This window comes from Neopelma chrysocephalum, unplaced genomic scaffold (genome assembly GCF_003984885.1).
Source record: "Neopelma chrysocephalum unplaced genomic scaffold, ASM398488v2 Primary Assembly neopelma1_24, whole genome shotgun sequence".
In the NCBI taxonomy this organism is placed as follows: Eukaryota; Metazoa; Chordata; class Aves; order Passeriformes; family Pipridae; genus Neopelma; species Neopelma chrysocephalum.
The window spans coordinates 18,868,698-19,154,052 of NW_020897693.1; the positions used below are offsets into that span (position 1 = coordinate 18,868,698).

At 43.8% G+C, this 285,355-nt stretch overlaps 6 protein-coding genes across 27 annotated transcripts in view; 5 read left to right on the forward strand and 1 right to left on the reverse strand.

Moving 5' to 3' along the window:
* RPAP1 (RNA polymerase II associated protein 1) overlaps positions 1-137 on the reverse strand; it is a 37,727-nt gene extending 37,590 nt beyond the window's left edge. For all 3 annotated transcript variants that reach the window (XR_003537720.1, XM_027706595.1, XM_027706585.1), the window contains exon 1: positions 85-137. The gene's annotated coding sequence lies outside the window, so the exon portion shown is untranslated. The remainder of the gene's footprint in view (positions 1-84) is intronic.
* Positions 138-12,620: 12,483 nt separating this feature from the next.
* On the forward strand, positions 12,621-37,371 carry LOC113979122 (transmembrane protein 151B-like). 5 transcript variants are annotated; one of them, XM_027706613.1, is made up of 3 exons: positions 12,621-12,685; positions 22,727-22,910; positions 32,727-36,030. In XM_027706613.1, the coding sequence occupies exon 3, from the start codon at positions 32,760-32,762 to the stop codon at positions 34,155-34,157; it is 1,398 nt and encodes a 465-aa protein (XP_027562414.1). In that variant the 5' UTR covers positions 12,621-12,685; positions 22,727-22,910; positions 32,727-32,759; the 3' UTR covers positions 34,158-36,030. The 5 variants fall into 5 exon arrangements, 4 of the variants coding, with proteins under 4 accessions (XP_027562414.1, XP_027562419.1, XP_027562424.1 ...); XM_027706623.1 differs by having other exon boundaries at positions 12,647-12,685; positions 22,772-22,910; XR_003537729.1 differs by lacking the exons at positions 12,621-12,685; positions 22,727-22,910 and adding exons at positions 12,728-13,124; positions 36,067-37,371 and having other exon boundaries at positions 32,727-34,559.
* A 2,869-nt stretch (positions 37,372-40,240) lies between these two features.
* TYRO3 (TYRO3 protein tyrosine kinase) lies at positions 40,241-82,682 on the forward strand. 3 transcript variants are annotated; one of them, XM_027706633.1, is made up of 19 exons: positions 40,241-40,665; positions 44,033-44,216; positions 46,290-46,390; positions 50,450-50,620; positions 53,316-53,402; positions 57,375-57,490; positions 60,346-60,523; positions 60,967-61,109; positions 62,411-62,555; positions 66,715-66,844; positions 67,657-67,757; positions 68,811-68,906; positions 71,261-71,341; positions 72,978-73,070; positions 73,801-73,922; positions 74,219-74,328; positions 75,694-75,853; positions 77,222-77,358; positions 80,226-82,682. In XM_027706633.1, the coding sequence occupies exons 1-19, from the start codon at positions 40,578-40,580 to the stop codon at positions 80,599-80,601; spliced, it is 2,619 nt and encodes an 872-aa protein (XP_027562434.1). In that variant the 5' UTR covers positions 40,241-40,577; the 3' UTR covers positions 80,602-82,682. The 3 variants fall into 3 exon arrangements, with proteins under 3 accessions (XP_027562434.1, XP_027562438.1, XP_027562444.1); XM_027706637.1 differs by lacking the exons at positions 44,033-44,216; positions 46,290-46,390 and having other exon boundaries at positions 40,480-40,665; XM_027706643.1 differs by lacking the exons at positions 40,241-40,665; positions 44,033-44,216; positions 46,290-46,390 and adding an exon at positions 48,712-48,816.
* A 12,413-nt stretch (positions 82,683-95,095) lies between these two features.
* On the forward strand, positions 95,096-157,046 carry MGA (MGA, MAX dimerization protein). Of its 9 annotated transcripts, none has more exons than XM_027706654.1 (25): positions 95,096-95,254; positions 107,948-109,087; positions 114,101-115,025; positions 115,364-115,451; positions 115,594-115,689; positions 119,112-119,240; positions 120,631-120,729; positions 122,129-122,772; positions 123,416-123,773; positions 124,605-124,828; positions 125,605-125,745; positions 126,158-126,233; positions 127,137-127,657; positions 129,129-129,426; positions 131,100-131,717; positions 132,304-132,603; positions 134,021-135,717; positions 145,928-146,052; positions 147,392-147,443; positions 149,061-149,246; positions 149,937-150,048; positions 151,519-151,752; positions 152,834-153,010; positions 153,451-153,603; positions 154,608-157,046. In XM_027706654.1, exons 2-25 carry the CDS (start codon positions 108,024-108,026, stop codon positions 155,906-155,908), a joined length of 9,618 nt encoding a protein of 3,205 aa, XP_027562455.1. In that variant the 5' UTR covers positions 95,096-95,254; positions 107,948-108,023; the 3' UTR covers positions 155,909-157,046. The 9 variants fall into 9 exon arrangements, with proteins under 9 accessions (XP_027562455.1, XP_027562461.1, XP_027562451.1 ...); XM_027706660.1 differs by lacking the exon at positions 95,096-95,254 and adding an exon at positions 103,242-103,326; XM_027706650.1 differs by lacking the exon at positions 95,096-95,254 and adding an exon at positions 104,099-104,698.
* A 19,244-nt stretch (positions 157,047-176,290) lies between these two features.
* MAPKBP1 (mitogen-activated protein kinase binding protein 1) lies at positions 176,291-278,632 on the forward strand. 6 transcript variants are annotated; one of them, XM_027706710.1, is made up of 32 exons: positions 176,291-176,377; positions 177,223-177,568; positions 205,274-205,365; positions 229,280-229,342; positions 229,916-229,973; positions 232,997-233,167; positions 236,059-236,196; positions 236,793-236,975; positions 237,581-237,598; positions 238,122-238,282; positions 240,213-240,402; positions 241,401-241,547; positions 242,433-242,617; positions 242,737-242,828; positions 243,184-243,309; positions 245,040-245,110; positions 245,559-245,680; positions 246,577-246,652; positions 249,205-249,316; positions 249,884-249,947; positions 252,972-253,097; positions 259,619-259,767; positions 260,464-260,513; positions 261,054-261,290; positions 262,235-262,404; positions 263,975-264,120; positions 264,530-264,700; positions 265,565-265,643; positions 267,175-267,389; positions 268,278-269,189; positions 272,539-272,624; positions 273,608-278,632. In XM_027706710.1, the coding sequence occupies exons 2-32, from the start codon at positions 177,452-177,454 to the stop codon at positions 273,899-273,901; spliced, it is 4,821 nt and encodes a 1,606-aa protein (XP_027562511.1). In that variant the 5' UTR covers positions 176,291-176,377; positions 177,223-177,451; the 3' UTR covers positions 273,902-278,632. The 6 variants fall into 6 exon arrangements, with proteins under 6 accessions (XP_027562511.1, XP_027562501.1, XP_027562515.1 ...); XM_027706700.1 differs by having other exon boundaries at positions 267,175-267,485; positions 273,608-273,901; XM_027706705.1 differs by lacking the exon at positions 176,291-176,377 and adding an exon at positions 176,634-176,654 and having other exon boundaries at positions 267,175-267,485; positions 273,608-273,901.
* Positions 278,633-278,721: 89 nt separating this feature from the next.
* The window catches only part of JMJD7 (jumonji domain containing 7), an 8,831-nt gene continuing 2,197 nt past the window's right edge, over positions 278,722-285,355 (forward strand). The window contains exons 1-7 of the mRNA XM_027706751.1: positions 278,722-278,795; positions 279,371-279,524; positions 280,414-280,667; positions 281,169-281,225; positions 281,639-281,734; positions 284,005-284,081; positions 285,130-285,289. Coding sequence (XP_027562552.1) covers positions 278,729-278,795; positions 279,371-279,524; positions 280,414-280,667; positions 281,169-281,225; positions 281,639-281,734; positions 284,005-284,081; positions 285,130-285,289 — 865 coding nt within the window. The 5' untranslated portion in view covers positions 278,722-278,728. The remainder of the gene's footprint in view (positions 278,796-279,370; positions 279,525-280,413; positions 280,668-281,168; positions 281,226-281,638; positions 281,735-284,004; positions 284,082-285,129; positions 285,290-285,355) is intronic.

Below are 285,355 nucleotides of genomic sequence, written 5' to 3' on the forward strand. Positions count from 1 at the left end.
TTTCCAGAAGCAGCATTTAAGCCTCTGAAGTAGACCCTGCCAACCTCTCACGCCGCTCCCTCTGCTCGGCCGCCGCTCACCTGCGCCGGAACCGCGCCGCTCTCGCCAGCACTTCCGCCCTGCCCCACGACAGCTTGTTCCGCCCGGCCTGCGTCACTTCCGCCCTCCCTCCTCCCCAGCGCTGCCTCCGGCTGGGAATGGAATTAAACGAGTTGGATTTTCATTTTATTTTTTTATGCGTTAATCAGGACCCTGTTTCCCCGACACTGCAGCTAAGTCTGCCCTTTGGTGCGGGCTGCCGGAGGCTCCCAGAGGGGAGTCCCGCCGCTGAACTGCCGCTGCGATTTCGTCCTGGGCTTGTGCAGCCCAAGGGCGGCTTCTCCCGCGCGTTTTCCTTAGGTCTCCATACGGGCCACACTGCAGATGTTTCAGGAGAGCAGACACACAAAGCTCTAGGAACACGGATCTAATTTATTATTCGTGTCTGATCGCTCGTTTGTTTTACGTGCCAAGCTTTATTACAAACTGCTGGAAAGCTGTTGGAAATTGCAGCAGCTTTGATTTTAACGTTAGTCACTGACTGTAGTGCTCAGTTGCCTTTCAGCCTTTTGACAGAACCACGGAATCCCGGGATGGGTCAGGTTGGAAGGGACCACAGTGAGTCATCTGCTCCAACCTCCCTGCTCAAGTAGGGTCATCCCAGAGCGCATTGCACAGGATTGTGTCCAGACGGTTCCCGAATATCCCCAGTGAGGGAGACTTGGTATCCTCTCTGGGCAACCTGTTCCAGTGCTCAGTCACCTGCACAGGAAAGAAATCCTTCCTCACGGTCAGGTCAAACTCCCTGTGGTTCAGTTTCTGCCCATTGCCAATTGTCCTATTGCTCGGCACCACTGAGCAGAGCCTGGCTCTGTCATCTGACACCCTGCCTGCAGACACTGACAGACATCGGTGAGATGAATTCTCTGAACACGAGAACAGGCACAGATTCTTACAGGGGCTTGGACTGGACCAGGTAGGCCCACGGTTGGGGAGACTCACCACAAGTGCCCTGATGCTTTAGGAAATGAAGAACTTTTCCACTGCTACTTTTTATCTCTTCAGAAGACTAAAATACTGTGGCAAAATTACAGCCAGAAACAAGTTTTATCCCTTATGAACATTAAAAGCACTTAAATCTATAGAAATTAAGATAGACCTTCATGTCTGCCAACAGCCAGGCTTAACCACAGTGTCAGGGAAATGGGACTGTGACTACCTTACAGAAAATTGAAGTGAAAACTCCAATTTTTTAAAATGTTTTAAAACATCTCCCTGAGCCAAGAGTGACCATGATGCTAACCTTATGATCAGACATATTTTAACTACCTGAGTGCTTCTTCAATGCTGCCCTGCCAGACTGCAGTTCATCAGCTGGTGGAGCTCTGCTTTGCACTCCCTAAAGGAACAGGAATTATATTAAAGTCAAAATTAGTTCAAGAATAACAGTGACTGCTGAGAAATGTGGTGTCAAATTCTCCATTTCACTGAAAACAGCTGTTACCCTACCAGCACCATCTGCCACTTAATATTGTCATTCCCAATTTATATTGGTTTGGGATGCAAGAAGCACTTTGAAAGAATTGTTCAAGTTTCTTGCAGTTAAACCTCACGAGCACAAGTTTCTAATCCTTTGTCTGTGGAACACAGACAAAGGTCTGGCTGACCAAAGTGGGAAGTTTAATTTGTCCTTTGGCACCTTGTTGCTTCTTGTGTTTCTGGGACACTGAAGGTCACGTAGGGCTGCTCCAAAATCTATTGAAATCGATGGTTTGTGCCTCTGGTTGAACCAAAATGTGAAATCAAGGTTTTAGTTTTTGCACTGTTCATCTTCAGGCTGGACGAAAGATCACCACCGATTCTACAAAAGGGTTTGGCAGATGCAGTGGTGTGGGTAGAAGGCCTCTCTCTCACACTTCGAGGCTTTGCTGGTGCTGAACTTAGAAATTTTTCCCTGTGGAACACATGAACACAGTTGAATTCTCCTGCCTGGACAGTGAGGCAGGGAGGCCTTGGCAATGGTTGCTGAAGCCAGTCTGTACCTTTCTGTCACACTTCTCATGGAAATGGGCAGCACTGAACTTTGCAAAACTAACATGTGTTATTTGAGCTATATCTCACCTAAAACTACTCTGAGGGTTAACCAGACAGAACTGGTCAGCACCCACAGATAGTAACCCTATCTTGAGTGTGGGATGGCGTTCAAGCCCAACAGCCATACGCATTTTTCCTCCCTGGTTTTTCTCACGCAGGCTGCACAGCTTCTGCGGCCATACACAGTGTCTCCTAGCATGCAGGTGAAATGAGGAAATAATCTTTTTTTGCCAGAAAGACATAATATATACTCAGAATATATTCAGTTTTAATTACCACAAGACAGGAATGCTTCCCATCAAAACTCCCCAGAGTTTTATGTATCTTTTCTTCATTCCATTAATTATTTACCTTCAGTTTTAATAATACAGTTAAAGGCACTATATATAGCTTACACTCTATCAATAAATCATGCTCATGTGTCTTCATATTTATCCTATAAATTATAAGTACCAACACACTTGCATGGATCTGCTAAACAATTTTGGCAAAGAAATTCCCACCAGAGCACCGCTAAGAGCCTTTGGAGGTGAACTCAAGCATTCCTCACTCAGCAAGAGCTTTTTTATGAGATTTTAAAATATTGTCAGTCTTCTCACAAGCCCTAAAAATCTCCTTCATCCTCTTCTTATAGCTTGCCACAGGCAAATAGTTTCACGTGACTTTCTGGAACATGGTTTTGGTCTTCCGCAGCATGAGAAGCATGAGAGCCTAGAGCCAAATGCTTTCTCAGTGGATTATAACAGGGAAGAGGTCAGAGCAACAAAGACAATATGGCAGTGGCCTTGGTATGATTAAAAAGGGTAAATCTGTAAATGTAACAGTATTATCTATGTGGCAGAGATGATAAATATTAGGATAAGTTGTCTGAAAAGCAGGTGACCACAGAAGAAGCTAATCCTGGTGCTTTTTTGCCAGAAGACAGAAACTGGAATTGAGAACGGAACAGCTGGAGAGCAGGGTGGTGGGCAGCATGCGGGTCTGCTGGAGAAAGGAAAATAAATGATCATAAGGGATTGGTCCAAGATACAAGCCTTACTTGTGTTCCTTTTTGTTAAAGAAATTTTTGGCACTAAGCTCTTCTCCAACAGATAGATTTATTTATCACTGTATCTGGTAGCTCAATCTAGGTACCTCAAAAGAGGGACCCCATGGCAATTATACCCTTACAATCTAAACTCCTCATCCCTCATATAACAGTCTGGACCAATAGCAACATTATGGTTTGGGGTCTTCTTTCTCTTCATTTGTTCGCTGTTTTGTTACCAAGTGGTTGCCATGTGGTCATCTTCAAATCCTCTTAGGTCAGTTTTGGTGTGGGTTTTGGTCAGTTCTTTAGCCCATGTTGCAACATGGTTGTTACAGTTCATATACCGTGATCTGTGGGCTGTCCACTCTAATTATTAATTTTGTAATCCATGTAAAAAAGAGTTGAGTCTGGTAGGACACAATGTTCAGCAGTAAGTTGCCACCTGTGCTAAAGGTTTAACTCTGCAGAGAACTACATGTTGATCTCAGAAGGAATGGCAATATATCATACCTCAAAGCAGTGGATGCACTGCACAATAACACTGTCTGCAGGAATCCACCTGGAAGAGTGAGAACCCAGAGCGAGCAGAGAAGGGACTTACACACAGCGGTGTCATGCACAGCACATCATGACTGTCTGTGGTAGTAAAGAAACTGCACATATTCTTAAAGAAATGTGCATACATGAGAGCAAAATTGCATTGTGACCAATCAATGGCAGCTTTCTTGCTAGTGGGAAAACAGGACAGTTGAGCAGAGATGATGTATGTGTCCAAATATCCTCAAAGATCCACCCACAAAGCCTTGAGCGAATTTTTTCTGCAGTTCTGATGTACTTTTGGGGTTGAACCCTGGCACTTTGAGGCAGCAAGACCTCACTGAGTAATGGTGCTGGGCATCCCTGGGACTAGGTGAAGCAGAGATATTTTAAATCAAACCTCTACTTTTTCACCAATAAAAAGCACACATCCATGCTCAATGCAATTTGATTTAACTGTGTAAAGGAGAGGGAAGGATTGTGTATTTTAAAAGCCCAAAACAGCAGAGTATTTACTGATCTCTAGCAATGCATCTGCTAAGCACTATGTTGGCTTGTGACAGTTAGCATTTCCTCTTTGTTGTTTCTATAGAAATGCCATTTTTATCAGACTAGATGAAAATATCCTGAAATAACACACATCTTCACCAAATAAAGATATTTCTTGCTCAGTCTTGTTTGTACCCCTATCACACTGGGTTTTCCTCCCCTCATTACAATGTATAAAATAAAACCAAGTTAAAAGCGAGTCGCTGTACAGCTGGGACTCCAGAGAACAGACTGCTGTGGAAATTAGAATGGGCAGTCAAGCAAATGTATTTCTCAAGTCAGGTTCCTGAGACACTGCCTTTGAAGAGTATTGCAGGTCAAAATCTGTGTTTGCACAGATGGTAAATGTGTTGTCATTGACAGTCACTGCTTCACAGAAGGCTTAAATGAAAGTGGTCTCTGAGCTGACCCTGCCTGACAATGCCCTCTGCCCCTGCTATGACTGAGGAAAGCAACATTTCTGAAATCCAGCTTCTCTGGGCTGAGGACAGTGTCTCCCATGGCTGCTGCTGTGGGATCTATCTGACAAAATCTGAGTGACATAGTTGATGCATTCAAATCCACTGTCATAGATTTTAAAGGAAGCCTGTCAAAGTGCCTAAGCCTGAGATTTCGTGCAATTTGAGACAGTTTAAAGCACTGGATACGCTCAGATGATTATCCTCCATGGCAAATATCCTGAAGAACTGGCTGTTTTGTTGGCATTCAGGATTTGTTCCTTTCTTCTTTTCAGATTATTTACTGTTGTATTATGGGGAAAATCTTATACTTTTATACCTCAACAGGATGAGAGTGGATGTGTATGTGCTTTATCCAAAACCCATCTGTACCAGTCAGAAAATATACTGAAAGCAGGGCCATGGGAAACTCACCTCTCCAAGGCTTCAACTCTCACACCATGGGAAAGCATGACGTCTGCAATGCTCTTGCTTTAGGGAGTTCAACATGGACCCAGAACTATTGAAATTAGTCCACAGGAGGGCTGTGAAAGTGATCAGAGGGCTGGAGCACTTCTCCTATGAAGACAGGCTGCGAGAACTGGGGTTGTTCAGATTGGCAAATGGAAGGCTCTGAGAAGACATTCTAGCAGCCTTCCAGTACCTGAACAGGGCCTACAAGAGAGTTGGAGAAGACTTCTACAAGGGCAGGTAGTGATAGGACAAGGGGAAATGGCTTTAAGCTGACAGGAGGTATGTTTAGATTAGATGGTAGGAAGAAATAATTCACTATAAGAGTGGTGCGTGAACAGGTTGCCAAGAGAAGCTGTGGATGCCCCATGCCTGAAAGTGTTCAAGGCCAGGTTGGATGAGTCTTTGAGCAACCTGGTCTAGTGGAAGGTGTCCCTGCCCATGGCAGGGAGGTTGGACTAGATTATATCTAAGGTCCCTTCCAGCCCAAAGCATTCTATGATTCTATGAATATTCAGTGTAGATGCATGCACAGCAGCTGGCTCCTACTGCCAGTGGACCCAAGCCTGAAATACTTAACTCTAAATAGCTGTGCTAATGCAGCTAGATCTGCCAAGAGTTTTTAACAGTGATGGTCATGATGTCCTGATGATTTAAGTGATCTGGCAGAACTAACTGCAGTCACACAGAGTTGGGTTTTCACCTTCATATTTGGAAATGTAAGGGGCTGTAATGAGTAGCTGTGCCTCATCTTCATCAATACTTGTCCATGAGTCTTTATGAGGCCAGAGCTGGTTTCCTTTACCCTTGGGAGTGACATGAAAAGCCGTGGGTTCCCAGAGCAGCGTCCCGGTGGTGTGCATTTCTGCTTCTCAAGTAGCAACACACTGCTTCACCCAGGTTTCTGGTAGGGAGAGACAAGCAGCCTAATGAGAAACTACTGTCTAAAAGAACAGCCCAGCAAAGTGGAAGAGACACCTGGAAGAGAGGTGTTCTAAGGAAACTACCAGAACTGTATTGTTATCAGATGAGATATCTAATGCCTAGGTGTGGCACTGGTACATAGTGCTGGGTCACTTTTGAACTCTGGTGCCACCACACAAACAGAAGAAATTACTTTGCCAGTCTTCCACAAGATAGGAACTTGCACCCTGTATTTCCAGAGGCTCGGTGCTTGTGAGGTTTGGTGTATGCATGGCACCAAGACAGGACTGTTCCCTCACTGGTGGTATTTTGTGATGGAAGTGAAGTCATGAGAAACCTTTACTTGTACACTCTTTTCTACCAGACTGACATGTAAGCATCTTTCTAGAGTACTCTCTTATGCTTATGATTTGCCTGACAACAAGCTCTCTTCAGTGTTGTGGGGTTTTTTAAATTTGTTTTCAGAGGTATTTATAGCTATTGTGATCTCTCATGACAGTTGTCTACATCAGGAGCAAAGATGACACTGACCAGAGGAAAACTCACCGGCAGAGAACTATCCTTCTGTTAGTGGGAAGTGGTACCACTAGCAACAGCAATATTTAAAAGTCCTTTTTTTTCAGCAGCACAGTTACAGGAGAAACAGCAGAGATCACTCTGGTTCTTGCTCAGTGTCACCATGTGAGAGCATTGATTGCTCAGGTGCACATGTGCACCTTTTCATTTTGGTTTGTCACTGAGGGCCATGCTTTTTAAAAGTCTGTTTGGCACTGGACAGCAGCTCTGAATCCTGGCAGGCTGCCTTCTAGAGACATACAGCAGCAGCAACTGCCCAGCTTTCTTCCCATGGTAAAATGTTGGGAACTCTCCAAATTATCAACTTGGCTCTAGAATGGCACTGCCCAGATGGCTGTTCTGCATCAGAAGTCATGAGATATGGAGGTCAATGGATAGATTTGGGCTTCTGAGTTCAACTTGGGAAAGAAGTTGGCCACGCCTCATGATAGTTAGATATTTCCTCATAAGGATGAAAGGTATTTGCTCACCTTCCAGCCATGCATGAGATATTTTGGTGCTTGGAGCTGTTGGTGATTTGCTTAGCCTAGGATTGCTCCTCTGGTCAGCCACTGTATCTAAGGACCTGTCTTTCCTATATAATGAAATATTGTGAACAGATTCTTGCATTGCTATTCCCTTTGATATACAAAGCCCCCCAGTGGTGTGGAGAGAGAATCTGGGGGCTCAAATCCCTCATGGTTGTCCATAGCACTCCATTAAAATTGAGATGCCTTTACAGTATTTGTAAGAAGACTTTTGTCCTAATTTTCTCCAAAGCAGTTTGTGGACAAAACATGGGTAGCATTAGGCTGAGCTTCCAAGTCCCATTAAAAGCAGGGTACATCAACTCAGGCTTGGAAGGACATGAGCAGCAAGCATCAGCCTCAGAGGATGACGGTGGACTATCATAGGCATGACCTTTTGCTGCTGCCTATCTCTCAGAGCATCTGTCCAGTTTTGTGCAGGTCTGTTCAGCATACCTATCATAGGAAATGTCAGCACCCGCAGAAGACAACACCCCAGTGCAGAGAGAAGGGAAGAGGCAGGTCTAGGTCCCTCATGTTGCCCATTGCCTTTCATGTCCTACCTGGGACTGAGATTATCTGTTCTGTCTCTATAGTGGGGGTTGGTGATGCAATAAAAAGAGAGGTTGGATTCTGCTCCAATACAGCAGAGGAACAGCCTTTGCTTATTCCTAAGTACTTCTTGGGAATGACTCAAGATAATGCTGTAAGGGAAGACGAAGTTCTTGGTGATGGTGATAGGGAAAGAAGTAGGAAAGCTTTCTCAGGACTTAAAGGTTGTAAAAGCTGGGAAATAAGTTGTGGGAAATGGTGATTGTTCAGGTATTGGAAATAGCACATCATAAAGAGCAAGATAAGAGAAAGAGAGAAATAGGAGACAGGTGCCAAATATGAAAGACCCAGGACAGAGAAACAGATGAGAAGAGAGAACATTTCATTCTGGAAAAAAAAGAGTGAATGTCAGTGCAAATTCTGGTATATCTGTGCAATGTGGCAGTATTATGAAGTATAAAGATTGGGAATAGGCATCACTGCCCCAGGAAAGAGATGGAGACAGGGGATGGATATCTAAGAGAACAGGAGGGAGATAATATGGAAACAAAAAGCCTGGAGAGTAGAGATGTGCCGAGAAATACAATGAGCAGTGCCAGGAGATGACAACGGCAGAAGGTGACAATGAATGAGGAGCACTTCACCCCTCTAGAGATGGCCCTTGTCTTGGACTTCACGTCTGTGTGGATGTCACCCAGCTAGGTCGGGTTCCCAGAGGTTTTGTATGTCTGCTGTTAAAGTCCAGGCCTCTCAGGGCACCAAGCGTACTGTTTACACCAGGAGTGCCTCTGTGCCATGGTGGTACCAATCCCACATGGCTCGTTTCATGCTGGTAATTGGAAAGGCATCACACAACAACAGGCTGGTTGTTCATCCCCCTGCGGTCCCCAGAACTACGATCATCACGCTGAGAGCCAAAATGTCCCTCAAAATAAGGCAACCTTTGTCAGCACCAACAGATTAGAGTATGCAAAGACTTTACAGCCTAATAGACAGTATTGCCTTTGTCCTCTTTTCCTCCAAGAAGGCAGTAAACTACAAGCACTGGAGGATGTAATCCAAGTGCTAATAAATTATTGATATCTCCCTTCAGCTTTTTACTTACTAAAAGGGTATCAAAGCTCATTTTGTGAATGGTCCCGACAGATTCTCTTTTGCTATATCCACAATTTGATTCACAAATATTGCACTAAGTGTTAATATTGAAGCAATGCAGTGTTCTCTCTTTACAGATAATAAGCAAAAGATAATAGACATGTTTTGGATTACACAGATTCATAAATAGATACAATGAAGGAAATGCCACTTACTACTCCAATAGACATTTGATTTTGTAATATAAAAAAGACAGAACTCATTATTAACTAGGAATACACTTTTTTTTTAATATTAAAAGCCTGATTGAAAGCCTGTTGAAATCATTGTACTTGCTCCTTACAGATAGTCTACATAGTTCTTTGGCAGCACACACAAGTCATAGAACAGTGTGACTTAGTTTATATTTAGCAATAGCTCCTCTCTTCCAATATGCCTATTTGCACAAGTCAGCTAAAACTATCTGTATGGAAAATAGTCTTTCCATTACTGTCAGCTTTGGAGCAGTATGTGGCAGTTCCTTAACAGCATATATTAATTTATGCTATTTTTTGGAGCTGCACAGAAGTAGTTTGAAGCCCTCCTACTGCAATTTTCCTGGTAGGAGACTCCCCTGAACAAAAGGCTTAAATTTTCTCTTTCAAGGCTCAGTTTTTCTCTCTGCAAGTTTTGGTGGCCGGAAATGCTCAGGATCTTGATAGCTATTTCATCTTAAAGACAGACACCAGGTTTCCAGGTATATCTTAAAAATGGTACCAGATCTTTGCAAATTTAGCTCAAATGCCATCTCCCACTAAACAGCAAAAATTCTGCCTGCTGTAAGTGCAATGCCCCAGCCAAGCTCAGAGAAAGGATTATCAACATTTTAACAATGGCAGGGCACTGATCTTAAAGTACACAAACTGCAGTTCCTGACTGCACCGGTTTCTTCTTGCTCTGAATAGAGGTGGCTATGCTATGCATGTTGTCTCTGTTCCTTGCTGTCTGTTTAGAAAGACTGAGTGACCAGGCACAAAGCCCAGAAGAGAGAGCTAATTTTTGCAATATGGTATACATATTTTGCAAGCCAGCCTGCAAACTGCTTATCACGTTTCTGGTGCTATATACATAAATATTCATAATTAATCTGTGTTAGAATAGAGTAGAAAGCTCCTAACGAACAAAAATAGCCCCTTCAGGCATCTTATACCAGTGACACTGATCCTCTGCATTTCTGACATTAAAAAATGAGCTTCTTTGCATAGATTTTGCAGTACTCTCTGGAGTTCAAGCTTCCTTTTTTACCCTGTTCTTTCAAGTTGTGAAGACGACCTTGATAAGAGAGATTGATACCTTGAATCTGGAGCTAGAGAGGTGGAAATAAAGGCACCTGGTGAGAGATGACATTTCCAAAGCTTAAATCTCAGGGGTAGCAACCTTCATTTTCCCTTCTCCAGATCTCTTTCATCTCTAGGCTTTTTTCCCATGTTTTGGCTTCAGGTATCAGCAGAATTCTGACAGTATTGCAGGTGGGAAGACGTATACGCGTGTTCTTTTCAGGTCAAAAGCCTAAATTCAACTGTGGGCTACGTATGCTCAGAGACAACTTCATCTCTTATAGGTGGAAGGGCCAATTAGCCAGTCCTTGGGACTGCTTGCAGCTGTTAGCCAAGCAACAGTCAGAACTGGTTTAGATTAAATAAATCCCACTTTATTCAACATCAAAAACAGAGTGTCTGCAGTAATGAAAATAACTTCATCAAGTTGTTCAGGCCCCAAAGCCCAGTGGATATTAGATGTATTTATTAGATAAAGGTGACCATTCAGACTGGGATGGCAGACAAATCTGACAGGCTGAGCTCTGACAGGTCTTTGTTTTCTGTCCTTGTCTGACTCAGCTTTTCAGTTTGATGCTCTTATTCCTGGGCTGCTTGGCTTGCCAAGCTGACACCTTTCTGGTGCACAGCCTCTCCCTGCTGCCTGCAGAAATGGGGCCCCCAGCTTCAGAGAACTGTCAACCCTTTTCCTTACTCAACAGGGATGCTTCTTCACAGCTGTCTTGTGATACACCAAAGCACATTTTACTCTATCTCCCTTCATGTTGCCTTTAAATGTGGCTTTTTGACAGTCCCTACAAGTAGAAATTTGGCACAAATATAAAGTTCAGCCCTGATTTCTCAGTGCACAATTTTCTAGCTTGGCACATTTTCCCTCTAACTACAATACTTCATCATGCCCCCAGCACCTGTTTCATAGCATATATAAGGTCACTGAAACCACCTAGACAAACATTCACTAGCTGACCAAGCAGAACAGTTTAATATCTCTCTTCCCCTGTAGATCTTGGTGGATAAGTCATAGGCACTCCTTGCGCATTCTTTATGGCTCCTTTCTGTGTCCCAGATGTGACCTACTCCCTGCTGGTCTGCTGACTGTCTTATCCTCCAGAGATCATCGCCCATTGTACCACCTGCGGAAAGGAAATGGGGTATTTTAAATGTGCATTTTCATGTGGTTTATAAACCTGCATTGTATTGCCTTCCAAGGTGCATTTGACAGCTCCTCTACAGGGCTGGGAGAAGTAAAAGCCAGACTACTTTGTACATATGTATTGGGTGCAGCCAAAGAAATGCCATTCCTGTCATCAGGGGAGGACAAGGCACACGTATCTCTAACTACAGTGGTAGAAGCTGCAATGCAGTGTGAGCCAGAGACATGTGAGGCAAAGGGAGTTTGTCAATTGTCTTTTACGGACATCCTGCACCTCCAAAAATGGGTAGGTTTCTCCATCCGGCATCAGCCAAAACTTGTCCAATGCAATGAATATCCTAAAATTCAGATTTAGCAGAGCTCAACTTCTAGAAAATCCCAGCTTTGGGGTTTTTTCTCTATGCATTCACACACTAAGCATTATTCTCTGCTCTACAGTCCTTCTAACCAAGCTCTTACACAGACTGAGTGCCTTGAAACCAGAGCGGGGTTTTCCAGAGTAGCATGCCTGAAAAAGCAGCAACCATGTTGTGGCAGGAGTTGAGGTAAGAATATTAAAGTGAAAGTTGATGCTTCAAGATTGTTTGATTGGCTGTTTACAAGACTTTTATGAAGGATTTAAAAAATACGCTGCTCTAGGGCACAGAGAGAGAAACGGATCAAATTAGATGAGCTACACAAGAGTGTAATGAAAGATGAAGCAAACATGCCAAAGTAAGGTGGTGCAGTACACCAGTCCTGATCAGCAGGAGCGAAGATCATGACTGGATGCACTGAGCACAAGGTGCAGGCAGAAGCAAGAAATGTTGAGAGTGTAGGGAGTTTGCAGGAGGCTGCAATTGTAAGGGGAGACCTGTGCAGGAGACAGATGAAACCACAGGAGAGGCTGAGGCCGCAAGGAGGGTAGGAAGGTGCAGGAGCAGCTGGGTGCCTCCATTTCCTGTGCCAGCTACTCCTCTGGGAAAAAGGAGGTGAAGGTGGGCAGCAGGGCCGCGGTGCTGGAGCAGCCCCGGGGCTCCGTCCCGGCAGCGCCGTCCTCTGCCCCCGGTGCGCGCGCCCAGCGACCAGGGGGGAGAGAGGGGCATCCCCGAGCCGCGTCGGGCAAGTTTGTCCGGCTGCTCCGTGGGGGAGCGCTTCCCCAGGGCAGCCTGCCTCCTCCGCCGCCTTCTCCTTCTCCTGCTGCTGCTGCCGGGCCGCGTCCCGCCGCCAGCCCGGGCAAAATGCGGGTTCTGGGGAAAAGAGGGAAAAGTGGCTGGGGCTGCGCCGCGGGCGATGGGGGCGTTGAAGATGCGCTGGGAGGGGGTGGCCGGCGGCGGGGGCACATCCCTGAGGAGGCGGGGCGCACCCGCGGAGGGGGCAGCGAGGCTATCCCTGAGAAGGAGACAGGAGGGGACACCCCGGGAAGGGTAGGGGTTCGGAGGTCGTCTCTCGGGAAGGGGAGGTGCACGCCGGATCTCCCAGCCGCCCGCAGAGGCGCGTCAGGAGCCGCCGGGCTCTCGCCTGCCCACCTGGGGGGGCCGGGAGCGGCAGGGACACCCCCCACTCCGCCTCGTCTTTCTCTCCTCCCCTCCGCCGCCTCCTCCGTCCCTCTCTGCCCGCCTGCCTGGGATGGTGGAGGGAGTCCGGAGCACCCGGCAGGGCGGCCCTGGGCGACGGGGGCGGCTCGCCACGGCCACGGTGCGGGGCGCGGCCGCGGGGGGCTCCGCCGTCCCGGGGTCCGGCAGCCCCCGCCGCCACTGCCGGTGATGGCCAAGGATGTCCTCGGAGGGGGAAGCCGAGGCGGCTGCTGAGAGCGGGCCGGGAAGCACCCCCGCCCCGGGGCCCGCCGCCGCCGTGCGGGAGGAGGTGAGCGGCGGCGGGGGCGTCCGCCCCGGGCCGGGCCGGGAGGGACCGGGAGGGGCAAAAGCAGCCTTGCCGAGGGGTGCGGGGCGGTGGGGGCGTGGAGGAAACCGGGGAGCCGCGGCCGGAGGAAGGTGCCCCGACTGGGGGTGTTTGCGACGCGGGGAGAACCAAGGAGCGTAGCCACCGCCCGCCCGGCTACCTGCAGCCGCGGTGCGGAGCCGTGCCCCGCCGCGCCCTGCAGTGCCGGGGCCGCCCGCGGGACACCCGCGGCCGCGCCGAGCCCACCGCGCCGGCGGGGAGACCGCAGCCCCCCGGTCGCTGGGTGCGGGGTTTTACCGACGGGGCCCTGCGCTCAGCCGTGCGCTGCTGCCGGGCTCGGGCGGCCGCTGAGCCACCGGCCCTGCACCGGAACGATGCACTGGGGGGAAAGCGGGCCAGCCCAGTGGAAGTTTGGCTACATGAGCCCCGTGGCGTTTGGCCTAGGAGAGCCTACCGCTTCCCTGGGACCTGTGAAATGCAGTCAAGACGACTGCAGCTTTGCGAGGCACTAGTGGAAGTGGCCGGAGGGACATACTGAGCATAGGAAGGGGCTTGCAGTCTGGGGCTCTGTGGCTTTCAGGTGTTTTGGGGCAAAGGAGGAGGTCATGCCTCTCTTTTTCCCTTGGGGCCTAGGCACTTCTGTTACCTAATCTACAGTAGAAGGCAGTGGAGAAAATACAGCTTAGTATGTTTCTTCAAGTCATCTGTGAAGCACTTACTTTGGCCTTGCATAGCATAGAGAGGGAATGATGGATGTGTCTGAATGTTGACACAGAATCCTGAGCCACAAGGTATTGGCCAGACAGAACTGCAGAGCTGTGTGACAGTAGGTGACAATGCGTGCGCAGTCCTACACGCTCAGGACATCAAGCTGCCCTGTTTTAGAAATGCCTGGGATTTTCTTTTATGCCTAATGTAGCCTTTATTTCCAACAGTTTTGACAAGTCTGTCATTTACATTGTATAATTCATGTGCAAATCATGGAAGTCAGTGAAATTTCTTCGTAATATGGAGTTTAAAACAAATGTGCATGCTCCCAGGAGTGCAGAGAACGGCCTTAAAGCAGGCAGAGAAGACTGAAAACAAAAGTGAAAGCAGCCCTGGAACACTGTGTTATACAGTTAGTCTGCTCAAAGCTTTTGTTAACAGGTCCCATGGCTCATCAACAGTCTCATAATCCTATAGTCAAAATCCAGGATCCTCAACAAAGCCTATGTGACTCTGCAGTATACTTAGGCTAAAACCAAACAGCACCTTTTAAACCACCTTTACTTGAAAATTGACTTTACAGCTCAGGTTGAAAAACTGTCTTCCATAGGTGAAAATTAGGGTTTTCTCCTGTTTGATTGCTTTTTAAACACCTGCAACACAGTTCATCATGAAGAGCTGTGGCTGGATCCAGGATACAACTGCTGTTCCAGCAGTAGAGCTCCCCAGTGTAATTACAGCCCTGCAGAAGATCAATACATGGTTAATGCTGGAAGGGATTTTTTGATTTATTTGGTCTAGGACCAGGAGCTACTGAAGGCTTTCCAATATATTAAGTCCACCATGAAAACATCTAAGCCATTTCTAGACACTAAAGCACTTGATCTCTCTGGTAAGCACATTATATCTTGCTTCACTCATCCTGTTCTCAGTTTTTCTTCTGTACCAACACAAACATTTGCACATTTGAGTCTATATCTCAAACACCTGTAACAGTGATATCTTAACACTGCAGTCCTACAGTATTGGTCCTTTCCTCATGCTTTCCACATCACCATGTAAATAGCCTTTTTGGACCTGGACTTGCAGTTGCATGTAAGTGCCCAGTATTGGTATTAAATGGGCATTTCATGGGCTTCTCTGTTCAGCCTCGTCATTTATGGATTTCACTTAGATCAAATGCATGGACCTAAATGGTGACAATGACTGAAAATTGCCTTTGTTGGTGTCCTGGGGTAACAAATCAACATGAGACATAACCCTGAGCTATTAACAGAGAATGTGTCTGAAGTCTAAGTTTTTATTTTTGAAAGAAAGACAAGCCAAGTTGCAGCTGTGGAGCAGAAAGGAGCACGTCAGTTCAGTTACCTGTCATGGCCCTTGTCCTCCTCTGCCAAGGACCACAAGCCCTCAGATTACCTGCCAGTATTCTGACTCGAGTTTTTTCTATTGAGATATGGACTGCTCAAGCTGGATGACCTGAAATAGATGTGCTTTTGGTATTAGTGTAGAATTCTACCATCCCATGAACTCTTTTGAAAAGGAATCAATCCCCTTTCAGGGGAGGGAATGTAAAGGATGCATTTTTCCAAATGTTTCAGCAGTTATTGCTGTAGATTAATTCTCTGGACATATTTGCCTTTATTTTCCTCTTTGAAATAGCAGAACCTGCTGCTGTGTACTGCCCTGGTTAAGCAGTGGTCTGGCTATTTTTCTTGATATTACTGTGGCAGCCTCCACCTACACTGAAGATTTGATAGTGACTTTTCTGCATTTCTGCCAATTTACACCTCACTTGGGAAGTGACCTTAAATATTTAAATTTTTAAATCTTAATTGGAAATGAAGGTGTTGGGTTTTTTTCAGGAAAGCAAAGCCGGTGAGTACAAACATAATTTATTTGCTTCCAAAGCCAAGTAATCACTGTAGAAAGCTGAAAGCAGCAGCCACCTGACATTTTGAAATACGTATTTGTCTTGTTTGTACTGGCAGAGTCAAACAGCAGTTGTCCATGCCTGGTTTTATCTTCTCTTCCATATTTAAGAACTTTAACTGGGCATGACATAATGTAACCAGTTAATCCATTTAAATAAAAGGGAAAACCTCATGGGTCAATGTTCGTGAGACCCATGGTCATCGGCTCAAGGATGGAGATGTTACAGAAAAGAGAGGCCACTTAAAACTGCCTCATTTGCCTTTTACTGCCGGTGGGAAATGCAACAGGAGCTTATTTGAAAAGTGCTGTTCATGGTCACAACAGCACCAAGGGGGTGTCACAAGTTAAAAAAACATACAGAGTGCTTGTTTGCAGGCTACAGTTTTAGAGGCTGTCAGGTCAAAACATAGCTGGGACCTTTCCTCTTAAGTGTGCCACTGAAGAGACACCCAGTTCTCCAGCTTTTTTATCCCTTTCCCCCAACACTTATTTAATTTGTCAAGGCTTATTTTATGCCATTGAAAACACCAGGCATAAAGCCCTTAATAACTTAGACCAGTTAGTTTTAAATTGTCCCTGTCTATGGGCTGAGTTGTACACAGGTGGATGAGAGGTGGCAGAGGCAGCGAGGCAGACAACCTTTTCCGATTTATCAGGCCTGCTGTATGTGCCCCTTTCTCACCAGCAGATCTCCACAGTCTAATCAACTCTGCTCCCTTGCAGATCTGCAGGAGCCCATTTACACCCCACTGCCTCTGTGGCACTGTCCTCTTCCTTGAGAGTCTTGTCATTCCCAAGACTTCTGTGCTCAAGAGAAACAAGCCCAGGTGCAGGGGATGGAGAGAAGGGAGGGCACAGAGGCTGCGATGGAGGTTAATGTTCCCCACCACCTTTTAAGCAAAAGTTTGGAGGGACCATTGTGTATCAATCTCCAGTGAGGGGCTATTTCTATGTAAACCTTCCCCTTCAAGAGCTGCACGGGACACTCACCTAACAGGCACTGCCAGAGGAGGGCAGGAAATATGAGACATGATTCCTATGGAAAGCTTCACTTTTCCTTCCCTATAGCACTTCCAAACCTCATGCAAAAGACCTGCTCAGCTAACCCCCTGAATGATAACTCATGGTTTGCCTGGTGGAAGGCTGTCACCATCCCAAGTGAGTATGACTGACAAAACAGTTATTTTTTCAAGTCAGTGCATGATATTTCCCCTCTTGAGTGAAGGTCAAACAGAACAAGACCCTTTCTTCCCCTCCTGCCCTTGCTTTATTCATCAGACATAAACTAAGGAGTGCTCCTCATTCCTTGTTCCAGATGACTTCCCTTGTAAAGACAAAGGAAAAAGTGCAGCAGGAGTGGCATCAGAGGAACTGGAAAGCTTTTTTTCATGATCCTGCAGTTCCAGGCAGTATTTCCATTGCAGATTCTGTTGTAAGAATATCCATGCTGAAGCATCGCATCTTTTTTCTGCTTTTGTTCTTTTCATTGTCCCACTTTATCATCTAATCACATGTCTGTTCTTGGTGCCCTGGAGTTGGCTGTCTTCTCCACTTCACTTAGAAACTGTCAAGGGTTTTAAAAAATAGATAGGAAATATCAAATTAATGCATCTGAGCTTTGAAGGGCAGCCTTGGCTCCAGCTGTGTGGGCTTCTACAGGCAGAGTCTTCTGTCCTCTCCAAGAAAGAGTGCACCTTGCCACTGTGGCTGAGACTGAAGTGAGTTGGTCCTTCTGGCTGACTTTCCCAATCTTGCAAGTAAGGGAATTTTCTCAATAAAATGCTGAGCTGGAGCAACTGGGGAACTTGTGGAGTTCTGCCTATAACTGGAAGGTTATAAGGACAATTTAGGCAAATAGCTGTTAACTATGTAGATGTTGTCTCATGGGAAAGGGACAGACTAGGTAACTTGGTGGTAGTTCCCCTTCAGACCTGGTTCCTAATGCTGTTTTTTCAGGTGGACACAGAGTCACCTGATACCAGCAGAAAAGCAATGGGTCTGCACACTTTTTTGAGTGCCCAAATACTCTCCTTGTTCTCCCTTTCTCACTTCAGAGACCTCAGATGATGATCTCCCTCAAGAAAGAGAGTGTGTATACCAAGGATACTTTTCAGTCTGTGCAAATCATTGCAAAAAGTGAGGTAGGAGGTATCTTCTCCCTGGGAACGGAGCACTTTATTTCCTCTCATCTGTTTCTACGCCTTGGAAGAAAATAGCTCAAATCATTGCCAGTGACCAGGGACATGGTGGAAACAGAGAATAAAAGGAGTGAAATATCTTCAAGTGGTTCCATAATGAGTAGGGCTTGTTTCTAGGTGTGTCCTGGCACGTGTTTGAGTTGACACCAAAAGCAGTGGCTGCTGAGCTATCTTCAGCACTGTAAGGCCCTTCCGTTGTTATAGTGAGACTTACACTGTTACACTGTAGATAAGGCTGTGGCTGAGTTTCCACTTAGAGTAGGAGTTCTACTTTTTGGAAAAGCATGGTTAAGTAGTTAATTAGTTTTTAAGTTCTAATCATGGAAAATATAGTTCACTTTCAGACTCTAATCATTCATTGTGTTCCTCTGAGCTTAAGACCTGTAAAGTTAAAAATAGCACATACTGAAAATTTTGAGGTCACATTTGCTGTAACAGCTTTGTTAACTCCCCCAAACTCTAGCTCTTCGTTTAAGCAGCACTGCACAGAAGAGCCAGCACCATATTATAGTGGGGATGCTGCTGCAGTAGAGCTGGACGGGCTTCTGCCAACAGCAGCACACAAGGCAGGTCAGGGGTTGAAGCTGCCTCTGACAGCCACCCATGTCAGCTGGTCCCTGAGTGCTTGCTGCTCTGCCCACAGCACATCTCTGCAGCCATGAAAACAAGCAAGAAAAGTGCCTCAAATGGGCAGGACAGATGGTGAGTGGGAAGGATGGAGGAGCCTGGCTGTGCATGGTGCCAGTAGCTCAGCAGCACCAGGAGGCTGGCAGCCCTCCCAGTGTGGAGTTAAGGTTGTGAAATGGTGTCTGGTGTAGCTGGCAGCCTCTCTCAAGGTGCCACACATGCAACTGGGAAAGGATGAAGGGGCTCACACCCCATGGAATGCACAAACTTTTGATTTCCAGGGCTTTACATCAGGTGAAGAATGTACAGAGAGTCCCAACTCAGACATGGCATTGTTTCTATACATCCGAGGTGTTGCACATCCCAGTTCAGCATTCAGCCAGCAGAGACCTTCTTAAGGAAAGAATGGTAATACTGGGCCTCTGGGCAGATTGGTGGAAACAGCCAGCTGGTGAGAGTGGGGACCAGCAAGGTAGGAGCTGACAGCAAAGAGCAAAGAGCAGATCACAAAGGATCACACTCCTGGCAAGGAAGCTAAAAGTAGGTAATTGAGGCAACTTGCAAATGTGGAGTCTGAATAACCTGACCTTACCAGGGAAAAGAGTAGGATCAGTCAGAGACTTTTGCAGGTCACAACGTATTTGGCTTTGGGAGAGAAGTGATTTGTGATGATGCATTTATGGCTGAAGGCCTTCTTCATAGCCAAATGATTGATTGCCCTTAGGAGCTGGACTGGGAATTGTGGAATACAACATTAGATTAGTGTGGTAACAAAGTGGTTCAGCACGAGGCATCAGCATCTTACTTTGAGTATCTCTTGCAAACCAGCACGGTGTGTCCTGGAGGACAAGAGCTAGAAGAGCCTGAATGCCTCAGGCACAAACTGTGCCATGTCCCTGACCCTGCAATGGGCAGAGGGAGCTCAGAGCACTGTGGAGGCTGGCGTGGCAGCATCTGCTAGTAGAGTCGTGCCAGCATGAGTGTCCCTCTGAGGACCAAAGAAAAGAGAAGAACTCCCTCGTGGCTGCCTGGAGGTAAGATGGCCAGCCAGAGGTGCTGGTATCTGGTGGAGGAGGGCACTAGTGAGAGCATGTGCTGAAAGGGTGGGAATGACAGTCTGTCTTCAGGCCTGAGATGTTCCGTGGTTCTCTGCAGGGGACTGCCTGTGAGCAGGCCAGGGCAGGAGCTAAATCCTCTGCTTCCCACCAGCTGATACTCAGAGTGGCAGGATGCAACAGCTCACATGCAGATCAGCTGCCTTCCTTCCAAGTGGTGCTGCAATGCTTATGTGAAATCACTTTATAAATGCTATTTTTTCAGTGTCTTCAGGAGATATAAAAAGGTGTGCTGGCACCATGACATGGGTCAAAGTCAAGTCAAGTAATAAAAATGAGGTGTTCTGGATCCCAGGATCCCTTTTAACGATTAAGTGTTTAAATGAATTTCCAGTTAAGTTTTCACCTGCAGTGCCATCATGTTATTGCAGAATGTGTCACAGAGAGAAGCAAGAGGGAGAGAAAAGTAATATTTATGATAAAACCTTGTTTCCCACAGGGAAACATTAGCTGCTGGGATACTGCCTCATCTTAACCGGAGTACCCTTATAAAAACCTGACAGTGCTGAGGTAGCAGCTGTGTTCAGGAAGGTGCAGAGATGGGGAAACACATTCCCCACATCTGACAGAACAGCTGAAGCCTGAGCAGTGGCTGGATCTCATTGCAAGGGATGCTCATCTCAGCAGCACGAGGGACCTGGCATGGCCACAGCCTCAGCTGCACCAGCCCAGTGCTGTGGGGCTGGCAGTTCCTCTGCTGAAGTGTGGCTGATGACCTCCAACTGCGAGGTCACACATGGGAAGGGTAGAGGTTGATAGGTCAAAGCACAGAGCTATGTTGTTCTGATTTTACTAGAATAAAAGGATGGCATTTCAATAAATGAGAATAAAAGTAAAATGTGGTGGTTCTGGGCAAAGCTTCATTCACAGTTCCCTTTGAAAGACTTCCCCAGACTTCTCTGGAGCTTGGATCAGTCCTGGATCACATTTCTTCTGAGGACTTGAGAGTTGTTTCTATATACTCCATTTAAATCCCAAGGTGTTCCTTTAGAATAAGCAAAGATTAAAAGGTATTCATAATAATTAACTATTTTTCTAATTTACAAAATCTTCAAACAGAAGCATTCAATGACTAGACTGCAAATACCTGGTGGAGAACTAACACTCCACCGGCTTCTTCCTCACAAGGCTGTCTTTCCTGGCCCCTTGCTTCTCCCCCCCCCCCGAGAAACTGGTCCGTGGCTGTTGTCTAGCTTGGCTTCAGTCCCCATGTTGAGGCTGAGGGAAGGTCTGGCAGGACACCCAAGACCTGTGACAATGATGAGAACAGTAAGGCACAGGACATGGTCCTCAAGGATGAGGAGAGCACTGGCTACTGTAGGGACCTGGGAGTGGGAAGGGATAAGCTTTAGTACACCACTCAACTATGGCACCAACATCCCATGCTGCAGGCTGATTTGCATGCACAGCATAGGAGAACACTGGCTTGAGCATTGCCAGCCTCCTGCTCACTCCTCTCCCACTCCTGGAGAGCTGTATCTTCTGTATAAAGTGAGGGAGAAGCAGGTTTTACAGGATTCCTGTTAAATCCAGCTAAGACTTTGTCAAGCACACAGAGGCTGGCAGATAGCTACTCTCCCCCGTTCTCCTCCCTGCTGTCCCCATCCCTCCTGGACTGAAGCAATGGTAGTTGGTCCCACCATCCCCTCTGTTTTCTTTGGCTAGTGTCAGTTTTCCCTTTGTCTCAGCAAAGCCACTGGTAACACCTGTGCACCAGTCAGGAAGTTGCACCTAGCTGATCCCCGGGGGCTGTGGCACCTTTGTGTTGCCTGCAGCTTGTCCAAGGGTACAGGGAGCTGGGTCTGGTTTTCACAGGCTGGAGCACACTGAAGACTGTTCCTGCCAAGGTGAGGACTGCTCTACTCTGCAGCCACAGGACAAACAGATGGATGCATGCTGCCATCAGCCCTTTCAGGATCTCCCTCCAGAGTGAGAGCAGGGGCAAGAGCACCTGCCCAGAAACCTCCATGCAGTGGGGCTGGCTGTGGTAGGGGGCAAGCGGCTGGCTAGGCACGAAGCAAGCTGGAAAATACTGAGTGGCACAGCTATGCCTCATGTCAATCACTTGGTCTCACTAATCTGGCAGTGGCTGGGAACTGCATCCCAGGAGCTTTCCTGAGGTTATGTGATGCTTTTATCAGTTAACTGATATGTGTTGAGGTAAGCCATGTTGTTATACCTGTAAAATTCATCCCGTGTCTACTAGAAACCACCAATATTCAAGGCAGAGGTAATATGAACTAAGTATGATGGGTACTTAAAGTGTAGCAAAAAGAAGTGTTCCTAGAGCTACCCTCTTGCTCTGAGACAGCTTGAATCCCAGCTTTTCTTTCCTGATGAACTCATACCCAGCATTGGCATTACTGGGAAAAATCCTCTGTCCCTGAATACGTTCTTTGTATTGTTACTGAGTCAAAAGCCAGTGACAGCAACAACAGGAATCTGGGGGGAGAAGCAATGATTTTGTTAGTGCAGCATTTTTGTGCTCTTGTAAGAAGCTGCCACTAAAATAGCCATAATTTCTATTTTGTAAATGGTGACCACTTTGTTGCTAGGATTCCTTGGCACTGAAAATGTAATTGCACAGCTTTCCTTGGAGCAGCATGTGGAAGTGTCACCCGTGGATGTGTCTAGGGCCAAATTCTTCATGACACTCACATATGTACCCTTGCATTTCAGTGAGTGGCTTTCCCATCCTGCTGCAATGAACAGCATATATATTCTCTGGGATCCAAATGTCTTTACTTTCTGGGATTTCCTTTATTTCTGCTTGAAGAACTCAGGAGTATCCTGCAAGAGCTAATGCTGAATCTGACATTTAAGAGGACTGGAGGCTCCTTCCGTCCTGACCTCTTCTTTCCTCATCTTCAGATGCTGGCTAGAATTCCTAAGGATGAATGTTGTGAAATAACACACTGTCTTTGTATGGTATTTCAGGCATCTGAAGTTCAGGTGGATCAGCAATATTTGTGTCTTTTCATAGTTTTGACTTGACGCACCTTCCTACCCTGAGGTGTTTCTCTGACAGCTCCACTGATGGAAGGAGGAGATTAAATCTCTGCATGGATTAAAATGAGAAACCAGGTGATCCCTGCTCACCACAGGAGGGCAGTTGCCAAAGTGAATGTCTGAGCCAGTGACGCTACCAACACGTGGAGTGCATACAGGTTATTATTTTCAAACCTAGTAACAGCGTATCTGCTATGCATTGACATCATGGCCCCCGCCTGCAGGAGTTTTCATTCTCACAGGAGTTTTGTGGCAGAAGAGCAAATGGTGCATCTAAAATATACATGCAGCAACGAATGTGCTACCTGTTCAAAGGCTGGAGGGAAATTATCTTTGATGCAAAATGGCTTTTTTTTTTGTTGCCTTCTATCCGTTTTATTTCCCTTTCCCCCTTGTGCTTGCAGCCGTGCTGATAGCACTTGCTACTGGCTCAGCATGAGCTAGGGGTAATGGGCTTCTTGTCGTTCGAGATGGATGGCAGGAGGAATTTTGTTTAGGTTCCCCAGGAGGGGATTGATGAGATTATAGTTGTAGTATCTCCCTTTTCCCTCACCAGGCCTTATTACTGATACCCCATGCAGTGCCCAGATTCAGTCACATGGTGAAGGAGCACTTCTACTCACCATTACACCGACATCTGGTTTAGCACAGCCCTGCAAGGGGCTCACTGTACTAATAAGGATTTGACCTAGGAGTTCATTTGGCCCTGGAAAGCATTAAGAGGTTGTACTATGACACTTGTGCAGTTGTCTTCTCCCTGACCACCCCAGACACCAGGATTACCTCAGGAGCTGGGAGATAATAGCTGCACCTGCATCTGTTGCAGCTGCTTTGGGACAGTGGATAGAAATCTGCTTGTTCTTCTTGCATCATCCCTATCCACTGCAGAAGTGGTGAAGCCTTTTTCAGCACCAGAGGCTGGTCATAGTGTCAGGGCTCACCTCAGTTATGATTAACAGCACAGCCTAGGGCTTGTCTAGCAAAGACTCAGTGGTCCTCTCTGTGTTATGTCCTGCCATGTCCGTCAGGAGGTGGGACCAAGATGAAGGAGTCTCTCATAGTTAGAAAGAAAATTCTGCTTTCATCCAGGCAGGTCACCATCTGCCAAAGTGTATGACTTGTGGTTATTAATTGTTCCTTCCCCTTTGGGTATCTCATTGGGATATATTAATCACAAGCATAAATCCACAGAGGCAAATTCAATTATGACTGGTGTTAATTTATCCACCATTTTTTCTTCTTTCTTCCCTAATTTTATTTCTTTTCTTCCAGTCCTCCGTCAGTGTTTCCCCCACTCTTTTTTTCCCCATGGACAAGAAGATTATTCTTGCTAAGTAAAAGAGGTAAAAATAAAAATATAAGATTAACTCTTCTTACATGAGTAATCCCAAGTTGTGGGGTCATTTTGTTGTTGAAGACGGTTAAAGACACCCTGTAGCCCCAAAGCCAGGTCTTGGCAGAGAGCAGGAGCATGCTGTGATGCCACACATCTTGCTGAGACACAGCTGCAACATCAGCCCTGCAGCATGCTGTCACCTCCATGGGAATCTCTGGGCCAATTTAGCACGGCCTTATCCCAACCCCAGGCTGTGGGGAGGAGATAGGGACATAGATCTGTTTTTTGGAGAAGTTCCCAGCAGCGAGAAAGCAGCCATTCAGGAGTAGCTGTTTTCCAGGTCATAGATGGGCTTGGGAGGACTGCTGGCTCATACAGTGCTTTTGTGCTATCAGGCTCAGTGCTTCCTCCGTTGATCTTCACCTGGGTCCTTTCTCTAGGGCTGATTCCCTCCTGCCCCTGCCCAGGCTGAGTGGTCTCTGTCCTCACCTACCAGCACCCTTCCCCTGCCTCAGCACTGGCATTAGAGCATATCTTGGCTATGATTTTCCTTCCTCCACTTCTTCCCATCTTCCATGTTTCCCCTTCATTTCTCTATTTCCATTCAGGCCATGTCTTTGTTACCCTCTGTTTTCTCATTCTTTCATTTTAGACATGATAGCATTTTGCTTCAGCAAAATTGTAGCTCTTGAGGTCAGCCACCAAGGACAAATGCACGTGGGGTTTAAAAGGACAGGAAACACTTTTGGCATGATTTCCCCAAAGAAGAATTTTAATGCTTTTGTAATTGGGGAACACGGATATCTGTCTGTGAACCAGATACAGACAGTCAAACTCGGGCTCCAAACTGTCCACAAAACAAACAGAATAAATTCATGCTGTGGCAGCATGTTTTCTGCTTATACAGCTCATGCTGGAGTTTTCAAGGAGACTGAAGAATGAAGGCTGGCAGAAGAGGAAAAAGTCATTTTGTCAGTAGAGAGCAATGAAGAAATAGCAAGGATAAGGCAAAATTATAGATCAAATTTTTAAAAATTATGATTCTGTGTTTCCTTTGGACACAGACTATTTCTTCCCCTTCTATTGATGTCAGTTTGGCAACTATAAGTTCAAATTTATTTTGCTGAAATCAGAAAGGGACAAAACAAGAATTTTCCTTGTTCACTGTAACCATTTGCATGCTGTAAGCAGTTCTGAGGCAGCTAGAAAAAGATGTGCTTCAAGCCCGCACTGGTAAACAGCTACTTTCGGAGTAAAATACAGATACTGATGAAGAGCATACAGTAACAGCAAGCTAGGTGATAATGTGCTCTACTGAAGCTTTGGGAGGATTTCTCTTAATGTTGTATGCAGAACTGCACATGGAATTATTCCTTCCAGTGAGCACAGGAAGTGTGAGGAGAACCTCAGTGACCGCATAACGCTTACAGCCTTGTTTTTGTGATTGACATTTAGCTTTGTGAAAACAGTTGTCTTGTATAAGTTAATGGGATATTTAGCCATTAGACTGGCAGAGTTCTGCAGGAATAATTACCATATTTGACATATCCTCTGGAATTAAGCATAAAATTACTGCTGGTAACATTTACAGTTGGCACAAACATTAGCAGGCAGGTCTGTAATGATGAGACAAGCACAGTTCTCCTTAGGGATCTGCTTCATTTGATAATTTAGTTATTCAATCCAAAGCCAAACCTGAAGTTACACATTTCAGGGTGGAGAGCGCAGCCAACCCTTCAGTTGTCCTCAGAAACAGTGACTCAAAAAATACCTGGGAGCCAAGTGAGTGAGTGGTTGAACGTGAACTCCTGGGATGTTGCTAGGCAGAAATCTACTAATGCAACTCTTGCAGACAGTAAAAAGGGGGAGGAATCAGTGAGAATGGAAGGTGATTTTATGTTTTGGTGTCATGCCAGTGAAATAAGTGCTGAACTTCTGTATTTACTTGCAGGGTACAGACTCAAGAAGGATCTCAAGGTGCTAAAGAGAGGGCAGAGCACCAAAAAGAGCTAGAGCAGTGAAGGACTTGAAGACCTTGGCCCATTTAAATTGTCAAAAGGAAGGCTGAGGGATGTCATAATTAGAATGGAGAAATATGTTCAGAGAAAGAAGGCAATCGTATGAAAGGAGTCTTTCATCACTTGGAGAATGGGCATCCTCACTGCCATGAATGGGGGCTGAAGTGAGACAAAATTACAATGGCAATAAAATGTCATCACCAGAACAAATTACAAAGGGGATTGCAGGTTCTTTATTTCTTTTAGTCTGTCAGTTAAAGCAGAGCGTCTTTAAAGAAGATGAGCTTTTACCAGCCACTAGTTATTGAGCTGTACATAGGATGTTAGAGTGAAATTGCATTGTCTGTGAGATGTGGAAGCTATGAGAAAAAGGCATGGTGTCTCCCAGTCTTAAGGTGTAAATGTAATTTGGGTTGTAATATAAGCTGAACTTTCCTGACCCAGAATAACCTCTCAGAGTTGGTAGGAGAAATTTCTATGACTCCCTGTAAGTGCTAAAAAACCTGTCTGGCTGTTTATTCTACTACAAGGATCCCTGCCATGTGGCTAGTGAGTGAGTCCTGCTATCGGGCATGCTTGTATCCAAAGGTCAGCGAAAGCAGTTAGCCAACACTGGTAAAACAGAGGCACCAGATTTTCAGGTTAGGCACTCAAAAACCTGGGCTGGTGAAATCAGTCTGGGCTTCTCTGAGTGTGGCAGTGTGGCACTTCCTCCTCCTGCTAAGGGGCAGCTCACTTGGAAGAATGGGGATACCCAGACCACCTCAACTTGGACCTTGGGGAATTAATTTGTTCTTGTATACCCATCAAGAGAAAGGGGACCTAGAGTCACAAGCACAATTCACTTACCCAGAAATATGTTGTTCTGGTTCTCTAGCATCATTGTTACATTTCAAGTATACTTTTTAAGGAAAAATCAGAGTTTGAAGGAAATTAATTTTTTTTCATTCTTGGCCACCGCCAATGCAGTCACTTGCAGGCTCATACAGCATGGTCACTAGCTACAACTTACCTACCAGTATCCTAAATCTGGTCACTTGCGAGGAGTCAAGGGATGGGTCAGAGAGCCAAACCCTGGCCGCTAACCCTTTGCTCTTGCCACCAGAGCACACTTGGCTCCAGATGCTAAGCAGGGGACATGCCAGGCTGTGCACTCCCCCTCCACTCTCCTTCCACCCCTTATACTAGGCAAGATTAATAGCCCAAATCTGCATGCTCCTGTAACACAGAGCATGTTTTAATTATTTTAATTATGGTTGCTGCAGCCAGAACCTGGCCTGGCTGCTGTTGAGCCAGGAGGAGTAGTGGGTGGGTGTGCCCGTGCAAGGGAGGCTCCAGTCCACCCTTACATACCTGCTTTTGATCTTGGGCATCTGCCATCAGAGGGTGTCTTTGAAGGCAATTGCCCTTTCAGCCACTGCCTGGATGTTTTATCATTTGCAAACAAGGTTTCTTAAAGGAGAAATAATCGAAATGTTGCCAGCCTGGAAACTCCTGTCTGCTACAGGTGTCAGTTGAAATTCCTGTTCTCCATTGGCAGTTAGGGCTTTCCGGACTATTTTCCAGCAGCTGTGGCAACAAATTAAATAGCATCTATTATTTAGTGTCTCAGAATGGTCCACACCACCAGGCAGCAAACAGAGGATGGGAGGATATGGAGCTGACTTCATTTTGTGTGGTACGCAGGCCCTTTGCTCTGTCTGAGGTTTCTGGAAATGATGGGCCTAAAAACCCCAAAGCAAACTCAGAGCACTGCTGTGGGACTGACTGTCTGGGGCAAGGGACAGCTCGGGGCAGGGCCATCCCTAAACCTTGTCCCTCTCCGCAAGGCTCACAGCAGAGACACCCACATGCCACCTCCCCACACATGCCAGCTCTTACTCATGGCATTTTCCCCATTCATGCTGAGATCTACTAGAGAATCTGGGAAATATTTTTTTGTTATTGTTTTTAAGTGTGAAAAAGTAAAGTGAATTTTAGCATGTGATTATGGATAGTTTGGGTAAGAGTTAGGAATTTCCAATCCAGTCAGGTGCAATGAGAAGGGAGGCCTCTGAAAGTGGTTCAGCAGCATGCCAGAGCATAGCAGGATGTTATTTACAGTGTTTATTTTTAACAACTTGATTCATAAACAACGATACTGACAGCTCAGCTATGCTTCTTCACAGCATTCCTCCCAAAACAGGAGATTTTTACAAATTGTACTGTCATGAGAGCTAGTTGGGACCTTTTGGGTGAAACATTTGATTTGACAAATCCATCTCTCTTCACAATATGTGGTTGTAGAATCAAAGAACAGTTTGGGTTGTCAGGGACCTTCAAAGACCATCTAGTTGCAACCCCCCTGCCGTGGGCAGGGACATCCTACACTAGACTAGGTTGCTCAAAGCCCTGTTCAGCCTAGCCTTGAGCACTTCCAATGATGGGGCATCCACAACTTCTCTGAGCAACCTGTGTCTCATTTAATCTGTCCGGATGTTTCTCAGGTCAACGCTGAAAGCAAAGCCCAAAGGAAAGCCCCCACAAGCAGGAGAGGAAGGACACCTCTATTGATTTGGGTTAGAGACGCAAATCTGCAAGTCCTGGCTCATGGACAAAGTGACTGAGCCTCCATCTATTCTGGCTTTGACTCTGGCTTTTCGTCAGGCTCTCTGTCTTTGCCTTCTTCAATTATGTTTCTCTATTAAGATTTTCCGGAGGTTATGCTTTTATTCCACATCAAAACAACACAGATTCCACAACATTCCTCAAAGGACTCAACTCCCGCTCACTGGCTGGCCCCACTTATCATGGAAATTGCTAGTTTCCTTAAGCATTTATTGTACTCATCCAGAAATACAAGCTTGCCCTGTTTAGATTTGAAACACTATGCATGGAAAGGAGAAAATTCCATGTAGTACCACAAACATAATTCTTGCAAGAAGGTGGTATGTTAATTAATAAAGTCTGGGAGCCACTGGCTTAATATATTAATGAATTTGTTACGCAGAGAGAGATGAAAAGATATATTTCCTTATTAGATTTTTGAATGTCTGATACCCTTACTGTAATTACGTTCTATTTCATGTCTTTCTTACACTCTAGTAGTGTTTCTAATAGTATAATTGTGTTAGATAATTATTTCAGCGAAGGGAAGGAGAAATAAGGGGATATAGGCCAGATGAATGTGTTCAGAACTTGAAATAGGTGGGAGAGCTGGGAGGTAGACCCTGGGAAAGAGATCCTTTTATAATGGAGGACCTGCAGACAGTGGGATTTGCCTCGGAACAATGGTGGGAATGAGACGGTGGGTTAGAAAAGCCAGGAGAAAAAAAAATGTGTTTTCACCAAAGGGTTTTGAACATGAAGGCCCTGCTGAACTGGACTGGTAGGTGTGTGAATCAGATGTGGCAGTGGGTTCTATGGCTGCATGCCTTCACTAATACAAAGATGAGAGAAGCTGCCTTTTCTACAGGGTGCAATAAAAATAATGGAGAAAACCTGGCTTGGGCTGATCTAGCCCTTTCAGTGCAGTGGGTTGAAGACCATTTCTGAAGTGCCTCCAGAGGTTGCATACAGAAATGTCACCTTGGACCTGCAAGCCTCTGAGCTACTGCCAACCCAGCTGGATGGTGCTCCAGGACTGGTGAAACCAGAGATATCTCATCCCCCAGAGGTGAGATGGCATTTCACAGAGATAAGCACATTAGGAGGCATTTGCCCACTCTGATAGAGCCACTGATTGCCCTAACCAACAAGGCTGGTTGAATCACCCCTTGGGCAGAAGCCAATCTGTGGGTTGTAGGTTGGACCACAGAGAAGTTGTTAGTCAAGGAAAGTCAGATAAAGGGAAGGTGGGATTGCAGTGCCTTTGGCAAATAGTGCCATAACTGACGTGGGACAGCCTTCTCCCATGGCTGTGCCCAGGGACACGTTGACAGCATTTCCAACAAGTCATAGAAAAACATGAGGTTCCTGGAGCTGCATGGACTTCCTAAGCACTCACATTAAAACTCACTGCTGGGCATTTTTTGCTAGGTCCATTGGTATTCTTGACATTATTAACCGTAAGCGATTTTACATGAGAGGTACCTGTGAAAGCCTGAATGTGAACATGAAGTGATGTATTAGAATATTGCCCAGCTGCTTTCTTCTGCATAGTCTCAGTGCCCAGAGTAGAAAAATGTTAATGTTTAGAGGGTTTTTTCACCTCAGAAAACCTCCGGGGGAAAAAAAAAGTAGAGCTTTGCAATTCTTCATGTTTTTGCATTACTCTAGCACTTAAAAACTCTAGTTCCATGTCAAGAAGAGACAAATAATAAAAAAACAGTAATTTCAAGTGGATTTCCCATGAGTCAGGAGAGCCCGATGCTCTTATGTGGAGTTCAGGGTACAGCTGGGGCAGAAGCCCACACTGAAACAGCAACCACACTGAGACTGAGCAGTGGGCATTTGACAAGAGTTTCAAGAGATGAAACTCAGGGATTCATTCCCCAAACTTCTGTAGTTATTTTTCAACTGATTTAGGGACTGTCTGAAGCCACTTTGTGGAGTTCTTCAAGGTATCCTTGCAAACGACTAAGGAAAAAACAACCTTATTCTCACTCATACTAAGGTCTTTTCACTGCCCTGCCTACAGAAGTTATGAAGCCTGTACTTTATAAAACACTTAGCTTCTCTCCACCTGTTGTAGCTGCTGTAAAGAGAATACAGCACTCAGAATACAGCCCAGAATAATTATTCTTTATTCTGGCACATGAATACATAAAAAAGTTTTGGAATAAGAATGGAAATTCTTGGCAGATTTCTTCTGGATGCATCAGGAAGAATCAGGGGCCAGATTCTGCCCTAAGTTCCTGAAGGTGAATATTGATGTAGCTCTCTAAAATCAATAAAATTACTCTGCACTTACACAGTGTCAGATTAAAAGCTATGAAATCAAAACCAAACCCCAAATCTAGTTTTGCAGTGCTCATAGCAAGTTGTAAACCCCTATATAGTTGCTTAGAAGCAGTTCTCTGTCTCAGGAAAAAAAAAAAAAAAAAGCAGCAGCATTAAATCTCATTCTACAGCCCTTCAAGGTTAGATGCCAGTGCTTCCATCTCATTGAGAGGACAGCAAACTCTTCTTTCTAGTGGCGCCATGCTTTTATTTCCTGAGTCATAAGATGCTGCTACTTAAATTCCTTGCTGGTTCAAGATCACTTACTGAATCCTAACTGCTGTAGGTCCAAGATAAGCTTTAGTAGGGGAGAAATTTCTCTGTGGAGAAAGAAAGAGAAGACATTTCCTGAACCAAGCATCTGTTGGCATCTACGGAGCAGTTTGATGCATTAGAGGTGGCCCCTTGGGAGAAGGAGTGTGCTTCTATTTTTGCATGAAATCAGGCTCAGCAGAGGGCATGATGATGCATGAGTATCAGTGTGTATCTGCTTTCTCACTGTCATTTCCTCAGTTAGGGGAGAGGCAGAGGATGGCAGTAACAAAACGGATGCAGACAGCCCTCCTCATTACCTACTAGGGCAGCAGGGTGTCTCTCTTCACGCACTTTCTATAGACGGGCAGCTGCCAGCCAGTAATGTAACTCATGCTGCTGCTGCTCTTTGCTGGAAGACAACTCCGTTTCCGCTAGCTGCCTGGCTTGATTTGGCATTTTTCATTATAGCTGAACATCGCATGACAATGCAGCTGATACACTGCACCAGGGCTGGGATAAGGACTGCAATCACGCTATCTCAGGAGACAAAGTGGAAGTACAGGAGCGCGAACTCTGGCTCTACTCCCAAACTGACTTTTAGAAGTTGAAAGAGAGGGATGTGCTACATTTTAAATATTCACACACACCCCCTCAGCTCCAACACTTAATCTTTTCAGGTATTATAGGTCAGAGATAGTTTTCTAACCAGCCTGAAGCTATGCTGCATCGTGCTGCAATCTTGACAATTTTTCCAACTAAATGTGCTTGAATCTAGTAATTTTCCCAATGGCTCACCTCCAAGAAAATGGTGTCGATCATTTGGTTGGTTTCAGGGCTGGGTGTGAGTCAGCTCTGAGTCAGGCAGCAGCTCTAGCTCCATGAAGTGCTGGTCCTCCTGTGCTGGCACTATCTGTGGAGCTGCAGCCTTGCAATGGATGCTGCTCCCAAGCCTCTTCAACAGCAGCATGTGGGCACCTAGGCACCAGACACTTACAAAGCAATGGGGCAAGTCCACAGCCCCACGCTTTTGGCTGTTCACCTGCTGTGAAGCCCTCTCAACCTCAGAAGATGGCAGGGTGTGTAAATGATGCTGGCCCCAGGCAGGAAGAAGGAGATGGGGACCTATCTTGCCTCCTGAAGAGAGGCCCATCTGACTAGGGTGCAGGCACAGCGAATCATTGCCTCACAAACAACTTCCCTCCCCAGAGCCATAAGGAAGCAAGGAAGGAGCTTTGTCCAGAGTCCTCTGTCCCTGGCAGGGTGTTTCTGTTTATATTCACATTTCTGTTAAGTAGGGTGGTGTCCCAGTCAGGCAGTTTGAGAGCAAAGCCAGACACAGTCTTGAAGGCAACAGTCTCTGTGTGTGTTGTGCAAAGCAGCCTGACTGACGGGTTCCTCGCTCTCTCTTTGTCTTTCTCTCCCCTTGCACGGCGGTGTGATTGAAGCAACGCCCCGTGAAACAGTCCCTGAGTGCTTGCATGTGCCGAGAATCCCACTGGAAATGCCTCCTCCTCTCCATCCTCATGTACGGCTGCCTGGGTGCAGTGGCCTGGTGTCAGCTGGCCCGAGTCACCAAGCTCAGCTTCGATAGCTCCTTCAAGGGCAAGTCCATGATCTACCATGACAGCCCATGCTCAGATGGCTATGTCTATATCCCACTGGCCTTCCTCTCTATGCTGTATGTGGTGTACCTGGTGGAGTGCTGGCACTGCCACGTCAAGAGAGAGCTGCAGTACAAGGCAGATGTGGACAGTGTCTATGAATGCATCAACCGCATGCAGCAAGCCACTCCGTGCATTTGGTGGAAGGCCATCAGCTACCACTTTGTACGGCGAACCCGGCAGGTGACCCGGTACCGCAATGGCGATGCCTACACCACCACACAGGTCTACCATGAGAGGGTCAACACACACGTGGCTGAAGCTGAATTTGACTACTCTCACTGTGGATACAAGGACATCTCCAAGGAGCTCCTGGGCTTGGAGAGTCATACAGCCACCAAGCTGAGGTTCACCAAGTGCTTCAGCTTTGCCAACATTGAGTCTGAGAACTCTTACTTGACTCAGAGAGCTCACTTCTTCACAGAGATCGAGGGGCTGGATGACTACATGGAGGTGAGGGAAGGCATGCAGCTTAAAAATGTGGATTTTAAAGAGCTTATGATGGCCTACGGAGACCCAGATCACCTCCCGTGGTATGTGTCCCACTATGCTTTCTGGGTGGCAGCTATCCTGATGATCTCGTGGCCGCTCAGGGTACTCATAGAGTATCGGACTGCTTATGTCCACTACCATGTGGAGAAGCTGCTGGGCCTGGAGTATACAGCGCCCAGTGCGGCAGAGGAGCCCTTGTACCGGTACCGCATGCCCCGAGACACCACGCAGGACAGCACCGAGCTGGAGTGGCACATCTGCACCAACCGGCAGCTGATCCCTAGCTACTCGGAGGCCATGCTCATGGACCTGGCCAACTCCCCGACCTACAACAGCTGCACAGTGCGTCGGTATGGCGAGGCAGCCCATGGCTGTGAACGCTGCAACCATGCCTCCAGCACCTCCTCCATCTTCTCACGCCACGCTTTCCACAGCTGCAGCGGCAACTCCCGTCTCTCCCTCAACACCAGCCGCTTCTCCCTCTGCCGCATTCATGGCTCCCACAGGACAGGCCTTTGGAGGAGCCGCAGCAGCAGCATTGCAGAGCGGGGCTGTCAGGATGAGCAGTGCTGCTCCTACTCTAGCCAGCTGGCTGTCAACGAAAGCCCCCCAACCTACCATGATGCCCGGTTCTTCCCCGTCCTGATTGTGCACAGGCCGGAGGGGCACGATGGACGGCATTTCTATGTCAGGCGTTCCTCCTGTCTAGAAACCTCTCTGTGACAGGTCTCCATGGTTACTTGGCTTCTCTGCCCCGTGACATGGATTGCGGAGGTGCCACCAGTGGGGAGCCTACAAGCATCAGTCTCCACAGCAGGTCAGCAGGATGAGGTTCAGCTCTTCCCCCTGCCATTGCAAGAGGACATATTCACTCTGACCAACAGATAACCTCATTTCCAAGAGCTTCTCCCCCTCTGGCTGGTCTCCCTAATCTTTTCTTTTGTTCCCCATTCCTCTCACTTTTTCACTCCTCACCTTTTCTCTGCTCCTCGATTTCCTGCATCTCCCCCCATCCCACCCACAGTCTTTTTTTAGGTTTCAGTCACATTTAACTGCTGTGGCTGCTGGAAGATTTTTAAAGCCTGTGCTTTGCCAGTACATTTGCCCTCTTGGATGCTTTGCAAGGTAAGAAACTCAGATAGAGCAAGACGCAAGGCACGTAGCCAGCCAGAGTCAACTCAGAAGGAGAATTCAGATCTGCAGGTGCTGAGTCACCTCCTGCAAACCCCAAATGAAGTGCTTTTTTTATTATTTTATTTTCCCCAAACTTTTTTCCTCTGCTTCTGCCATTCCTTCTCTCCTTTCTTCATGTTCTCCTCCTCTTGCTTTACCTTCATCTTCCATTTTTTTTCAGTTCTCTTATTTCTGCTTTCCAGTTTTTCTGGGGTTTTGCCAGTGAGGATATCTTTAAGGGCGTGACTGGACAAAAGTAAGGTTGTCACAGCATAAATGTCACTGACTGCTTACACAGCCACAAATTATTAGGCTCCTGAGAAGTGCTGAGGACTTTCTTCCAGGAGCAGTGACATACACCAATAAAGCAAAATGCCCTTTGCTCACCTTGCCCTGCCTGGTCTGCAGCAGAGACGCTGCTGTGTTTCCACCTATAGTTACCCTTCTCCAGCTCCACCCTTGTTAGCAATCGTTGAGAGCCATAACGTAGATCAGTGCCCTGTTAATGCCACTATTTTTAGGACTGTAGGTCTGTGGTTATTTCATTCCTACCACCTGCTCAGTGCAGTGCAGGCTTGACGAGGGAAGAGGGACTGGAGAGGGAAAGGTAAATATGGTATTAACCCTCCCACAGAGAGTCTGGAGCTTTTAGGAAGCTCTTCCACCCACAGTGTCTATTACACCAGTTGTCGGACTGCTCTACGTTATCTTTCAGTTTTCTGTGTGCCCTGGGGAGGGCTTTTGGCCCACAGCCCACTGCCACCTTCCCAGGCAAGATGCAGTGACACCCCAGCCCCAGGCAGGGAGCACAGCTGGGAGCCAGCCCCACTGGCCACTCCTGCTTGGACCTCCAGGCTCTTCCCACAAGGCTTCCCCTGGAGCAGGTGTAGCACCTTCCAGAATTAGTCCCAGCCATTCCAAATCCAGAAGGTGTCTGGCCCTGACAGAGCACACACTGCACTCTGGGCTGTGGGATGCCCTCCAGACCTGGCCAGAGACCCTCCAAGAGCCAGAGATTGATCCAAGAAACTTGTGGCCACTCTGAGGACCCACCAGGGACCTCCCACCTGCCAAACCTCCGTCCCATGAGGGATGGTCATGTGCTGAGCAAGCTCCACACCATTTTGTCATGTGGCTGGTGGAGATTATTGTCCACTCTGACTCACGGGAGAATGCAATACAATTGCAATATGGTCCCTGTCAAAAACAAAGTGATGTGTCACCCTACCTTACAAGTAGGTAAGAAACTGAGTCCCCAGAGGGACTGGCAACAAGTGCTTCCTCCCAAGTCCATTCTGTGTGTATCAACATGTGATATGAGATCTGGAAAGTCATATTAGTGTGTGTAGATTATATGTAAGTCTGCATACTTATGGCATTGACTGTTGCACCATGATAAATACATTTTGTTTTGGTTTGATGACTCCATTTTGATGTGCTGTGTTTATTTCAACTCCAGAAATGGAAACATTGGCAATACCTGGCTAACCGGCTGCAAATGATGGAACCATCAGAAAGGTTGTTTAAATTCTTATGAGTCAATCTTTTTTAATGTAAATACTTCATGTGTGATTTATGTGATATTTTCATTCTGACAGCTTGGCATTTTTCACAAAAGATAGATAACACATATGATGTGATAGTTTATCAGCTCTAAAAAAAATAACCATCCCCGACATGTGGAAAAAACAAGTTTGGGCTTGGGGTAATGATTATGGTTGGGCTGGGGCCAAAATGGATAACATTGAAACTTATAGAAAAATCTGAATTTAGACCCACCATACAGTGGTCCCTAGACCACCATGTACACCGTGCCACCGGCCACCCCCAGGGAGAGCTGGGAGACTTTGGGAACTAGGAAAGGATCAGGCTTGAACTCAAAGCTCAGACTCATACCTGACATCCTTTTATTCTGAAGATGAAGTCAATGCAAGTCTTTAATAAGGTTCCCTGTCCTTACCTTTGTTCACACAATAAGTTAAAACTAGCACATATGAAAGAGATAAGAGCTGGAAGAGGCTAAAACAGAGAGGCTGGAATATTTCAACACAGTTGCTTACTGAAGAAGGTGGTAGAGAGGAAAACAAGAAACGAGAAAGGAAAAGATAGTAGAATAATGTAAATTAAAAGAGAACAGAGTTCAGCTGTAGCTAACATAATTCCCAAATGAGCAGCATAACTCAATTATGGCAAGCTTAGTCCAGACACAGGCAGGATGAGTTTCAGCCTTCTTGTGAGCTGCTACTGCAGCCACTCATGTCTTTAAATACCATATCCAAGGTATTGGGATGGCCAGTTTTGTCCCATATGTATTCCAAGATGGAGAATTATATTTGGGTCTTCAGAAGTGGCCACATTAAACAGTATTATTAACTGACATGAACAAGCTCTGGCAATCCCATTATTATGATGGATTGGGCAGAGAACTGAGACAGTTTATATGCAGTTTAACCCTTTTCAGTGTCCTCAAAAGCCACTGTATTATCCAGTAGCTCTCAAGCTGTGTCATTGGCAGGGTTTGGGAAGCATCGAGGGTTTCTGTTTCCTCAACACTGTGCTCTGACCCAACTTTGGGGCTTTTATTTGAAAATTCATCCCTAAGCTGCAAAATCCCTCTCACACACAGAGCTTCCTCCTGTGACTTGCTGTAGCCTCTGGTGGAGACCAAAAAGTCGGGAGCAGCTCTTGTTCTAGCCTGGGACTGAATATGCTGGCTTCAACAGATCTCCCACTCAGGAAGCACCTGAACAACCATCTGTACAGCAGAACTACCTCTGTACTTTAGCAGCCCTTCACTACCACTCTCTTGCCATCGTGCATCAGGCAGCTGTGGCAATGGCACAGTGTAGGGGTTAACACTGCTCTTCAAATCCCAAGTCAGAGGATGGAGTGGACAGGTTCTTGAATCAGATTGCAAACCAGGCAGCTCTATGGAAAACATCTTTTACAGGGGTTTTGTATCCAACTGCAGACTGACTACTTTGACAATGGAGTGTTGGCATGCACCAGCAGGTTTTGCTGAACTTTTAGGGCTATGGCTTCTCATGTAGAAATGGGTGTTTTGGAGTGCTTTCTCACTGGGATAACCTGTACCAGATGTCCTGTTGGGTTTTAATAATTAGAAGAGGCTGAACAGTAAAGCAAAGTGAGGAAGTCTAGCAAATACTTGTCTTCCTCCTGCCTTTTCTCTCTCCCCTCCCCCCCTCTTCCTTTTGTTTTTCCTTGTCCTTCATCTTCTGAAGTCTCCAAGCACTGGGAATTCACCTCTTGATTATTGTGCAGCTCTTCAGGCATTTTCTAGAACGTGCCTATGCTTCTCAGCAAGGCTGGTGAGATGTGGCAACATGCTATCGCAACAGAAGAAGTAAGGAAAGGATGTAATCCAGGGAGGCATCAGCTGTGTTCTGTGTGTGTGTGAGCAGTGAGCACTGTCACTGATGTTACGGCCTACAGAACAAAGCCATGGCGCTTAATTCTGTGGCACAAGAGGCCAGGAGAGATTATTTGTCTTTAGTTCCTAAAAGCATTTCAGACTCACCAGTTCCTCTGATTTCTGCATGGTAATAATTCTCCCTAAGTTTTTTGATTTCAGTTTAGGCTCCAATTGGTAGTGCATGCAGGATTTCAGTCCAATTTTCGTATGGGTCTTCCTGCCTATCATTGTTAGCACAAAGCCCTTCTCAGAAGAGCTAAAGCCAGACCCCCTGAAGGGGAAGGTTCCCTTTGGTCTGCTGCTTCCAGCAAACCTTTGGTCTCTTACACCAGCCCAAAGTCTGGGCTGTGCCATACTATGACAGCTTTCTGTTGGGTACTCTCCTCTCTGTAGATGAAAGCTCCCTTTTCCAACCCCTTCTCAAAGCCTTTGGGAGCATTGTGCTTGACATTTGGATGAAGCACAACATGCCTGTCAAGGTAGAAGCATGCTCCAGGCACACCATGTGGAGTCAATGCTCCCTTGGCTGATGCCTCCCCAGTAAGGCTTGGCCAAGTCACAGCACTTGCCTGTGCCTTCTCACTCCTGCTTGTACAATGGAGTGCTTCCTGAGCCCATGGGAGCAGTGTAGTGCTGTAAGCCTCTGCAACTGTAAGGCTGGAAGAAATTCTTAGAAGAAAATCACCGTAGAAACACAGTATTATTCTAATGGCCATTAGTTTTTCTCATGAGACCACTAAAATCTGCAAAAGTAGCTTCTTTCTGGAAGGTACTATTGCCATGAGTAAGTGCAGAAACACACCATGCACCCAGATAGATGGGTGTATATGGATACACGGGGGAGAGGCAGCAGTGACAGTAAGTGCACGTGAAGCTTTTAGCAAGCATCAGTGCAGAACCTCTCAGCCCGAGAGCTGTCGTGATCCCGGTGAGAGGCATGGCACGATTTCCCCAGGAGCACCTAGGCTTCCTAAGAGCTCTCGAATAGATGGCTTGTCAGTGTCTCCTCCCAGCCACCTCATTGCAGCAGGAGACACTGGGGAGGGAGTGACATTTCCATTCCAGTAATGAAATCTTGGCATTGCTCCAGTCCCCTAGGAATTCCTATCAGAAATGTAAATGACTTGGGGGAGGGAGGAGTGAAGATTAGCATTTGGAATGGAATTATGTGATCTTCTCCTGCCTCAGTTTCTCCATTCTCCTCTGGGGGATAAGGCAGTTTGCCTGCACCCCTCCGTTTAGCCAGTCTTCCATAGTATTGCAGGAGCTGCTAGGCAAGTGCTGCTCACCGATGGCTGTGGTAGAGCCGAAAGCTGCATCGTGTTGTAACGATATTGCTCCTTACGGTGCCTTTCAACCCAGATTTTCACCGTAACTCCTACGAAAAGGCAGCACCGGATTTTTTTAAAAACTGCAGGTGACTTTTTCCACGCCGTGCTAGTAACCCCGTGGCAGCAGAGATCTCCCTCCTCAGCTCTCTCCCTACTTTTCCACTAGCGGAAAAGAGGGCAGGGCCGAGCCGATCCTGCTCGAAGGGCACGGGTGGATCTTGCCGGTGCTCCACCACAGGTCAGGGGTGGCCCACGGAGGCGGCCGGTATCCCCAGGGCCGGGGTCCGAACGGTGATGGGAGCGTGGCCGGGGGAAGGAGCCGGAGTGGGCAGGTCGGGGGAGGTGGGGCTGGAGGTGCTATGTGCATGAGGCGGGGTGCCGCTCATCCCGGCAGAGCCTTGGTTTGGGGGGACTGAGTCCCGGTGGTAGCCTCAAGCCCTTCTCCCCTGGGGGGCTGAAGGATGCGCGAGGGGTCCTGAGGGGCCAGGGTGGCCTCCTGATTCCGCATGTAGGTAGGGGGGTAACCGGTGGCCCGGCAGCTCCCGCGGATGTGGGTCACCCCCTCCCGGCGCTCTGGAAACCAGGCCGCCCTGGGGAGCAGCCCTCGGGGGCGCCGCCTCCAGACACCTCCTTGGCCCTCTGCCGCTCCCGCCCCGACCCGTCCCACCCTGCCGGGGGCTCCGAGCCCCGGAGCCGTCCCGGGGCGGCGGGGCGAGGGCGGCAGGCGCCGTGATTCGCCGCTTAGGGGGCGGTGGGCGCCCGATCATGCATATTCATGAGCGTGATGTCAGAGGGAGAGCACAGCGCGCGGTGACCGCTCCAGAGCGCCATTTCCTGGAGGAGGCGGCGACGGCTGAGTAGGGACGGACAGACGGACGGACGGAGGGACGGACGGACGAGCCGCGTGGCGCCGCGGTGGCTGCGAGCCGGCAGGGGGAGATCGCCCGGCGGTGGCGACCGGACCGAAGCGGACCTGACCCGACCCCACCGACCCGCGCCGTCGCCCCGCGGCAGCTTCTCCCGCGGCTCGTTTCGGCCGGAGCCGCAGCCAGAAGTTTGAGCGTCCCCGTAGCCCCCCGGGCGAGCCCGGTGTCGGGCGGCGACGCGGGGCTTCCCCAGCCGCTGTCGCCACCACCGTCGCCTGCACGGGCGGTGGGAGCCCCCCGCGGCGCCGGGAGCAGGGGGGAGGATGGTGGTGCGGGAGCGATGGAGCTGAAGCGGAGCATGGCGATCCCGCGGCTCCTCGTGCTGGGACTCTGGGCTGCGGCGCTCCGGGACATCGCTGCCGTGGCAGGTGAGCGGGGCTGACAGCCCGCCGGCGGCGGAGGGTGGCGGCGGGGCAGTGCCCCCCGAGGTCTCTGGGCGCTGCGGGAGGGGCTGCGGGGCACGGCTCCTGCTGCTGACAGGGTCCCCCCGCGGGCAGCCCCCGCCTCGATGCCTCTACAGGTGTCGGCGGGGGCTGAGGGCGAGCGCGGGTTCGGCCGCCAGCAGCGGCCGGATGCTTGCGGGCCGGTCGCCGCGGTGCGGGATCCACTCGGTGCGGCGGCCGCGGGGCCTCGGGCAGCCACAGGTGGGGTCGGGGCCGGCCCGGTTTGCCCCTCTCGGCTGGGTGCGGGGGCTCCGCCGTGTTCATGGGGCCAGCGGCGGGGCCAGCGACGTGGCGCTCGGGAGCCGGCGGTGCCGGCGGGGAACCCGGGCTGTGCGAGCCTCGCCCGCCTGCGAGTAGAGCGGCGAGCTGGAGCCCGAGTAATCCTCCCCGGTGTGTGCGGAGGCACTGCTCTGGTATGTGCCTGGCGCGGGTCGTCGCCGAGGAAAGCCGGGCGCTAGCGCATTCCTGAGTGGCTTTTGTTGGTTTTCCCCTCCTGAACTCGTATTCCGAAGTTTCACCTCCGTGTCGGCAGGGAAAGGCAGCGCGTTGGAGCGTCTCGGCGTCCCGGCCAACCTCCTCTCGACTTCGCTGGAGTTTAGCTCCGCGCTGCATGTGGAGCGATGTGCGTGCAGTGACACGGAGCTGGGGGGGCTGTGGCACAGGTTGGATCGCTAGATCAGTGTCCTAAGGAATCTGAGGAGCGAAAAGCCTTTACTTTGGCGAGCATGATTTCTTTCTCTCCAGTCTCAATATAACTTCACATAAAACACACTTTGTTCCTATGAATGAAAATATTCAGAGGTAGCAAGTTTAAAAAACAAACAAACATATATGTCATGTATTTTGACAACTAGTTTGTTCTCTTGCTGTCAGTGCTTACAACTACCTGGTAAGAAATTTAGTACAGTTTGTTTCCTATCTATACATTTCAAGATCTGCAGCTCTTACAGGTAGGCTTGGCGGAACCTATTTGGATGAGATGATTTCTTGTATGGTCAAGAATGTTGTCAGGTGAGAAATCGTGAGTGGGAAAATAGAAGGAGGAATAGGTGGAAATTAAAATCCCTATTTGCCTCTTATGTGATTCTCCCTGATACCTACAGAAAGAGATGCTGCAGCCAAAACTGCATTTTTGTCATGTGAATTTATTAAAAATTCCCAATATGTAATTTTTCATTTCGGTTGATATTGATGGAGGGATTATACCTGGACCATGTGTACAACTCAGACTGAACACTTGTACTGTCTGTTAATTTCCTACATCATTAATTTCTATACAAAATGAAAACCATAAAGGGTCTCTAACAACATTTCTTTGTTTAATTTGTGACTAACTCTTTCAGCATGGCAGTCTGAAGGAAGCTTAGTAGTTTGGTTTTCCATGAAGACACATGTAATGAAAGTGTCTGTCAAGTTGTGCGTGTGTTCAGCAGCCTGGCTACATTAATTTTCTGTAACGCAGAGAGAGCTGCTATGAAGCTTTCATGTTATATTCCACTATCATGAGGGGTGAAAGGGAGGATGCTTTCTGGCATGCACTGGGACATGTTGTTTGTGTTACGTTTGAGTTAAGTAATGTGAGTTTAGATCATCCTCACCCAAGGTGATTAAATCCTTAAGCCTTAGCCCAGCAAACGAGCTGTAGCAACTAAACTAAAATGATCAGCTTGTCTGGTTTCCAATGCTGTGAATTTTTGTCAATTAATAACAGCAGATAGAAAGGCAAAAGACTGAGTGTGGGAAACCAGCTGTTAGCAGGCTGGGGGATCTCATTAAGGAAAGGAATAAAGACCTTCTGCCTGCGTTCTGCATTTGCTCCCAGGCTGCTGGTACTCGTCTGGGTGCAGGCTGCTCGTGGCAGAGCGCTGGCTGGTCCCACAGTTTTGGTTCCCCTTCTCCCAGCACACTGTGAGTTCCTCTGCTGCTGTGCTGCCTGTGAGGTGGTGCCCTCATGGCTGTGGGAGGTGGCGTTTTGGCAAGAAGGAAAGGGGCACATCAGAAATCTGTGTTGGATTACTGATAAGACTATAACAGAGTTTGAGAGCAACAGGGCTGCTCTGGATTTCACTACTGTTGTTTTTCTTTCTGGCTCTGGGGGCTAGCAAGGCATCCTGTGAGAAGCTGACCAGCTAGTGAACTGGGAGAAGTTGTAATGTGTGGGATATATATGGCTGGGCAAGAGTGATGGAGTCATTTTTTTATGAAGGATGTGGAGTCCACTGCCAGGGCATAATATTGAGTTAGGTTAGACCTGTTCTGGTCTGTCAGTCCTGTGCCACTGCATAGGAAATGGCCACTCTCCCTAACAAAACTAACTTTACATTTATTCTCTACCTTCCTGCTTTCCCACGGTCTCCTTTGATCTTCTGGTTCCTCCTTTATATGCCTTTCTTTCTTAAATGCACTTAGATAGTTGGCTTCCATGTCTTCTCATGGTAACAAATTCCATATATTTGCTTCTGCTTGAGGGAAACACTCCCCATCCACCCACGCATGTAACAGTGCTCCAGGCCAAATTCTGATCACTTCTGTGTCAATATAAACCTGAGCAGCTCCACCAACTCTGGCCCTGCTGCTTTGGGGTCGCAATGGTATAGGTCTGGCTGCAACGTGGTCCTTTGGCTGGACTGGAGGGTCCTCCAGGGAGGCTCATTTGAGCACACACCCACATCACGCAACACAAATATCTGTTCTCTAAACAGTTCTGCTCCTCAGCAAGGTATGCTGTGGAATAGGCTTTGCTTTCATGGGTTTTGCAAATTGCAGAGAATCTCTCTGTAATGCAGGGGAACAGTGTACACTGAATAACAAGACATAATTGATTCTTTCTCATATCCAAGCTCTTTGCAAATGCATACAATGGAGCAAGCACCACGATTTCTTAGCAGCACAAGAGCACCGTAGCTTAAATCCAAGCCTGGGGAAAAGGGGGAGGTGTGGTAGCCTATTGAATGAATGCAGTTAGCACTGCTGGATCACTGACACAGTGAACCTCCCAGCATTTCTGTCTGTCTCTGCTTGGGCACTGCTCTGCAGATCCTCACCCTGCTGTTACATGAATTGGAAAAATCCCTATGTATACACTGAACTACCATTTTTCTCCAGGAATTTTGCTTTCAGTGCTTGCATTTGACTATTGCTTAGCAGACATAGTAGAGCAGTACTGAAACTAACACACTGTCTCAGCGTGTGCTGGTAGGGTATGTAATTCCAGACCACCAACCTAGAGTAATTTGCTGTACTCCAACCCCCCTTCTTCTGGGGGTGGGGCGGAGTAGTATTTTTTTTTTAGGTGTGAAATTTACAGGACCTCCAATCAAATTAAAGGTGTCCCAGGGTCAACCCGTGAAACTAAATTGCAGCCTCGAGGGAATGGAAGATCCCGAGATGTTGTGGATCAAGGACGGAGCAGTGGTGCAAAGCGTAGACCAGGTGTACATTCCAGTAGATGAAGAACACTGGATCGGCTTCCTCAGGTACAACAGATGCAGAGAAGGAAGAATAACGTGGAAACTATTGCACAGTTTTCTGCTATCAGCTATATCTATGCAACAGCAGTGCCCTCAGTGGGGCAGGGTCCTTAGGTCTGCAATTCAGTGTGTGACAAGGGCATAACTGAGAGCAGAATTGAAGCCACTGAGCACTGAGATTTTATGCACTAGAACCATATTGGTTTCCCAACTCCTGTGGGGGCAGGTGCTTTGCTAATGCCTGTGGTGCTTGAGACATGACTTCAAGGTGAAAAGGATGTTCTTGCCTTGTTTGTTCATCTTGTTCTGCCATGCAGCAGTATAAATAGGTTTTTTCCCTCATACTCATTCCGTTGTCTTACTCTCTCTTTTGAGCTGTCAGTCTGCCTAAAGGGTGAGGATTGATAATTGAAATGAGACTCCCAGGACTACATCCCCTTCCTTTCTTTGGGTAGGTGTGTTTGTCACCTGAACCATTCCTGATTCATTTTGCAATGAATCCTAGTTTGTTCCTAGTACGTTTACACCACATGGTATTGGTCCTGCCCCATTCAGAGGAACAGAAACTCTTCTTCAAAGCAGCTCTCTGTACCTTTATTTCAGCAGAAGAGGCATGTCAGCTAGTTCTGGAAGTACTGAGTTAAACAAGACCCAAGGCTCTGCTCTGTCTTTTTTTGTGCATTAACAGAGCTTGTACAAGCAAACATGCCATCACCATGAGAGCTCAAAACTCTTGACTGACTGAGAATCACTCTTCCCTGAGCTGTGGCTTCATCTCCTATTAGGTTTCTTGGATTGACATTCCACAGTCTCCAATTCCACCAACCAAAAGTTCTGTGTTAAATCTCACCTATTAGAAACATTTTGATAGGAAAAACATCTATGCACAGTAAAACGCATAACATTATGTTGTGGAAACAGTTTGTCTTGAAACTATACTGTTTACTTCCCCCCAGTTCCACTAGTTAACTGTGCCCCTCAATCTCTTGGTCTGTTCTCCTTTCTTGCCTCTTCTTTCCTTCCACTGAGAACTCTCTGCAGCACCAGAGATAAGTTAGGATGCTAAAGCTGGATGTGTTTGTGTCTTTTTCTCCTTTTTCCTTTCTTCTCCTAAATCGACCATTTCTGCCACCCACTGTGTGGTGCAATCGCTGTGTTTCAGAACATGTGGTTGGATGGGCAGGACAGCTGATGCTATTTGAAGGTCCAGCTCTGAAAATCAGGCTGTAGTGGGTCCATTTTGTGCATTTTGGCAAACACTTTCCCTTTTCTGTCTTCATTCCTAAGATGTTCTTCCCCTTCTCCAAGGAGGACTGCCAGTGTTAGAAAGGTGGGCATCAGATCTGTGGAGAAGCCCTGCATGGCAGCAGACCCGTGGCTGCACATCTTATGGGGGGCAGTCAACATTGGTGCATTGACGGGCACTCAGAATCATACTGATGCCTTTTGTAGCTGAGGCCTTGTTGCTTTGGGACCAAATTCTGCCTTTTGCTCACCATGCACTGGAGCGGGCCAGCATAGCCTCTTGAAATCACAAACTGAGAGGCCCAAGGAGCTTTGCAACTCTTGGGATGAGAACAGCACCGAGTGCAGTTGAGGTGAGAGGGGCCCTTTTTTGACCCCCCTGTTCCTTTATGAGGCTGTTGCCAGTCCTGTCACCTAACTGAGGCAAAAACAGTCAGGCTCGTTGGAGGCTTGCAATTTGGAGTTTCCTGCTATCTCAGATGCTGTAGGCCAAGCTGTCGCTCTTGAAGGCTAGCTAGTCGTGATTCAGGATTGAGATGACCAGCCCTTCCTATCCTGAGAGGACACAGATGACTGGTTTTTTGCAAGGTTGTTTTGGAGGAAGGCTGGCTGCTCTGCTGGGGACTCTCTCCACCCACTTTAGAGAGGAGCCGCCCATCTCCACTGTTTTGCCACATGCTTTGTGCTGGCTGGCTGTTGATCTCCTCACCAAAGCTGGCTGTGTCTCAGTGGGTGTTGTCCGTGTATCTGGTTTGCCAAACAGTGAAGAGTCCTTTGGGGCAAAAACATGCTTTATCCACATAAAATATCGATATGGCTTTTGACTTTTTTCAGCTTGAAATCCGTCGAGAGGACAGATTCTGGGAAGTACTGGTGCCAGGTTGAGAACGGGGGGAAGAAGGAAGAATCACAGCAAGTGTGGCTCATAGTGGAAGGTAAGGAGTAGTAGTAGTGCTGGTTTCCTTTCAGGGCTGACCCACCAATATGCTCTAGGTTGAAGTGGTGAGAGCAGATTGCTCCAGTGACAGGCTTCTTGGCTCTGAACTGCTGCTAACTGCAGTGAAATTGCTACAGAGCAGTAGTAAGAAATAGGAGAATTGCATCAAGGAGCAGAGCTGTCAGTTCATTGCCTTCTGGTTTTATTTTGGCATGTTAGGAAACAAGATCCTTTCATGCACACACATTTCTTTCCAGCTCCTAAATCCATTGTTGCGTTCATCTCTAAATACTTTGTAGAATTGAAAGAGATCCTTGGGGCTCATCTGGCCCAACCCACTTCCCAAGGCAGGATCACAGCCCGGTTCTGTGTATCAGCCAAACAGGTCTTTGAGGGCAAGGTGCAGTTTTAGGCCAGTGCTGAGTTCTGGGAGAAGTGCTGTACAGCAGCACTTCATGGCTGTGACTGTTCCATGTGGCACTGTTTGTCCAGGGTTTTTTGATAAGAACAACTTCTATATGGTTGTCCAAAAATAACTCAAGGCAGTGTGGATTGGTGGCTTCTTACTGTCTCTAGTTTCATTTCCCTTGAGCCATGATTCTGTTAGATGCTCAGAAGCTAGTAGTCATAGGATGGCTTAATATTTGGTGAAGAAGTTGACAGGACCAGTACATTGGCAGCAAGAAGTGGCTTTTTGGATGTATTTAGTAGCATTTTGAGCCAGAGCTGAATTGACAGTCTTAAAGAGGTGGGAGCAGGGAGGGTGTCGTGGGAGATGGTGTGGTCTGGGTGTTTTACAGCAAAGGTTTCACTGACTCAGAGCCATGGAAACATTCATAGCAGCTCTCACAGGAAAAGGAACACTTAAATTCTGCCTTCCATAAATACCAGGCTTTTGTCCACCTAAATTTTCAGGTGCAGTTTCAACCGGAGAACATTGTTTACAGCTTAAAATGCTCTCTTTTGCAGTTTCTATTTCTGTCCCAATTACCAGGCCCTGCTCCAGAGGTGGCTGCATCTGCATGGTGGGTGCATTAGGAGTGATTGGGTAGCTCAGTGTGCTAAGCTGTCTGACACAAACAAGGCGCCCTTCTGGACAGCACAGGCAAAAAGTATCAAAGTCACAAAAACCAGCTGCAGCTTGGTAGGAGGGGAGTGTATTGAGAATAAAGGCCAAAGCTGAAAGCGGAAGCGAAAAAAATGCAACCAGTCGCCTTTATGAGAAAAGCAATATGGTAGCAGGTAGTTAAACTTGAACTGAGCATGTGCAATGGGAGTTGGGGGATAAAATTAGAGGTTAACAAGTAGTGATAAAGAGTGGGATTTTAAAAATGTGTCAGCTCTTAGCATAAGAAAACACCTGGCAATGCAAAAGCCTATCAGTCCCACCTTCACTGTTATCTCTATGTATTTCTTCCCTAGGTGTGCCAGCTTTGCCTAGAAATGATTACTCTATTGATAACAACTGTTGTCCTCTTTGACTGAGACAGGATTTTACTCTGGTGATTTTCAGCCTTCTGTAGGTGCTGACACCCTTCAGTGTGCCACACAAAACGAGCACGGACTATTGTTGATCTAACCTGAAGTGAGCTTGACTGGATTTCTGTGCTGTGTAATATCTGCTTTGAGATCTACTTAGATAGTCTGTATCTGCCAGAATTTGTACCAATGGCATTTGAACTGTCTTTGTAATAGAAATGTTTGATCTTATGAAACACTCATTACAATGTACAGAAACAAAATTATTTTACAAGTGTTTTCTGGTTTAGAAACTAGACTCTGGCCTTGCTGAGAACATGATAGTGTTTGTTGCCCAGAGAGGTGATCTCAGAGGCACACTGTGGAGTGTTAAAAATACAGATTATGTTTCTTACAGAACTTTCCCTCTGAAATTACACCTCTGACCATGTGGCTGTTCCTGGGGCTGCTAGCCCCCATTGGCTACAGCCAGAGCCCAAGCCACACATGTATGGACACATTCCCCTGAATGGACACTGTCTGAAAACTGAGCTGTACAAAAAAATCAGCCTCATAGGTTGGATGCTGGCTTGGAACAGGGAATAGGCAGGATCATTTCCTTGCTTTGCCACTGATTTCCTGGCTCCTGGCTGCTCAGTGCCTCCATGGTGCATCTGTGAAAGGGGCATGCTGGCACTCACCTCTTGTACCAGGAACTGGGAGGCCAAAGGTGTCGCAGACAGCGAGCTGGCCAGGTAACATATGTACAGTGCGGGTTCCTCAGCTGGATGAGTCAGCTGCACTCCCTAAGCTATGAGAGTTTTTAATTGTGGTCTTGTCTGATCTGTTTAGTTGCTCCCAAAGTGAGAAAACCTGCCGAGCTGGGCAGGATCCACCTGAAAGGTTACCTTGGGTGTCATGGCAAATGGACAGGAGGCAGGGATCCTGCTCACAGGTAGAGAAAAGGTGATTATTTTCCCTTCTAATCTTCCTTGGAGAATGAGGGCAAAGCAGGCAGAGGTGTTGCAGCTGGTATCTGGAAAGCTTATTCATTTTTATTATTTATATGTATGAATGCAATAAAAAAAAATGAAATAAAATATGTAAACAAAACCAAACAGTAAGCCATGTTGATGGATATACCTGTCCTGAACATTAACTTATGCACAGATAGACATCATTATTGCTCAAGTGACCTATTTTTAGACCTGGTTTAGTTTGTTCATTTACTTGCCACTCTAAATGGAGTCAAGGAAGGCACAAAAGAACTGCCACCTGAAAGACACAAACAGTGACTGGACAGTCAGTGAAAGACTGAGAGTATCACTTTTGGCTGTAGCTTAGGGGAAATGTCAAGCGTTAGGCTTCTAAATCCCTGTTTAGGCACCTCCATTAATTGCCTACTGGTGGAGGTGCACAGCATCTGCCACATCAGTGGAAACCCCTGAGCCTGCCATCTTTAGCCAGGGACAGACAGTGTAATTTCACCATCTGAATGCTCAATGTTTTTGGTTCCTCTGTTTCTGCAAGGCAACAAATCAGCAGTTTTCAGAACACATTTTTTCCAGCTGAGAATACCTGATTTAGGGGCAGATGCAATCAGTAGTAGCTGTGCTTGATACCCAGAGATTTTAATATAAAAGGGAACTGAATGCTTCTCTGGGCTCTTCCGCCAACCATCAGAAGTACGTGCTGGCTGTCCTGCATGGTCAGCACTGGTGCTGATGGCTGGTGAAGTTTGTGTTACTGGTTTGGAGCACTGAAACCACAAGAGTTTTGGCATTGCCCATAAGAGGAACCACATCTCTTGATGTGTTGAATTACACTCGACTATTGCCACTTAGACATGACCTGAGGTAGTTAGCATTGCAGTTGCATTTTACTCCCTGTGGGCCTGTTGTACTAAGCAAGAGTCTTTCCATGGTGGGGAACAGATAGTTACCAAGAGAGCTGTGTCCATGTTTCAGAGCCTTCAGCTCTGAAACAAATTACCCCTGACTTCAAGACAGCCTGGTTGTGTTGGTGTTAGAGCATGCTGGAAGGCATCTCCAGTCAATTAAGCTTCAGAGAGAGCATTGCAAATGATCCTAGTTTCTCACCAGGGGTTTTTTTCGTCATTCATGGGTTTGTTAAAGCCACTAGTTCAACACGTTCTCAAGCTTCAGGTTTTAATGCATGGCAAGAAGTATCTGCAGCTGGATTAGCTGTCTTCTAAAGTGGTGTCTGCCACTGTGAAAGTTATTGACTGTTGCCTCTTTAAACTCCAATCTCTTCAGCTGAAAAGTTGAGCAAATACTACCACTAAAAGCTGCTTCATAGGGGAGTCTTGAAGGACGCTCAGTGAAAGTGGTTTTTCAAAGGCATTTTGGGAAGCAAGCACTCTTTCTCTCAGATTTCTAGTGGTAGTATTTAGACATTCATGCCCTGAGGTGATCCAGCATATCTGACCCTTGGTTTTTATAAAGGGCGTAGAGGGCATTGGATTAGGCGTAGTGGCTGGGCAGATGGATGTCCAGTGTTCGGCACTGATATTAGTGGAAATAAACAATAGACAGAAAGAGTGTCTCCAGTTATTGTCACTTGTCTGTTGCTCTTCTAGGTGTGCCCTACTTTACTGTGGAACCTGAGGATGTGTCTGTCTCCCCTAATGCCCCGTTTCATATGGCCTGTGCTGCTGTTGGTCCCCCTGAACCAGTGACAATTGTCTGGTGGATGGGAGACTCTAGAGTGGGGCTTCCAGACATCTCCCCCTCCATCTTAAATGTGTCAGGTAAGGCTGCTGCCAATGCAGGGGATCAACTTTAAGCATCAGAAGAGGAGGGCTCTCTTCTGATCATGCCACATAGCGTGAGAGTGGTGTTTGACTCTGCGTTAAGGGTTGAGGGGTCATGATCACATACAAATCCAGATTGATCATCTCTTGGGGTGACAGTTGCTCAGTGTACTTTCTGCTGGTTTGAGGCACACAAGCTCTTACAGAGTTTGGGTGTGGCTGGCACTCTGTTAAAGGTGCGACTGAACAAATGATGCACTGGATGCCTCTTTTGTTCCACCTCGTGGAGGGTGTTCGTGGTTATATTCAGTGACTCTCTTGGTGCCATTTGGCTTGTAACTCTCCAAGCATTCATATGTAACAGATGACATCTCCTCCTATGCACAGCCATGCCATGCACTGCTTTCCCCTCTCTTCCCTACCCCTGCCTCTGTTCGAATGGCCTCGTCATTAAAACCTGACTGCCTCTTGTAGTTGTTTGACACTTTTAGAGTGGTTGTAAAGGTGCTGAAGTGGGCTGGTTGATATCCTTTAAGACCAAGGTTTGCCCCAGAGCAGGCACAGTGGTACAGCAGCAGTGTCAGCAGAAGAACTTGCAAGCCAGTAGGTGTTTGGGCCTCTCTTCAGACCACTTTCAGGGAAGGGCAATATATATCTACGAGGAACTGTCTGCAGCTATTCTTGTAGGTACAAGAGAAGGTTCTTACCTTCTCTTAAAGGTAACTTTATTCCAGTTAGTTGTCCAACAACTTTATGTTATGTCTTTTCTTTGGTGCTGTTTTATTATTCTCAGCATCCCCGAGCCAAAGTGGAACTAGCTATTTAGAAAGAAAAGTTTTTACAACTAAGAGTCATCTCTGGTGCCTCTTCATCAGTGTTAATGCAGTTACACCCAGGTTGAGTTTCTTTTTGTACATATGGGCCATCCTTTGAGCTATCCAATCCTATTCAGACTTCCCTTAGAACCTAATGTATATGCAAATCAAAACCTGATTTGTGATTTGTAATGGTTTTAAATCATCGGCTCCCTCTCTTACATAACCACCAATGCTCTTCCAAGTTGGAAATGAAAACTGCTCCCTTATGATATAATCTTCCTATTGAAATGGAAACTGAAAAGACAGATAGTTGAGATGGAAAGACAATAAAAAAATGTCACCTTTCCTCCACTAAACACATCCCATGGTGCCTCACAAAATTTTTGGCGTTGTGGGGCAGTGGCATGGAGACCTGAAGAAGGATATCTATTCCTAGTGATTCTTCAAATGAATTTCTGTTGTATATATTCATCACCAGCACCTTTCTTTGCTTTTAGTGTTCTTTGGGATGTCCCTTGGGCAGGTCTTGTCTTTGCAACCGAAAAAATGTAGCAGGATACGACCTGCATGGTCAGATTACCAAAGCGTATTGAAAAGACACTTGGTAAGAAAACAGGGACTGCTAGCTGAATAAAGTATAAAATTCTGAAGAAAATAATAATAAAGTACTGGATAGAAAGCAAACATTTAGAAGGTTTAGCAGTGTTGTATTTGGAATGCAGTGCTGGCATGGTGTTAGAGAACAAGCAGTTCTTGGTTTGTGGTGTGTTTTGTATTTTCCTCGGGGCAGGGCTGTGTTTGCTTCTTTCTTGGGAGATGCCTGCCACATCAGGTGCTGCTCTGCTCTGCTGCCTGGGCTTAAGCCTGCTGACTGCATTTTCTTCTTGTCCACGAGGACGAGTGGAAGAAGCTAAAATACTCTGTTCTTTGATTTTATAGCACTCCCTCCTCTCTTCCTTTACACCTTCTTTGCAATGCCATTAATCCCAGGCTTGGGAGATGAGTCAAAGGGCAAAGATATGGTGCAAGCTGCTCTGTGCAGCTCTGAAATATTTTTCTTTCCTAAAATGTATGCCCACAGTGTGGCAATCCTTGACTTTTCTCAGTTACAGCCCCGCAAGGCAACTCAGGGCCAAGTCAAGTGAAAATAGATGCTGGACACAGTTCTCCAGGCAGCTTTGCAAATCTATCTCAATTCTCATTAATTTGCAATACACATATGCTTTTTGGAGCAGCCAGACATCAGTATGATGCCATGTTCAGGCCCTGTGGGATGCATGGATGCTCACAGAAGACAGGGAGCCTAATTCTTACTTGTATCACCCCTGGAAAGTGCTTCAGTGCTGATGGAGTAGCATTTAACTTACACTTCCTTTGTGTGTCTTCAAAAGTCTAATGCAAGGTGAGGGACAGGTGGGCGTTAACTTGAAATAGGCAGCATCTGGTTGGAGATTTGCCTGGGCTTATAGCTCACTTAGAGGATAGCTGTTGCTCAGGTGCAGGCTGAGGTCCAAAGCATTGGGCATTGTATAAGCTCATGGTTCAAGACAATCCTTACTCCAAAGAATTTGAGAAGTGGACATCTACTTATCGAGCACTGTGAGCTGTGTCCCTGACAGATTCTTCCTTCTTTTTCAGTGCTTTCTGAAGCTCTTGTGAAAGCTCTTCTACATTACCACACTCTCTCCGTTAAAAATGTGTTTAGCACGTTAATTACGTGGAAATCCACATGCCTTTGATTGGCACCCAGCTCAGCCCTGCAACTGCCTGTACAGATTGAGCTGGATGTCACAAATAATTGAAATTTTCCTGAAGGTTGAAGCTGGATTATATAGCTGTTTGTGTTTCTTTTCCTTTTCTTGGCTGATCTGCAGGTATTAATCAAAGCACAGTTTTCTCCTGTGAAGCTCACAACGTAAAGGGATTGTCTTCATCTCGGACAGCCACTGTTCAAATTAAAGGTGAGAGTGCAAGAGATTGGGTAAGGGACTTGGGTTTGCTCTCTGGGGAGGGAAAGTAGGGCTCTTTAATGCAAGGGGTTGCCTCAAAGCTGCTGGCAGCCAGCACCAGTTTTAGCTCCTGGCAGTCAAAACAATGCTTTGTGCTCTAACGGCAGTTCCCACTTCCTATGCAGGGCCGTATCCCAGGCTGTTGAAAATAAACCACATCTGATTGAGGAGTGGAATTGTGATGTCAAATAACAGTTTCTCCTTGAAAAGGAGAGAGCAGGGACAGTCAAATTGTTTGTGAGAGATGAAGCTGATGTAAATCTGTAGCTGGGGAAATCTTTCCTTCTTGGAGATAGATGGGTCTTGTTAGAGCTAAAGAGGCCATTAATTCTGCTTGCTTCTATTATTATCACATTTGATGCTGAAAAAAGTCAAGGAAGGCGATCACCAGTGGCCAGTAAGGTCTGCTCATCCACACTGGTTTTATGGATTTTATTTGTTTTAATTCTTTGCTCTTTAAAAACAAAACAAATAATTCCTAGCCTGTGCATGACCAGTTGCCATTGGAAGTGCCCAGGTTGCTGTGACATTTCCTCTGTTCCTCCAGGTGACTGAAATGGGGATAATCAGAGCAATTAGTTCTTCCCCTCCTCTTCATGTTGAGATGCTTCTGCATTTAAATTTTTAGTCATGCTTTAATGCACATTTAATTACACGATCATCAGTTTCAGGAGAGGCATGGCTCAAAAATAATTTGTTCCATATTGCTCATCACGAGTAAGAGCAAGCATTTATGTCTGTATCAGTATCACAACTCATAGTTGTAGTAGCTAATATTCATTAAAGGACAGCTTAAAATCCAGCTGTAATCTACCACTCTTACAGTGTGTTTTTCTTCAGGACATTGTGGTTACTGCTATGCCAAGAATGCAGTGTGCTGAACTAGTAAGATTTATAACTTAATTTAAAACCATTTGGAGTTGTTGCCTTAAAGGCTTGTCTACACAGGGGAGTTAGTTATTGTGGAATATATCTTCTGTGGATATTTTTATCCTGGGATAGAATTTAGTTCACAAAGCTATTATGCTTTAAAAAATCTCATCAAGCCGTAATTTGAAAAAAACATTTAACATAAACAAGCTTTTTTATTTTCTGAATGTTAACATAGATTATTATTATTTTTATTAACCAAGATGAGGGGGTAAAGACCTCAGAATTCCCAGCAATTATATGTAGCCCAAAAGTACTCTATAGGGGTCAATCATCAGCTAATGGATTGTGGGAGGGACATGTTGCCATCACACACTTTTGTCTCACACACACATTTTAGAGCTGAGAAAGAGCAATCTTAAGTGATTCAACAAATGTTGCAGCAGTATGTGGCATTTCCTAGAGACAAAAATCAGGTTTTAAACAGCAAGTCCAGTGCTGTAGTCATAAAAGTTCTAACTGTAATACCTTAAATATATATCTAAAAGCATAGTTCTAAGATTACCTACATGATGAGGGTTTTCCAAATAGAAAAAGTTTGAAGATTCTAGTATAGCCCCTGTTAAAATTAAAGCAAAGCTCTTAACAAGGGCATCAGCAGGAATAGGAGCAGGCCCAAATAACGTTTGTTTAGTCCTTGATCCTATGAACATGCAGAATTCAGTGAAATTACTCCTGGAAGTATTTGTCTGTGTACATGCATATTCAGGGCCTTCCTCTCTTGCACAAATCCATCTGCTAATGAGGACTCTTAAGTCTTTCTACAATTTATTAAACAATTAGTTTCTTCTGTGTTTCCAGAGGCAAATATTTTTGCTAGGACATTTACAAACTGTTAACATTTCTTCCTATTTGTTGCTGTTGTTGTTCATTATCTATTCTCTGTAGTGCCCACAATGTGCTGGGTGTACTCCAAGCAGAAAATTACTGTTATTGTAGCCCACAGTCTCCAGTCATGAACAAAGCCCCATTGTTCCAGCCACTCTCCAAGCACAGAGGAAGTTAACTCTCATTGTGTTAACACTCAAGGTCCTATATTCAGACAGGCTTTGCCCTCCTTTATATGTGGAGCTAACACTTTTAGGGTCGTATCCCATATCCCGTTTCAGAGCACAACAGGAAACAGGAGCCCACAGTTTTTTCCCAAGACACCATGGGGAAATGCATCTGACCTTTCTACAAATTGTGGAGTTAGGGGAAAGGTGCTAGCAAGCCAAGCCTCCCAGCAACTGTGTCTGTTACATAGGGAGTGTGTTAGCAGCCAATTATTTATTCTCACTGCTGGCATAGCCCAATCCTCCTTTGGGCCTAACATCCAGTGTTGAAATTACATGTTGCTAAACCCAAAAGTTACAGTGTGTCTACAAAAGATTTGAGTTATGTTTCAACAATACCCAAGTAAGCAGTGAAAGCAAGCTTTTTTCTCCCCTAAGAGCTTACAAACCTGAACACCAACATCAAAAGAGAATGAAACAAAGATGCAGTAAAGTCTAAGTTAACTCACAAAGAACTCACTGCTCATCTTCCATCCCAGACCCTTGTTCTGCTGCCTCACCTCCCCCCCAACAATGCACCTGGTTCTTATCTACGTGGCAGCCCCCTGCCCTGTGTCCTGGTAACTAGTTAACCAGACAACAAAGGCTTTATAGGGTTAATCTGTGTCACCATCTATTCCCTGCCCCATCCTCTCCTCTAGGCCCTCTGTAGAGACCTCGGAGGGGACTTTGGGCTATGCATTTCTCCTGCAAGATGGCCCTGTGGAGATGCTGAAGGCAGCGGTATTGTGATTCTCCTTGGTGCAGTGAAAGACAAAGATGATCTCTGGCAGAGTAGAAGATGCAGCTGGAGGAATCGTGGTTTGCAATTACTTGTCCACTGCTGCTTTCCGCTGGATACAGCTCAGGAGAGGTGGAAAATTCGATCTACAGGCAGAGCCTTGTCCTGAGGACCGCTGGGTTTTTGAGGGAGGACTTCTGAGGGTACAGTTTGTTGAGGTACTACAGGAGAAGCATCACTCACGGCAGCAGTGTAGAATTTTTTAAAATTAGAAAAGGATTAAGGGAGAGGTTAATATTCATGAAGCTGGTAATTTTTTCAGGAGTGAGGTGCCTGAATGACAACAGCGACTCGGGTGAAAAAGAGATGGTGAGGGGTATATTGGGGACAATAAGAAGTAACTATGTGGAATTACATGTGAGGAAAAGAGAAGTTAAAGGGAAGCATCAAGGATCCTAAAATGATGCTGTGCTGCAGTGGTAGGAAGCACAAATAGAATATCTGATTAAATGTCCACTCGGGGAATCCTGATTTTGTTCCTGGCTGTGCCCTTAATTTGTAGAGTGGTATCAGCCATGTGACAGGCACTCCCTTTGCCTTGAATCACCCTTCTGTGAAACAGTTTATTCATCCCAAGCCTGAGGCGCAGTTTTTGGTTCAGGCTCCATCCCAGGGAGCTTCAGTAGGAGTTTGCAATGGACACCTGGAGGCAGCGCTTTCACAGCACAAAGAGGTCTACTGCAAATTAGCTTCAGGGGATTCCGGTTGCTACAGTTAACTGCCCTTTGCCTGGTGCTAGCAGAGCTGGTGTTGGAGACTGGACTGAGAACCAGCGGTGGTGGGACTTCAAAGCCCTGATTTGGTTCACAATGTAGGTCCACAGGCAATTGTGTGCACAGTGCTGAGTCATGCATTGTGATGAAGGGAGCAGGGAAGAGGGCTGAGTAGGGAAGGTGTAAACATCAGACACTGGCATTACTATCAAAGAGATCAACTGCTGCCTGTATGGCAGGCAGTGAAAGAATGGCTGCCAATAGCTTGTTCAATGTTAAAATAATTTCATTCACAACTGTCAGGGACACTCTCTAAAGATATGATATTGTACCATTTCTGTTAGTGATTTCATTGCATAATTTCTAGCCTCAAGCCTCCTCCGTTTCCCTGTGAATACCTGCTCAGTTCTGTGTATGCTGAAAGGTCTCTTTGTTTCTTTTATAGCCATGCCTCTCCCGCCTCTCAATGTAACTGTAAGCCAAGTCACCAGCAGCAATGCCAGCGTGGTCTGGATACCAGGATTTGATGGCCGTGCACCCCTCCATTCGTGCACTCTTCAGGTATGGCTTCTCTGGATTGTGCCCTGCCCTGCGTGAACAACAGGACTCTACTGAGCCAGGTCATTTCCTGGGCCATATTTTGCTCTCACAACTTATTTGAATTCTTATTTCACAGTATTAAAACATAAAAACTTAACAGAGTGCAAGTTGGGGCGTATATAGGTGCCAAAGAGCAGGTAATGAACTTCATGCTCAAAAGTTAAGAATTAGAGACTGGCCCCATCCTCCCTCACGGCAGGTTATCACATCAGTTGCTTCCGTAAGTCCAGTAATCCATACAGATTATTACACTGCAGCACACATGAAGCACCACAGCACTCTGTGGGAAGTGCCCATGAGTAGCTGTAGCTGCAGTGTGCTCATTCCTCCTGCTAGCATGGAGCAGCTGCCCCATGGTAACTTATTCACATGCAAGTGCCTGTGACTCCCATGCCAGCTGACCTCTGTGCTTTTCGGTGCCAGAGGAAATGCAGGAATCTGGACATACCAGTGAGTCCAAAGGATAAGGAGCTTGCAAAGTATAGGATGTGGTACAGGAAGGGTAGGAATGATCAAGGCAGGAGATAGATTGGGCTTTTTGGTACAAGGTCAGGCCTATTTGCATGTTTCAGAGTAATACTGAACTCTGCCTCTAAATCTTGATTGGTTTTCCATTATCAGAGACCAGTTCTGCCCAGAAAATCAAGGGTGACAATATCCGTTAGCTCTACTGGTGCAGAGTACTCCACATCTCTTGGGCTGCTTCTTAAGGTCCAATAGTACGTGTCCGACTTCAGGGAGAGTTAGTTTCTACCACTGCACACTTAAAGGTAGAATCAGACCAAAGAGCAGGTAACCAAATGTCAAAAACAAATGGTGATTCCCGAAGTGGGCTGTGCAAACACAGCTAGGCACACTCCCCATGGATTTATCTGCCAGCTGTGAATATTAGACCCCTCTGCTTTCCCTACCTGATTACAGCAGCATTTTGAGCTGGAGTGGAATTTCTATGGAGTGTTGCCAACTATGTAGAGGAGGATTATAAACTCAAGGTAATGCTAGAAGCAGTCTAGCTAATTTAATTACAGTCTACTTTTTATTTGGAGAGGAAACCAGAGATTTCATGCTTTGATGTTTATTTTCTTTCATAAGTAAAAGAAACCATCATCTTGATTTAACTCATTGGCAGAAAGAACTCCTGAATATAGCTGGCCCTGGTCTCTGGGTTTTGTTGCTGCTTCTGTTCTTGTTCGATGTCAAAAATGGTTTTCTTCCTCTGTTTTACAATGCCAGTTATCTCCGGTTGGAACAGCCTATTCTCTCTGGCTTGCTCGCTGCAATGCTAATCACCCTGGGGTTCAAGTTCCCCCTCTCACTTTTGGCAGGGGCAGGGGTGGGGGATGGGACATGTGGAAAAGCTCTGAAGCAGAGCTGCTCACCTTCTGTCCACTCAGCAGTCTCTCACCCCTTTTCTAAGCCTTTTCTGTTCGGTTTGGGGAGGGTGAAGTTCCTGCGTTTGAGTCTGGGAGCAGAGTAACTTGGCAATAACCCTCCACTGTCAGAAAACCATGCTTCCTCTGACTCCCACATTGAGAGATTTTGTGTGAGACGTTGACCCACATCTCCATGTGAAAATGCACATGTTCCTGGCTCGTCGTGCTTGCACTTCTGCTTGGAGCCTCCCAGAAGAAGAAGAGGGATTGGAACTTTGCTGTGCTTTTCTGGCACTTGGGGATTGCAGCGGGTGTGCCAGGAGCACCACTTTCAGACAGGCAGATTGCTCCTGGGATCAGGGCAGGGAATAGCAGTTTTTTGCTGTTAACACGAGCCATGTTCCAGGGTGTGAAAGGGACAGATGCAAGAGCACCAGCTCTTGAAACTGTTAAACAGAAACACATCATCAAACAGACAGGGTTTTACACAGAAGTCAGCTTGGTTTTTTCCTGCTTTGGATGACACTGATAATGACAACAATATGCTTCTCTATTCAGGAATTTTGAGATTCTTCCTTTTTATTAGGCAAATAAATCAGTGTGCCAGAATTGTACATGAGAGCGAGCAGAAGGGTGGTGAGAAAGGGAAAAATGCTGCTGCTTAAAGAATATAGAGTCCATATGACTATTTCGCTTTTGTCCATACACCCTGATTTTACTCCCGGCTTTGCTATTTCATATGCACTTGAGAAGAAAGTCTGAGCCTGGGAGCAATGCAGTGATTTCTTCTGTACAAAAGTAGGAATGTTGAACCTTTCTGTGCCATAAAAGCACTCTGTGATATCAGATTTAAATTAACATTTGTGCTGCTTAAGAGCTCAGATTTGGGGGATAAAAAAAGAAGGGTTGCAGGAGTGGCAAAAAGTTTCTTTCCAGTTTAATTTGCAACGGTTTAGTTGAACCAAGCCACTAGTGCCTACCAAGTCTCTAATCCACTATAAAACTGAAAATATACAAAATTCTGAAAAAAAGAGTTTATCAAAAAGTGACAGCAGACAACAGGAAAGTTGATCTACCAGTTTTCATTACCCAAATTTAAACAAGCCTCAGAAGCCAGCCACTAGCACTCAAAGCAACCAGGATGTTTTGTTTTCTTTAAAGGAATAATAATCAACTGTAGAATCTGTAACACAGGTAAGGAAATGCTTTAAAATAAGGAACCAAATTTTCAGCTGGTGGAAAATTGTTGTACTGCCAGGGTTAGAGTGATGTCACTTCATGATTCTTAGTTTGACAACTCCCTTTTTGGTATTTTAAGCACCACTAGTACTATATGTATTTTTACACATTCCCAAACTGACAGTTAAATGGATTCTTGTCTGTATGGACCTGTTGGTCTTATTGCTTATGGTAACTGTCATCTCTGTGTCACTCTTGGCACAGGTAGCTGAGTCACCAGACGGTGAGGAGGTCTCCACTGAAATCACCCCAGTGCCACCCTTTGCCTACGGAGTGCAAGGCCTGAAGCATTCTACCAACTACAGTGTTCGTGTGCAGTGCAGCAATGAGATGGGCAGCTCCCCTTTCACCGACAGGGTTTATTTCCAGACCCTGGAGCTTGGTAAGAAATAGCAGAGTAGAACAGGAAAGCAGCTCTGAGTCTGAAAGAGAGATGATGATAAACTTCATTAACTCCTTGCTTATTCTGAAATACAGGAAATGTTATTCTGTCAGATTGCTTGTCCACTTTAAGGGACTCCTAGAACAAAATAATGTGATTAACAGCAATGATGCACAATATAGAAATTGATCCAACCATGAGGCTTCTGCGTGCTGATCACATTAGCTCTCTAAGATTCTTGGGATCTGTGAGAGAAATGAGAGATGCTGACCAACCTATCTTCTCCACTTGAAGCAAACAAAATGCTGGTGGCTTGCAGTTGTTGTTCTCTCTCCTCACACTCTCTCTCTTCTGGCTGATCTCAGGAGAGAGGGTGAAACTGTCATTTTCAGGGTGGATTATTTTCCTGCATAGAGTGATTGTGTTCTGTACTCTGCTTTCAGCTCCAAGCAGCACCCCTCAAAATATCCACGTTATTCAAAGAGATCCTGGTCTGATTTTGGAGTGGGAAGGTGTGGCTCCAGATGTGCTGAAAGAAAATGTCCTGGGATACAGACTGGAATGGATTCAGGATAATGTAACTCAGGTAACAGATCAAGAAGGTAGCTGGACAGAGAGTTGGAAAATGTTCATATTAAATTTTATAGGCATTAGGGTTCCTCATTCGTACCGAGGAACTAGATTGCTGGCATTGCTTTTGTATAAATGGATCTATTCTGATTTGAGAGAACTCCTCAGTATTTAGCCTCAAGATTTAGGGCCATTTCTTCCTTCCTGGCATACTCAGAATTCCTTCACTTAAATGTTCATCTGCAGACAGACCAGTTCTCCGTCATTCCTTGTACAGGAAGGACGACAGAGAGAGAATCCACTTTGCCCTTTTCTAATACTGTCCCAAAGGCAGCTGAGACAGTGCAGGATCTGGCCTTTCTCTCTCCTGTGACTAGGCCTTGGCTTTCCAAGTCATAGCAGCAAAGATGTATTTAACAAGTGAATGAGCTATACTGTAAATCACAGAAAGAAGGTTATGGATTCTTCTGTTTAATTTACAAAACATAGGGAGTTGAAAGGACCCTGGCAGGGTAGAAGGCCTTTCATTTGTTCTTTGGCATTGACCTTTCCCAGGTATCTATCAGCCTTTGAAGTTCACAGCATTTTTTATGGTTTCTAGCTTCCCAATAGGTATTTACCCAGTGCTTAATAATGATGAACAAGTCTGTAATGATAAACAGCTAGAGGGAAAAGAGACTTATTTCCTTTTTTGCATGACCCATTTCATACTAGGTCAGCGTCATTGAGTGACAGTATTTTGAGTTCCCATTGAATTTACATTTTGTCAGTGGTGGCAGCCAAGTCTTCATGGGTTTACTACAGAGAGTGTGCATGAAGAGGATCCACAAAACTACTGAAAATATGTTGGCCTTGCAATACTAAGTGAAAATTGGCCATGAAATTCAGAAGCCATTTGGGATTTGGTCAACAAGTTAGAACAGACAGATGGACTCCTCTCTTAGATTAAAACTGTCAGATGCTTTATATGTGTTAGCACATCTTTGTGTTTAAAGCACAAGAAGGAGGTATATCTTTTAACAGCAGAAAATACCACATTTCTATAGCAACTTGCATGGAAGGACCTCAAAGGAAGAAATCATTAAACCTCATACCTTCCTTATGCCTTGGGAAACAATTAGCTATTTTTGGGAAGAGAATCCCAAGATGATAGCCCAAATTAGTGGCCAAACTGAGGTAAGGACCCACAGTCACAACTTCTAACCCTTCTTATAGCACCAAAGAAGTACATGGTGATGTTTTGGTTTAGTTTTAAAGGTGAAGTTTTACACTGGATTCCTTTTAAGACAGTTTACGGTTTGTTGTCTTTGCACTCAGGGGGAGATGATCGTGCAGGATACAAAAGCTAATCTCACAACATGGAATCCTCTCAAGGACCTGATTATCAGGGTGTGTGTGCTGAACTCTGCAGGATGTGGGCCCTGGAGTGACCTCTTCCTGCTTGAAGCCCAAGAGGTCATGGGTGAGTGTTCACTACCTTTCCTTCACTTTGAAGAAAAAGTCGAAAGTGCTGGGACTGCTGTTTTCTCTTACCCTTTTTCTTTCAGTGCTTACCACTGACTGAAACACGTGGCTTTATACAACAGCACACTTCATCAAGCAGATTAGAAATTCAATAATCTTTAAAGAGCTGGTGTAAACAAAACAGCTTCTGGCCACTACTGTGTCTTCTTTAACAGGGTTTTGCTGTGCTTAATGCAGAGCAGGAGAAGGGTAGACACAACAGAAAAGGTGCAAATGAAGGTTTGAAATCCTTAATTTAGGCTTAAGCCACACAAGAGTAAATGTGACAGAAAACTCCTCTAAAATAGGTTCTCCTCTTTGATTTAATTTGAAGCCTTTCCTGACTAGTTTCAGTGGAGCCTGATTCAAATCATGGCCACATGGGGGTTTGTAATGGTTTTACTGAGTATGTTTATATTAAACCAGTTTAGCTGTCTCCATGGATTAGCTGAGCTACTGGTAGAAGAGGAAGATGATGGTACAGACACTGTATCATGCTATCTGAACTATGTGGAAGGATTTGTTGGGAGCAAAGAACATGCATGTGTGGAGTGCATTCCCAGTGATGAAGGGCAGTTAGGCTCACCTGTGGTGATTTGCTTGCTGCTTGTATTTCACAGTGAATGGGCAATGGGAGTCAGGCTGTGAAGAGGGGTAGGATGTTTTATGAGGAAATGGATAGAAGGGGAAGAATGCTGTTGCTTAGAAGGAAACTGTAAAACAACAAAGAGGAAGATGTTCCAAATAAAGATATAGATTGGTGATAAGAAGTCTCTGAGGTGAGATCATACCAAAATCCCAGTCTCTGATGATGGTCCACCTCTTGCTGCTTTCTTCCCACTCCACAAATCTTTGAGGAACCACACGGACATTGATCTCTCCTGATCCCTCCTTACTTACGGATGGCAGAGGGACTTAGAGTGGGGTTCCCAGGCAAGCAGGAGGTGGGGGATAGAGGCAGAGTAACTAATAGAGAATTGTAGCCTTACTTGCAGTAGCACATCTAATGATGGTTTTAACGCGCACGTTACTCGGGTCCTTTGTCAGCTCAGTTCCTGTGATGAAGTCAGCACTGATGGTTGTGTGTGAGCACACAGTCACTTTGGGATCAAAGCCCTCAAATTATTTAAAGCAGAATGAAGGGGTGTGGAGGTCCAGAGCTGACCCTATGAAGGTTGGTCACTGACTCCATCAATTTTTTTCCTCCTGCTTTGTGATCAGGTTTTTTCTGTGGCACCCAAACACGGAGTAAAGTATCTGAAAGGACTAGGAGTTCCCTTTGGAAAATGGCCATCACTGGCAAGAAGCCCCAGGGAATGTAAAGGGTTTGCATTTTACAGGGAGCTGGAGTGGGACAATCCTGAAAGCACTATATATTGTTGTTTGGTTGTTTTTATTTACAAACCACTTCAAAAAAAAGTAGCATCAGGAGTGGTGCTTGTTTTGGTCAAATGCTTTCTGAAACCATATGTATTTCTTCACAAGCATAACAGGCTGGAAGTAAAGGTTCACTGTGGAAACACTGACAGGCCTTAAACAGCAGAGCTGCAGAAAGACTGCAGTTTTGTTTCAGGCCCGGTAGAAAATATAAGTCGCTTCCTTTCCTAAAATAGAAAACTGGCACTGCTTCCTTTCTGTGAGAAATGCCAGGGGTGGTTTCTGACCAGCTCCCAGTGCGGCAATAAGGATGACTAAGCTTGTATAAACTTTAAGTCGAATTTGTCATCACAGCAAAGCTAGTGGGAGCTCCACCCTGCTTATGCAGATATCTTGTGTGCTATTAACAAAGATTGTTTTAATATTTTCAGAAATATTCTCAATAGAAACCTCTCTCTTTCATTGCAAAGCGAGAAACAGAATGGTCTAATAGCTTTTCCCTATCTGTAATCTTCACGACTGTAGGCAGACTCTTGGATTATGTTCTTCGCACACCTTTGAGATATAAACTTGCTATGAAATAAAAGGGCTCTCATCATCAAAGGGCTCCTAAGTACTCTTTTAAACTCGTCTAATAATACTTCTCTCTGCCTTGTGCAGTCTTAAGGCATATGCTGGTTAAAAAAGGGGGATATAGGAGATTGGAGAGAGACAGAGTTGAGAGAAGAGAGGCAGCTCAGTCTTTGCTTGGGCTGCAGCCATTCTCTCGAGCTCAGTGACATGAGTGGGAAGCAATGATTTGTGGGGTGGAGGAGGAGAAGCAGTGAATTTCAGCATTCATTTCTATTTCTGACACATTTGCTATAAAATGTGGGAGGGGCTCCTGATTCCCAGCAGTTTAGAAACAGGGAAAATAATTTTGTTTTGTTTTGTTTTCATCTACAGTCCTTTTGGAGGGACTCCCCGGAAGTTGACCTAAATCCCCACTCTCTCACCAGGCCAGCTAACAGAGACTAGAAAAATAAGCCGAGAGAGATTTGTCTCACCATAGGGAGAAGGAAACCTTACTGTTAACTATCAGAGAGGACCTTTCACATGAGTGTTGTTAGTTGTTTCTACCCTGATTGTTTAGCAGACACAGCCCAAGTGATTGGCTTGGGAATTGTGGGGAGGGTTCGAGTTACCTTTATTGTATTTGAGAAATACAGCTTCTGTTTCTGATCTCTCCCTCCTCATAAGCAGCCTTGAAGGCTGGGTCAAAAGTTGCAGCAAGAGGTAGTATCATAAAACCCAGAGCCTGTAAAGCCTTCTGGGTGGGAAAAGTATATGTGAGTCACTGAAGGAGGTAAGATGCTGGAAAATAAGTACTAAAGATCTGATAATTTGCTTCAAGTGGAGAAGTACTAGTCTGCTTTCTCAATGTTTCATTAAGCTCTACCTGTTTTTTAGACTAATATTACTTCTTTAAAAATTTGGATAAGGTTCATCAATGTAGCTGGTAATCAAGCCTTAGAAGCCTCTTGCCTGCCGGGACTCTACCAGTAAGCGTCTGACTCCTTTTTGTATACATCTGAGCAGAGATTCGTCCAAATCCCATCCCATTAACCTAACATCTCTTTTAGGGGTAGGTTATACTGTCATGACTTATAATAGGATTACTTATATCATCAAAGATGATTCTTCCCTACCTTCTGCTAAAGCACAGTCAACTGCTGATGGTGAGCAAGTGAGCTTGAAGATGAAAGAGGTGGTCAGGGACCTGTTACCTTTTCTTGTTTGCTCTTAAATAATTTGGAGATATGAGAGCTATCCTAGATTTTAATAAACCCATTCAAATTCACATTTGAGCTTTAGTAATTGTATTTGGAGAAGAAATCTCTCAGGGAATTGGATTAATTTATCATTTTTTTGCCAGGCATAGATCATGTTCTTTTTATTCATAATTACATTGCTTACCTTGCTTGCCTGGAGCTTACTCAGATTGACAGCATCTCCATTTCTTCTGTAGACAGTTTGTAGTCAAAAGTATACATATTCTGAGAGCAAATATTAGTTCAGAATTGGAACCTGTAGGCTCACTAACTTATTTCTTGACTCACAGGGCACTTTTTAAAGTTCACCTTTTCTTTGGAGAGAGACATGGAGAAGTTGCACCCAACCAAACAACATTGTGAAGTTATAGCTAATACGAAATCCCTCAGGGTGCTTGTCTTTGTGGGAGGAGTTTGAGGAGAAGTGTAAATATTTCTACTGAGATTGCCATGAGGGAATTGTCTTTAACTGTTGTCTTTCAAAATGTTATCTGGTTGACATTCAGGGAGTACTGTGTAGCTTGGTCAAGGTTCTGATGACTGCCTCAAGCAGGACGAGGTGAAACCTGCTCAGAGAATGCTCATATTAAGCAACCTTTTTGTCCTGAAACTCCAGTTTAAAGCGCAGCAGATCATGAGCTTATGTAAAGTATTATAATCTGGTGCAGAGCCTTTTACTTTGTCAAGGCTAAAGACTAAGAATAGTTTCTGATAACTAGGTGCATCTGCTCTGCCTTTGCTGTGTGAAACAGCTAGTTTTCGTGATGATTGACTGAGCAGCTGTTTATGCCAAATTCCAGTATACAAGGATCCAGTGTAAACACCAGGTCCAGCAGCATGGCTTTTCCATTAAAAAGCAAAGAGAAGAAATTGGTCTGTTTATCATTGACAGTCTTCTATTTCCTGACTGGTGGTTTCTCTATCATTTAGGTGGCCAGAGACAACCTCCTTATGGGACGTCCTGGGTTCCTGTGGCATTAGGCATTCTCACAGCTCTGGTCACGGCTGTTGCCCTGGCTCTTATTCTTCTTCGGAAAAGAAGAAAGGAAACTCGGTTTGGGTAAGGGAGGCTCTCCTTGTGCTGGTTAGAGAGATCTCTGCTTTCTCTTCTAGTGTGGTTTCCGACTCAATTATTTTTCAAAAAGCATTGTTGATGGAGTACTTTTGACACTTTCTTTGGATAACTGTATTGGTTGGGTTTTGGGGGGGGGGTTTGGCTGTTGTTGGTTTTTTTCAACAATTTTGGGAATGCCTACCTTTTCTTCAAAATAAGAACATCAAAAAACAGTAGAAAAAATGTTATGTTAATAGCTAGGCTTTATTAGACTATAGAAATGTAAACTAGATCGAGATAATTCTTAGCACTGCTACTTAAGAGATTCAAAGAGAAAAGACTCACTAATGAAACATTCTTATGGGCTGAGCTCTTTATCCCATGCTAATTTTCAGTCTAGCAGCTGATTGTAACTTCCTGACTGCCCAGAACCCTCTGGATCCCCAGTAAAGTTTCCTTTCCGTCGCCTCTGACAGTTGGCTGCTTGGCTGTGGATTGCTCCTGGCTGCAAGCAGGGTTCCCATTCTTTTCAGTCTCTCAGACCTCCCTCTCACAGCAGCATCTCTGTTTATATGACTCTTGCAACCTGCCCCAACCTGCAGCTTCTCCCAGCACTGGGAAGGAGTGATTCCCGTGTTTTGGAAGGCTCTCACCCCCTCTAGGTGCATTAGCAAGGCAGCGTAAACCCATTGTTCCTCTTCTCCAGCTACACCCTCTTTAACAAAACAGTCTGCAAATCATCCATACTGTCCAGCATACCCTTTTAGAAGTGAATGACCCATGTAATCATGGCCCTATGTATTTTTTCTGCCTTCTAGCCATGCCTTTGGCAGTGTGGTTGGCAGAGGGGATCCAGCAGTCCATTTCAGAGCTGCCAGGTCTTTCAACAGGGAGGGCCCAGAGCTCATTGAAGCAACACGTAAGTAAAATGACCTGAGTGATTCTGCCTGGGAAGATGTGTTCATGCGTGTACTATACTCTCTCTGTTTTTACTGAAACTGATGGTTTGTGATCAAAAACATGGGAATAATTTACAAGGAGGCTTAGTCCTTGTGAATTGCAGAGATGAAAGGCCAGAATTGCTGTTGCCGTACCAATTACATAGCACTTGCTAATTACAGCTACAGTCATTGTGTATATTAGTGCAAGGCATGAATTCGCCACTCCTCTGCCCCAGTTTCACATTACAGGGACTTCTTCGACTGGAATATTATACAATGGTGAGATAAATACAGCTCAAGAATACTAGCAGCATGCTTTAAACTCAGTATGCTGAGCTGTGCTACAAGCACGAAGCAATTAATCAGTCTTGGAAAGCCAGGAATTAGTAACTTATCAAACAGGAGACTGAGTAACAGGAATGGCCAGAGTTAAGATGATCCATTTCTGTCTCCTGTTTCATGAAGGGCATGGTTCTCTGTAGCAGTGCTGCATAGCTGGGTTAGGATGAGTCTTTAACTTTGCTGCCCTGGATTTAAAGGTCTCTCCATTAAATCTAGTGACTATAATTTTTTTTACATTACATTACCTTCTCAACCAGGTGCTGTGAGACTTACATTGTACTTGAAATAGTCTGAGAGCCAGTCATTGAAAAGTGGTGCAGCTCCATCAACTTAAATTAAGCTGTATGAACCAGTGTCTGTCAGTGGCCCTTCTGATTGGATTTTATCTTCTCAGTGTTATTTACATTAGTTCTGTATTCCTGTTGCTCTTGGTGTGTTTGAGGGTGGTGTTATCACACCCTCTCCCTTTAAGTAATGTTGGTACATTTTCTTGTGGTTGAAAGTTACTGGCCTCTTGTCTGTGGTGAGGCTAGAGGACATGTTAGGGAACAGGTTTTTTCAGGTTTCCTGTTTACAGTATGGGAATCAGATTGGAGATGGAGATTAGAGCAGGTGATACTTGATGTTGTGACAGAATATATAGGTATCCTTATTAATTCTTCATTTTTATGTTCTGGTTTCTTTTCCAGTGGAGAGTGTAGGGATAAGTGATGAGCTGAAGACAAAACTCAAAGATGTCTTAATCCAGGAACAGCAGTTCACCTTGGGAAGAATGTTGGGCAAGGGTAAGAACCAAAACCGAACAAGGCTTTACACTGAAAATCCCGCTTGTGTTACCTTTACTGTTGAGTAAGGAGAAGCAATCATAAGCAGCCTGTTTTCTCTCCTCCTTGTGGCAATTTTCTCTCCTCCTTAAATGGCAGTTAAAATGGAGCTACCCCTTCCACCGGGATAAAACATTTCAGAGGTTTAGTGTAACTAAGAGGATATTGGCTAAGCCATTCCTATAATATGGCTCGACACAGTCATGAACTGCAGTCTGTGCTCAGCTTTCCGAAGTACTGTTGATTCACTGGTGTGTGAATTTCTTTCAGAGATTTAAACAAAAGAATATTCAGTTAAACTTCTGCTCTTTCTAATAACAAAATGGTGCTATAGAATTCCTTCCATTTACATAAACATGCATGAAGTATTAAACGGGCTGAGACAATACAGAGACAGAGACAATATACCTCAAACATTCCAACCACTCAAAAAAAGTTGATTCAGTTTCAGGTATTCTCAGTGTCTGGGGCGGTTTGCCTCCAGATTTTAATTTGGGCTCTTAGGGAGGCACATTTGGAACAGGTACTGAATTTTGCTGACATTTGTCCTCATTAGTTCAAGTCCTTAGGAGTGCTTCTGATTGTGAATCTCCCTCTGCATCTCGTACACAGGTGCTGCTAATATTTCTCGGAGGTCTTCAGATGAGAAGGGATTGTCAGAGCAAAAGTAGGATGCTTCTCACTTAACTTACCTGAGAGATTGGCCCAGAAACTCTTATGTGGAAAGATGGGTTTGAATTTAGATTTCCCAAATGGCAGACCAGTGTGCTAACTGTTGAATCATCCTTCCTTACTTCTCAGTCTGAAGGCAGTCTTTAGAAACAAATGAAAACTTGTAAGGATAAAGCCAGTCACTATGAGGAACATGTCAGGGTCATAAACAAAAGGAAGCTGAAGTGTTTTGCTTCCTTTTTCTTTATAAGACTAATTTTATTGCAGTTTTCTTTGACCCTTTCCCACTGGGAGAATGCTTCCACTCCATCCCTCTTAGAACAAATGCATTTCTTTTAGAGCAGGAAGATGACCTTCCTGCAGAAGTGGTCTCAGAGGGTTTAACAATGCTAAGTAATTAAACAGCTGTGTCATCTCTTTGTGAGTATCAGCTGTTGGCCAGTTTCTGGGATCCTGCTTCAACCCTTCTGGGCTGTCTCCATGGCAGGTAACAAACTGAAATCAGCTGCAGTGGGGCCCCAGGGCATGGTCTTGCTGGGAGAATGCCAGCTGGCAGGATCTGATCTGTGTTGTCAGTCCCACTGCTGCAACCCCACACTCAGCACACAGATTGTAAGATGGCATGTCTGCATTACCGTGGGCTCTGCTGACTCTACAGCTGAGCAACAGCTCCATAGTATGGAAGCAGCACAAAATGCCTTTGCTCCTTCCCATTTTCCTCTTTTGTGGTCAGATCCACTGCTTGTGGTTATTGTGTAGTGAGCATGTACCGTACGGTAGTGAAGGACACCAGTGAAAAGCTAGTGGAAAGATATTGTTTCCAGGGTGGGTGTCCTGAGTGCCATATTTTGCTTCCTTCTTTTCGGTACCAAAGTTCCTCATACTAATGCATTTTGGGTGCAGTAGGCAGTTACAAAATTAGGGAGAGCAAATCTATAGCCAGATCTAATGCAAAGAGGCTGTTAGGCTGTGGTATAAAGCCACTTCAGGCCAAAATAATTTGAAGAGGTTTTGGCCTGTTGCATTTCCTCTCATATCCCTTAGAGAATACACCAGAGTAGACACTACCTCCTGTGAATCAGCATGTCACTCACACACAAGTAGGTGCTCTGTGTTTTCTCTGGTCAACTGTGATTCATAGAAGTCATTCCCTGAGTTTTGAGAGATAAGGCTGACTATGTTTCAAATCATTTAGTCTGGCACCATCACTCAGCTCTGATGGCTGTTAATACGGAGAGCCTCCGCCAACCTATCCACTTGCTGCTCAGCTAGTAGCCTCCTCTCTGACCAGAACCTTGCTCAGACTCATCCCTCATGATATGGCTTCCCCAGAAATGTCTGCCTACGATCTCAGCTTAAACTTTGTCTCTGCATCATCTATCTGGCTGGATATTGCTTTTTTCCCCTGTTGTTTTCCTTTGCCTTCTGGACTGCCAGCACAGTGATCTTTGTCTTCTGGTAGTGCTACCTCTTCTAGGCACACATATGCTGAAAGTTGGTGTCTGGAACTGCAGAATGAAAAATGAAGCATTTCTTATGGTTATTCAGCTTCTTTCCCAGTGACCCCTGAAGGGAACCTGCTGTGAATCATACTTTCTTCACAAAAAGCTATTCCCTTACTGCCTGCTCTGGTCATTTCACAGGGGAGTTTGGGTCAGTTCGAGAGGCACTACTGAAGCTAGATGATGGCTCTTTCCAGAAAGTTGCAGTGAAGATGCTGAAAGGTAAGTGGGAGCAGGGCTACCTGAATTACTTAAGAAAACTTGGAAGGATTAAATGTTGTCTGTCCTGCTCTCAGCAAACATGCCTTGATGCTCTTTACTCCTCTCTGAGCTTCCAACTCAGCCACCCATATCCCTTTCATGTCAGTCTTTTTGTAGTGGAAGCTTTTCAGGGAAAGACCTATGCCACCCTAGTTGCTTCTACAGCATCTAGCACATGGTGAGTGCAATCAAAACCACTGTATCATGTGGCACAGACAGCTCAAACAGGTCTGCTTTGCCCTAATAATTCAGCAGTGAAAGACAGTATTCCTCCAAGCACATATCCTGGAATAAACAGAAGAGTGTTTGGGCTGAATGCATTGACAAGCTAACTCAGTCAGGCACATTTGACTAAGTGGTCTCACTCCCTTCTGATTTGTCATTTGATGAGTATACATAACAAGGGCAAAACATTCATCAGACACAAGTCTGTAACAAGAAAAGCAATTAAGAGATAGGTATAAATCAAAGCAAGTATGTACATATATGTGTTTTTATATAGGTTAACCGATGTTATTTCATCCCTGTTGCCTGTAAGGCAAAAATTAACTGAGACTGACTGAAAGCAGAGTCATACTCACTTCTGGAGCTCAGTTTGCTGTCACAGAATACCAGCTTGTACTAAATATACTAGTATCACACTAGTGTAAATTGTATCAACTTAATCCAGCTTCAGCAATAATTCTAATCAGTTTGCAAGCTTTTGTGTAGTCAGACTGTCTACCTTCAGGCATCTAACTTAGGAACAATCTGTCAACCTCCAGAGGCACCTTCCTTTCTCCATTGACTGTAAAAAGGGAATATGCTTTTGTCTTCTGAATCATATTGAAATTACTTGCCTAAAGCAGATAATATGAATACTCCCCTACAGGTCTGAGTCTGATCTTGCAGCAGGACTGGAGGGCTCCTGCTAAAATGCAGCAACAGAAGTGGGGGAAGTAGTTGACTGGGCTAATTCTTCATTATATTGATCTATTTCCATAAATCTGGAGTAATAGCAATGAGAAATAATTTACTCCAAGTTTATGCTGATGTATGTCACTGCTGAATTTGGTCCACGCTCTCCAGTAGTGTGGTTATTGAAGAAATCTTATCTCTAGCACCTTAGAAGACTCAATTATGCTAAGAGACAGAGAACCACTGATCTTTCATGCCATCCTTATCAGAGATGAATTGGGGTCTGCTGTGTCAGCCAGGGGCTCCAGGCCATCTCCTCAGTTTCAACGTTTTCTTTCATTTGTGTGATGTCTCCTCTCTGTGACATTGTAGTTTAGGTTCTTTTACCTAATTTATTCTTACATCTTTAACCCCCACATGCTTTGCACAGCTTCCAAGGAAAGTTCTTACTGAGAAAAGAGCTGCTAATCAGCAGGTCTTTACTCTGCCAAGACCAATTTACCATATGTCCCTGATGTGTGCTTACTGCTGCCCATCCCAGGCAAGAGTGTCCAGCTCTGCTTTGTTGTGAAATGGCTTATCTAGCTATAGGTCTGAGAGGATGTGCTGTGCCACAAAGAACAAACTTCTGATAATCATTATTTGTAAAGTCCCTTGGAGCCACCCACAAAGGAAGAAAACTTACAGTCACTTTTTCCAGCGGACATCTTTACGTCGACTGACATTGAGGAGTTCCTGCGAGAGGCTGCGTGTATGAAGGAATTTGACCACCCACACGTCACTAAACTGATTGGTAAGCCAGCATTGCTGCTTGTGCCACAGAGCACCTCCTGTTCCTGCACAATCTCACACAGTCTCACTCCCCACTGCTGTCCAACAGCAGTGCTAGTGCAGCCACCTCTGTGCTGCCTGGAGTCCTGCATAGATCAGCACTGCTCCTTCACTGGGCCCAGTGTGTGTAAGTGCTCTCAACGCTTGCTCTCATACACCAGTAATAAGCATCTCTTATTCAAGCCATTTCTTTGGTTCTTGCGAACTACATCAGGGAGACTTTGGATGGCCAAGATATGTCTACACTGCCATGAAATGTGGACAGATGCGTTGGTACACTATAAATAAAAGGAGGGAAGATTGTGCCTTTCCAAAGTACCAAGTACGAAGTAAGATATCTGTGGGTCAGCACTGTGGAACACAGGCAATTTCCAGAATGTGTAGATTGTACTGCAAAGCCTGGGGTTTGGGGCTGTCTGGTCTGGAGTGATCCTAGAAACATTTATAGCAGGTCCTGCAAAAAGATCTGAGAGGCGCTAGGCACTTAGTACTGCCTCTAAAACAAATAGGCTTAGAGATATCTTAACACCTCCTGGCATGAAGTCATGGAAAGGGGCCTTGAGCATGGAATCTACCTGCCAAAACTGCACATTTTCCTCTAGATTTCTAAGAGGAAGGCACAGCAACCTTTAAGATTCCACTTGGGAGTGACCTGTTTGCTAACACTCCTTTGCTGTGTGTGTCCTCATCAGGAGTCAGTCTACGGAGCCGTCCCAAAGGCCGTCTCCCAATTCCCATGGTGATCCTGCCCTTCATGAAGCATGGAGACCTCCATGCTTTCCTGCTGATGTCACGGATTGGGGAAAACCCTTTTGTAAGTTTGTCTTACAGTAGAATTCCTTCTGGAAGGGTATGGATTTTCAGAGAATGTACTCGGAGCAGTTCAGGGTTGGCCTCCCAAAGGCACTGACAGATGACTGGATTTTAATACTGGTTGTGAGATGTGATATTGAAGTGTTTAATTCCATGCATGTTGAGGACCAGCTCCTCCATTCCATCCCCCTCCCAATATCCCCCATCTCTGCTCCTTAAGCTGGCAGCAAATGTTGCAGTTTTGCCATATGTGTTGAAAGCTTACAGGAACAGAACTTAAACTGTTATTTCTTACAGAACTTGCCTGTTCAGACACTCCTCAAGTTCATGATTGACATTGCCAGTGGGATGGAGTACTTGAGCTCAAAAAATTTCATACACAGGGACCTCGCAGCTCGGAACTGCATGTAAGTGACCCCTGAGTTTTTAGAGAAAAAGAAAGACCAGAGCGGGTGAGGGAGGGAAGAGAAAACTTATACGTCACAGAAGTGAGGAGGGATTCTGTCTGAGATTGATGATCCTTGCATTTGAGTGACAATAGACATAGGGGAGCCATGACCATGGTAGTGGGGTGTGTGGTGGTGGTGCTAGGGGCAGGGATCAACTCCTGAAGTCCCACTGAGCTTTCAGATAAACCTTTTTTATAAGGAACTTTTCCATCATTGGTCTGCACATATAGTTTCATAGAGTTAATTTACAATATGTGTTTGCAATTAGAAGCTACTCTAGTGGCTGTGTGTCAGCACAGGCTCTTTGTTCCACAATGTAATGTAACCAACAGGAGAGAATGGGTTTGGCTGTATTAGGAGAAAAGAACTTTCATTGTAGCCTGAAGTCTGTATTTCTGGTATCTATTTTGAGGACTTGATTATCACAATTTAAGAACTGTAGTTTCCTTGAAAGCTGGTGGAGAATGCCTTTAAAATGGTGAACACACCGTGTGATCTCACTTCACTGTTCCTGACCCCAAACTAGCTTGACTGCTTTGAAGAGTAGAAAAGTCCTTTTTATTCTTTCCACTCTACTTCTTCCCTAAGAATGGAGTAAGGAACAAGCCATTCTGACAGGCAGAACTCTGCCTCTGAACAAAACCACAACAACTGATAAAATCCACAATGAGACACAGATTTCCAAAGGCATTTGAATGTCCAGATATACAGATAAGAGCCTAATAGTCATAATGAAAAATGATGGGTTAGCCTGCTTTGACATTTATGAGAAAACCCATACTGATTTCCTATTTTTGCAGACTTCCTCCAGAGGAAGCTGAGTGCGTGTTTCAGCACATCTTCTGGGGAAAGCAGTGAGTCCTTTATGAGGCCTGGGAGCATGAAGTCTTTGTGGGCTTCACTTGCATTGCCTACCCATGTGTCTACCCAGGTTTAAGTGGGTGAGAGGGCAATTCAGACCATTCACCAGGCCTTGGTGGTAGCACTGAGCACTGCAGATGTCTTGTAATAATCTTGGAAACTACAGAAAGTATCTAAGTTTGCTTTGTGTAACAGAGTAGACCATCTGAGCATGGCTATTTCCTTACTTCATTAGTCCTAATTATTTCCCTGTTAGTCTGAAGGAACTGATTTGAGACCACTAAACTGTTTCACATTGATCATGAAGTAGATGAAATCATTATCCTCTTGGGTAATACTTGGTCAACTACATACCTCAGTTCCCTGAACATTGGTTTTTTGGTTTGTTTTTTTTTCTTTTTTTCTTGCCTGACATAGCCAAAAAATGCTTTCCTTTCCTCAATCATGAAAACTTTCCCATAGGTTGGATGAGAACATGAATGTGAGTGTTGCAGACTTTGGACTTTCTAAAAAAATCTACAGTGGAGACTACTACCGTCAGGGCTGTGCCTCCAAGCTGCCAGTGAAGTGGCTTGCTCTGGAAAGTCTGGCGGATAATCTGTACACAACGCACAGCGATGTGGTGAGTTTTGCTCTGGTGCATTTGGGGACCACTTTTATTCCTACTGAAGTGGAGGAATCTTTCTGTATCCAGTGAATGTGGGAAAAGGCCCTGGTGAAGGGAAAGGGAATTGGCCTTGGGTTTGAGGGATGGTGCTACCTCTGCCTTCAGTGTTGTCAGAACTCAAGACTAAAAATATGTAAGAGTGGCTTATGGCAGAAGACATCAACGCTTTTCCTCTTCTTGTCCTTTTGTCCTTTATTTTTCAGTGCTTATCCCCATGCTCTTCTTCACCTTTCCCGTGCTCCTCTTCCTTTTCTTCTTTCTTTATGCAGTTTCTTCTTTCTTATTCTTTTTGCTTTCTCTTCTCCATGACAGTTTGAAGGTGACATTTGAAGTGCATTTAACCCACACACTTATGTGTAAGTGCAGCAAAGGTTCTCTGTGCTACAGGAGGCATTGGTGGAACTTCATAGATCTGAATACATCAGTGCTTAGACACTCCAAATAACTTTGCCCCTGGGAAGCAAGGCTAAACCCATTCATCTGAAATTGTTGCATATTTTCCCTTTGTTTTTTTTTGTTGTTCCTTTCTTTTTTTTTTCTGATACTATCTCCTCTCTTCCTTGCTGCCTTTTGTCTGTTTTCACACTAGTTTTGTCCTTCAGTCCTGTGGACTTGCCTTTCCAGTTATCCGTGTTACAATGTACCTGGAGAGCGCCTTGTAGTGTGGCTGCTGTGTTGCTCAGTGATTGCTATAACAACTGTAGACAGTGTTTAGCGATTGGTGATCACTAGCTCAGCTGGTCAGGGGTTTGCTTATGAAAATAATAATCTTTAGCACCTAACAAACCTTGCAGTTGAAATGTACAAGTATGAGTGTTGCAGTGCAGAGCAGCAATGACGGTGAACCGTGAGTGGTTTGTGCCTTGCTCTGCTTATTGGCTAAACTGCTTTCACTTGTGCCTGTACATTACTACAAGCTCAAAATCTGGTTCAATGAATTAAGAAACTGATTTGCGAGCCCCAAACCAAAATCTTCTTATAGCACAAAACCAATACTGCATACCTTAAAGAACCATGAGTAGGAGATGCTTGCGGGAGGTCTGCAGGTGGAAGACAGCAGCAGCTCCCAAATCTTCCCCTGCTCCACTGCAGAATGGGGCCAGACAGGGCCTTCAGCCATCTCCTAAGACGATATGTAAGCATCAGCTGCGTCTGATGGGTCATTTCTTTGTCTAGCTAGAGTTTGGATAGTCCTTGCATCACTGCTGTTCACATGACATTACCCCAGACTGGGAGGGTCAGCACAGTCTGAGCATACTGAAACCCCACCCCAGCGAGCAGGGAACTGTCTGTACACTTGTTCTCTGTACTGTTCTCTTTCAGTGGGCATTCGGGGTGACCATGTGGGAGATTGTGACCAGAGGACAAACCCCTTATGCTGGCATTGAGAATGCAGAAATCTACAACTACCTCATCAGTGGGAACAGGCTGAAACAGCCGCCGGAGTGCCTGGAAGATGTGTGAGTACTTCCTCACCCTGGTGACATATGATTTCTTGAGAAGTTTGGCTCGCTGGAAGGAAACAGAGGCAGCTGGCTGGAATGCTGATCTGAATCTATCCACTTTCTAGTACACTAGAGGCATTCACTAGAAAGTCTCTGGGTTAGCTACCAGATATTCTCTGCTGGCAGAGCTCCCAGGATCCTGTGGTAACTACACAAGCAGCTAACTTGGCTCAAGGGTTTGAACAGTGTCAACATTAGCAGCTCTTGGCTTTGTGGAAGCTATATAACTGTTATATAGAAACTACTCCCTGCCTTCTCAGGCCAACATCTGAGCAAAGGGATGAGTTTCATGGCACACCCTGAAGGCTGAACAGAAGGCAATCTAGCAAGACTACGAGGAAACTGGGTTGCAGAGGCAGGGGCCTGCATGTGTCTTTCAAAGATTGGCTCAGTCATCAAAACTGGATCTACTGCTCTCAGAAATAGCAGGTTGAAAGAGAAGAGAGCAGATAGGTGAATCTAAAGTTCTGTAGGTCAGTGTCCCACTGTAAATTACAGGTGGAAACAAAACCAGGACAATCTTGCAGATATATAAATGGTTTCAGACATTTACAGGCTTGCAGGAAGGACTCAGATAGTCCTCAGCCACATGCTACAGCGTGTGCTCCTGCCTTAGTCCTGCAACCAAAGCACCATTCTTGGGCAGCAGGTTATGTGAAATGTTTGCTCAGGAACCCTTGCTCCATGAGTGGTGGCTGGAGCTTCCTGACTCCATGTGTGGGGCTGAGATCCCTCAGGGAGTGTCACCATAACTTATCCCAGGGTAAAAGCTTGCCTTGTCTGGACAACGTAAAATCATTTCACTGAGGGCCCAAGCAAGTCTGTTTTCTCTGTGTTGTGCCCAAAGCAAGACATAACTATGAGCACTGACTTTAGTGGTCTTTTCAGGCAGTTCCTTGTATGTAAAATGGGCAACGTGAAGTCTTCTATTGTTCCTCTTTCCTCTTGCTTTGATGGTGGATTATTTCATGTGGTTTCTTTCTTCTTTTCCTTTTTTTCCACATGGGGAATAATCTGTACTCTTGTTACTAAAGCTGTACACTTTTATCTTCTCAGCAGTTCATTTTAACTGTTACTGAGTTTAAATGAAAACATTGTTCTATCACTGCTTAAATTCATTACGTGTCTACATCTTTACTGCTGTGAGTAGCTTTGATTCCAAGTTGTGGAGCTTGTGGCTATAGGATATTATAGATGCAGAAAGTAGAGAAGATATTCAAAAAACTACTAGGTAGGCATTGGAGTAAAATCCATCAAAAACTACTGAAAAGGTACAACCACCATTTTGCAAGGCCCTTGAGCTACAGGTTGTTGAGATCTGAGAGAATATACCGGAAAGATCTCATTACACGCCCACCTTCAGCTTACGTGCTTTCCCCAAGGATTGCTACTGGACGTGGTCAGAAGTAGGGTACTGGGGAAATGGAGTTTTGGAGCTGATTCAGTACAGCCAGTAGTTTCCTACCTTTCTTTCAAATGAATTTCTGCTGATTGACAGCGAGGGAAAAGAAAGTGTTTAATTTGGTGCCATAGAATAGGAAGTTTCCATTTTATCTGGAGCGTTTAGAATTATTTCTACTGTTTGTGAAAGATTAATCAGGATTAAGGGAACTGAACCATAGAAGCTTTCTGTAAAAGTAGTGTGAGATCAAAAACAGTCTTGTAAATCTGATAGTAAGCAAGGAACAGAAAAAGTAAAATAAACCCCATCATTAAATGCTTTATTTCCCAGTAAAGGCCATATCAGATTTTTTCCATTTACAAGTTTAACTGAGGTTCATTTGTATACAGTGTTTTTCAGTGCCAGCACTGTGCTTTGTTACTGTTCCCTGCAAAACTGGCAACAATAATGCCATAGGAATGCAGCTGTCACTCTTGTGGCTGATGCACAAAGAGGAGGAGGACAATGGCTCTGGCCATGCTCCAGCCAGAGGCCTGGCCGGTGGGAGGCCAGCCAGCACAGACACTGAGCTGGGAAAGCAGCCACAGGGGAGCAGAGCTTCTCTCCCCTTGTCCAAGCACAGGCCGTAGGAGCCAGTGGTGTCTCCTCATGCTCGCCCTTATTCAACCAGAGCTGAGGTGGCTCACAGGAAAAGGGAGAAACAGTGCAGGATGGGGCCTGAGGCACTGAACAAATCTTCTGCATAGGGGCGGTGCCTTTGTAGTGGAAAGGCCATTTTAGCATCCCTCTTCCAGTAGTGAAACTGTTGTCCATTCTTTAACAGTCCTCTAAACAAATCCTATGTGCTTTTTTCCAGTCCTGCTGGCAACCTGTGAGGCAGGAACTGCAGCACACCTCAGTTACTCCAGGAGTGCTGAGTTAACACGGTGTGAATACTCTGGACATAACTTGTGCCTCCCACACTTCAATATTGGTTTTCTTCTTGTGATTTATCTGCTCTTGAACTAGAAAATGAAGGGGTGGTTTCAGATGTGGCAGAAGTTGAGAGGACACTTTTTGTGAATAAATTCAAAAGCTATTACTAGGTGATGTCTCACCATCCTATTTTAGCTCCCTAGAGACAGCAAAACAAGGATTTTACCAAGAAATTCAGCATGCTTTGATAGGACTTTTGGGGGTTTTGATGCTGCCTAAATAACTATTTTGACCAGAGTGCGAATGCCTTTGAAAATGGGAAGGAACAAGAAATAAGATCCGTAATGATTGTCCATGTGCTGTATCGCCTGTGCAAGGCCAAAGCTGATAGGTTTTGGGAAAAGCATCTGTGCTTTTTTAAGCTGCACTGCCCAAAGCCCCTGTTCAGAGGTGCAGGGCATGGCTGCTCTGCTTCTCAGGGCTCTTGTCTTCCTCTGTTTTGCAGCTACGATCTCATGTGTAGATGTTGGCACCCTGAGCCCAAACTACGCCCTAGCTTTGGAGTGCTCCGGTCCCAGCTGGAAATGATTCGCGGGAGGATGTCCACACTCTCTTCCAGTCAAGATCCTCTCTACGTCAACATTGGGAAGGACAAAGAGGCATCTGCAAGTGACCCTGCCCTGCACGCCTCCTTTGGAAATGTGGATGCTGAAGAGACTGTTGCTGGGGCAGCTGCTGCTGTCACAAGTGACTATCGCTACATCATGACCCCCTTGTGCCTTGGAGATGATGCTGAGGGTGAAAGGCATCCAGATGGGCAGGAAGGGGAGGACAAAAGCCTGCTGTATGAGCTAGAGACAGGAGGAGGGAAAAGTTGTTAGCCTGTACATAGCAGTGACATTCTGCTTTCCTGGGACTGGTTTTGTGCAGCACTGTCGCCTGGGGCTCTGATGCTAGATCTGGAATGGCTTTGAACAGAACTGGCCAGAGCTCTTGGGCAGCTTTTGTAGCTGTCACCACCTATGTGGGCTGCAGTGGCAAACAGCTTGGAAGAACCGCAACCCCAACAACCCCTTGGATTTGGGGGAGAGGGGCAGTAGAGCTACAGACTGACCACATCCTGCTGAAAGGAGTTCAGAGCTAAGGTGGCAGTCAGAGTCTGTGCTCTGCTCCTTCTCACTGAATGCTGGAGCAGAACTGAATACACCTTCTGTTCAGTCAGTGCTTGCTCTTGTGTAGATGGTGTCTTCAATCCTGGCTGCATGACTTCGGAACTGGTACCTCTGAAAACACTCGTGGGTATTTACACTGTCATTCAGGACAAGAGGGCAAGATTCCCCTCATGTTCACTCAGCAGTACTGCCTAGACTTGTTGCCTACCTCAGTGGTTCTCAAACTGATCAGCAGATCTGCTTCTACCCAGCACTGAATTTGAGCATCTGGCTTATTTTATGCAGTGACATTTGCCGCTTCCTCGATCCAGGGCTGTTTTAGGAGTTTCAGATGTTTTGGTAAGCAAGGAAATTAGAAAAAAAAAATGAAAATCCAGCATTCCTCTTCATCCCATGTACCTTTTTTATGTCTTTCTTTTTCTTCCGTTTGATGCCAGTTCAGGCCTGACTAGACTTGCAGCTCACGTTAAAATGCAAAGGGAGGGAGAGCAGCTGGCATATGTGAGGACAGAATCCAACTTCAAAGGAGTGGAAAGGAAACAGTGTAGAGAGGACTTAACAGCAGTATGGAGAAACACTGCCAATTAATGGTAAGTGCTGCCCTCCAGGAGAGGAAGGAGACAGCTGAGATACAGAATGGCAGACTTGCTTCAGTTTCAGCAGGAACAGGTTCCAGCATTTGCTTCAAAATCAGATTCGTTTAATCATTCTCTGTATTAGTCCTATGACTTCTTCAAATAACCAAGTACTGTAGCTGCTATAGTGACGGTGTGAAATCAGCTTTGAGAAGATGTGTGAGTTGGGGGAAGGGATGAACTGGGAGATTTCTGAAGAGAGAGGCCTCATGATGAAAAAGCTTGAGAACCACTGGCCTTCCTATTTAGGAGGTTTTCTGGTATGCTGTAAAAGTCACATAAAACATAGACTAGTATCACTGCAGCCTTCCAGACAGGGCAAAATTAATGGTTTTGCTCTTTGGGTTTCGTTTTGTTTGTTTTCCAATCAGCATGTCTGACTCACTGTAACTGCAAATGCTTGTGTGGTTTTTAATAATTTAATATTTTACTGTAAATCAGCCTTTGTTTTGTGCAGTGGTTCCCAGCAAGGAAGTGCAGTTACATCTTGCTCTACTTATCCTAAATATTTGCTAGATCTTAATTTCTTTTATTTTCACTGCGCTGAAAACTCGGCAGTATCACAAGACTTAGGATTCCACATTGCACTTCCTCAGATATGAATACCACAAACATCAGCATTTGCTGAGTTGGCAAAGGTGGGACCAATAAGTGAAAAGAGATTGCACGTTTGGTATCAGAACACTCAATCCTTCGATGCCCAGTATTTGCCTGTTGTAAGTTTGGGATCTAACTACGAAATTCAGGTCCAGTTTCAGCCTTTAGTGAGAACTCTTCCTAGGGAAGGGGAATTTCAGCCTGCTACCTGGGCATGGGTCCTTTCTGTAAAGTTTCCTACTGAACAGAGATGTCCTACAGGTGTCTCTAGAAGTTCAGTAGGGTTTCTCAGTCACAGATACAAACTGCACCATCTTACACCCCAGGCAGTGTAGGGTTTTCTCTTCATTTGGCTGGAATGCTGTAAATGCAGGTAAGAACACCTAACAAAGGGTAACAAACACCTGTGCAGTGCATGTTTGCAGTGAGGGCAGAAAACTAAGCTCCCTGCAACTGCCTGGGAAGCGCAGATGTACATATAGACTCTAACTCTGGGAAGCATGTCTTTAGTTTTTATGCATTTTTTAATAATAAAACATGTACTGTGTTTGAGTCCCAGCCTCTTATGTGTGGCAGAGCTTGTGTGATGCTCACTAACTGTATGGGGCCACAGCAAATGTCAGCCCAGCTGAAAGCCATCTTTTTCCCTTCACCAAGAATGATTGGGCTACCTCTTGGAGGCAGAGGGCATGTTTGGCCTCCCCGGATGACAGTTATTCTGCATTGCTCCAACCTTGAGACTGCGAAGGGCAAAATCTGATGGGCATGGGCCGGTGGTTCCACAAAGAGACAGACTCTGCAGCCACCACTGTGCAGGAACCTGGGGAGAAGCCCATAGTGGGACATGTTGTATCCTACCTGGAAATGCAAAATCTCTGTGTCAGTTCCTCCTTGAAAACTGTTGTGTGCACCCATCCAACTGCTGGCAGTGCTCTCAGCGGAAGAGAGGTTTGGAGGCGGTGGGTAGAATTCAGCTGCTGAGTCAGATGTTCCAAGCACAACATAAAAGAGCCCTGGATTTCCAGCTCACCGAGAAGAAAAGGTGTACCTCATGCTTTTATTCTTCATCAGCAAACAACACGCTGCACGCCCTCTACCTGCAACTCATGCAGAGAGGAAGAGTGATGGTAAATGGTACTAGTGCTCACCCCCCATCTGCAATGCAGGAAAAATGACTTCCAAAGCACTAAGTGGCTGATATTGTTAATATTTTAAGATTCCAGTGCCCAGTGATGTCCCTTGGATTTGTTTCAAATGATGATTTAATCCTTTCACACACAAGCTTGGACAGACCAGGTACAAATGAGGCTGTTGTGGATAGGAGAAGCGACATCAGAAGAAGAGCTAGTGAGAAAAGAGGGAGGGAAGATTTTAAAATGGGGACAGATGGGACAAGCTGTCAAGACAAAAAACAAGGGAGTCAGAAGGCAGAGATGTGCAATTTTATATATGACATCCCAGAACAGAGAAGGCGTTGCCTCAGCTGGGACCAGGCAAGGGTCTGAGGTGGGGACTGGCTGTGTGTTTTGTTAAAGGATGAGATGCTCTGGTCCAGCCCAAGAGCCCTGCAACGTGTTGCTCTTAAATCACAGAGGCTGTACACAGCTGGCCTTGCCCTTCGTCTGCTTGGAGACAGTGCTGTGATCCTGACCCCAGGGAAGCTTCAGCCTAACAGTTCTGATTTAGAAACCAGCCTGGCACAAATTAAACCATGTGTTTCCCCCCCAGCCACCCTTTTTTTCCATCACCCTAGTACAACAGTGCAGTCCCTCTCATCCTCCCAAGCAGCAGCCCTTGTCCTATCCATTGCAGTGAGATGGCCAAGGGACAGTGCTTGTTTATGCTGAAGCAACTTCTCTCCCATACAGGTAAGCCTGACCCCACTCCTCCTCCATCCTCATCTCCCTGAGGATGGGATATGGTCTCCTTTTTAACAGAGGCTTAAGCCACTTGAGGCAGTTACCGACTCAGTTGTGAGGCAGCGTGATCCCACAGTGCTTAGCAAGAGCTCACCAGAAGCTCACAGTACCATCTCTGTTGTGTAGGAGTAGTAAATGCACGAGGAGACATACCCCTGTCAGCTCCAGTGCCAGGGCTGACTGATGGGCCCTAGACTGTGGGCTGTGCTGGCAGCTCAGCCCACAGATATGGGGATACTCCAGCCTGATCCAGTACCTAATCGGTGTGGAGAATTGCTGAAAGTGTTCAAGGCTGATGGCTCAGCAGATGCTAGCAGTGCATGGATACACCTTGGAGCTAATGCACAGCTACCCTGGGACCAGCCACCTTCCTTCTTGACCTGTATTTGGAGGGAAGTGTTGCACTCTTGACTCCATAAAAAACACTCTCTTGAAGTGAAATGCAATTAATTTTGAATAAACATTTGAGTCTGGCTGACCAGAGAAAGGAACAATATTTGCACATAGATATTTTCCTAATTTACATTCTGTACATGGCTGGCAGTATTAATTCTCCCCTGATGCGCAGCAACCACCAAGTTTTGCAAGTCCTCATATTTTTTACCAGGGATTTCTGTGAGGGACCCTCAACACATAGTCCTAATTTTATGCTGATTTGTTGTTTCACACCTGTTGTGCTCCCTTAAAATAGCAAGTTATTCTACAAACACTGGATTCATGTGGATTTGCATCCCATGGGTGATTGCAAACTGTGGGCGAAGCTTGCCCCTGGTTAAGGTACTTATAAGACTTTTTCCCGTGGCGGAGTCTCTGGTGTCCAATATGAGCTCATTGAATTTCCATCTGCAGTGAAGATGCAATGTGGCACTAATAGAGTCTGCAACATGCAGCCTGTTTTCAGAAAACTTGTAGAAACTTAATTATCCTTCAGACCTCAACTTGCCATCGCATTTGGCTGAAATAAAGCAGTGGATTCAAAAGCTATTAGGGCCAACACATGCAGATGGTGATCAGAGAGCCTTGTTACCATGGGAAACAGAGCTAAAAATCAGTTACTTAGTCCAAGAACAGAAAGGACTGATGAACACGGGTTTTGGTTGCGTTTGCTCTGTCATATAAAAGGAACTCGACGTCAGTATGAATAAGACCTCAGTCACTGCACTGAAGTCTAGCAACAAAACAAAGATGATCAACTCCTCATTTACTAATTTCTCCATGGATTCTTCAGCTTGAGGCATACCAAGCCAACTTATTCCCAAATGCAGTTAGGTGAAATGGAACATATTTTGGTCATATATGACAGTAGGACTGAAATTAGAGAGCAGGTATTTTACCAGCACAGAAAGTATCTACATAGCTTTTTTTTCCCTCCAGTTTCTTTTCACTGGCTTAAAATAGAACTGGAAGAAATGTGTGACCCCAGGAAATAAATGGCACTTGCTGATTTAAGCTTTGCTCAGTTCAGTATAGGTTTTATGGGACTGGACTAGTTTCCAGAATAGTCTCTATAGGAGCTGGCTCTTGCCAGCCTGCAGTGTGAGGAAGCAGGAATTCGTGATGAGGGAAGAGGGCTTGCATGCATAAGCGATCTAATTGGGAGTATAATAAATATACAGTGCCAGTAAAGGTGAAAAAAACAGGGAGCTGAAAGAAATGGTGGGTCATTGGAGAGAAGCACACTCTGTACACTGCAACATGGCAGTTAGTGCTGCAAATTCAAAAGGTCGCTGCTTTCTTAATTAATATATAAGACAACGATCCTTGCTGCTACCCTGTCATTAGCTGAGCTGCGTGGGAGACTGCTGCTGCCTCTTCACTTCCATTCTGCCAATGAATGCCTCCGCAAGAGCCACTTTTGCTTGTGCAACACGGCGCTAGCGAGAGCAGAGCCCTTTGGTCGCTCCCTGCTGCCTCTCATCGTTTCTTCTTTTTAAATTACCTTAAAAGAAGATAAAAATCCCCAAGATTCACATTGCTAGGTGGTGTAAAGCAGCATGCCTCCCCAACATCAGGTAAGGTTCAGACCTAATTAATGCGTTTCCTGGTATTATTTGCCTATGGTATCTCTCCTCTTACACAAAGATACACAAAGAGGAGCCAAAATACTGTGCAGGCATGTGGCTGGGCGTACGAGGAGGGACTGAGCTTTAACAACCTCTTGGTCACCATGAACCTTGTACCCAAGCTGCAGGGTGTAAGGACAAAAGAAGATGCAGAGCTGGGGCTTATACAAGGGACCCAAACCGTGCCCCAGAACAAAGCAGGCACTGAGCTATTGCCAGAACCCCTGCTAAGTGAAAAAAATCGTGTCAAATCCAAACTTCGAGGCTTGGTCTTCACTCAGCACACAGCTGGGGCAGTTTAAGACTCCTCTTCCCAGTATTTGCTTGCTCTCTCTCTGCTAAAATTGGGAGTCCCAGCGGCTGGGGCCAGCAGTGCTGGTGCTGCTGAAGGTAGCGAAGATAGATGATGCACAGAAAAGCGTGAAGCACAGGCACATGTTTCTACCAGCACTGCTGTGGGGGTGGAAATCTCTGGCAGAGCAAACAGCCGGTGACTTCTCACACTCCCTCCCCCCTGTCTGATTCACTCCAGCTTGTCTGCCAACACTCCCAATTACGCCACTGCACTTTCATTGAAGCTGATGTGCTGGGCTGTACCTGAGGCAACAATTGGGCTCACTATGTGAATTCTTTCCCATATTTTCCACCTATTGATGAAGTCTCTCTGGGTCACCACTGAAATTGCTCAGGGCTGCTGCCCTGCCAGCAGGCCAACATTGTCTGCAGGCATCATCAGGCAAGGATCCAAATGAGAGGAGCTGAATCTATTTATTTATAGCAGAAATTAACATGGCTTGATATTTCTCAGTTTTTTCTCTTAATATACTCCAGGAAATATTGCCAGTCTGCTGAGCTCTGTCAAGCTGTAGGTAGGGACCTGGAACTGAAGACGCAGTTGGCCCATGGGGATGTTATTTGGGTATTTATGGTCATGCGCTCAACCATCATCTCAGTGGAACAGACCTCATCCCAGAGGCCTCCTGCACCACAGATCTGAACCACCCATTGATGATGTGGGTGTAAATCAGTCCGAAAGGCACCAAGATCATTGGAACTTGGTTTTCTGGCATGAAACAAACACAACTGAGAGAAGGATGTAGTCTGTAATCTGGAAATACACCCAGCCTGCCTATATACCATGCCTTGACCTCTTCTGGGTAAAGATGGTCTGCTGGGATGACGTTGGTTTTCTTCCTTGTGCCTGTTCAGCTGCTGAAGCATTATTTAGCACTGCTGAGCCCTGATGCTGATCTCACAGCAGGGGCACTGCGCAGCAGCTCATGGAAGTCCAGGGGATGATGCCGTCACAAGGCTGGCAAGAATTCAACACTGTGCTTTACAGCTTGCCTGTTTATCAGAAATCTGTGAATGAAGAAAATCTGTACTTTTCCAGCAAGGCTCTAAACTTTCATAAGAAAAAAACTAATGGATTTATTTTCTCAGTAAATATCTTACAAATTCTCTGGGCAACAGAGCATCACTGACACTGAGCTTGGCAAATAAAGAAAAATATGTTCTCAGCTCAAGAGTACTGAGAATATGTGTAAAATCCTAAAGAAGACAAGGCTTTCTGTGGTCCTGCCGTGCAGTAGCAGGGTGAGATGTATCTCTGTCTCCCCCACAACTCTTTTCCTGGACCTGCTATCACAGGTGAAAACAAGGCAACATACAACAGTGTGGTGGGAGGGCACAACGTGCCTTTCCGTCAGTGCAGATGAACCCACAGACCATGGGTGACTGTTACCACAGATTCTTCCCACTTGAAACCTTGCTTGCAAGGAGGATGCTGGAAACAGGACCCGAGATGGCTGTGCAGGCATTGGTGGTGGGATCTCTCCTGAGATACTAGATGCACAGAAAAACCCCAGGGCAGCCTGAAGTGAGCAAGCTTTTATCCTTAGGAAGTTTGGCGATCAGTTCAGTTTTGCATCCCCAGGGCCAGCTGCAGAGGGCTGGCCAGCGAGCTGGTGGTGTCTGCTTCAGCAGAGAGCCAGGAAAGCTCAGAGACAGCAGTGGTGGGATAATGTGCCAGTCGGGGACATTTTGTCCTCTGTAGTATGACATTTCTGTGTCTCAGAAATGCTACTCTTCTCTCCTACAGCAGGAATTGGAGCTGCTCTAGGAAGTCATCTGACAGCAGACTTTGCCTTGGTTTTTAAAATCCCTCACACTCATTGTTTATGATCTTCAGAAGTATGTCCGTAAAGGCAGTTGAATGTGGGCCCTTCAGAAAGCTGAAGACAGTCATTTAATGACCTGTAGGTCTATAGGAGAAAGCCTTCCCAGAAGGTCCTGTTTTCCTCGCAGCTCTCATTCCAGCCTGCCCTCCTGCCTACTCAGCCATGAAATTCTATTTTGCATCCCACAAATGCAATTTCAATACCTCTCTTCGACCACACTCTCCTTCCTGTCCTTAACCCAAATAGGATAGAGAGCAGCCATCCTGCCTGGCTTGCAGCAGCCCCTGATCCCTGGAAGCACTGCCACCCACAAGGATACTGTGCGTGCCCAGCTGGATCCTTCACCTTGTTGACAAATTTAGGACCTTTGCCACCATGCCACCGAACTGTCCTGTGAGTCTGAGGCAGCAGGCACACTCCTTCAGACAGCCTCAGCGCTCTACTCTGCTTAGTGGCCTTGCTGGTGAACAGGGAAGAGTAATCTTGTTTATGTTTCTGAATGTATATTTTAACGTGATTCAGCTGGTGAGAGGGAGTAGTAGATTGCTGAGGGAGAGAAAATTCAGTTCTCTGGCTCCATGCAGTCTAACAGTTCGGAGATTTTCTTGGCCAGACTTTAATTCTGTGCCTCCTGCAAAACTACAGGAAGCAACTGAAATGAGAATTTGGCCCCAAACTAGTAATTTTTGCTTTGCATTGACATTCAGTGTGCAAAACCTGATGAGATTTCTGGGTGTAGAGTTGGTGAACTGCCCTGTGAAGGAGGCTTGGGAGAGATGCAGAAACACCTTCAAGTGCCAGCTCTCAGTCTGTCAGAGTTCGTTGCTTGTTTGCTCCCTAGGCTGCTTATGCAGTTTTGTGATGTGGTTACATTGTTTATCAGCAGCATCTATGAAGAAAGTGCTTTGTGTGTTTGATGATTGCCTTGTGTGCCATTTTTGTAGTTTCTCTTGATGCATTTCAGTGAAATACATAACACGTACATAACATTATTGGCTTTAAGTGGACACCTTAGCATGTCCTTGCTTTAGATAAGGATGCTGCATTCATAGTGAAGGTCCTGACAGTCCCTCCTCACCCTGCATTGGGGAGTTTTGGCTGAAGCCTTGCTGAGACATGGGCTGTGGGAATGCACCTACTGCTCACAGGCTGCCCGAGGGCTGCCAGTTCCCAGGCCTAGTGAGGAGCTTGACTGAGGTAACCATCCCTGCCCCAAATGGGTACAGCATAAGTGGTGGGTTGCTAATGCCAACTGCTTTGGCCTGTGAACATGCTCTGCCTGCATTGTTCCCTAATGAAGCTGTAGCTTTTGAGCAAGTTTCCTTGCCTCAGGCCAGACTGTGAGGGCTGGTGCTCTGCTGCCAGGTGCCTGGGTTGTGCATCTGGGTTGTGTCTCTGCCTCAGGAGATTTATTTTTCCTTTGTGTCAACCTCAGAGGAGGACATGGGTAGCAGACAAGTGCTTAGGACAACGAGTTGCTCTGGGTGGCAAAACTGCCCATCTTGCTGCTTAGCACTGCCAGGGCAGCACTGCTGAGGCTGGAAGACAGGGAAGGTGAGAGGGTGCCCCCACGCACAAGTGGGACAGCTGATGCCTTGGGCTCCCCTTGCCTGTTGTTGTCCATTCAGACACCCTTGAGAAGGGCAAAAATTTTGCAAATGTGTGGAAGCCTCTAGATAGTCTGCAATGGTCTGAAAATGGTGTCCAACCCATCCAGCAAACCTGTGCCCCCACTGCTTCCTCTCTAAGGAATGTACCATTCCCTTTCCCCTACTCTGCTCTCTCCCTTTTTGTCCTCCCTGTTAGCCCCGGGGTAGGCCTCCTGCTTTGGGGAAGGGCCAAAGCCTTGGCCCCAGTGTGCCTGTGGCAGCCTGGGCTGCAGGGGCAGAGCTCTGCTTCTTGCAGGAGGGATGAGCTGTGCCTGCTTCATGTCTCCTTGCATCGGGAGGGGCTGCAGGGCACGGATAGAGTCTGTCTGTTAGATCTTTAATATCGTTTGGGGCTCTCAAAGCTGCTTGAAATGAGGATGTTGCAGCATGTGAACTACTATCTCCACATATCTGAGAAATCACCAGCACTTCCAGCTTAAACGAAAATAATTCGAGGAGCCAGCAAGCGTCTTGGGCGCTGTCGGCAAGGTCTGCCAGGAGCGCTGGCATCGGGTGCCTCCACGCCGCAGCTTCTTTCTCACTGCTGCCGGCAGAGACGTGCAAGGGGTTCGCAGCTGGTGCTTCCTGCCGGGGCTCCAGGGCAGCTCCCGCTCCCGTGGATCGCGAGCGATTGGGGTTTGGGTTCCCGCGGCTTGTGCGCTGTGGCGGAGGAGCCCTGGGCCGCGGTGGATGGAGGCGCCGCGCCCGCCATCCGCTCGCCCGCGCGGGGAGACCCTGCGGAGGCCGGGGCCCAGCGCAGCCCCGCGCCCCCCTCCCAGCACACTTAAGGCAGGTTTGTCCCCAAGCCCCCGCCTCCATTTATTAACGGGACTCGGGTCGATGCCGCTGCTATAGCGATCTGCCCCCGGGAGCTGCGCCGGCAGCCGCCGTCCTTGGAGCTTTGGTCGGGGAAGGGTTTAGTCCCTCGCGCCTGGGATCGCCCGTCACCGCGGGGAAAAGGCAGCCCAAGGCCTGGGCACGGTGGGTTTGAGCTGTTCGGGCAGAGAAGGGTTTGTTAGATTGCGGTCCCTTCGGATGGGGAAAAGGAAGGAAAAAAGTCTGGCCTCGGCAAGGCTCGTGGCAGCACAAGAGCCAAACCTGCAGCGAACAAAGCAGCTGGGAGAGACAGCGAGGCTGGGAGAGTTCTGCCGGCATGGCCGGGGCTGCTCCCTCCGGGGAGCAATGGTCTTTGGCCAGATCTCAAAGGTAGCTTGTGCCCGTTAGGAACTTGCCCACAGCAGGGAAGCCAAGTCGCAGCGTCTCATCACTGATGCATTCCCAGGAGGTTTCTGCCTTTACCGTGCCCGGAGCGAACTGCGGAGAGACGCGCCGGAGCCAGCAGCTCCCTTGCTGCGGGTGCGGCCCCAGGTCTCCTTGTAGAAAGATTGAGGATGAGGGGCTGAAGTGCATCCCTGTTTCAGCCCTGCTTTCTTTGGGCTGGGGAGGGCAATGGTTTGGGAATTCAGAGGTCGCAACTGTCCCTGGTCCCTGTGGAGGGAAGCTGGGACAAGAAAATCCCCGTAGAGAAGAGGACTTGGCCACCTTGCAGTCTTCTGTAAAGGAGAGACCAGAAGCCCAGACTCAGAAGCACAGACTCCCACTTGTGTCTAGAGATAGAGGAGGCCTCATCATCACTGACCAGAAAGACATAGGAAAGAAGGCTGCAAGTGGGGAGCAGTCTGGAGACCTCAGTTCTTGCAGGGCTTTATCACATCTGAGAAACAAAACGAGCAATAAAGCTAGGGGCAGGCCTTATACTTTGCCTGCCATTTTTCCTTGTAGAAAAATTTAAGAAAACATGGACAGGCTTTTCTCCCAACCTTATCTCTCCAGCCCCAGTGCCTGATTCCTGGCCTCAGGCTTTGGAAAGAAGAACATTTCTTGATGTACAATTACATTGCTACCTTTGCAGCTCTGGTGCTGGATATAAAGGGAAGGTTCAGGCTTAAATTGTGAAGAGGATGGACAATAGCAGTGGCTCCAAGTGTAACCAAGACAACTGATCTTTATTAAACTTTGCCCAACAAAAACAACATTACGGAAGCTCTTAGAAAGCAACAATCATCAATGAACCCTTTCCATGTATTCAGATAAGAAAGTCCTTATTTGGGATGCAAAATTCACGCTAGGAAGCTAGTAAATGCCAGCTTCACAATTATCTCAGCAATCTTTATCTGGCTCCCATGTGTCTAATGCTGAATTAATGAAAAATTTACACATTATTTTCTTCATATGATCCTGACTCACTCAGTGCCCAGGAAGTTGCATCCTTAGTCCTGACATTTTGCAGACTTTGAATGATTGATTAAAGCATTTAAATAACATACTTCAAACATAAGGGTGGTGGTGGTTGTTAAATATAATTATTGTTGTTTAAATGTAATTATTTTTACATTTTGACTAATTATAAATGGATATTATTATTGGAAGAACAAAATTTGTTTATCGGGGTTTGAATTCTGCAGTCATCAGGAACAAACACAGCAGGTAATGAGTTTGGCAGTAAAATGCCAGCCTTCAGTATAGACCAGATTTAGCACTACCCTTTCTCTTTGTATCACATTTCCTTCCTCCCGTGAGCTCAGCCCACTCAAAACCTGTATAATTTCTTCCTATAAAAGGATGTGCCTGTTCTGCTCAGTTTTCTAAAACCTTTTTTTCCTAAATATGCTCCTCAATAGGAATACTCATATTGGATTTACAGGCCCATTTTATCACTCTTACTAGGATGGGTGGGGATGGAAGAACTGAAAAGGTTGGGGTTGTTTGAAGGGGAGAGGCCCACAGTGAACAATCTGTGAACAGGAGAGTGAAGCGGGATAGCGAGTGGGAGCCTCTGGGTAAACTGATGTTGTAGAAGAGCAGTGTGGTCCCTGGGCAAACACGCCCATGGAAGAACAGGTACTGACTGTTCTTCCTCCAGTTTCCCTTTTTAAATATTTTATTCGGAAAGGAAAGGAGTGCGGGAGGAGGATTATTCTTTTCCTCACTTATTTAAGCTCCCTGAATCTCTAATGAACAATACTCAGCCTTAAAAAAAAACCCAAAAAACTCCAAAGAGTAGTCAACAAACAGAATAATTTTTCTGCAAAATCTCACCATGTAATAAGGGCATCTCTGCATATCTTCAAATGATATGCACATTTTCAAAATTAAGATTTCCAAATCTGACTTGCATAGGAATTTATGTAGCAGAGTAGTCATGAGATCTGCTTCTCCCAGATAAAGGATGGTTTTTGCACTTAGAGACCAAAACAACATCTTTTTAATTTATTTATTTATTTAAGCTGTATCACGCAGTTGGCTCATTTCTGTGATATTCACAAACACCATCAGGTTTCCTTTAAAACTGCTCCAGTGCTACAGTCAAAGTGTCTTTTCCCCCTGAGAAATTATTATCAATGACCTACTTCCCCTCCATGTGTTATTTTTCATTTGTCCAAAGCTCCAGCAACTTTGATTGCCTTGGCATTACTTCTTTATCCTTTCCTGGGTTTGCAACATCATCACATTTAGTGTCAAATGGTAAATTTTATTTGTGTGATGTTTCCTCTGCTTGGCCTGTTAACTGGGAAATGGGCACCACATCCCTTATAGTAGCAGGAATTTCAAAGAAACCATCTCTTCATCTGCTTAGGAACTCCAAAAAAATGGGACCTAGGCCCACCAGTGCCTTCTGTGCTGACACCCAAACTCTTCCAAACTTTGGCCCTAAGATTGAAAAAGCCCATCAAAGATTATGCACTGGTTACATTTGTAACCTTTGTATACAGAGTCCTCAAAAATACTTATCTAAGATATGAGAGATGATATTTTTGAGCTTCTCAGTGATCTGGGAATCAACCACTCAAATCAGGATCAATTCAAATGGAAGTTTAATTTTACAAAAGTATAAATTTATGCCTAATTAGGCACATCCCTTTTTACATTCCTCGTGGACTCCTCAGCCAGAGTCACACGTTCTCAGTAGCATTACCATGCCTGGGGAATGCTGATTGCTGCTGTGACTGAGCACCTTTCGAAGCCAAGATCTCCAACACAGAAATTTCAGCCTATGGCTACAGTATGGTGCTGTTTACCATCACCTTTTGTCTATGTTTTTAATTAGGTTCCATTCCATCTGATCTGCCTTTACCCAAGTCAACCTGAAATTATTTTTCAAGACTGCACAAGAGGCCCGGCCTTCATCATTGACATAGTTACAGCCTCGGTTGGTTACAATTGCCATTTAATTCATCTAGGCTCACCTACCTGTACGTGCCCATGCTGCCCAGAGCTCGGGGGGGTTGTTTACATATTTTTTTTTTTCCTTCAACATTCGGTAAACTATTTCACTGTGGGCCCAATATAGACTTTCTGGATACTAATCTCCAGAATCACCTTTTACCTGAGTCACGCAGGTCTTTTAAATTTAGAGGTATTAGTGAATATATGCCCATGCTGGAGGGCCACACAGCCTTTATTTAACTCTTGCGGCTCATACATAACCTCAGGTAGTTTCCAGGTAACTCGGAAGTTACTGAGAGCGCATTCCGTGAGGGTTCAACAACCAGGCTTGCCCCGGGCACCCCGCAGGGTACAGAAGCCTTGTGCGAGCGGCAGCAGCATCCACAACGTGCGGAGATGCTCAGGAACTGCGGAACCACGCCGTCGATGTTCGCTCGGAGCTCCGGGTGCCGCCGGAACATCGCACCCCGCCGCACACGAGCGCCTGTCCCGTGACAAATGCCGTGACAAACGCTGCCAGGCGGAGGGAGGGGCCGCGGCCGCGGGAGGAGCGTGCCCGCAGGGACCGCAAGGACCGCGCCATCCCCGCCATCTCCCGCCCGCCGGGGCCGCGGGGACGCGCCCGGTGTCCGGCCGCCCCTCGGGGAGGGCGCGCACCCGCCACCGCCGGCGGAAGCGCTGCTGCGCAGCCCCACGCGCGAGCAGCGTGTTCTCCCTCGCGCACGGGCAGGGGAGGGGCGGGAAGGGCGTGGCCCGGCGACACCGGGGAGCGGAACTGCGTCGGCGGGCGGGCCCGGCCAATCAGCAGCGCGCCGCTGGCGGGGCGTCGCGAGGCAGCCGAACCGCGCGGCCGCCGCCGCCACCGCCACCGCCCTCCCGCCCGGCTCTCCGGCCGCGCGGCTGCGCTTCGGTACCGGCCTCGCGGCGGCCTCTCCCCACAGGGGAGAGGAAGGAGCAGGGGGAACGTGCGCGGCCCACGTGACGGGCCGCGGCTGCCAATGAGGACAGCAGGAGGTCGCGCGTGGCCGGCGAGGTCCGCGTGGGCTGGGGCGGTGCCGGGCAGCGCGCGGAGCCGGCGGCGCGCGGAGCCAGGTAGGAGCCGCCTCCTTCCCCCTCGCAAGTTTTTCACTCGAGGTGTCGCGAGGCGTGCGCGCATCACGTGAGCGCGGCGGCCGCCCAATCACGCGCCCGCGCGCGCTGCCTCTCCGCGCGGCCGCCGCCGCGTTTGAAGCGCGGGGGCTGCGCGCGGAGTGGGGCGGGAGCAGCGGCCGCGCGCTCTCCTCGCGCGCCCCCGCGCCGCTCCGCCCGGGGCCGCGGGCAATGGGCAGCGGGCGGCGGTCACCTGACCGGCGTGGGGGTTAACAGCGACCAGGCGGCCCCGCGGCATCCGGGCTCTCTGGCCGGCAAGGGTCGGGTGAGGCCTGGCCCCGGGCAACTGCTGCTGCTCCCAGAGCCATCGCGCTCCGAGGGACTGTACCCTGGTGAGGGCGTGGCCGGCGCCACCCGTGAGGCGGGGCTGGGCTGCCGGGAGAGCCTTTCCCGGGAGCGGCCGCGGTGCCCCTCGGGTGCCCCAGGACGGCGGGCAGGGGCGGGGCGGGGCGGGCAGCGCGCGTGCGCCCCGGCACGTCGCAGGGGGCAGCGGCTGTTGGTGCCCTTTGGAGCCGCCCCCGGTTAAACTCCTCGTCCTGAGCTGCTGCGGAGTTTAAAAGGGGGCTGAAACGCAAAGGCCAGTTCAGGGAGTAGGTTGAGCCCGAGGAGATAAGTAGCTTCTCATAACGTGGCTGGAGCTTCTTGCGTGACTTCTTAAGATGTCAAATCTTACACAGCAGTCAGGCTGCCTCACTCCCAGTGTGAACTGTCTGAACTCACAGGCCGTCTGTAATCGCTCTTGATGGAACAGGCTAAAGCCCCAAAGATTTGAAGTTGCTGCAGACTCTGAAAAGCAGAGGCTGTGTAAAGAAGAGGGCAGACTCTGATGCTTTGGTCTTGTCACTTCCAGGTGTTCTGTCCAGTGCAACCTCAGCACCCTTTCAGTGCCCTCACCACAGTGCCTTGTGAGTTTGTACTAAGGACTGGAAAGGGAAATTGATTCTGCTTGAAAAGTGTTACTGTGGGTGACCATTTTTGTGCCTGTGCGGGAAGAAACATAGTTCTTAGGCCTGCCAGAGATGGGCAACGTTCATTCATTTCTATATTCCATCTGGCAGCAGTTGGCTGTTAACCACACCTACTGCTGGCTCAGTGTTGGTGCAGTGCTGTTGTGCCTGCCATGGGAGGCAAATGTGCAACTGGAGGAAACCAAGCTTAGTCCCACTTGTAAATAAACTTGTGGGGTCAGAAAACAAAAATTGAAATTCTTTCTCTTTAAGGTTATGTCACTTCTTCATTTACACGCAAATCCACTAGATCATTTCTGAAGTATGCAGTCGTGTGTGTTGGCTTTTTCAAATGTACTTTCCTAAGGAATGGGAAGTCAAAGATGTTCTTCTTACAGGGCAGTGAAATAGATCTCTGCCCGGAGGAGTGAGAAAGAGTTCTAGTCTAAGAGGGGGCTGTTTTCTGGTTGCTCTTTCATACATGGCAGAGGGTCTACTAAAAAAATTCAGCCATGGCATGTGCATAGGGAACAGTGCCATTAGCTGTGGCACCAGCAAGGCTTACTTGATGTCTTGTTCTTCCATAATTTAGGATGTGGTGTGATGTGTGGGTTTGCCTTTTTCTTCTTTAAGACTGGGTGACCTTAGAATAAAGAATCAAGTTATGGTGGTGGAGTTGCTCTTCTCTCTCCACAGAAAGATGGAATACGCTTTCCCTTTTTGATTTTGGCTGGTTTTAGTACCTGTGATAAATCCTTGAAATATCTTTTGCTGAACTGGATAAGGAAGAATGCAATGAAAATTATATGTGTGAAAAGGCTGATGAAGGCTTGTTATGAGAAGAAGGCAACCCGAAGAAAGTGGGTTTTGTTTTTTGGGGTTTTTTTGTTTGTTTGTTTTCTGTCTTCTTTGTAAGATTAAGCCCAAACCAGAAAGGCAGCAAGGGATGTGAACAGCCTAAAAGACAGAAAATGAGTGTGGTAGCCACCTATCTGCAATGAAAATCCATTCATTGCTACAGTCACTATCTTAAGGAAAAGCCAGTTTGGAGAATGACAAGATTGTGAGCCAATTACTGTTAAGTACTTCTGATGATGGAATTGTGCTGTTTTACTCACTCATGTAGTACAGTGCTTTCTGCTAATATAGTGTGGTCTGCCTGACCACAGGGTAAGTCAATCAGTTTATAATGAATATGGATATAAACCTGGAACATGTCACCAACAATCTGGACTTTTTTTGGCATCACTCTCCTTTTTACCATAACTAAAAAGGGGAGTACAGGTTCCTTGGTAGTTATAACTTGATGAGCCATTAGTGACTCTGTAGCAATGATAATTGCTATAAAATAGCTGGATGAGTATGATAGTCCTGAGCTCAGGGGAGGGGTTTTTTATATGCCTCTTTTTTATTTTTTCTATAATGCGGACAAGATTCCCAACTGAAGATTCACATACGTGATAGGTGTTCCTCATGATGGCCATAAAGGCCAAAATCCATCAAAATCGTGCTATTTCTGCTGATTATGGCTTGTTTCTGCCAGTGTTGGGTGGCAAAAAGCATAAAACATTGCTTTATTATTTTGTTTCATAATTTGTGGTAGTTGAAAGAATAGTATATTGAAAAAATACAGCATTAATTGAATGTATGAGTAATGGGCATATCACTGACTGATAAAATATGGAAAGGAATGTAAAATACATTAGCTTAAGTGTAGCACGTTGTATACAGATTAAAAAAGAGCATTTATTTCTGATGAATGCTGGCTTTTCTCTCTGCCCTCTCATCAGTGGTTCATGCTTCATATAATCATAAAATCATTTAGATTGGAAAAGGCCTTCAAGATCATCAAGTCCAAACTTTGACCTATCACCACCTTGCCAACCAGACCATGGCACTAACTACCACATCCAGGTTTGTGTGTTTCCATTTTGCAATCTTCAGTGTTTGGGAAGTGTTTCCCAAAAGTTCGGGTAACTCTTGATAGGTGCAGAATATTGTGCACTATACATTGCAGGATTAATGCTGTTTAACAAATTCTTGACTTTATAGGGGGCTTAATGTTCAGACTCTTGTGGCAAAGTACAAGTATTGGAGAGGTGAAGCAGGTTTTTCTCCCTCCCCTCCCAGGTATGTACCCTGTTTCTCCAATAGCAGCTGCTGCTTTTGCAGACATGCAGCTCTCAGTTGGTGAAGCACTTTTTGAACTACACCTATTTGTCCTGCAATAGTCGGGGCTCTGAGTGTTAAGTGAATTTGTTTTTGAGTAAAGCAGTGCTCTGGGCTGAAATCTGGCAGTGCAGTGCACAAGCTGTGCCGTACTTGCTGTGGGGATAAGCACTTTCTGTCTGCAGCTGGAGCATGTGTTTCAGCTCAGCATGTTTGTATCAGCAAGAAAAGTTAAATCTGAAAAAAAACATTTTTCCCCTCTACAGCAGTCCATTTCTTGCAATAATTTTTTTCTTAATCTCACTTTTTTTGCTAGATTGTACCAACACTTACATCTTTAATCTTCTTGACACTGAATTATACTTCATCACTATAGCTAAAGGAAGAACTTAAGCTGGTTTTCTATCATAAATAACATTATATAAACTTTTTTTAAAGTACATTGAGGTGGGGATTCTGTTGCCTAAGGACAGAGGTCTGGAGCTATCATAGATACTGCAGGTTATTAGAGACGTTTGTGTAGAATAAGCATTCAATTCTGGGAGGCCAATGCTTGCCTAGAGAAGCAGCTGGAGGCCAGTGGGGCTGGGTATGGCATAGGAAGTGGGACTAGAATGACTTTCTACATGCAGTTTAATCCAGCCCAGAGTTTCCGAATTAACAGGGTGCTATTGGTAATCATTCTCCAGAGTGGCAAAACATTGTCTAAAGAAAGCAGGGGTTTTATATTTTAACTCTTCTAGTGTGCACATTGCACAGTACTTCTGACTGTAACATCACTAGATTTTCAGATCTTTAAATGTTTGTGGGTTTGAGGGCTTTTTGGTTTTTTTTAAAGGCTAAAAATTGAGATTTTGTAAGGTTGCTAGGGCTGCCAGGTCATAGTAATAAACTTGTAGACTGCTGTAATAAACTGCTGACTGCTGCTTTGGGTGTGTAACGTTGGCACAGTTGATTTTGATAGCTGTTGTTTTCAGCTAGTGAGTGTAGTTTCAGCTAGTGCTCGGTTTTAGCTAGTGAATTTGAGAGCTGAAAGCCTTATTTATGCTCCAGTAATGCTCCTGCAGTAGTGCCTTTCAAAGTATACAGTGTGTATACTGTCATGTATCTATTTGTGTAGCAATCTTTGTATTTGAACTGAAAAGGGGATTGCTAACAAAAAATGTAATAGACACCTCTTTTGTGTTTTCTACAAGTTGGCAATTATTCTGTTTTGTGTAACTGGCTACAAGGTGTGTTGCTCTCACACATATGTATCTTCAGCAAAGCCTTGTTACCCTCCAGCTTGTGATTTGTTACTGAATCTTTACTGATTTTTTTTTGGACATACGTTAGACATAACAGTGGCTGAAGAACACAATTTGTTGCTGCAGCTCCAGCTAGCAATCTCCAGGCTGCGGGGTGGTGAAAGTTACAGTCTCTGTGTTACTTGTAGTGTGTAGGCCTGAACTCGTGCTTTATGCTTGTAGGCATTACTGAGAGGGGTGCGATTCACTGCAGACTGAAAGGCAGTTTGTAAAGACTGTAGTTCATACTTTCAAGGTGCTGCAAAGCCCGGAATATGTCTGGAAGAAGCATTTTGGAGAAGAGTGTACTTCTTGGTAGTGAACTACAGGATGGGAACAGAGTGGCTGGAGAGCAGAAAGGGATCTGAGAGTTTGAATTGACAAGAAACTGAACATGAGCCAGCAGTGTGCCCAGGTGGCCAAGAAGGCCAATGGCATCCTGGCCTGGATCAGGAACAGTGTGGCCAGCAGGACCAGGGAAGTGATTCTTCCCCTGTACTCAGCACTGGTGAGGCCACACCTCGAGTGTTGTGTCCAGTTCTGGGCCCCTCGGTTCAGGAAGGATATTGAGGTGCTGGAGCAGGTCTAGAGAAGAGCAACGAGGCTGGCGAAGGGACTCGAGCACAAGTCCTACGAGGAGAAGTTGAGGGAGCTGGGGCTGTTTAGTCTGGAGAAAAGGAGGCTCAGGGGAGACCTCATCACTCTCTACAACTACCTGAAAGGAGGTTGTAGCCAGATGGGCGTTGGTCTCTTCTCCCAGGAAACCAGCAGTAGGACAAGAGGGCATAATCTTAACCTCTGCCAAGAGAAGTTTAGGTTGGATATGAGGAAGAAATTTTTTACAGACAGAGTAATCAGACATTGGAATGGGCTGCCCAGGGAGGTGATGGATTCACTGTCCCTGGAGGTTTTTAAGGTGAGACTGGATGTGGCACTTAGTGCCATGGTCAAGTAACCATGGCGGTGTTGGATCAAGGGTTGGACTTGATGATCTTGGAGGTCTTTTCCAACCTGGTTGATTCTGTGATTCTATGATTTCAAATACAACCATCACATTACTGACTAGTATGAGGTAACTCTCCCTGATCATGGAGGACAGTGTTCAGTAGGTGCAAACCAGTTAATTTCTGTGCTGCCAATTGGTGTTCTACTGATCTAAATGGGATGTAGTTCTTTACTGCAGTATTCTTCTTTCTTGTCAGCTATAAGCTGCTTAGAACTGAGTTACTTAAGCTATGGCAATCTACAGTACTGCTGTGACTTCTACCGGTTAATCTGTTCTCTTGATAAAAGGGGAGTTCTACTTTTGCTGCAGGCAAGCATTTCTACCTGCCTTAGGTAAAATTGTAGCAGAATCTCTGGCAATGTCAACAGTCTCTGGTTTCTTTCTTTTATCATCACTGTAGCATGTGGCTTGTGGGCAGTGTCTGCTCTTCCGTTCTTTGTCTGCTCTTAGTCATACAAATGGCCCTCTTACTGAAGAAGACTTATTTCTGTATCGTCGCTGTTCAGAAACATTTTGGGTAATACAAAATAGTGTCTGTACCCTGTGGCCCTAAAACTTGATGACTGCTATACTGAATATGTGATTGCTGTAGGTATAAAATGACTATACCTGAAATTGGTGTAATTATTTCTGACTGGATTTGTTAAGGGAAAAATACTGTGCTGGATCCAACAGCTTGAGGCTGCTGCAGCTCCACGCCCCCAGGTATAACCAGTTGTAAGGCTGAAAATGTATTCCTGGTGGGCACAAGCACATAGAGCACATGCACACATGACATTTACATGAAAACATGTCTGGCCACACCAATCAGGCAAACACACAGATACTTAATGGAACACAGCAAAGACAGCCTTATCTTGCTCCCTTCCCTGTCTGAGCAGGAGATCACACACATATACACATACATAGATATACATGTAAATATCTATATCTGTATGTACTGGGTAGATACCCTCCAGCAGCTGACCTTGGACACCAATCTGCCCAGTAGCTCGTTCCAGGATCCCAGATTCCCTGGTTGCTGGTGTGTGGACACTTAGACTCCTGAGCCCATACTACTCTTCCCAACACTGGCACATGCTGTCTGTCTCTTGGCTGGCTGAGACTGCCCTGGTTACCTGATGTCCAACACCCCTCCACCCACACGGCCTTGCCCTTTAGAGAGACATAAGTGTGTATGCACATGCAGAGCTGGTGGCACTCCCCTGGTCCTCCATACAGACCTTTGTTACTGTTTTGGTGCGCATTTGTCAAGTGTCTCAGAAATGTATTTCATTTAGTTATGTGCTTCTGAGGTGATTTCCTATAGCATAAACCTGTGTTTCCAAGATACCCTCAAAGGGGTGTTGGCCTTTTGTAACGTTGCTCTTCTTTTGCCTGCTTTCAAATCAGGCAAAAAAACCTAAATTGAGGAGCAGCCCTGTCAAAGTTACAGTTTGTGGTAGGCAGCAGTCAGTGCAAAATTTGGATCTGCAGGTTAGTCCGGACCTTGGTTTTGCCCTAATAACTCTGATGTCTTGACTTTCTGGCACCACTATGCTTACACAGTACTTACACAGACTACACAGGTCTCTTTCCTTAATGGATCCATAATGGATGCAGTATTGTAAAATGAATATCTTTAGTGGAAGAGGGGATAGGGGACTTGATGGAGGTGTTTTACCTGCAGCCACGATGCATTTTGGTGTGAATTCTCTTAACATTCAGAATTCTGGTTTAGTGGGCTTATGCTCAGAAATGCCTGATTTATAACATGTAATTTCCATGATGTATGTGAAGGCCTGCCAGTCTGAGCGTCGGGGTGGCCCCTGCTCGGTGGGGTGCTGAGTTCGGGGGGGCTTTGTCGGAGTCGTGCCTGGGCTGTCCTGAGCCGCTCGTTCATCAGCGAGTCTGTGACTCTGCACAGGGCCCGGTGTGACAGGGCTGCGTCAGCCCTCTGACGGTCAGGGTGGTGCAGGGTCAAATTCTGTCCCTAGCCTTGGCGGGTCAGTGGGAACTTTGCCAGAGGGAGGGAGACCATCGCTGCCTCCGGCTTCAGCGTTGCTTCCTCGACTGAGGGTTTCCCGGGGAAGAGGCTAGTTCCCGTCGGCGGCAACGCTGCCGAGTGCAGGCAGGCGAGCTGCGCCTTCTCTGCGCCGAGGAGAGCGGTTCTCCTTTCCCGGAGGAGGCGGCCCCTGCCCTGGGAATGGGGATGGCTGGGCGGTGCCGCCGGGGCTTGCGGGGCAGAGCGCGCCCGCTGGGGGGCGCTGTGTGCCCAGGGGCCTCGCGCGCGCCCCTTGCGCGGCCGCGGCGGGGTCGGGGCTGCGCGCGGGGAGCCCTGCGGTGCCTCGTCCACCGCCGGCGCGTGAGCGGTGCGCGCGCGCCCGTTCGAGAAGGTTCCCCCCGCGCACGGCGCTGCGCGGGCCGGGCCGGGTCGGGCGGCGGGCCCTGCGCGCGGCGCGGGCACGTGACGGGCAGGCGGGAGGGAGGGGGGCGCGAGCCTACGGCGCGCCTGCGCGCGCTGCGGCGCGATGACGTCAGCGCGGTGCGCACGCACGTTGTCCCCAGCTGGCGGACACACGGTCCGCGTGAGAAAGGAAGCGGGAGGCCGCGCGCGCCTCGCGCACGGTAACGACCGGGGAGCGGGGCCGCGCCGGGGGCAGCGGCCGCGTCGCGTGCGAGCCCCGCGCGCCTCCCCGCGCGCTCCGCACCCGCCGCCCGAACTGCGAAAATTGACACCAGGCGCGGGCACGAGGCGGCCGGGACCGGGCCCAACGGCCGCGCCCCTCCGGCCACGCGAGGCGCCGCTGCGCGCGGACCGCCTCGGGAGCGCCGGCAGAGCTCGCCCCGCCGGGAAGGGCCGCGCCGGGTCTCGGCGAAGGGCGGCGCGGTTTCCACACGTGCGCCGGTCCCGTTGCCCGCCGGCGCGGGCGGTGGTTCCGGCCCCCGCCGCTGCCGGGCGGCTGCCGCGGGTGACAGCTGCCGGCCCCCGTCCATGGGCTTCTGGCTGGGGCCCGTCCAGCAGGGAGGGGGACGGGGGGGCGGAGAGCCTTCAGAGCGACAAGCGCGGCGCTCGGCCCACGACCATGACTCCACCTGCCCCGGGCGGGGCGCACTCGTCTCTCGCCGCGGTACCCGGGGCGGCCCCTGCGGGTGCTGGATCGCTCTCTCGCTCGCTCGGTGGGTGGGTGTTCAATGGGAGCGCCGCGCGCGGTGCCCGCTGCCATTGGGCGCGCGTCACGGGGCTCGCGGCGGCGGTGGCGGCGGGCGGGGCCGCCCCGGGGCTCGCGCGCCGCCGACGGTCCCCTTCCCGCGGTGCCTCCGGGCGCCGCCCGGCCCGGAGCGACGACCGCGGGGCCGCGGTCCCGTCCGCGGGGCGGGGAGTTTGGGTTAGTTTGTGTGTTTGTTTGTTGAGACGGACGTTCTCACTTCCGATTGTCCCGTTTTGAGCGTGTCTTGGTGCGACTTGGAGCGTGTTTGGCCGCTGCTGTCTGGCTGGGTGCTGCTTCTCCAGTACAGCGTCTGCGTTTAGAGAAGGGAAATACTTGAAGCTGTTTAGAACTTCGGTTTCAACAAATACACTCATTTTTCCTGAAATACTAGATTAGAGTCTATGTGCTGTAACAAAACAGGCCAGTGTGTGTGACCGAGTGTAACAAAATGTGTGAAATTGCTCGTGTAGTAGGCCGTGTTGGCACTGAAGTAACACGTTTTGGCTACTCTATCTGCACATAATCACTTTATAACCACACACATCTTCGACTGACTTGATACTGTGTGTGGCACTGGTGGCAGAAATAACTGTAACTGTTGCTCAGTAGGTCTTTATATGCATAGAATTTTTGCTGAGTACATGATTATTGAGGTTTTTTGATTTTTTGTTTTGGTAGGTGTAAGTTCTACCTCAAGTAGATTTAAAGGTACAGGCCTTCTGCATATCTTAAACCAGATTTGAAATCACTTCAGTAGTTTGTTTCCTTCATAAGGCAATACAATTGTGGTATATATTGGAGAGAATAATGTGAACTCACTCTGTGACTGTACATTCACTATACATATGAATGTGTTGTATGTGTATATAGAGAGGGTAAGTTGATGGAAAACCACATACAACTTAGGCTATGATTTCTTTCTCTCCTCTCTGTATATTTGAGATTTATTTTTCTGTTGTGTTTGTATAGATGAACATGAAAAAAATTATTTTGGGGATAGCTTTCTGCGTTGCTGGGACTTAATATGTGATCTGCTGAAAAAGCAGAGCAACATTCTTAAATTAGAAAATATGAAGATGATTTTGAACAGCTAATTCATTTTGTATCCTAGACTCTCTTAAGGAGTTCTCAGCGGGTAGGTGGTTGTGGATATGTTTGTGGGGAAAAATTTCCTCTGGAAACTAAAACTGAAAACCAAATCTTGTGACTTCTCAGGTATTAAAATCTGTGCGAACAGTTTTGGTTTATTTCCTCTGATTTAACTTTTACATTGACTTTTAAAGTATGAAGTATAAAGGGTGGAAATAAATTTCTCCTATTTCCTAGGTGTCCAGAACATTTATCATGGGGTATAAATTGCTTCCTGAGCTTGAGGTCATTTGCCACATGCATGTGGCAGCTGGTTTGCACAGAGGAGTGTTTCTTCCTGCCATACCCCAGTCCTAACAAAGTAAACGTGTCTTATTAAATATCCAGTTCATTTAAAACTTGTAAATTTAATTCTCTGGAAAAAATTATGATTGTTTTCCAGCAGCTAACTCATAGAATCATAGAATGGTTGGGAATGGAAGGAATCTTAAGGGTCACCTAGAGCCAGCCTTCCTGCCAGGGACACCTTCCACTAGACCAGGTTGCTCTGAGCCCCATCGAGCCTGGTGTTGAACACTTCCAGGGATAGGGCATTCACAGTTTCCTGAGTAATCCGTTCCAGTGCCTTACCACCTTCACAGTAAAGAATGTCTTCTTAATATCCAAACTAAACCTACTGTCTTTCATTTTGAAGCCATTCCCCCTTGTCCTATCACTGCATGCTTTTGCAAACAGTTCCTCTCCATATTCTAGGTCACCTCTAGGTACTGAAAGGCTCCCCAGAGCCTTCTCCAGGCTGAACAACCCCAACTCTTTCAGCCTGTCTTCACAGGCAAGGTGTTGCAGCCCTCTGAATATCTTGGTGACTTCCTCTGGACTCATTCCCAAAGACCAATATCCTTCCTGTTCTGGGGATGACCCCAGAGCTGGTTGCAACACTCCAGGTGGGGTCTCACCAGAGCAGAGCAGAGGGGCGGAATCCCCTCCCTTGACCTGCTGGCCACACTGCTTTTAGCGCAGCCCATTTTGGTGCAACACGGTTGGTTTCTGGGCTGAAGTGCACATTCATTGCCACCCCATGTCCAGCCTCTCACCCAACAGCACCCTCAGGTTCTTCTCAGCAGGACTACTCTCCATCTGTTCATCCCCCAGCCTGGATTGATGCGGGGGGTTGCCCTGTCCCAGGTGCAGCATCTTTGCACTTGGTCTTTTTGAACCACTTCTCTTAAATGTTTATTCATCCGTGTCCCTTTGAATGGCATCCCATCATTTAAGCATGTTAGCTTTACCACTCATTTTTCCAATATGGACCCCCGGCGGACACCACTTGTCCTGATGTCCATCTGGACATTGAGCCATTTACCACTACTGTCTGGATGTGACCATCCAGCCAATTTCTCATCCACCAAACAGTCCACCTACCAAATCCATTTCTCTCCAATTTAAAGTAGTGTGTCACAGGGAACTGTGTCAGAGTCTTTATGAAAGTCCAGATAGACAACATCCATAACTCTTCCCTTGTCCACCAATGTAGTCACTCCTTTGTAGGAGGCCACTAGATTGGTTAGGCAGGACTTGCCCCTGGTGAAGCCATGCTGGCTGTCCCAAATCACCTGTCCTCCATGTGCCGTAGCACAGCTTCTGGGAGGATCTGATCCATGATCTTCCCAGGTACAGAGAGGTGAGCCTGACAGATCAGTAGTTCCCAGGGTCCTCCTTTCTACCCTTTTTAAAAAACGGGTGCGATATTTCCGTTTTTCCAGTCACGTGGGGCTTCACTCGACTGTCATGACGTTTTGAATGTTATGCAGAGTGGCTTGGCACATCAGCTAGTTCCCTCAGGACCCTGGGATGCATCTCAACTTCTAGCAGTGGTGATTTACTGTGATCTCTGATTCCCACCAACTAGACTTTTGATACAAGAATCAATCATTTTTTGTCAGTATTGTATTCCACCTGTAATAAGGATCAAAATGCAGACATCTGGATGTGGGAATAGCATTCTCATGGTTACCAGAAGTGCTTGTTTTAAATTTTCACACACATAAATGTACAGGCTGTTTGAAAAAGGAAGTAGTTTATGATCTTTTGTTGTGGATGACATAATCGTTAACCTAGGAGGTAGACACACAACAATGGAATTGTGTATATGCAGATAACAGTAACAGTGATTATACTAATCATAACAGTACAAGTATTTCTTTTTTGATTTAAATTATTTCCAGAACTCAGAAGATAAAGGTAGCTGAGACCCAGTGCTTCACATTAATCCATTTAATCTTAGCTTCATGGCCTTTTGGGGGTTAGTTTGTCTATCTTTTTCCAAAGCTTATTCATTTGAACTGTTTTTTCCCTTCTTTTTGTCTCTGCCTTTGACAGACAAGTAGAAGTTCTTGGGGTGGGGAGGGGTGTAAGCAAAGAAATTCCAACCACACAAACTTAGTAATTTTCAATAAAGAAATTCAACAAAAATGTTTTTAACATTTCTTTTTCTTTTCCTTCTTCAAATTTTTGGGAAGTTTTAGACCTCAGGGAACTCCTTCTTTCTGGCAAGACTTTTGCCTCTATGTCAGAAATGTGTCATTTGCTCTCCTGGAAACTTTTGGCAAATGTTGTTAAGGAAATGATCTGAAGAGTTGAGGCAATGCCAGAAAAAAGAGCACTTTGAAATACCAAGCAAACCAAGACATTCTGTTGTGGCAAAGCATATATGAAAATGCTGTTTAAAGGTCTACTGGCCCCCCATGTCTTTAAGGTGGAAATTACATACACTCATGCAACCTTGATTTGTTACATCCTAATTACATCCTAATGTTCTATTTTATAGTACTGGTTATCTTTCAAGTTTTTAATGTGGAAAACTATTACAAAAAGGATGTCTCACAAGACTTAATTACTTTCTTAGAATGTATTGGAATATATTTAACTGTGTTTTCCTTTTCTTCCAGGATGTTGAACACACATAAAAGATCATCAGAACCGTGTAGAATTCGCGTTTGATTTGAGCTCGTGAGAGTGCTCATCATGGAGAAACAGCAAATTGTCTTGGCTAGCCAGGATGGCGGGACTGTGTCTGGTGCAGCACCTGCTTTTTTTGTCATCTTGAAACAACAGCAGGGAAATGGAAAAGCTGACCAAGGAATCCTAGTAGCAAACCGCGATGCTTGTGCTCTCGCCAACAGTGTATCAACTCCAGTAAAACCCAGAGTCAAGACCTGCCTCCCAGCTGACTGTGTCTCAGGGGGCATTACTGTCACGCTGGATAACAACAGCATGTGGAATGAATTCTACCATCGCAACACAGAGATGATTCTGACGAAGCAAGGGAGGCGCATGTTCCCGTATTGCCGATACTGGATTACAGGTCTGAATTCCAGTCAGAAGTACATCCTAGTCATGGACATATCCCCTGTGGATAATCACCGATACAAATGGAATGGCCGTTGGTGGGAGCCCAGTGGGAAGGCAGAACCACATGTTCTTGGGCGAGTGTTTATTCATCCAGAATCACCTTCCACTGGCCAGTTCTGGATGCACCAGCCGGTGTCCTTCTACAAACTTAAACTTACCAACAATACCCTGGACCAGGAGGGTCACATAATCTTGCATTCTATGCACCGTTATCTGCCACGACTTCACTTGGTGCCTGCAAACAAAGCCACAGAAGTAATTCAACTTAATGGCCCTGATGTCCATACATTTACCTTTCCACAGACAGAATTCTTCGCAGTTACAGCCTACCAGAACATCCAGATTACCCAGCTGAAAATAGATTACAATCCATTTGCTAAAGGATTCAGAGATGATGGGTTGAATAGTCGACCTCAGCGTGATGTGAAACAGAACAGTAACTTGGAATTGGAGGGAGGTGACGTTTTTAGTGCTGCTGGCATTTGTGGTCGCCCTGCTGAAGTTGATGCATTAGAAGTGCATCAGAGAAGTTTAGATTCTTCGCTGATTGTTCAAAACCCATCAGACATCAAGCTTAACAAAGAGTCCTTTAATGAACAAGGAGACTTTCTGGGTCTCCTGGACACTGACCTGTCTTCAGGTGTTATGCCAAACCTAAAACAAGAAGTCTCTGAAAGGTGGGTTAACACTGCATTTTTGGTACAAATACTGGTTGAGTGGGATGTTTGGTAAACAAATAACAGGATGCTCAGTGTACAGATTTACAACTAAAAGTTGCGTGACCTGAAATGGAAGAACACTTAGTATTACTATAAGCTTTTCTTTGCTCGAACAATCTTTAACAGTCTGGGCTTTCTAAGGTCTTTGAGGAGTGCAAGAGTTCAATATTATTTTCTGTGTTGCTTTAGCTCCCTTTGTTAAGAAGTGTCGAGGGATTTCTCTTAACCCTCTTAGCATTTTAGAAGGCTAAATTTATTTTTTCAGTGTTTTAAATAGCACATTGCAGTCATCAAAACACTACCTTTCCTTTTAGGGTTGCTTGCCCCAGTGACGTGCTGTCTATGTAGCTTCAGTTTGCATTAATGGATGGTGTGTGGTGCGTGTGGGTGTTCAGGTTGGGTATGTATAGGGATTGCTGCAAGGCAGTTGTAGTTGGCAGCACACCACTGTTTTGTCAATAACTGCTTGGTGTGAATTCTTTTATTCCACAAAGTAGTGTGAGGTAGCCTGCCTGTTGGTAGTCAGTTGCCTCATATTTGCTGTCAGGTAGGAGAATCTGCACTCACAGAAATGCTTCAGAATAACTTCCTTTTGCTAAAGCAAGCCTGGCAAAACCTATTATTTTACTGCTCTTTCACTTAGTTTTCAAAATCTAAGCAATAGAACAGAGCAGACATTGAATAGTTAATGTGTGTCAAGAGATGCTAGACGTACTTTGAATGTGAAGAAATAAAAAGAGTATAATAAAATAAAAGTGACATGTTGCTTCATGTCACTTTGTCACTTCAATTTACAAAGTTCTCCATACTTGACGCTTTATTGAGTTTAATTGCAATAATTCTTGAGTACTAGAATTGTTTTGAGATCTAGAGTGTCCTAACCTTTCTTCTGCAGTATTTTCCAGTGTCAGTCTGTTAGGAAGAAGAACATCTAGACTTCTTATATTCCCCCAAAATTGTCTTGTAACCCACTTTAAAGACTGAAAGCACACTGATTACAGAGAGGATGGGCTTTCTTTAGTTCCTAAGAATACAGCATGGAGAAGCGTTTAGATAACTTTTCATATTGGAAGTAAAACTCGGAAAATAATTATTGACAGGTTTATTTTGCCTTCATAGCGATACTTTATTTTCCTGGAGAGGGTAATTGAACCAGATTATTTGGAGAACTGTTTATTTCAAAGGAATGAAAACCATTGTTTTAAGGACTCAAGGACCTTCCTAAAAATATATAATGCAAATTGGCAAACTTTATTTCTTTTGGTCCAGAGCATGTTAGATGCCTTCCTTGGTTTTGCCTCCAAGGCATTTTATCTCTGAAATGTGCTAAAAGCTGCACAGACAGGAAAAGACTGCAAAGGATCTTTCTGTTGTCTAGGCTTGGAAGCACGTGCCATTTGATGAATAATTGTTACCACCATCCTAGAACTACCTTTAAGCATTGTCCAGCTTTTTATTTTAGGTTTTTGTAATCTGTGTGAAAAAGTAAAATTCAACACTTGGAAAGAGAAAATTGATCTTATCCAAGAAATGGCAAATTGTCTTTGTATATGCTGGAGTTTTTCGGAACAGTAGTTCTCCTTTTTATTTCTGATCTGTTCACAGTATTTTTGTGCCATGTCATTGAGTTTATAAATATGTTAGCCTTTCAAGGACAGCATTGAGCCCGTGGCATTTTTATTTATCAAACTAAGCACATTAATATTTACATGTTAATGAAGACCGGGCAATAGTTTTTTGTGGCAGGCAAGCTCTTAGTAGCAGTTCATAGGCTCTATCTTGCTTTTATGCAGGGTATTGATTTCTGCTGAGTTTAGGTTTGGGTGAGAGACAGAAGTTGGGAACTGCTACCTCTCAGATAAAAGAAGTGGAGTTCCTAATGCTGTAGAGCGTGGTACTTCCCACCAATAGTCAATTCTTATGACGTTTTTGAGAATGGAACTATGTAAAAGGTTACATATACCTGAGAGTAATTTTAATCCTGAGTTATTAGAGGATTTTAGAAGTAAAGGACTATTTATCTTCATACAAGGTACTATGTGGACTTTTTTTGTATTTTTCTTCTGTGGTCTGATAGTATGTTTAGTCTAATCAGGTGTGTTGTAAAGAAAATAAATGTTTAATTCAAGTTTTGGGCGCTTCTATAGGAATGCTTATGCCTGGAAACACTCAGATGTTTGGGCCATGGAAGGAGCCACAAACAAAATTTACTGGTTCTTAAGTGTTTCAGGTTAATCTACCGTTTCTCCTTTCCAAGGTCTTTTACACTTCTTGCTTCAAAAATAAAAATTCTGTGGGATTTTTAATTATCAATTAGTCTTGTTTTTATGATTTAGTTGTCTTGACTCTTGACAGTTTGCTTTTCTTACTTCTTCGCCTTTCTTTTGGGAGAGAAAGGCAAGTGATCATCCTTCAAACCTCGGCCACAGGTTGCTAGATTAATTCCACAAGACATCAAATTTTTCCCCCCCTTCCCCTCTGGTATATTTTGAAATGATGTGCCTAAAAAAATTGATATGTCTTGGTACTTTCAAAAAATGAGCAGCTTAATGATTTTTAATTTGGCAAAATGTAAGAAGCAATTTCTCTGCTTTTACTGTTCTGTTGCGAGGGTGCCAAATAAATTACTTGGGCTGTAAGGAAGATGGTTTGAATATGAGCATTGTTCCATATCAGGCAAAGAAAGAGCTAGTTAAGACACTATTTCACTATTTTATCAGATCTTGGATTAAACTGAGAATTTTGAGAGGACAGACTTTCTTGCCCATAGATGAGAGGAAGAGAAGTTTGTGACTACTTAGGTTGCACATAATTTCACAAACTAAGGGCCAAATGAAATGACTTCAGTGCTAAGAAGGAAGTTTTTTATTCTTTAAGAAGTTGATAATTGCATCAGAATTTTAAAACAGAAAAATGCTGCTCAGGATTTGTGCAAATACTTTATATTCTCATGCATATGTATATGTGGGTGATACATCACTCTTGTCACCATCTGGCCTGGTTCCAATATGCAGAATAAAACAATATTTGTGTCTAGAAGTTTCAATTTTACAGCTGGGCTTCTTTGGTTTGGATACTGTCCAGATCCCTTATAGAAAGGTAATCCTTAGCTTACATATACACACCTTGCAAAGGATACAGGAAAATTACTAGGGAAGTCCAGGCTTTACTGGGCTTCCAACCAGAAACAATAGAACTCAGGTGAGACATTTATTCCTGGCCTGTAAGTTTTTTAGGGTTTTTTGTCTCTTTATTTTTGAGAATTTTAAGATAGAGGAGCAGGTACATTCACTTTTAATTGTGAATCAGCTGTACTGAATCAACCTCTAGCTGTAATGTGATTTTCAGTTGCCAATAACCTATAAGTGGTTTGTCTTTGAATTTGACAGTTAACTCACAGACGAAAAAAGGGGTTTTAATCTTACAAGGACTTTTTAATCTTACATTTGACATTATTAATTAAATGATAGCTAGAAACTTTCTAGTAGGAAACTCATTGTCCAGAGACGACAGTAGACTAAACAAGACAGTAGACAAAACTCTGCTGCTGCCTGCTATTCCCTCATAAGGCAGGTTGTTCTTCAAGCTTAATGCTGTTTACTTAGTGTCCTGAACGCAGAAAGTTTTTTAGATACCTTCCCTCTTGTTCTTTAGGATTTTATATGTAAAGATATAAATCTGTATCTTGATAGTCAGCTCCCTGTTTTAACACTGCAGTCTTTCTTCTCAAGGTGAAGACTCCCAGCTCCATGTTACGACTCTTGTGCGTCCCAGCTTTTCTCCCTAAAGTATGTCCTCCATCTGCAGAAGGAGGAAGCAGCCTCTTCATCCACTTGTTTTCCCCTTCCTCAATCCCAGCTGTGGGTTCAACTGAGCATAGTCATTCTTTAAAGGGGTACGGATGGATAATATTAATAATAAAATAGACACACATACATATATACACCCAGTATATGTAAAGCAACATTCACTCTCTATATAATATAGCATTATTACAATTATGTTAAATTATATTTGAAATTGTTATAATTAACAAGTAGTATTATTTTTAATAACATTTCAATAACAAAGTTGAAAATTTGAATAATAATTTAATATAATTAAAGTTCTATGTAGTGTCTCAAAATATATATAAAGAGTATTGGAATATCAGATCATACGTTTAGTAAATAAGTTCTGACTTTTTTCTGAGGTTCACTGTGAATATGAGTTTCTGATTTCATACCTGATTTCATTTTTAGCTGTTTTCTCTTATGATGAGGAGCCAACTTCTGATACACTTTAAAAAACTGCTGATTGCAGTTTTTTGACTGATGTGTCTGACCCTCAAGGAGCCCATCATCAAAGTGTAACTGCCTGCACTGTTAGTGTTCTGTATTTAATGCATGACATATTGAATTCTGGTTAGGTTAGTACTCAGATTTGGTGAAAATGGAGCAAGATTCACCAGGATATTAACATTCTGTAAGTGTTCAAACAGCAGTTGAACTTAGGAATTGTCTGTATGTGGTTTCAGGATGAATTAACTAAAATTTTAGTGCATTAAACACTCACTTGGCTTCTTATTTACAAGCACAATGGCTTTAGTGTCTTAACAAGATACACGTCAAAAGGCCACTTTTGAGCATTTCAAACATGACAGCTTAGCATAAGTTCATGCTGAGTGAAAGAGGAAATAAGACAAATGTCGCCCTGATAGTAGAAGGGAAGGAAGTTGTGCTGCTGCCTTCAGATAAGAAATTGAATTGTTCTTAATGATGGCAATTTCTTAGGGTTTTTTGAGTGCTTACTTCTAAAAATGTAAGCTTGTAAATGACAGCTAATTTGGCAGACCCGCATCTGGGAGCATTTTGGAAGGTTTTTACAATATGTAACCCAGGATTATATGAGATAATGGAATTTCAGTAAAGGAAGAGATTTGATAAAGATCTTATGTTGTGTTTTGGTTTTGTCCCCTCCCTTCCACCCCAGTCCCATTGCTAGCAGTTATGAAAGCACTTCTCGTGTGGCATCTCCGTTGGACCCAAACGGACACTTTAATGTAGTCATTAAAGAGGAACCAGCAGATGACTATGACTATGAGTCAAATATTTGCATACAAGGTATAACTGTGAAACAGGAAGACACGGATGAAGAAACTGATGAGTATTCCAACACTGATGATGATGATCCCATTGTACAGAAACACCTAATGAGACGCCGTGAAACAGATGGAACTGATGGAGAATTCAGGTCTAGGAAGCGTATGCTGACCAGTCCTTCAGGTGTTGCCAAAGCAAAAATGTTAAAACTGGATAGTGGTAAGATGCCTGTGGTCTATTTAGAACCTTGTGCAGTCACAAAGAGCACAGTGAAGATATCTGAGTTGCCACAGACCATGCTTTCCTCTTGCAAGAAGGATAAGTCCCCTTTGAGTGCAATCCTGGATTCTTTGCCTGTGTGTTTTGAAAATCACAAAGACTCTTACTCAGGCACTGTCACTGAGGAGTTAGTTACAAAAAAAGAATCTCCTGGGAGTAAAATGTCACAGAAATACTCTTCAATTGGAGAGGCCCAGTGGACTCTATCCAAATCACCTAATCTTAATCTCAGGGGCTCAGTAAATTGTGACTTTTCAGACAAAGAGATCTGTAGCAGAAGAAGGCCTGGTATACTGAAAAATCCTATGTCCATCAAAGGCTCTGGTAACAATCAAAGCACCCTATCATCAGTTACAACTAAAAGAGGAAGGCCACGCAAACTGAAAATTTCCAAGGCTGGTCGACCACCTAAAGGTATAGGGAAAACTGTAATAACAAGCAAGAACACCTCTCTTGGGCCTGGGAATATCCTTCCAGATGTTAAACCAGACCTTGAAGATGTTGACGGTGTCCTTTTTGTGTCCTTTGCATCAAAGGTAAAACCTCACTGTTGTTGATAAGCTTTTATAATAATGTCTCATTTTTAAGCCCTTTTTGCTTGCAACTGGAGGTATATTTTGTTTTAAACTGAGTTCGGAGATTTGTGGCCTCTTTCCAAATCCGTCCTTATCTTGTGCCTATGTTATTCATAACATTTACTTACTTAGGAGCTTAGGGAAAAGTAGTGCGATCTAGAGTTCTGTATAAAACAATTCATACTTTTTTATTAATCAGTCTCAAGTTTTGAATACTTGCTGACAATTTGATGTGTCCCGGTTTGCGTCTAAGTGTTTTAAGGGATCTTACACTTACTCAAGCCTCTTTATGCGTCTAGGAAGCTCTTGACATTAACACTGTTGATAGAGCTGGAGGAGAAGAGTCACAGAATCTTCAGGCTCCTCTGTTGACTACAAGTGATCCAGGTACATTTTTCTATTTTTTTGTGAGCGGCTCTTCCCTGCAATAAGGGAATTTGTAAAGACACACTGAAAAATTAATAATTAAGTCAATTTTTTGCATGGTAAATTTTTTTTATATATTCTCTCTTTTTTATTTTTTGAGCAGATTGTCAAGCAAGAATACATGTGCTGGAAAAGGAATTGATGGAAGAGCTGAAGACGTTGAGGCATAAGCAAGTAATACATCCTAGTCTTCAGGAAGGTAAGCAAGTGATGTACATGCTGTTGCACCTGGTTGGTTATTATACTTAATCATACTGAGCTGATGATTTCCTTCTGGTTGCAATACTGTATATGCCTAATCCATCTGGGATTTAGGTTTTCATTTTCACACATTCTTGTTACAAACTAGAAAATGTGCAGGTGGCAATAGGTGGATCTTGAATTTCCAACAGGAGAGTTGGAGTCTGCATGTTATGTGACTTGCAGAAGTCGCTGAGCCTTCAGACTTCAGACAGTGGCTGTTTTTTAATGAGCTAAATCTGGTTGAGAGCTGATGGAGTTGATTTTACTCCTTCATTAAAATAGATATTTCCTGATAGTAGAGGAGCTAGAGATCCAGCAACAGTTAAGTAAGACTTCATTTGCTATATTTGAATCCATATTTCTTTGAATCCTTGTAGATCCAGGTTCACTAGCCACATAGAAGGGGCAAGCAAGGTACTTGTATTTTGTGATCTTTTATTTATATACAATATTATCCTGAGGTAGATGGGAGAAAGTCAAGGATCCACACAGCAGAACTTAATCTTCTTTCTACTGATGATGTTGAAGGACTTCGGCAATATTAGTCCTGAGACCAATGACATTAATATAGTCATCAGAGCAGGTGATGAAATTATTGATCCTGATGGAAGTATTGTACCTCACACTCCTGAGGCTCTGGCCCTGAATTTTTCAAACATGTAACTGTAATACTGTAGGGACTGAGGCTCCAAATACTGATACTCTGATATGAGCTGTTCTGACTCCTCAAAGACCTTCTGTGGTGAAGAATGCTGGATTATCTTGAGTGGTTTATGTAAGAGGTTTATGTACTAACCTGTCATTTTTTGCAATCATTTAAAGGAATGTCTTCACCTCTCGTTAGTGTCGAGCTGACATTTCTGTCTTTAAACTTTGCAAAATGGTCATAAGAAGGGGATAGAGAGTTCTTAGATCTGTGTCCCAGATGTGGTGGGAATAAAACAAGATAACCTATCTCTAGCCAAGTTGTACCTCAGTGATACAGCATCAGTGTTGGCAGTCGTATCAAGAAAATGGAGTTTTCCCTTGCCATGATTCCAGAAATAGGCATCCCTGTTTTCTAATGACCTCACTGGCCAACCTCCCCTCACAGGTCCCTGTGTGTTCTCGTGCATTACGTTACCACCATGTTTTTAAAACTGGGGGCAAAATCCCTTTTGTGGTCAGCTGCTGGGAGTGCTAGATACAGCACTAAACAAATGTTACAGTAACGTTAAACCTTCTTATGGACTTCTTAGATGTTATCTAAGAAAAGTATCATAAAATTATAGTATGTTGGCAATCATGTGATGTGTTGGCAACTACAAAACTAGCGAGGGCTGTTTTACTCATGAGATGATCCTGCAACTGAGAATGTGTACAACCCACATGTTTTCCTCCAGCTGCTGGAGTGGTGTGAAATGTGTAGTTGAGAAGCTTAAGATTCTTTTTGAGATTCACTGATGAAAAGTTGGAGCTGTACCCGAACCCCGCAATTGCTGTTGATTTTTGAAGTTTAAAACATGGTGATTGAGGCTCTCTGGATCTTAGAAGCACCAGAGTGCCAGGAAGATGCTTCATTAAGTAGGGAATCCAGCTTAAGCATGTTAGAAGGAAAGCTTCTGCTGGAGTACTGCAATGCTATGGGATGCCTCTTCTGTCTGAGCTAGTTTGAATCCCATATTATATTCCTGAAAATCGAAGGCACTGTTGCCGTGCATCATATTTCAGATTTGTCAACTGCCACTGATGGAAAAGAGAAAGTTCTTAAAGCTCTTCATTTGCTACTATTTGACTACAGCAACTGAAATTTAGCAATATGATGGAGATGATAGAAAGTAATAAAGGTGATAGTTCACCTGTTATGTATGGGGATGTCTGTAGTGACATAATACTTAACTGTTACCATCTGTTCTCTTCTGGCTATCTGCGTGCATTTCATGTTGCTCTTGGAATCATTTTTTTTTTGGAGTATTAAACAAAGATAGGCTTGTTTTTGGAGGTGACAGAATGGAGTGTCAAGAAAAATAGATTGTGTACTCTTTCCATCTTACTTGAAATAGAATTTGAAAAGAAATGGATGGCATCTTGACATTTGGCAGTTGACGTGTTTTTATACAAAATGCCAGATTGACTTGCTTGCTTCTCATTTTCCCTATGTAGATATGAAAATAATATCTTACTAAACTGCCTTTGATAACAGTATTTGTTTAAACAACCATGTTTGAGATTTGTTCCATGTTGATTGTTTCCAGGCTGCCAGTAATCTGGTCACTGTGTTGCCACTTATTACCACCAACACTGAGTTATCTATGCAAATACTGCGTTATGTTTCTTGAGCCTTATCAAGTCATACATGTTCAGTTTCAAAGCTCACACGTTTAATGTATTAATTTTAGACATGTTGGCAACAGCAGAAACATTTGTAGGTTTCTATACCTAAAATCCAAAATAGATGTTCTCAACTCCCAACTATGAGCTGAATTTGATTGACAGCAGTAATTTCTGGAATTCAGTGTGACAATATTTTCTGGTGCAAAGTGAAATTTCCTAGCTTCTGCTTTTCTCAGCATTTTTGTGTCTATATTTGTTTCGTCATGGATAAAGATAGCTTTTGTGACCAAGTAAATCTTTCAATTTGAGTATTTGTGGGCAGTTAATGAAGGAACATGTTTTAGGCAGTTAAGTATTTATGGGGCCATCAGCAACATGGATTGTTTCATTTCTTTATAGCCATTTTTCCCCCTGCTTCAGGGGAAAAAAAAAGTGTTTTATTGCAAAGTGCCAAGTTCAGGGAAAAAAATAACCTACTGAGACTGGGATCATTTGATGAACTAAGTTCTGAGATCAGTCTAAATACAAGTTTGTATCATATCAAACAGACGCAGTCTTCAGAGCTAAAATGTGCTTTGCTCTTCTCTCTTACTGCTGGTTGAAACTGATGTGTGTGCACAAGATTAGCTTTCAGTACAGAAGGGGATGTAAGTACCACTGGCAGGATTGATAATTTAGGTAGTGATATGAAATGTCAGTCAGCTGAGTTGGGTTCAGGCAGTAACTGTAGTCTTCAAGGATATAGACAGTCCTGACTTATTCAGAAAAACAAGCAAAAGCTTTTATTGTGAGATTTATTACAACACTAGCACCATGGTTAATAAATTTCTGTGAAAACTTAGGTAGTAATTAAGAAAACTGTGAAAAGTAATTCAGTCTTTTTTTCCTCAATTTCCCATTACATAAAATGCTCTTTAATTCATACTTGCTGTAAATCCAGTATAAATAACAGTTATAGATGCTAATGCTGTTTTTCAAGTCTCATAAAATGGTGGGTGAATGCTAGAAAAGCCTGTGTATAACTTAGTGGTTTGTCTTTTAGTAAATAGCTTGACTTTCTTGTAGTGGGATTGAAGTTGAATTCTGTGGACCCAACAATGAGCATCGACTTGAAATATTTGGGTGTGCAGCTTCCTCTTTCCTACTCAAATTACTCTTTGTGGAGCTATCCAGGAACCAATCCCAATTCTCCAGGTGGGTAGAATATGAATTTGATGAAATCCCAAGTATTACCTTTTTATTATCAATGATGAGAAGGAGAGAATGGCCATTTAGTTCAGCTTAATATCTTAAAGAGATTAAGTGATATTAAAAGGACAAAATACGAGAACTTCTTTGAATCATTATGTGGTTACTGGCCAAGGAGTCCTGAGTAATTGTGGCTGGATTGCCTTTAGCCTTCCTGTTTTGTGATGGCTGTGATACCTAGTTTATTTTATACCAACCTCTCAAATTGCTCAGGAAAAGCCTAAGCGAGCTAAATTTGTTTAATGTTGCTCACATGCAAAACAAAAAAAAGTTGTCTTTTACAGAGCTGAGTATTAGAATTTTCCAGAAGAGCTTGAGATGCCACTTGGGAGCTGCCCTGTAACTTCTTAATAATTATTTATTACAAAAGTGCTGACTGATTGTGCTTTTTTAAGCTTACTTGTATCCAAACAAGTGCATTTCTCATTATACTGTGACTGTGATTCTGATACTGTTGGTAGATACTGTTTTTAGTGATGAACTGGTTGGATGAAGTATAGCTTAGCTTATATGCTTATCTTTCTTCTACTTAACTTTTTCTTCCACTGTAGTATTCTGATTACTGTATCTTTCTTAATCTGTTGCTTTTGGAAGCTGATAGAGGCAGACATTGAATCTCAATTTTGTTTACACTGCAAGAGAGGCAGATTCAGTTCAGAAGACCTCTGTCAACTTGGTGTTAAATGCAGTTATTTCTAGCTTAGTAATACCTGAAATGCCCACACAGATCCTTGCTCATATTTTTATATTTTTTATATTCTATCTATTGAGAGCTATTCTAGCTCTCAAAGCTGATGGATAACTTGTTAGAGATGTCACTGTTTGCCCATTGTGGTTATTTACTGTCCCTGCCCCTAACTGATACTCATCTGAATTTAACAGAACACCAAATGTTAAATTAAGTTTCTACAGGTCTTATAAAAGTCATTGGCTCAATGCAGGGGAGAGAATCAAATTACTTCTCTTGCTGAGTGAGGCTGTAGAATCAGATCAAAACCTGCCTGTTCCATTTTAGCCTACTAATTACTTGATTGGCCCACTAGACTTTTGGAATCAGCTGCTTGCACCACTGTTAAGGAGACTAAAACTGAAAATACAGGAGAAGAAGACACTTTTTGTATGGGATAGCAGATGCATGACCATACAGCAGAACTCTACAGGAAGCTTGTATTTGTTAGTATTCTGTTTACTGAAAAAAAAAAAAGTAAAAATAAGAAGTAAAAATCAAGTTGCTCCAAACTTTTTGATTTTCTACTGTTTCATCTATCCCTGAAAAGGGAAAAGCAATAGACTCAAACTTGGTTCATAAATTGAGGCTAGCTTTCTTCTTTTCCAGATACTGGATTTCCTTTTGTTTCCAGGACAGGAAAAACAAATGATTTCACAAAAATCAAAGGCTGGCGAGGGAAGCTTCATGGTGCTTCTAGAAATGAAGGTAAAAAAAAAAGTAAACCAAGAGAAGTCAGTGTACATATTTCCAACATGTGGCCTTTTTCTTGACTGTCCATATGTCTTGCAGTTTGGTATTTGTGTGTGTCTTGATAAGAATTTTCTTTTTTATATATTGAAACTGTTATTGAACTGAATTTTTTAGTACTGGTTTCATAGTCAGAATGGAAGTTAATGAGGGAAGAGAGAAACGCACTCTGAGTAAGATAAAAATACATGTCTTCTGTTCTATACAGAAGGCTTGAGTGAAGATCAAAGCTGTAATAGTTTTGGTTTTGTTTGTCAGTTTTGAGTTTACATGGAAGTACGGTAATTCCAGAATTATGTTGCCTCAGGGACCCTAATGAACTAGAGTAATTTTCATTTATATTGATGTATTTTTAACTCCAGTTAAAGCAGGTATTCCTGACATATTTGATTACTTCACCATACCTCAAGGAGAAATGGATCATTGGCAATTTGCCAATTTTTTACTTTAGGTTAAATATTTATATTGTACTTTCTGTACCTTTATGGGATATTCCAGATATGTTGTGGTGTACCAGGTAGTTCAGGTGTTTAGGACAAGGAAAGTAAGAATAGAAACACAGGAGCCCTGCCTGTTGAAGGCTTGTTTTTGTGAGTGAATGCTGTGTGGCGTCTGGCTGAGATGGAGCTCATTTCCCCATAGCAGCCCTCACACTGCTGTGCTCTGCATTGGTAGCTGGAAAGGTGTTGATAACACACCAGTGTTTTGGCTACTGCTGAGCAGTGCTGGCACAGCACCAAGGCTGCCTTCCAACATTCCCCCCCTCAGCAGTAGGCTGGTGGGTGGGCATGATCTTGGGAGGGGACATAGAACAGCTGACTCAAACTGATCAAAGGGATATTCCATACTGTATATCTACTCAACAATAAAAGCTTAAGAGAAAGGAGAAAGAGTGGGGGCATTTGTTATTTACGATGTTTGTCTTCTGGAGTAACTCATGCTTGTACTTAAGCCCTGTTTCCCAGGAAGTGCCTGGACATCACCTGCTGATGGAAGGGAGAGAATAAATCTTGTGTTTTCCTTTGCTTCCACACATGGCTTTGCTTTATTAAATTGCTTTTATCTTGACCCATGAGGTTTTTTGCAGCTTACTTTCAGTCCCTCACTCTGCTGAGAAGGGGAATGATGGAGTGGCTTGGTGGGCACCTGGAGTCCAGCCAAGGTCAACCCACAACAAATACACATGTGAGATTTCCACAAAAACAGTTGTTCAGGCTGCTGGTTGTGTTTCAGAGTGGGTTATATTTGTTGTACCTACATTTTTTAAGAGATGTATTTACCTATTCTATAGTGTTTAATTATTATAACATTTGTCAGTGTGTTTTTCCAGGGGTTAAAGTACTCTTTATTTATTTAGGTGGCAGTTCGGAAGGTTCATTGAAGAATCGCTCAGCGTTCTGTAGTGACAAGCTGGATGAGTATCTGGAAAATGAAGGGAAATTGATGGAAACAAGTATGGGGTTCTCTTCTAACACTCCCACTTCTCCTGTGGTGTATCAGCTTCCCACTAAGAGCACTAGCTATGTGCGAACACTCGACAGTGTTTTAAAGAAGCAGTCCACTGTAATTCCATCAACATCTTTCACATTCAAACCTGTTCCTCCATCATCTACCTCTAGGAAGACAAAGACTCAAACCAGACAGACATCTACAAACAGTAGAGTAAAGTCATCTTACAAGCCTATTCTGCCTTCACCTTTTCCTGCAAAGCAGAAACAGAACTCATCAGTGTCAGGGGAAAAGGCTTCTAAGTCTGCTAGCAGTTTGAGTAACCAGGCAGATGGTTTTGTGCTGCCAGCTGTGGATGAAAATACATTTCCAAAACAGATTAGTTTGCGTCAAACACCACAACATCAACAAGCAGCTCGTCCACCAGGTTTGTCTAAGTCTCAGGTGAAGTTAATGGACTTGGAAGACTGTGCTCTCTGGGATGGGAAACCACGTACCTATATTACGGAAGAGCGAGCAGACATCTCTTTGGCAACCCTGCTTACAGCTCAGGTAGATCTGTAATTGTTTTTTTCTGTACTGTTGCTTTATCTAATCTGCCCATTTACTGATGTTGCATAGACATGCAGAAGATAAGACTAAAACTGCTAAGGAGCATGACAGAGCATGAAGTTACTTTGTGGTGTAGTCTTTGCAGTGAAAGTTGAGGAGTGCTGACTTAGCAGTATGTGAAAATACTAATTGTGATAACAGCATGGTCATACAAATGATGAATAATTTGAGTTCTCTAAAATTTTCACCATTAAAAATTCTGTTAATACAATTGTTGTTGAGTGACTGCATTTGCTTGCTCTTTGTCACTTTTATTTTTTCAGTTGAGCTAACTGCAAGACAATTATGGTCATGTAACTTGATTGTCACATGATAACTTCTTTTGCTTTTTCCCCATCTTACTTATTACCAAGACAGTTTCGCTATTTCAGATTGACTCTCAGAAGACTTCAAATGCAAACACTCCTCTGTTTTTTGGGGTTTTTTAGGTATAGATGACAAATTTTTGTATGTAAACAATTTAGTCGGAAAGGTTATTCTAAATGAACTTTGAATAGCATTTTGCATATGCTTGATTTAATTTTACTAAAATATTCTTCTTACTAAAATCGGAGGTTTATATTTCTTTAAAACTTTTTTTTAGGCATCTCTTAAAAGCAAACCTATCCACAAAATAATAAGACGACGAGCACCTCCTTGCAATAATGATTTCTGTCGACTGGGTTGTGTATGTGCCAGTCTAGCGCTGGAGAAACGTCAGCCTACCCACTGCCGCAGGCCAGACTGTATGTTTGGTTGTACTTGCTTGAAGAGAAGAGTGTTGCTGGTGAAGGGAGGATCAAAACATAAGAAAATGATGAAAAAGGCTGTACGTGGAAATCTTGTGCTGTACGGAACACAAGGACAACAGCAAGAGGATGAAGATGTGGAAGAAGAGGGTGATGGGGAAGAAGAAGAGTTGAAGCAGAAAGATAAGAAGAAGAGAAAAAGAGTGGAATACAGTGAGTATTGGTGGGCAATATATATGTGCTTTTATATAACTGACTAGCAGGAAATAACACCTTTTCTCTTTTTTTTTTTAATTCTTGCTTACCTGGTCAGCATTTTGGGCACTATGTAGTTGTTTATTGCAATCAAATAGCTGGAGTTTCTTTTTGGTAATTTAAACTCTTGCTCAAATCTCTGAATATATCTAAAGACTATGGATATGAGATAATTACTGCTATCACTGTTGGCAATATTCAGTGTGATAATGCTGTTATCTTTCCCTGTTACTAGGTGAGTATCTAGAGCTGTATTTTCAGTTGCCATATATAGCTACATAGTTCATTGGCTTCAGAGAAAATACAATGATTTATGGTAGTTTCAGACCTGGCCTAAGGTATGCTCAGGAAACCAAATTGGTAGAAATTGTCTATGAATTTACATTTTCATTTTCTTGCTCGTATTACCTTTAGCAATAACTAAAAGTGAGCACAGTGTTTTCTGGTGTTCTACCAGAATAAATTAATTCTTCCAAAGAGCTATAGTATACAAGTCTAGGATTTTTTTGGTGTTTTGTAATTTTTCAGTACACAGCATCAGTGAAGGTCACTAATTTTCAGTGCCGTTGTGTATCTGCTATCACAGTACAAGTGAGCAATGGTTGGCATAGCATCATTTGATTATCATTTGCTATTTCTTGTAGACAAATCCCTGTCACTTTTGGCTATAATTTGAGGCAAGAAAAGCAACCAGTAGTATGTCTGGCAGTATGAACTAGTGATTGCTGCATGGCTAGATCTCAAGAAAGTTCGTTTGTAAGTTATGTTTGGTTTTATTCTTTTTTTCAGCTATCTGTGACTCGGAGCCAGAACAACCTGTTAGGAATTGTCCATTGTGGGTGAAGGTAGAAGGTGAAATAGATCCAGAGCCCATTTACGTCCCAACACCATCTGTTATTGAACCAGTTAAATCTACGATACTGCCCAACCCAGAAGTCTTGCTTTCTAGTAAGAACAGATCTTCCAGTGGAATAAAACCAGGCAGAGTGTATACTCCTAAACCCAATCCAGTGGTAAGAGAGGAAGAGATGCATGTTTTTCTTTGTATTGAAAATTAAAACAAAATACTGCCAAAAGCTTCTGTGCTAGGCAATTTTAGAGAAATTTGAGGTGAAAGCCTGATTGACTGCCCATAAGTATGTTGATAAGCAAGAATTAATTGATTGTATATAAATCTTTAACTATGTCCAATTCTGTTGAGAATTTACTGTAGCAATATGCAGATGGTGAAAGGTGATTATGATTCACTAACAGCCTCATTTAAAAATGCAGTAATATGTGGTAGTTTTGTCAAAATGACTGCTAGTCCTGTAATGTGTATATAAGTTATTAGCTATGTAATGTAGCCTATCTAAGTAATTAATTACTTGCAAAAAAAGTTGGGATACAGACACATAGTGTTCAGTGAAGTTCTGAGTATTTTTTCTGTTCTTGTGGTTTCACTGCCGATGTTGGAAGAATCTGTCTTTGCCTCTCCCCTCACCTTAGTATCTAACAAAAGCAACAACGGCAGTAGAGTTTAGTTATATCTGAAGGACAAAGATACCAGAGTTGCTGTATAATGTATACCAGATAATGTTACAAATACATGACATGATTTCTTTCCCCACTTAGAAGAATATCTGAATGGGTTTGAGTTTTTTGGGTTGTTGGTGGTAGACTGGACTATGTGATACTAAGAGGGCAGATTTAGGTTTAAATGCTAGACTTTTCTAGCAAAGCTGTTTTTTGGATCTCATGTGCATCTAGAATGGAGAGGTGTGGGGTTGTTTGTTTTGGGTTTTTTTAGATTCGAGAGGAGGACAAGGATCCTGTCTACGTGTACTTTGAAAGTTTGATGACTTGTGCAAGGGTGCGAGTATATGAATACAAAAGAGAGGAGAAAAAGCAGCAAAAACACAAAAGTGATTCACAGAGTTGTAGTGTAAAGGTAAGAAGTCACACTGTAACTAGCATGTATCATAAAACAGGCAAAAATATTGAAAATCTTGAAGTAATTATATCCCCAGAAACTCCTTCATGACACAAGGGCTGGACTTGCATTTGGTGGTGGTAGGACTGTGGAGTCTGGAGCCTAAATCATGTACTAGTGGTGGTAAACTTACCCTGTTAGTGTGACATACACTGTCTTATCTGAGGAGATTCCTGGCTGCCAAGTGCACTGTCATGTAAGGCTTAAATGTTCGTTGTTAAAAGAGCTGTTCTAAGACGAGAATTATAATGTTATCAAACACAGCATATGTTTTATGATTTGGGGTGAATTAGTTGATTTTGTGATGTGACTTTTAGTGTGAAAGTGAGATATCTAAGATGAATATTTTTCTTGCGTTTCCTTCCTCCAGCAGGAGCATGAACCAGAGCTTCAGTCTCCTGAGAAAGCAACCTGTGAGGTAGACAAAGACGCTAATAAACCAAGAGGTAAGAGCTGAGTCTTGAGTGTGATTCAACCTCTTTGTAAGTTACATGTTTTTGTGGGATTTTTAAGAAAAGTTGCAGCTATTGATAAAAAAGTCCATTTGCTGGGGGAGTTATTACACTTGTCAATAAAAATCTAATTATGTGCTTACAGTTTCCTGTTTTCTTAAGCAACTGTGTATGTGTGGATCACATGGAGATATGAGCTTTAAAATGAGACATATACTGGAGGCATTGTGTCATCCACTAATGAAATATAGCTACCTTTTTGAGCTGATTTTTTTTCACTGTTTAATGTATACAACAGCACACTCTACATTTAAGCATGGGAATGGAAAAATAATACAACTAGTTGAAATTGCTGGTGCATTGGTAGGTGAAATTCAAAATGGCCAGGACACAGGGCTCAACATCCTCACAGTTTTGCAACAAGGGACGTTTTATCTCTAATGACAACAAAAGGTCGTGCTTGTGTTTACACACCTTCTGCAAAAGACAGTTCTGCTAGCATCCTGTTTGCCCCTCGTGCTATTATAGGACAGTGGTTCTGACTCCAAGAGAAAAGTGCCATCTCTTGAATAACCAGTGATGCCCTCTACTGTATGTTGGTGGTGTTTGTATTGAAACAATCCAGCTTTGTTTAGCTTGTGATGCAATGGGATACAACCTGACGTGGTATGGCTGCAGGGAATGAACCATGAGAAATAGTTACATTAGTTTTGCTGTGAGTTTTTGCTTGCTTGTGGAGCTCTGCAAGGGGAGGTGATGCTTTGAACAGTTCTTTTACTTGTTGCCCTGCAGATGAGCTGAGGCAAGGGTGGAGGTGTGGGCAGAATGAAACTGTTTGACTATCCAGGTGATTAAAATATCATAGTATTGCAGAAACCTATTTCAATTCTTTCTCAGAGAAAAGCTGGTGTTCTTCCCGTAGTGAGGGGGACTCTTTCTCCACCTCCTATGTTCATCACACCACTCAAGGTGAACCAACCAAACTTATTGAGATTATCTCTGACTGCAACTTGGAGGAAGATCACAATAAGATCTTGACCATCTTATCACAGCATATCAACAGTAACGTGCCACAGTGCCTCAAAGTGGGTAGCTTCTTTATTGAATTGGCTTCGGAACACAAGGCCCAGGATGAGAACCACCCTCCTGTCTGCTCCTCCAGAGTGAAAATTTCAGTGCCGTCCTACCAGGACAAGGATGAGAAGCCTGAGATACCTGTCTTGGAGACTCCTGATAGCGCAGTGTCATCATGCAATAACTCAGAAAATGTAAAGGTCATGCGGGCAGACCCAATGGACAAACTACGGGAGAAGTTGCATTGGGGCAAAGGCTTGCCTTTTTATGCAGGGGTTTCTCCTGCAGGAAAACTGGTTGTCTACAAATGCAAAGCTAATATGAGCCCCTCAGGCTTGATTCAGGTGGGTCCCTCTGCCTTTACTGTGGACATTAGATGCAGTTTCATCCAGTATCCCAGAACTCTGTAAAGGGGAGAACACTCTTTTATTTATCTGCCTGGTCTTTTGCCTCTCCAGACAAGAATTCTTAGTATCTGGTGGCATTCTTCCCTCTCCATAAGCTTGTCCCTTAAGAAATCTGATTGGAATTCTGATGGTTTAGCTTGTCTTTTTGGCCGTTTGGGTCTTGCTGACCCAAGTACGGAATCTTTCTCAAGATTTTTTTGGTGCTTTGAAAACCCCCTGAAGATGCATTTGACAGATAATACTTTTAAATGAATGACTGTTAGAGTCCACAAGAAGAGCATTTTCTGAGGAAGTATACACTGGGACAAAACTTGAAAATGAAAATGTAAACATTAAATCGCTTTTTGCTACAACTTACTGTTAATCTTCACTAATAGCCTGCATCCTCTTTGTAGAATGTATGTTTGTCATCAAGAGAATTCATAATCCTAAATTCGAAGTGGATCTTTCCCTGCCGTTCTGTGTTGCTGACTTGGTGTTAAAAATTGGTGGTAGGAACTGTAGGGCTAGGTTGAAGATCTTTTTCTTCATAGGTATTTATGGTTGTAGTAAAATCACTTTCAGGGAAGGCATATGAATTAGAAAATGAGAGTAAAACATTTTCATGACGCTTTGCAGATACGGCACTCTCAGAAAGAAAAGCGAGCAGAGAGAGAAAATTGAGGAGGAGATTTCTTATCTTTTATAAAAGTTGATCAACAGAAAGAGTCTAGACCTTATTTAGTAGTGTGTTCAATATATTTGGCTTTTAGAAGGTATTATCGAAGAACCTGGAAGTAAAATGCAACACTACCAAAACTTCCTGTTGTCCAGTACACATAAAACCTGACATTCAGAAAGATGTTCTGCTTTTCTCCCGTGCAGTCAGCTACCACTACAACTTTGAAGTTGGTCAACTCATCATACTTAAATTACAGTATCAAATAACAGTACGGATAAGAAAAAAGCTGATAAAGCTTTTACAAGCTCTTCAGAGTTTTGTCTCAATGTATATATCATCAGTATTCTTCTTTTGTGATGGTAGGACTTAATTAGGTTTGAGAATTTTATCCAAAATTGTCCTTGAATTTGGGAACCCATTTTTAGTCAGGACTATATCATAAGTAAGGGACAGGAAAAACAGATGCTACCTTCGCTCTTATCTAATTTCAGTGATTTCACATGTTCCTTGGACTCTGTGGGTTTATGCGAGAGTCTGAGCAGCATTTAAAATCTGTAAATCTGTATTACAAAGATATAACAAGAGTTGTTTGAAGTTTTCCCGGACAATAAGGAAATGAGGAATTCCCATTCTGAATTGCAGTGGTTTTTTGAAAAGACATTTAGAAGTCCCATGGAGTGAAACGCCTCTCCAGAAGTGGTGAATTAGCGTTCTTTTCACAAAATTTCCCTTTTCCACTTTTTTCAGGTTAATGATAAAAGGTATCCTCAGGCCAAACTGCTTTTGGGACAGATGGGGGCATTGCATCCTGCCAATCGGCTAGCAGCTTATATCACAGGCAGGCTGCAGCCCACAGTACTTCATATCGCAGCCCTCAGTACTGTGATCTCCAAGGTAGCATCCAGTGCTAAAACACCTGCTTCTGGGACACCATCAGTCCAGGGCCCCACAACATCAACTCCTAAAACTACATCTTCCACCAGCACTACTTCAACCCCCACTGTGACGACTCTGAAAACCCATGTCCCAGCACAGAGACAGATAGGTAGGTTGGAACTTATTACTGTTTTAAATTGCGTGAAGCTGAAGTACCGAGTGTACAGCATTAATGTTGATTTCTATGCAACAGTGCATGCTGCCTGTGGCTGCATTGCCTACCTAAACTGCCTCTGCAATAAATAACCTCTTTAAAGCAGAAAGTTTGATTTTTGACTTCAGAGTAAGATTACAGATGTTGACTATTAGTTGTTTTATTATTGCTACTAGAGCATATTTTCAAGAGACAAAAAAGAGTGGATGGAGACATGCTAAATGTTAACTTGGATTTTTGTTTGGGGAGTTTTGTTACTATCATTTTTATTTGTGTTTCATCAAACACACACAATACTTTAAAATAAGTAAAGTATCGCTCTAATATGTGGTTCTTCGCTGTTAGATTTTCTGCTGATGTTGCATTCATAATTCTCGTGAGCACCAAAGATATGTGAAGCAGCAGTGAAAGACAAGATGGTCCAAATCTGGATTAGCGAAACAAGTGTGCAGCCAATAACCACGCCAGCCTCTAATCTCATTGGATTTCACAAGCTAAACAGGGTTGGATTTAGTCAGCACCTTGAGTTTGGGAGGAAAAAAAAAAAGAGCATTGGAAGATGCATGATGTGCTTGTATCTGAGCTGATACTGAAATGGTTACCCCAGGATTGCAAGAGAGGAAGTTGCCCAACTTTCTCAAAAAAATTTAGTGCCTGTCTACATATTCCCACACTTTAAATGAAGATCTGAAGAAGGTTTGCAAGAGAAAAGGATGTTACCTGTGTCCTGGCAAAACTGCAATTTCTAATTGATTATTTTGTTTCTTTCTGCCTAAATTTTCATTGCATCAATGGTTGTGTTGTTTTTCTTGTCCTATAATAAAACTTGTTGTTTTCTGTATTTATGCAATATGAAAGAGCTGACTACATTTCATTGATGGGTGAAGTCATTGCTGCATATATGATTTAAGTGTTTTGGCATAGTCAGGGTTAAAAATGCTATATGCATAAATAACTACAATATTTAAGTTGGGCTTGCTGCATAATCTATGTGCTGTTGTAGTCATCTGTAGACATCTAGTGATGTAGATGCAGTGGTCTGCTCCCTTGGAGAGCAAGGGATGAGATAAAGGATCTTCCCACCATTGATTACTTTCCACTAGTTAGATGTATTCCATCAAGTCCTCAGTTGCATGAATGTCACTGCAATTAGAAGGGAACATGGCAAACTCTATCACCCTCCTGTGCCCTTCCCCCATGCCTGTGTAAGATGAATACAGTAAAAGGGGGATGAAAATCAAGAAGCAGTAAAGAGGAAGATCACACAAGCTGTTACAGGAAGAATTTGAGGTTTAGAAAACATTTCAAGGTCATTATTTCACTTAGGTGTTTGTTTTCCTTTACTGTAGTTAGAATTGTCCATAGTTTCACAATGAAGAACAACCCTTCAAGACCTGATTCTTTTGCATGTCCAGGAAGAAATGCAGTAAAAAGCTGCAGAAGTGGAATAAGGCAGACGTATTTCCAACATGTAAGGCATATTCAGGACTGCCATAATGGTTTCAGTTTAATTACAAGGTACAAAGAAAATGGAGGCTCAAATTCATGCCAAAATTACAATTGTAGCACCTCGTGAAAGTCAAAGAGGAACTCTATTAAAATTTTGACCTGCAAGTTTTTATTTGCAGCTCCCCGACCCTCCCCTGGTGGTGTGTTTGCCCAGTTTGTGATAAACAAAGCTGGAACTCTACAGCAGAAGATTCCTGGAGCGAGCACACGCCAGCCTGCGTCAAGGCCACAGTTGCTCAGTATCAAGCCTACACCGATCACGGTTGTTGCTCCTGTTGTTCCTTCAACACCATCTCCAGCTCAATGCATAGTCTCTCCTGGGGTCACTACAGCCACCACCACTTCTCCAGTTACTGTGGAAAGTACCAGTGTAGCAGCATCTACTGTGACCACTCCTAGCCAGACAAAAGCTAGTGAACCTGCCTGCTCTCCTGCAATTACAGTCACAGCTGCTCCTGCAACACCTGGAATCAACACCTGTACTACTCCCTCATCCACCACTTCTACTGCTACTGTAAACATAACAAAAACAACAGGGATTGTTGCAGCAGTAGCAACTACGTCATTCCCTAAGACTGTAGTGACACCACCAACTATTACTTGTCCTGTTGTCACAACATCCACTTCTACAGTTGTACTAACAACAGCTGCAGCAGCTACACTAACTTCCTCTGCTGTCTCTGTTCCAATGATACTGTCAGGAGTTAATTCAAGTCCTCCACAGAATCCAAAAAGAGGTAATGCCTAGGTGCTTTGGGTTATTACTGCAAACACTTCGTTTTTTAGTTCTGCCTGTTTCATAGCTATAATACAGTCTGCAACTGGACTAAACTTAAATATGGATTCACTTGTCTCGCCCCTCTTTCCAAAATAGGATAAGAAATATAATCTCTTATATTGTTTTTTTTGTATTCCAGCCTGAGCTGGTAGAGAAGGGAAAAAAATGTAAGTATCTGATCAGTGACTGGTATGAAGTGAGCTGAAAGCCTCACATTCATTGCTTGGCCCATAGAAATGTATAGGACAGTTATGACTGCTAGAAATTCATGGTTGGCATTGAGTCCAAGACGTAGGTATGGAATTACTCTCCTATGTCATGACTGAGAAATGTTAGTGGAACTACATGGGAAAAAAAAAACCTGGTCTGACCTGGTTGGTTCTATGCATTCTGTGAATAAAAAGGAAAAAAAAAAATGCTTTCAAACAAATTTAAAAGAGATCCAGTTGTTTCTAAAATATTAGTGCATGTATTTATTAAGAGTAATGCTGATTTGTGGGCTGCTCTCTTGAACTGATTTTTGTACAACTTTTTAACTGTTTCAGAAGATGCTACTCCACAAGCTGCAAGTAAGACTCCCCCAAAGATAGCTCCTGGAACAGACAAACGTGTCGGACCTCGATTGTTGCTGATCCCAGTGCATCAGACACCTTCTGCTTTGCGACCGCTAAACAACACACAGCTTGCACAGAGGCAGAGAATGGTCCTTCAGCCTCTCAGGAGCCCTGGTGCTGTAAACCTGTTCAGACACCCTAATGGGCAGATCATTCAGCTTGTTCCCCTGCAGCAGGTTCGAACTGCAGGTGCCCAGCCCAGCGTGCAGCCAGTGATGCTCCGCAATCCAGGTACAAAGTCCAGTGTTTCTTTCTTGACTGACTGGTGTGTTACTCAAAAATGTAGTAAATGACTCTGTGATGCTCCTTTCCCCTGCTGGAAGTAATTCAATAGAGTTTAATTTGGTTCTGCCTGAGTAGTTGAAGAACGTAGTGTAATTATTCAGATGCAATACAACTTAAATACCATGTGTCTAAAATATAGGAAGTGCAGTTAATAGCTAAGTCACCAACATTTAGGAGTTGTGTGCAGCAAGTAAAAGGGTCTGTGTGTGTGTGTGGCAATGGAGTCATGTCCATTGTACTGTCACAACTTAAAAGAAACTCTGTTGATCTGATGATTCAAAAATAATTCTTGTTGGAGATTCTCTTAAAAAGAATGAGCTGTTACCCATGTTTCACTGAATGTGCTGCTTTGCTTTTGTTAGGTTTCCAGGTTTGTTAGTGTGTTTACAGAAGATACTCAGATTAAATGTTAAACTACAGTACAAAATTGCCAGGGTTTTTTCCTCCTTAAGAGTGTGAGAAAAAAAGTAAGTGTGATTTTCAGCTGTTTCTCTGGTACACAGTTGAAGGCAGGGTTGGAGGAGTTAGAAATTGCAGGTATCTGAAAGAAAATAGGTAGAATGCCCATTGGGCATGCTGTTGTACGTATTTGTAAGTTATAAACAAAATGTACTTTAAATGCATGTTTACTTTACTGTAGGACTTTTTCTTCTGTTCTACCTTTATTAAAAAGCATCTTGAGGAGAGGGAGATAAAGTGGTGTGGAAGGGAGAAGTGAGAGCAAGCACAGCAGATAAAACTGTGGGGAGAAGAGAAAATAATGCCGTGCCTTAGTTGAGGTTTGAGCATGAGATGTAGCAAAGAATCAGTCAACAAGTTGATTTAATTCCTTTCTGTTTTGGGGCTTTTGCTGAAACTACTTGCCCATGGTAGTACGTTTTATGGAGTATTGAAATGCTGCAGAAGAGTTCATTGAGGTGAAAAAGATTGTGGTTTAATTGTGTAATTTTGACACAATTTTTTCCGTGTGGAAGTCTTTTTCTTGAGGGTGGGGGCGAAGATTTTAATTTAAATACTTTTTTTTTTAACAAAATCCCAATTTCCCTGTTTTGCAATAAATGGGAAAGTAAAATGCAGAGGACTTTCAATGCAGTGCCTTTTCTGATTAAAAAGCTTAATGATAAAACTTACCAGCAAGACTGTTAGTTTTAGAGTGGCCACCTCATGTGTTTTATTGGGGTGCTCCTTAAAAAAATTGAAGTTTATATGTCTCTGCAGGACCAGCTCTTTCACTGAGAACTTGTCCTGATTACACCGTGATCCTTGAGAGTGCTGTCTGCTTCTAGTACAGCATCAAATACTAAAACTGAAAGAAAAAAGTTCATTTGAGAAAGTATGAGTTGATGTTTTGTTTCCCTTACAGGATCTGTGGTAGGAATCCGGTTGCCTGCACCTTCTAAGCCTCCTGAGTCACCTGTGTCTCCCGCTTCCTCTGTGTCTTCCACTTCTCATGCCACAAATTCAGCTGTACAAACTGCAGTACCCAAGTTATCCCCTCCATCTAACCCAGCCACTCAGACATCTTCTCTTCTTCCTTCGGTAACAAGTTTTGTGTCGCAGTCAGGCACTCTGACTCTGAGGATCTCTTCCTCTGCTGTTAGCAACATCACAAATCAAACAGCCTCTGAGTCTAATGTAACCTGCAGCGCGGGTGGTCTGCCGGCTACCACCACTAATTTCATACCTTTACAGTCTGGTAGTTTTGCTTTACTTCAACTCCCAGGACAGAAGACTGTGCCAAACTCCGTTCTTCACCATTTTGCGTCTCTTCAGATGAAGAAGGAATACAGGAAAATATGCAAGAAGGAGGACTCAGGTGCTGCTCAGCAGAAGGAGAATGGGAAGGCTCCATGCTCAGATGACATTGAAGTTACAGAGTCTGAGGTCACAGTTTCAGATGGGAAACAAGAAGAAAATGAGTTGTCGATTAACCAGTTAAATACTGCTGAAGAGTCAGCATCTGGCACAATCACACCTAGTGGTGATAGAAATTCCACTGCATTAGAGATGGCAGAGAACTCAAAGGTGCTAGAGAGTTCTTGTGGTGATAGCTTTTCTTCTCAGCATGATGTTTCTGCAGATGTTGTATCATCTGACCATTCGTACATCAGTGAGAAGCCAAATGATGAAGAAGAAAAAGGGCCTTCTGAGGAGAAAGAGGATTCTATCAGTTCTGAAACTGCAGTGGAGGCTGTTTCAGCTAATTCTGAAACTGTTTGTGGGTCATCAGATCAGATTTCAGTTGCTCCTCTGGATAATGCACATCCACAGAGTCTTGGAAATTGGGAGACCACCCTGTTAAAGAACCATGGGAATGAACAAGTAAATGCTGAACAGGAAGAGAAACCAGTAAAAGAGCAGGAAGAAGATGCACAGACACAGGTGAAGGAGGACAAGAAAGCAAGTTCTGGGCAGTCACAGAGTCAATCAGAGCAAGATACACAGCTGGAGAACGACGACAAACAAAGAGGGACTGAACTGCCCCAGAACAAACAAGAATGTCGGGATGAAGCTGCACAGCCAGGTATGGAAAGGAAGGAGTACGAGGGCTCTGCAAAAGCAGAAAGCATAGGAGAGAAAATAGGAAGTAAATCTGAAATCAGTTCTGCAAAAGAGCAAGATAACGCTTCAGGAGGAGAACATACAGTCAATACTGAGGAAGGCAAAGAAAACCTAGCTAGGCAGGAATGCAGTAACAACAAAGAACAAAATGCTTTTGATTCTCCAGAAGAAATAAAACCAGGTCATGATATTGTAACACATGTCAACAGTTCTTGGAGCAAAATATCTAGCATTGTACCCCCTTTAGAAAATAGAAACGAGGTGGGTAACAGAGCTGATACATCAGAGGAAAGTGACTTCATGACACCACCAGAACAGACGGCACACAGAAAGTGTTACATGCCCACTATTGATATAACTGCTGATGATATGGAAGAGGATGAAGAGGAAGATGAGGAGGAAGAAGAAGAGGATGAAAAAACTGATGATTCTGCTGATGAGATGCTGGATGGTGCTTCTGACTTCCCAAGTGAAGAGGAAATAGATGTTGAAAAAGTGGTAAGCATTTAACTATTTATGAAGGGATTTTTTTTAAATTGACCAACTAACATGTCATAACCCATGGATTTGAAAGGGTATGATGTTTGTGTTTTGGACTTCAGTTTCTTTAGAAAGTCTAAATCGGGGTTCCAAGTGGGAATGTCTTTTATTTCTTCTTAGTTGCATGCTTTTTCATAGGTGGCAGTGTAGTGGCCTTTTAGAAATTGTCCATTTTTCAGATAACAGGAGTTATATTGAATAATCTGTAATAGAACTGTTGCAGGTTGTCTTCCTCCAGTATTTACTCAAGTAACTTGGTTCCTTGTAATATGACTTATGATCCAAAAATGTAGCAGGTAGTCTAGTATTTCTGTTATTTTAACCTGCTTCCTTCTACTTAGTTTTTGTAGCCTTAGTTAACATTTATTTCTGGAAGGAATGTTTGAATCCCTCCTTAAATTCTTTTTGAAATTTAGTAATACATTTAAATAGTTTATGAAAGCTGTCATTCCCTATGTGATAGAAAACAAATTACTCCAAAAGTCAGAGAATAAGGGTAAAGCTTTGTGGTTAGTGTAGTTAGGATACATTTACGTTTTAATGCTCATAGAATTTCCATCAGATTTAACCAAAAAAATTAAAATAAAGCAATCCAATGGTAACTCCTTAATACGTTTTTTTATATATCACTGTGTGATTTAAAACAGTGCATTGTTACTTAAAATTTATAAAGTTGTGGTTTTGTAAGTCAGTCAAATGGACATAAGAAATGAGATAGCCTTTTTTGGGGATGAGATACAAATGGAGAGAGAAAGGTTAAACTGTAAGAGAATTGAAGAACAGAAAAAGAGGACAGATTATGTTAGTTTCTTTAGGAATTTGAAAGTATAGAATTCTTTTAGCCCTTTTGTGTTAATGTAGTCCTCTTGCAGTTGAAAATCTAATTAGAGTTCTTTGTCTTCTAACCACACAGCTGGTACAAACAGGTCCAGAAGATTTCCTAAAACACCTGGGCAATAACTTGGTACGGGTACTACGAGAGCCAGCTGGGAAAGGTGCCCTCCTCCCTTGATCTGTTACTCTTGAGTGAAATGGCAATTGGTGGCCATCTTGGCCACAGGAACCATGAAACAATCAAGTTTAAAATCTTTCATGACAGGAGGAAAAGTGCCAGCAAAACTTCAACCCTGGATATGAGGAGAGCAGACTTCAGGCTGCTCAGGCAACAAGTTAGTAAGGTCCCCAAGGAAAATGCTGTTGAAGGTGCTGGGATTCATCAGTGCTGGTCACTTTTTAAGTACCACCTCCTAAGAGCACAGGATCAGGCAATTCCAAAATCTGAAGTCAGGGAGGCAATGCAGAAGTTCAGCTTGGTTAAGCAGGGATCTTCTGGAGCTAAGGTGAAAAAAGAAAGTGTGTGGCTAGGGGAGGCAAGGTCAGGTGACATGGGAAGACTACAATGGTGTTGCTCACCACTGCAGGGAGAAAATCTTTGCAGCCAAAGATCAATTGGAGTGGAAGCTGGGCAGCACCATGGGGCACAATAAAATGAGTTTTTAAAATATGTTAATGGCAGAAGGCAGATCATAAATAACATTGGCCTGTTACAGGATGAGGATGGTCACCTCACAAACAGGGATATAGACAAGGTAGAGGTGTTTGATGTTTTCTTTGCCTCTGTCTACAACACTGATGATGAGCCCTAGAACCCTGAGCTGGGGGACCATGGCTGCAAGAATGTTATACTCCCTGCCAACCTTGAACTTGTGCAGGATTTGCTTCTCTAGCTGGATCCCTATAAGTCTATGGGGTCTGATGGGATTCATTTGAGGGTACTCAGAGAGCTGGCTGATGTCATCACAAGACCTCTTTCAATGATTTTTTGAATGGTCTTGGGAATATAGAGAGGTCCCGGTCAACTGGAAGCTGGTAAACGTTGTCTCAGTTTTTAAGAAGGGCAGGAGGGGTGACCCTGGTTACTACAGACCTGTCAGTCTCACTTCAGTGACTGGTAAAGTTATGGAGAAGATTATTTTGGGAATTATTGAAAAACACATAAAAGGCAACACTGTCATTGGTCACAGCCAGCATGGCTTCATGAGAGGAAAGTCCTGCTTATCAAACCTGATTTCCTTCTACGACAAGGTAACCCACCTAGTTGCTCCAGGAAAGCCAGTTGATATAATCTATGTGGATTTCAGTAAAGCTTTCAATACTGTTCTCACAAGATCCTTCTGGACAAAATGTCTATCCCCCAGCTAAATAAACACATCATGTGGTGGGTGAGCAATTGGCTCACAGGTCGAGTACAGAGGGTAATAGTGAATGGGGTAACCCCACCCTATCACTAGTGGGGTTCCACAGGGCTCCATCTTGGGCTCTGTGCTCTTCAACATCTTCATAAATGACTTGGATGCAGGACTTGAAGGCATAGTAAGTTTGCCAATGACGTTACATTGGGAGTAGCTGTTGACTCCCTCAAAGGTAGAGGGGCCCTGCAGAGAGACCTCGACAAATGAGAGGGCTGGGCAATCACCAACCATGTGAAGTTCAACAAAGGGAAAGTGCCAGATTCTGCACCCGGATTGGGGCAACCCTGGATGTATAAACAGACTGGGGAATGAGATGCTGGAAAGCAGTGCCCCAGAAAGGGACCTGAGGGTCCTGGTCAATGGCAAGTTGAATATGAGTCAGCAGTGCCCTGGCAGCCAGGAGGGCCATCTGTGTCCAGGGGGGCATCAGGCAAAGCATCACCAGCCAGTCGAGGGAGTCACAAAATCCAGGAGTTGGATTTTGATGATCCTTGTGGGTCTGTTCTAACTCAGGATATTCTGTTATTCTATGATAGCCATATCCGAGTAACTCAATTTAAGTCAGCAACGGGCTTTTAGAGAATGTGTTTAACTTCCAGAAAAAATGACTAATGAGTTCATATTCCATCTTGCTATTCTCAGACAAGATGATAGCATCTCAGCTGCATGAAGGTGAGCAAACTGAAAGCAGATGTTATTTTTGGAAGTTCTTTCAAGCTGAAAACTGAATTGTTGCTGTCTTGTCTTCACTTGGGTGGTGACAGTTTGATAAGTCCTGTATCCTTCAATAACTTGAGCAGAGTTATCATCAAGCTTTGAGAACCATGGTTAATTCTTGCCTGATGTCAGATAAGCTTTACAGATGTGATAGTCTTCAGAGTTTGTTTGTAAACCGACAATAATATTTAGGTCACAAAGTAGTCTGTTATCAAGGTTGATGTTTTAAAACTGTATTTTCTCTTGTCCTGCAAAAGGATGATGAAACAAAAAAGTAATTATTTGAGATTGTAAGAAATGTTTGTTTTGGAAGAAAATTACTGTGCAGGTTTTGACTAATAAGGTTTGGGAAACCATCTAAGGGTATGTCTTCACCACAAGCTCACACAAACACAAGTAAGCTAGCCTTGATTGTAGAGCAATAAAGCTGAGTAATGAGATCTCAGAGGACTGTAAAAACTGTCTGGAATTTCGGTTTGTTAGTCTGTACTACCTGCAAGTTTAATTAGCATGTCAATGCCTAATGGAGAATTCAGTTTTGAATCTAAATGTGTGTTATTTTTCAGTGGTATGTACTCTTAGTGTAGTGCTTACAAGACAGGCGGAGCTACTATTGTTTGTCAGACTGGGTGAAGTCAGATCATGTAAACAGGCTAGTATAGGATGTTTATCCATTTCAATAAGCTAGTGGAAACATGAAAGCAAAGAGTACATGCATGTCCACTAATAGTTTTGTTTAGTGGAAAGACTTATGACAGCTCTTTTTCTACCAGTTTGGAATGTGGACTGGTTTTAGTTGCTCGGGAAATGGCCATTTAAAACCTCAGAAAACTGTGAGAAATTGTCAGAGTCAGTATGATTGCTACTTTCCTGCAGTAGCTATTACTTTCTCTTTTAGTACATTTTTCCACACTGGTTCTCATTGTAAAGACTTAATTGTTCTTAATTTTGCATATCAATGCCCTTCATATTACCTTCTTACCTTGTGCTGACTTTGAGTTTTTGACTTAAGAGACTCTTGCAGTCTCCTCCTCTATTTAACAGCAAGAGAGACACTTCCTGAGATGGTATATTTGCCCTTTTGCATCTCCTACCCTGAACTGCATCAAGAGAGGCTTAGGAGGGTTAATCAGTGTGGGTTTGATAATATGAATAAAACCTTCTGAGAGATCAGTATCAGGACCTGTTGTTGGGAGATCACCTGGGAGATGATGTTAAACTCTTGATCTCCATGGCATGATGATTACACACAAAGTTCCTGTTGAGAAGGACTGCTTGGCCTGGGCTAAGTTACAGGCTGTGTCTCCTAATTGTTCACACGCATTCTTGTTGGCCTAAGCCAGAACCACACCAGGGGTTGTTCTGGTATTTTAATGCTACAAATAAGAGTCCCACAGTTTAGTGTACTAGTCTAAACACAGCTTTTATGTCTGGCAAGTTACTGTATTTTAAGTGTTATTTAATAGTGGTTTTCAGTCATTCTTGTTCTGAAGTGAATATTGAAATAATAAGGAACTATTATGAATTATTATAAAATAGTGGTTTAATAAAAAGTGAAAGTGATATATTGTGGGGACAATTTAAGTTCTAACAATCTCTTGCATGTTCTCAGCTTTTGGTCATGAAATTACGCATTTGCTTGGGTAACGTCTAATGACATCTGTTGTCATCTAACCTCCTTTCTCAGCGCTGTCACTGAGGATCCTCTACCAACAGGCAATTTGCTCATTAGAAACCAGCAATAGGGCTTTAGGCTACCAGGAACAGACAGAGAAGAATCAGAGGAGAGAGCTTAGAAACACGCAATGGAAAGCAGGGAGGGAAAAGAGCTGTCATTTCCATACTAACTTTAGAACTTCTTTTGTAGGGTGGGATTGCTCATCTGGTGTCTTCATTCCTTGGGGTGTTTTGCCCTTAGAAGCTCAAAGGCATTTAGAAGTTATGTAACTGCAGGAAGTAGTTTGGAAAGACTGATGCTAGAAAGGTAGGGCTTCCACAAGCATCTTCAAAAATTATGCTAGGCTATGGACAGGGTTCAGCCTAAGACAGGTTGACAGTACTTACATAGGAATAGCTGTTCTTAATGTCAGAACTTAAGTGGACTTCTGCCTATCTTCATGATTCTGATACTTTTCCTGTTAGGATTTCAGAGGTAGAGAGCAAAGATTTACCAACCCAGAAGCATTTTGCCCTTTGGGGTTAGATGTAAGAATGAAAAAACTTATTGTTTTGCATATATTCACATTTAGAATGCATAAACTTAAAATAGGTGAAGTTCTTGGTGGTCAGCAGTGTTTAATTCTTTTTTTTGCCCATCTTTCATGAAAAAGTTTGCCACATCTTGGGTTTTGAATACCATTTTTCTAATACGATAGCATGTAGAAAGTTCCAGTTCTAGAAGAGCTCTAACTGGATAATTGCTATCATCCCTTTGATTAGCCCAGTGTAACTTATCAGCACTCAAAAGCATTACCTTGACAGTGTTTCTACGGTAAGATAATTTTTCCTCATTTTTTTTTCCCTTACTCTCTGGATTGTATCATCTTTTGAACTACCCTGCATGACCACCTTCCCTGCAGTGTAATGATATCCAAATGTATTTTAGACAGAGTAGTTCTGCCCACTGAAGAAAAACAGTATGCATTTCTTGCATGTAGAGGTCACAGAAATTATACTGTGTAAAGTGGAAAAGCTTAGAGAAAGTATCAGAAGGCTTTCAGCATAAAGATGGCTTTATGAATGACCCAGGAGAGCAGGTAGGAATGAGAAGTGCTCTTTGTATAAAGAAATAGATCTCTGTTCCCTTGTACCTCTTTTACATGCAGTATTTTCAACATAATAGCAAGTATCTGATCTGTGATTTAAACAGTATCTTTATTTGAACTGGTTTTGTTTGGCCAGTTTTTTTAAAACTCTGGGTTTATGATACTTTTCTTGTCAGACTCTCAGGAGGATTAAAAAAAAGGCTGTGGAAGCAGCTATGCTACAGGTTTATGTCACCTATTATAGTTCTACAGAAGGTCTGTGTCTGGGAGATATTGCAGTTTTGGTATCTTAGAATCACATAATCATTAAGGTTGAAAAGACCTTCAATATCACCAAGTCCAACCTTTGACTGAATACCACCTTGCCAACTAGACCATGGCACTAAGTGTCACATCCTGTTGTTCCTTGAACACCTCCAGGGATGGCGACTCTACCACTTCCCTGGGCAGCCCATTACAACACTTGACAAACCCTTCTGTCAAGAAATTCTTCCAAATGTTCGACCTGAACCTCCCCTGGCTCAGCTTGAAGCCATTTCTTTTTGTCTTATCACTTGTTACCTGGGAGAAGGGGCCAACCCCCACCTTGCTACAACCTCCTTTCAGGTAGTTGTAGACAGAGATAAGGTTTCCCCGGGCCTCCTTTTCTCTGGGCTAAACAACTCCACGCTCTCAGCTGCTCCTCGTAAGACTTGTGCTCCAGACCCTTTATGAGCTTCGTTGCCCTTCTCTGAACATGCTCCAGCACCTCAGTGTCTTTGCCTAGTGAGGGGCCCAAAACCAGACACAGGATTTGAGGTGTGACCTCACCAGTGCTGAGTGCAGGGAGATTGTCACTGCCCTGGTCCTGGCTGGCCACACTGTGCTTGATACAGGCCAGGATGTTGTTGGCCTTTGTGGCCATCTGGGCACACTGCTGGCTCATACTCAGCCACTGTTGACCAGCACCCCTGTGTCCTTTTTTGCTGGACCTCTTTCCAGCCAATCCGCTCCCAGTCTTTAGAGATGCCTGGGGTTGTTGTGACCCAAGGGCAGGACCTGGCTTCCAACTTCTTTTCTTCTGCTTTCCCTGCCTTCCATGCTTACCAGCTAATAGAATTTTATTTCAGATTCAAGCTTGTATTCTTCTCCTCAGCCAAGGAATTTTTGGAGTAAGCATGAGAAGGAGTTGTTGAAAAATTGCTGGGTGTTTGCATAAGTGATATTCTTCAAGTGAGATTTTTATGTAGTAGAACATAGATTTTTTTAGGACTCTGTAAGCGTATAGAGCCACTTGACAAACACGAAACAACTCTGGCTACTGTTCACAGGCAGTGTCTGAAAGCTGTTGAAATACCTATGCTGAAATGCAGTGTAGTCTTAACTCGGTCACAATTTCAGTAGCTTCTGCATATGTGTTCTGGATCTAGACTGCAAGCGGTATTTTTTTGACCTCGCCAATGTCCCAGGGACATGTTATCTCCTTACTTTCATTCTCCTTGGGGAGCATTGGTGATATGTAGCTCCTGACCAGCATGTCAAGTTCCAAGTGATGTGCTGCTTCCTTGGTAAAAGGAGTTCATTTTCTCTGTGTTGTGTTAGCACCAGGTGGTCCCAGTGCTAACAATTCTTGCTATGTGGGGCAATATTTACAAGGTGGACAAAATTAGAATTTTGTGGGTTTTAATGCAGAGAGAGAGAGACAGTACTTCCTTAAGTGCCTGCCAGTGCCAGCACCATACTTTTAGAGTCAGATGAGAATTTCTTTTGTCTCCACACTGCTCTTCATATTCATACAAAAACTATCATGGCATAGCTGCTCTGAAGGAAAGCTGCAAGAAACCCCAGAAGTTAGCAGTAGTAGAAATAAAACTTATTTCCTTCTCAAATGCAGAACTCACCAGAGATCAGAATTCCTTTCCTGGGGAGGGAAGAATGGTGCCTTATAAGTCAGCATGTGTGGAAAGAAAGAGTTTCCTAAGGCCAGTAATTTCTCATCTAAGGTCACTCTCCTTGCTCTTTCTTTTTCAAAAGATGTGACTTTCTACAAGCACAGAGATAATAAGTAATGTGTGAGTGTGCATAGCAGCTTGTAGAAGTAAGGATGATTTTCTGTTCAGATCTAGCAGCTATAGCTCATAAACCTGCTTTGCTTTGTTTCAGCAGTAATATCTTGATACTTCATAGTATGGGAAGAGGTGTCAGCTTCTCTGCAAGTGAGTAGTTTAGAAGTTTATACCTCTTTCTGCATGGAATCTATAATGCCAACACTTTGTAGGACTCCTCATGATATGAATGGATGGTGATGGAAGACTTGGAATATTTAAGAGTGGTTTTACGAGGGAGAGGATGCTGCATCTTAAAAGCCTGGGAGATGCTACAGGCACTCTTGCATACATGAGTGTGTATGTATGTAGGCACTAGAATAAATGTACTGTATACACACACACACTTTTATATATACATATTGTCTCAGTTTAATGAGACTGAAGTGTTTTCCTAAGGAGAATGAGTTATGAGGAAGACCAAGATCCTCCCTCTAAACAATTGTAAATCCGAAATTAAGAGGCTCCAATTGAGGAAGTATGGAGAAAGAAAAAAAAATAACAGCCCTTTATTAAAGGATATATGTGTATTGGCAGAACAACAAAAGAGCACGAAAACAACTAAACAATAATCCTGTACCCAAAAACCCCCTTCAAAAAGGAAACAGTTCAGTACTTTCTGCCTTTTGGTGCAGTTCTAACCACGATCAGCAGGGGGTGCTGTCGGATCTCGAGGAGCAGAGCCTGCAGTTTCTCGGTGTTGGTCAGCAGGGGGTGCTGTTGGGCTCTGGCGGTCGCTGTGTGGGGCTCTGGTGCGCAGGAGAAGTCGAAAATGGAGATTTGCCCCCAACGAGAAGGGGAAGGAGAAAAGAGGGGAAAAAGGGAGTCTTGCTGCAAACTCATGCTGTCGGTGGCTGGCTCCGGCCGGGACTCTCCCAAAGGTTCCTTCACAGAAGGGTCAGCCTCTCTGATGAAATCTGAGCAAGTCTGGGCTGGGGACAGAACAGGGCACAGGAGAACGGAGGCAAACCGCGGCCAGAAGCAGCCAGATGACCCTGACGAGCCTTTCCACACACACCCCCTCCCTGAGTCAGGGCAAAAGTGAAGTGCCTGCCGTTTCCTGAGGAGAGGGAAAAAAACCCAATTCATCACACACACACACCACACACACCCCCTTTTGAGGGCTGTCAGCCTGGAATGTGGATCTGCTAGCTAGTTCCTTTGTGTGTGTCAATCACCCTAGGCAAACACTCACCCCCTCCCTCGTTCATCATCTTTCTTTTACAGCGATGTAGGGGAAAGAAAAAAAATTCTCCCTTGGTTTTTTTAGAACAAGTAAACCTATGACACACACTTTTATATATACATATGTTCCCTTAGTGTTTTTTGTGATTAACTGTTTGCATCAATTTCAGGTAAGTATTCAGTTCTGAGAAGGAGATTGCAACTGCACAAAAGGAAAGAAAAGAAGCACAAAGAGAATGAAGGAAGGAAAGTCAGAAGGAAGTAATAGGAGGAGGGCAGGATTGAGTAGTTCAGGGAAGTGGGTGAAATAAAGTACAGAATGGAAGTATAATTACATTTTCTTGCTTGAGGAGAAAGAGTTCTTCGTTCTGTAATCAGACCAAATATTATAATATAATAAACTTGAGTAAAAACTACAATAGAAAAAAATTGGCTGAATAGGCATGTTTTCTTGGGGGGGGTATCACCTGGTACTGCAAATGGCCACAAGATAGATGATTAAGTCTTGTAGTTGGTACAGCACTGCAGTTGTTCTCTGTCTTCACGGATAGTAACAAGTTTTCTTGGTCAGGCAAGCATGGAGAAAAAGTACTCTTCAGAATATCATAAGTATTTAAAATAATGATTGGGCAGCATTTTGGGAAGATCCAAAATCATACTCTTCATCATGTAAGCAGTTTATTCTATGACCTAAAGAAGCCTGATTGTATGATGTTCTGACTTTTGCTGTCTTAGGTATGAGAGACCATTATTAAGGTGATAACTATTTTAACTTTTCTAAAGGAAAAAGTTACTTAGCAGGAGTCTACAGTAGTAGATTGTGTAAAGGAAGTTTAATCTTACTTCAAAATGGAGGCAGGAAAGCTCTGCCACGTGAAAGCTTTTCTGTCACACATGGTAAAAGCATAAATGATAGAGGTGGGTTCTGCCTTTACCAAAGTTCATTTTACAGAGTTGCTAGTGGGAGGAATTCCTGGAGGCGACACTTAAAATAACCACCTTCTTAGCACTTTTTGTTGGCCAGTGTAGCTGGAGATGTTGATTCTTTAATGGTTCTAAATGTTATAATGTAATCTCATTTGAGACTGAAGTGAAACGGTGTTGGCCTGAGCGCCATTGCTAAGTAGATACTCATTTAAAAAAAACAAAACAAAAACTGTTCCAGGATGTGCGTGAATACAGAGAGGATGACGAGCAGGTGGACATTGAGACCGTGGAGGAGCTTTCAGAGAAGATTAACATTGCCCGTCTGAAGGCCACAGCTGCTAAAATCGAACCTTCCGAACAGAAGTAAGCATCCTTGGAGAGCACTGCATTCAGTTGTGTATTTTATTGATTAGCTGGCATCAAATTAACCCAGTAAGCAACAGGTTTAATGTGATGACAAGATAAAGCAAGGTTTCTGTCAGGCCTTCCTGAGCACTGGTGCTTCCCAGTGTCTGTGAGGATGGTGCTGTCAGAACTAAGAGCAGTTTCAAGGTACCTTAGCCCTTTTTTTTCCCCTCTAATTAATTTGTTTATGGGGATGTGTATCTTGTTATGTAAAATTATTGAGTGAATCGCCTCCCTTCCTGCAGACTGAATATGAGCGGGGTCATCATTGTTTTAAACGTGATTTTGCAAGCTTTGTTTATTCTTGCTGGTGGAATTCAGGCAGGAACAGTCATTGGGTTAATCCCTGACTTTGTGAATGAAAGCTTTGTCTTTAGGGCCATTGCCTGAGCAAAGAAAGTATTTTCTTATTGACATATAGTCTGTTAAGGTTGGATAGCTTGACTTTATTTTTTTGGTTTGTTGTTTTTGTTACTGTTGCTTCCCTTGCATTTATAGTGACAAATGCAAAGTAAAAACATGGCTTACTTGAGGTACGTAATGATAGTCATGGCTGTTTCTCAGTTGCACCAAACAAATGAATGGGGAATGTTTCATTTAATAGTTCTTTTTGTTTGAAGAATTTTTTTGTCGAAACTTTGAAAAAACTGGTTATGCTATATACCTCCCAGATAGTTCATTTCCTGCCCCCCTCTTTTAAAGATGCAGCTCCACTTTTATCCTTAGATAGTGACTTTGCTTTAAATTATGAAGATCTTTCAGTGACGAACAGATGTCACGATTTGTAAAAAATATTTTTCAAATGTGTGTGTTCTTTGTTTTCTTGCAGCTCCTGAGATATGAGGAAGCTGCTGTTATTATATATTAGGATAGTAATAAATGTGAGGATTTTGATGGTGGTTCTTGGTGGTGGAAGGGTTGCTGTGCCATCTATATTAAATCTGTTTTCTTAAAAAATGTAATTTACCAAAACATAATTTAAAAAATTACTTTATGCAGCTAACAGTCACAGGCTGAATTTATTCTCTTTGGCATATAGTGAAATAGTTTGTCTTTAGCACTATGAGATAATTGCACAGCTTTCAGAACAGTTCAATTATTTCCAGGATAATGGCATTGGAGATAGAGTTCACTTCCTTGAGAAAGCTCAACATTATCCTGCTTTCATGCAGTTATACAAAGAAAAGTTAATTTCAAGGCATCAAAACGAGCAATTCTAGACTGTTGGAATGTAGTTAATGAGGATAGAGTATATGAGATGAGTAGTGTTGGGAAAAACTTTTTACCTTTCTTCCAGATACCATCCTCCTAATTCTTCGGATGAAACATTATCAGAAAAACATACGAAGGTATATTTTGCTCTTCTCTTTCCTTTTGGTATCACACTTCCATTTTAAAGATAAATTTTCATCTCAAGGGCAACTCTTAATGTGATTTATCTGCCTTCCAGATACTTGTGATTAAATGCAAGAAACCAAATGTGTTTATGCAGGGAGGGTGCTCAGTCCATATCTCATTCAAGCAAAAGGACTGCTGCTGGTATCAGTGGGCTTCAGATTCAGCTTTATCTATGGGAGGAATATCTGTGTTTTATTTATGACTGTGTTTGCTTAGGTTTTGTGTTCTTGACATAAGTAATTTTTACAGCACACTAAAAATAATAAGAAATACTTTCATGTATAAGAAGACAGTATGTGGGATTATATAGGCATAGCCTTGGGTGCAGGGTTTCTGAAAACAAGAGTTCAAACAAAATGTATTTAGGCAAGTTAAAGATATCACAGAATCCTTTCAAATCAAAACTCACTGCAATCCTTCAGAATTTTCTACTGTATTTGAGGGTGGCTTTGAAGCCAGTTTTGCTAACTGTCCTTGATAACTGTCTGTGATATATTTGATGTCAGCTCTAGAGCTACCTACTGCGGTGGGGTGGGGCTTTGGGGTGTAGTGTGAACCTGTTGTATGTCTTGCACACCAGTCTGCTCTATTATGTAAGCCTTTGCCTGAGACGAGATGGGTTACGGGTTGCTCTGCCTGTCTCACCTTCTCCATGTGTCCTCCACTCTGCCCTTAAATTTATGTTGTAAGGCCCTTCCTTCAAAGGAACCTAATGCCCAACAGAGGGGCAGATGCACCTGTACTGTACTCAAGTCTGTCCTGTGAGGACAAAATGGATATTGAGAGACAGTCTTCAGATTCCTTCTAAGGCCAGAAGGCTGAGGTTTGAAGCAGACCTAAAATTACCCAGAAACCTGCGTTAATTACTTCCCCATTAAATAAATAGCATAATTATACAAAACCTGTAAGAGTAATGACGAAACAGCAAACTTTCAAATCTGTAAAGATTAGTAATTTTGCTTATTGTCTGTCAGTCTTTTTAGAAATTTGAGCAAATTGAAAACCAGAGCCTCTTTGCCACATTCTGTTTCTTGGTGGATGTCTGGGGTGATAGGTGTCAATGCCGTCTTCGACATTCTTACTTACAATGTCTCTTGGCCCCAACCCATATGAACCTGTGAAAGAAAATGGAAATCCAATTAGTTTAACTTCAGGGAAAAATTCAAGTCTCCTATATTTGGTGTGATTATTTCATTCGTTAGTAGACTTTTTTTTGACAAGCACACAACAAAAAATATTTGGCTCAAACATGTATGATTTTGCTGTAATCCCATGGTTTGTCTAAGTAGCCTTGTATTGCAAAAAATAAAAGCTTATGAATAGAAGGGACTCATGATCTTTTCCTTCAGGGTTGATATGATTTTGTTGGTCACTTCTTTGGTCAGCATTTCATTTCTTATTGCGTGTGCTTCTGACTCTGAACTTTCATGAAGACATAGTAGCAGGATAGTATGACATGGAATCTTCAGGTGTCTGTAGAAATATTGTAAAACATGCTTACATTTGAACATTTTTTGCCATTACGTTGCCTTTTTTATTTAAATTGGTCAATCTGGTTACTTCTCCAGCAGAAACATCAGACCTGGAAAAGAAAGCTGAAGTCTCAGGCAGAAGCCTTTGCTCATTACCGCCAGACACACACAGCAAATGAACGTCGGCGACGCAATGAAATGAGAGGTCTCTTTGACAAGTTAAAGAAAGTTCTGGGGTTGCAGAATCTTCCCAAGGTCTCCAAATGCTACATTCTCAAGCAGGTAAGTATTTTGAAACTTAAGTGAGGAAGAGAATCATTTAATCTGTACAGAGTAATTACACTAGTATGAACTCATCAAGTGAGTCCCCGTGAATAGAGAACTTCTGTCACCTCTGCAGGGCTCTAGAATGAAACAATATCTGAAAGAATCTGTATTCCTAAAAGCTTAATCTTGATGACACAAACGCATGTTTTGGATTAGCCCTCCCCTTGTATTCCTTGTGAATAATGGACGGTTAAGTCTTAATTCCTTAACGGTTTACTGTGCACATCAGGAAATTTTGAAACCCATTGAAGGCTTACTTCTTGAATGTTGCAGAAGATAGCATTCCATTAGGTATCATACTGACACTAAAAACTTAATTGAGAAGTTGTAAATTACAGGAAACAAAAATATAATCTGTAGATATATATAATTGTGCTTGTCATCTGTAACTAGAAACTGTGGGATAAAAGTCGGGATTTTTTCTTAAAAATTGTTGAACTTTGGAGGAGGGACAAATAAGATGTTTATCACTCTTCAACCTACATTTAGAGAAAGCTGGCATTCCATATTTCATGCTTTTTCTGAGTCCTGTGTTTTTGGGATTACAAAAATGTCTAAAATTTTGTAAAGGTTTCTGAGAAGGAAAATGATTTTATTATTTTTTGTGTCACTGGCTTATAAATCAGTTCCCTCATACTTTTCTAGGCCTTTGAAGAAATCCAAGGCCTGACAGATCAGGCAGATAAGTTTATTGCACAGAAGAGCTTACTGACACGCAGACGTGATTGTCTGATTCGAAAAGTATCCACGCTTTCAGGTGAGACTGGTTTTGGATACAAACTAGTTGTAATAATGAAAGGAAAGGCTTTTAGGAGTGGGAATGAGTGGAGTAATCTGTGGATCCAGGTATGTCATTAGTTCACATAAAATTTAGACTCACTGCAAAACGAAGTCGTGCTAGGCCCTGACTCAGTGATAGGCTCTTCATGCTGATAAGAACTGCTTTTGTTTTCCATCATGCGCAAAGGAAGTGTAGAATTATCTTTGTGCTTCGAGCCAGGGGCTTGGGTTCCTTTGGAAGGGTGGGAGTGACAAGTGATGGTGTGACTTCATTCTGTCATTTAAAGTCAGTTCCTGAAATGATTTTTCTGCTCAGTCCTTCACAATTGTACACAGCTGTCTTTGGTCAGTACCAAAACTTCTGATTCCTTTCATAGCTTTGCAAATAATACTGCTTTTCCAACAACCAGTGCTGGCAGCTCTGTCCGTAGAACAAAACTGCAGTAGAGTCTTAGCTGCTGCTCATCCAGGCATTTCAAGCCAAAACCATGTTGTACTTGCTGTGTCTTTCTGTCTCATTTGGAGGTGTAGGAATGCTGTGACACATTTTCAGCCAGTGCCAAAATGTGTGAAAAAAACAAAACATTATTCCTGTAATCTTCTTACAGGCTGGGAACATAAACAGGAGAATACCTGTAAAGTAGAAATGAAGGATACTTAAATATAGTGTATTTATGTGAACCAGTTCATGTGTATTTGAGGTACTTCACTTAAAAAAAAAATGTAAGAAGTGTTTTAGGGAGGCCTAGTAATACAGAAATCTATGAGAGGCCTTTTGGGCAAAGAATGAAAGCAAATAACTTCACAAAGTAGTTATCAGATCTTTTGCATTCCTAGTGAAGTGCCTCAAAGTTGATGAGGAAAAAGTCCTCTCTCAGGAGAATTAGTTAAATATAGACAGAAAAACTAAGCAGAAAACAAGCTAGTATAGTTACTTCAACTTTGGTCATATTAAACTGTATGCATCTGCAGAAATATAAAATTTGTGTGTTTGTCCAAGGTTAGAATTTTCATGGCAAGGGTAAACTATACATGAATTTGAATAACAGGGTCCATTAGTCCAAGAAATTTCATTCTAGGTAAAAGTAACATTTTATCCAGTAGTCGTACATTCATCATAAGAGAGATGGGAGGATTTTTCATAGCTGTGGGTGTTTTCAAATAGTACTTGTTCAGCAAGAGCCTGTTCTTGTCCAAGCTGATTTCTGCTTTTTAAAGTGACAGATAAATTCTGAAATGTATTGATGTTTCTGAAGGAAAAAATTATACTGGAATAAATAGGTAATTGCTTCCCTCTGATACTAAATATGCTATTTACTTGATGGGGATGGTGGTTATCTGTTATATAGTAATTGTATGGTGTCAATGGATTTTTAATTCTGTCTTCGGTGGTTTAGTTTTGGAAAAAATTTGAAGATAGGCTGACTCTGTGATAATTTTTCTGTAGGAAAGACAGAGGAGGTTGTCCTGAAGAAACTGGAATATATTTATGCCAAACAAAAAGCAATAGAAGCCCAAAAAAAAAAGAAAGAACCCGAGCCAGAGAAATCTGCTGCAACCTCAACTGCTAGCACACAGCAAGAAGGATCCTCTGCTCCCCACAGAGAGCCGACCCAGATAGCAATGACAAACAGAAGAGGCAAGCCATTGATACTTGCCAGAAGAGGAGTCCGCGCCACAGGTGGGCTAAAAGGGATGCATGCTTTGCATAAGGCGGAGACAGGCATTGAAGCAGCACCCCCTGGGAGGACAAAATGCCAGGTGGCTTGTGCAGGCAGCTTCACTCTTGAAACAGACTTGTGTATAGAACCAGGAAGTGTCCATGTGATAGGTGTGGAAACCATTTGCGTTCAGTAAGGATGAGACCAACACTACTGAGATCTTCAGATGAACATGACTTTGGAGTTTCAGCATGATGGGAAGTAAATTCTTATTAAGTTGTCCTTTGGTCTCTGGGAGTATCACTGCAATCTGGGAGTAATTTTTGAGAGTCAAAGGTGGTACTTTTTCTGCTGACTCAAAACTTTAAGTTCAACTCCCAGAATGCTGGAGTTGCTAGAATTGATTCAGTTTTTAAAACCTCACTCTTCAAACAAGCTAGCTCTTGAGGTGGTGGAAACTTGCTCTTAAATCAAATGACAGAGTTATCAGACACTTGAGAATTTTTTTGGAGCTGAGAATTGGTGGTGTTCGGCATTTATGGAGACCTTCACACCATAAATGTAGGAAGGAACAAAAGAAAACAGAAATCCAAACTTTTGTGGTAGTACCACTGCAATACTCTGTGGAGATCTGGTGATGTTTCTTGTTTTGGAAATATTAAGTAGACCTTACTTGAAGTATTCTTGGGCTTTTATAAACAACTGGTCATTCTGGTTTACCAAGCTTAATGTTTGTCCAGTCCTGGGGAAGTTTGGCATCAAAGTTCAGATGTGATGAGAGAACTTCCTTGCTTTCTTTGGACTGAACCAAGTCCCCTTTGTAATTTCAGCCAGACTGCTCTGATATTTGATCTGGATGCCAGTCTGGAGAGTTAGGATTGTTACACTACATGAAGAGATAGTATAAACTGTCTTTAGCTGTGTAGGTGCAGTTCCTGGAGCCTGCATAGCGTCTGTAGCAGCTTTTATTCTGGGCTTTGTAAACCTTCTGGCTGGAGTTGCTTCCACAACTGTACTTAATGCTGGATTGCAGGATGCTGTTTGCCATCAAGGGTGCTATGCCAGAATAAATTGGTGTTTTGCATACTTCCTTTTTTACAGAGGACTCCTCAGCCTCTCTTACCCTAACAGCTGCAAGCGTAGTGATGACTCCACAGGGGCAGGTGCTTACGCTGAAGAGCCCCCTGGTCCCAGGACAGGTAGCAGCTGTTCCTTCCACACTGTTGCAAGCCGAGTTAAAGCCTCGAGCTGTCGGTACTACCATGACAGCACAACCAGGTATGATCATGTGAGAACATGTTAATGAATATCAGTATAATGCTGTTCATGGATGTGCACAGCAGTTTACAAAGTAATGTGTTACTTAATTTTTGCTTTAATTTTTCGGATTTTTTTACAACTTAACTGACTGAGGTACAACCTGGCTCTTATAAGAGAGATTTGATGAAATTAATTCAAACTATCAATTTATCAACAGGTAAGTAAAACATGTTAAATTTTTGCTGTTCACAAATTAGGTAAACGTAGGGAAGAATTCCTAATCGCATAACCAGTCTGTATTTCTATTTTTACTACTTTAAGGTGTTATTATAATAAGTAAAGCCTTATAATAAGTAAAGTCTTGCCTAGAAGTGCACAGCTCTTATTTTCCAGGCTTAACTGAGTATCTGAAAGGCTCTTATTTCCACCTCACCCCCCTTCCCCTTTTCTTGCATAAGGTATTACTTCTGTGATGATTCAACTGCCAGGATCAACAGTTCCTGTCCAAGTAAAAGGAATCCTTACTAACTCTACCATTCCCATTACACTGTCGACCGTTCCTGGAAATCCAGTGCCCTCAACAGCGGTATCAGCTGCGATGCCCCATTCAGGTAAACTCTTTGTTTTCATGGATCTCTGTGCTTGCATGCAGGGTACATTATCCTTGCAAAACGGAAGGTAAATTGTTTTCTCACTAGGAAGTAATGATAAGTATTATTGTCTGGGTATTCAAAGAAAATCACTATTAAATGTTTTGAACCATTTAGAGGGGCCTCTAGGGGATTATAGGTGAGAGCTTTTTAACTTTCCTTCACCTCACTGAGCCTCCTTGCCCTCAGCAAAGTCAGAATAAGTGGAGACTGAAATGCGTCCCTAGTGTAATGCATCCTCCTGGGGAAGGTGCAGTGCAGAGTGGTGGTATGGCTGCTGAAAATCTTTGCCCATCCAGGCTGTTACTCTGGCATAACCCCTTCCCATACCTTGCCAGCTCTGCTGCCTGTGGAATAGCTGTTTTTCAAGACCCCATACTGGTAGTGGATCTAGGCATGGGGAGGTTCCTGCCAGCAGTGTGCTGATTGCTGTCTGTTGTGTTTAAATCAAGTCACCTACTTTCTGCTTGACTGTAGTCATTTGGTCACAATGAAAAAGGAAAGTTCATTTCAGATTTGGGGCTGGGAAAAATCTGAGTGCTAATAACAGGGAACTGCTTGGAAGCAGAAAATAAGTAATTGTTTAGTCCCTGAAATTCCTCTGTAGTGCACAAGATGTGAGCATAAAAGCAAAGCATGAAAAAACAGTAAGAGGGAAGATTGTCATTCTGTTTTCCTTGTGCATCACCATCAGAACTTTAAGCATTACAGTTAGTTGCATTGTGCCAGGCTGCTGCAGGACAGGACTGGGCAGGAAGTGCTGTGGAGCTTGCTCTTGTTCTACAAGTTGAAAATTTAATTGTTGCTGTGTTAAAGCTTCACTTGACCAAACCTGTGTAATCAGTTTAAATTGTGAATAGCAGTTTACTTGAGGACGACCTGAAAGTAGGCAAATTATATTTAACTAGGAATTACCTTGCAGTTAACATGTATCCTGATGGATGCTGCTTTATGTGGTTTTGCAGAAAGCGAAGATTCATTCATGATGCCAAAGATTGTTAATGTAACATCACTGGCTGCTGAGGCAAGCATGAATCTAAACCTGAACCGAAACAAAAATTCTAATATGACAACAGCTGCAGGTACTCCAGCTTCTGAGAAATCTTTGGCTGTAGCACCTCTTGAAACTAGGAAGAGTGATAGCATCCTTTCAGAAGAAACAGTCAAACCATGTCCAGGAGACAGTGGTGGAGATGGAAGAAATGCCACAGGTCCTACAAAAGTTTTCTTTGAAAATAAAGATGGCCTTCCACAACTCCGGAACATACCACGTACAAAAGAACCTTCAGAGTCATTCAGCAAAAAGCTCTGCATTGGAGAGTTTGTAGGAAGCCAAGCCAGGAGGAAAGACAGTGATCCTGGAGGAGAAAGATTAAAATCTAAAGAAATGCCATTCCGTAAGCTGCAGATCAAAGATTCCAGGATAGAAATGGAATTGAGGAAAGTAGCATCTGCAATGGAGGAAGCAGACCTGGATACAAGTGAGATACTGAGCAGCATTGAGGAAAGCGATGACACTGATGAAACCCTCACTTCGCTGCTCAATGAGATCGCCTTCCTCAATCAGCAGCTGAATGATGATGCTTCAGCTATGTCAGAACTGCCCACCACTCTCAACTCAGATTTCTCTCGTAAAGATGCAGAAGCTCGTCGGGGAACAGCCAGTGATCTCTCTGCTGCGGATGGGTCTTCCTTCCAGTTTGGCCATTTGGGAGGCAGTTTTAAGGACCTTTCTGAAGTTCCAGAGGGTGGTGGCTCTTTAAGCCCTCTCTTGCTGCATCTGGAAGATGATGACCTTAGTGATGGGGACAAGATCTCTGGAGAGCCTTCAGCTGAAGCAGATGTCTTAAAGATAGTGATAGGTGCTGAAGTGAAGAATCCACTTTCCAATCTCTCTGTAACCAGTGGTGGGAATGGCAAAACTGTAACAACCTTGTCAGATACCACTAATGTGACTCCACCAGTTTTGCAGATGAAGGCTAATCCAGAAGCCAGTAATGTTGAAACTTCATGGAGGCCCATGCCCAAGCTGGCACCACTGGGTTTAAAAGTGGCAAGTCTGCCAGTGGACTCAGAAGGGCAGAGTAATAAAGTGATGCCCTTATTGGCACCTGTAGTTGGAAAACTGGCACCTAGTGGGGTAAAAACTTCATTGCCTGCAACTCTTCAAGAAGGACAGGATAACAAAGTGATGCCCACATTAGCACCTGTGGCTACGAAATTGAATACTACTGGGATCTTGCCTTCAAATTCAGCAGGCAAATAAATGAAGGGGGTTTTTTATCAGAGACTGGAATGGAGATGTGGAGCAGAGTGAGCCAGTGTCATTGTTCAGCAGCTTCCATTGTCAGCAACACTTGTTTTCTGTAGGCATCAACACTCTGTTCATCTGAGGGGCAGGCCCCAAACTGAGAGATAAGTATTATGAAACTTCAGCATGTTGACATATTTTTACCTCACTGTTTTATTCTGGGTGTTCTCCTTCCCCTTCTCAAAACAAATAAGATGATCTATAACGATTGCTGGGCACATGGTATCCTCCCAAAATTGGATCCTTCACAGAAATAGTTTTTCAAAGGACTTAGAAACTGAGGCTGTTGAAAGAGATTTTTTTTTTTCTCTCCTCAGTAGGGAGGCAGCTGACTTGTTGGGGAAAGAAATCTGGATTACATGTTTTTATACCATGTAAATTATCTATGCAGAAATGGCATTGTTCACATTTGGTGGTTTTAGTATTTGCAGAATATGATAAAGGTGCAGAAATCAGGTTGCAGTTACTCTTGAAGTTGTTAAGCGGAAGGGAAATCAGACTGTGCAGACGGCTGAAGTAAGTGCAAAGGATTTTTTTCTTTGGTGCTAGATAGTTCTCTAGCAGATATTAGTTTTAGGAGCTTATGCACAGAAAATTTTAATAAATGTCTGACTCTCACTGCTTGGGGAAGAAAAATATATTTCCCAGTGTAATTAGAAGTAGGACAGTATGTTAACTTTAATAAAACTGTCCTCGCTTTCACCTCCTGCTCCCAGACAAGTACTCCCTCCTTTGATGGACATCTGTAAGGAAAAATTACAGAGAGTTGAAAGCAAATGTGGACACTCCATTGCTACGTCTTTAAATACAATGCTGAAGTAGCTTGAGTGTTTTCCCAGTTCCTAGTTTTTTTCCTTCTGTCATTCTTCAAGATGTATGTGGTGGCCAGGAGTGTTGATGCCAAGTGTTGCTTTGGAAAAATACAGAACACTTTCAGGACTGTTGTAGCCTAGCATAAGTGAGCAAGGTGTATATGTGAATGTATATATGAAAATATGTGTACAGCTTTTCAAACCTTTCATTTCTTTATGAATTCAGGAAAGGTACTCAGAGGTTTCTCACTGCATTTGCACAAGCTGTGTATAGCAAAAAATGTCAACAAAAATGCTCATTACCAGGGAAAAAGGGCAGTATTGAATCATGAGATGTATTTTTTATTCTTCTCTACCACTGCTTACTCAGTAACCTGTAGATGCTCTTCACTGCTTAACTGTTGGATGTGAAGGGCCTCCAAACTGTAAAGATATTTATATTTTTGTACACAATTTCTGTTTTCATAATTTTCTTGACAAATGAAGTTTTCAGCCTAGGAGAGAGGATTTGTTAATGAGTGTAAACACAATCTTTTCCTATCAGGTTTGTAAATATGGTGTGCTTGGGGGTCTTTTTAACTGCTCCAAAAAGGTAAAAAATGTTGCCATGAAAATTGAAAATTATACAGAATTTGATGGTGCATTTTGCTTTATGTTTAAGAATGTAATTCTATGTTGTTCCAGCTACAGCAGCTGGGATCACCCCCACCCTCCAAATGCCCCATCTTTGGTGATGCAGTACAGGAATTTCATCTTTCCAGCGCTGAGGTTGTGCAGGTGTTGTGAGTGATGTTCTTCCACAGTTAGGGAGCAATGTTTGTACTCAGAGCAAACATATGCCCTGTTCAGTAAGCTGCATTTTCTGGATCCATGTCTACATTAGATCCATCAGGGAATACACGTATCTTGGGTGTTTCCTTATCTCTTTATTAGCTTATATAGGAGAGCTTATAGGAGAGAAGCCCTTCAAGCGCAATATGCATAAAGTTACTCCAGAAACTACATAAAAAAGGTTCTTCACTTGGCCATTCTAAACAGTGTGTTATAAAGCAGTTACATACAACTCTCTGTTGCCTTTTGCATATTTATTATTTAATATTCGGTACAAGTTCTGTATTGGTGATTTGGAAAAGAGAGTTTAGGTCATTATGAGAGTCCTGCAGGGTCTTACAGTTGTCACTGAATGCCTTAGGAAAGGGGATTTACATTCCCAGGAAGTACTTTGACATACGTTGCTTATTATTAAGGAATTTTAACCTTATTTTAAACCAGTAGAAATCTGGAGTAATTAAAGTAGTTTACTAGCACTACATCAGACTTAAGTGTTATTTATCTGGGAATCTGGTTCTGAGCATTTCCAATAGGCTGAAGTTGCTTATTTTTTTACTTGTGGCAGTTTGTTTTGCCAATAGATTTTATTCTTCCTGTGTGAGAAACAGCAACCAGACCTGTGCTATGATTCCTTTCAAATTCCTAATCACTGACCCTTCTTTCTGTACCTCACCCTTTTATGGTTCCAAATAGCTGATTTTAATTAGCACACAGAATTGTGTGTTTTCTCTGGGACAGAGAAGGCTGTAACTTACCATGATAATTGATCAGACATGATCTAAAATAAATGCTGTACTTTTGAGGATGTTCTGTTCATTATCGCATAGTGTAAAATTCCTGGATGTATTTACTGCTTGGCATTGGGCACTAAGTAACTTTACTGCAATAAAAATGTACTGTGTAAAGTTGACAAATTTACTGCTTGGCATTGGGCACTAAGTAACTTTACTGCAATAAAAATGTACTGTGTAAAGGTGACAAATTTATTGCTTGGCATTGGGCACTAAGTAACTTTACTGCAATAAAAATGTACTGTGTAAAGGTGACAGCAAAAATTTTTGGGCCCTGAATGTGATTACTAAATTAACTAAGGAGAGCCCCAATTTGGCTGCAAAAGGTGGTAGTTGGTGCAGTTCCAAGAAGGATCTATGAATGGGTTCTACCAGTCAACAAAGCATGTTCAAAATGCTCTGTTTTTGCTCATTTCACTGTCCCATGTGTTTTTTGCTATGAATATTTTGCTATGAATTTAAATGATGACTTTCTTTTGCTCTTCCCTTAAGCTCCCAAACCTTTTAAAAATTATATATGCTGTCATTTGTGGCAATAATCATAGAATATGGCACCTACTGATATGGCACCTACTGATATGGCACATACTGATATGGCACCTACTGAGAAGATTTTGGAATCAAGAGAACAAAGGAAACCCCTGCAAGGCGCACGCTCTCACTACACCAAGAGACCTGGAGATTTTCTTTGTTTTTTACACATCTGTAAATAGACTGGAATGTTTTTAAGAATATAATGAAATGTCAGATTTAGCTTTCTTCCTTTTATATATTAAAATATATCTTTCCCTTTTTTTTTGCTTTTGAAAAATTGATATTTTTGTAGGAATCTAACAGTACAAGACTCTTAACTGTATGTGAGGGAGAAAGTGTAAAACTAAAATAAACCAATCAAGGTCGACTAGAAACTGGCTTTGAAAGTTTGTTACAGGGAGGGAGAGGGAGCAGAAATGATGTGGTGGCATGTGTTGTTGGTGACACGTGGCACTGGAGCTGAGCAAGTGACACACACATATGCTCTGAGGCAGAAGTTTTGGCAGCACAAACATCTGTGTTTTGGTTCAAATGATCGGACAGCTCGGAGGAGATTTCTCCCTTTAGTCTTCAGCAGTATGCAGGAAATATCATTGTCTGTAAGAAGAGATTTTGACTTGCTGAATGCGGAAAAGGTACTGAAGGGCTTTATTTTCACCAAGGTGCATTCTGATCAGGAAGCCAAGGGGCTTAATATTTGATCATGGCATAAAAAGAAAAAAACCCCAACAGCTGAAAGATTAAATGCACATAAAAGCACTCTCCAGATACCCTCCCTCAACCCCAAACTTAGATTTATCCTTTGTATCTATTTCCTTTAGAGACGTTCAGTGCCGGAGCTGTTCTACTGGGAACAGGTCTGCAGATCTGCCTTCAAATGAAGTGTTAGAGGAGAGGCTTTGTAAGAAGAAATAGATAAAATGCTTGTAATGAGTCACTGTCTATTGCTTTTATATCCATTAAGTGGGAGATAACACACTTGGAAATGTGGGGGGTTTTTTTGGTTGGGGGGGAAGTGTTTTGAGGGTTTTTTTTATTTTCTGTTATGTAGTAAACGTCTATAAATGAACAAGTCACAGGCCTGAGGTCTGAGGTCCAGACCTGAGAAGATACTGCAGAATTTATTGTTTTTTAAAGAGGAAGATCAGATCTCACAGGAGAAAATGAATAAAAATAGGTGACAGAGTCAATGTATTTTTGAAAACTTCTGATGAAACCCTTCAGCAAGGCCTCATCCCACTACTCCTTGTTTTAAGGAGTAAAGTCACTTCTTGGAATAGAAAGGAATATAAGCATAAGGTACATCCAGTCAGGCTTGCAATAGAAAAAACTTTCCAATAGTCTCATGAAAGTTACAGGGAGCTTTGCAGTAACTGATTCTAAAGCCAGATTTGAGTGCATAAATGCAACCCAAAAATTGCAGGACCAGTTTGTCCATAATTAGCAATGAATGGAATCTAAATTAATCACTGTCATTTGGGGTCATGGTAGTAGAGGAATTGTGATGCCATTTGTTATCGCTTAAGCTCAGTGTCTATTTGCCCTTTTAAGAGCTGCTATAGACCAAGAAGGCATCATTATACCACTGTATACTTGGTTATTCCTGTTAATTTGGATTTCGTGTTGCCTCAGATGGCAACAGCCCTTGTTGTCCATCTTGTGTCTCTTGGGAGTTGGAGGCCCGTGACAGGTGAGAGTTCTTTTGGAGATGTCCCCCTCTTCATTCTGAAACAGAATTCTACTCCTAGGAAGATTTAGAGTGTCCACTTGTCTGAGAGTCTTTTCTGATGAAGATAAAAGCCTCAGTCTGTCCTCCTCACCAGCCACCTGGGCCTTGCAGGCCGCCAGCACAAACCCGTACAGTATTTCAAGCAACTGGAAAATCTTTTGCCCCAGGCTTCCAGTCCCACAGCTTCCAGCACATTCATCAGTGCAAGCACATCCTGTCACCAGTGAGGCCTCCAGGACCCATAGTTGTGTCAGTAATCCACTTGTGCATCCATCCAGCAGCCTGGGGTGTCTGACCTATGTTGGTGCAGGGATGCCCCTGCGGTCCCCTGTTTCGGTGGGGCTGCTCTCTAACAGTCCGTTGCTGGCAGCAGAGTTCCTGTGATACAAACCACAAGCAAAGACCTCTCCTTTCTTTAATGATTCCATAACTGGAACCACTTACCTGGTTCATCTGGCTCTTGTGAGAGTTTCAGTTTTTGGTAGGACTGTCAGTGTACAGGACTCTGATTCCTCGAGGTTACAGCTATTGGCCCTGGCTCTCCTCTGGTGAAAGATGCTGGAAATCAAAGTGGAGGTGACATTTTAACCAGCTGTCCCTGCCCACTTGGCTCCTCAGTTCTCAGCATGAGAGTAACAGCTGGCTGTACTAGGATCCCTGCCTGTGTGAGATGTGGATGTGAAGGGGGTGTCTATCAGTGGGCAGCCATGCATATCTGGCCCCAGTCAAAACTACGTGGGTGTGAACAGGGATCAGTTTGTCCTCTGTCAGCTCGGAGGAGCAGGAGAGGGGCTTTCCTGCCTGATTTTGACTTCCTTTCCTCTCTCTGGCTAGCCCAGGGCTCCCTGTAGTTTCCCCATGCAGTGCGGAGCGGTGCCTCTGGGAAGCGCCGCAGCGTGCTGTGCCTCGTGGGCTGAAACCAGGCAATTAAAGAGCAGCTAAAAAAAGATACGCAAACAAACTGTGTGCCATTTTTAGTGGCTTTCAGCAGCGATTAACTCCTTGGGCAACAGCTGTATGAAACAGCTTGCCTGCCTCTTCCCGGTCTGTCCCTCTGAACAAACCTCAGGCCTGCTGGGGCAGATCTGCTGCCGAGCAGGGAGACGTGTGGAACTGCAGCTCTGCCCCGGCTTCTCCAGTGCATGGAGCTATACGGGCACAAGGCTTTTAGGCAAGGTCTGTAGGCTGACGTGGGTCTGCAGAGCTTATGTTCGCAATGCGCTCTAGTTCGCAGCTGAGGCTCCTGAACACTGCAAGGATATAAAACACTATGCTGCTGAGGTGCCACTGGACCTGGAAAATGGACTTTGGATCCCTGGACCTTGGGATCTAGTGGTCTTTCAGGGTTACTAGATAAAAAATGTAAAATAACCCCAGTGTTATTACCAGTCATCTTGAAAAAAAGGGGCCAGAGTTTGTTTTCTAAATTGTACTGGATCCAATCTACAGAAAAAACTAAAAGGGAGGATGAATGCATGACACAAGCTCACTGTTTTATGGAATAGCACAATGTGTTTTCAGCCCATGTGGATGGGATGACTGATGACCCCTGCCCTTCCCCTGGACCTTCTGCAGTGTGAAAATATGATCAAGACTTGTTTGATTTGTAGCTGCTTGACTGTTCTGTTTAACAAGAAGCCCATTAATTAGCAGGACGGTAAGAGCTTTACAGGTGTTTTTAGAACAGCACACTGCTGTTCCACTGAAGGACTGAGAATGGCTGTTGCAGCAGCACGTGCCTCTGTAGCCTCCAGTTCAGCTCCTGGCCAGGATTTCCTGCAGCAGTAGGAGGAGAAGGGTGGCTCTGTGCTGTAGCTGACGGGGTAGTTTGGCAGAAGCAACCACCCGTCCTTTGCTGCCTCCATGGTACCCTGTGTGCCAGACCCCCTTGCAGGAGCTGCACAAGCTGCTCTCGGCCTGAGGTCAGGTGCTCCTCTTTCTCCCCTTCTTCCATCAGTCCTTCTGCCTGCTCGGGCCTGGACCTCTGAGCCCCATCCTCTGTGTAAAGGGAAGGGGCTCAGACCCTGCTGTTTCCTACATTCCACCCTGGCCTGGCATGACACACACACACACCTGGGCTCCTCAAAGCCTAGGCTTGTGGCTACACTCACCTTCTGACACTAAGACAACTGCTAAGCACATACTGAGTTTTCTTTTTTCTGAGAGCAAGACTGTGGCAGTCTCCCAGTGTGACAGGGCTACAGCAGAGCCCTGTTGGTCCTGGTAAGTGGAGATATAGTTATCCAGTAAGCTCCAAACAGCGTATCCACAGCACCACCTCCTATGTATTCTCTATCCAGCTATATCCTGATTTCCTTCAGGAGCTGCCTAGTATGCCTTATCCTGCAGCAGCCAGCAAATGCATATCTGTCCACCCCCATTTGCATCTGCACAGTCAGAGGTCACCTGAGCAGCAGTGTCATGCCAATCCCTCTGCTCCCTTCTGCTTCCATCTGGCTTGCTCTGCCCTCTGTATGGCTGAGGACTTGCCGGCTGTACTCTTTTATTCACACAACATCTTCCACCCTAAGGTGTTTTAAAACAGCAGTAAAATTTTTGAAGGGATCCTGGAATTCCTTACTGAGTTGCTTTTCTTCTGAAGAAAACAGCCCAATGGAGAGAAGGTGTCTGGTTTCTTTTGGTATAAATGAAGCCCAGAGCTGTTTGGGTAAACAGCAGCTAAAGGTGCTTCTTCCTGCAGGACCTGCTTGTTGCTTGGCACGGATGAAGCTGTGCTGTCCTTGGCCATGAGCCCTTGGCCCCCACCCCTTCCCCATGGGGGCACAGCTCTCGGTTAGACACCTTTGTCTGTCCCTGCCTAAGCACTGAGCTTTGAAAAGGTGTGAGCTAATGCTGTGCCTTATTTCTGAGACATGCTGGACCTGGACTTTACTATAAAACATTATGTAACTGAAGTAAAACGTGATTCTATCAACCATTAGTGTCCCTTTGGGGCCTGGCTGGAGCCATGTTTTGTATGCTCAGCCTTGTAAAGGCAGCAGGGCCTGGACAAGGATCCCCTTGTCAAGTCAGCCCTGTGTGGGAGCAAGACGCAGAGGTGGATGGAAGGCTGGTGGGAGCCCCCACAGCACAAGCCCCTTGGACGCAGGGGAAGGGCAGCTGCTGGCTTGGCTGAAGTTCACTGTGTTTGGGCTATGTGGGAGGTGGTGGTGGGGCCCACTGACCCCCACTAGGTCCTCTCTGATATGGGGACAGGTTATGGGGCTGGATAAATTCAGATGGGCCAAGCTTCAGCAGGCTTAAAACACATGTGAACATTTCCACATAGGAGATGGATAACACAGCAGTAGGATTTTCCTGTTCTGGTTATTTTGATACCTTTTTTAATGATGTAGATCTGATGTGATCATGTTTTAACTTGCGTTAAAGTGACTGGCTGCAAAAGCACGACAAAAAAAGGAAATCCTGGCAAATCTTTTGCTATAATAATGATTAACTTCTGCTCCCCAACCAGTGCTCTCACTTCTAGATTACAATGACTCTTTGGTTTTAAGAAATGGCTCAAGCAGACTTGCAGCTTGTGACTGCTTTTGCAAAGCTTTGAATTTGCTTCCTCAGCTTTTGAATGTCCATGGCAAAAAAAATCTCACCCCACAAATGTTTTGTGGTTCTGATATATGGGGCAATCAACTTGAACTGGGAAGCTTAGTCTTCAGGAAGAAATTTTAATAAACGGCTCCCACCAGGCAAGCTGAACTGATGGCAGCCACAGTGGGAATTGTTACTACTGTGCTCCAGTGTAGACAAGGCCTCATTGTCTGGCTTTGTCAGGGAAAATGTCCGGTTTCACAAACTTTGCTGAGCAAGGGAGAAAATAATTATATTGCAGATCAGCTTACAAGGGGCACATTCATGTTTGAAAGAAAACCTGATTTTCATAGGGTGAAGAAGAGAAGCATAACTGCCAAAGGGAAAAGCCAGCGGCTTTGGTGACCTATTAAAATTGCATCGAGTCAGAAGTTATTCCTGGCTGCAGGTGGGTCCCAAGGGGATGGATCCTTGACTCTGGCTGAGAGGCAGGCAGGGGAAATGGAAAGCGTGCAGGAAACCAAGCAGTCCTCTGCCTCTGGAGTTGTTCTGCGTGCTGCCGGCACCCAGGCATGGCAGAAAGCAAAGACCCTGCTGTGGCTGGACAGGGAGCCGTCGCTGCAGCTGCGTCATGCTCGGGCCCTGACACCCTCGTATCTCCAAGATCCCCAACGGGCATTTGCTGGGGCAGAAGCTGTGGTGGCAGAGTCACGCATCCCCATCCTCTGCCTGCCGACTCAAGAGCCCGCAGGGACTTTGCAGCCGGTCAGTGTAGTGCCGTGTGCCTCCCGTAAGTAAAACCCCGTGTGGGCTCCCCGGCACTGCTCGCCGGAGGGGTGATGTCGTGTCACAGGAGCGCCACTGCCTCGAACTTGCCTGTTTTCAGCTCCCAGTTACTGCAGTTGAGATTTCATTTGCAGTATTTGAGCAAAACATTGGAAGCATTTTGCTTCATGTGCTTTTACTTAGGAAGACCACAGGGCAAATGGTGAAGGAATACGTTTTACATCCCTAGGCTGGCTGTGCTGAGCCACATGCAGCCAGCCTGGGCTGCTGACTGGCTGCCTCCCACCAGCACTGGGAGTATTTGCTGAAGCCGTTCGGGTTGTCTCCCCAAGGGGGAGGATGTAATTATCTTCTTTTTACAAGATTGCATGTAATTTTTTTCATCTCTATCTTAGAAAAAAACCCTGAAACTAAGCAGAAAGGAACTGTGCAACAAGCTGATAACCTATTCATTCTTCCATTAGATTGAAAGCAAATCTTGAATAAACCTAGTACTATAAATCTTGGATTTTTTGTGAGCCTTTCTCTCAAGGAAGTGTGCACTCTTCTCTTTGCAAGAAGCTGCAACACCAGCATAAACCCAGTTTGTTGTCATGGCAATGTCAGTAGTTGCCTTCTCTGTATGCCAAATCATAGGCACTCATAGGATCATAGGAAAATTTAGGTGGGAAGGGACCTCTGGAGATCTGTAGTCCATTCTTCTGCCCAGGTATGGTCATTAATGATATCAAACCAGGCTGATCAGGTCTTTCTCCATCCAGGACTTAAAAACCTCAAGGGATGGAGATGGTGCCTCCTCCCTGGGCAACACTTCTAGGCTGTTATTACCAGCCTTCTAGCCTTCCTAATTCCATCATTCTGAGAATAATATTTGGGTTTCCCGTGTCTTTGATGTTTATTCACTGCATTTTCTATTTTTCACCACTATGAGTGTATCCAGAAGAGGAATTTCACTTCCACTTTGATTTCTTTCTCTGACTGCAGGGTTGCTGCACCTTGCTTCATTGCTTACGAACATACTAGCTCAGGCCACACCGCTATCTTGCATTCTCTTATCTGCTGAGGTTTTTGATGACATGGTGATAAGCTTATCCCCATGATGTCTGAAGAGTTTCTGCTGTGAGCTTAAGACCTGGTTATACTTTTATGTATCTCTCTCAGTCAGTCATCTCGCCAGATGACTAATGGGCTGTGTTTCCTTGTACGTGACGTTTGTTTTCGGCCCACATGGGCATTGCTTTAGGAAGGCATCCCTAGTCAGACCGGTATCTGCACATTAGCAATGGGAACAAACGTATCCATCCATACAATTTAAATGTGCGCTTGACTGCTCTTTGGATACACTTACAAGCACACAAATGTTGCCATTAATCTCCGTCCTTCCTATTTGTTGTCATCTATGCAAAGTGCACTGGACTAAAGAAAGGAGAGAACACGTGTGTTTGTGTGTGTCCTTGTCCTGAATTGGCACTCGCCAATTCTCTTTTAACTGGATTGTTTTGTGAGTTTTGTGTTTCACTCTTCTCCTGCTCATATCATATTTAGTATACCATGTCCTGTCCAAGGACCAGCTGCTGTCCAAGGTTTGCCTGGTTTAATTGAATTATGGTTGCCATGGGTAGTGGAAAGGTCAGATTTCATTCTGCATGGTGAATTCTGCAAGCTGAGGTATGTTACAGAGGAAGGGGGAAACCTGGCTCTCAAAGTCTGTGTCAAGGAGCCAGGGGTTGATCAGACAGGGATTTTAAAAAAGGGGTGTATGGTAGTTTGTAGCCCTACTTCCCAAGGAAATGAAGTTGGGGTTATGTACCAAATTTAGGCTTGTTGGAAAACCCCAGCTCCACAACCAAGTGCCACAACTCTTTTTGTGTCTATCTCCATGCCATCTCCTGCTTGGTGGACAGAGTTTCCTCTGGGACAGAAATGTGCTTCGCCTCTTGACACCTCCCAAATGCCTCTCAGAGAGTCTCTCTAGGGAACCAAGCACAAGCAAAGGGACTGGTATCAGCTGTGCACTTCTAGGTAGGGCTGGGCCGGATACTAGCAATGGGTCAGGAAAAACACAAATAGATGGAGTGCCAGCATTTCTGTTATTGGGTTTCCAAACAACATGACATTAGTTTGCATTTCATCCCTTGGGCCTCCCTTCAGCATCTCTGGAGTGAGAGGATGGAGCTTGGCACCCAGGGATGCCACAGAGCTCTCCATTACCTGCCCTGTAACAACCCCTGGGGACTTAGCACTGACCTCTGTACCAATCTGACATACAGACCCTGATGCAGACCTGTCTGCAAAAGGGGGGCATAGAGATGGACACCCCAGTGGGAAGCAGCAAAACATCTCTGTGGGAGGGTCTGGGACCCAGCAGGAAGTTTTAGAAAAAACTCTGCTGCAAAGTTTTGTTTTGATGTTTGCTTTTGACTTTTAAGGATGTAAAAGGCAAAAAGCAGTGCAAGGAAAGGCAACATTAATGAGATGTCACCCTCTAGGCAGGACTTCATGAGAAGAGATGGGGAAACTGAGGCAAACTCAGTGGCAAAACTGGCCAGCTGAGTGTTGCCCAACAACATAAGAGAGAGAGTGTGATAACTTGCATGCTCTGATGCATTTGATTTTCCAGCATTCATACTTCAGACCTCATGACAGGAGAGGAAAATTAGAACATCATCAATGTGGTAAGTGTGATTGTGGGAGACATAGCGAGCAGCTACAAAAACTGATACAAATGGGTGGATTTCATGGCTTGCAATATAATGCTTTGACATCACTTGTCGTCAGAGGGACTCGCGTATTTGCTTGCTCACTCACAGTTTTGCTTTAGTTCTTTAATTTTGCTAACAATAGTAATAATAAAAGGCATCTGTGGATGCCAGACAGCTGTACAACACCATCAAGCTGTAAGATCTGTCATGCTGTCTTTTTCTCAGAGCAAACCCCAAAGCTGGCTGAGTTCTGGTTTACACTGTCAGCTTGCTGAGGGTCATCAAGAATAAGGCTAACTCCAGCCAGGGCACTGCCTGCTCTGGGTTTGCAGAAGATATTCATGCCACAGTGTTCTTATTAATTACTGCTCTCTGGAAACATAAGGCATGGGATGAAGGAGAATGAAACAAACAGGCTTATTTAGGTCAATTACAAAAGTACGGGCTAATTGCAAACAAACTGGTAAAACAGGAGAAGTAGGGGTCAGAGGAAAACAATGTCAACAGTGACCTACATACTCCTGGGGAGTGGGGTAGGTTAGACAGCAGGCTATCGGGAACGCATAGCTCAGCACAAGAGTGGTTTGCATATATCTCTCCTTTCAGGTCCCTGGGCCAGAGACAGTCTGTGCCCGAATGCTGTTTGTGCAGTCCACGCAGAGCTGGCCTAAACACATAAGAACACTCAGGGAGGCATCAGCTGAGTGGTGCAGTGGCATTGTTCCCATGTGATGTTTAGCCGCACAGAAAGCTGCAAGACCTCTTCCCTGAGCCACAAGGCAGACCTCGAAAATAACAGCTCTCTGCTTTCCATTGCAGAATAGTCCTGGAGTGTAGATGGTATAGTTTGTATGCTCTTGGTTATGCTGCCAGAGGGAAGACAAGTGAAGGACAATCCGTTGCTTAGCCACATGCTGGACAACCTATCTCGTGATCTCTTTTGATCCTTTTCTGAAGGAGTTCTCCCTAACCTAGGCTGGCCCAACGTAGCATAACCCAACCCAACCTTTCTACAGGAAACAGGCCCGTGGGTGACCTTAGAGCAGTCAAGCAGCAGCTTTCAGCCCCCGCTCAGTGCACCCTTGCAGATACTTTTAAGACATTTGTGAAAAGCAGCTGTTCTCAACTACCTTTCACTAACCCCTTAAACCCACTACCAACAGACTGAAGTGTGTAGGTGTCTGCATCCCCACTCACTGCAAAATGTTTATGGGCCCAAAACTGGGAAAAGTATAAAGTGACTGCTCTAAGAGAGACCTTTATCATTCCTCACAGAGTTCAATGGTAATTTCATCCTGTGCTTCATATCTCCAGAGAGCAGTAATTAGGGAGAACAATGAAACACAAATAACTCCTACAAAAGGGAACAAGGATTTGGCATCCCTTATTTAAGTACCAGCTCAGTCAAATGCTTTCCTATCATGTGGTTTTCAGCTCTGGACTCCCCTTGCAAGCAGGATCCTCTGTATTCAATCTCTGTGTGCCTGCCAGCCCTGGCACCTGGCCAGTCAATGGGAGACAGCCCTCTCCCATCTGCATGACTCTGCTCTTGTCTCTACCCACATCTAAGGTCCCAGCTAACTGCTCCCTAAAAATGACAGAACTCATGCAAGACTGCAGTTCCACTGTGGGCTTTTGAGACTGTCAAACCATTTGGTCCTGCCTGTAAATGGGGCCAGACTCTGTTGGACCTAAGCTTAAAGAAACTCCCATGGATTAGCCTGGGTAACATGTCATGGTTTATCCGACCAGCCAAAGCTGTGATGGTGGGGAGTTCACCATTCCCAGGCAGTGTCCAGGCTGAGTTTGCCTCAGTACTTGCTGTATATCCCCCCTCACAGCCTCCATGTAGCCAGCAGGAAGCACAACACGCTTACAATTCAGCACTGCCGCATGGTATTCTGATCACCTGCCACTGAAAAATGGACAACAAAGACAGGTCCTGATTTGGGTGAGAATTTAATAGGGTTGTAACACCTCTCACCTCCCTCCCCAAGTTGGCTAATGCACATATGTGTGGGCCAGGCCACAGCCAGTGATAGGATAGCTGTTCCCATATAGTAGTTGAGAAGCTGGAACAGAAGTAGCAGTTGAGAAGCTGGTACAGAAGCAGAGGGACCTGTGGCATTGCCCCTAGGGAGCCGCTGGCCCCTGCAGTGGCCTGACAAGTTTGTCTGCCCCTGCAGCATCCAGTTGCTCTCACCAGGACCGTTCACCACACGTGCTGCTGAGGTGCTGTGGGAAGTCCAATAGCCATTCCTCCAGGCTCCAATCAGCAGGCCCAGATTTTCTTTTTGTCAGTCACATCTGCCACCTGACAGTAGGCTTGGAAACATACCTCATTGCACATCGGATGCACACGTGCCTCGGGCATCAGGTGAGTTAGAACACAGCCTTGGTTTGACAGCTGAATGGAAACTTGTGTGCACTTTGCTAATTATGTTAAAAATAGTTTTAAATGAGGGCATGGTTTTTGTTGATCCCTTGCAATGCAGGAGTGAGACATAAGTGGACTAGTTCACCTGTTATAATACCAGAGCCAAAATTTAAATGGATTTGTAATTTTTTTCCTCAGTTTAGGGCACATTCTGCTAATTTAGAAAAAAAAAGTGAGTGTGGCTGTGCCTGGGATTTCCAACAACATCTGTGCACCTTTTGTCTTATTAGAGAAACTATCCATCCCTGGTGGATACAAGGATTTTCTAAGCAGTAACTTCCTATCCTCAGCTGGACTTTCTATACTACATATTTTGTTTGTTCTCCCCATGGTTTCTTTTTATCAGCACAATTTCCTGGCAGCCAGCTGAATGGCATTCATACATGTATATTTTTCTTTTTTTAAAGCACAGCTGGGATCTGTGATATAAGCATATTCTCCCTGGATGCATTATGAACCATAGATATCTACCTGACTTCTCCATGGGAACACATGAAGAAAAGGTCCTGTGTAACTGCTGGCTGGAATCTAAGCATTTCAAGTCAGGTACCAGGACCCTGAAAAAGAGACCCAGGCTATGGTTGGAAACACTTTCCGGAAACTCATTCTGCTTATCCCTTGTAGCTGTGGCAATAAATGAGAGAGAGGAAGGGACGAAGCTCACTGCAGGAAAACAAGTCCACAAAAGCAACTAACTCTGTTTTGGTTTCATCACCTGACATGCTGTACATTGAACTTTGGAGACCTTGGGTGTCTGAAACACAAATGCATTTTGCCGGGGCAGACTCATATCTAATTAAGAGGTAATAATGAAATTATTATTAAGCTCACAGTCATTTTCATAGTTGGAGAAAAGTTAAATGTAAAATGCCCTTTATATACTGCATGGTAGCTGCTTTTCTTACCCTCTACCTGTCTAGTTTCTCATGTAGTTATTTTTATTCTAGACTAGACCAAAGCTGTTAATCTTTCCTCCTCCACCCTCTCTCCACATCTGAGTGCCTGCTGTTCACTATTCTAACAAGTCAACAGGTGGAAAAAGGCATAATGACCCTGCTGAATCAACATCCTGTGAGGCTAGTCCTGTGAGGCTTAGGATAGTCATTATCCTAACTGGAAAGCAGCACCATAGTCCTCTGGAGGTATGGGGTAGGCAACTCTTACAGAACATTCTTACCGAATGCTCTTCTTTCAAGAGTTTCAAAGCTTGTGGGAAAAATGTGTTCTTTGCTCTGTGCTTGGCCTGAAAGCTACTCAGGAACGTGGCAATGAGGGTGTGGAGCAAAATGTCTGTCCCCACTACACTTGCAGACACATGTGAAGCAAGGTCAGCCCATGCTCTAAGCTGTGAAAGCTATGAATCTGCATGAGAGTGATGCTGTTCCCTGACTAACTCACCTGGTTTCTGAGCTGGCCTCAATTGCTCATGTTGGCTGCCACAACTTCCAGTTTGGAGCTCCCTCTAGTATCAAGAGAACAGGTCAGCTCCAGCATATTGATGACTGAAAAAAATGAAATCCTTTCTCAGATCTATTTCTCTGACTAAGGAAACAATTTTAAACAGGCAAAAACCAAGTTGATCAAACAACCACCCAAGGGCATGGCTGCAGTGTTGTATCAACACATTGGGGTTTCAGAGGTACAGAGCAGCACCTGCTGCCCCCGTCACACAATACTTGGGCAACACTCAGATGATCCAGTGATGGAACTACATCTGCATGTCAGCACGGCTGTCTGCAGAGACACATCATGCTCCTTGCCTGGCCACAGGTAGTGAGAAGAGCTTTGTGTATAAGGAGAACAAGTTCAAGGAAAGGTTTAATATCACACTGAGAAGACTCATGTATCACTTCTGCTCCATTGCTTTGTGTCTTCTTTTATCATGATATTTTTAACTAGGAAAATAATTTTGTTTAAAATCACTTCCAAAATCTTCGTTTTACTTGGAGCCCTATAGGAACATTACAGAACTATTGCAAGATGCTATTTCTTAGAAAAGCACAGAGGATTTCTGCAACAGAGAAAAAACCTGAAATATCTGAATATTTTCAGATATTTCATTACCTAATGCTTAAATATATGGCATTTAATTTACTGAGGCATCTGTTCTCTCTCATTATTTAAGGCATCCCTCAGAAGACTACTTTAAGAACACATCATTCAAAACCAAATGCTGGAAATACCAAAGAAAAATGATATAATTTATTCATGGGACATTGTCCTTTCTGTCAAGGAAGAATTCATGACCTCTAGAGTGAAGCTGAAAGTCCTGTTGCCTTTGCTTATCATTAACTGATCTCCATCCAGGTGCTGCCCTGTGGAAATGGGCCTGACAGGAACAAACCTTGTTCTGAAGTAAAGGCAATCTATGGCAATAGTGAAGAGGCAATAGTGGCACAACAAAAGGAACAGCAGCAGTCGGTGGGGTGGGTGAGCACACGGAGAAGCACATGCCCTGGTGCAAGCCACATGTGGGAACCTTTAACGAGCTTCAACAGAAGCAGCAGTGAATGACTGGCCAGCAGATTAGCAGCTTGACTGCTGCCGTGGGAGAGGTTATTTTGGACACCATGAGCAAGAGCAACATCAGGAGGCATGTCATGGAGCAGCAGGTTTACTGATTGTTTCTAGACATGTCACTGGATGAAAAGTAGTTTCTCCATTTCAAGTGGTTTGGTATTTATTGGAGGACAGGACTGGCAGAACAGAAGCTGTGCAGGTGGGTTAGCATCATTTTCTCTAGTTTCACCCAAGCTAAGGCTCTAGTAGTGGATGAGTCAGTGCAAGGGTTTTTCAGTAACTTTTCATAAATTTGATATTACAATTGGAAAATTGAGCCCTTCTGATGATGAAACAGGTGTGTGGTAAAACTTGTACTGCAATACCTAGAGGAAGCTGGTGATTCCTGCCTGTTTCCCTTTTGTATTATTGAGATCAAAGAAAAAAAGAGCAGGTCTTTGTATTAATAAAACTATACAAAAAGTTTCTTTAAAAATCACTGGCAAGATCTTTCTCTTTAGGACGAACTGAAGAAACTGTGACATTTCAGCTCACTTCAAAAATAACTAGAAAGATAGTATGCTTTGGTCTGAAAATCAGAAACATCCGTTCCCTGTCCCAGTTCCTTTTCACTGAATTTAGAAGTCCAATGATGTTTCAGAGTTAGCCTGTCTCTTCAGTCACTTCACAGACACAAAGAATTGTAATCACAAATCACATAATGCTGTGCTCAGCTTTCAACAAAAGAGGAACAATTCTAGTTGCATTTAAATAGTGTCACCCAAGAATACATATCAGCTGTCCCTTGTTTTCAAAGATATCCCTCAGTTCTTTCTCAAATGTATGCATGTTTCTCCCAAATGTGATGACTCTGATGTTTTACTGTTGAACAGCATAAATTTAAGAACTATCAACTACATTTTTTTTCCCCTGTGCAGTGCCAGGTCCCAGTCCTGTACAGGCTGGTGCACATTTTCAACTCCATGTCCACTGTGAGTAATTCCACACACTAGAATTGATAGTCTGTATAAAACTGAGCACATGTGTAAATCTTCATAGAAGAGGGATTTTTTTTTTGCAGCAGCAGCTCTGGTTTCCTTCATTGATTTTTCCTCCCCTTAGCAACAAGGCTATTGAGCAATAGGGCAATAGGGTTGGTAGGAATGGACAATATTCACATTTTCTGAAAGAATCTTTTTCTTATGTACCACCTCTTGGGTTGCAGGCCGCGTCTGGGGCTGAAAGTTAAGATACCTAAATGATTCCACAATTCTACACTTTTATTTCTAGCTCCATGGACTTCAATTTCTTTTATTTTTAAAACAATTGCAACATTACCAACTCTTGCAATTTTATTGTAAATCTCACAAAATTTGATATCTTTTGGAAAGCCACAGTTCCTGGAACCTTGTGATTTTTGACGCAGCAACAAGCATGGATTTCTCTATGGCATGTGTGTATCAAAACAAAAGCCTATCAAAGGTTAGAAACGGACATTTTAAATTCAATTCCTGCACTGTTACTGTGACATGACTGGAGCTGATAGAGATTAGAATGACGTCCTGTTATGCCTCTGGGTGTTTTTATCTATATATGCAGGTTTCTGATTAGTTGAACTTTAAGATCTTAGTGCTGCTAAGCCCTTGTTCCGGCTCAGAACCCCACTTGGAATGTAAACAACCTTTTCCTGAAATTCAGGCAGTGCAGGTTCACACAGGCACAAGCTGTGATGGTGGCAGTGTGCCGGCCACATTGGGGAAGACCATATTCCATGTAGATTGCCTGCCATGGTAAATCTCTGTGCCTGAACTTCAGCAAATTTTCATGGACTGTATATTTTGAAAGATCATCTCCAATTGCTATGAATACTCTGGGTTTGAATTAGTGACTGAAGATGGGGCAGTCACCAAAGATGGGAAAGGGAGTAGAGTACCCACAGAAGGAAACAGGGGGGACGGAGGACAGGTTGCAATAAAGGGCAGAGCACGCTAAGGAAGAGGAAGCTAGCAGGACTTTTCTACCCTGAGAAATTCTGGTTTCCTTTCTGCCCTTTAGGGCTTTGGTGTGACCAGTGTGGACACGCACAGTGTCTTTGAACTCAGAGAGAGCACTATATCCTAAATGTATGCCCTCTAATAGCAATTGGTGGCTTGTGAAATCTGCCTCCCCACATCTCTCTTGTGGTTTGTAGCTGCCATGGCATGGTAGGGCAGCTGTGTGTCTTCCCATTCAGGAAGCACAGGAATAAGCGTGGTGGCTTCTGAACTCTTCCATGGGGAACAGATATTAGACAGCTCCAGAGAAAAACCTTCTTGCAGACCTGATGTATGTTTGCTTCTAGGGTCTCATCTGCTATGTGCCAATACACTAATGTCCAAGTTTCTGACTCCATGGGCATCTTGATGTGACAATGGGCTACCAGATTCCTAGCAAAAACTTTGAAGGGCTGAGGGAAGAAGGAGCTCCAGGACCTCATCATAGTGGGAACCTATGGGTACCTGTGCAACCCAATGTAGGGGTGTGGAGTCCCATGATCATCCAGGAATACTCAGCTCAGCTGCTTATGGGTTTGGCTTTGCCGGTAGTCTCCATATCAGCTAGATCTGGGGACACTGTAGCTCCAGTAAAGGATCCACACAGATGTGAAGTGTTAGAAGATGTGTCTCACGCAAGCCAGGCTGCTCTGTGGTGAGGCATCACTCCATAGCTTTTTCATCTCCATAGTGAAATGCAGGACCCACATCTTTCCAGAAGCATCCTGAGCACTGTTGCTCTGCAGAAGACCCAGGCACAGTGTGACGACCCACCCTTCAGGGGAAGGAATTACCCAAGATTCATAAATGCTGTAGTTGAAAGGAACAACGGAAGTCAGAGGGTCTGCAAACAATGAGGTTGATTTGTAGACAAATTAATTTGCTTCAACAATTCAATCTGTTTGAGAGAACAAGATGGGTTAAATAACACCTGTTGGTGTCCTACGTTTTGTGTCACGTATGGGCCAATTTCCCAAACTTCTGGTGTCACTGTCCGAAGGATGCTCGATGTTTACTTAGCTGTTGTTGGTCATGTCAGGGCAAGTGTAGTTTCGCCATTTTTTGGAACTACTATATTAAGTTTGAATATTAGGGCAACCTAGGTTCCATTTTGTCAGAAACACACTACCAAGTGGTTCAACCAGGGTACAGGTGGACAGGGCGACAAGGGGCGGTGGAGGCGGGGGGCCCAACCACGGGCCCTGAGGGGCGGTGGGCACGGCAGGACAGGTCCCTAACGTGCCTCAACCTTCCTTTGGGTCTCACTTGGCTCTTACGTGGGAGACGCACCCCCAGGTCCCCCATGACAGGGCGTAGGAGCTCGAGCAGCGCCGACCGCCTCCCAAACCCCGCCGCCCCGGCCCGGGAAGCGATCCCTCCGCCAGAGCGCCCGTCTCCCTCCGCCGTCCCCGGCGCCGCGGTGTGGCCCGCGCGAGCCGCCGTAGCGCTGCCGGGCCGGGCCGGAGAGCGGCGGGACGGGCGGGGGCTCCCCCCCTGGGCTGCCGGGGCTCGGCGGGCGGGTCCGGCCGCGGCCCCCCGCGCCTCCCCGGCACCCCGCACTGCGGAGCCGCCCCCTCGCTGCTGCAGCCGCCGCCGCGGGTACGGCCCCCGCCCCGCCCGCGGGGGCGGCCCGCACCGCGGCCCCTCCTCGGGGCAGGCCGGCTGCATGGGCAGGAGCTGCGGGCATTGCGGGCGCCGCGCTTGCCGCTCCTGGGCGCCAGGTAGGAGAGGATCACTCGGCGGGGTGGGCTGGGGCGGGGGAGGAGGCGCGGCCCCTCGCCCGCAGTGCTGCCGCCGCAGGGAGGGGGCTGGCGGCTGTGCCGGCTTGGACGTGTCTCTCTGCCTCTCCTCTCTCCTCCCTTCTCTCTCTCCCTCCCTTCCTCCCTCTCTCTCTTTCCCCCCCGCCCCCATTTTGCACGGAAGCCGGGAGGATATCTCACTGCAGACTCTGACTGCATCTCTCTTTCACCCCCGGCCACCGCCGGCGCTCCGGGAAAGGTGAAGGTTTTGGCCGGGGGTCTGTAATCGTTGGCACAGCCGTAGTGCCTCCATGATCCACCTCATAAATAGGGGGTGGGGGGTTGTGGGAACATTATGTGCCTTTATTATCTGGTATCGCACACTATATATTTGTGTGCACTTAAAGCGGAGATAAATTTGTGAGAGTTAAAAAACTCCCTCGTATGTATTCTCGGGGCGCTTCTGCGACTAGACATTTAATAGTCAAGTACAGTATTGTGCTTTCCAGACTGTGAAACATAAGGTGGAATGGATGAGCATGGAGCAAAAGCAAGGGGCTGGATAGACTCCGTTAATGGACTCCAACGGTGGGAATTTTTGTCTTGTTGTAAGATGATACTGAAGTGTAAAACATCTAAATTTCGGATTTGGGAACTGGTTTAGATGTGCTGATTGATACTAAATGGATGATAATTTATGTAGAAGCCTCGGAGAATAGTAGTGCTGCATCCATCCTTATCATAAGCTCTTGAGTTTACATTTCTTGCAAAGACTGAGGCTAGAATTTATTGTGCGTGTTGTATTGACCCACGGGTGCATCTTTCAGTTTAGATTACTGCTGATTTGATCCTCTGGAATCTGCGAAAGGAAAGTTTGCCAGCCTCTCTGAATAGCTTTGCAGAGTAACAGGAGTGGAGTTCCTGAGCAGAATCGCTGAGAGATATGTGAACGAGTGTGAGCAAGGCTGAGGACATTGGTATTTCTGCCTCAAACCTGGGCTCATTCCCCAGGCACAGTGTCTGTGTGTGGGGTGAATACCCTTGTGACACCTGGAGATGATGTCGGTCGAAGGGTCTACGATAACAAGTCGGATCAAAAATCTACTTCGCTCCCCTTCCATTAAGCTGAGGAGAAGCAAGCCTGGGAACAAGCGAGAGGATATAGGCAACAAGGTGAGTGCTGTGTGGTGCAGCTAGCATGGTTTAACTTTGTTGTCTAAGCTTCCATCTGTACTGACAATGCTGCTTTGGGAGACCTGTATAACTGTAGAATGATACAGGGACACTGATCTGTGACTGGTATGTCTTTTAGCTGGGATCTTTGCTGTGCTGCAGATCCTTGCTAAAACCTGTGTTTCTCTTCTGAAACTCTTTTTGCTTCTATGGTATGTACCCAGTCTGTATCAGAAAGCTTTTGGGATTTCCCACACTGGTGTGTAGAGCTGTTACAGATGACTGATAGGAGAAATATAATGCTGCCTCTTCCTCCATGTTACCAATTGCTAACCTGCATTACCAGCAGCTAAGGATACAGAAAATGTTCTGTGTAAGCAATTGCACTCACTCTGCAAAGGATGTTCTGTGAGGATGTGGGAGGGGAAGGATGATCTGAAAGATGAAGGATGCGATACATGTCTTGGACGTGTCTTTTCTGTTGGTGTCTGCGTTCCACAGGCCTGGATGTTCTTTCTTCTGTGTTCAGCTGTGCGCCTCAGACACCCTTCCTTGGGGATATCTTCTATGGGATATAATTGGTTCTACCAGAAAAATCCATCATTCTTGGTGTTGTGAGGAATTCCTGACAGACAGTCACTCACTGGGAATTGACTAGTGTCATGAGGAAAGGAGGATGACTTAAACCCAGGTTCAGGGAGAACAGGAGCTGGGTGGCATTGCCTTGTGCTGACAAGGCACCTGTGAGTCAGGGCACCTTCTTCTGTCCCTGCCACTGATTCACCTGTAACCCTGGGCAAATCACTCAGCCTTTGTGCAGCTCTCTCTCCATAAATAGAAAGCTAAATCCCTCCTCTTTTGAGAAGACTCACTAATAAATAAGAAATGCTTGTAATCCATGTCTGCAAAGTGCATTTGTTGGTCTCAACACAGTAATGCTTCAAAATTTATCTCTTGAAGAGCACGTGTAAAACTTCAGGGAAATAAATGACACTGTACCTAAAAATTGTCTGTCCCCAGCATGAAATCCTGTTCTCAGAACTCTGGTTCAGGTCAAAGTTTCCCTTAGATGGCTCTTTAATACCAAGGAACACAATATTCTTGTCTTGCCATGCAAGAGAAAAACCTGTATGGCTTCCTCAAAGTTGTCTAGAGGAGAGCCCTTAGTGCTTGTGCATGACCTCGGCGTGTGCATGTGCTGGGTTTAGTGCAGCCTGTGGACTGCCAGTGAAATGTGCTTTCTAGCAGTTGCTGAAGAGTAGTTGGTTGGTCTGTCTGTATTCTGCAGAGACTGCCATTGGAAGAGACAAAAGCCATCTATACCCCCCAAGTATGGTGGGAATTGGATTCTGGCTCTGTGGTCTGCACACTCCTTTTCAGGGCCAGGACCTGCTGCTACACACTCTGGGTATTCTCTGGTACATGTTTCATGTTGTTTCCTTACATGTGCCTTTTAGAAGAGCTCCATTTTATCCCTTGTGCTGTTTCCCAGTGTGCTGTCAGGGCTGTCTGAGCCCCTGGAGATATCATGGATTCATTCCACACCATCAAATTAGGGTTTCAGGGCTAGATTTTGTATACCTTACTAATAAGAGCAGTTAATCAGTGAGATGCAAAGGAACTGCTGGGGAGTTTGCTGGTAGAATCAATTTGTCATTACAAGGAGTTAGGTGCTGGTGTTGGTTTTCTCAAGTAATCTGCTCTGAATTAGCTCAAATGAGTTATAGTCTGCCTTCAGTGGGACAGGCAAAGGAGCAGGCAGGGCAAAAAGGAGTGGGCTCTTTACCAAAGATCTGACATATGTGGGTATCCCTCTGCCGTGGGTGTGCTCCTCTACTTTCCAAGGTGAGAAGCAGCTCTACTTTTCTAAAATAGCAGGAAACAGATCTCAGTATGCTATTTGGTGTGAGTGTAAATCCCTTGGGACTAAAACTGAGCATCATATGCTCCTGAGGAATCTTTTCTGACCTGCGGGAAGGAATTTTTCAGGCATCTTTGTCTCTTGGACTTTTTGAGAAATGACTGCTCCAAGAGATGTATGTAATTGCTCACATGGAAGCATGGAAGGGCCTATGAAGTTGGTCATCTCTGCTGAATGCTGCTTGGTTACATAGGATGGAGCTTTTATTGCTACGAGCTACTTAATTTAAGATGGACAGGCACCCTCAGTAGCACTGGCTAGACTTACATGCGCTGATTTTCCCTTCCAGTGGAAAGTGTCCCTGGTGTCCTACTCTTTCCTTTGTCAGTGTGAGGCTTGCCAGGCTGTCTCAGTGGTTAGGGACAGGCCCCTTATGCAGTTTGTCATGTTGAAGAGAAGGCCTGTGAAAATTGCCTCCTTTCAGTGAGGCAGCTGTGTAGTGCTGGGCTGGATGTGGGCAGGCTGTGGGAGGCTGGCTCTGCAGAGACCTGTTTGTGCATTGCTGTGAAAGGGGGAGTCTGGGTACATAGAGATATTTTGCATGATGGTGGTGCAGGGCATGCAGTGTGTTACTTGGGAGCTGTACAAGAGAGAACTTGTTTTGTGACTTTTATTAGGACTTATTTCTTGCTGTAATTAATGCATGGTTTTACTGTACAGCTCCAGGAGATCTCTATAGGAGTAAAACTAAGGAGCTAATAGATAATCATGGGTATTAAAAATAAAAAAAAAAGGGTATGGAGGAGGAATGAAAGCTCTCTAAATAAATTTTTTTGATAAATTGGATGAAGTGTTTGGCTTTTTTTGCTGTTTTTTGAAACTAGTTTTGTTTGGTTTTTCTTTTTAAATGGGAGCCCTGATTTTTGTTGGTGCTTGACTAGTTTTATGTGTAGGCTTTTTTTTTTTTTTCTTCTGATGTTCATGACTTGAATCCAGTTTTTCTGTCCTCTCCAGATCTCTGTTTTTTTGTGTTGAACCAATATAGACATAGAGTATTGTGACTTAAGTCTAGGCCTGTTGACTGTTGGGATTTGTAACGTGTCAGTGTGGCGGTTGGAATCTAAAATTTCCTCAGATAAGTTGGTTGGAGTGCATTCAATTTCTAGAGGATTACTGGCCCTGCCAGAAACCTGGCCATGCCTCTGATCAGGGTGCTTGTGATTCCAAGAGAGACATGGGCTTAAAAACTGGGCGCTGAGTGCCTCTGAATCACCCTGTGTGAGTGGCACTCTCAGGACAGTGGGGAAGCAAAGGGTTAAAATGTCCTGGTTGCTGTAGTACCCTTCGTCTTGGCTACACAAGTCTCTCTCTGCTCACAGAAGTAATGTACCTAAGCAGGTACAGTTCCTACAGGGGCTGTTTGTATTGTTGAGCTCTACACTTGTAAATATAAACCTCTTTTTAACTGATAAAGCTGTGCCTGTTTGGGGAGGGGGAAGGGTGTATGTGTTCTGGTATCCTCAGTCAAACCAGATTACAAATGTCAGCTTAGAAACAAATTGCTACAAAACCTGCTACAGGCTTTCCCTAAAACGGTAAGCCAGTGAATCAAAGAAACATATTTGGAATTTATGCTTGTTTCTTTGATCTCTCCTGTTTTTTCTAAGCTAGAAATATTTCAAGTTGCCAGTTTAAAAGAGTGCTTTGACTAAAACCTGACATTCCTCAGCACGAAGTCATTCTGCACAGGAACTATTGTATTGTGGTCTCCCCCTTCTCCAAGTGGCATGTGAACACGTACAGCTGGAGTGGCTGTTCCTGCCTGGTGATACTGGGTTGAACTGAGTGGCTCTGCAGGACCTTTTGGAGAGCTTTGTTTCTGAAGATGAGCCCTAAGTTACTCCTAGTGAGACAGGGTTTTCTGTCCTCCTTTGGTGAGGCATGGTCTGTTACTACCAGCCAGCAGAAACAAGTATGTGTACCTCTGTGTCCTGCCAGTGAGCTTTCACAGATTTAAGAGGGAAGCAGATCCATGGAAGCTTGAGACCCCTCATGTCTTGTTGTGCCCCTTGCGTTCCCACGCAGTTCTCCAACTTCTTAATCCCTGGAGAAGCTGCAGGGCTCAGCTAGGACCACAAGCTGTTCTGGACACAGGAGAGTGGAGTCATGTTTCTGGCCTGACTGTAGCTTCCTGCCTTCAGTACACAGTCCTTTTTGTTTGAAAATATCGTGGCTTTCAACATGATTCAGTTTAGACTTAACTAGATCAGCTGAGAATTGCTGAACCTGAACTGTAACAGAACCAAAAACCACACAAGTTTAGTTCACTGATGTAAATGCATCAAAAATCATCACTTCCTATTAAATCACATAGGCTGAGGCTTGTTGCAGAGTGGAATTCTTTGTAAGTCTTTGGGAACAACTTGACTCTGCAGCAGCAGAGCCTCCTGGGTTCCTCATGGGCAATATTTCCCAGGGAGCTGGATATGGAGCTGAGCAGCCTGACTGTGTGGCTAGTTAGAGAACAGCCTGTCTGATGCTGTTTTTGTTTTGGCAGGATTTGGAAGGGTCTTTTACATAATGATGGTGCTTTTGAGGAGCTGTTCAGTGCAGTATTGCCCCATTGGCCTTCTTCATTCCACTGCAGTCTGAGCAGTGCTCAGCCCACCATCCCTGGGACCAGTGCAGCCAGGGGCACAGCTGAGGGGATGCATCTAACCCTTGTCTGGCTGTCTGCTGCTGTACCTGTTCTGCTTCATCATCCGTGAATGTTACTTGGCCCCAGTTGATAACTTGGGATCTTTCTCACAGCTCTGCACTGCATAATCTAAACACACCCAATTGCTTCAACAGCTTAGGGCCTGCTGTCCAGAGATAGGAGGGATTTCATGTCTGTCTCTGGTCAGGCTTATAACAGTGTCCCTTAAAGCAGAGGACAAAGACTGGTTGGCTTCTCCATAGCCAGACCTGCATTTCAGTATCGTGTCTGTATCTGTGAATAGAGTCAGTGGAACAATGGAGAGTGTCATAGCTCAGGGGGTGAATCCTTCTCTACTGGTCTACTCTGGTCCCCCTTACTCCATCCTCAAATATGTGGTGCTCAAGATGACTGTTTGTTAACAGTTTCACACACAGGGTTTTCTTGTTTCATTCTTCACTCCATGAATGTTATGCCTTGTCCTGAAAATACAGGGTGATCTGGCTAGCTCTCCTGGTCTGAACGTGAGTATTAAATGTGACTTACATACACAGAGCATATCAAAGCCGAAGTTTTTGTGCTGGTGAACTACGGTACCAATGGCTTTTGGTTCTTGGAGGATGGTGGATATAAAAGCATATAACAATTCAACATATTTGGTTTTGTAGCCTGCAGCTGTATCCATGAACCACTGTGATCCTTCTTGCCAATCTTGAAACGAGATTGCTAGGAAGATCCACCCTTCCAGCCACCCCTAAATCATGTGCTGTCTTTACTGTGAAAGACAGCGGGGAAAATCTCTCCATGGCAGGGGAAGTGTGATGATGTGCTAATGGCTGGGGTGCAGTCAGCATAAACAACACAAACCAAGTCATTTGCCTAGTGGGTTTAAATGGTTCTTGCTTCCCCTGGGTGGTCATACCCTGCTTACCTGGATGGTCTTTTAGAGTTGCTGTGGTGTTGCCTTGTATGTTGTTCTTCATCTCCCTCAGATGAGTTGGGTATTCTGAGAAGGCATGCAAGATTTAGCTAACCTGTCTGGAGATGCTTGTAAGCTGGTTTTACGCTGTCCTGCTGTGCTGGATAAGCTGTACACCTACAGACTGATGACCCCCTTTTGCTTGTGGGCTGTGAAGCATGTGGTGTTTGCCAAAGACCTGGCTGGGATAGGAGGGTGGCAGAGGTGTTGCAGTGGTACATTTGCTGCTTACTAGTCAGAGCTATTGTTCACTGTGGTGCAGGGGGGGCTGGTGGAGAAAGGCATTGACAGACATAGTGGAAAGAGTCCTCCTTCAGAGTGTACCATCTGTTTCATTAGCTGTGTGCTTGGTCCTACCTGTGGTGTTATTACCTCACTTGTTTCAGGAGGGCAGAACAGTTTTGAAGTGATGGTTGGAAGTGAGGCCAGGCTGGGCCATAATCTGCTTTTGTGTCCTCAAGGGTCTGCAAGCACCTGTAAAAGGACTTGTATATTGTTTTACTCTCCTTTGTGTCTAGCGGAAAGTAACTCCAGGGCACTACCTCCTTTTCTGGCTGAGAAAGTGGTGGTCAGCATTTTGAAGGCCTGGCAAATTGGAGTAGATATTTTGTTTCCTGTTGATCAGGTCTTAGGGAGAAGTTGCTTGATTAGCTTTGGTACAATTTTCTCTGTGAGTGTGAAAGCAAACACCGTGTACTAGCTAGTCTTTGGCTTACTTAAAAGGTCTCTTGTGTTGATCTTTGGTGCCAGGAGCAGCGCTTACATGGCACTCAAACAGAGCTTACCCTTGACATTAATGCTGAATGATCACAGCTAAGATTTGAATAACTATCACCAAGGCCAGCTTCAGTTACTCCAGGCTTCCCTTTGTGCCTGATGTACCTGCCTCTGCACAGCTGGAAGTGTCTGAGGGCTTTGGTACATGTGTAGCAGGATTATGACATGCTCCTTGCTCTGGTTTCCAGCTCCAGATGTGGGCTGGCCCCTGTGCCTGAAACCCTGCAGGCTCTGCTGAGGCTGTACCCACCAAAGGGTGGTACCTGCAATTCAGAAAAGCCTTCTACTATTTCCTTTCACCACAACCTTGCCCTGAGCATGAGCCTGTGTGTTGTGCAAGGAAAATACAACTGAGGCCTGCAGCTGTTGTAATCAGCTGTGCTGTGTGATCTGTATTCAAAAATATTGGTGTCAAGGTGAGTCATTGCTAGTATTTGTATGTTTATAGACATGGTTCCAAACTCCCACAGGAAGACTGAGGCTGACCTGAGCATTGAATCTTGATCCTCTAAGGCCAAATCTTAGCCTTAGTCACAAAGCTCAACTTTTTGGAGATTACCAGGGATGTTTATCACCTCTCCTATGTGAGGAGGACTTGTGTTCATTTAAGATTATTTGCTTAAAAGTCCCCAAACTGTACTGTTGTAAGTGCTGACTTCGTTCCATTGTCACTAATGGACATTGGAGTAGTGGCTCTGGTGATGATGACTTTCCAACAGGCTCAAGCAGATTAAGCATCGTAAGAATTTGAGCTGTGGAAACCCCAGTAAGCCTTGTAAATTTGCTTGTGTCTGAAGAGATCAGTACTGTTGTTAGTTACTCTGAGGAAACTGATTGAAAATAGTACTGTAGAAGACTATGAACTGCTGGTGTATTCAGAGTTTCCAAGTCAAGAGCAATAAAAGCCAAACCTGCTTGTTCTCCCAAATACAGTATTAAAATTCACAATTGGGTAAGAAGGGTAATGTGATATAACAACTAATAGGAGATTTCTTACTTGATGAAATTTTAGCAATTGCCTTCCTTCCTTACAGTGATACTTCTTTAATTTCTGCATCTCCCAGACACTTTGCATAGTTAGGCTGAAATTTCCCCCATCATGGATCCAAAAGAGATTCCTTACTCTGAAGGAAAGTAGATTATCAGATTGCTCAGTAGTAGGAGTCATAACATTAACAAATGGCTTGAGAGCAGGTAGATGGAGAAGTCTGAAAGAAGGAGAAAGCAACATCGTTGCAGTGCCAATGGATTCAAGGATACAGACTTGTAAAGCTCTCTGCTCCTGTTCTGTCCCAAATAGGCAGTGCAAAAAACCCTTCCCTGTCGACAGGCAGGCCCAGCATAGGGCAATTGTTTGAAGTGCCAGTATTGAAGTGTTAGCTGTTCTCCTGTGCTCAACAGTGGTAGCCTTTGAGCTCTCCCAAGGACTTTGAAATTGGTTGCTCACCTTTGAGTAGAGCATAAGGGGTTGCTCGCCTTTGAAGTCTTGTTTGCTTTCATTTGCAAAACAAAAAAAGATAAAAACCCCCACCATTGCTCAAACCAGGCTTTGCACAAAAAGAGCTCGAGTTCATTGCTCAGTCCCTAATGCAATCTAGATGCTAGAGTTGCTAAAACATTGAATAGGATTGAGGATGAAAGGAATGTGTGCAAGACCTGCCTCCTTATTTGGTGACAGCTCCTGGTGTTCAGAACTTGCTGTGCTCTGTGCTTCAGCCATGGTTGTGCTGTGGGGCTGTGACCATAAGGGGATAGGGATGGTGTTGAGGGTATCCTGAGTGGGCATAAGTCAGGGTGTACTTGGCTAAGCACTTGCCTATGCTAGAAACAATTTGCAAGCTGAGCTCCCACAGCAAACTGGTGACACTGCATCAGAAGTGTCTGTTGAATGATCCTGTCCCTCAAAGAAACAAACTATAGCAGTGAAAGGGCTTCTTTCTGCCAGTTACATTGCATCAATATTAGCCTTTTCTTCAAGAGCTTTTTGTGGACTAAGAGTGATGTTTTTCATGCTCCTAACCAATGCTTCCCTTCTGCTGAACTGTATATAGAAAGAGTGAACCTTGAAACAGCTGTGGGTGTTGTGTTTTGTTTTGGTTTTTTTTTTTTTAATACAGTTAAAGGTTTTGGGTTCTGTGCTCCGCTCTTCAAGCTGTGTCTGATCCTTTTTTTTCCCTCAGTGTAAAACAGACAGGATACTTTTCCACTTACTGCAAAGTGTCCCAGCGTCCAGGGCTTTAAAACAACTGCATACCTCCTTGTGTTTGGCTTATCTCCCAGTTTTGAACTAGATAGAGTGGTCGTAAGTGCAGTTGTTTCAAACCTGTTTTGGGGGTGTCATCCTCCTCGAGCAGCTGGATCCAAAAGCATTGCTGACTGTAAACTGGAACTGACAAATTTGGGATCTGCTTTTTTTGCTTAAGTCCATCTCGTCCCAACTCATCTAATTTTCTTGGACTGAATCATGGCCAGACATGCTTCAAAAATGGTTCTGTGTATCTTGCCCAACCGTGAGGGCTAGCTGGTGGAAAGTGTTTGCCCGGCCTGTTCTCAAAACCCTGCTATGGGAGTGGTGGTTGAAGGGAATGGGGACAAGATGACATAAAGTGCTCTTAATGAAATGTGTTAGCAAATATTTCTAGTGAGTCTGTGGTGGCCCTCAATGGATGTAGCTGTTTCTAAAAGCCTGACCTGCTTTTGAGGCTGAAATTGGGATTCCACCTTCCTCTGCACCGGGAGGATAATCTTCCTCCCTGATAATCCATGGCTTGTGCTGCCTGTCTCTTCAGGCTTCTCAAGCTAAGCTGTTGAGATGTATTTACACGCAATCAGCAGCATGAGTAACTAGTGCTGGGGGAGAATGAGGGTGAGGAACTCTGGGAGAGAGGCAGCTTTCTTCAGCTTCCTCACCACTGATGACTTTGGCTGTAACTTCTGAAAGAGCGGGTCTCCTGCATCCCTGTTGTGGTGGGTGGCTTATGGATACTTGCTTTGTGAAGTTCTTGGCCTGTTTTCTGTAGCAGGGCAGCAAGTAAGCTTTTTGATGTCTGAGACCTGCGATAAATAGTTTTTTGATGGAGCCATGAGTGGAAAACTGAGCGTGGTGGTGGGGGAGAAGATGCAGCACCTGGACTGTCTCTGGTGTGTTGGAGCTGCTCTAGGTCCTTGGAATGAGCGTTTCTGTGCAGGAGCGTGTAAACATGGCCGTTAATAAAATGGCCAGAGGGCTGATTTTATGGTGCAGCCTGCTGAAGCAAGAGCCAGTGGGCCCCCCAACACCCAGAATGCACTTGCATGGCCTGGCCCATCTGCTTGCTGGGAACTTCACAGCTTCTGCCCTGGCTTCTTCCAGGTGCTTTGGCCTCCTGTGGCCATGGAGATGCTGTGGCACACTTGTGGAAGGGCACCCTGACCCTGCCTCCAGTGCTGTGGGTACTTAGTGCCTGAGGAGGCCCTGCACTGCCTGGGGGCTATGATTCTGGATAAGCCCGTGCTGCTTAGTTTAAACACACATTTGGAAAAAAGCAGACAAACCAAGCTCCTAGTCTAGACAAACCCTCTATAATATGCTCAGAGTCTGCATTGTCTTCAGACAGTGGCTGGACCTTTATGGTGGAATGCTGGTGACCAAGGTTCCAGGCTGACCAGCAAGGCTGGGAGAGACCACCAGGTTGCCCTGAGCAGTAACACTGTCCTCTGTGGTAGAGGATATGGTGCATGAGATGCGCTGGGCAGCTTTCAGCTCTGCATCTTCACCAGGGGAACTGAATTGTGTCATTAGTTTGGGAAAATTTGCCTCTTTGATGAAAGAAAAGTGTTTTACAGGGCACCTGGGGAACTGAGGTCACCAGGAGTTAAGAAATACTGCTCCCTGTGGAGAGTCTTGTGATGTTCCATTGGGAAAAGGAGAGTGCTTGCTGTGATAAGACATTTAGTTTTGCTGTCAATGCTTTCCAGAGGTTTAAAACAATTGGGAACACTCATCACCTACTGCTTAAAGGTTTGTTAGCAGGCAACAGAATCTCTTTCTACTCCAGTTTTTTTCTGGCACTTAAGCCTTTTGTACTGGGAGGAGCAACCCGGCTGTCCTTAGCAGCCCTGGCTGAGGAAGGGAGGAGGCTATGTAAAGAGTGCTGTAACTGTCCAGACAGAGAGAAGCTGGTATTCCCGTCCTGGGCTCTGTGGAAGGGAGTTGTGGGCCTGAAGCTTGTTTGTGTAGCATTTGGAATTAGTTTAGTTGAGGAGCTCTCATGCTGAGGAGAACTGTAAATCATCAGTGATGGATGTAGCTGCAGAAGCAGTTAGGGCAGAAGGAAGTGCTTAGAAGCAAAGTCCATTATCAAATGTCGAAGTGGGTGGTTTCCCTTGCTGGGGAGGGAGTCTTCTCTCCGGGCAGCAGAGGGAACACTGCCTATGCAATGTGACCATCCCTCTGGAAGAGGAATTTGCATCCAGGTCTGTTGCCTGGGTTCTGTCCCATGTCCTACTCTCCTGCTCTCTAGAGCGATTTCACTTGGATGCTTTTCTCACATCTCCAGAAAGGAAAGTACTGTAAACAGCTGCCAAGCAGGATTTTGTGTTGTAGAGCATACTTAAATGCTGGGGCCTGGTTATATGATGGTATGTTTCTATTTTTCTCTGTGTATGTGTGTTTTTAATAGGAAGAACATACACTCAACCAGAACAGAATATGTTACTTTTCTTAGTGTGCCTGTTAGTACAGTAACTCAGAGCCCACTCTTTTGCCCTGCTTATAAAGTGACACTGGTATTGTGTTTCAGCTGTAATGTACACAGTCTTGCACAACTCTTCGTAACATTTTTAGAGTCGTGATGACCTTGAAGGTTTTAAAAGAAAACTGAATGCAAACTCTGGCACCATTCCTGTGGGTACTTAAGCGTGTGCTTAATTTTGCATGAGGTAGTATGAGTGTGAGTAGTTCCATTTCACCCAATGGATATGAAGATAAGTGCCTCTGTGGCCGATTGCAAGATCAGAGTCTATGTGTGATGATTCATTTAATGCACCTAACTGTATCTGTGTGCATACCTTATATGTATATCATGCAGTTGTCTTCATCATGTTGTTTTGACCAGCTCAGTTGCACTTTGTCCATTAATCCATGTTTCCTGAATGTGTTGCTAACCAGTCCTGGGAAGCCTGGAACAGAGACTGTTTCTCTTTCCCTGTTTCACACACCAAATAAACACTTAACCAGAGAAATTCCATTTTTATTTTGTACTCCTGTCATCATCCCCAAAATTGGTTTCCCCTTTTCTTCCCACCTAAAAGCTCCCTGACAGAGCTTCCTCTGATCCAAACAAAATGCTGACCTGACATGTTCAGGAAGGGCAGTTTCATCTCTGAACTTACAAACAGGTTTATGCAGGAGTAAAGCTGGGTTATTTATACCCCAGGGGAAGAGACGCCTGTCTCTGCAGAGGCCTGAGATGGTGGTCATTAACTTTTCCACATCACATAACCAAAGGTGCCATGCCTTTCTAGATACTTCTGAGGTGTTGATTATACTTTCCTGCTCTTTAAAGTCCAGTCCTATTGGATTCAGGCATAAGAAAAGGCAAGCTTCTTTTAGAGAACGAACATGTTAATCACATATCTGTCCCCCCTCCACCCCCTGGTATTTAGCTGTTGCAGAAAAAAATGTGATGAAAGGTTGATTTAATGTATACTGGAAAGACTGACAGAGCTGTGTTTGAAGCCCATGAGAGAGACAATCTGGTGAAAGGTATGGTAACTATCATCTGGTGCTTGTCTTCATGTGGTAGTGGAAGGACCCTCCGTTAGGAGAGGGAATCTAGCAGACACCTGGTCTCCCTGTTGGCTGCTGCTTGCAGTTTGGCTTACTGGAGGTTGTGTTAAAACCTCGGCCTAGCACTGGGATCAGTATCCTGTGGGGTTCCTTGCAGGCACCTTTCTCATGTACGTGCCACTTAGGTCTCTGCAACCAGCGCTGAATTAAGTACTCTTGGGATGTTGGGCCAGGGCTCCTGCTACTTGCCATTCTTCTTTCTTTTCAGTGTGTGAGCTTATGGGTGCTGGACTAAGGTCAGACTCATTAAAATATGGTAGCACTACTGATATTTTCAGTACAGAGTTTGCAAATAGAGCTGTGCAAATCTACCTCCTGTTTGTCCACTCTTAAGGTTATAAGATTACTTTAAAATCCAAGTGGATACGGGCAGATGCTCTGTGTATTGCATGTCTGCCCTTATGCTGGCCCACACCCTGGTCACCTCCACGTGGTCTGTTGGCAGTCAGACACTATATCTTGATGTGACAAGAGCTGGCTGTTAACTTACAGCTATAAATCTGTTGGGGCTATAGTGGAAGTCTGTCAGTGCTGTGCAGGTGGCAACTGGCTTAGTTAGCTTCTGGGTGGATAACTTTTAAATTTTTTTTTTCTCCTATCACAGCTTGTATTTCTACAGTGGCAGAGCCTGTTCTGGTCACAGTGGAGCAGCAGTTAACAGAGTTTATGGGACATTCTTTCCAATTGCTGTGGTCTAAACATATGTACACCAGCATTGAGTTACTTCTGCCTGGAAATAAGCCACAGAGCTGTATATAAAATATGTTTGAACTGTTGCAGTAATGTTGTTGGTATAAATAGAAGAAGTGGTACACCCAGGGTTTCCCTTCCTTAGAGCTGATTCAAGAAGACTTCCCAGATACTCTGTCTTCAGTGGAAAAGGCTGTAGAAGGTGGCTGAAAACAATAACAAAATGCCATATGGCTAACCTCCAGCGAAGAGCTTAAGTAGTTGGGTCTGGAGCATTGGATTCCTGCTTGAAGGTTGCTCAGCTTTTTCCTCTTGTGCTGGAACATCTGTCTGAAATCCCACAGAGTTCAGTTTGCAGCAACCTGGTCCACCAGTGCCATGGAGTTTCGTCTGTGACAATCTCTTAGTTTCTTGTGACTGAGTTTTCTTGAACTTTTGTCAGACATTTTCCTACTCAAGCTATTAGACAGGTAGTCCAGGTACTTGTGGAGCTGCTGTTATCATCATGTTGTGACATATTGGCTGCTGCAGAAGATTGTGCAAATTTCTGTGGTCCTTTCTGTCACTAAAAGATTTTTATCTCGCCTAAAATGAAATGTAGGAAGTGACCTCTATAGAAATAGCAGAAAGTGCTGATAAACACTGAGGAGCCAGTTGCAGCTTGTGGTTCATGCTAATTCCATCTTTAAACTCCAAGTGCTTCTTTGCCTGATTTGTAAACAGATCCTTCCACAATATTGTCTCTTAAGTGCTCTATTGCAGGTGTCAACCTGCGATGTTCTGAAGACTTGAGAGGCAAGGTTTGCAGGTAGAAGTAGTGTCTTCTCTTAAACAGACTGATGCAATTAGAAGAAGGGAGGCAAGACTGTGGACAGATGGAGACATTTTTGGGGTTCAATGCTCCATGAATAATTCTCTACAGTCATTTCCTTCTGCATTGTTTTTATGAGTCTAAATCATCAACTGTGTTCTTTCAACTCTGACAGGCCGTCAGCTCTGTTTCATCCAACACCTCTTCTCTGGTCAGTGATGAGAATTACAGCCTGGCTTCACACAGGAGCTAGTTCTAGTGCAGGGATGACAGTAAAACTTGTATCCAGTAGTTGCCCACTACCTAGATGCCAGTGCACCACAGCAGGGAGAGGATACAAGCTGCATAGAAGCTTTATAGATCTCTTTTTGCTGGAGGCCATGAAATACAGATTGAGCAGAGTTAACATAGTGGCTCAGTACAAATGTCAGTCAACAGGGATGTTCTGACTCTTAAGAGTTGCTTTACTGTTCAGTCTTACTGCTTGTCCTTCAAGTGTTTGCCTGCTTATTATGTCTTTTGTTTGAACTGCAGAAATCTACTTAAGGGTATAGTTCAGGTATTTCTGGACTACATGTGTCACTCAAAGTTATTTCTTAACCAGACAGATACTGCTAGATTCTTCTGAGTAGGTGAATGCATCTAAAACTATTTCCCAGAAAGTTATAGGAGCAGTGACTCTCTGCTGAAGACTGGAGTTCCGTAATCTGCATTCTGCTTTTTACAATAGCAATTTTTGCTGAGAACTAAACATGTAAAAACAACAGTACTTTATGAAGTGTTGAAGGAACAGAAGTTGGTTGTGTGCCTAAATCTAGGCCTTTCTGAATTTCTAAACAAGGGCAGCAAAGATATGGTGATTATTGTAATGGTTTGCTTTCTTGAAGTACGGCAGGAGCCATGTGGTAACAAAAACAAAGGATTTTTTATGTCTGTGGATAAAAATTGTTTCCTCTGAGTGTGGTTTTACTTCCTCAGTTCTCATATTTGGTAATTCTACCAGTTACCCATGCTCCTGAGCCTAAACATAGGCTAGAGGAGACTTCCAGTGTTACTCCCTCTGTTTTAGGATTTTAAGGCACTTAGATGGGAGCCTATTCCTTTTTTCTTTCTGGTAAGTCACCTTTAAGGAACTCCTCAACTAAGTCAGCTTATGTTGGACTACAGTACCCCTTGTTTACAGACTTTGTTTCCTACAGGAAAAGAAACTGAAAAGGTACTTGGAAAAAAATCACAGGAGGAAGTGATTTAAGGGCAGAGTATGTGAAGAAGGAAAGTGGGCTGAATGAATTTGTTTAGGATTGCTTTGTAGTTATCTTTATAACCTTTTGTCTCTGCGGTTTATTGTCTAGTGGTGGTTTCCTCTGTGTGTGTGTGTGTGTGTGTGTGTGTGTGTGCGTGTGCGCAGAAAAGAGAGAGGATTGATGGTGTTTCTTGCTGCTGACTCGCAAGGGGAGTTATTCAGGTCTTTGGAGTGCTGGGTTTGGGTCATAAAACTTGCAAAAAAAAATTAACTGTTTGGAAAAGACTGATCTGAGTTCTGCGTCTGCTGTGACTGTGGACAATGATTGCCTCTCCCGTAGTACCAGTTTGCATCTTTGAAGCAGAATGATGGCTCAGTGGTGCGTACATGAGTGAGCATGTGTGGGCTGTTGGAGTTGTCTGTGTTGGTGGCTGAGCAGCAGGTGCAGTGATTGGGATGCTGTATTACTGGTGAAGGACTTTCAGCTGTACTGGAACAGGAGGAAGTGGCATCAAGGTTGTTAAAGAGATGATGGAAGTCAGTGCTTGTGCTGTTCTTTTAAGTTTGTTTTCTCAATCTTTGGCCTGTGTTCCTATGTATCGCTTCTCCTGGGGGATGTGATCTCCTTTCTGGCTGACAGGATGAATCTCTTGGGTGCTTAGTATGCATGTTGATGGACAGATGCAAAGAGCTTCTTAATTCTAGGATGCACGAAGGGCAAGATGATAAAGGCTATTCTGTAAGAAGCTTATTCCTCGGGGCAGAGGACAGGGGAGAGTGCAGGAAGGGATTGCCTAGAGCCTGGCAGTGAATGTTGGCTGGGGGTGGGCAGGAAGCTCAAATGGCTCCTTCTGTATATCCTGATTAGTTTGGGCAAAATAAAGAAATCTCTCATGCTTTCCTTTGATTCACTTTTAAGCATTCTTTAAAAATATTGTCCCTGGCCTTAAGCAGGAGTGAGATACAGCAGTGGTGCAGCATGGTCCACAGGGTAGCTGCTGGAAATTGGGAGCGAGGTGATGTTATTCCCAATTCTGCTGCTAATTTTTTGCATGACTGTGATCAAGACATTTTACCTCAGTGTTTGTGGGATGTTGCCACCTAGTCCTCTTATACCTGGTTATAGATTGCAAGCTGTCTGAGACTACATGTTGCTGCATGCTGTAAGTACAAGGGGAGTCTGTGTTTGTTGGGACTTCTTGTAAGTACTGTGAAACAGATACTAAATACTCCAGACAATGTTTAGGGAGAGATGGAATACAAATCTCTTTACCTCCTGCCTCCTTCTCTAGGGATGTTGTCTGTGTGATAAATGCTGTATACTCACTCTGCCCCTCCTGTTATATTTATTCCAATCTTAGCATCTTTTAAATGGCTGGTATATGTTTTTTTAAATATAATTTAAATCAGCTTACATCAAAACCATTTTTTCATTCGCTGAGGATGAAAGTATGTACTTTCCCCCATGGTGTCACAGCAGTCTTAGAGAGATGAATGAACAGGAAGACAAGGTGTCTAGTCATGGAGCAGTTCAGGTGTTACAGGCAAGATCCTTCAGGTATCAAGAGAGGTGAACTTTCTGACCTCCTGTGGTGGGGACAGATACGTGCTCTGTGTAAGGAATCTGGGCATAAAAAGATGAAGCTTTTACATACAGTCTTTTTAACAGACAGTCCTTTAAGACATTTCTTTAAGACACTGCCCTTCTCTAGAAGATGTGGTTGCCTTCCTGGCAATGGGGACTGGGTAAGTAGGGATGAGAGCTTAGGGAAATGATTTAGAAATGGCAGTCATAGACTTTTAGGACAGAATGGCTGTGTAAATCACTGGTGAAGGATAAAAATGGATTGATTCAGCATGGGGTTATGGTTAAATAAAGAAATCACAAATGAGTTATGAGTGTTGCTTCAGGCAGGTTGATCAAAAGGCTTTTCTTCATCCTGCATAGCTCTAGTTTGTACGTTTTTACTCTTGCACTTAAGATAGACCACTAAGTTCCCCTATCCAAGCCTTGTCAAACAGTGCACAGATCTGCTCATACCAAAAATAAGCCCCAGTGTGAAGAAATTAAGGGGAAGGGGATTGTAACAAGGTGCTTTTCTTGAAGTGCTGAGATGTAGCTTTCCTTCTCTGGTTCCCCTCAGCAGAGTTAACTGTGGGGAAGGCTTTCTTCTCCCTCTCTTTTGGTCTGTCTTCCCCATGTCCAAGTTTAGTTTGAGCGTATGCGTTGTTTATAGAGTTCAGCAGGAGGTGATTTAGGACGGAGCTCCTTGCCATGGCAGTATCAGTGTTAGAAGTGCTGTGTTATGGCTCCTGTGTTTGACTTCTCCAGAGTCAGGAGTTATGTGGTGCTGCCATGGTTTCCTCGGAGTGGATGCCCACGAAGCTGTGGACTTTTAACCTTTGGCTGTTTGCATTTAGGATCAGGCTCAGCTCAGGATTGGGACTGAGAGGAAGGACTTTTTCAGAGCTGCAGAGGGAGCAGCCTTGCCAGCCTGTGCCCACATCCCTGTTTGGCTCTTTTCCTTGTTCTTGTCTCATGCTTCTTGTGAGTGCTAAAACCTGGGCAAAACAGAGGGAAAGAGCCTTTCCTATCTGGGAACTGATGATTAACTTATTCTGAGAGAACCATTTGTTCCTGCTTGATTTCAAACCCTTATATGAGTAACTGAAATGCTGCCCAAGGGAACTGTATTTTTTTTTCCTCTCACTGAAGCACTTTCTTTGCCTGTATTCAAGCTCTGTGCATGGATTTGGAGGAGACTGATATGTAACATGGACAGATTAGGGTAGTGTTGCAAGTTCTCCCATGTACCTAATCCCTGTATAGGTAGTTCTTGGTGCAGGGAAAAGGGAATTGATTCCATTTTCTACTACAAAGAAAAAAAAAATCACTGGACAAATTGCCTATATGGGAGGGCAAAAGCACCCTCTATGTAAAGTCTGGTATGTTGTCTGCTCTCTTTCCTTATGAAAAAGTAATGCACATTTGCAAAGTGGAAAAATCTGGTTCTTGTGAAGAAGTGATCCTGCACAACTCCAGGTCCCAAGAGCTCAAGGAAGGGTTTCTTTGAAGCCTGCCCACACAGATGTATCTCTCTGTTCTGTTCTACAGGGCTTGACTGCCTGTGGAGCTGCTCCGATTGACTCCATGTGCAGATGCTTAGTCTGTAATAAATCAGGATTGACTCTTATGTGCCAGCAATACCTGTAGCCTGTTTAATGTTGCTTTTTCTTTTTTTATTTGTTTCATACATTCATCACAGTCTTCACAAATTTTGCTCACATCAAGAAAAAGAATTTCCCACACCAAAGTCAAAATAGCATCATCACAACATTGGCAACGGTGGACAATTGACACTCATTACACCCATTGTCCCTTCACTACCCGTGTATCTCTGGAGCTCAGATATTCTGAAGGTTTTGTGAAATCTCATGAAAGTCTGAGTTGGGGTTGCTTTTATGGTGAGAATTATGACTGAATGGGAGAAAGAAGAGAAACCACTGCTTGTCATGCCTTTAACCAAGGCTGGTAAGGTTACATGGGCCTCTCCTCATCCTTGCAGTATTTAAGAAGAAATTGGACCTTGACGTGGTCATGGGGAAGAGAAAATTGGTGGACCAGGCTTGTGTTAAGTGAAGAAACAGTAGGTAATTATTTAATGATGGCAGGTTGTGCTACAGAAGCTGATAGGAAATTAACCCTCTACATATCCTCTTTTGCAGGACATGGAGACACTTGCAGATGTGTGCTGCTGTCAGTTATAAGTTCCCTCGCTATGGTTCCTGGTAGAGGTGCTTTTAATAGCCTCCCACCCACTCCCTGGGGCTATGCAATGGTATTTATGGCCTCTTTGGGACTGCCTTTCTCCAGGTGCATGAGGAAGAAGGCAGAATGCAGATTCAGCACGTAGCCCCTGACAGCTGGGGCTGACGGGTGAGGAATGCAGTCCTGACAGCTGGAATTGGGCTGAAAGCGGCCAGCATGGTGGGGAGGCCAGAAGGGGAGAGCAGGCAGGAGAGGCTCTGTGGGGAGGTGGACAAATGCACACACACATGATGTGGAAAGACAGCCTGCAGGGACTCTGAGTTGCTTGTGTTCTCTTTCTCCTTGATTTGTTCCCTGTTCTTCCAGCTGTCTGGCTAATTTTTAATTAATGTGTGCACACCCCTGTGCAACCATTATAGTGACACCTGGCAGAGCCATTAGAGCTGAGGCCCAGCATTTCCATTGGAATAACCCCCATCCCACCTCTGTGTTTATGCAGGTTTACAAATGTAGTGTACTGCTTCCCATAACTCAGACATTCAAAACCTTTGAGAAAGTTGGTTTCTACCCACACTACTCCTGTGCCAAGGAGTGCCATTCATAACTCACATTGTGGGAGATTGTTCCCTGATGTTCTTGAAGTGGTTAACTTGAAATCAAATTGCATGGAATTGGCAACTGCTTGTTGCAGATTATCATGTTCTGGTCAGGTATTTTTCTGTTTTGTTTTGTTCCCCCCCCGTCATTTTTTTTTTTTTACATTAGTTAAAATGTGAGGGCTTATTCAGTGATCAGACATAGCTCTGAATCCTTTTTCCCCATGAATGCTGCTTTAAACTGGGCATTGGCTGGAAACACCTTAAAACGTTGCAACTGGTCTGTGTTACATGAAATCAGTTAGTTGGTCTTGGAGTAGTTCCTGGAGGGTCAGTTAGGCAATTGGTGAGTCTGCAGTGGTGGCTGTGAGCAGGACCTACGAGGCTTACAGCAAGAGATGTGGAGACTGCTCTGTTGGCGCAGAGACATTCTGAATTGGTCATGTGTTGGAGCTTGGCTTACTACTGTTACCTTTTGCAGGTGGAATATTTTCAGTCTCCAGGCTTGTCAGGACAGTAGTCTGGATGCTGAGGGACAGAAGGCTCAGGCTGGAGACGAGAGAGAGAATAGAAAAGCCTCTTAAAAAAATTTAAAATATATGCATATATATATGTATAAAAGAAATTTAAAAGTGCATATTCTATATGCATATAGAAAAGCAGGGGAACTCATTGGATACAGACACCAACTATGGAGCTCAGTGGTTTTGTTGTTTGTGTGCTTTTGTAAGTCAAATATCCCCTGCAGTTAATTCCAAGTCAAATATCTTCTGCAGTTAATTCCATCCACCCATCTTCAGCCTTCCCCCTGCCAGACCAACAATGAAAACCCCAACTCCCAAAAAAACAAACAGGCAGAGGAACCTGGGCCAAAGCCAGACTTTTGCGTGTCAAGCTCAAGTGCAAGATGAATATTTCACAGCTGTGTTATAAAGCCCTGAAATGAAGGCTTTGCAGTGGAAATGCTGACAGCCCCTTAAGTAGAATAGTATACTGTAATTAGTGCTCTGTGTTTAATGTGCCAGACTAAGCTCAGCAGAGCTAAATGTAAAACTTCAAGCCTTTGTTTTTCTGCAGCAGTAACAGATCAGACAGTGTGTTCAGACGGTGGATTAGAGCCTACAACGTGTGTGCTGTCCCTGGAGGTTAGACGTGCTTTTTTGCCGATGGGGCTCGGGGGCAGCAGGAGAGAGGTACAAACAGGACCAGCTGTGAGATTTGGCACTCTGTATCAAGTTTTACTTATGTAAGATAGACAGCTATTTCTTAAATGCTGACGCTGACAATGTACAGCTACATTTTCAGCATTTTCACGTATTGGGTGCCAGAGCGCATTGATATGACTTTGCTGTTGTAGCAGCATGGAAAACATGTTGGAGTGCGTGCAGAGGTGCTGAAAACTGAGAGCAGAATATAGAGGGACAGACGTGAAAACCACAGCACTGTTGTGAAACTCAGGCCTGATGTTGGAGATCCCTGTGTCAGTGTATTAGACAGAAAAGCATTGGGGTCTCAAGTCAAGCAGTAAGGGCATTTTTTTTAAGGCAAAAGAACAGATGATTATGTAGCCACTCCTCTGGCAAGCTGGTTACTTAGTTGCAACTGGTTACTTGATGTGCTAAGGAAGGCTTTTCAAAGTAACACTCATGGGTTATGTATCTCAGGGATTTCTGTGTCCACTGCTTTTTCAGGAGTGCGTGCCTTTGGACATACATTATTAATATGCCCACTTTCAGGCAGGAGAGGGATGAGGGCAGGCTCATTGTGCAGTGGATGATAGATGAACTCTGATGAATGTTGTCTTTTAGTGCTGACTCGATGCCTCTACTTAATTAAATGAATTGAAATGTTAACTCTGTTATACACAGGCCCATGGGAAGGCTTTTAAAATAGAACATCTGGTTGTGAACATTTATTGAAGTAGCCATTATGGAATGGAATGGAATACTTGTGGTACAAGAACTCCTTCTGAGGATGGTCCTGCTCATGAATAAGTTCTCACAAATGCATGGAGAGGAAGGGGCATGTTGAAATTGAACTGTTAATTCAGGAAAAGGATTTCCCTTTCCATAGGGGAGCAGACAGGAGATAATGGGGGATAAGTTTCCAAATGCAAAGCAGCAGGAGTTCTTATCTGTGACTTTGCTGAGCAGGGTGACCTTTTTGTTGTTCTTTGTAAATGATCCTAGCTGCCAGAAAGGCAGATTGAGAGTAAGGTATTAATGGGGAAAAAATGGAGAACAAAACAGACTATATTATTCTGCTCTGTAAACACTTCCTGTGACCACACCTGGAAAGCTGTATGTAGTCTTGGTATTTCTCTTTCATCTCAGGAAGGATATAGTGGACTTGGAAGGTGGTTCACTGAACTGTTGAAAGATATGAAGATATGGCTTTTAGGAGAGCCATGAACTGACTAAGTGAAGACTCTTGGAACACAGATGATTTGGGGTGATAGTGTAGCTCTTTACAAAATCACGAGCCACCTAAAGGTGGTAGATGGGGACTGACTATTCACTGTCTCTTCCTGTACAAGAACTGAGGCACACCAAATGAAACTATTAGAAAGGAGGTTTAAAACAAGTGATGAAAGAGGGTTCTTCTTGCAACATATACCAGATTGATAGAGTTCCTTGCCAAAAGATGCTGTGAATGCTAAGCTTCTGTAGGCAGAGTGGATAAGTTCATGGTAGAGAATTCTACTGAAATAAGTTAAAACCTGAGAATATCTATTTTGACACTAAAAGACTGATGGGAGGTGACAAAGAATTAAATTTTCTTTCCCTGCTCTTAAACTTTATCTGTACATTTCTTTATGATACTGTTCTTCCTGATTTTTCTCCTTCACGTATGGCTGCAAATGCAAACATGAACCAGGGCTAGATATTGGTCTCTGATCCAAGATGGCCAATCTCATGAAGTTTGGAGCAGATGTACCTGCTTGGTGGACATGGTTTTCCCAGGCTGTAGCCTCTTGCCTAATGCTGTAGATACTTGGACATATGGGCAGCTCTGTACAGTAACCCCAGTTTTATCCGCTTGGTTGTCATTTTGAGCACCAGAGAACTGCATACATCCTCTCAAATGCTTTGCTTCTTTATTTCCATGCTTAAATAAATTGTGCTTGTAGAGAATGATGAGATTTTGGGCCCAAAAGAGAATGTAGAGAGCAGGAGGTGAGGTGATCAAGTTAGAAAACTCTAACTTCTTTAGCATATGAATACAGGAATGAAGGGCTGAAATACTACTGAACTCCTACTTAGTCATTTGCTGGTCTGGGGAGGATGATGGGGTGAGTAGCAGCATCATTTAGCCTACAGTTGAAACTCTTTGAGGGATGCCTGGTTAAAAATGGCTTTCTCTTGAAATTTTCTTTTTTTCTCTTTCTTTAAGAGGAAGGCAGACTGGGAAAATCTGCTCGTGGACAAACAGGCACAGATACAGGAGCTCCTACCCGGCAGCAGTGGTTCAGTAGTAAAACAGTGCAGTTGTAGGGAGAGTACCTGTGAGCGCAGGTCAGGCAGGACTGTCGCTGTGACTGGGTTGTCCCTTCTAACACCTGTTTTAGTGGAAATTATTGCTGTGCTGGCTGTGTCTACTACTGCTTTCTAACAGTGTGTTGGCTGGATGTGCAGCCCACAGTGTTTGCCTTCTGTACCTGCTGTGTGGCTGTGCAAGTATAGGTGGTCCCAAAGGAATGCAAGCAATGGGAAGGAGGAAAGTGTTTGCAGGGGGGTGAAGTTGGTCCCAAAAGAATGCAAATGATGAGAAGAAGGAAGGTGTTTACAGGGGTGTGAAGTTGGGCTGATCCTTGAGAAATTTCTGTGTTGTCCTTTAAGCATGTGGAAGCAAATGTTTGTGGTAACTTCCTCAAAACAACAGAAAGAGCTCACACTTGCTCTCTGAGACCTAGGAGCAGCTGTTTGTGCATCGTTTCCTGAGAAGCCAAACAAGGCTGGTAGGGACTGTTTAGACCAGTCTTTCTGAAAGGATTATCTGTATCTCAGTAGTAAGGCAGAGACGGCATGGCTTTTTCACCCAAGCATGGGCTTTCCCCACACGCTGTGTGGGACCTGCCTGATGAAAGCAAGGTCTGCTCTCAGATACGCCCTTTGACTTTCAGGTGGGATTGGGCTGCAGTGAAGCCCGTCTCTCTGGGAAGGCCTGCCTGCCATGAATACCTGTTGGTACCTTGAGTCCTGCAATTCAGGACTCTGCTGGTTTGGTCCCACCTATCTGACAGTGTTGGGATTTGATGTGGAAGGAACAGGGTAAGTGATCTGCTTAGACATTAAAATTTCTTCACACATTCGTGCAACTCGAAGTAGCCAAATTTAGATTTAAGGCTGTAAAATGGGTAAATATCAGGTTTTGCAAGACACATATTAGCTGCACAGGTTTTGGTGCCTAAAGTGTGTATTTATCTTCCAAACTTGAATAAAAGCTGACCTTACAGGAATGGAGATGGTGTGGTTACAGATAGCATAGTGGCAATGGAAGGTGAGCTGCAGAACGGTGTTGTGTGTGGATCGATCCAATAACTCTTGCAAGTCGTGTAGAGAACTTTGACTGAAAATGCCAAATACAATTAATAGAAGCCTCAAGATGAAGTAACAAATGCAGATAGCCAGCCTCCTCTCCTGCCTCTAATTTAGGTACATAAAATGACAGGTTTAATCTTGCAGTTGTTTCCAGGCTTGGATGAGGGTGGTGAGGTGGCCCATTAATTGCCTGTGATGGCCTGAGCAAGCAGTGACATATCTCATGATTGTAGGATGCAAATTGGGCCAACATGGGAGCGACTGGTAATGCACCCAGTATCTCAGATCTCCCTGTGGTTAGCTCAGATCAGACTTGGAAATATGTGTCAGGGCATTTATTTCTGATTGGGATGTTCTGAAGTACCACTTGGGAGACCTGTTATAAATGGTAGTGGTTACAGCTGTGTAGGACTTGGAGACTGCCCTTACCACAGGAGGAACTGGATTCTTACCTTGTTGTAAGTGGTAACTTCAGAAGTGGGATAATATCAGACCTGTATCAACAGATTTTCCCTTTATTGACAAATCTTAATTCCAGATTAGGAAGTTTAAAGTTGATGTATTTCTGCCCTAATTAATTGTATTAAAAATTTCTTAATTTTAGCTGGCAAGTTGAGAGGAATCCAGTTCATACTGTGTTGTTACCTATTGTTTTTTCACTCTGAAATGTTTTTCATTCTGCCAAGTTTTGTGACAAGTGACTGACTATCTCTTGCCCTTATGTCACCTAGTCTGGAGGTTGGTCATGGGGATAAAGCAGTGGTGTATTGTGAGTAGGATGGTGGGAGTAGAGCTCACAAGTGTCATAAGACCACATTTTAAATTTATATGCACTCCTTTTAGATGCAAGTTATTTTAATACTCAAGGATTATCATGTAAAGGTATTGTAAGAGCATCCATTGGATAGGCTCATAGGGTTGCTTTTTGGATTCTTTAAATTAGGTATTTTTTAAAGCTAAGACTTGGAGCAAAAGAGGGAAAGCCTTTTCCAGAAAGTTAGTTATGAGTCTCTGTATACAGGTATCTGTTTATATGGCACTAGGTCTGTCAATACCAGAGGTATGGCCTTGATAGTTGTCTTTTTCTAAAGGAACAGGTGATCTGTTGGAGGCCAGAAGATACTCACTAACTGTAGAGTAACTGGACAAGAAAACTGAGCTACTTTTATGTCAGGCTGTGTGCTGACCATAGGAGAAAGGCAGACTTTCCACCTCCTAGGATAGCCACAAATTGTCTATTGGCAAAGCAGCAGGGGACCTCCACAGACTCCAGAGTGAGAGAGGAAGCTGGATTAAGTGTGACATTTTGCTGTTGGTGAGATTGGAGTGTCCAGACAAACCAGGTGGTGCTCCTGTTTGGTTTCTCTTTCTCTTAAAGACTCAGAGGGGTCAGATGTTTCCAGACTACCAAGTGCAGAGTGGGCTTTAGAGGTGTACCTGGATTGCCAGTGAAAGGGATAGTTTTTCTTTTACCTGGCTTTGAGTTTCCTGTGGCTTTCCCCAGGCTGGCAATCAGAAAATCAAACAGAAAACAAGAAGTAGAACATCGTTTTCTGCTGCTTTGGCCTACTGGGCTGGCAGTTGCCGTGCCAGGGCTGTCTGGCATGAGGGAATGGAGGAGGATGTAATTAGACTGAGTAGGATAAGGGAGGAAGGAACTGTCCCCTCCAAAACAGGCTGCTGTTAAGATCAGCGCAGCTCAGCTGGGGTGTAAGACTGCACACTGAGAGGCTTGATAAATGTCCTTGCAAAGCAAAAACATACCTGTTGGTGACAGTAGGTTGCTGAATTGCTGCTGAATATCTGCATAGCCAAGGTCAAGCAGTGTCTTTTAGGATAGTTACAATTACAGTCAGCCAGAGCTAAAGCCTGTGCTAAGCAGCGTAATCGCAGCATTGCTAAATTGATGTTTTCTGACAGCATCAAGTAATTGGTGGCTTATCTAGATGGGACTACTTGAATGGCACATATCTCTTCCACTTCCTCCTTCCCTGTCAAAGATGCGGTTTCTGTAGGAATTTAAACTTCTCCTAGTTTGGGAACTGCTGATATGAGGTCGAATCTCAGCAGTAGAAGCATTGGATTCTCACTCTGCATTTCTGAAGCTGCTTTAAAAATAAATGTATTTTGAAGTATTGTTAACAAGTCTGGAAGAGTAAATATCCTCCTAACCTTCCTCACTTCCCTCCCCAGCCCTTGCATTTTTGTTCCAATATTAAGTTAAAACAAAACTATTTCCTTTCTTTACCGATGGCTTTGTAAATGCATTTTTAATTGTATCTTCTTCCTACTTAACAAAAATCCAGTGGAGTTTTGTAAAAGCCATGTTTTCAGGAATGCTCATTTTGCAAGGGAAGGGGACAATTTAGTGTTTTATCATGATGTTTTAAAATCTCTGGGGTATATTATTACTAAGAGGGGAAAAAAGACCAAGTTGTTGCAGAGATTAGGATATGAATCTTCTACTTTCCATGTCACTGGTTTGAAGACAAGCCAAATTTAACTAGCTGAGGGCATGGATGGCTCATGTTAAAGTGGTTGAAATAAGGTGGTTCTCTGTGTGGGGTTACTTCTGTCACCTTACCTCATAACCTGAGCCATGAGCTCAGTGAGACCTTGTTTCTTCACCCTACAGCTGAACTCCTCAGATCTGGTAAGGCGTGTGGTCAGGGTGGCGTGGGAAACCTGCTCCACCCTGCCTTTTGTGCACCATGTTGGTATAAATATAAGATGTTAGTCTTCAGGGCAGCTATTAAAGATAGTAGTAATTATTACAATAGTAACTTCTTATGCTGCGTCCATGCCCTTAGGACCTTAACCAAATATACCTTAGATTACAATAATTAAAAAGAGAAGACTGTGACCCAGTAAAATACTTGAGTTTGGCACAAATAACAATGCTGAAGAGGAATGTATGCAACAAATATATAATAAATAAAATCAAACTGTGCAAATATAAAGGAAAGAGAATAATTTTGTGTCGGTCAAAACAGCTCCAGGGCTGAGAACTAGTTTGTGCTCAGAGGTTGAGTCCTTTAATGCCACAGATTTTGTGCAGTGTAATCCCACTGCAACCTTTTGCTATGGGGTAATTGCTAAATTCTAATGCTTTCTGTGCCAGGGAATGCTCACCAAAATATTAGGTCATGTCCATCTGTCACCCTCTTCCCATTTTGTTTTTTTGCTTTTATTGGCTTCTTGTCACAGAGGTCTTTGTATCTCCCGGGTAGCTCTTCCAAATTGCATTTGTTTTCTTTTCCTAAAAATATTTGAGATCTTTGCCCGAGGGGGCTGCAGGGCATTTTAGACTGCTGTCTCTTGCATGGGTCATTGGTATGCAGGCTTGTGAATGTTTAAGGTGATCTGTCTCAAGATTCCTGGGAAGGGATGCCCTAGTCCACTGGTTGTGGTTTCCAATTCAAGCACTGTGGGAAAAACTGACTATTCAGTTCCTAGGAATACGAGGCTGGAACTAGGCTGAACCACCTACCCCTGGATGGAGGAGACAAAGAGAATGGATCAACCTGGAAACTGTTCATGAAAGACCCAAGTTCTAGAGATAGTGGTATCTCTAGAAATATCCAGAGATAGTGGTTTGTTGCTCTTACTAGGAGGGTGGGAATTTGTGGTCAGTGAATGTGCATCCCAGCTTCTCACCAGTCCTATCTGCTGCTTGCAGTCCTCTGTCTTTGCCACGCTCTGGCAAAGAGAAAGCAATAAGTGGATTGATAACTCCTTCTCTGTACGCCAACAGTATTTTACTATGCCTGTTAAGTGGAGTTGCTTCTGTACCTTCTCAGTGAATTTCTAGGAGCCAGTGTGAACTAGACCATCAGCATTTGTGCACGGCTCTATTTGAACTGCACTCACATTTCGTGATACTTCTTGTTTTCTTTCTTGTATGCACTAGGTGACTTTGGAGAAAGTGTTGGGCATAACTGTGTCAGGAGGAAGAGGATTAGCCTGCGACCCCAGAACTGGCCTCGTTGCTTATCCGGCAGGGTGAGTCACTAACCGCATTCTTCAAAGCTAAAATAAAACAGGACTGATGCATTAACATAAAGACTCAGGGTGTTTCTGCTATGGTCTCATATAGGACAGCTATTTGCTGTTCTTAAAACACCAGAGAATGATGCGACTCAGCACTGTTAGCGTAATTGGCAAGGGAGAGGGATTGCATTGTCAAGTTTTAATGGGATCCCTTTTAATGGAACCACTCTCCTTCCTCTTGCTCTAAGATGGAAGTTAAATACATTCTGTGGGCTTTTAACTATGTTCTGTAGTGTTGTGAACTTACACATAACTCAGTGTGATTCTCAAGCCAGTAAATAACTATTGGAGCAAGTGATGCTTTCAATGAATTGACAAAAGCCTTCTTGTATGTGCCCTGCAATTTATGACTTACCAAGTTCCTCATTCAAATGTGAAGAAAGATTTCAGGCTTACAGCCTGAACCCACTTGGATCCATGTGGATTCTCTGGAGTGCAACACATCTATCAACTGTAGCCTAAGTCCAAATAGAGATATTCAGAAGGAGACTTCGATGGAGAGCAAAAGAGCTACTTCTAGAGAGACAGGTGAGGGCTGGAGAGGTCTGCTGGGTTACAGGAATCAATATGAGTTTGACTTTCTTTGAGCTTGTTCATTCTGCTGGTCAACAAGCTAAAGGAGAAGTCTAAGGGCAGTATCTCAAAGTAGTGTTGCATGGACATACTTTTAAGACATGAAAGCTGCAATCAGAAAAAAGGAACTTCCACAGCAATTATAGGTGACATTTTCAAGGGTACAAGAAACATGCTAGCAACATTTAAAGATTCTGTGTTTCTGGCTAGAATGAGAGATGGAGTCAGTGAAACTGGCTAGAAATTTTTGCCTGTCCTGGTGATATCCTACTTCCCAGAATCACAGCATTGTTGTGGTTGAGGGAGCCTCTTGAAGTCATCTGTTCCAACCCTCGTGCTCAAGCAGGGTCACCTATAGCAGGTTGCCCAGGGCCATGGCCAGACAGCTTTTCCGTTATCTCCAAAGATGGAGATGCCACAATCTCTCTGGACAGCACGTTCCAGTGTTTGATTGCTCTCATAGTAATACAGACAGAAGAAAAAAAAGTACAACATACGTTGTACTTTCTGCCCATTGCCTCTTTTTCTGTCAGTGGGCAGTTTGATATCCACATCAGTGTTTGACAGCATCTTTTATGCTTGAGCTCTTTGGAGCCAGGCAAATATATTCTAGTGTGTGTTGCCTCTTCCTCTGCATCTTTTCTGACATTGAATATGTTCACACTTGGAGAGAGCAAGGAGAGAGAAGAAAACAAGTGCAGCACACAGATATTTTGGGCTTTTGCATAGCTGAAGATAGATTAGTTTTGTTGATAGCAGTGTCCTATAATGAACTTGTGCGTGCCTGACATTGATTTAATCAAATATGAATACATCTGGGGATTCTTTTGGTTAATTAAAAGGTTATGTGGTTCCTTAGGGCTTTACAGGGAAATTCCTGTTCTTTCTTGTTGGTGGTAACATCTCATGGCCAGGGCAAGAAACCTGCCCTGTCTGGGCAGGAATATAGTAGATGTATGTTGTAAAAGATTAATGGCTTATATGACTTGCTGCTTTTGTTCTATGTCTGGCCTGTTTTGTGATGCTGTTGTGATTTGCTGCAGTCAAGGCTATCTCTAACAAAACTAGCATTAGTTAATGAGTCAAGACATGAGAGAGGGACTGGTGCAGACCTTACTAAGATGATGCAAGTTCAGTTTGTTGTTTTAAGTTTCAGTTTATGCAGTTTATGTTTTACTTGGATTTTTTCCCCATTCTGATTTCCAGTTAATTTCTCTTGATTTGCAAGAATCCTGGCCTTTCTGGCTTTATTTTGTTTATATTTGTTTATTTTGTTTCTATTTGAATTTCGCAGAATCACGGAATGGGTAGGACTGAAAGGGACCACAGTGTGTCATTTTGTCTAACCTCCCTGTTCAAGCAGGGTCATCCTAGAGCACATTGCACAGGATTGTGTCCAGATGGTTCTTGAGTATTTCCAAGGAGGGATACTCCACAACCTCTCTGGGCAATATGTTCCAGTGCTCAGTCACCTGCACAGTAAAGTTTTTCCTCAGGTTCAGGTGAAACTTCCTTTGCATCGGTGTCTACCTGTTGCTTCTTGTCCTATTGCTTGGCACCACCAGGAAGAGCCTGGATCCATCCTCTTGATACCCTTCATTCATATACTTAAATACATTGATGAGTTCCCCTCTCAGTTGTCTCCTTCTGAGACTGAACATGCCCAGCTCCCTCAGCCTTTCCTCGTATGAGATGCCCCAGTCTCCTAATCATATTTGTAGCCCTCCTCTGGACCTGCTCCAGAAACTCCATGTCTCTTGTACTGAGGAACCCAGAATTGGACTCAGCACTCCCGGTTTGGCCTCACCAGGGCTGAATAGAGTGGCAGGTTCACCTCCCTCAACCTGCTGGCGTTGCTCTTCCTAATGTACCCCAGGATACCATTGGCCTTCTTGGCTCCCAGGGCACACTGCTGGCTCCTGGACAGCTTGTTGTCCATGAGGACCCCCAGGTTCTTCTCTGTAGGACTGCTATCCAGCAGGTCAGATCCCAGCCTCTGCTGGTGAATGGAGTTATTCTTCCCCAGGTGCAGGACCCTGCATTTGTCATTGTTGAATTTCAGACAGTTCTTCTCTGCCCATCTCCAACCTGTTGAGGTACTTCTGAAGGGCTGCACAGCACTCTGGGGTATTGGCCACTTATCCCAGGGTTGTGTCACCAGTGAACTTGCTGAGGAGGTACTTTGTCCTTTCATCCAAGTAATTGATGAATGAGTTAAACAATACTTGGCCCAGTATTGAACCTTGGGAGACACCACTACTGACAGGCCTCCAACTAGACCCTGTGACACTCATTACAACCTTCTGGGATCTGCCGTTCAGACAGAACTGTCCATTTACTGGACATCAAAGCTACTTACATGAGTCTGATGTAGCAGACGGGGTATGGCTTATGCTCAGTTGGCTCATGACCTGTCCATGCAACCTGATCATCTTCAACTGTGCTCCAGTGATTTCCTTAGCCCACTGCTCATGTACCGAGGTTTTGCAATCCTGACGTGCAGATGCTTTCCTCTTCCAGTCTGTCTGACCCCTAAAAGCTGAATTTATGTAACAATTCTGTATTTTCCTAAGAACACTTTCAACATACCTAGATTCATTTGGTTGAGATCAAAACAGTTGCCCTAGGCATCCTGACTTCATCCACATTCACATACAAGTAACTATGTGAATGAGGACTTGTGCATGAGAAGCCTTGGTGTTCTTTGAGCATAATCTTAGCTTGGGTCTCTGGTTTGCCTAAAATAATTTGTTTAAAAAAAGTGATTTTTTTTCCTGAATTTTTTCTTTCCTGGAGTTTCTGAATCTCCTGGGAAGTTTCTTAAACTGCTGAAAGAAGCAATTCCCAGTGCAACCCAAACTCATTCCAACTCCTCAGTGGTGCCAAAGAGCTGTGTTACATTATTTTTCCTATTCTTCTCACTGGCTTTTGCACCTCTTATCCTTTCTCCTCTTTGACCCTAATGAAGCTTCCTCTCTGGCAGTGTATGACAGGAGCTGTGCTGATCCTGGTACTTTGACCCTTTTTTTGTGGGATGCTTGTGTTATAGGAAACCATTTCTCCATGTCTGACATAAAGAGCTAAACAGGCCAAGTGCTTCAGATATTGTAGGCCACCACTTTCATATAAGGCTGTTGTCTTGGGAGATAAGACAACATAGGAGAGAAAATTGCATCCTCTCCAAAGGTCTTGCATCTACTGACTGCACTCACCCATTCTTAGACTGGCTAGTGAAATAAACACAAAATTGCATAATTGGATCTCTGTTAGAGTTATGGAGTGAGTAACAAAGTCGTTCTTGGAGGGAGAGTGAGTGGGACAGAAATGTACTACATTTTTTACTTATTGTGGCAGGACCAATGCTCTGTCCTCCTTTGCTTTCACTTCCTCCCCCTTTGCATTTTCCATGCTCTTCTCTCAGTTTATTCTCTTTTGCTTTTCTTTTTTTTTTCAGTAGCTAGTTGAGGCTCTGTTTCCTAGAAACAAGAAGGGAAACCAAACTAAGGAAATCCTCTGAGAATGACTGACATTAAAAAAGAAAAATTGGTTTGTGAAATGTCTATCATTTAAATTTTAGAGCAACTGCTAAGATAGCTTTAGTCAGCTTATCTGCTTTTGGGTTTGGTGTTGTATTTACTGTTGTTTTTAAGCCTTATTAGGTTGGTGTGACTGACTGAGTTATTTTACTTTTCATTGTTCTTCTTTGCTTGCTTCTCAGTTGGTCATGATAGCTGGTTGGAAACCCGATCTTCAGGTGAGGCCTGCCTGTGCTTTTTCTTCCATAGGAGCAGGAAAGTAGCACTTGTGCTTTCAGTGTTCCATGTCTTTTAAACACTATGCTGTTATGTTCTGGTCAGCTTAAGCATCTCCCTAGCTCTGCTCATCAATTTTGAGTCACTCTGATGTATTTCAGGGATTTTTAATGTTAGTGTTCCTTGTTGGGAAAAATGGTATTTGATATATAGCACGTGAGATGAGTTGATCAATCTCAACCTGCTTATTCTTTCCCCTTTCAGCTCTCTAGCAGAGGTCTTTATGTACAGCAACTCTTGCAGACATGGGTTTAATATAGAGAATTCTCTCTGAGACATAGTGAAATGAGTTTCTTTGGCTTTCTCTCAGAAGTTACTGTAGCCATTACAGATACAGGTCCCTGGCTAGCTCTGTGTGTGCACATAGTATATTTGCTGAACAAATGATTTGGATGCCCCCATATTCTGTCCCATTTCAAAATGAATCACCTTGTTTGTAGATAGGAGGAGAGGAATAATAAAAGGAGCTTTATGATCAAAGTTAAAATGAAGATACTGAGTCTTTTTTTCCTGCTGTGTTTTGCCACAAGATCTTGAAGAGTTAGACTTGGTCTTGCTTCAGCTTTCTCACTTTGATTTTTTTTTTTTTTTTGTGAGATAGGACAACTAATATTCAGAAGTGAATAGCTGTATGAATGTTCAAACCAGAAAACTGCACAACTGTCAGGGTCAAATTTTATTTTACTGCTGCTGTGCTGTGCACGCTGGATGTCAGTGCAGCAGCCTCTTGTGCCAACCTGCACTGCAGCAGCATCCAGCCACAGTCTCATCTTCTTGTTTTGCTGTGTCTTCCACTGTTCCACGCCTCATCCTCAGCTGATTTGCAGTTCCAAGTGGAAACCACTTAACTTTGTCAGCATTTTTGAGTCATACCTCTCTTGGCTCCTTGTCTACTGATCCAAGATGTGTCAGGTCCTGTCTGTATCACAGTCAAGGGAGGAAGAGGATGAACAGGAAATGAGTAAATTGGTTTTAATCCATCCAGGAGCCTGTGCAGCATGTGTGGAGCTGTCTCACACAGCTGAGTGGTAAATCCCACTGAAAGAATGAAGACTTTTCCAGAATTGACTATTGGTTTGCTCCCAAATACCTCTTTCCAGTTCTGGTGGATAGGTTGTAAGGCTAAGTGGTTTCCAGCCCATCCATGAAGTCCCTTGTAAAGTTTTAATCATAATTTTCCATCATTATATAGACAGATCACTGCACAATTTAATAAATTATCAGCTTAGGGCAATTTCCCTTTACCTTAACCTACATATAACCCACAATGGAAGAATAACATTTAGGATAAGGATTGTGTAACTTTACCAGGCATGATGTTGCCTTGCTCCTTCTTTCCTCCTGGAAGTGGAAGGTTTTGGTCAGTGATGTACAGGAACTAATTATGAGAGGCAAATCTAGTAGATGACTGATAGTGAATGAGGCAAAATGCTGTTCTGAACTGGGATCTGAGACTTACGACCATTGTGGTCAGGTTAGAATGGGTGGTGATGTGGACAATAAAACCCTAATTTGTAAGATGACAAGTATTCTTGCCTTATTTCAGAGCCTGTTTTTATTAACTAATTGATCACGTTGCTTGGATGCCATGATGGTAGTTGCTTTTGTTCACAGAAGGAATCTACTTATAGAATCAGTCTATCTGTACGTGGTACATGTGCAACTTGAGCAAAGCTTTACTGCTCTGTGCAGGTATGATTCTTCACTAGTTTTTCCTTAGCATAAATCCTAATGGGCTGTATCCCAAATGCAGCCTGAAGTGGTACAGGGATATTGAAATACTTGAACTGCTAGGTTGCCAGTAGATATATTCAGTTCTGCTGGTGCTGCCTCCTTCAAGTTTACTTACCCAAACCTGTGAAAGAGAATTTCTGTGCTTTCTTGCTATGCTTTTTTCTAAAAGAGAATCCTGTGGTTTTGTAAAGACTGTAGAAACCTACCCTAAAATGAAGTTCCCATGTATGGTTCAAAGCAAATTTCAGCATCTTTGGTCACAGCAGAGGCAGTTTGCTTTGTCTTCCTTGAAATAGGACTTTCAAGGATTAGACCTCTTTCCCCTCCCCATCTCCCAGGAATCTGGACTGTTGTTAATGCATTTCTTCTATGACGCTACTGTGCTTACATGGCATCTGGGGAAATTTTCTAACTGGCACAGTTGTGGTAGACCCAGAGACAAAGATAAGAAAATTCTCTTGACAGAAATCATTAGACATAATTCAAATCTATACTGCCGGTTGGCTTGAGTTGGGCATTACAACCAAACCAAACAAAACGACACCAGGTTTTGGCATCCAAAAAGATGATGAAAAGTAGACAAACCCTTCTCTTCCCAGCAACAGCAGATTTCTTAGAAGTAGGGATACTTTGTTTGACTCTCAAATCTCCCTGTCTTAAATACCCACTGGACAGAAAGGAACATATCTGCACTGAGGCATGTACACCTGAAGTGTAAAATACTTCCATTCACCCCTTGCCCTTATTAATATAGATTAGATATGGAGGGTGGTCTGAGGAAGGCTGATGCGGTCTTCATTTCTGGCAAGTGAGCAAAGTCTTGTCTTTGCACTTGGGACAAAAGAACGGAGATCCCCTTTGCAACAGCGCTTTATTCTCAGGCCAAATAATCGTAACTGATATTTTAATTTGCAGAGGTGGATTTAAAGGGGCTATGGCCTCTCCCCTGCTCTTTTGCTATTGACCCATGACATTCATAAGTAACAGTTATGGAGTTCTGGAGCAAGTGCCTGCTTCCAATCTTGGTAGCAGCTGGGTCCAGTTCTGAATCCCCATCTTTGCACTGAGGCCGTACCTGATGGAGTAGGGGCAGTCTTACTTGTGTGAGCTGTTTATGTCCATACAGCTAGGCAAGAATTTCTACATTGGTTTTTGCTTGGTCTCCCTTTTTGTGAGTACTGGAGGCTCTTCCACATTGAATCCACGTTTCTCTAATAACTGCGCCTAAAAAGAATTGTTTGCTGAACAGTCATGTATTGATCTAGTTCAGCTCTAATCTCACTTGGTTTGGCAGAATATAAGATGAAGAAACAAATGAAGCAGTACTAGCAATCACCTAGAGCTGCAGGCAAACATCCCTGGTTTAAGCCCTTAGCAGAATTGGAGTCAAGCCTGTCAAATTGACTTCCAGGCAGTTTTCATCAACCAGTCCCCAGGTGTGTGTATGGGGCTGCTTTTGGTCTCTTGTCTAATTAGTCTAAATACTTTACCTTCAACAAACAATGGATGGCCCAACATTTGGTAGAATCTTAAATAATGAGGTAGCTGCAAAGCTCCAGACCTGTTGTAAACCAGAAGAAAGGGAGAAAAATAGGACAAACCCTCAAAATAGCTGGACAGAAAAGCTTCTTACTAAATCTGAGGGGACACTGTGTCGAGTCTGCCCTAAGTGCTCCTGTCTGTGCTGCACTGAAGACTGCAGCACTGGGGTTCTGCCAGACAGCTGGAGGGAAGGTGTTGGGAGTGTGAACCCCTAAGTCTGACAGCTCAGCTGCTGGCTGGGAGTTAGTTAATGCCATCTTTGTCAGCAGTGGAGTAGCTCTTGTAGTGGACTGTGGAAATGTTGCGGGACGCTAGGCTTCAGATCCTGCATGATTTTTACCTTGTGTCACATTCGGTATTGAAAGACTAGTCAGGGCAGTCACGATGTTTGGTGTTGCCAGGTCCCTTTGAGAGAAGCTGCTGTTCAGCTGTACATAGAGTGCGGTTCTCCTGTGCGCAGAGCTTCTGGTTACTTCTCCAGAGTGCCATATGCTAATCCAACCTTCAAGTTACAAGGGGGTGGGTCGCTGTTCTGTAGCCAGCTGCTACAGCCTTGGGACAAATAGAGATGAAATGTGATGCTTTATCCTACAGTTTCTATTTGAGGATCTGGCAGCAGCAATAGGTCTGATATGGCATCCTCCTTCAAGCCTCCAGGTACCAATGTGTCTGTTTATTCCCTGTGTTTCAACAGAAGCCGTGTGATATGAGCCCTTTTTCCCAAAACTTCCTTTGTGTACTCCACTTTATCTGGGGTGAGCCTGTACTCATCCCTGCTTCTGTGATTCCTCCTTTTTGTCAGGCACCTGGGAAAGACTGGACTCTGCAGCTGAGCTCCGTGTAGGAGTCTGCTGTTGCACCTCTGTCTTGCTGTAGAACCCCCTGCCCCAGGAGGAACAGCAATCTGTACCTCCTCTTGCAGCCTTTCCAGTGGGAGGACCCACACTGTGACAGGCAGTACTCACTCTCTACAATCAAGGGTGAATCAAAGTTGAAGTCTGGTAGTCCCTTTGTAGCATTTTACTGCTTTTTGTAAGAAAAAACCCAAAACAATACCAGCCAAAAAAACCCAACCAAACGGCTAAAAGCCACAACAGGAAGCCTTGGCTTGTTTAGATTGTCAGATGATTTTTGATGTTTAGATTGATGGGAGAATTTTTCAGGGAAATGGTCCAACTGAAATGAAAAATTTTGGGAAATGTTTCACAAATTTCTTCACAGGAATTCTGTAGGGAGAGGGAGTATATGAGTGGGAACAGGTGCCCTCTCCCAGAACATCACCAGAGCAGCCTGAGGATTTCCTTAGGATGTGGGAAATGCTGCTTTCAGTTGAGCAGAAAACTGGGTTTAGTTCAGAGGTGAGCTGGTAACTCTAATCTACCTTCTCGTTCCCACCTTCGAAATTGCAGGGTTGGGGGCAGGAAGATCATAGAATCACAGAATTTGGATTGGAAAGGAACCTTTAGAGGTCATCAAATAACACACATCTGGCAGTGAACAGGGACATCTTCAACTAGACCAGTTTTCTCAGAGCCCTGTCCAACCTGACCTTGAGTGTTTCCAGGGATGGGGCATCTATGAGCCCTCTCAGCAACCTGTTCCAGTGCTTCATGACCCTCATTGTAAAGAATTTCTAATTTAAATCTATTCTCTTTTAGTTTAAAGCCATTAGCCACATCTCCTATCTCAACAAGCCTTATTAAAAAGTTTGTCTCCATCTTTCTTGTGAGTCCCCTTTACATATTGAAAAGCCACACAAAGTCTCTGTGGAATCTTTTCTTCTCCAGGCTGAACAACCCCAGCTCTCTCAGCTGAGTGAGGAGGAGAGGCACTCCAGTTCTCTGGTCATTTTTGTGGTAAAGCTCTGGACCTGCTCTAACAGGTCCATGTCTTTCCTGTACTGAGGATTCCAGAGCTGGATGCAGTACTCAATGTGGGGTCTCACCAGAAGAATGTTGTTCTGTATTCTGTATGTTGCTCTGCATTTGGAATGATACTGACAGCTTGTCTGAAGGACAGGAAGACTTTTCTGAAAAAAGCCACCAATGGAGAAGAGGCAATGTGTTGTAGAGCATGGGGAACAGACTTTATTTCTTTCTATTTTTAGTCTGTCACAGGACTGGATGGTAGAGAAAATCACTTTGCTTCTCCCAGCTTGCACCTTTTTCTAAAAATAAAAGTAACTGTTTTCTATTTTCTCCCTTACAGAGTTGTAGATAATAGGAGCTGGGTATTAAACAGATGACTGTATTACCAAAAAAAAAAAAAAAAAAAAAAGATGGTGTGTAAGGTCCTGTCTTGTACACCAATCCTGACCTGTGCTAGTTTGGACACTCTTCTCCCAACACCACACACTAGCCATCCTGCAAGGTGGTAGAGTCCACAAAGACACGTTGTCCTGGTTTTTTAGAGCCTCTGCAGTGTGCTGCTGCTGCTGAATGTACACAGCTGGTTCCATGAATGGGACGTGAGCTCAGCTGACTTTGTGGTAGGTGTACGCACAGAAAGTTAAGGACATGATTATGGCAAAGAACACCAGATGCTGCCAACTCTACTCCTTCTGTGTTCTCCTTTGTACCTGTTCCAAGCACTGAGCAAGCCTGGTTCTTGACAGAGAGAGGAGAGCAGAATGGGGCAGTGGTGGAAAGAAATGCTCTTAGAATGGTTTTGTAGAAGGAAATCAGGTGGAAATTGTGTAGGCATCTCTTCAGTGGTATATTTTGTATTTTCTTTTGAACATTCGAGTGCTTTTACATGCAATTTCTTTGATTATTAATTACCTTTGAATTCTGACCCTTCAGTACCACAGCATGGCACATGATTGTGTGAACTATAAGCAACTTTTGTGCTTACCAGGCAGTGAAGTTGGGTATGGTTTTTAGTATAAGAATGAATTGCAGGACCCTTATTCTGTGCCAAAGAAGGCTCCTTGCTTGCACTGTGCATGCAGGCAACATGAATGTGCTCTCCCCTCCAGTGATGGAAATCTTGGAGAGGGGTTTTCTTTCTATATGTGATGCTGCAGTGGTGTGAGTGAGTGTAAATAAAGCTGGATGGTGTGGGTAGGGGAAGTCTAGTTAGGTAGCTTCTGTCCTGCACTGTCTCACAGAACTGGTGTGGCAGGTCCAGGCACTGCCTGTGCAGTGCTTCTTGAGGGGCCAGAAGTATTAGCTGAATCCTCAAGAACGTTAATGTTAGTGAAGATTCTAGCTGTTGCCAAAAATGTTAGTGATGAAGAAAGTGAGAGCAGGGAAATGGAAATGCTTTTGCAAGGCTGCAATGAAAATTCCTGTCACAGTAAAAACACTTAACTGTCCTTGAAGCTTCCCTATGATGGATATCGGAGACTGTGAGCAGGGAAAGGTGGGGCTTCTTGGAGAAATCCTCTGAGTTTGTTGCTGTTTGGGTTGCTTGACAAACCATATTAAGGAGCACTATATAGTACATGCTTCTTACTGCTGCCATCTTAGTTCCAGGGCAAATATTTCAATTCTCTCCAAAGGGAAGTGCTACCATGCCTGTCACGATAGCTACAGCAGTTGCTGTTTTAATGATTATATTGATCGTATCTGACTTTAACGTGCCCTAAGAGAAATCCTGATTGTCCTCAATCCTTGGGTGTGCCAATTGTACCAACTGGATTTTTAGATTGGCAGGCAAGTTAGTAATAATCCCATGTAGATGGCTGTTTTGTTACCTTGTGCTTTGATCTCATTAACTAGTATGTGAATGAAAGGGAAGTTGCTATTTAAAAGAAAAAAGGAGGGGGGAGGGGGGCGGGGAAGCAGTCCAGGGGTGAGGGTCACTTGCATTTTATGTGCAAAGAAATTGAACCAAGAGAATAAGCACCTCTGCTTTCTTTAATAGCAGAGCTAAACACTCAGGTAGAGCCCTGCAAGTGGGAAGCTTTGACAGGTTTGGAAAGCTATTGCGTGCTAGTGAAATAGGGAAGAGGAGTGTTTGCAAAGCTCTTGCTGCCTTGGCTATTTTGGAACATGTAGGCCTTTTCTCAGCTTGAAGCTCTGCAACCCACTGGGGTTTGCCCACTGAAAAAGGAGGGGGATGGCATAGAGCTTGAGTTCCCAAATGCCTGTGTGCCTGCAGGTAGCAGCCTGCTCTCTTCTCTACCTGCTCGGTATCTCTGCAGTAGTTACACCTCCTAGCAACCAGTGCCTTGGTGCAGCAGCACGACTTGCTTGTGAGCCAAGTTCTGAGCTTGCATAAGAGCGTGGGGGGGGACGGAGTGGGGACTGAATAGCAAAGTCTGGGATGAAAATGAGATACCAGCCGCCTCAGCTGAGCTCCACCCTTTCTAAGAATCTCAAAACAGGCACTGTGTCTCCTGGCAACCTTGATACAAATCATAGAGTTTAACTTAAAAGAAGCACATACAGTCCAAATGATATAACCCATCACCAGGTATGAACAACAAGGAGTCAATCCTTTTCCTCTTCCTGGAAAATCTGGCACTGTAAACGGTCTTGGGTTTCACTCAGTGTCAGAAGGCAATGAGTTAAAGGTGAAAGACATCATGCTAGCATAGCTAAGAAGTGCCAAGAAATGGTGTAGTTTGTTTATTATAAGCATGCCCAGAAGTGCCCTGACTATTGCTTAGGAACCAGATGTAGGACTTGGCCCTCCCCTCTGGGCTGTGCTGGAAGCTGTGCCCTGCAACATGCACATGCATTGGTCTGTTGTGCACCTGAACCTGGTTCTTTCAGCTGCCAGTCAGGGACTGACTGAGCTGATACCAGCCAATTTCTTGCCTTTGGAGTCAGTTGCTATGCTTTTGCAATGCTGACCTAATGCTTCTTAGTCTTGGGCTCTAACCTCACAACATTTCTCAAGAGAAAAGATAAAACTGGATTATATCACAGTTGCTTCTGCTTCCAGGAAAGCTGTCTTTTCAGATCTCCTGACAACTGATACTCATTAGGTACTCTGAAGAAAATTTTCAGTGCGTTTAAAATGCTGTGTATTATGCTGAGATACAGGCAAAGCGGAGGTAAATGTTCATCTTCCATTAAAGGCAGAGCTGTCACAAGGCTTCTAAAAAGATAACATAGGCAGAATTAAACTTTGCCAATCTGGCAATATTTGAGCTGCTCTCTCTCTGAGAAGCAGGAGGGCTTGGACAGGGAGCTGGCAAGAGCTCTGGATATTTGGGTCTGGGAGCTGCAGCAGGCTTCCCATGCATTGTGCCATGGGCAGCAGTTGTGGGGAGAAGCAGGCTTTCCCCTGTCCCTTCTTTCAGCATCTGCCAGCCTTACCTTGTAGGGTTCTGAGTAGGCAGGGTTGGCTTTCTGTGGCTTTCTGTGGCCCTGGCAGCCTGCTGCCTGAGGCAGCTGTGAGCTTTGCCCATGCCTAGAGGAGTAGAAAACTGACCATTTGAGCAAGTGATTCTTTAAATCCATGCTTTCGAAGAAGTAGGTTTGGGGTTTTGCTTTTTTTTTTTTGTCTCTGACACTCTTACAGAGATACAACATGGATTATGCTTACTGAAGCATTCAGTAGGAAAAGCTGCTCCAGTTTCTTTGTCGTAGTGGGGGATTTTGCTGCCTGCTCTGGAATGCAGGAGAGATCAATGATGGGTCGATGGGCACTGGAGGAGCCTGCCCAGAGCCTTACCCCACTTGTGACCATCCTCCCTAGGGAGATGGTGGTGGGGAGGGGGCTGGCAGACAGAGAGACTTAAATTTCATTACTTTTTGTTTTGCTCATTTGATTGATGCCACTTTAATATTGGCTACATATCTTGCTCGTGGTAAAACAGCTAAAGCCCTGAGGCCTAGGCCATGAGCTGTCATTGTCGTGTTTGTCTGCCCCAGATGATTAGTTTGATGTATAGATCTTTCTCCCTGCTCCTGAGTTGCTCAGGCACAACGAGGGAATACTTTGGCTGTGCATGCTGCTGGAAACAGAGGTGTTGGCCAATTGCTTGCAAGCAGGATATATTTTTCCTTTGGGACTTGATTTTAAAAGAAGACACATATTCAGCTTTTGAGGGTTCGTGGTGTGTTGGGAACAGCTCTTGTAGAGTACTTGATGCAGACCTGAAGTGTAGAGCCAGATTTCACTGTGTAAGCCCAACTGGGTCTGCAAATCTCTGCAAAGAGCTGCTTGCTCCTATATGGGTACCTGCAGAGAGAGCTCCCATCTTCTCTTGTTGTACTGTTGGGCTGGAGAGCTGAATTTGCTCAGCACTTGATGGCAGATTTGATTATTCTGCAGGAATTTTATTGTAAACTTTGCTTCCCTATCTCTTTCTTTCTTTTCCCTCTGAACTGCTCTTTGCCTGTTTTTTTAATTTTTTTTTCCATTTTTTTCTTCAACTTGTCTTTGTTTGCACTCTCTTCCCCTATATCTGTCCATTTTCTTTTCTCTGAGGCTCTCCACTTGGCCTTTGTTACGCTCACAGTTGTTTATGGGAAAAGAAGAAACACCCTTATATACGGGCTGTGTATGAGGGCAAAAAATTATTGTTAGTATAACTGAATTCATAACACTCCACTTCAAGAATCATTTTACTCTACCACTAATTATTACAGAAAAAGAAGGAATAATAATGCATTAGGATAATTTTATACAGAAATGTCTCAATAATTATGATAATGCAGCTAAAACTGTAATAAATTTGTGTGTTTCTGGTTGGTTTTCCTGGTGTTATGCTTCCTTGTGGTGTTCCTTTGGATCTTAAAGTCAGTCATTGGGGGTGAATCTTCAGCTCTGTAGCCCTTCAGTACTGGGAAGAGTATTATGTGGGTGTTGCTGGATTCTTCGTGACTCCAAGGTCCAGCTGGGTAATTTTTTATGTGTTTACCAACACACTTGCATATCTTGCACAGCTCCACAATGCTTCTGGAGTTCACTATGTATGGTGTCTTTCATGCACATTGGATAATTTTTCTTTGTTATGCCTAAAACCTGTTTTGTTCAGCTCCAGGTCTGTATTTCTTTAACAGACCGTGGGTGAGCTGTTCACAGCCTTTGGGTCTCCAATGCCAAGCATTTGCCTCATCTCTTATCATCCTGTGCCTGTACTCCTCTGCACTGCATCCCCCATCTCCATTTCTCAAGGCCTCTGCTCTCATACCATGCCTGCATTTTTCTCTGCTGTGTCATCATGTTAGTTGTAAATATCTCAGTCTACATAAAGTAACTGCTGGTCAATGTTGTTTATATAAAACTATGGTTGTATCGCACAAAAGATAAACAGAAGTAAAACAAATTATCTATAGACACCTGGTCAGAAAAATTGCTGTTACAGCTCAACCAAGTAAAACAGAGCTATAAGCAGGTCAAGAAAAGTTCAGAGCAAACAAACCCAGGAAACCCTCAGTACAGAGCTTAAGGCCTCTTGCTGAGAATGGCAAATCTGGGTCTGCCAGCAAGATACTGATAGAAGAGGGACTGAATCTTGGGAGCAAGTGGAGGGGTGGAGCACAACTGGGAGGCAAGAGATCCCTGAAGCAGGTGTCTCTGGGCAGATAGTTGTTATTTTCTCCTTGTCGATGTGTCTGTGGCAGCTGTAACTTTGGGAAGAGACCTCAGCATGTGGAGATAGGTCATGTCTGAAGAATGAACGCAGTATGCTATGATTCTGTAGCGTTCATCCTAGATTTGCATTCCTTGCCTTGATACAAAGCTGTTCAGGTTTTCAGCCATGTTCTGGCTGTTTATTTTATCTCCCTTGGTCACACCTGGGACCAGCCAGCTTCTGCTCAAGACTTTATTTCCTACTTCTTCTCAGTCTTTCTTGTCTGTCTGATCAGCACATTTTCTTGTCATGAACTATCTCAGTGATCCTTTTATTCCTCCAGCCTTCCTATCATCAGTTGCCCATTGCTCTAGGCCCCAGGGCTGCTGCTCATTTGCAGTATTCCAAGGGTGTTTGCCAAGAGAGCTGAAATAAAACACAGCTCTGCAACTCCTACTCCTTGCCCAGTTGATTTGATGCTTCATGTAGGTGTATTGCTGGCATTGCTTCCCTTCCCCTAGGGAAATGGGTGATTTTGGAGAGAGGGAGGGAGAAATGTGGACTCTGTACGTGCTTGTGTGTGTAGTCAGCCATGAGCTGTATGTATGCACGTGTCTGTATATATACCTACATATATATGTGTGTGCACAGGCATTTGTCATCAGTGCTGTATGTCTTTTGAAGCTTGTCAGTTGTACAGGCTGATGGACAATTCATGTTGTGTAAGTGCAGCTGCCATTTTGCCTGGCTTCATTTTTCCACCTACCTTTGGTGGAGCCTTGAGGAGAGGTGGAGTATTCTGCAATGCAGCAGAGATGGCCTGTCCCTGGTTCTGCTAGGACAGGGTTTTATCGCTGGTTTCTCATTCATGAGGTTATTTTCTTTTTCCTCTCCTGGCTTTGAAGTGTTGAAGGGAATGGAGTTGTTTTCAAGGTGAAGTTCCTGCTCAGTCACTGGTGACTAGACAGCCGTGAGCCATAACAATTAACTGGAATAATTTTCATCTTCCTTGCAACTGTAATGATTCCCAGTTAGCAAGCTGGTTTAAATTTCGTGGTTTTCCTCTGAGCCTTTTTCTCCCCTCTGCTTTCCCCATATGCATTTCTTGCCCAAGTCTTTCACAATCTCTGTCTGGCTTAGCTCTTTGCCCCCCAGAAAAGGTGCCTCCTTATTGTGCAGCTCTGTGAAAAGCCATCACTCTCCCGAGGGCACTACTGCCATGTCTCTGGCTCCAGTGTGGCTGCTCTGGAGTGTACAACTTATACGGTGGGAGACAGGACCCAGGCTGTCTTTTCTCTCTGCATCTGTTTCTTGCAAAGCGTTGTCCTGAGTCATCACGCTGCCTTATGTTTGCCCAGTGTGAGAAGGGTTGCCAGTTCTAAAAATCATCCTCCTCCTCCTCCTCTGCTCTGCCTCCTTAAAAAGAGACTTTGAAATAACCGAGCTTTGGAGGTTTTCATGCTAAGAATTTTCCACATGCAGTAGTTCTAGGGGGTTGAGGATATGTTGCAGTAAGATCAGCTGGAAATCACTGTAGCCAGTCCATGTTGACAGGCAGTACCTTCACGCTGGGAGGAGGCAGGCAGGGAAACTTCTGCAGAGTTTCTCCTCTGTGTTCCTGGTAAAGCTGAAACTTCAGTGGTGCCTCTGTGTATGCAAGTAGAGAGGTCTGGGCTGTTTGGTGTTACAGTCACAATATCTGTTCCTTATCGGATCCTTTATCCATTTATGTGTTGGGGTTTTCTTGAGTATTTTTAAAGTGTTCTGGGTGCCTTTCCAGATCTGTACATCTGTTCTCTGCCATCTGTAGCTTGAGGTCAGAGATGCAGCTGGCTGGTTGTTTTAAAGATATAGTCTGGCAGGTGTAGAGGGGCTGTTGAGAGCAGCCAGTGAAAGCTGTTGGCTGTGCACAGCAGAAGTTTTTGTTGGCCCTGTGCAGGGCAGGAGCTGAGGAGGAGCTTTCTGGGCACTCAGTCCTGTCCCCCTCATCTGCAGCAGGGCCTGTACAGGTAGACAGGCACAAACTATGCTGGCAGCAGAAGATCATGAGGATGGCAGCATCCATGCCAGATGACAGGTAGAAGCAAGTTGCCTGCTTTTCTGGATGTCATCAGATCACACAGGTGCTGGTGAAGTTTTTGCAGGGGACTCAACTTTGAGGATCAGTTAGTGGGATGGATAAGGTGAATTCAGTAGGCTGAAATGATGATGAGAACTGAGGCTGCCCTTGCCCCTTTGAGGATTATCCCTACAAATCCTTCTTGTCAGTTTAGCTCTGCTGCATTGTAGACTCAATTTCCTGTGCTACTCTTCTTCTTCTTGGGTGTGGGTGCCCTCTGGTTTAAGATATCTCTGAATGTCAAATTTCTGGAGGCTGAGAGAATAGTCTGGACAAGTATCTTAAATATGCTCTATTCTTCCCTAGGCCTGGGCTATTGGAGGCAAGATGCTGGACTTTAGTTTGACCTGGTTCGTCTGTGCTTTTGGGAGTGGAGCGTGTTCTGTGGTTTGTTTGAGCTCCCACTCCTGCAGATTTGAGGTGCCACGCAGCCTTTTAAACAGAACAAATGTGTCCCTGGTTGGCAATCAGAAATTTATGCACTATTAGTTTAGTGACACTAAATATATCACAGACATTCTTTTTCATGGTGGGTTTCTTGTTCAGTATTTGTGTTTTTTCATTAGCCTGCAGTGGTTTCTGAACTGTGAATTTAGCTGCACCTCTGAGGCTTCCACCTTTCCAGTTCTCGAAATTACAGATTGGCGCAGGGAGCTTTGCAGGCTTTTCTGCTCAGGCAGTAACACCCAACTCTTAACCTCTCATCAGACAGATCTTTCTTCTCAGCATGCATGTAATTAACAGAGCTTGCATGAAAATACCTATTCAGTTACAGTCAGCGTGCACATCCTCTCTCATCACTGTTAACCCACTCCCAGTACTGACTGTGAATTAAAGAAGCTTTCTGGCAGGAAGAGTTGCCACATAGAAAATTAACACCAGCTTTTGTAGACACTGCTTCGCTCTGATCTAGCTTCCCTAGGCAACCAATGCAGTGTAAAAAAGATGTTGTTCTTATCAAAGTCTTTTTTTCCCATGCATTTAGTGTGTAGGAAGCTATTGCACTCTCATTTCAATAGCTTTGGGTGTGGGGAAGAAAGCAGAGAATGAGAAGGAAATTGAGAAATGGACTGATTTTGAAGGGATGGGACTGTTTGCTCTTTTCATTTATTCTTGCAGTGGCATGAAAGGAGTATATTGTGGGGGGAAAAAAGGAAAGCCAACATTTGTTTTGATGTCTTAATGGAGTTTTCTTTCCTCCGTACAGTGTCCTCTTTATAGCATAGGCTGCAAGCATTTGAGAGAGGAGGGCTTGACACATGAAGTCTGCCTGTAGTCGTGTCCCACAAGACAGGGCAACGCTGGGTTGATGGGTAGCTTGGAAAGGAATGCTATCATAGCCTTTTAATTTTCCTAATGCCTTTGGAGTGGGGGCCTGCAGAGGAAGGAAAGAGGAAAACAGACTTCTGCAGAAATTTGGGTTTTATCAGCTTGCTGAAGAAGGGTGAGGAAGGAGATGGCTGGGGGAAGGCAGCTGAGAATAGAGGGGTGTGTGGGGAAATAGGACAATGAGAAGAGTAAAATGACCAGAAACTATGATTTTGGTAATCGCAGGAGTAAAGTTAATAGGAGAAAAGTTGGCAGTAAAGGGGGCAGGAGCTGCATGGAGTGACCCACTGCTGCTGACTTAATGAGTCAGATACTTTGTGTAAATGTGATACCTACATCTGATGCTTCTCTATTCCTGCTACTATATTTAGCCTAGGGAAATTGCTTTTTAAAAATATTTTTTGGGGGGTTTTCCTTTTGCTGGAGCCAATGGAAACTGCTGTGAATTTCCTGCCCACCTCCCACCCTCACTTTTTATCTGCGTATGTGGTATACAGTTGTGAACATATAAGATAGGGCTGTGAGTTCATGGAGGTTTGGAAAGCTCTGCAAGGAACATTTCTTGTTGGCTGATGCAAATGGGCTCCCTGATGGAGAGTGCTCAGGTTGTCTGCAAAAACCTTTGACATCACTGTGAGAGCTAATTCTGTCCTTTCCTTGTATTACCTGAATGTCCCACAAGAAAAATGCATACTAGGAAAGATTCCACAGCCAAGTTGTTTATAAAAATTGCTTGCATCAGGAAGGTGTACTTAAAGGTTGTGGAGTGCCATCATAGAACTAAAAATAATACCTTTGAATATGTGTACCATTGCCAATGGCCTCTGCAGGAACCAGCATGAAAACAAACAGGACACTTGATCTCAGCTGGTTGATAGATGGTTTGTACAGCAGTAATTCATGCAGCAGTGAATAGTTTCTATAAATGTCTTGGAAATCAGAATATACTTGTGGATTAAAAAGTTGCTGTGATCATCAAGCCCTGCCTGCTGTTGCAGGGGAAGTAGGGTTTGTGCTGAAATAAGGGTGCTAACAGTTTTGACTTTCTCAACAGCTGGTGTGTGCCAAGCTCTATATGTCCCATGTAAGGTGTTTCTGGAGCTAGTCTTAGTTTGCATGTTGGCACTAGCATTTAAAAACATCTCCAGACAAAGGTGTCTTGAGAACTTGATTTTGCTTTGAAAGCTTCAATTTGGGAAAGGGGTGGAGTGGGTGGAACAGGTGATGTGATCATGATAGAAGTGCAAGTTTGAAGTACTTTGCTTGGTCTACATCCACAACTGGAAGCTGGGAACAAAAAGATCAGTGCTCTCTTCCCTTGCGTTCTTTCCTATCCCTCTGGCTGTAAAATACTGAATGCGGTCTAATAAAGGAGCAGACAAAGGTGGAGGATGGATAGATGGGTGTATGCTCTTGTATGCAATTAATTTTCCATGGTAATTATTTTTATTTTTTTAACTGCTGTAAGATTAAAACCAGCATAAACAGAAAGGAGTAGATACTTTGAGTCTCCTGAGGGCTTAGTAGCCTTACTGGACTTGGAGGCTGCTTGAAGTGGGCGGGTCAGCAACCTGAGTGTTCAATGTCTCCATTCCATGTATTTTACTAGACCAATTTCCTTTGCTAAGACAGAGTATTGATGGGTTCTGAACTTTATTGTTTGGGAAACTGCTGCAGGCTCTGCTGGAGAATGACTTCTTGACTGTCTGGGGAGGAGGAGCTGCTCTAGGGTCACACTGAGCTCAGCTGGGTGTCTGAGCAGGCAATTTAGGCTTCCCTGTGTCATGAAATTGCTTCCATTGTAAAAGAACTGGAGATCATTGAGTCCAACCATTAACCTAATACTGTTAAGTCCATCACTAAACCATCTCCCTGTGTGCCACATCTACACATCTTTTCAATACCTCTGGGGATAGTGACTCAACTACTTCCCCGAGCAGACTGTTCCAATGCTTGACAAGCCTTTCTGTGAAGAAATTTTTCCTAATATCCAATCTAAACCTTCCTGATGCAACTTAAAGCCATTTCCTGAACACTTAAAAGAGATTAAAGAACTAGAAATAGTTAGTTTCTGCTTGTTGAGGAAATGTGCTCTCTAGGGTGGAATGGACTAGAAACCTTTTCAAGCATTTTGAGAGGAAGCCAGTTTTCAGACTTGGATGCTCCCAACTCGCAGAACAGTATCTGTGCCCCACTTGTAAGACTGATGGTTTATGGTCTGACATCTTGCTGAATCCTTGGAGTTGACTGAAGTCTTCATTGCCCTTGTGTATGGCAGACAGGAGAGGGATTCTGGAAAATCAGCATGGGACAGCATTGTAGTAGCTTTTGTTGGGTAGCAGTTAATTTAAGAAAGCAAGTTCAGAAGACTAGTTAATCCTAGAGAAATGACTTTATTGGCAAGAAGGTTATAACCAATTAGTAAGCTACATTAGTTATTAGCTGACAAATCAACATATCTTGTTTCCCTGAGCCTACAAGTTAAAATTACTATTTCATGGCCTAAATCAATGATTGCTGACCAGTAAGGAGATACTGTGATTTATTCACTCCCACCCCTCCAGATAGAGCTTGTTAATTATGGGTCAAACTCAGTGAATCAAGCATGGGGTTGTCTTAAGACAAAATTAAAATATCCATGTTTGTGATGGTTGCTCTGGCACTAGGAGCTGTGTGGCTCTTGGAGTGGTTTGTTGATTTGACTTTTTGTGTGAGCTGGGTGGATCTTATCTTCCCTGTGGCCTCTGGACTTGGCCAATGGCTGGAAGCGGGGAGGAAGCCTGCTGGCAGACAGCCTGCTCTGGGGTGCAGTTGAGCTAAAATTCATGATTGTAGGTGGCCAAAGGTTCTGTCCTGTAAATTAATAATGGCAAAGCTTTGTGTTTCACTATGCTATTCTAGGAAGTGTTTTGTTTGCTTGCCTGGTTTGAAGACCATGGTTTGTATTTTATATCTTTCCTGTGTTTTTTAAAACTGTGTTCACTTCTCTGAAGTCCTGTTTTTCTACAAAGTTCCTCACAGTAAAACAGAAACTTAAATTTAAGAGCTGCATAGGAAAGTCTTTGTTAAGATTGTGTCTTTCCTTTATTCTTTCTGGTTTTTTGAAGCTTATTTTAAGCACAATTCATCCCTGTTGTAACTCAGCAGGATTTTGGTCCATTAACCCCATCCAACTCCACATAATGGGGTTTTGCTTTGCTTTTCTGATTAGCTGGAGGCTCAGGATTAGATAGATTTTCACATCTGCTAACTTCCTGTTTCATATCTTGTGATTTGTGAGGCTTAACCTTTCCTGACTTGTTAATGGATCACAAACCACCTGCTTCTTTAAACTAATCCCTCAGAAATATATAGCATAGCTTTGACTTGAAACACTCCAGTTTGGTTCCTCAGGGTAAAAAGTATGAAAGGATCAATCCCGGTCTGAACAAACCTCTTATTTACGCTTTCCCTGTTCTTCTACAACATGACATCTCCAGTTGTGGCTGTCTGCCTTTTAACTATCAGGAAAGTTTTGTGCCTTTAGTGCCTTGGCCTTCAGGGCATGAGTGGAGAAGGGTAGGGGGAATGGCATAAGTAGAGAGGAGTAGAGTAGTCTAAAGGGGGAGGAGGGCATGTCTCGTGAACGGTTGGATATCTGCTTTGAGCTAGCAATGTTAAGAGTGTGGCAGCTTCAGCCAGGGACTCTGAGCTCGAGGTATTGGTGTGTCAGTCCTCCTTTCTGCTCTCTTCCATTTTAAAATTTATGCTGCTTCTGGCAGTATAGTCTGGTCAGACCCAAGGGAAGGTCATCTGCCTGGGTTAGGCGAGGAGAAGCTGGAGACGTTGCTGGTCCCTGTCAATCCTGAGCTATGCCTGCAGCACTCCCAGCCCTGCCTGCTGCTGGGGTTGTGGCAGGGGGCCTGGAAGGATGCAGCTCTTTTCATGGGCAGCGTGGTGCCAGCGTGTGCTTTGTCCTGTGCATTAGTGTGCACTGCCTGTCTTGAAATGTTGATGATGTCTGTAGGTGAGATTCTGCAATAGATTTCTGTGATGGCTCAGCTTTTTGCCTTTCTGTGTGGCTGCTTCAGCCTGGGTCCTCTACTTGTCTGTCCTGCATGTTTTTCCCCATGACTGATGTCTGTAGCCTGGCATGCCTTGCAGGCAAGCCCCAGTGCGATGATGATGCGAGTGAAGTCCCCACCATGGCAAAGGCTGCTGGCAGTGGAAAAGGGACATCCTGCAGTGCTCCCCTGGCACCACAGCAAAGGAGGAGCTGGGACTCTCCAAACTCTGGCAGCACGTTCTACCAGAGGGACAGGCGAAAAGCAGTTTCTATTTTAGAGGTGAAGTGAGAAATGGGTTACAAGGTCATCAGAGCAATTGTTTTACCTCCTTTTATTCACTTAACAGTGATTTTAGTTACTGGTTGCTACTGCTCTCTGCTACAAGACAAAATGCTGTTACATGTAGATTTAAAATGGTGTGTAGCGTGTTTGTGGAGAGTGGGGAAGGCTTCAGCACCTATGACTGCTGTGGGCTGGTTGTGGTGGGCTGAGGCACTGAGACAATGTGCTAAGGGCAATATTAGTGGGAAGAGGAGCCTCTTCTTCCCTCCCCTCCTAGTCAGCAACTGTTTTTGCTCCCAGTGGAGGTGATTATATTGTTTACCAGGAGTTTACTACTGCTTTTGCAATTCATCTTGCTTAGAGATTTCTGCAAGGCCCCTAAGCAAGTTGCTTATGCAGATATGGCCCTTGGGTCAGTAGTTTTTTGGCATTACATGTCTCATTTTTCAGTTGGCCAGTCACTTCTTGTGCTATACTCAAAACCTTAACCTCTCTACCTCCCCTTCTTCATTCCCTGAGAGCTTTTTTGAAAGATTCCCTCTTTCTTCCTTACCTCCTTACTTTGTTCTGGTCACGCTGTTTTGATGCCCAGTACATAGGGTCACTTTTATGGCGGGGGGCATAATCCATTAGGGCTGTTGCACAAACTTTCATGGTCAACCTTTCTGTTCAGCTTGAACAATCAGAGACTCAGGGCTCCCAGGTGCTGGAAAGGTAATCATGGTACTAGCCCATGGTACTCCTCAGCATAGGAGAGACTTTTAATTCCCCTCTGGAATGTTCTTTTCCTTCATGTTTTCTAGTTAACCCGAGCCCAGTCTGTGAGATTAGGGGATGAAACAGCTTTTTGGGGCTGCTTTTGCTGCTGCTTTTCCAGTAAGGATGGCTCTTTGGTTATCTTTATGCACATGGTCACAACATCTCTTTCTGTTTTTCTGTTTCCTCCATCTAGGTGTGTTGTTGTGCTGTTCAACCCTAGGAAAAATAAGCAACACCATATTCTAAACAGTTCCAGGTGAGTGAAGCTTTAAGCTGGACTTGATTTCTGTGGGAGGTGAATTCAAGGCTTTTATGGTTTGAGTGCAGTGCAGGAGCTGCTGTTGCTTCAGACTAAATCCCCTCAATAAGAGTTGCCTTGGGGACAGGCTGCCTGCTGTTTTGACTTCAGCTCCTTCTAGTGTGAGGTGCTGTTGCTGACAAGGTACTTCCTCATAAACATTGTGATCCCATGAGGAACTGCTAATGGCCATGACAAGGAGGACATCTTACTAGAGCTCCATGATATCTTTTTTTTTCTCCACCTAAAACAATGACCTCATTATTGAAGCCAGCACTGGGACATGGTCCTGCATCTGGAATAAAGGCACAACAATGAACCTCAAGTTTTGGAGCTTTTCCAGTGCCGTAGGCTGCTGCTTGAGACTTGGGCAGCAGGGAATCCTCCTGGCAAAGCAAAAATCATTATGTCAGGCTATTATGGGTGATTTTAGGCTCTTTTCAATTCATCCCAACCTACTCCCTAGTCATGATGTATTGAAATGAAATCACATGTTGGAAATGTTTCTCAGTGTCATTTTCTCTGTTTTAGGAAAACAATTACAGCACTTGCTTTCTCTCCAGATGGCAAATATTTGGTTACAGGAGAGGTAAGTGTGAGAGGAGAAAGGGCACACCTTTTCCATTGCACTTTGAAGCAGGGCAGAGGGGCTTAGAAGAAACAGGCCAGTGAACTGCTTTGACACAGACAAATCAGTTTCAATGTTCCATCAATGTTCAGTGGACCTGCTGGGTTACGGGGGGCATTGGGCAGATTTCAGTCTCTCATCAGCTTGGGGGATGGATCTTCTGGGGTGGCATCTGTGGGCTGAAGGTAGAGTGAAAATAAGTGGAAGGATACACAGCATGGCTCTACTCTAACATCAATGGAGAGTACTTGGATGGTCCTGAATCTTGGTCTGAGTTTAGCATTGTCCCTTTAGGATTTCAGGAAGTAACTGAAGCCAGTAACAGCTTTGTGGAAAAAATGAAGTGTGTGTGGAGTGGAGCTTTAGGAATAGTGATAGAAGATACTGGTGTCTGTGGTTTGGCATTGCATGTTTGGCTGGGGGGCAAAAACTGCTTCCTCTTTCCAAATGTGCCCAAGGGGGAGAATAAGGATGAGTGCACTCTGTGTCTGTTCTGCATTAGGAGTTCAAGACACAGGCTGTGTCATGAGGCTGGAATTGCTGGATGTTAAAAATCCACAGAAATGCTTACCTCCATATGGTTGGGCTCAGATTGCTCTTTTGTGTGATTAATGGCAATTTACCACTAGTCTCTGTGTAACACATGGGGAGTGAGCATGTGTGAAACAGGTTCCCTTCTGAACCTCAGCCACAGGGAAGAGAAGTATGTCACAGTCCTGTGTTGGAGCTGTCAAGACAGAGACTCTTTGCTCCAGAGGTCCCTAGTGCAGTCACCGTAATTGCAGCTGTCATGTCTCTGCGGGGCTCCAAAGCTGGGCTTGAATTCTGCATGGATCAGACCAAGGGTAGAAACAACGTGGGGTTTTTTGGATGGAGGCTACCATGACACAGAAAAAGTAAGCACAAATTTTCCATCATTAGATCAGAGATTGTTGTTGTTATTAACTTTTTAGTGAAAACATGAGGTTTTATAGCTGTAATATGTTTTAATGCCTCCTTACTCTCTAGAAATCTGAATGTAATAAACTCTCTTAATATTGAAGTTCTAATATGTATGATATACATATTTTCTTCATGGTGTTCAGTTCTAATGGTTCTGGTGCCTTCTTTTATTTTCCCTTTTTTTTTGTTTTTATTTCTGGTGCTCAGTTCCTTTCATGTGGGGTAGGAATAGTGGTAAAAAATGAAGTGGGGACTTTTCTTACTAACAACTCAAACTTTTCAATTTTAAACTTCATTGGGGTAAATGACAAATTCAGATTAAAAAAAAGCCATTCCAGTTATACTTGAACGTTTTGTGGGGACTTCCCCCCCACCCCTTCTTGCAAAACGTGTCTCCTCTGGCCTTGTTGTAAAAGCATTTCTTTTTTCAGTATCCTCCCACGTTTCTGACATTTGAATTATTGCTTAGTGTAGCAGTGTCCCCTGCTGGTGTCTGCAGTTGTGTCTTAGTTCAACCTCTGTCCCATAGGGAAATGATCTCTGAGTTCGCTTTGTCAAACACTCTTTTAGCCACCTCATGCTAATTCTGCCTAATAACATCTTAGTTTTCTGCATGGCTGGCTTTTCAGGGAGGAGAATATGGAGGTTAGTCCTTGATCACCAACTATATTAAACGTCTTTTATATATTTCAAATTCATAAGAAAACAGATTTTTTTTCCTGTTTTTTTAACTGTTATTTTTTGGTTCTCCCCGTGAAGGCATAGAATCCTTGTCCATTGGGGTCACACAAAGCTCATTTTTGGTGAGCATTTCTTAAAAGATGAAATGCAAATTCAGTTAATTACGGTCTTGAACTGTATGCTAAGATGCTGGGAAATATTTATATGTATGTATGTGTTTAAGTACAGCAATTGCTTTGAAGAGCAGCTGATTCAGCTCGTTGTAACATCTTTCCAGCCACCTGGAGACCTGAGCTCTGCCTTGCAGGAGGGAGAACTGTACCAGCTGCAGTAAAATCTGACCATGGTATTTTTCCAGGTCACAAGCAGTTGCTTGACAAAGCTTTTGAACAAGGCAGTTAAAATATGCACAATTTTGAGCTTTTAAAGCTTTGACTTTTACTTGTGATGAGACTTGCCTCTCCCACACAATCAAATGACTTACTTAAAACTGATCCAAAAGGTACCATTCTGCCATGTTGCCATGGTTATGTTATCTTGCAAGCTACTGTTTTGACAGACTTCAGTGTGAAATCATGAGCAGTTGTTTGAGTAGGAGTTGCGCATCAAGTGCATTTTTTTGGCCAGCATTTCAGCTTATCTTGTGCGCCTTGTTTTAGTTTGGTTTAATAGCAAACAATTTAACAAAGTAATAGAATTATCTGGCAGAAGGTGCTGAATTGGCATTTCTGTTTCTCTGGAGAGCAAGCATAAAAACAGAGGCTCTGTTCCATCAATGTCTTCTTTTCTGACATTACGCGGCCCCTACTCTTTCAGGCAGAATGCATCCATGTGTTACTTTGTGACAGAAATGATGCTGCTAGTCTCCCAGAGGCTCCCCGCAAATGGTGTGTGATAGTTATTGCAATAGTCGCATGTTTTTGTATGGCATGACCTGGCTTGATATCTCAGATGTCCACGTTTTATTAGGAGCAGAGGATGTAAGGGCCTTTTGGTTCACTGAGTCTAGGGATAACAATCTGTTATAATCCTTTTCATAAGCAGACCGTGAGTTCCCATTACAAAGATCAGAGATTTGCATCAAAAGTATTGTTCTAGTCTGTGGCTGTTCTGTGAGTAGCATAAGAAAAGGATTAAAGCAGGGGAGATTGTATTAACACTTTTGGACAACTGTTGAAATGCACATACTCCTTTAGGTTGTCAGTCTCAACCTGGGCTTTAAAGAATCAAAGAAATCTCTAAATCTTTTGTAAGTGCACCATCTAGACATCTTTTTCCAACCTCCTCCATATGCTCGAATCTGTCAGAATTGACCTCAGGGGTTACATTTCTTTTTCTCTGTCTGTTCTTGTCCCTTCCAGAGTGGACACATGCCAGCAGTTCGGGTATGGGATGTGGCTGAGCGAACCCAGGTGGCGGAGCTCCAGGAGCACAAGTACGGTGTGGCCTGTGTGGCTTTCTCCCCCAGCTCCAAGTACATTGTTTCAGTGGGGTACCAGCATGATATGATTGTCAATGTGTGGTCATGGAAGGTAAGTTATCTAGGAGGTTGGGTGGACCACAAGGTGTTGCTAAATTAAGAAGAGTTTCCAGTTTGACTGTAAACTAGTTCAATTTCATCTTGCTTTCTGCTTTGTTTTAATTCTGTAGTTATTGTTTGGTTTTTGACGTTCATAGACAAAGACAAATTTACACATGAGAGAAAGCTATGGTTCCTCAGGGAAGTTCTAAGTCACTTGCATGAAGGGATATTCTTTGTACTTGGAGACATTTGACATTTTGCTGTCCAGCCAGAAAAGCCTGGACTTTGAAACCTTGCCAAACTGTTGTGCTTTTTTAGAAGCTTATTAAAAACTAATTTATGAGGTTGAGGAAGGAAACTCTCATCAGCCAGGGATTTCTTTTGTAGGGTGGTGGATGCTCTTGGCTTGTTTTGTTTTCGTTATGGTAGAGTTTGTCATCCCACTCTGATCCCATCCTTGATGGATGAGAAGAAGAACATAGGGAGTTCATAATGGGTGAAAGGCGATGAAAGCCTGTGTCCTCTAGTAAACATTTAAGCATTTGTTTTTTGTCGATAAGAAAACAAGCATTTGTTGATAGTAGGCTTGGAAGTCTTCTGTATTAATAAATGCTAGGCACTTATTCAGGTCCTGTTACCTCTTCAAGTGCTAAAAGAGATGATTTAAAAAAACACATAAGTGGATTTGTTAAATCTCACAGGATTATTGAATCATAGAATGGTTTGTGTTGGAAGGAACCTTGAAGATCATATCATTCCAGCTCCTCTGCCATGGGCAGGGACACCTTCCACTAGAGCAGGTGGAAATCCCATCAAAGCCTCATTCAGTCTGGCCTTGAATATATCCAGGGATGCGGCATCCACAACTTCTCAGCTTGTTCCAGTGCCTCACAACACTCACAGTAAAGAATTTCATTCCAGTGCCTCACCGCCCTCACAATAAAGAATTTCTTCACAACATCTAATCTAAATCTACCCTCTTTCAGTTTAAAATCACTACCCCTTGTCCTATCACTACACTCCTGATAAAGGATCCCTCCCCATGTTTCCTGTAGACCCCCATTAGGTAGTGGAAGGCTGCTATAAGGTCTCCCCAGAGCCTTCTCTTCTCTTGCAGCTTGTAAGTCCATGCTCATTTAGTATGTTACTCTTTTCATCACATTTCCTGTGCTGTAATTTAAAATCTCACTGTTGTCTTCTGCATGAGCTGAAATTTGACCTTCCTATTTTTTTGTGTAGCTGAACTGTGTGTAGTGTTAAAACCTAAGTGCGTATGTCAGTGTTGAGATTTGAGTGCTCAGCCTTTTGGTTCTTTACACTTATACAAATGAAAGTAGTGACTTGGAGAGGATCACAATGTGTGCCATGTGTGGGACTGTACAAGTAGCTTTTTTTTCCCTTATGCAGGTTTTTCTGTTCACTGTAAAATTATGTGCATGAGAACTTGTGAGGTAAGGACTGTCACACTCTTCTGTGATGAAGAACACACACTTTAAGCATACACTCCAGACTGTGACTGTCAGGAGTTCCAGCTAGCCTTTATTTTGCAGGCTGGACACCACAACTAGAGAGACTTTACCTGACCAAAGTCAACAAAGACTGAGAGACCAAGATGTGAATACAGATCTCCTGAAGCATTTTCCAGCACTTTTAACCACAACCCTTCTTCTATCCTCTGTGCTGCTGCTTTGATTTCCCTGTTTTTCCTGGCTGTGAGACTTAGTCTTTTGACTGTGGTGGAAAAGAGAACCCCTGTTATCTGTAGGGTTTGTTTGCTTCACTAAAGAAAGAACACAGCAGTGATCCAGATGTTAAGGTCTGCAAGGGTCCTAAGCCTTTCTTTGTGCACTGTCTTGAAAGAAGTTATAATAATCGCTGTCCCACTTGCTTTTCCTCCAGTCTAGGTTTGGGGATCCTCCATGGTGACAGTGCAGAAGCCTAGATTTCTCTGTTACTGGTTTCTTCAGTTCGGTCAGCATGCAGTCTGGTGGGGCCCTTGGAGTGAAGTGATTTTTATACTGAGGGCATTGTGTTGGGAAGACTGGGAGCAACTGAGTCCCTAAAAGGAAGGGTAAAGGAAACAGAGCAAGGATGAAAAGGGATGCACTGTTGTCAGCCATGTGCTGCATGGTTGCAAACCCACCACAGACAGAGGGGAAATTTTTTTTATTCTCACTTCTACCATACCCTGGGGAAAGGCAGTGGGAGGAAAACTAAGTGATGATATTGTGAAAAGGGAGCTTCTGCTCTCTGACCATTTTGCATCCTGTTTTCTGTCCCTGTGTGTTCTTACTCCTTTTCCAAACTCTTTGACATTTTGAGGTGCACATTTGAGGTATAGCAGATTTTGCTTTTTCCCTTCCAGTCTTTTTGTATTTTGGGTCTTTTGATAAAGCATCGTGTCTTTAAAGAAAAGAGAGAATTTATGGAAGAACCATAATTTATGGAAGTACTGTTTTCTCTGTGGAAAAAATACCTGTTCCCCATCTTGAGTGCCTTGCCCTCATTGCTGCCTGGGGGCTGGCAGAGCTCCTCCTTGTGCTGGCCTACATATGCATTTGCTGTTTAGGAAGGGAAATGGATTTGCTCTTGGCTCCTGGTGATTGTGAAACCAGCATGTTTGTTATGGCTCAGACAGCAAGTTCCTGCAGGCACTAGTGCCTGCTGATTTGTTCTGGATCCCGTGGAAGTGGAATCGAATGTAAAGTGAATTGTACTGTCTGCCAAATCAATGTTTCCAGCTAATGCTGGGGAGGTCGTATTCGGAGGTGAATGGGGAATAGTTTGGGTCTCGTCTTTTCCCTGCTGCAGTGCTTATACTGCATATGTGCCTGTAATTGAAATTAGTTTCCTTTGTTTCTGAGCAAAGAAATTAAGCAGTATAAACAATTATATTTCCAGAAAAACATCGTAGTGGCAGCCAACAAAGTCTCAAGTAAAGTGACAGCTGTGTCATTCTCAGAGGACTGCAGTTACTTTGTCACTGCTGGAAATCGACATATCAAGTTCTGGTACCTGGATGATAGCAAGACCTCCAAGGTGAGAGAAAGGCAATTCCATCTTAGAGTGGAATAGATTTTCCCCAGTGAGCTGTGGGAAGTGGGATCTCTTTGATTTTGCTAGGATTCAAGAATAGCCCTCCACTCTGGCTCTCAAGTCTCAGTCTCCCCATGGGCTGATAGCACTAAAAGCTTGTCTTATCCTGCACTGAGGTAGGGGCATGGCTCCTGGAGTTGCATAGCAGCATACTTGTTCTTTTGTAGTCACATATACTGAAGGACAAATAAACTAGAGAAGAGCTGCAATCATTTAACTCCTTGGAGCACAGGGGTGGGGAGAGCTGTATGACAATTGGTGTGAGCATCTCAAAAGGTTGTGAGTGTCATTTTGAAGTGTCAGCTAAAGTGTTTAAACTTTTAACTGTTCTGTTCTTCTCTGGGGGACAGAATCTACCTATGATGATTTTGTGCGCTCATGAACAGCTATAAACATGAACGGCAAGTAAAACCTCTCTTTGTAGGCTGTTGGCAGTTCTTTTTTGAATCACTTCAGCACTCAAGGCTTGATGTTCTAAAAAATTACTGTCTGCCTGAAGTACCTTGCTCTATTTCTAACAAACTGTTTTCTATTGGTAGGTCAATGCCACAGTCCCCTTGCTAGGTCGCTCAGGATTGCTTGGAGAACTGAGGAACAACTTCTTTGCGGACGTGGCTTGTGGAAGGGGCAAAAAAGCTGAAAGCACCTTCTGTATCACATCCTCAGGCCTGCTCTGTGAATTCAATGAAAAAAGGCTGCTAGACAAGTGGGTGGAGCTGAGGGTGAGTTTTACATCCTCCTATTCTGCAGTGTTTGTGCCTGCTGAAGCAGAGCAGGAACAACAAATAATAAGGGCACTCGGAGCGCAAGCTGACAACCAGCAGTGAAAGTAATTGGGCCTCTGCTACTCTGTGATTTACTCTGGAAGGCCAGGCAAAAATAGTATTGCTTCTTGGCAAAGGGATTTTATTAATCATTGAGGCTCTTTCATTTGCAGGCTTCAGCATTACAGCTACTGCTCTTCTGGCAAAGCAGTGTCCTTATTTGGCTTTGGCAACCCCTGCATGGTCCCTCCTGGCTGGGCCTGGAGAAGTAGTTTTAGGAAGATTCTGATTTCTGTCAGAACACTCTGCAGTGTCTTACTTGGCTTGTGCATCTCAAATGCAGGTTCTGAATATACTAGTTGGTTTGGCTATTGTAAACCACCAGGTTGGCCCATAGTTAAGAATTTGATCATGCTTATTTTCCTTTCAATTGAATGTAACATGTCCACCTGAAAGGATCCAGTGTATTAAAATCAAGGGAAAATTCCACACTTTCACTCAAATGAAATGCCTCTTCTTTTCTTTCCTTTCCTCTCTAAAATCTGCCTTTCACTCTCGCTCAGAATACAGACAGCTTCACAGTAAGTTGAAAAAACTTTTTGCATTGAACTCATTCCCTTTTCACCACACTCCATTTTGTACCACTTTCTGCCATTTGTACAGATCCCAAAGGGAGGGGAAGAAAATCCATTTTTTTCTTTTCTTATCCCCTTGTGACAGGTAATGTGTTGGTGTGCTAGTACAGGTGAGGTGCTGCTTGCCTGCCAGTGGTATTGAATGTCACAGGAAGAAAAGCAGTGTTCAGAGTAGGACTTAGCTGGAGCAAATATGTAGCTCTGCTGACCTGTCACAGTGGGTGGCAGAGGAACTAGGCTTTTTTTTTAAACACTTGGAATCTGCAATGGACCTTCGCTGAGAAGCTCTTCAGAAAGGAAAAATGGATTTTTAGGCTTTTCCTTACTCCCAGGGCTCGACTTCACTACAACTTTTCTGACCATGACTCCTTTGTCTGTCAATTCGCTGTTCGCCCTATCGTGTATCTGGTGACCTTTGACATGTGAGCACATTGCTCATTTGTCTTCTTGTGTGCTGTGTCCTCCTCAGACCACTGTGGCAAACTGCATCTCTGTGAATCATGACTACATCTTCTGTGGCTGCGCTGATGGCACCGTGCGGATTTTTAACCCTCTGAATCTTCACTTTGTAACCACGCTGCCGAAGCCACACTTTCTGGGAACAGACATCGCGAGTGTGACTGAGGCCAGGTATGGTGGAGAAGGGTGGAAGGGAGCAAGGGAGGCTTGTAGGAGTTAGAACTGTTCCCCATACCTTTGCCGTCTGGAGTGTGCTCTTTTTATGGATTAAAATTGGCAGCCTGTTGGAGATCTCTCTGAGCTGTTGCAGCCTTACCATGTGTGACTGGGCTACAGCCCAAAGCTGGTTGCTGGACTACACAGAATCTACTATTGTCTGTAGTCTTTCTTCTCCTGCAACCTTGTGCATTCTGGTTTTTGTTTTCCTACCTTGTTCCAGTATATTCTGCCTTGGTTTTCTATTTCTTACCTTCTGAGGTGGGTAATATGATTTCTATACGGTTCTGTCTGCCAGATTGCAGAGGCTTATGCTAGAGAAAACACTTCATGTGCTGCTGTTTGCCAATCCTGGTTGGAGGCTTTCCCAGTCATTTTCTTTAATTTCTATCACTAGAGGGGAAAGAAATCTAAAAGTGGTATGAATTCACCAGCCATTATTCCTCTGGATATCTGTAGTCTCCATGTCTACAGATATGTACTCTCAACTTTTCTTGGGAACTTTAGGTAAAGAGTCAAACAGTGCACTGTACAATCTTCCTCCAGAAAATAAGTGGGAGATAATGATGTTCCAGTAAAGGAGTTGAAAAAGGAACTCTCTCAATTTAAAATGTAAACAACTTCTAATAGTGCTAAAGTCAAGCAATTGTATACCTGGACCCTTAAAAATACTCTCTGCTACTCTCATGCATCGGTCAGGCAGAAATATTCATATAAATCTTAAATATATATTTGTAGCACTGATTACAATCTTAACAACATTTTAAAATTAATTTATTACTTCCAAAGAAGCTTGAAAACACAGGACTCCTTTTATTCCCATGCATGCCGGAACCTCTCTGTGGGATGCTGGTTGCCTGCCTTCAACTGCCCACAACTGTATCAATGACCTGATTTTTCAGTAGAATCTGTGCTGTACTTTTCCAACACTCAAACCTTTCCAAGTGAAGAAGTAGGGCTCCAGTTGTCTCGTGAGCTATGTGCACTTTGGCTCCACCAGTCCTTTTAAATTGCCTGCTCTCAACACCCTGGCACTCTGGCTATAATTACCTTGTTCAATATCATTAGCAGCATTCTGGGATGGCTGAGTTCACCTGAGGTCAACAGAGCAGTTCCTTTACATGCATGGCAGCAGGACTGAACAGAGCACCCCTGTAGAGGAGATGCAGGGTTCACATGGGACAAGATCACATGTGATCTTGGGCCACATTGGGACAAAGACGTGTTTACTTATTATGCAGAATTCCTTTTTAAGTTAGCAACAGAGAGCTTGCTTATCTAGTAAAGACAGTACTCATCTGCAGTTGCCCATCTCACAAGTTGCTGCAAGCAGCACCACGCTGGTTTGCGTGTGGGACAGGGGTGGAAGGAAGGCAGATCAGACAAGTGGCCACTGAAATGAATAATTTCATTGTCCCTTGTGCTGATGTGCTCCTCTTGAGTGCAGTACGTATTCTTCTTTGTGAGAGCAATTCTTGCTATGAGTAAACAAAATGTAGTACCCACCAGAAGATGATCCTCCCCTTTGTTTTGAGATTATTTGACTTGGATTTTAATTTTACCACCTGGTTATGCAGTGGTAAGTGATGATCAAACATCCTGTTTGGTCCTTCTTCAGAGGAAGTCAGTCACCTGTCTGTGGTGGGACTCTCAGTTAGATGACAAGGAGAATTACTTTTGCCATGGGACTTTGAGGCTTCTTTAGGACTCTGGTTGTTCAAGAGACAGGTCTTCCCAGCCAACTACTCTCTCTACCTATATATGCCACAGTGTATTGTTCACTTCACCAGCATCCTGTGGAGAATCTGAGCTCTCATGCTTCACCTCCTTACCCTGACTCCTAGAGAGCACAAGTTAACCAGGCTGTTTTTCTCTCTTCATGCAGCCGTCTTTTCTCTGGTATGGCTGATGCGAAGTATCCAGACACGATTGCCTTGACATTTGACCCCACCAACCAGTGGCTTTCCTGTGTATACAATGACCACAGCCTGTACGTGTGGGATGTCAAAGACCCGAAGAAAGTGGGCAAGGTGTACTCTGCTTTGTACCACTCTTCCTGTGTGTGGAACATTGAGGTATGTTGTCTACAAGCACAAGTGTTGGATTGTGAGTTGCAGCTGAGGAAGTCATCTGAGGAACTGCCAAATTTGAATGCAACCACTTATTGCAGAGAGAAAGAATTGACTCAAATTTTCTCCTGTGGTTAGTGTGGTTGCTACGTGGCCTGAGTTGGAGCTGGGAACAGTTCTTTTGCTGCATTGCAATGGCTGACCAAAAGCGTGAGGCAGTGTGCTACTGGGAAAAAATATTTCACCGTTAAAAGGTGAGAGGTGGGAGAAGGAGCAGAACTGGACAAAGCTGAATGCAAGGGCTCCTTTTAGAAAACACATAAGGTTACTGCTGACCTCAAAAAAAATTATTTGAGGTCTGTGATGAGCAAGGGCTCCAAAGTCAAAAGAATGAAACAAGTGGTAAGATCTGAAGTCTGATCCATCTTCACTTATTTACCAGAACATGTGGAAGTAGCCTCTCAAGTGGGTGTCATCTTCCAGTCTGTTTAGTTGCCTTTCCCTCAGAGGAACAGAGGGAAGGAAAGGAGGTATAGGAAACAATGTAGTTGTTAATATGTTGAAATATGTTCAACAGTGGTCAGGAAAGAGGGAAGTGATTGAGGACTCTATTATTATTTATTAATTGCACCTCACCATTTCCTTCTGAATTATAAATCGACAGTAGTAGATGAAAGTTGCGAGGTGTTGCATGGTCATTTTTGTATGGTCTTTGAGGTACTCTCTTTGAACTAACTTCGAACTATTAGAAACAAAGGATGCTGGCTTGTTGCTAAGTTGTTAAGAAAATTTTCTATGTTCAGGGAAGCTCAGTGAATGTTTGTTTGAAGTGAATGTGAAGCTCTGGTCTGCAAACAGGTTTTCATTAGAACTGTCTGGCTTTCACCTTTACAAAACAGAGAGGACAGCCCTTTTGTCTCATTTTGTTTTGAAACTTGCTACCACTGTCTAGGATGCCAGGTGCCAGGCAATCTCATTAAGGGTTTGATTTTACCTGCCCTTAGATGTATCCAGAGGTGAAGGACAACAACCAGCCATGCCTCCCTCCTGGCTCTTTCATCACCTGCTCCTCTGACAACACCATTCGTCTGTGGAACACTGAAAGCTCCAACATCCACGGCACAGCCCTGCACCGCAACATCCTCAGCAATGTAAGATCCTAGGTTTTGATCACCTCTTTGCCCTTGGGGTTGGTCTTCCTCATGCACAGGTATACCCAGGTTAAGGCCCAAACTTCTCTGGATCTCTAAGTCAACACAAGCTTCTCTGTAAATTGAGCACAAGTCTGATTGAATGTATGAACCCAGAGAAACATGAAGGGAGTATTGGGTAGAAAGGCAGTTTGTCTGAAATAGAGCTGGGGTCTGTTGCTATTTTCCTAAACCACCCAAGGATTCACCAAGCTTAGTCTCTTCCATGAGGGCCATATGCTTCAGGAGAGCTGTTTCGCTTTTTCTCCATCTCTGTAATATGTAATCACTTATAGATTTGTTTGGAAAAGGTGCATTAAATGAGGCAGAGGTTTGGGAGAATTGAATGAGACAGTTTACACTCACTTCATCTATATAAGAGAGAGGATACTCATATAGAACAGTGATTATGTATGGACATTTACTTCCACTCTCAGTTGTGCTGGAAGATCTGTGGACACATTGCCCTGACCTTAGGAATCAGATAGAAAAATGTCCTGCTCTTTCTATCAGTTCTCAGAAGGCTGACTTGGGTGCTCCCTAGAAGTCTTTCAGATTCCTGCTGTGTGCCCTAATATGCTGTAATCACTAATCCCAGAATTTGTCTGTAGTGCAGGAGATGCTGTTAATTTCTAGCTTGAAGGGGAATCTTGCAAAGGGTCATTGTGAGACACAGTTTTGAAGCTTTCATCTCACAGTATGAAGAGGCTTAGTGCTTGTTCCTAGCAATTACAGCATTATTGCCAATGAAGTGCATAGATTGGCCAGGAGCCCAGTTTCTAAGGCAGATGCTTCGCTTTCATGTTTTGTAACTAGTAAATATTTCTGGGTGTATTGTGTCCCCAGGACTTGATGAAAATCATCTATGTAGATGACAACACTCAGGTACTTCTGGACACTGATTACAACTCAGCAGGAAGTGCAGAGAAAGCAGATGCACAAGTGATGGATACGAAGGTGGGGATACGCACTGTCTGTGTGAGTCCCAGTGGGGAGCACCTGGCCTCAGGGGACAGGATAGGCACTCTCAGGTAATCCCATAAAGCTTCTTATGCAGATTGCAGACTGGTCAGGCATGAGAATCAAAACCAGATCTTGCTGTCTTGCTAATTTTATTAAACATACTGAAATGAGTCATGTTGTGTCTTAGGATATATGAGTTGCAGTCTCTGAAAGAAATGCTGAAAGTGGAAGCCCATGACTCTGAGATCCTGTGTCTGGAATACTCCAAACCCGACACAGGTAAATGCAATTGAGCTGCTTCCTTTTTGCATATGAATATAGCATTGAGCAAGTCAGAATGTCCAGCCGTGGTATGTTAGAATTTTCAGTGGTGAGCTGCTCCTGGATTTTGGAGCAGGCTTGCAGAGTTGGGCCAGTAGAGCCAGACTTTACAAAAAGGCTTCTTTCTCATACTTTTCCTTGGACTATGGTAAGTTGAGATTGAAACTTGTTCTGTTTGTTATTGTAGTGTGAAATCCAGGGGCGTGCCTTTGTGTCCTTCCATGCAGTTTGCTACAGTATAATGCTTTGTGCCTAAGATGACTTGAGAAGCTCTTTTGAAAATGGTCTTGCACTCTTTTTAACTTTATGACAGGTTTAAAACTCTTAGCCTCAGCCAGTCGGGATAGACTGATTCATGTCTTAGATGCTGGGAAGGACTATAGCCTGCAGCAGACCCTGGATGAACATTCTTCTTCCATCACTGCAGTGAAGTTTGCAGGTAGAGAATCATGGCCTCTCTCCAAAGCTGGATTTGAGCACTGCTGTTGTTCCATTGTGGCGGTAATGTAATTTTAGCTACTTAAATACTGGGCTAGGCCAATTTGGAGGTGCAGCTGGGTTTTTTATGCCATCTTTTGTAGCTGCAGTCCTAACAGAAGGTGATATGTGATGATACTTGCCTTTTCCTCTTTTGTTTTCTTCTTCTCTCCCTCCTCCCCACTCAAAAAACCTTTCCTGATTGAAGTCCTCAACATTTCTTTGGAAAGCTGTTTTCCTGTAATGATTTAACTGATGTCAGATGGCTAAATGTTGTTCTTAGTGAGAAGAACTGTGGAACAGTTGTCCAAAAAATTCCCCAAACCAACAAAAAAAAAAGTTTCAGGATTAGCTAGTCACAAGTAAAGTTGTCATTGCAAACCAGTGTAAGACTTTGCATTTGTGGTAATAGAGCATATTGCATCCCCAGCACTCAGTTACCACTGATGGTCAGACACCAGTGTGCTGTATTGTGCTGTTGTCAGGAATAGCAAGGGTTGGCTGCTCTGTCAGGCTAAGCTGGTAGCCAGGAAGGCAGGCAAAGGTAGTAAACCTCCCTGCAGTGGGAAAGTCCCACATTACCTGAACAGGATGGAACAGATCAAGTCCAACTAGATCCACCCAGTAGTCCAGATCACCAGACAAATCCATGGTGATAAGACAGGTCAGCAGTGCACTCTGAAGACTGGACCAGTCTGAAGAGAGTGGTCAGGGTCAGCCACAGTTCAGCACCTGCGAGAGAAGTGTAGCATCACAAGCCCTTGGCAGCAAGGCAGGTTCGAGTTCAAATCAGGAAGCTGAGTCCATGGGTCAGGGTCAGGATTCGGATCAGTGGGGTGCGTGTCCAGGCCCAGGTGTGGTTGCAATGCTGCTGCAGTGTAGCTCAGCTGGGGCTCAAGGATGAGAACCTCAGCTTGAAAATAGCTCCAGAGTGAAGGGACCTCACTGAACCTTCATAGCAGAGGACCCCCAAAGCCACTGTGTGGCTTTTTCAAGTTTTTTTTTTTTTTCCTTGAAGAGCTTCAAGGCGAGCAGAAGTTTCTCTAACAAGTCTGTCTTATCAGTGAGCTGGCCTTGAATGCAGACAGCTGATCTCCCGGTAGATGAGGGAACTGGGCTTAAGGCCTGGCAGCTGAGGCCTTTGTGCTGGTCTGTGAGCCAGGTGCAGGCGTGCTTTAAATGGGTGCAGTTCAAGGACCTGTTTGATATTGGATTAGTTTTCATTACTTTGAGTTGTATCAGGTGTTCCTTTGCTGAAGGAGCAGATTGGTTACAGAAGACTGCTAAGGGAAGAAGGAAAGCCTGACCTTGCAGTAAGAAAGGGCAGCAAGAAACAAGTGACCAACTCTGAGGTCTGAAAAGTGCCCGTTGCCTGTTTTCAGCTCATACCGAGTGTGAACGTGCCATATTGCCATGGAATGCTGTGGCACAGAGAGAGTCAGCACATGAGCATACTGGTGAAGGAGAAGATGGAATTACATCCTAATCTGTTCTATAAAGCTGTATTAGGGCCACATGCACTCTGAGCATTAACAACAAATGCTGTCTCTCAGACAGGGCTTCTGTTTTGCTGCTTACGGAGGAGTCAGGCTTAGCTAATTAGGACTAGAATACATGAGGAGTGTATAAATTGAAACATTTCCTCCACCTTGAATCTGTGTTTATCTTTTGTCTCCTGCTTTTTTGTTCTAGCCAATGATGGGAAAGTGCGAATGATAAGCTGTGGGGCAGACAAGAGCATCTATTTTCGCACTGCGCAGAAGGTAACCTTATCACAGCTTTTTATGCGCTTTTAATTAATAATCTCTACACAAAGGAGCTACTTCAGAGAATGATATCAGAGTTTCTTTATGAGCTTGTTGCTATTTCAGCCTCAGTGTTTCCCACTGACTCGATACAAGAGATTACATTTGGAGAACCAGTTCTGTGAAGTATGCAGCTAGTTCTGGCCTAACCTTTCACAGCAAGATGCAAAGTACAGAGCTGTTAGGATATCTGCTTTTCTTTTGCTGTCAGAGCTATTGTGAGGAGTGGTGAAAGAGTATGGGCTGGAGGGAGGAGTTCATTGTACCTCCAATCCCAGCTGCTCCCAACAGCTCCCTGGGAAGGGTTGTTTTGTACCGGCTGTGTAAGAAGACTCATCTGTATCTATTTGTGTTTAATAACGGGTTAACTCTTTGATTTTGACACGATCTTTGCCCACATGTTTAGACAGGAGAAGGGGTTCAGTTTACCCGAACACATCACATTGTTAGGAAAACCACTCTCTATGACATGGATGTGGACCCAAGCTGGAAATATGCAGCTATTGGATGCCAGGATCGTAACATCAGGTTAGTTTACTTCTCATCTTGAAAATATATTTGCAGTCATAAATGAGGCGGCCCCATTTTCATCATTGTTCCTCTAGGTTCTTTAATACAGCATTTTCAGACAGATCTGAAGCCTCACCTCACACTGTGAGGTTGAACTCTGCCTATCCACTCACTGATAAAAAGCTGTGGATATGTGCAAATGCCCTTGGGACTCTTGGCTTCTCACTGGGTTGCTCTGCAGAGCAAAGCCCTTCTACTGGGAGAGCAAGTGTACCTTTCTTGGCACATCATTGAGCTTTGGGGCAAGAACTTCTGCACTGTGGTAGTTTTTGAAGATATGTCTAGTGAGAAACTGTGAGGTCCTGTGGAATAGCTGGGACTGTGGGAATCTAAAACTGAACTAGGTGTTACTGTCTTTGAACAAGTGGAGTCCATTCTCTGCTCCCTTTTTATCTGTTTCTCCAATCTGTCTTGCTTGTAAGCAAAGGAGTTTCTCTGTAGTTTTGCATCTTCTACTATTGCAGCTGGATGAGATGTTGAGAGTTTTGGTCATAGCTAAATATCACTACTGGTTTAGTATTCTAACATAAATAAAGTGTCTTGCTCTCTTAATCCTTTCCTTTAGTATGGAGCTGCCACAGGTATTTTTACGTCAGGGAGGACTGAGGCTTGATAATAAAGCCTCAAATTTAATTCAGATAATCAGCCTCTACGTTACTTTTGAGGTGGTTTCTTGAACCATTTAAATGATTGATGGTTATACTTCATGAAGATCACTTCCGCACTTCCTGTGGCCCTGTTTCATGTATTTTATGTGGAATGAGGAATAGAGATAGAAAAGGATCCTGGTGACAAAGAGCTCCAGAACAGCACCTGGGTAAACTGAACCATTTTATCTTCTGGCATCCCCTCAGGGTTTTCAACATAAGCAGTGGGAAGCAGAAGAAGCTTTACAAGGGATCCCAAGGTGAAGATGGCACTCTTATCAAAGTAAGCTGTTTTCTTTTTCTTCCTTTTTCATTTTTTCAGCTTTTGCAAATGCAGCTGAGGGCCAAGAAAATGAATCTGAACACAGTAAATTTTTTTTTTGCTTGCTTGCTCCCTACTCTGTCCTTTACCCTGCTGCTGCTTCCTCCCATCTCCATCCTTAAGGGCTGGTAATGTATTTGGGTTCCATCAGCCTAAAACAGGAAAAGAGTCAATAAATCCTGAAGATGATGTATGATTTTTCTCTCTGTCCTGTTTCTGAAGTAAGTCACTGGCCCATGATGTAAAAGCAAGTAGAACTGCACCAGTATCTGTCAGGAGATAATTTAATCCATTTAATTTCATCCTTTACTTTCTGCTCCAGAGAGCTCATTCTGGATTTCTTGACTGTTTTTGTTAGGATTTTTAAGGTGGAGATGCTTGCTGATCAGTGTTTATGACGTGGTTTTCAGAGGGCAAATACAAGTGAAACTCTTTGAGTTGATAAAATTAAATAGCATCTGCCCTGAAAAGCATGGATCTTAGAGTATTGAACAAGCCTGGTAACTGCTTAGAGAGAGTCTGTTCATATTTTCCACCTGCTGAGTGCATCCAGACCTTGGGGTAGGGTAGCATGCCTGCTTCTGCCACTATCCAGGCTTACCCTGGTAAATCAGATGTGTCCAAGATCAAGAGTGATGTCAGCACATTGGGATGTGGAAGAATTGCATTCTTGTCTTTAAAGGGGTAACCAATTCACACAACCAAAATATCTCTCAAGTTAAATTGCCAAACAAACCGCTTCTTTTTTTTCCCCCCTCACTTTTTTTCTTACTTTTTAAACCAAATACTTCTGTTCAGCTGAACAGGTCAGCAGTATTATTATTGGGGACCGGAAGGAATGTCCTATGAGGGGCAGCTGAGGACTTTAGGCTTCTCTAGTTTGGAGAGGAAGGGGCTGAGGGGTGACCTCAGGATGAGAAGAGGATGTGGAGAGGGAGGTGCTGATATCTTCTCCCTGGGATCCAGTGACAGGACATGTGGGAATGGTTCAAAGCTGCACCAGGGGAGGTTTAGACTGGACATTAGGAAGCTTCTTTACCAAGAGTTTGGTCGAACACTGGACCAGGTTTCCTAAGAGAGTTGGTCGAGGCCTCAAGCTGTCAGTGTTGAAGATGCACTTGGTCACTGCCTTTAATAATAAGCTTTAATTTGGTCAACCCTGAATTAGTCAGGCAGGAATAGGTGATCATTGTAGTTCCCTTCCAGCTGAAATTATTGATGAGTGTCAATAACTGGGCAAAAAGGAAGGGGAAAATAATTTTGTTCAGTGTCTTATCTTCTGTTTTACAGAGAAAGATAAGTTCTCTTTCTCTTTGCCTATTATAATTCCTACAAGGTTTTTTATAAGTCAGAGTAATGAAAATGAAAAATTGATGCTACACTTCATTGCTGATAAACTTAGGTGCTTGATTATGTCTTTCTTAGACCAGAAACCATGAAATGGGCTGGTAGCTGGATTTTTTTGTTTTTAACAACCTTTAAGGTTTTTTGTGTTTTTTTTTTTTTTCATGTGTACCTCAAGTGGGGAATCTCAATTATTTTTTAATGTTGCTTTGCTCATTTTTAAGACAGTTATGTAACCAAGGGGATTATGGTTATCTCTGGAATTTAAATTTTTTTGGCCTGTTTTTCTGAGATCATAGTATACATTGCAGTTTAATGAGTAGAACCCAAACAGTGACGCTGGAAGCAAAAGATACAGCAACAAAATAAAAATTAAAGAAAAAACCCAACAACTCACCAAACCAAACCCCATTCTTTAAGTACCATGTTTCTCTTAAAAACCAGACAGTTTCACTCTCAGTTCCTTAAAATTCTGTAAAGAACAGAGCAGGACATTTAGTGACAGTAGTTGTATTTGCTGTATAGTGCGGCTTTAGACCTGGTAAGGCATTTGGAGGGGATTTTATATTTGATCCGAGATAAAGCAACCAATGGATGCATATGAAAAAACAAACAAAAAACAAACTTGTCCAAAAGTGGGAGTTGCAAATGCTGAAGATTTGACGGTATCATTGCCAAAGACTGTTTCTTGGCAGTGTTTAGTTCTTTTTCGATTTCTTCCTCAAGACTGGAATCTTTTAAATTTCACTTAACTCTGTCAGCTCTGATTTCTTTTTCTTTTTCTTATGGCTGGAGGACGAATGTTTTGGGGTGTGTTTGGGGTTTCTTATGGTTTTGTTTTGATCTTAACATAGAAGTAAGACCTCAGTGGTTAAAAGAAGGTAGAAGAGAGAGGTATAAGTCTGTCCGTTGGTGGTGATGTTTTCACAGTCATGAAGGCATTTAATGCGTCTGTAGTCTCTGATTAGGTTGGAGATAGCCTTAAAAGTTTAGTCAGATTGGAGATTTGTCCTGGGATGCTGGATAGTCTAGTATTCAATTGGAGTGGGAGCTACTTGCATTTTATTCTGTTAACTACTATGACTGTCTTTGGTATTCTGGACCATTTTCATGTGGTTTGAAGGTACTTTCTCACCAGGTCTTTGCATTCCTCTTTTCTCCTAAACCAGGTGCAAACAGATCCCTCTGGTCTTTATATTGCAACCAGTTGTTCTGACAAGAACCTGTCTATCTTTGATTTCTATTCTGGCGAGTGTGTTGCAACCATGTATGGACATTCAGGTAAGGCACATTAACTTCTGGAAATGCATTTTTTTCTGGTGATGACTATATAGTTAGGGTCCGATACTAATCAAAGATTTCTGAAGGTTTCTCACCACTAAAGTTTACCTGATTGGTATTTTTGAGTAGGTTGTAGCTAGAATTACTTGTAATAGCTTATTTCATTGCAATTTCAACTTTTGCATTTTGCACACAAGCACACACATTTGTCAAGCCATGTATTTGTTTACACGTTTTTTCTATTAGGCTATAAAGTAGTCTGTGTTTTTTCAGAGTATATTGAGTTTCATTATGACATAACCTCAGCTCATACCTTGCAGGAACTATTCTATCATAGGCAAGAAGAAAATTCAGTCTTCAAGTATGTTTTTCCATGGGATACCCTTTCCATGTCAAGCCTTGGTTAAATGGTTATGGTAATTGGGGCATATTGATCTGTGAGGTGTGTTGCCTTTAATCAGAATTTGAATTACTGAGTACAGATAGGCTATTTGGCTAATGATCTCTTCTGTCCATTGGAATAATTCAGGGAAGATTTTTTTTTTTCTTGTGCTTTATTTTACACAGAGATTGTAACTGGGATGAAATTCAGTAATGACTGCAAACATCTGATCTCTGTTTCTGGTGACAGGTAAGAGGTGTTTGCTTGTTTGTGATATCGGCTCATTCCATCTCACATGGATTTAATGTGTCCTTAAGGAGCGTAGATTTTTATTTTTTTAATGAAGGATGTTTTATGTATTCCAAATAAACCTCGGAGCTTTCTGAACCCTAAATATGTACTGTTGGTACAGTTCACAGAGCTTATGTTATCCTTCCATGGAATGAGACATACAGTGAAGTACTTCACTTTTCTGAGTGTAAGTACTATTCCCTGCTGGAAAGGAGACAGAGATATGGCCAGTTTCCTGACCAGCCTTCAGGTTTGTAGTGTAAGGCAGCTTGTGCTATTTTTACCAGTGGTGCCAAAACTTTTTCTTGCAGTACTCCTGCAAGTTTCACCAGGTGAAAGTGCCTGTCTAACACCGAAATGGACAGGCTTGTCCCCACTTTTTGGTCCTGTCTGTAGGGTTCTCTTTGCCACTCCCCTGAGTCAGCAGTGATGCAGTTGGCCCCTCATTCAGCTGATTTAGGTCACTCCCTCCAGATGAGTTTTCTGCTGATTTAGTGGGCTAAATCAGTTCACTAAAAGCTTGAGTAATCACCAGACTGAGCCCAGGGGAAAAAGGAGAATATATGCCTAGTATGATGATTGTAGAGGGGAGTGGGCCCACTATTTCTGGAATCAATGAATCAGCTGAACCGAATAAAATTTTTCCTTTGAGAAAGGAGTGCTATTGCAAGTCCAGAGCAACCCAGATTCTCTCTCTTTTTCTTTTTTTATTAATAAAACACAACTGAATTGGAGAGAGAGTTTTGGAGGGTAAGTTGTTACAGAACATACAATATGTCATCTTAAATCTCATCAGTTGGTTATTACTGTCTTTCAGTAAAAAATTAAATAATTTAGTTTTCCTCTTTACCTTTCACGTGTGTAAATAGGTTAGGGAAAAAATTACTGGGGAGAGAGTCTTTTTGTTGTAGACTTCCAAAAAATTCCAGAAACATGGAAGGTTGGAAGTCCCCAGTGATCCTTGTGATTTAGTGCAGCATTCCCTTGTTGACGTTTTCATGAGCAAAAAGGTAATTTTCTTCACTAAGGGTGTGGAGGAGGTGGATGAGAAATGAGAAAAGAATTCACGAGGAACTTTGCTTAAGGAGATGAGAAAGCATATTTTTTCAAAGGAGAACGGGGAAAATAGTCTGTTCACACACAACAGCATGTGCAAAGAATAAAACTGAGAATAGAAGGAAAAACTGAGATGAGAAAGGGCACAAGGACTGTGAGACTCATGTAGAGAAAAGTACTGCAAGGTAAGAAAAAAGCCGAATCAAAACGCCTCCCCCCACTGCAAACCCCAGCAAAAGGGGTAGGTGGGAACATGTTTTTTTAGAGTTTGTGTTGAATGCCAGTGTATTCACAAGTTCATGTTGTTTGCTGTTTATCTCTAGGTTGGATAGCTGTGGGAGTGGGATAAATGAACAAGCCAGATTTGCTTTCAGAATTTTGTTTCCTCCTTTTCAGTAGTTTATCAGCTGCAGATTATGGCTGTTACTTCAAGAGAGGTGTTGCTTGAGGGGAAGCAGCTGCTTGCCCCATGTTGCCATAGTTCCCAGACACAGTGCCTCACCCCTTTCTTCTGGATGAAAAGCTTAGGTGGGAGGATGACAATGTGTTCCCTGTCAATGGGAAGCATCTATGTGATTTCAGTAGCTGGGAGGGATGCTCCTAAAGCGTGACACTGAGGGCAAGAAGGGAATTTTAAATTTTTCATTAAAATCTTCACGGGCTGCAAAAAAGGGTTTATGTTTTCTTTTTGTGTGATATGGAAATTGAAACCTTTTGAAGTGTCTCCTCATGAGAGATAAAATATAGAGAAGATTCAGGCATTCGGGATCCTGACCATTTTGACATTTACCTCATGCGAGGGAGACCAAATTTTGTGGTCATTGTTCAAAATGGCAAAGCAAATTAATTTTTACGGACTATCAAGAAAGAAGAAAAAGTCACTCATTGAAAAATCTTCCTTGAATTGGAGTATACCCATGAGTATGGAGGCAATGATGGGTCTTGAAGAAGTGGATTAAATCCTCCTTCGATTCAAAGTAGAGTGCAGGATTTTATAAGTGAAAGCAAAAGCACGAGCTCTATTTCTACATCAGTGTAAGTACACCCAGCTAGACAGGAAAGATGGCTGAGATGAAAAGAATTAGTTAGCACTGAGGTTAAATTTCAAAGACCGTGCTGGTTGTTTCACTTTCTAGTGGCTGAAGAAGAGATACAGTATTCTCTAATGTGATGAGGAATATATTTTTTTTAAAAAGCTGAATTTATGAAGAAATTAATGAAATGAGACCACACTGTTTCCCTTTCTTAAATGCTTTCAAATCCATTGACCAAATTCAATTAAATTTCACAGAATATTCTGAGTTGGAAGAGACCCACAAGGATCATCAAGTCCAGATCTTAAGTGAATGGCCCGTATGGGGACTGGATCCATGACCTTGGTGTTATTACCACTATGCTCTAACCAACTTAGCTAATGGCCGTATAAATTCCTCAGCAGTGCCCTGGAGGGAGTCCAAGTAAAGTAGCAGGAGCACCCTGACTGCAAAAAGTACTGCCACGTAACAGTTAAGCTTTTTACACCATGGAGACTCCGTGGAATGGTGGACATCAGTAAGGCCTTACCCGTGGGGGTAGTTGCAATCAGATGCTGCAGCTTAGCCACAGTTAGAGGATGCAAGGGACATCTGTATCCTTCTGACTGCTGAGGGACCTGTTATGGCATTTCCTTCAGCAACTGATCAGATAGTCAAATAAAGGTATGGGATCAGAGATGAGTCTGTGCAAATACCTTTGCAGTTGCTCTTGTTCACAGGGAGTCTTTGCCAGGCAGGTTTTTGTCATGAGGCTTGGGATGGGATTGAGTTTCTGTTTCTGCATGTATCTCCCTGCCACAGACAGAAGGGCTCTTGTTTGTGTCTGCAGAGAGAATTAGTATCAATAAACTAAACTAAGACTTGATCTCAGCCTCACCTTTCCCTCTTTCAGCTGTATCTTCATCTGGCGTCTGAGCTCAGAGATGACCATCAACATGCGGCAGCGACTGTCTGACATGAAACAGAGAGGGAAGCAGGCAGAGAAGTCTCCTCCTCACAAGGCAGCTGGACTCATGAGGTGAGCAGAGCAGACTGAGAAGAGGTGGGTGGCTGGCTTTGTAGGATGGGATGTGAACAGTGCACTGTGCACTGGGATTCAAGTGTAAGGTTTCTGCTGTCTTCACTGATAGTGTCTTCCAAAAGTTCTCTTATTCTTCTGTTGGATTTACCATGGGTTTTGTGCCCTCCTTCTTTGGATATAGAAACCAGACTGTGATCTTCCAGACAGACTTATTTAGTATGCTTCACTGATTGAAATGTATATACAATGCCTCTTCTGTCTTAATTTAGTTTAATGATATGGTTAGAAACTTGAATAAGCAGTTCACCTAGGAATACTGAGGATGGTACATGGCATCCCACCAAGGAAGCTATGATCCTTCGTGAATAAAATTCTTTGGACCTAAGCTGAATGAAATTTAAAGGCTCTTTTCTGTGGTGTCAGTAGTGAAGTATACCTGTGAGCTGTACGAGTTTGCTATGTTGATCATAATTCTGAAAGAGTCCTTACAATTGTACTGTTTCTTTGTTAACTGTTTTCTGGAGACTTTGAAAAAACTCACCTAAAATAATTATAATATAAATAATAAATATAAAAATAATTTAAATGGGAAAAGCTCTTGGCAGCTAAATTGTATTACTATTTTTTGCTTGGTAAACAACGTATCTAAAAACAATCTCTTACAGCCTACAAGCTGAATAGATCTAAATTTATCTGGTGACCTTTCTTTAAGAAGTGGTGCTTCTGTTTTTAAACAGAACAAGAGTGACAGGGGATTTTTGATTATTAGTGTAACGTATTCAGTTTCTCTGTAGTTGGTAAGTAGCTGAGACTAGTTTGACTGTAAGCAGCGTAGAAGAGAGTCCTGACCAAGCTGATATGAGATCATAGTGGGGAAAAAAGAATAAACCCAGGTGTGTTTTGGGTTTTTTTTTGTTGTTGTTTTTTTGTTTTGTTTTTTTTTTTTTTTTTAAATTTTTTTTGTTCCTATGTTCCACAAGTTTCCTCCTCCAAATGACTACAAATTGAGTACTGGATATGAAAGTACCAAAGCACTGGAGGATTTACCACACTAGTTGTTGAGTATTACGAGGACCTCCCCACTCCCTTTGGGAGCAAGCAATGTTGAAACAAGTCTGTCTGCATAGTTTTGTTTTGGAAAGCCTTAATCTCCTCATTCTTGAAATGAGTCTTGTCTAATAAGTGTTTTCAGTAACGATGCTGGGAAAACTCAGGAAGCCTTAGCCAAAATTCTACATCTGTCAAGCAATGTGCTTATTATAGCAGTCTCTCCATTATTCCAGCAGCTGCAGCCTTGCCCTACCAAGGCTCAGCCTGTGGCAGATAATCCCAGTCCTCTTCTGCGTGAGGTGATACTTATTTCCATCACAGATGCTTACTGAAGGGTGGTGCTAGTGCCACGCCAAGCCCACAAGTTTATTAAACTTGTTTGGTAACCTCTTTGCAAGGCTGGAATCTACTTGTCAGCTTTGAAAGCTTGTTTTCAGTTTTGATCAACCGCTGTGGTAACTGGAGATCAGCAAAGACATAACTCCTGAGCATTTTGGATTGGGACTAAAGATGGAAGAAGAGCCTATTGGACCAGCATTATTGAGGTGGGAGAAGGAAAACTAATGAACTTGAGTAAGATTGGTTTTCTAGATGCCCTGTACCTGTTCTGGTTGTGTTTCCAAAGTCTCTCTGTGTAGGTTGCAGTAGAGAGTTGAGTTGTGACTTGTGGTATAAAGTTGTTGTCTTGAAAGACTGACAGTATGGGAAAGCTCCCTGCCTGGTGATAAGTCATTTTTCTACAAGACTTTCTCTAGAACAAGATTACTAGAATTCAGTGGGGGATGTAACACATTCTGATAGTTCTATGAGTGTATGTACAGGGTGAATAAACAAAATACTATTGGGGTAACAAAACTGATCTGATGAGGCAGTGGGAGCTGAAGATTTTCAATTCAAGACAGTGCTGTTTGTCCAGTTGCAACCGTCAGGGCAGGAATTGACCCAGGCGAGTAACACTGGGAGTGTAAATACACAGAAGATACCTTTTTGGGTCAAACCAGTGCTCCATGAAGCCCAGTATTTTGCCTGTGACAGTGGCAATGGAAGATGCTATTTAGTGAGACACTGTGTGAGCCTTGCTATATGAACCTTTGTGGTCTGTTGGCTTCATGCTCAATTGTTATCTCAGGGATGTTAGGAAGAACTCCTCTACCTGTTCCCTTTAGTATTTGGCCCATTGTCCACTGAGTTTGTATAAATTCTTTTTGAACTTTGTAATACTGTCTGTCTCTGCAGCCTTCTTTTGTGACAAGTTCCAGGAGTTCACTGCTCTCTGTGGAAAGAAGGACTTTTTTGTCTCTGTTAAAACACATCCTACTAGTTTTGTTGAAAGCCCTTTGCTTCTGAATATTGTGAACTTTGGTGAACTGTCGTTCTGCATCCAGCTATCAGTAGTGCTCATGGTTTTGTAAACCTTTATCATAACCTCTCTTCATCCAACCTCCTCTCTGAACGGAAGAGTCTCAACATTTTCAGTCCCTCCAAAAACTTTTAGAGAGACTAATGTTTCTCCTCTGAGTGATATCTCTGACTCACCTTTATGGGGCATTGTATTATCTTGGAGCTGGTCAGACCTATATGACCCACAGTTCTCCACAGTGCACCTGAGAGCCTTTCAGTTCTGCCTCTAGTTGTGGTAATTGCAGATGTGTGCTTTTTTCTGAACACGAGGAGCTTTGATAGTTGAGGATAATAGAACTTATACTCAGCTGATATTGCTGGTACATATTGGTTTAAGGCTTTTATATTTTCAATAAAGGAATCGTGTAAAGGCCATTTAATAGGGTTTTGAAGTTGATCCAAGTATGCATTTATAGTTTAAAAAAGCTTGTCTCAAATTTTTGGAAGGGAAGTTTTAAATTGATTTTACTATGGAATATTTGCAAGGTTTATAGTCATGTTTCAGCTGAGCATTTATATTTTTTTTACATTAATTTTAAAAATCACATTTCTGTTGCTTTTCTTGAAGCTCTACTATAAATAGCAGGAGATAGAAATGTTATCCACATTAAATTGCCTAAAAATTATATATGTATGCTGAAGAAGTACTGTGTGCTGTCAGATATATTTGGAAAGAAGAGCTCCTTATCAGATTCTCAGTGGGTCCAGGAAAGCTGTGTTGTTTCCAGGGCCCAGAGTGGCTTTTGATGCCCTATCAGAAATGGTGCCTGAGTCTGTGATAAACTACTGCAATTATAACACCAGGGAAACTCTGAAGTCAGCAGCACTGTGATCTTTCTGTGGGGAAAAGCAGAGTAGCTTTCTTTTTAAAACCCTTAGGCATTTGAGGGGGAAGCAAGGGGACACAATCTGCTAGGGATACCTACCACAAAGGATGTTACAGTTTCATAAATATGTCCCTAAAGCTGAGGATTTAAGTAGCACAAGATTAGAGTGGGAGTGCTGAAAACATACCTCTTTAAATGGATAGTTGCCATTCTTGTCTGCTCTGTTTTGTTTTAAGAAAAGAAAACAAGGTTTGATTCAGGTCATACAAAAGTATACAGAGTGCCTGTTATCAGATGTCTTAATACTAGAACTCCATAAGGACATGTGACACTTGTGAATCTATATATATGTCCTGAAGACTTTCTAACTGAAGGACCTTCCCTGCCATTGACCCTGTACTGTCTGACCCTTCAAAAACTAGGAGCAACTAGCTCTGCTGACCTGTACAGAAAAAGATTCAGATTGTAGCAAGGTGGGAGTTTGCCTCTTCTCCCAGGAAACTAGTGGTAGGACAAGGGGAAATTGCCTCAGGTTGTGCCAAGGGAAGTTCATGTTGGACATTAGGAAAAATTTTTTCACTGAAAGAGTGATTAAGCATTGGAACAGGGTCCCCAGGGAAATGGTGGAGTCACCATCCCTGGAAGTGTTAAAAAAAATGATTAGACGTAACACTTCATGATATGATTTAGTGGGCATGGTGGTATTCAGCCAAAGTTGGACTTGATGATCTTGGAGGTCTTTTCCAACCTTAATGATTCTATGATACTAGAACAGGTTAGTTCCTTAACAAAGAAGAAGATGAGCAAGGACAATTAAAACTTGCTTTAAGTGAGTCACTTAATGAGAATTGGACATGACTGTACATGCTATTCTGGAATAGCTACTGTGAAACATTCATTCTGGTATAATGATGCTTTGGGGTTTGGCTGAACCTGCTCTCAGTGGGAATTCAGCAAAACCCAGAAGTCTTACTCCTTCGTTTTCAAAATGCTCCCTTGTGGTGCTTATTTGGAAACAGCTCCGGTGCTTGAAAACTCACTGTACATTACTCTGACTCCCATCTAAGCATGAAAAAGAACTGAGGAAGAGTATTGAGGAGATGTGTGCAACAGAGGGGCTTAGAAGAAATTCCAAGTACAAATGGGAAGGCAAGGAAAGAAAGGAGAAAGTAGTGAAGTTTGAATTGAGGAACTGACTTTGGCAAGAACAACAGTTAAAACACTCAAGACCTTGGAAACCTAGGTTTCATTTCAGGAATATCTCAGTTTCAAGTTGGTGGGCCTAAGGTCCTTCTGAAAATCCCATCAGTCATCTCCCTTCAAGTTAAAGGACTGAGTTTGAAAAGCATACTTGACTTGTAAAAAGGTGGATGTGGAAGAGGGGTATGAATTTTTGCTGGGATAATGCAAGATAATCTTGCATTTGTATCAAACACATGTGACTTCATAATTTGTTTATCACTTCCTGTGAGGTAAAAAAACCCACCCATCTGACTTCCAAAATATGTTTTACATTCTATTACTCTACTACTTGAAGAGTACTGGAACATGACTTTTCTCCTCTTACTAATTTTGTCAGTCACCGTCCGATGGACAGGGGCCGTCTTTCTATTTGTAACATAATACACATGGATAGCAATCTTCCCTTCTCCATTTACACCGATGACAGTACACAAAGGAGTTTAGCAAACACATAATCTTGCCTTGCCATACCGTCTCATTATATTGAGGTATTCAACCAGTTAGATGTTACAATGTCTAATAATCTAACCCTTCTGTCTCAATAAACTCCTCAAACAACCATGATGAAAACAAGCAGAAGGATGCAATCGAAGTTACTGATACAAAGTTAATATTGCCTATCACATTAATATACGTCATAGGATGAAACATGACATAACCTCAAACATACTCTGGGGCTTTTGGACTTCGTTGGGATTCACCTGCTTAGACACAAGAATCTGAGAGTGATAAGATGGGCGCATGAGGAGACAGTAGAAAAGAGAGAGACTGACAAATGTCAAAAGTAGATGAGGATGGCCAATTAGAAACTGTTTCACTTGAGAACTCTGTAGGCTACAATCAGTTTCACTCTTCTTGCCTGAACACCTCAAAGCTCATCTGAAATGGTTGGGCAGTTGTTGCTCAGACACTCCTAATAAAATGGAAATTAATGTTCTACCACTAAACAGGAAGAGAAAAGATTAAAATATCTTAACTGCTTCTTACCATGTTTCAATACTGCGTGTTATCTGTAAGCTGCAGGAGAACGGTCCCTTGCCAGACTGCTCTGTATTTGGTGGATGAGCTATTTTCGTTTCATGAATAATGCTTGGCACTCAACACCCACCAGTGATATCGTATAAATGTCACTAATGATGAGTTTGGCACTCTAGCTCAAGGCTATCGAGTGGGTGCTACTCAGATGTATTTGTTGGGGATTCTTCTTTCTTCAATTATTGTCCAAAGGGGGTTACTTCGTTTGGTTCTGTGGACTGGAGGGGTGAGGGGCGGAAGGGGAGGAGGAGAAAAGAGAGGGAGGATAAAGTTTGGTGTTGGTGAGTGTCCTTGATTGGTATTGGAAACTACTGTGCTGGGAGTGCATTTTAGGTCTGTGTGGTAAAACTTGTCTTGATCTACTTTAATCAAAGATGTGCCCAAAATATGTTTTACATGATCCTTGTGCTTGAAGACTAAAATAGGCAGCGTGATGCTCTTACGGTGTGTGGGCTGTGCCTTCAGGTTCTGCCTGGTGCAATCCTTGAAATGAACCTGTCTTTTATGGGATAATTTGCCATAAACAAAGTTACTTTCAAAGAAAGACTATGTCTGACATTTTTGATATGTAAAACAGTTTCAGAGAGGAAATGCTTAAGGGTGGGAAAAATATTTGCCTTTTAAATATGGTCTATCATCTTGACCTTATCAATTGGCAGAGGCTGAAATGGAAGGCCAAGTTTCATTCCATTTGACTTTCTCAGATTTGTTTACTTCTGTGCTGATTTCCGTCATCCTTCCATACATAAGAGATGATTGCTGTGGCAGGGTCTACACAACTTTGTGCAGGATTTAGCTTACCCTGCTTCTCAGGTGGGTTGTGCTAGAGCACAGGCTGTGTGGGAGAGTTGAGGCAGCCTGCTGAGTGTGGATGGAGATAAGCTGTAGAATTGGTGTAAGGGTTGAAATGGTAAGCAATTCTTGTCATGGACTATAATACTCCTTCTAATTCCTGCCTTCCAGGCACGAGTCCATCTCTGCCCTGTCCTCTGTGCCTGCACTCTCATCAGACAGTGACAAGGATGGTGAAGATGAAGGGAATGATGAAGATGAGTTACGTGGGCTGCAGTCTCTCCACATTCAATCCAACTGCAACACTGAGAGAGACTCAGGTATAAATGGGAGAGGAGCATGGGCAGAGATGGAGGAAAATGGCATGAATGTGAAGGGGGAGAAGATGAGAGATGCTAGCTTAGAGATAATAAGTTATGGGCAGAAAGAGAAAGACCAAAACAGAAATAGATGGATAGATAACAATGGGTAATGTGGAGTTGCCCATTCCTGCATCTGAAGAGGGGTACTGTTCAGAGTTCTATTTGGTTCTCTAATTAGAAGTTCAGTTGTTAAATTGCCAAGTTTCTTGCTAGTTCCAACTGGCCAAACAAATTTTGAATTAGCTTCATGGGCTTGGGTCTACAAGCTATTGGATGTCTGTAGAAGCCAAAAGAGATCTCATGGTGGCTTCTGGAGGTGTCTAATAAAACTTACAGTAGAGATTACCATTATTAATTTGATGTATTTTTACCACAGATGCTACAGTGTATTGGTCCAAGCCTTTGGGAGGGCACTGCATTGTGGCAAGTGTTCTGCAGTGGGACTACTGAGTCAGTAAAAATCTTACATGAAATAGTATGTCTCCATAAAAATTTTGATACAATGATTTGGTAGTCTGTAGGAAAGCATGTACTGACAGTGGTTCAAAAGCTGTAAGAATACTGCCTTTGAGGAAAGATGAGATAGAAGGTTGTTCAAAAGCTGGACTGCTGGCCAAGGATGTCAACTAGCTGTATATGTTTTTACCTTTCCAGATCCAGACCTTACCCTCTCAAGAAGCCTTTCCCATTGGGAAATGAGGAGGGTGAGTTACTAAACCTTCAAATTGTTTTTCTTGTCAGAGAAACTGAAAAAAAATTCCCAGAGATTAAAAACTGCATTTGCACAGGTGGGAAAGGTACAGCTGCGATGGGAAACCATTGAGAAGCCTCTCTCTGAAAAGTGACCTGGGGATGGCAAAATAAATCCTAGTTTGGGAGACAAGGGAGTTTAGAGGCTAGAGTTTCCCTTGGGATTTTTAAATCAGTATCTTTCCATCAGATGTTTTGCTTTTTCTTCTTCATTTTTGATCTGAATTTCCTGTGGTACTGAAGCTGTTCACATACTTGGATCTGAGCAAGACATTTAAATACGTTCAATTATGCAAGAAGCAGCAACGGAAGTATCATCTTTACTTAATGCTGTATGATTAAAGGTGGATTTTAAGCTATCCCACAGATGGTTTGGGGGCTTTTATGTAGATGGTCATAATTGTGTTTTTCTGTGAGTTTTGTGGTTCTTTTCTCCTGTTTTTCCGTCAGCAAAACTCAATCCTTAAGGCTGTCTGTCTTTCAATTTCCTTCAGGCCAAAGAGATAGCGGCAATCCAGCGCTCAGAGGCTCCGATGAGTAAGATGCCCCGGCAACGTGGGCGCTGGTCCCAACCAACCAGCAACATAGAGATGACCGTGAAATCCATGCTTGACTTGCGTCAGTTGGAGTCCTTCTCTGTTTCCCGTTCTCCAAGTCGAGACTCGCTGTCTCAAAACAGCAATGGGGATGACAGAGAAGAGCATGCTGGCCTTCCTGTGCACATCAACAAAGTAAGGGCCATAGTGCTCTGAGGAGATGAATCTACTCTGAGAGCATCTGTCCTGTATCTATTTGTTATTACCTACCTTTATTACTAACTGATGCCATTCTCTTTATCATTAAAGGTGTTCTAAATGACTTCTGAGAAACTTGTTTAGATAACTCTTTTTGTAGTTAGTATTCCTGCAGTGTGTGATTCTTCCATCTTATAGCAGAGACTGTATGGGATCAAGTTTCTTTTCAATGACAGGAAGACCTCATGTTTTCTTTTAGTTTTGATTATTTGTGTCAAAAACAAGCTGAGAAGCTGAGCTCTGAATTACAGATGTGTACCTGATTACCTGTTAGTTCACTCTCCTAGGGAGCAGTTTCTTGACTCTAGTAGCCACTGAAATGTGGCTTATATGATTCCCTTTGTTGTGGGCTGTGCTAGATTAGTAAATTCTTTTTAATCTTTGTATTGATGGGTCACAGCAACTAATGTGTGCTCATACCTCAGAAAGCTAATGGCTGTTTTCCAGTAGCAGTCTGTCCCAGTGCCTAACTTAATCAGGGTTTTTCCTTCCTTTATAACTGCACAACTGAGAAAAGGATTGGGCTTGCTGTGTGCAGTAGATAATTTTTTCAGCTGTGGCCCAGTTTTATGAATCATGTCTGATCGGTTTATAGAAGGAAATGGAGGAACATGCTGTCACATGGCTTATGTTCCTGATGAGTGGTCGAAGAGTACTTTACCAAGGAATCTTAGGGGGTTGCAAACAGGAGACAAAACAGGAAAGCACAGCAGTCGTCTGATAAGTTTAGTAAATAAGGAACAGAAAACACATAGGAGTGCTGTGTTTTCTGATCTCAGATTCCTGTGCTGTAATGCATACTTTCTAGCTCTGCACAGCACTGGCTGACTTAAGGAAAAACTCTGGAAATATCTAATCTTCTCTCTCTTTAATTAAACCAGGTTAGCAGCTCAATACCTCCCGAAGATAACGGGTCTTGTGTGCGACCCCAAGTGATTCGGCTTGTGTCTTGTGAAGAGGGGATTTTCTCTCAGGAGCTGGAACCTTCAGAGAGTGAGGAATGTGTAATCTACCCTGAGCAAGATGAAATCCATCCCACAGACTCTAGCAGGTTAAAAATAAGCTCTCTGCTCTGCATGGCTTAGATGTTTCTGTTCTGGTTTTCTTGCAGTTCGTGTGGTAACTTGTATGAGTTGATTGATGTCAGGCATGTTTAGTTGAGAGTTTAATGTCAGACGGATGCTAAAGAAATATGAACCTAAGAAGGCACCATTAAAATAATTTTCCTTCAAGGAAACTGCACATTAGCAGTCTCCTCCAAGTTTTTTTTTTTTGTTGAATAAACAACTTGGGAGCAGCCTTTTTGCTTTCTCCCTTATCTGGATTGAAATAAGCAAGAGAGAACTTGGAAGCTGGAAAACCACCTGACAGTGACACGTATGTAGCAGTGAAATATCTGTCCAGGAGAAATGGCAGAACACTTATTTATGACAATTGGGAAAGAATTTAACAAATGTAGTATGTGATGACTCTTCTATTGGAAATAGAATGGCTTGCATGATATAGATGGAATGGAAAAGGACACTGAAAACAGTGGAGACCTTTTTTATTCCTCTGCTGTTTCTTCTGTTTTAATTTTATGTAATTCAATTTTTCTGTGCTCCATTTTATTTTCCTTCCCTGAATTTTATTCTCCCCTTCCCCTCTTAACCTGGTGCTAATAGCTGTTTAATTCCCTTTGTCTTCTCCTGTTCTGTTAAAAAGAGTGGGCTGATAGCTTTAGACAGAATTTATGCAACAGTGCATGCCAAGACTTTGCAGTTGAAACTGCTAGGTTTCACCTAGTTTCTCTATTTTTCATTTTCAATTTTATTATGGTAACGTTTGGACAGAGTAGACTCATGTGCTGCTCCATCATGTAAGAAAGGAAGGCCCTCTGGTGATGTTGAATACAGACTGGACACATCTCAGTGTACATGGAGTTTGTGAGCTGCCAGGGGTAGTTGCTGTTGGGTGACTTCTACATCCTACCTTGAAATGAAGTACATTTGAAACCAAAGTATTTCATAACGTGGAAAACTGAAGTCCTTAGGCATCAGTCAGAAGAACAGTGCTGGTGACATTTGACAAAATAAGATTCATGAAATCATGGCAGAAACTGGGAACCCTGCCCTACGAGATTGTATTTTCGCTAAATTAGTCTTTATCTAACCCAGAATCTTCTATATTTTGCATCGGAGAAGTTGCCCAAAGAAGCAGGTCATGAACATGGAAAAAGTAGTGTATTAGAGCTTAAATCTGTGGCAAACTAAAGTTTCTCTCATGCAGGTATAGGCCTGGTTTTAGTCCCTTTCTCATCACTTAGACCTCTACATTTGTTCCTCACCTGTGGTGGGAATCAAGCCAGGGCAATGCAGTGCTGGTGCCTGGTAATCGTGGGAACTGACAATGCCCAGAAAGTCAGACAGTCCCCTTGGGACTTCACTGTCCAAGCTTAATGAAATGCAAAAAATATACTGTATTTTAATGAGAGAAATCAACTTCTTTTTCTCTTTAAAGCCTTACATTTGTAATCAAAGGTGTTACTAACACAGGTAAGGCCTTATTAAAGTTAAAATGTGTTTCTTTATGTGTAAAACAAATATCTTTTCTAGTGCTGTATCTTCCTGTCTCTCTTGTAGTGAGTTCCAGGTAAAAGCATTGCCCCATGGGAAGCTATGTAGAGGTTATCACAGTAATGGATGCCCAGACAAGCACAGTCCGGACAGTGCTTGCTCTGTAGATTACAGCAGCAGTCGTCTGTCCAGCCCAGACCATCCAAATGAAGGTAAGATGCAAAAACATTATAAATGTATTTATATGTGAACTCTTCATGAGGTGAACTGAGGCCACACTCCTATTAGTCACACTAGTACTGCTGTAAAGATTCAGGCGCATTTGAACAGACACCTGAGCGAAGCCACTGTAGAAGCAGGAGTTGGTACACTTTCCTTGTGCATCTTTGGCTTTCTTTTACCTTGCTAGATAAGGAGGCAGGTTTAGTATTGATTATCCCATAGGCTGTGTTGTTTGTGGGATATTGGTAGACTAGAGAATTATTACACGTAATGCTGACTGACTTTAACATTCTAGGTTCAATTTAGCATCTTCACTGATTTTTTTTCTTTTTTTTTAACCTGACTAATGTTACTCTGATTAAGTTGTTACAGCATTGGAGTTTTTTTGCCTTTTCCCAGATTCTGAAAGCACTGAGCCCTTAAGTGTAGATGGCGTTTCAGACCTGGAAGGAGAAGAAGGAGAGGAGGATGTGGGTGCTTGCATGCCGGAGGGAGAAATTCCCCAGATACCTGATCAGGAAAAGTTCCTCAAGGAGCATTTTGGGACCCTGAGCAACACTGATGGAAAAGGTACATCTCTCTCCTCGGTGGGGAGACTTTGTGAGGTCACTCTTGATTTTTCCCCTGTATGAACCAAACCAGGCTACAAATTTTGCTATACTTTTATGGATGTGTGTGTAGAGGAGGGGGGAAAAATGGGGAACAGTGTAGACAGGCCTGAAGAAGTGTGACATCTGTTAACTCCATCGGTCTATGTGTAAGTTTGTGTGGATGAGAGTGGGGCCTGTGTCAATTTGGGTTAAGTGTTGTCCCTGGAATCCTGAAGAGCCGTTCTCTTGTTCCCAGACCAGTTTTTCCTGTTGCATAGGAAGGTATTAACTGTGTTCACCCCCCCCATAGGTGACACGCAGTGGCCTCTAGTGGTGTATCAAGGCATAGCAAATATCACAAAAGAAAAGGCTGAAATGCTGGGTGGAGGGACAGAATAACAGGAGACGTCAGAGTGGCAAAGGAACTGGTTTGTCTTTATCGACCAACTCCAGAACAAAGCATATATTTTTAGAATTGATAATGGTTGCAGGCAGCAATATCTATTAATTTTCTTTTTTTTTTTTTCCTTTCTTTCCCCTCTTTGATTGTTTTGTTTTCTGCTTGATGCCAGCGCCTCACAGTCAGGATAGGACACAAAGGGAAGCAAAAAAGGAGGAGGCGTACCCTTAGGGAGAGTAGCAGCTTAAGGCAGACTAATCTAAATAGAACAGAAAAGGCAAAGGAAATGTAATTATTTCATTCTCTGTGGTTTTAGCTCAAAAAAATGCCCTTGTATATGAGGGAACACTTGATAGTCTCTGCAATAAGAAAATGCATGTGTCAGAATGTTTGTTCTGTAACTAAACTGCTCATTTTTCTCTCTTCTTTAACCAAAATTTTTAGGTGGCTCATGTAGGAATCTGGAAAGAACTGAAAACCTCAGCATTTCCTCTCGCTTTCTTTCCCAGTCCCCGGCTCTCAGGTATGGCTCAGCTTGTTTGAGTGTTCCTGTCTGTCTATTTTTACTAGTATGAGCACGTCTCATGCTAGGTCCTGGGTGAAAATAGTTGAGCAAACTTCTGGCTTTGGTGTGCCTAGGCACAGCAAAGTGTTAGCGTAGCAGGCTGGCTGCAGATTTGGACAGTCTGTCCTGGTTCACTTTAGCTGTTCTGTTTCTTCCTAACAACACTATTGTTTTGTTCTTTTTCCTCTTTCAACAGTGTGCTTAATTGTTTCATGATTAATGCCTTGACTGATTAAGTTGGACGAATTGCTAATAATCTAATTTACTCTTCACTGTTTATGCTCTGTTTATTCTTTTGCATTTCATTCAGCTTGGACAATGAAAGTAGACTTGTGAAGTTTTCCTTTGTTTTACGGTTTTTTCTTACTCAGCTTTGTTTCTCGGTCCCATGCCTTCACAGGGTATTCTGGTGTCTCATACAAAGCCTGTTGGGGATATTATTCTTGCAAAAAACCCTCAGCCCTAAAGCACCCTAAAAGGCCTCTCCAAGCTGTTTCCCTTGTTATTTAAAAAAAAAATCCTGACAAAACAAACAAAGAAAAAAATCAAACAAAAAATGAGGTAAATACTTTTGTTGATTCAGGTTCATAAATGTTTAAAACAAACAAATACTCCTGTATTTCTCTAAAATGACAACCTGAAATCTCTGCTCAAAGGAATTCCTTGTGTAGGGCTGAGCAGATTTGAATTCATCTTCTATGGTTCACCAGCTGTGTCCAGATTTACCATGTTAGGGAAAGTTGTTTGTTATTGCTGTATTCGGCTGCTGTTGCTGCTGTCAGGAGTGCCTCATAGTCTATCTCATGTTGAGACCATATGTTTGGGAAGAAAGGCACTGGTTAACTATTGTGTAAACTTCTGGAGAGTTGTATTGAAGAGTTCAGTGATGTAGGAAGTCATGGGTGTTTTAGAGATGTAACAAGAGAGGTAATTTTAGGTTATGGAAACCTCTGGGCTTTTAATCTGTTTAGCTCTTCAAACATTGAAAGTTGCCTCCTTTCTGAAATAAGCCCACTTCTTTCAGTGCTTGTCTGCAGTGGAGAGGAAGAGGAAACTTGGCTTTTCTCTTGAAGATACTGACCAGCTTTCCTAGTCATTATGCTTTCATAATGTTAGGAAAGCATAATTACTTCCTCTTAGGATATCTTAGAATTGAAAAGATTTGTTAGTAAGGTGAGCTGAGAGAAAAGACCTGACCTGACTTTGCCCAGTCTTCCCTATACCTAGAATTTTTCCTTCTGTTTTGCCTTCACTTTTTACAGTGTCCTCCACGGAAACAGCAACCCAATACCATTTGTGATTGCACAGCCTAGGGGCAAATGCCTGAAGACTAGAGCTTACAAGGTTGAGTAGAATGAAGTGGTAACATCTTAGGGCATTTTTGACTTTGAAAAGTCCAGATAGGGAAGGGCTCTTAATGCATGTTCCTGTTTATCCAGGGCAACATACTTACTTGTTTTAACTGGGGTTCCTTTATTGTGTCCTCTAGACGATTGTCGCTCTCTTCCTCAAATCTGATACTGGATTCAAAGCCCATTGAGCTGCCAACCCAGACCAATCAGTTTACACCAGACTTATTGAAAAGTGCCAGCAGCCACCCTGATGATGCACTGGAGAACAGCCAGCTTCTGGAGCGTGTAAATTCAAATCGCGCTATTTGCGTGCAGAAAAGACGCAGATCGGCTTTGGAGGCGAGCAGAGTTGGTATGGCTCCTGGGCGAGTTATTGCCTCCTTTCCAGAAGGTCCTGTGAATGCAGTGATGAGAAAGGCGCAGTCAGTTCATGACCTTGTGTATGAGGGTAAGGACACAGGTTGGAATGAAGGTATAAACCCAAGAATGAAATGGGGACATTTGAGTAGAGATTTGAATTAAGCTTATCTCCTTCTGCATTCTTAGCTACAGGCTTTACATGTCTTCTAATTCCTAGCCTTTCAAGGGGAAATATTTCTAATTTGTAATGCAGATGCTGGTCTTCTAATCGTCAGTCTCTGATATTTGTCTGGCAGCTGTGGGAGGAGCATTGGCAAGGGTAAAATGAAGTATTTGCAAAAAAATTCTCTCTTGCTCTGGGTAGTTGCTCCAAGCCAAGACTGAAGCTTCCCAGGGTGAGGAGGAGAGAAAGAAGGAAGGAGGAGACAGTAACAGAGAGCTTACTGTATCCATGCCCTCTATATGAAATAACTGTTTTTGAAACAGTCAACTCATGGACCATTACTATGCATGCAGTTTGTTTAAAAAAAATGAAAACTCACCTAATCATCACAACAGCTATATAATTTTTCGCCTGCTTCCCCTGGCTTCTCTGTTAACAGTCAGTCACAGTAGTCTGAGGTCTTCTGACCATACGCTTTTAAGAATAAATCTCTCTTGTCAGGAAAACAGCAGTGTGTGAGCTGAGCAGGATGAAGGATGGGAAAAAAAGACAGCTGTTGAGGCTTGGTAATATTAACCTGAAGTAGTGGTTTTGTACACATCTCCTAGGGGCTGAACTGAGTCACATAGGCAGGAGCAGCTCTGTTACTTTCCAGTTTAGGAATTCACTGCAGGCTCTTGTCTATTTTTGGTGTGTTTGTCTGTTTAATTTTCACAGATAAGGGTCCTGGAGTGATATCCTCTGCCAAGCAGCGTCCTCAGACTCTTTTGGTGGTCGAGAAGGATCCCAGACCTAACAATTGCAGGGTGTTATCAGCCAGTATGTTGAAGATGGATGGATCTGGTGCTCTGCTGGCCAAAGATGTCAGGGCTGCAAAACCAAAGTCCTACATGAACCCCACAACCAGCTTCCGGGCTAAGATGTCAAGGAGCATATCTGTAGGGGAAAATCTGTACCTTAGTTCCTCCACTGAAATGTTGACTGATGGGAGGACTAGCCCTCCAGTGACAGAGAAGACTCAAGTTAGTTCCACAGCAGATGCTGAGAAGATTAAGCTACCAGTGAAAGAAAATGTTCCAGTGAAACCTACACTTCAACCAGTTGTAAACTGCTCATCTCCCAAGTCCTTCCACAGCAAGTTGGCATCATCAAACCGAGCACATCTGATTCTTGACATTCCCAAACCATTACCTGATAGACCCACATTGGCCTCCTTCTCACCCACTACCAAAACAAAAACCTTGCTTGAGCCACAGTCTCCACAGTCACCAGCTGGGGCCTCTAAAAAGAAACCTTCTTTTCCTGAGGTCCGAGTCTCCAAGAGGGAGAACCAAACTGCCGGGTCTCTGGTTCCTAGTAGAGAGATCCCAACAGGGCTTGTTAAGGAGAGCCCAGTGGATTGTTCAGTCTCAAGGACAGATTGCCAGGATGAACCAGGGGTCAGTAATCTAAAACTGAGAGAGTTGTCAGAGGGCCAGCACCTAAGGTCTCCTGAGGGCACACTGCCCAGGTGCAGGGAGAGGATCACCGGCATCGCCTGTGTGCTAGACAACCAACCTGGACTTTGCCCACTAGACCCCATCAGGCCGAGGTCTCCTACGTCTATAACTGCCTTGGCACAGGTCTCAGGTGTGCATGGATACCCGTATCTTATCTTCCCCCTTCTGTCTCCTGTCTTTGTGAACCGCCTCACGATCCCATCACATTTCTTTACGTCCAGCTTCTGGCCTGTCTCGTCCTGTCTGCACCTGTCTCGTTCCATAAGCCATCCCCTCAATGGTGAGACACTTCTTCAACTAACATCTTTTTCTCTGTCTTTAGTTTCCATTTCCTCTGGGTCTTATGTCTGATGGTCCTTCTTAGCTGAATATTTTGTAGACCTCAGCACTGTCATGTTTTTAGTGATTTAGCTGTACAGTTACCTGTAGGGACTCAAACCTCTTTCTGGTCAATGCTAAAAGCTGACATACTTGGAATCCCCATGAGTGTGTAGGTCACATCCCCCATGCCCTCTCATAGCACGTTTGATCAGCAGGTGAAGGTACAGGCCAACATGTGCTAGCTGAACCAAGCAAGCACTGATAACACTGACAGTAAAGTTATGCCAGGCAGCTCAAGCTTTACGTTGTTAATATACAAGTGTACAGGGCCCAGAAGGGTTTGCATACAATTTTCTTGTGTGAGATAAGGCTTGACCAGGCTGAGCTCCTTGCTGTAGCCACCTATGGAGTGAGAAGGTCTCTGAGCTGCTATTGGTCTGCTTTGAGGATGTGTCTGCAAAATGGATATGTGGTGCATGTGCAGGCATAGCCTTTGGGTTTGAACATAAAGAACATGGATTAATTTTTATATTATCTCTAGTTTGGAGAAAAAGGTATGAGGTGGGAAATTGTTTCATCTGCTGAAAACAGCTCTTGGATCTGCTACAGGCCCTGGTTTAAGGCACTTCAGTCAAATGAAAACTAGCAGGTAATTGCAAACTGAAGTAAAAATCCTGCCTTCCGAGGCAGGAAAACCTCCAGTAGCAGAGAAGACGCAGTTTAGTCTCACATCATCTGCTGACGTACTAAAACGTCTAGAGGTTTTTTTTTAGTGTCACAATCTGAAAGGAAATACATCTTTCCGAGTCGTGCAATAGAAAGCTGAATGTTAAACACTGCAGTGATACCTTGTACCTTCAGCGGCTATGCAGTGCACAGTTTTTAATCCCTTTTGCTATTATTGTTCTTACCCGTATCTGAAAAGGGATAACGCTGTAATCCTCAGATCAATTACTTTTTGTGGTGCCTGGCTGTTGCACTATTCATCACAATAGTTAAGCACAATATTTCTGAACCGAAGGGATGTGGAAGGATAATCTGGTTTTGATGCACTGTTATTTTTCTTTCTGCATTTCTAGAGGGATCAAACTCTCTAAGATTGAAGCACTGTTACGTAAAACAGGAAGTGTTTTGTGAGGGACCTGCTGTTCTCGTACTGTAACTGCTCTAAAGGACAGTGAGTACGTCTGAAACTTTCAGACCTTTCCCCCACAGGGGTGAACTTTCTTCCAGCAGCAGATGCAGCCTGAAGTTGTGGAATCACATTCTACAGCAGAGTTGTAGTAGTATGTAGTCTTTAGGCAGAGTTTTCTCTTCTAGATTTGGAAATCAGGCAACATATAAAATGGGTTTTGGTCAGTTTGCAGAATTAGCACAGATAGTGCAGCGAAAGAGCAAGTTTTTTTTTAGTATTGATTTATTTTTTTTAAACAGCTCCCAAGACATAGCACATCCTGGCAGAATATTTAACAGCATTCTTTAGTGAGTTAGGATGATTTAGCACTGTGGATCCCCAATATTATTTTTTTTTCTCAGAAGACAGCTGTCAGCCTTAAGGTTCTTGCAGACCGCATTTCCCAAAACTTTAGTGGTAGATGCTGGAAAAGCTGTTTAGATCCAAGTTGGTTGTTGCTGTGAACAACTTACTCTGGCTTATGTGAATTACAGTGTGGCAGTTTAGATTAAAACTGTAGGGCTGACAGAGAACCTGTTCTGCTTCTGACTTGCTCTGTGACTTTGGATTTCCACTTAATTTTTCTGTCCTTCCATTTTCCTTCTTGTGTAACAGCTGCAGATAAAGCGATTAATTGTTCTTGTGAAAGCATTTTGACATGTACAGTTAAAATGCTGTAGATGTGCTTAATACTGTTACTGTGTTTAATATTCTATGCTGGTTTCTGAAGAGCTCTGTACTGCACACCCAAGAGGCAGAAAATGCCTGTTACTTAAGCATTTATGTTAGGTTTTGTGACCTTTCTCCAGACTGGCAGCTCCCAGAGATGGAGACCAGAATAAAAAGAATAATCAGAGGACAAATCCAGAAACAATCATGAGAAGAAACTGCTGGGTTTCAAACATAAAGAGGGAAGGGGGGGCAGAAGGCAAGAATCTTGGACTGCACTGAAGCCCACTGTGCTTAAAACTCCATTGGTGATTTGGGATCAAAACATGCAGATGGAAGGATTTGTTCGTGCCCCCTTGTTCTTCTAGATGTGTTTTTTTATGTATAAATAGATGTTTTTCTAGCTGTATTTGTTTTAACATTGTCTAGATGTATTCATAAAGTTAGCTCAGATCCCCTCTAGCATGTTCAAAGATGATGTTCTTAGAAGTGGAGAAATTATAGTGCTAATGTGTCCAGGCCTTTGCAAATTGAAGATAACCGCAGACTGTGTGTGTGTCTGTGTTCATGGTTTATGTCTAACTCATGGAAGTGTTTATTTTATTAAAAATTGCAGGCCTTCGACTCCGATGCTTTGGAGATAATATCTGGTGGGGACAGACAGAAGATACTGTCCTTCAGTTGCTTGCTTTCTTTTCTCAGTTTTGAATTATGGTGTATCAGCAGTGTATGTCCTGAATTGCTCAGAAATGTGATTCTGTTGTAATGGAGTTTGTTTGTCAGCACTCCTCTGGACCACAGTCCTCACTAGAGAACAGTGTAATAATTCAGTATAATCTATCATCCTCAGCATTTAGCCGTACACTGTGCAGAAGGATACTTGAGGGGAAGATTGTAAATTTCTGACTACGTGGAAGCTAAATTAGGGGCTACTCAGATCAGTCCCTCTTGCCACTGGAAGCCTTAATACAAACTTGACTTTAATTATAATTGAAAATGTGTAATCTGTGGCTATCCTTGACTGTGACAAAAATGTGCAACCTGAGAAAAAACATTGCTGACTTTGGAGAATCTAGAGATTGGAAAAATAGATATGTTTGAAACAAGCAGCATCTCTAGGTAGTATGAAGGAAAGTTCATGTAGAACTTGCCTATTTAATGATTTGCTCAAACCAGCCCTAAAAATTGAACAAGAAGTGTGCACATGATCTTTCAAATATGTGTTAAGAACCCTGTTTTCTTACCCAACTGTGAGATCGCGGATAGTGGAGTGTTTATGCCCTAACTCATGTTTTTGTTTTTCCCTTCCATTCAGAATCAGGCATCAGCATAGAGCAGTGTGAGCACGTGGTATCCGAGCTCCAGGACAGCATGCGCAAGGCCATTCACCTTTACCGCATGGTGAGTGACGTTGAGACATGGGCTCTGTCACGGCAGGTTGGCTTCGCAGCCCACAAACACTGAAGGTGTGTGCTTGCTGGCTCAAGGTGTTCTCCGACTGGAGAGCTCACAAGCTGCCTGGTTGTCCGCTTGACTGCACCTTAAGCTTGAACCAGGGAGGCAGGAGCTCCCGATTTCCAGCTTTTGGATTTGCCAATAGTTTGTTATGGTACTCTGAGCAAATCAATTAACTTTTCAGTCTGTTTAGCCTATCTGTAAACTGAAGATAACAATATGCTCTTTTTCAAAGGGGTATTAGGGAATTAGTTAATATTTATACAGTGCTTTTGGGATATGAAATATAGGAGCTTTAAGTTTTATTATCCCCATCTGTTCTTTGTGTTTGATGCATGGGAAAAGGATTAGCAAATGTGAGATACCATGGGAATCCAGCTGTGAAAGGGAGCATGCAACCATTCTCCTGTCCCCCTTGCTGCCAGACCAGAGTTACATGCAGAACGATATAACAGCTCTTCATTTCTTTGCTTAGCACTGATCTGTCAGGTCTCCTGTAATGAGTGTGAAACTTCTGGTGAGGATCTGCCATGTGGTCCTCTGCAGCTCTGGCCACAGCACTCTGACCTTGCTCCATTCCTGTGACCAGCTGCATCTGGCAGACAGGAGGGAAAGCAGACTGTGGCCCTGTGCTGCAGCTGGGAAACATAGCACCTCCTTAAGCCCAGTATAAGGGGAACTCTACCCAAAAATGTACTTCCCATCTCTGTCCTATTGGAGTAATGCCTCTGGATTTTGTGTGACTTAGCAGTATTAGGTGCATGCCCTGCCCATGACTAAATAGGCAGTCTTGAACGTTGAAGAAAAGGACACTAGATTGGTCTGTAAATCTTCATGGCTTCATCTCCCTAAAAGGCTGAAACTGCTTGCTTGGTGCTGTACCTACACCCAAATGCATTTTTTTTCCCCTCACCCCTTTTTGTTTTCAGGTGTTAAATAATACAGAATCTTCTACTGACAAAGATAAAATAGCAGGCCTCCTGACAGAAACATTCTCCTCAATGAAGAAAGAATTGGACTCTCTGAAGGATGAGGAAGAGCTTCCAAAGGTTGAGGAGGTACTGGAAAAGCCACAAGATAACACTAACCCATTGAATGAGGGGTGCGGTGCCCATCTACCGAGTCCCAAGGGTTTGGGAGATGAGCAGACACTAGCTTTGCTGGAACAGTACTCGGAGCTATTGCTACAAGCTGTGGAACGACGCATGGACAAAAAGCTCTAGGACGGGTGGCTTTCAGGTGTTTGTGTGTACACAGAAATAATCCCAAGAAGAGGACCACAGAGAGAGCTTCAGACCGATGCTATCATCACACTGGTCTAGGGCTGATGGGGACACCGTTATAAATGGATTTCCTCAGGCTCCTACAACAGACTTGCTCTAATTCTTAGCAATGTGCTGGCCACAGTTTTAATATTTTTTTTCAACTTCCCGTCTCTAAACAAAGTCTTGAAAGAGGAGTTTGGAGAAATTGCCTTGAAGTTTCTTCATAGCCAGTCAGGATGTTTGGCACTTAAAAAAAAAACAAAGAAATTCCAGTTTATCCAAGAAATTCTGAACTGCTGACTAAAAGCAAAGGAGTCCAAGTGAAGCCAATCCTTTCCTCTCCAAGGCTTCAGGAGAATCAAGAAGCAGACTTTTTCTGGGTTTATTTATTAATTTATTTCTCTGACTGTTCCTCTGTGCCATGTTTGTGGCTGTTATCTTTGTCCTTTAAAAGAACTGTCAATCCCTTTGCCATATCCCAGCGAGAAACAATCTCTGTATTATAAACCTCCAACAGGGAGACAGGCTGGAGTGTCTGTGCAATTAATGAACTGTTCTCTGCTTAAATCTTGTCTTGCTGTTCTTTCTTTTCCTGCCTTAGTTTTGTTATCTGCAGTAATCCTGCTGTTGTTTGATGACCCTGTCTGCTTTTCTTTTGTTTCAAGACAGTCCCCACACTGTATTTTATCTGCATTCACTTCCAGGGGAATGCTCTGCATCCCTTGGACCATGCTTTGGAGATTACTTTATGAATTCGTTAGTGGTATTTTTTATCTGAAGTTTGATGTTATATTGATACTTCAGACCAGGTTTTCTGCAGATATTTAAAAATGAGATTTAGATACAATACAAAAGTCTGTTTCAGCCACTTTTCATAATTAGGAATTGGATATTGACTTTGATGTTGTCATGACTAGGAAATTTGAGGTGATGATTTATTTGTTGAGAAGTGACACAGAAAAACTTGTTTCCATCTCTTGCAGTGTAACTCTGGATCTGAGAGATCTTCAGTGTCATGACTCATCCATGTAATTTGTTTCAGTGTGATAGGAAGATGTTTTCTTCTTGCCTTTACAGGAAAACAGAATATTTACATCTGAAGAAAGTTGGGATTCTTTTACCTTTTGTAAAGCTATTTCAACTCCCCACAGAAAATGATTTCCCAAGAACTTCAAACAAGATATTTTGGGGTGTGATTACTACCATTACCCCTACCTCCAGCCTCTTTGCTTTTCATGAACTTCTGGTCTGAGAAACAGAAAATCTTCTCTTCTTGCATTTGTGTGTGCAATATTCTTCTTGCCCTGTGGAGCTTCTCTAAGCCTATGCTAACTTGTGTTTGTTGTGGCTTAAAACTGTCCAGTGATGTTTTCAGGTCAATAATAAGCTAAGAAAAAAAAATTTTAAACCAATGAAATTCTTCAGCACCTTCCCCCTTACTCCCACTCCTTTCAAAAACAAGGGCAGATACACAAAATGTTTTATTTCTTCCATCTGCTGTCTGTCTTGCATTTATTTTAAGGCAGAGCAGTGTAATCCTAGTTTATAAAACTAATGCAAGCCTTTGGTGAGAGAGAGACTGCCATCATCTGTGGAAGTCAGTCAAAGGCAGCCAGACTGCATCACTCGGTTACATAGGTTACATAGGTTGGAAAAATTTTCTTTCATTTTACTGTCCTGGCTATTGTTTCTCTGAAGCCCTATGGCACTTGGAGATGTGGTCTGTTGACTTCTCTGTCTTTCTGTGACTGCACATCTGCAGTGCAGCCTTTTTTCTACTGGGCTGGCCAGACTATTGTAGGATGACCTATTTCTTCCAAATAACTCTAGAGCTGAATAATCTGCAGTTCTCTCTCTCCCCCTAATAGGTTTGCTGCCTGATCACCACTGCTGAGTGCTTCAGGACATGGGAGTATGGGAACACTTTGAGAGCTTTCCAGCTGCTTCTGCCTGTAATTTAAATCTGCCTAATCATGTTTCAGGTGTCCTTGCTAACCTTCCTTCCATGGGCTTGTACTGAAACTTTAAAAGTGTTATTTTCTAGTTCTGTCTCTGCACTGCACTGTGCTGAATCAGCTGGTGTGCTTGGTCCCATGGGCAGCTTCTCTTGCACAGACAGGTTTTGCAAAGGAAGGCAAGTTGAAAACCAGAGGGGAAATGTCTGGCGGTTTCTTTGAGTGAAAAGGTCTGTTGGAGAGGCCGCGAGTGGAATGTATGATGACAGTCATATTGGGTCTGTGATGGGAGTTAGTGTGGATCAAGCTTGCTTTTGAGGTGACCAGTTCCTCCACTTTCAGACTGTGAACATATGTCTTAGTATACAGGAAATCTCTTGCTATACTAGGGCAATAAGACACTCAGGAAAAATAGCAGTCCCTTCAATCTAAGTATCTTTTGGTACTGTTGATAACGGTTTGAGGGTTCTTTATATGACTTCCTTGTGCAATTTTATTCCATTTTATTATTTAAACTTTGAGGTAGTGACAAAAAAGTCAGAGATGGTACAGAAGAGCCAGTGGTGAGAATGAAATTCCCATTAAGATAAAGAGCAACAACCAGTAAAGCTGACATAGAGATGTGGAACAAAGCTCCTTGGCAATGAGTCATGTGAAACAAATCTAGTTTTTAAGCTGATCACAATGGGTTTTATTTCTGGGAATGGATTTTGCTCAGGGTCGTGGCTGTATACAGGAAACCAGAGGTAAAATCTGATCAGAATGATGGTAAGAGAAGTGTCAGGCAAGTAGATCAGCTGGAGAATAGTTGTGTAGTTTAAAATAAATTTAGAATAGTATATGTAGGAGACTCGGGAAAACAGAGTAGAAGTAGAGAGTTTTGGCCTGAAGAACACCATTTGGCCAATACCTGTGAAAGGTAGAGTACCGAAAGGCTTTAGGAAAGTAGGTTTAGGACTTGGAGTTGATGGTCTGTAATTGAAGAATGAATTGGAAGGGGTTTGTTTTTAAAAACGTCCTGTTGGGCCTCTTGTTTCTTCTCTTGCTGTTCTCTAAGCAACTGCTCTTTTCTCAAATGGCAAAGTTGTGGCTGTTTGTTTAAGGCTTTGATGTTATGAATTGAGTAGTAGAAGCCCAGTAAAGGAGATGCTGGTGCCACGAGTTTGTTGGTGAGAGGGATGAGGAGCAGTGTTGCTCTTTATAATTTGAGATTGATCCAACTGATTCTTCCCTACTAACTTCCTATTGCTGGCAGTAGGAAATATTCCTAAACATTCTAGTTTACAGAACAAAGAGATATGTTTCATTTTGTTGCACCTTGTGAGTATGTTTCATCACAGGCTGTCCATTGGGCCGGTAGAGAAATGCTGAATGGTAACTGCATGGGAAGCAAAGAGACTTGTCAGAGGAGGTAATAAATTTGAGTCTATCCTTCTTAATGGTTTATGATCCTCTTACTGATTTGTGTGGGTATTAGCACAGACACAAGATACCCGTGTTAAGACAAGGTATTTGTTTAACATAAAGCCTGTAAAAATAATTTGGACCTACCTATCCTCTTTGCATACATTTTTCCCCCTCCAACCTAACATTCCTGGTCAAAATGAGAAGTTGTAGGGGAGGTTTTTCCATCTTAGAAATAGTACTTCGTTACCCGTGGGACCCCTCAGTTCATTCTAGGGCTCTCTATTGAACTGGGCCAATAGAAAGGGCTGCAACCCGAGAGAGCAGCAAACTCTCTATTTCATGCTGCAGGCGCATAACACCCTCCTCCCCATCCCGCAATTGCACCCAGGAGCTGTGGAAATGGGAATCTGCATTTCTTCCACCTCCTCTCTCAGGTTGTCCCCTCCTTTCCATGCAGCCTCCCATGTGATAACTGGGCCAAGGCTTTACAGCAGCCCCGTCCCCAGTCCCCCGTTTTGCAGACTTCATCATGACTCAGAGGAATTGAGATGTTTCTTTCTGGGAGTAGAAACATACCAATTAAATTTTTAAAAAAGAACGAATATGTATATAAATATATATAAGAAAAAAAAAGAAATGCAGGTATTTAAACACCCTTGGTAAATTCATGCATGTATACAGTGTCTCCCCCCACCCCCATCCCTTTGGATGTGTAGCATCCAGGATACTAAATGACAAGAAACCTCATTAAAATGGTAGACAGGTCGTTTAGCAACCCCGGAGAGAGCACGTGCTTCCTTCTCTGGGTAAGTCCAGCGTGTCCCATGTTTCAGATCGTGTGTGCGAGTAAGCGGGGTCGACTGGAGCTGTGTTGGTGTGTGTAACCTGCTGCGCGGCGCGGCGGAAGCCGTGTGGGGCAGCAGCGTTAGGAACAAGCCATGTGCACCCCGTGTGCCCTGCGTGCGCCTCGCACCGGGCAGGCACCTCCTCACCTGTGTTCTCCGACACTGCCCTTTTCCTTCACCCCTGTAAAAAACGAGACAAGCAAACAAACAAAAAAAAAATCCCTCATGCTTTATTTATAAATGTGTGTTTTTATACTTTTGGCTTTAGGTAAAGTACTTTTTTTTAATTATTATTATTTGGAAAAAATAAAAATTCGTTTGTTGGGTTATTTTGTTTTTGGTTTTGCTTTGTTTGTTTTTGTTTGTTGTTTTTTTTTTTTTTTGCACTGTGAGGCTCCCCCGGGAGCAGTTTTTAACTCTGTATTCATTTGTACTCCGTGTCTTAAACTGTTTCAAATAAACAAGTGACCATTTGTTACCGAGCTGCGCGACCCACTCGCCCGAGGTTCGTTTTCCGGGGGAAGGGGCGGGGAGAAATGGGAGCCGGCGGCCCCTCCTCCTCCGGGGTCGGGCCAGGCATGGCGGAGGGTGAGGGGTTGCGGGCCGTGAGGGGCTGCCTGGCTGCTTTCCCGCGGGAGGCCCGCGGTGAGCGCCGGGCCGGCGGGGCGGGGGCGGGCCGGGAGGCCGCGGGTGGCCCCGCCTGTGACGGGCGCTGGTGCCGGGCTGGCTCCTCCGCGCTCCGGGGGCACGGCCCGCCCGCCTGTGGAGAACAAAGCGGAACGTGAACTGGGGCGCCCACTGTGCCGTCAGCCTCATGTTTTCGAGGTGAAGGTGCAGCAGAAAGGCCGCAGGGAAAAAAACCCCACAACAACCGAAACTCGAGGAAAGGGCTTTTTTTGGGTTGTTTTCCGATGTATAAAACAGCAAAACAAAGCACTACTCCAGCTTCCCATAAACGATCCTGTGGTATCACCTCTGTGTGGGAGTTGTACCTCCTGTAACATATGCCTTTCATCCTCATGGGCGACGGCCTGAGTTTTCCATCTGGCTCTGAAACCCCCCAACGCCCCCTGGGTTTTAACAGAGAATTTCTGGATCCAGTGGGGGTACACCACTCACTTTTGGTCGGCTGCATGTGGTGTGGGATTTGAAGCAGTGTGGTGGCAGGAGGCAATTCTCCCGGGATGCTGAGTAACACTGTTTGTCGTTTACCTGGACAGAGCTGGGGTGGCCGGAGTCTGTACCCTATCTTGATAGGCCTCCATCCCCGCTGGAGTTTTATCGAGAGTGGGTGAGTCCAAATAAACCTTGTATAATTCGCAATGCCATCAGCCACTGGCCGGCTCTGAAGAAATGGACCTCAGCATACCTCAGGTATGAACAAGCTTTGGAGCAGGACCGGTTGTCAATTTCGGCTGACCTCACTAAAAAACCCTTGGTTAATCTTTGCTTTTATTTGCAAGATTAGCTCAGATTCCTCTCTGTTTCTGTATGAAGATGTTCAATCTTTCTAAGATCAGGTGCAAATTTATTCCTTGCAAACATACTGTTCTACCAGTTCTGAGGCAGCCAGGTGGATTGGTGTTTTGGCTGTGTGCAGCCAACAGGCTTAGGCTATTGAAACCCAGCTTGCTGGAGTGGGGCTGTAGCACTGTAAGGACGGACTGACTGGTTCATGATTGAACAAACTTTTAGTCAAAAAACCAAACAATGAGCATTTTAACAATGAATGAATTTTTAAAGAAAAGTCCTTCTTTACAAGGGGATTTATGGTTAGACTTAAAATCTGTGGGTTAGATCTAATGTGTAGGTTTTAAAGCTAAATATCCTATGGAACTAAGGGCTATTAGCTTCATGATATGTGTATCTGTCAGTTTCTGTCCACCCCTTCTCCCTGGTCAATTGTTTTTGAACATGTGAACCCTTGAACTCTTGGATTTGGCTGCGTTGAGTGGTCAAAAGAATATCAAGCTCTGTCATGAGTCATGAAAAGAAGCAGCTGAAGAGGGCCCTCTACCTGCAGGGAGGAAAACAGAGCTCCTTTGTGAACTTCCCTGTTAGGAGAGAATTCGGATGGGAGCAGTTGGAGCAGAATGCAAGAGTCCTTACCAGACAGTAGAAAATGTAATCTAGAGACACCCATCCATGGAAAGACAGCCTTCTTATTTTTGCTGCTCATGAAACATGTTGTTTTTGAAGTAACCAGTATCTAATATGTGGGTCAATTGCAGGGCGGGCTATAAACCTTTGATTTATTTTGCAGGGAGGTAGTAGGTCCCAAGGTAGTGAGTGTGGCAGTAACACCCAATGGTTATGCAGATGCAGTGTTTCAGGACCGTTTTGTCATGCCAGAGGAGCGCCAAATGCCTTTCATGGACTTTTTGGACATTGTGGAGAAGAAAGTGACCTCTTCCAGCGTATTCTATGTGCAGAAGCAGTGTTCAAACCTCACCAAGGAGTTCCCTGAACTTGTCAATGATGTGCAGCCTGACATACCATGGATGACTGAGGCACTTGGTAAACCCTCTATTTCTCCTGTATTCAGTAAATGTTTTGCATGGAGCTTTGAAACAATCACACTGGGTGAAACAATCACTGCTGAATTCTCGTTCTCTTTCTGAATGCCACAGCTCAGTTTGGTTTCATCCTCTTAGAAAGCAGAAGTGGTAGAATACCTAATAAAATAATCCAAGTTTTGGGGTTGGATTGCTTTGCAATCAGGGTCTTGGTTGTGCATTGGGACCCTCACAACTGAAAAAATGTGGTGATAGTGCCACGTAGCACTTTTTTACGTCAAGTGGCTTTTCTCTGATCTAGAGTCTGGTTTTGGCTCAGTGCTCCCAGTATAAAAGGAGGTTTCTGTTGTTCACAGAATGCTATTTGCAATGAAACCTGTCATAGTTACAAAGGAAGTTACAGGACAGAATTTGGCAGAAATTGGCAAAAAATGATTTGAAACGCTTTTAAACATGAGATATATTCTTTGTTGTTGTTGACAGTATTTCTATATTCATACAGGCAAGAAGCCTGATGCTGTGAATTTCTGGCTTGGGGAATCAGCAGCTGTGACATCTTGTACGTACCTTATGGCGCTGTAAGTCTTCTGCGTGCTTTCAGCATAGGTTTAAGAGGGTTTGTTTTGAGTTAGTGGCTCAGGAGGATTGTGTGGTTTTTCTGACAAGACAGTTCTATTTTAGCATGCTTTTTTTTTTTGCATTCTTCCTTCTGCTCTTCTGTGGCCTCTTGCTACTGTGTCTCTGGGTGCATCTACTTAGCATTGTGTCAGGCAAGGCACTGACAATTTATTTTATTCAATGCTTTTGCTACAACATGATGTTGTTACATTCCTCTCCCACTGGCTACAAGAGGAGGAAGCAGCCTGATGATAATAGGACAAGCTGATATTTTCAGTTGACTATAATTTCTGGTGCAGAGAAGGAAATAGCACTGATTTTCTCTCTTTCTCCACATTTTTTTCTCAATCCTAGTACATAAAGATCATTATGAGAACTTGTACTGTGTGGTATCTGGAGAGAAATATTTTCTACTGCATCCACCGAGTGACCGTCCCTTCATCCCATATGGTACATCATTTTACTATGCAATATGTCTGGAAGTTGGAAGGAGGAGAGATTAAAACATAGAAAGATATGAAAAAAAGGAAGCAGAGAAAACATTTTGATGTTTATGCAGTATTACGCTTTCCACTGTGAATAGAAATCTCTTCTATTTCGTGTTTGTAATACAAATGTTATTCTGAGGTCAGGTTTTCCAATCCAGTAAAGTTATAGGCTCATTGATATGCACTTTGAATACTGTCCAGTTCTGGGCCCCTCAATTCAGGAAGGACATTAAGATGCTGGAGTGAGTCCAGGAAAGGGTAGGTTTGTTGGGAATCTAAAGAGTAAGTCCTATGAAGGGAGCTGGGGTTGTTTAGTCTGGAGAAAAGGAGGCCCAGGGGAGACCTCATCACTCTCTACAACTACCTGAAAGGAGGTTGTAGCCGAGTGGGGTCGGCCTCTTCTCCCAGGCAGCTAGAGTAAGAGAACATAGCCTCAAGGTGTGCCAGGGGAGGTTTAGGTTGAATATTAGGAAGAATTTCTTCACAGAAAGGGTGATTGAACATTGGAGTGGGCTGCCCAGGGAGCTGGTGGAGTCATTGTCCCTGAGGTGTTTAAGGAAAGACTGGATCTCGCACTCAGTGCCATGGTCTAGCTGACATGGTGGTGTTTGGTCGTAGGTTGGACTGGATGATCTTAGAGGTCTTTTCCAACTCACTTGATTCTGTGATACTCGTGGCAGTCTCTTCAGCTTTAGAGTATTTAAATTATTCAAGTATCTTGTCAGTATTGTAGCATGTCATCTTTGATAGTTTACAGATTTGGATTCTGCCTGCTCATTCATTTCTTTAGGAAAAAAAGCCAGGAAGGTTAAAAATAAGTTGTAATTTAATGAAACATTCAAGTTACTAACTGAATATCTGAAAACTGGAGAACTGGACAAAGAGATTCTTATTGGCAGCATTGCTTTACATTGCCTGTTTTCTGTTTCTTCAAGTTGCTTTCCTATGTGCACAGCAGTAGTTTGCTTTGTTGCAGCATCATCTAGAAGATGGACAGCTTAACTTTATGCCTCATAAAATAAGGTTTTATTTTTCTCATTCCTTGACTTTCAAACCATTGGGTTAAGTGAATGCAAGGTGCTGCATGACACACATATAATTTTGCCTAGATATGTGAGCTGCTACAGTATTTACTGCTTTTATTTTGTTTACAACCTTGAAGTCATAGAATCAGATAATGCTTTGGGTTGAAAGGGACCTTGAAAATCATTGAGTCAATTCCTCTGCCATTCAGTAGACCAGGTTGCTCAAAGCTCCATCCAGCCTGACTTTGAACACTTCCAATAATGGGACATCCACAACTTCTCTGGGTAACCTGTTCCAGTGCCTCATGAACCTTATTGTAAAAAATGTCTTCTTTATATCCAATCTAATTCTACACTGTCTCAGTATGAAACCATTGGCCTTTGTCCTGGCACTACAGGCCTTGGTAAAAGCCTTTCTCTGTCTTTCATATAAGCGCCCTTTAGGTACTGGAAGGCTGCAATAAGGTTTTCCCAGCACCTTCCCTTCTCCAGGCTAAAAAACCCCAACTCTCTCAGCCTTTCTTTGCAGGAGAGGTAGTGTTGCATGTATGTGAATGTATGAAATACTTGTGTGTGATACAAATCATACTTTGTAAAAAAAGTTACTGTTAAAGCATAGAACAGAGATAATGCTAACATTTCATAGCGTGCAGTAAAAAGACAATTCCGTCTTTTTGAGCATCAGGTTAATTAATGGAGAGAAACTCTCTCAAGGGAGGGCTTGGAAAGCCACATACTTAAAGAAAAGCAACCAGCAGTTTCTAAAGCAGTTGATGAGCCCCATCAATTAAAATTAAAAGTGAAACGCTGGCCATGAGTCACTAATAACCCTTCTGAGTGCTTCCTTGCTAGACTGACCTAAGAAGAAACACCTGAGTATAGAATGATGTGTAAGACAGGGATGCATTTATGACTTCTGAAAAGGAAAGAAGGCTGGAACAAAATAGGCCTGGGATACAAATGGGCTTTGGGGAGAATTCCTGTGAAGAAAGAAAATTGGAATTCCGAACAGGAAGGCAGCTTAGTATTCAGACTGACTTAAAAAAATTATTAAGAAAATGGATAAAATTTGAAATAGAGAAAGGGAAGGATAGTGAGTACAGTAAGTTGAAAAAGGTTTTGTCCTAATTTTTCTTTTACTTGGTGAAAGTGTGACATGCCATTAGTTTCTCTGAGTTGTGCCATTTAATTCTTTCTCTCGTTCCAGAGCTCTATCAGCCAGCAACCTACCAGGTATCAGAAGATGGCTCGTTTGAAATTGTGGATGAGAAGACTGCAGATAAGGTAAAAAGTTTATAAAGAACATAATCAATATAGTAGAGAGCCCTCAAACTGAGCATATTGATTGATATTTAGAAATCCTTTATTACTGGGAAGAGAATGCCCAGATATTTCACTTGTATTTTACTATTTGCAAAGGATACCCAACTTCAAAAAAAGATTTATTACTGCACACCTGAAACCATTGATAGCATAAGCTATCTTCCATGCACCAAACTTACAGTTCCAGTTTTAAATGCATCAACAATAAACAAATTGATTGCATTCAGACTGAAATAGACCCCTCTACATTCACTTTCTTTTGACCTCTACTCAGATCTACATTTTGCTCTACAGTGGTATCACCCAGTGCAATAAAACATATCTGTCTCAATGAATAAATTGTGTTTTCTTAGTAGTAGCACTGTTTATTTGATTAAAAGGAGGCACTTCACAAAACCTCAGTAGAATCTAATCTCTTGCCTTTTACCTCTGCAATGTGTGAGTAATGCTACAACAAAACTTGAGCTGGGGCTTGTTCTCTGTTTCCAGAATGTTGCTCGTGGAATGTCATTCCTGTAACGCATTAAGGTGGAGTGCTGAGGTTAATAATTCTGTAGGGCATAGAAGAAATTAATGCATGCAAGAGGGATTTTCCAGCAACAAGAGGTGTTTTAGTTGCTGGGAATAAAAATTAGACCAGAGAGCTTAAGAAGAAGAAGAAAGGAATTTATAAAAAGACTGGTGCAGATAAAGTATTTAAGTACTGAATGTAGGAGGAACGAGTGACTTAAGGGGCTGGAGGTGTTTTGAAAGTATACCACGAGACTGCAATCTCATGGATGACATTTATCACCTTTTCCCTATTTAGAAATCCATCACTGAAGGAGGCAAATTTTTGCATCCTTGACCTGCTCCCAATTGCATGTGGGAAACTGTGTAGCTGTACATGTTTTGCTAGATAAAGTACATGTTTTGTAACCTAGTAAGTTTGACTATCAATTGATTTTCTGGAAGCTTGCTGGAATTTTTTGCCAGGGTCAGTACCATATACACATTCTGTTGCCTTCAGGTGCCCTGGATCCCTCTGGACCCCTTGAACCCCAATCTGGAACTGTATCCAGAGTATGCTCAGGCACAACCTTTGCAGTGTACAGTGAAAGCTGGTGAGATGTTATATCTGCCTTCTCTCTGGTTCCATCATGTTCAGCAATCACATGGCTGTATAGCAGGTAAAAGACACAGTATTTCCAGATACATTTTTGAACTGTGGTGGGTATGCAGCTAGATATCCCACA

Excerpts from the sequence above, each read along its gene's own strand:
- MAPKBP1 (XM_027706700.1), top strand. The coding sequence starts at position 177,452 with ATGATGTCGGTCGAAGGGTCTACGATAACAAGTCGGATCAAAAATCTA. Across the intron at positions 233,168-236,058 it reads TCAATGTGTGGTCATGGAAG|AAAAACATCGTAGTGGCAGC; the intron begins GTAAGTTATCTA and ends TTATATTTCCAG. Across the intron at positions 249,948-252,971 it reads ATCTCTGTTTCTGGTGACAG|CTGTATCTTCATCTGGCGTC; the intron begins GTAAGAGGTGTT and ends TCCCTCTTTCAG.
- MGA (XM_027706654.1), top strand. The coding sequence starts at position 108,024 with ATGGAGAAACAGCAAATTGTCTTGGCTAGCCAGGATGGCGGGACTGTG. Across the intron at positions 115,026-115,363 it reads TTGTGTCCTTTGCATCAAAG|GAAGCTCTTGACATTAACAC; the intron begins GTAAAACCTCAC and ends TTATGCGTCTAG. Across the intron at positions 129,427-131,099 it reads CCCAGCACAGAGACAGATAG|CTCCCCGACCCTCCCCTGGT; the intron begins GTAGGTTGGAAC and ends TTTTATTTGCAG.
- LOC113979122 (XM_027706608.1), top strand. The coding sequence starts at position 13,035 with ATGTCCTCGGAGGGGGAAGCCGAGGCGGCTGCTGAGAGCGGGCCGGGA. Across the intron at positions 13,125-32,726 it reads CCGCCGCCGTGCGGGAGGAG|CAACGCCCCGTGAAACAGTC; the intron begins GTGAGCGGCGGC and ends GTGTGATTGAAG.
- TYRO3 (XM_027706633.1), top strand. The coding sequence starts at position 40,578 with ATGGAGCTGAAGCGGAGCATGGCGATCCCGCGGCTCCTCGTGCTGGGA. Across the intron at positions 57,491-60,345 it reads TCCATTCGTGCACTCTTCAG|GTAGCTGAGTCACCAGACGG; the intron begins GTATGGCTTCTC and ends CTCTTGGCACAG. Across the intron at positions 75,854-77,221 it reads ACACAACGCACAGCGATGTG|TGGGCATTCGGGGTGACCAT; the intron begins GTGAGTTTTGCT and ends GTTCTCTTTCAG.